The sequence below is a fragment of the Pteropus medius genome, unplaced genomic scaffold, assembly GCF_902729225.1.
Source record: "Pteropus medius unplaced genomic scaffold, Ma_sr-lr_union100, whole genome shotgun sequence".
Lineage (NCBI taxonomy): Eukaryota > Metazoa > Chordata > Mammalia > Chiroptera > Pteropodidae > Pteropus > Pteropus medius.
Window position 1 is genome coordinate 605981 of NW_024354886.1, and position 279349 is coordinate 885329.

General features: G+C 41.8%; 2 protein-coding genes and 4 pseudogenes across 5 annotated transcripts; 3 read left to right on the forward strand and 3 right to left on the reverse strand.

The window, feature by feature from the left end:
- Nucleotides 1-75620: 75620 nt before the first annotated feature.
- Nucleotides 75621-75739, reverse strand: LOC120597775 (uncharacterized; annotated as a pseudogene).
- Nucleotides 75740-78198: 2459 nt separating this feature from the next.
- Nucleotides 78199-114084, forward strand: MOCS1 (molybdenum cofactor synthesis 1). Of its 4 annotated transcripts, none has more exons than XM_039856142.1 (11): nt 78199-78397; nt 85133-85259; nt 86753-86920; nt 104122-104286; nt 106476-106537; nt 106860-106971; nt 107358-107470; nt 107980-108090; nt 109911-110031; nt 110503-110550; nt 112513-114084. In XM_039856142.1, exons 1-11 carry the CDS (start codon nt 78275-78277, stop codon nt 113271-113273), a joined length of 1911 nt encoding a protein of 636 aa, XP_039712076.1. In that variant the 5' UTR covers nt 78199-78274; the 3' UTR covers nt 113274-114084. The 4 variants fall into 4 exon arrangements, with proteins under 4 accessions (XP_039712076.1, XP_039712077.1, XP_039712079.1 ...); XM_039856145.1 differs by having other exon boundaries at nt 78202-78397; nt 110503-110565; nt 112513-112776; XM_039856143.1 differs by lacking the exon at nt 110503-110550.
- On the forward strand, nt 85914-86085 carry LOC120597730 (uncharacterized; annotated as a pseudogene).
- LOC120597742 (uncharacterized) lies at nt 94654-94772 on the forward strand (annotated as a pseudogene).
- A 622-nt stretch (nt 114085-114706) lies between the features above and the next one.
- DAAM2 (dishevelled associated activator of morphogenesis 2) lies at nt 114707-219213 on the reverse strand. The gene is given in 27 exon segments (XM_039856141.1): nt 114707-117804; nt 118171-118341; nt 119453-119584; nt 120758-120818; nt 121780-121887; nt 122012-122180; nt 125955-126043; nt 126166-126272; nt 127841-127925; nt 129155-129261; nt 130289-130315; nt 132777-132884; nt 137097-137263; nt 137266-137395; nt 137990-138174; nt 138319-138377; nt 140968-141106; nt 143096-143213; nt 144262-144328; nt 145452-145555; nt 146771-146881; nt 147713-148046; nt 150963-151057; nt 151479-151553; nt 154533-154622; nt 160308-160533; nt 219113-219213. Coding segments are annotated over 26 exon segments (3228 nt in total). The 5' UTR covers nt 160476-160533; nt 219113-219213; the 3' UTR covers nt 114707-117582.
- On the reverse strand, nt 207072-207190 carry LOC120597745 (uncharacterized; annotated as a pseudogene).
- Nucleotides 219214-279349: the final 60136 nt, after the last annotated feature.

Below are 279349 nucleotides of genomic sequence, written 5' to 3' on the forward strand. Positions count from 1 at the left end.
AATTGGAAATTACATTGTATTTACAGACCTCAGAGTTCAGGACAAGTAGAAAGGATGAATAGAACACTTAAGGAAACTTTAACTAAATTTAAGCTGGAAACTGGGGAGAATTGGGTGAGCCTTCTTCCTTTTGCTTTGTTATGGGCCCAGTGTACTCCATATATTATGGGAATTTCCCCTTATGAAATAATGTTTGGGAGACCTCCCCCTTTACTCCCTAAAATTGGAATTGAAAAGGTTACAATGAGTAATAATACAAGTCTCCTTAAGTCTCTACAGGCCTTGCAACAAACCCAAAATCAAGTCAAGGGCTTGATTAAAGCTGCTAGACCGACTCCGGGGACATCACAGCCTCACCCACATCATCCAGGTGATTGGGTGTGGATAAAGAAGATCCAGCCTGCTAGCCTAGAGCCCCGGTGGGATGGTCCATTTCCAGTAATCCTGACCACACCAACGGCTGTCAAAGTTGCAGGAAAAAGACATTGGATTCATCATACCCGCCTTAAGACAGCTCAACCTCCCCCGGAGACAGAGAAATGGAAGGCAACACCCACAGAGGATCCACTCAAGATAAGACTCTCGTGGGAATAATTATAATTAGGTTAATTGTTATCAATAATGTAAAAGGGAACCCTCATCAACCTCAACAGGCTAAATGGGAATTAATTAAATCAGAAACAGGCATCCCCATATTAGTAAACCAGACTATGTACCAGCGTACATTTCATGTGGATTTGTGTGATATATTAGGAAAGAAATTTAATTTTATAAGTGAAGCTAATTTTTTATCTGGCCCCTGGTATGGTTGTGGCAGGGAGGACAAAGAAAGAGGTATTCAACAAGTACAGTTATATATGTGTCCCAGAGAAGGCCAAAGCACTTGCCATAAGCTAAACCAATATTATTGTGGCCATTGGGGTTGTGAGACCATAGCCCCTTAGGAGAACACAGACAGACCCCTTTCTGACTCTTACACGACCTAGTCAGTCCTCCTGTGCCACAGCAGGGAAATGCAATCCTATCATTTTTACTGTCAAAAATTGGGAAGATCCATCTTGGGTGATTGGAAAAACCTGGGGATTAAGGTTGTATGTTTTTGGAACTGATCCTGGAGTGTTAATAACAATACAGAAAAAGCCTGTCAGGATGCCACCGTTAATTCTAGGTCCTGTTAGGCCTAATGACGGAGGGTTAAACACCTTAACTCTTACACAGTCAGCAATTACTAGGAGCACTAATAATGCCAACGAAGGACATAGACCTAGACAGCCTTATAGACCCCCCCAGGGATACTCCTGAATCTGTCTTGACCATGCTGAATAATGTTTATAAGTTTGCTAATGACAGTAACTCAAATGCTACAAAGGATTGTTGGTTTTGTCTGAACCCTGCCCCACCTTATTATGTAGTACTTGGTGTCATTGCTAACCTTGGCACAGATCAAACTGCTATTAGGAATGTAACATCTCCGAATGTTACTATTTGCCCTTGGGGAACCAAAAACCCATCTGTAACGTTGGGAGATTTACAAGGAAAGGGAACTTGTGTGTATACTAACACTTATAGAGTTGATAAATCTAGGTATAAGGAAAATTGTAAATCATCTATTTTAGTAAATAACACCTCTTCTACTTATTTAGCGGCCCCTAGTGGCACTTGGTTTGCTTGTAATACTGGTTTAACTCCCTGTATTAATCTTAACTATTGGAAAAATAATACTGGATTTTGTGTGCTGGTTCATGTTATACCTCAGGTGTATATGATGAGCGGACAAGAAGGAAGACAAGCAATGGATTTGTAGGGAGGATATAACTATCCTCGGCGTAAGCGAGCAGTTCCACTGCTTGTGCCGCTCCTAGTTGGCCTAGGAGTGGCAGGATCAGCTGCAATTGGGACTGCTGCTTTGGTTACAGGGAATCAAGGTATGGCCTGGCTCACAAAGCAGATTAATGACGATTTAAGCACTCTAGAGAAATCAATTAATCATCTTGAAACATCTCTTAATTCTTTAGCTGAAGTAGTACTACAGAATAGAAGAGGTTTAGACCTCTTATTTCTTAAGCAAGGAGGTTTGTGTGTAGCACTAGGAGAAACTTGCTGTTTTTATGTTAATCATTCTGGAATTATTAGGGATAGTTTAGCATTAATTAGACAAAGAGTAAAAGACAGAAATGAGAAGTTAAAACAAGAAAACAACTGGTATGAATCTTGGTTTAATGAAAACTCTTGGTTAACCATGTTATTGTCGGCTATAGCAGGACCATTGATAATTCTGCTGTTATTACTGACCTTTGGGCCATGCTTGATCAAATGGGTTAAGAGTTTAATCCAATCCAATATAACTGGGGCAAAAATTTTAATTTTAGGAGCGTCAGCCCCGACCCATTGGCCAGAAATCCCAACTTCTGACTCGAAGATTGAGTCATTCTAAAGAAAACCAGTGGGGAATGTAATGGCCTGCTGAAATGTGAAAGGGTTAAAGAATAATTAAAACCTGAAATTGGACAAAGGAAGTCTATAACTTAGGCCTAGTTTCTGGAACCCCTAACCACATTCTGTTAATCATGAAACTTGTAACAATGAGCTCATACGCTAACTGCCAATTTTAGCCTGTGTAACCTTGCTTGCTTGCGTGGCATGAAAAATAATCAATTGTATATAAGCTGAAAATTACTGTTTGGCCATCGCCCATGGGAACATTGGCTATTGCCCATGGGAACATAGGCAATCACCCATAGGAACATAACATTCTAACACAAGCTTTCTGCTTCTGTACTTCCCGCTTGCACACCTGACCAGTGGGTTGACAGGTAGTGAATAGGAGAAAGATGGACCTTTGTGTTTAAGACAGAATGAGGAATGGGATTTGGGGCTTAAAAACCTTGTATCTTGGCATTTCGAGGCTGCTCCTTTGCAAGGACAGCCGCCGGCTAATAAACTGTCTCCTGGTTAAGAGCACTCAAGTTGGGTCTGGTTATTCTGGACACAACATGGGGGAGGGGAAATCTTTCCAGAGACACCTAAAAAGACCTCTGTGAGAAAAGAAAAAGCCATGGGAAATTGGAAGCACTGCCATCATTTTGGATATTTATATCTTTAAATTTAAAAGATTATAGCGATTCTGGGAAATATGGTGGAGTGAGAGATGTCCCTAGATATCTCCCCTTGAAACAACAATAAGCTGAACATCTAAAACTGAACAAAAAACACTCACACTGCACGCCAGCATGTCTGAGTGTGGGATCTGCACATAAGAACTACCACAGGTCAGAACCTCGGGTTTGGGCAGTGGACTGGGAGAAATAAAGAAGCTGCCTCTCACAGCCTCTGGTGCTCCCTGCAGAAGGAGGAGGAGGGGAGAAAGTGAGGCAACTTCTCTGAAGAGCTCTGCCTGGAAGTGCTGTTAGTTCCCCGCAGCCTAAGCAGGGCCCAGTATCAGGGCAGAAAGCAAAGAAGCGGGACCGGACCACAGAAAAACAACAGTTGATTTTTACCGGGCCCGGTTGTGAAACCAAGGCTGAGCCATAGCCCCCAGTTCCGAACTCAGAGGGCCCCTATCCCCATACTCTCTGATACCACTCACCGCAGAGCCCCAGGGGAATCTGAGCAAATGCTACCAAAACTGTTGCTAACACAGACAGGGACTAAAACTGAGAGTAGCAAGTATGATTAAATATCTACAAGAAAATAAAAAGGCATTATTTCGACTTTATATAAAGCAGGGATCCAGAAGGCTTAGACGCCACCTACTGGAAACCAAAAGATAAGCTCCTTCTTTGCAGCGGGCTATAGAAAGACCTTTATATAATAAATCTTCTTTCTGGAAAAATAGCAGAATACACTTCCATTAATGCCCAGGCAGAGAAATAGTCCATTAAGCACCATGAACAACCAAGGTGACAGGGCATCTCAGAAAGAAAGAGACAAATCTTCAGACAAAAAGCTTCCAGACATAGAAATGTGTGACTTAAATGACAGAGAATTCAGGATGGTACTTCTGAAAAAACTCAGGGAGTTCTGAAATGAGTTATATCGACAATTTCAGATTTGAAAAAAAAAAACAATAAGATGAGCAGAGCAAGGAGATTAAAACCCTCAAAAAGAACAGAATAGATCTTCTAGAGATAAACAAAACAAAACAAAAAATAAACAAACAAACAAAAAACACTGCAAGAGTTGAAAAATGAAATAGCAAGTTTGGGAAGTATTGTTGACCAAATGGAGGAAAGGATCAGTGATATCGAAGACAGAAATCTAGAAATAAATCAGAAGGAAGAACAGAGAAACTGAAGAATAAAAAATAATTAAAGAAAAATACAAGAACTAGCTGATACCATCAGGAGAGGAAACAAGAATAATGGGCATTATCAAAGGGGAGGATAGAAGCAGAGATTAGAAGTCATTTTCAGACAAATAGGGGACGAGAATTTCCCAAATCTAAGGAATGAGCTGGAGTTTGGAATTCAAAAAGTCAACAGAACACTCAATTATCTCAACCAAAAAAGGCATTCACCAAGACATATTGTATTAAAGTTATCAAAAATCAATGATAAAGATAGAATACTCATGACAGCCAGGGAGAAGAAAATGGTAACCTATAAAGGAAAACCCATTAGATTATCCTTGGCCTTCTCAGTGCAGACCTTACAAGCCAGAAAGGAATAGAAACAAATATGTAAACAATTAAGTGAAAGGAACTACCAGCCTAGAATAATGTATCCAGCTAAGCATTCTTTTAGATATGAAGGAGAAATTAAGACTTTTCCAGACATACAAAAATGGAGGGAATTCTCCACTATGAGGCCTGCACTACAGGAAATACTGAAAGGGGTCAGCTAACCTAAAACAAAATGACAAAAAAAAAAAAAACATAATTAGGAGTAAAGTGACTATCAGGCATATAGACGCATAGGAACGCAATCCTTACTAAGAACAGGGCATTATAAGCTTAAATAATAAGAGAATTGTTATAACAAGATAATAATGAACATTCAGCATATATAGAGAAAAACTGAGATAACAATGCCTGAAAAGGCGAGGATCAGAAGATCCAAATTCGCAAAGACTAATAGAGGTAAGTCACATGCAGAAAAAAATGGATGAGTGTATTTATAACTATCCTTTTCATATTCATAATGGTAACTACACAGTAAACATTCAGAACTGAAGTATATAACATAAAACAAGAAGAACCAGAGGCAAAACCCACAAAAGGCAACCAAAATAAAGAAAACGGAAACACAAGGACAAGGAAGCAATGGAAACACTGAGCTAACAGAACGCAAAAGATAAAATGGCTATAAGAAGACCTCATATTTCAATAATCACCCTAAATGTAAATGGACTGAACTCACCAATAAAAAGGCACAGGGTTGCAGAATGGATCAAAAAACAAAACCCAACCATATGCTGCCTCCAGGAGACACAGCTCAGCTCCAAAGACAAATGTAGACTCAAAGGGAAAGAGTGGAAAATTATATTTCAAGCAAATGGCTTTCATAGAAAAGCAGGAGTAGCAGTACTAATATTGGATGAAATAGACTTCAAAATAAGAAGTAGAGAAAGATACTGAGGGACACTTCATAACGATAAAGGGAATCATGCATCAAGAAGACATAACACTTATTAATATCTATGCTCCCAATCAGGGAGCCCCGAAATACGTAAAGCGATTACTAACAAAACTAAAGGGAGAAAAAGACCAGCACACTACGGCAGTAGGGCACCTAAATACCCCAATGTCAGATATAGACAGATCATCCAAACAGAAAATCAATAAAGAAATAACATCCTTAAATGGCACATTAGACCACCTGAACATAATTGACATATACAGAACTTTCCATCCCAAAACAGATGCTTATACATTCTTCTCTAGTGCACATGAAACATTCTCAAGAATGACCACATACTGGGACACAGAGATAGCGTCAACAAATAAAAAAGGATTGAAATCATACCAACCATATTCTCTGATCATAATATTTTGAAGCTGGAGATCAACTGCAAAAAGAAATCAGGAAGATCCACAGGTACATGGAGATTGAACAACATGCTACTGAAGAATAACTGGGTCAGGGAAGAAATAAAAAGAGAGATCAAGAGATATATAAAAATGAATGATAATGACAATACAACATATCAAAACTTTTGGGACATGGCAGAAGCAATCATAAGAGGAAAGTTCATATCATTACAGGCCTATCTCCAAAAAACAAGAATGAGTCCAAATAAACAACTTAATTCTTCATCTTAAAAAATTATAAAAGGAAGAACAAATGAGACTTAAAGTCAGCAGAAGAAACAAAATAATCAAAATTAGAGCAGAAATAAATGAAATTGAAAACAAACAAAAAAATTAGAAAAAATAAATACAACAAAGAACTGGTCCTTTGAGAAGTTTAATAAAATTGACAAACTGCTGGCTAGACTCACTAAAGTAAAAAGAGAAAGGCCACAAATAAATAAATCAGTGATGAAAGAGGGAAAATTATGACTGACGTCACAGAAATACAAAGGATCATGCAAGAACACTATGAAAAATATATAATACCAAATTTAATGACCTAGAAGAAATGGACCAGTACTTAGAAAAATATTACCTTCCTAGACTGAATCAAGAATCTCTGGAAAATCTAAGTAGACTGTTCAGCAGTATGGAAATTGAAACAATCATCAAAAATCTACTAAAACGTACAAGTCCAGGACCAGATGGCTTCACCAGTGAATTCTACCAAACATTCAAAGAAGATTTAATACCTTTACTCCTCAAATTCTCCCAAAAAAATCAAAGAGGAGGCAATACTTCCCAACTCACTTTATGAGGCCAATATTATTCTAATACCAAAACCTGGTAACAATAATACAAAAAAAGAAAACTACAGACCAATATCTCTCATGAATACAGATGCAAAAATCCTAAACAAGATACTAGCAAACTGAATACAGCGACATATTAAAAAGATTATACACCACAATCAAATGGGCTTCATCTCAGAGGCACAGGGTTGGTTAAACATACTCAAATCGATTAATGTGATACACCACATAAACAAATTAAAATATAAGAATCATAGTATATCAATAGTTGCAGAAAAAGCCTTTGACAAGATACAGCATCCATTTATGATCAAAATACTTAATAAAATTGGTATAGAAGGAAAGTACCTTAACATAATAAAGGCCATATATGACAAGCCCTCAGCCAACATTATACTTAATGGTGAAAAACTAAAAACCTTCCCTCTAAGATCAGGAACAAGACAAAACTGTCCACTATCGCCACTGTTATTCAATATAACATTGGAGGTCCTAGCAAGTGCAATAAGACAAGAGAAAGATATAAAAGGCATGCAAATAGGAAACAAAGAAGTCAAACTGTCACTATGTGCGGATGACATGATTCTCTATATAGAAAACCCTAAAGACTCCACAAGAACACTACTAGAAACAATAAACAAATACAGTAAAGTTTCTGGATACAAAATCAATGTTCAAAAATCCATAGCGTTCCTATACTTTAATAACGAAGTGTCAGAAAGGGAAGTGGAAAAAATAATTTCTTTTGCAATTGCAACAAAAAGAATAAAATACCTAGGAATAAATTTAACGAAAGATGGGAAGGACCTATATAATGAAAACTACAAGATCTTATTAAAAGAAATAGAAGAAGATACAAAGAAATGGAAAAGATATACCGTGTTCTTGGATTAGATGAATCAACATAGTTAAAATGACCATATTACCTAAAACATTATACAGATGTAATGCAATTCCCATCAAATTCCATCACATTTTTTAAAGAAATAGAACAAAAAATCATCAGATTTGTATAGAAGCACAATAGATCCCGAATTGCCAAAGCCATCTTGAGAAAAAAGAACAAAGCTGGAGGTATCCCTCTGCCCAACTTCAAATTACTCTAAAAAGCAACAGTAATCAAAGCGGCATGGTATTGGCTGCAAAACAGACACACAGACCAATGGAACAGAATCAAGAGTCCAGAAGTAAACCAATATTTATATGGGCAAATAATTTTCAACAAAAAAGCCAAAAACATACAGTGGAGAAAGGAAAGCCTCTTCAATGAATGATGCTGGGAAAACTGGAAAGCCAACTGCAAAAGAACGAAACTAAACTGTTATCTAGCACCACACACCAAAATTAACTCAAAATGAATTAAGGACCTGAATAAAAGACCTGAAACAATAAAATGTATAGAAGAAAACATAGGAACGAACCTCAAGGACCTTGAAATTAAAGAGGATTTTATGAATCTGACCTCAAAGGCAAAAGAAGTAAAAGCAAAAATAAATGAATGGGACTACATCAAACTAAAAAGCTTCTGCTCAGCAAAAGAAACCGTCAACAAAGTAAAGAGACAACCATTCAAATGGGAAAATATATTTGCAAGCAACACCTCCGATAAGGGCTTACTATCTAAAATATACAAAGAACTCATACGACTCAATAACAACAACAACAACAACAGAACGATCCAATCAAAAAATGGGCAGAGGACCTGAACAGACACTTCTCCCTACAAACAGCCAACAAATATATGAAAAGTTGTTCAACACCACTAGCTATTAGGGAAATGCAAATCAAAACCACAATGAGATACCATCTCACATCTGTTAGAATAGCTATAATCAACAGGACAAGTAATAACAAATGTTGGAGAGGATGCGGAGAAAAAGAAACCCTCATACACTGCTGGTGGGGCTGTAAATTGGTACAGCCACTATGGAAAACAGAATGGAGGTTCCTCAAAAAACTAAGAATTGATCTACCATATGATCCAGCAATTCCTCTACTGGGTATTTATTTACCTCAAAGACTTGAAAACCCATATCCAAAAAGATATTTGCACATCAATGTTCATAACAGCATTATTCACAGTGGCCAGGACATGGAAGCAACCAAAGTATCCTATGATAGATGATTGGCTAAAGAAACTGTGGTACATATATACAATGGAATATTACTCAATCATAAGAAGAGATGAATTACTGCCATTTGTGACAACATGGATAGACCTTGAGATAATCAGGCTATGTGAAATAAGCCAGGCAGAAAAAGTTGAAAATCACATGATATTACTTATACGTGGGATATAAGCATATAAGCAACAAATGAACAGGACAGACTCATGGACATGGACAATGGACTAGTGGTTAACAGAGGATAGGGAGTTGGGGAGGAGGGGAGAGAGAAACAGGGTAAAGGAGGGTCAAATATAGGAGGGTAGTGGGAGGGTAAAGTGGGTAAAGAGGATCAAATATATGGTAGCTGAAGGTAACTGGACTTTGAGTGGTAATCACACAATAGAATATATAGATGTCAAATGATAATGTACACCTGAAAATTATATAATTGTATTATCCAATGTCACTCCAATAAGCTTAATTTTAAAAAAGGAAAAAAAGAAAAAACAAGAAAAAAATAAAAAGATTATGGAGAGTTCCTAAGGTTTCCTTTTTAACTTTATTGGGGTATAAATGACATATATCTGTAAGAGTTTTTTAAAGTTCTTTAGAAAAATAAAATATAGGTCAGAAACCCGGATTTACATAAAAAGAGAAGAGCATCAAAGAAAAATAAGTGAAGGTAAAACAAAGTGAGTCTCTTACAGACAGCATATAGTTAGATCCTATTTTTATTCATTCTGTCAATCTGCCTTTAGTCAAGTAGTTTGATTCATTTACATTTAAATTAATTACTGATAAAGACTTTCAGAATTCCATTTTATTCACTGTTATCTGTACCTTACAGCTTTTTTTGTCCCACATTTCCTCCCTTATTCTCTGCCTTGTGTCTAGTTGATTTTTTGTGGTGATTCCCTTCTTGTTTCTTTTTGTGTGTAATCTATAGATGTATTTTTTGTGGCTATTATGGGGATTACATAAAAAATCCTAAAACATAACAATATATTTTAAGTGAATAATTTCAACTGAATACAAAAACTCCTCCTTTACAGTTTCATTTCCCACACTTGATCTTATATCACAATGTCTTTATATGTTATTTACCAAATAACAGATTTAGTTAATTTTTATGCTTTTCTTTTAAATCTTAAAAACCAATTAAGAGTTATGGACCAAAATTACAATAGTATAGGTTTTTATATTTGTTCGTGTATTTACCTTTACCAGAGAACTTCATATTTTCATATGGCTTAAAGTTACTGTCTAGCATCATTTATTTCAACTGGAAGGACTCCACCTAGCATTTCTGTAGGCAAGGCTAATGTTCATGAATTTCCTCCATTTCTGTTTATCTGAAAATGTATTCCTCATTTCTGAGGACAGATTTACTAGACATTGAATTCTTTGACATTTGTTTTTCTCTCAACACAAATATATTCAAAATATATCATTTGAATATATTATCCTATTGCCTTCTGGCCTATAAGATTTCTGCCAAGAAATTTGCTGATAGTCTTATTAGAGGCTCTTTTGTATGTAATGAGCTGCTTTTCTCTTACTGCTTTTAAGACTGTTTGTCTTTGACCTTCAGCACTTTGACTACAACCTCTCAGTGTAAGCCTTTTTGTTTTATCCTACTTAGAGTTTGTTGAGCTTCTTGTATTTATACATTAATCTTTTTTTTTTTTTCAAATTTTGGAAGTTTTAGGCCATTATTACTACAGATAAACTCTCCATCGTGTTTTCTTTTTCTTCTGGGACTCCCATTATATATATACATACATGTATGCATTTAATATTACTCCATAAGTTTTTTAGGCTCTTTACTTTATTGAATTTGAGGAGCAAAAAGAATAATTTCAAATCATTTGTCTTCAGGTTTACTAATTCTCTGCCTGTTCAATCTGCTGTTGAATTTCTCTAGTGAGTTGTTCACCTCAGTAATTGTTATTTCAATTCTAATACTTGTTTGGTTGTTTTATGATCTCTGTGTATGCTGATATTCTCATTTTATTCATCTATTCTTGATTTAGTTTAGTTGTCTGTATTCTCCTTTTGCTCACTTAGCATACTTAAGATGATTGTTTCTGAAGTTTTCTTCAAGTCAGAGCACTGTATTTCTTTAGGGTCAGTTTCTAGAGATTTATTTGGTTCCTTTAAAAGGGCCATGTTTCCTTGTGTTTTCATATGCTTTATAATATTTTGTTGAAATTTGGGCATTTGAAAAAATAGTCACCTCTCTGTCTTTTCAGGTTTCTATGTAGGGGAAGAACTTTACTAATCGGTCCACCATAAAGGATTTTGGGTGAGGCACCTTCCCTGGACCTGTGTGTGCTTATTCCGATTCCCTATGTACAGTTGCTTTTAAATGTCTTAACTTCCTTAAGAGTTTCACCCCGTGCTTCTTATTAGGGGCTTTAATGATCGATAATACTTCTTTTCCCCTAATGTCTCTCCCCCAGGAGCCCATACATTTGTAGCCCACCTTCAGGTCTTACACTGTGATACCTGCCATTGTTTTCAGGGGCCTCCAATCCTATATCCAAGCTATACTGCCATTCCCATTAGGGCTCCAAGTCAAGTGAGACAGAAACCAGCTCTTCAGGCAGCTCCCAAAGAAGCCAGAATGAATGCTGCAGGCAAGTTCCACTGTTTTATTCCCTCCCAAGGGAAGGACCAGGAATTGGGCAACTTCCTCCCAACTGCCCACAGAGGGGATTGGGCAAGGGCAAGGAAAAATGCCAGGTACCCTTCTACAGTTTTCAGTGTAGCTCTTCTTTGGTTAGATGTCAACTTGGATGCATAGCTTCTTAACAAGATTCTAGAGTTCTTGCAAAGCTTCTTTGGCCTGAAATTATTTCTTCAGTATTTCTATTGGGAAATGAAAGACTGATGCTTCCTATTCTGCTATCTTGCTGATGTCACTCCTTAATTCCTTTTTACTAGTTCTCTGCCTCTCTCCCTAGCTTTGAGCTTTTGCCTGCAATAGCCTGTACCTGCACCTCTTTGAATTGCTGTCCTCAAGCTTGGAATCACCTCATCTTCAGACACAGAGGGGTCCTTAGCTGATGACTGTCCCTGCCTGAAGCAAAGGAGCTAGGTTTTCATATCTCCATACCCACCAAACTTGGAGGCATAAGCTTTCATTCCAGAGTTTTCCTGTGGAATCAAGCTGCAGCTACCCTCTTTTGGACCTTGCCTGAATCATATGATTTCATGATCTCTTCCCCTTCACTGTCCTGCTTCCCAGACTCCTTTACTATTTTCTTTGCAACACTTAATAAATCACTTGCACATATTCTCATCTCAGGGTCTAAGTTTCAGCTAAGTTTCAAAATACATTTCTCCCTATACAAACAGCAGCTTGTAGCTTAACAAAAACAAACTGCATGCTACTCTACATTAAACTCCCTCATTATAATTTTTAAAAGTAGGTTTTCCTCAACCCCTAATTTTGATATTGCACAGGAATGTCAGATAGGAAAGTACCAGCATGCATAGAAAAATTTCTTGATTACTGGTCTAGTCAGACCCTGGCAAGAAAAAGATTGCATACCTCATGGATTTAACTAAAGAGTGTAGCATTAAGGGAACTGACAAGGAATGGTGAAGCACCAGGAAATATTGACAAGTGAGCCATTACTGCCACTAGAATCCACTACAAAGCTGTAGCCATGGGAGAGAGGTAACCCAGCAGGAGTTGATTGTAGCTTTTGGTAGAAAAACACAGCTGCTTCCAAAGATGGCCTATCAGGAGTGAAGTATGGGGAATAAACACTCCAGCCTCTCATTCCTCCCAACCTCTGACTACATGTGGGTGCCTTCCACTGGCCGAGTCCTCTGAAAGTTAGAGGACAAGTACAGAAGACACAGATGTGCTCCTTTCAAGCACAGGCTTGCTACCCAGGTGCAGAGAGCCATTTATTCAAGGTCATGCCTGACCTGAAACAGCCCACATTCAATGACTGAGCAAGATAGAGCTGTAAAGACCCAACTATGTCATCCCCACAGAGGATACTGAGATTGGCAGAACTTCAGAGGTCCCCACCAGGCTGGCCAAAGTATTTTGGGACTGTGTTGTAGCTTGATTTCTCTCTTAATCTTACTTCCTCACCTCCCTTTCACAGGCATTGATACCTAGTAAACATGGTGTATCCCAAACTCAATTTCCAGTGTCTCCTTCTAGAGAAATCAATCTGTGAGAGCAAGGGAAATGGGTATTTTCATTTGCAAAAGTCAGCTTCCTATGTGCAGAGAAAGATAGACAATTGCTCTGGAGGGATAAATATAAAATGACTAATAAATAACCAACAAATCTATACTACTACTCCTGTGAGCTCAAATGTTCTATCTCTTCCCATAAAATGTAGAATTAAAATGAACCTGGTGCCCTTGGATAAGGGGGCCTAGACAGTTTGGGGACATGTGCAGGAATCCTGGAGCCGTAACAGTAAGGTATGAATTACCCATACATCCCGTCCCATCACATACTCCCCACTGGGTGTGTGAGAATCTGTCTATATACCTTGTCACCATGTCTCCAGTGGCATGCATGCATGTCAGCTCCATGCACAACTCCCCCTGTGTGCTCTCAAGGAAAACTCCACGACAATGCTAAATGATGCAGCTCTAAGTGAGGTGATTAAGCAGTTCAGTGACAGCATTCTCCCAGAGAGAGGAGGTTTCCGAAGACATGCCTGAGTGAGTCAGAATGAGCTTCAGTGAAGGGAGCTGGCTGATGCCTCACAGAGGTGGTGAATACCCCTGGTCCAGGAAGAATGACAATCTGGCCCACTGGGGTGGGGTGGGAAGGTTGTCAAGCTGTGCTCAGACCTGAGTGGCAGTAGGAAGCCCCTGTGTATGTCTGGCTAGAGATGAGAAGCTATTGGATTGAAGCAAGCTTAAAGCATATTCACAGATCTCACTGCATGCCATTTGTTCTGAGTCCCCTCTGGCTCATTTGAGTAATTCTGCATTTCATCCAGATTTTCTTGCATTTAAATATTTTTTTTAAAGTAACTCTACTCTGAATTCTGTGTCCATCATATAAAGAACTCTTTTAAGAATGGGATTGTATCTCCTCTATATACCAAGTTTTTCCCTGTTTCAGGGGACTCTGGGACAAGGTTTGAAGTACCAAGTGTTGAATAGGGATTAACACCTATAAAAGGAAGAAAGGGGAAGCAGGATGGGACAGAGAAAGAACTGTGATTCAAACTCAACAAAGCCTCAAACAACCCTGAAGGGAGCTCTGCAGCCACTGGATTCCACCAAAGTTGGGCTGAAATGACCAGACATTTATACCCACACCCCTCTGCCACTGGGCACAAACCTCCCCCAGAAGTGATGGCAAAGGGAAGGCCTTGTGGGGATCTCAGTGATAGATCTCAACGTCTAAGACACTCTCTCTCATGAGGCTACTCTTGATCAGTTCTGTGTTGATTCTAGGCTATGGAGGGGATGGATGACAACTCCTGAATACTTGAGAAGGGTAGGGTGGGCCCCTGCTGCTTCCACATGAGATAAAGGGGTCTTGCAATGAACCACAGTATCTCCTACTAGACAAGAGTTCTGTATAGTCTGGATCAAGGTGCAATTTGAACTAGACTTGAAAGGATGGTCTGGAACCAAACTTGCAGTCTCTACCTCCTCCTTCCTTCCCAAAACAGCCAGACTCAGGGACTGGGACAGCAGGACAGAGGCCTGTGGGAATCCTCCTTGAGCAGAGAGACAGTGATTACAGAGCAATAAACCCATTAAAGAACTAGATAATTCTTCAACACTAGTAATTGAGAGTTAGCAAAATTTCAACATTAAGATAAACACCGGTAATTGAGAGTTAGCAAAATTTCAACATTTCCCAAGAGGAGAATGCTTTCTCACTCTTGGTTACTTTTTCCCCTTTATGATTGTCTGGAATGGCAGTCTTGCAATTCCAGAGCTGGAGTAACTTATCTGTCCTTCATCCATGAATGCTTCTGACAGATGCATTCGTGAATGAATGCTCTCATGCCATCTCCCAGACCCCGTGGACTCCCACTTTTGTTTGAATGTCAAAAGAAGGAGAGCCACGCTCACTCTGCTCTGCTGTCTAGCCCAGAAGCCAAGGAATGGCCATACTGAGCTCAAGAGCAGCTACAGTCACCTCAGGATTCCCACAAACACTCTGATGCTCTCCGCCTGTGGGTGCTTGATTGGAGGTTGTGCTGTATGGCAGGATTAGATCCCAGGGCCCATTTGCCTCTGGCCCCAAGTGTAGCCACTTGACTGTTCTGTCACTTGTCTCCTTGAGATGTTGTTTGTACAGGTGAGGCCACATTGCCCACTTCTTTTGCCCAGCTACAGTTGGGAAGGTAATTGAAGGAGTATCTGGGTGATTAAACATCCCCGAGTGCCCCTTAGGACTGAACTAAGTCCATCCCTACCGGCACTGAGGTATATTCCCCTAAATTGCAGAATCCCACTTGGCTGGGGAGGCTCAGGGTCTGGCCCTGAAAGCCACTCTTTCCCAGGAGCTACAGTTGGCTGTGCTGTGCACCACCTCTCAGGGTATGTCCTGAGACTGTTAGGGGCTCCTCGCATGGCCTAAATTATTGCTGATTAGAATAGGGTAGCGTAACATCTGGCAAACACTAAGGCTGTTTCTGTTTCACTCCCAGAGCACCTGTCAGCAGAGTTGTGACTGGCTCTCAAATCTCCCTGCACTGTCAAAGTGGAGGTGTGTGCCAGGTGAAGCTGCTGGTGCCAAGGCCAGTAGAGCTTCGCAGCATCTCACCTCTTTGGATCTCTGCCAGTGGGGTCCCAATAGGGGACAGGTGCTTACTCAAATTTGGACCAATCAGTGAGGGACTGTTTCCACTCCTGAACCCCAAGGTTGAGAGGAGGAGAGAGATAGAGGTTACTGGAACTCAAGGAGTGAGTCCTCAAGAGAACACAGACTTAAGAGGAGCAGTGACCTTTTGCCAAGGACACAGCCAGCTGGAGGTGACCTCCCACTCCTACTCTGATAATCTGCCTGGCCTCCCCATGGACTGAACTCAACCAAGAACCATCCCTACTCTCAGCTTCCCAGGGCAAGAGGATAGGGAATGGTGGAGAGGGTATCTCAAGAAACAAGTAGAACATATTTAGGATAGAGTTCTCCAAATTATCTCTTCATTTAGTAAGTATTGCCCCCATAAAAGTTCATTCCCAAGGGTTGGCTGAAAGGCTGGATCTTTATTTTGTGCTTGTATTTGTTACCTATTGCTGTGCAACAAATTACCCTAGAAGTTAGCAACTTAACATTTTATTATAGTTTCTGTGGATCAGGAATCTAAGGCAGCTAAGTAGGGTTGCGCCAGCTTAGGCTATCTGAGGAGACAGCAGTCATCTGAAGGTTTGACTGGGGCTAGAGGATCTGCTACCAAGGTGTTGGCACATACCTCTGGCTGGTATGACCAACTCATCCTGGTTTGTCCAATATATTGTCTATGGTAACTCTGGCATTTTACAATGGATGAGATGAATAGTTTAGAGATTAGATGGTCTTCTAATCCTAAAATATTCAGGATCTGCACTTTATAGAAAAGTTTGCCAACCCTTGACATGGGCCTATGGTGAAAATCAACTCTAAAGGAGAAGTGAAGCCTTTCAACATTCACATTTGTAGCAGATGATGTGCCTGAGTGACTAGATACCACCACCATTTCTCAGGACTGACTAAGACTTCCCCATAAGTACTAAGGTTAGACTATCAGAGAATGTCTGGATGTCACCAGGCTAGGGATTCCAAACCTATACCACCTAGATATCTTAAATAAATGCTGCAGTGTACTTTAAATAGGTGCTACCAAACTTGACATCATATGTGAGAAACCCATGTACGTCAAGTGGTATTGGTGGCCTGCCCATGACCCCTAGCTCTTATAATTTCCGTCAACCCAAGCATGACTTCCAACTGTACCTACGCTTCTTCATCTGCAGGTTTTCTCTGGCTTTTGAAATCTGGCACACGGGAGTCTTTCAGTCAGGGAATTACCACCACTGGGAGCAACCCTCCGTCAATGACTAACACGAATTTATATATAAACACCCAGATCCCTGAAGTGTATGTGCTGTACTGACTCTCCAAATTCCCCAGTGAAATTCCCCAGTGAAATTGTGCTCCAATTACCCACAATGATATTGAGCTTGGTAACATACCACTCACTAACAGCCTTCCCTTCTTTGTCCTACTTCTTCTCTCCCTTATAAGTATTTTCCTAGGCTAACCTCCCAAATATGAAACAGCTTTCTCTTGAATCCTTAAATTGGGACTCCTTCTGTCAGAACCCAACCTAAGGCACCGGCACTTCAACTTGAGGTGGCCTAAAAAAGCCTGAGACTTGGCCTAGACTGCTGTTTCCAACGGCTGACTTTGCCACTTTGTTGCTGTGTGACTTTGATTTGAAAGCAGAATGATTTTGCCTAGTTTCATCTATAAAATGAGAATGACACATCCTGAAATACTGACTAAAATTAATATGAGATTAAACAGAAATCTCCAAGAGTTCTTCTGACATGAATCCTTTGAGTCTGGACCCCTAAATGGGGTCCTGTGCCTTTACTCCTGCTCTAGATGCAGTAACCACCACCCCTTTGCCTTCTACTACCAGTACTATAGTCAAGAGTGCTGCCCTGCAGGTGATTAAGTAGATCGGGCAAGAGAAGAAAACAATAAGAAAATAGCCCTTGAGTGTTTCCTCCTCCTTGAGGGGCCTGAGCCATAGACTTACCTCCTCTCTATTGGGGGCAAGTAGCTGGAACCAGCAGTGCATATGGGGCCCCTCCTGGGTTCAAGATACCAGTGGGCTCAAGAGAAATTCTTCAGGTACCCAAACCTGGGGGCAATTCCATCTGCCAAATCTATCAACAGGTTTGCCATATATGGTGATGCCAATTCTATTGATGTTCTCTTCCTTAGTAAAGAAAAGGAATAGAGAAGGGGATTCTAGGGAATTCTAGAACACAACAGAGAGATCTGTAAGCCATAGCACAAGAAGAATCTGGTATGTCAGGAATGCAACATACCTTGACTGAATTATATTGTATTGCAGAGATCTTAATTTCATTGTATCAACCAATCCACAATACGTACTAACTTCTTTTTTTCAGATAGTTGCTCCTCTAACATTGCTTCATGACTTCAAAGTCCAATATCGAGTAGAACCACATAATGTCTTCTTGGCACTGAGGTTAACATCCCATCCCAGGGCCTAGGGTGAGGGCGATAGGGAGAAGGGTTTGGGAGGTAATGGCCTCACATCACAGGAGATATCAGAGCTAACTAGGGAGGCAGGATAATACTTTCAAATGTGAGTGGATAAAGTAACAGTCCAGATAAAAATTCTAGATAGAATATAATCCAAGGGGAATTTTTGTTGGTGAGGAATAGTGAGCAAAGCTATGAAAAGGAGGCATGGGACTTGAAGTAGAAAGGTAGACTGGCAGAAATAGAAATATGACCAAAGGGCTTATGAGGAAAAGTTTAAAAACCTCAAGAAGATTTCAGAAGAGAAGATTGGAAGGTCACATAAGGCACATGGCTTTCAAGTAAGTTTTAGGTTTGAATCTGGCCCAACCACTTACGATCTGGGAGAACTTGGGCAATTTTCATGATTTACACTCTAATCACCAGATTTAAAATATATAAAATGGGAATTCATAACTATCTCTTAGGGATGCTAAGAGGAATACAATGTGAGTAGACAGTCCAGCATGGTGCCTGGTATACAGTAAATGGTCAACAAGGAATGGTCACTGCCATTATCATGCCACATTTGAAGGCTGGCCTATGGAAGAGAGGTGACAGTTGTTCTGTATGTCCTTGACAATAAAAGAAGGAGACAGATTTGTTTGGCTTTAGAAGAAATTCTCTGGCTCTTCAGGCTGTTTGGATAATAGAGTAGATCCTCTAGGAGTCAGGGGATCCTCCTCCATTATTTGAGCAGGAACTGCTGTAGGCTCACTTGTTGGCTGGACTGCTGTAAAGGGTCTTGATGCAGTCTTGGGTGGGTGGTCAAATGAAGAGACTTTGAGGTTGCTTACAACTCTGGTCAACAAGGAATGGTCACTGCCATTATCATGCCACATTTGAAGGCTGGCCTATGGAAGAGAGGTGACAGTTGTTCTGTATGTCCTTGACAATAAAAGAAGGAGACAGATTTGTTTGGCTTTAGAAGAAATTCTCTGGCTCTTCAGGCTGTTTGGATAATAGAGTAGATCCTCTAGGAGTCAGGGGATCCTCCTCCATTATTTGAGCAGGAACTGCTGTAGGCTCACTTGTTGGCTGGACTGCTGTAAAGGGTCTTGATGCAGTCTTGGGTGGGTGGTCAAATGAAGAGACTTTGAGGTTGCTTACAACTCTCTGAGTGATGTGTGTTCATCTTGGTTTTCAGACTCGTTAGACTTCAAGTTTTGACCAGAAGCTCTGAAAACAATTTTGTTTCTAAATCTTTCCTGTTTAAACCTTGTATCTCATTGTCTTGTCAGGGATTTTTATTAAAAGAAGTAAAGTAGATAATAGGTATAAAAAAGTTTTGACCTCCTTTAAATCTAAGTAAAAATGAAACTACATTCTAGCAAATTTATTACAAATTGAGATTCTGCATGTGGTCATGCCTACCCTAAAGTGTTCTTGAACCTGAGCAAATTCCATCATTTTAGGTGTACCAGAAAAGAGCTTGCTGTGTAACCCACATCAGAGCATGGCTCTCATGGAAAGTGATTTACAACAAGATGGCTGGGTTTCTGTATATTAGATTTAAAGTGACTAGGGAAAAGCTATTGCTTCTTATTACAAAATGAGTTCTCATAAGGGGATTTCTAAAATCATTAGCTAAGAGTGAGAGAGGGAGTTAAGAAAGGACAAAAACATCAAGCCATGTAGATTCCATTTTTTTATCATGGAAAATCTTATCTGCACCCTCACTAGCTCTGCTTTTCGATGTTGCCTGGTTATGTATACTGACTTGTTACCAACTGAGATAGAATCCTTCCATTTCCCTTGGCCCTTTTGAGTATTAGAGCTGACTTTCAGTCATCTGTATCAGCATCACTGTGCGATTAACATTCCCTAAGAGCTGCCCTCCACCAGTGATTGACATATAAATCCCCAAACCCTCTCTCTCTGTGTGTTCCCCTCCTCCTCTCTCAAACATACATGTGCATGCATGTGCACATGCACACACACACACACACCTACTGTGGATAATTCTGAGTTAATTATGTTACTTCCCCATGCTCCTACTGGTTCCTTGATATCACTCAAACTAGTTGCACTGAATCTTTGTCTTAGGGAGTATTTCTGGGGGAATATAAACTAAGATGTAAGCTTTGTAAATTCCTTACCCATCATATATTGGGTTCCTGAATATAAGGCCTCCGTATGTACACATGCATGCGCGCTTTCTCTGCCTCCAAAGTTCATAAAAAGAAGCAGTGCAGCAGAGCTTCTCTCACACCCCAGCCCTTGAACTGCACATGGTAGAGTCATGAGACTTAGAGCAGGTGAGAGCTGCACTCAGGAAAACAGCCAAGGATCCATTTGGCTATTCGTTAAGGCTCACCTCTCAAAACCAGGGCATAGATTGATGCAGGGAGACAAGTTCTTAATTCTTTGTCACATTACCCTAAAAAATACCTGTTAATCAGTCCCAAAAAGGTGGATTATTCTAGGTTCTTAAGGGGAATCTTTAGCATCTGTGCCCTTGTGTAGTTCATTTGAGGGGTTCTACTGTGTGGATGTCTGTTACTGCCTCCTTTGGGAGAATTTTCTTCTGGTTTCCAGACAGTCCTGCCTCTCCCTACACCACAGACTTTGGGGGAGGAGAGGTATTTTTGTTGTTTATTAAAGGATTGGCAAAGTTATGCCTAGGTTTTAATGCATTGTTTCTCCCAAAGGAGGTCACAGCCTATGGGGAAGAGTAGTGGGAAACTCAGGCAGCTGCATCATTACATGGAAGTTCTTATCAAAATATCTTACATCTACTGACCTTTTCACATATAAAGTGTCCACTTCCTGAGCCTACTTCCATCATTAATGTTGATTTTGCTCATTGTGGTCATCATCGTCAACAAGGTGAAAGCCTCTTAGTTCAAACCCAGAAGGCACATTGGCTGCTCCCATCACAACAGAAGTAAAACTCAGTCTGTAGCAAAGTCAGTTTCTTCTGGGGAGGGATAGGGTTGAAGAGTCTGGGTAGAAGTTCAGATAGAAGAGCCTGGAACAATTTACTGGACTCTAGCTGGGACCTGAGCCTGGCTGTGGTTTCCCATGGTGTCAATGGATTCTCTTTACTTCTTTGCCTCTCATACTCCCATCCATGGATACAGAGAAGATTAACTAGGGTATTTAGAACTTTATCTTTTGAGGAGAAAAAATGGTGGTCTCTTAGATGGTATAATGAGCCTGTTTTGAAGACTTCTTCTCCCCATCCATGTGTAATCACTGGAGGAGGGCTCACAATGCTTTAGTCAACACTGAACTGGTGAGAAGGAGCAGAGGAGAATAAAGTTATATTCACAGAGGAAATTTTGAATTGCTCATTTGAAAATGGCATTCTTTACAAAGAGATGTCATTTATAAATAATTGGGTACCAGGGTATCAGGTTATATCCAATAGCACCAAATATATCAATTCCCATTGGTTTTCTGTTTTCTCTTTTACTGACACTGAGAAGTGCTTGTCCACCTTCTTTTCTTGATGTGTAGGGGACTTCTAATAGGAAGTGGCCCTTCAGGTGGCATTGTGGAGAGAGAGGAAACAAAGCTGAGATAAATGGCAAAAATAGGATGCTGACAGTATAGTAGGATTCCATAAGCTTAGAGTCCTTTGTTTAATTCTTCCTATCTCCCTATCTGGATAACTAGGCTCCTCTGATGTGTGTGTGGGGTGTGTGTGTGTGTGTCCAATGTAAGAAAAAAAAACTTCAGAGCAAGAGTTGTTGTGGGTGGGAAGGAGGGGAAAAATAAACTTTGCTGAAGGTACATCTCTCAGGACCTAGAAGTGAAATCGTGAAGGATGATAAGAAGTTTCCCATTTGTCACCAGAAAGGTGTGCAAACCAGGTATTTGACCAGGATCAAGAGGTGAGTCTTTAGCATCCATGCCCTCATGTGGAGAGGGAGGCTATGATGAAGATTTGTGGAGCTTAGCTAGGGTTGATCAAATCACCAGGTTGCAAACTTAATGTAAGACTGTAAGCTGCTTCAAGGAAGGCTGGACTGTCTTATCCATCTTTAGTCCTTGGTGACAAGCAAGATGTTTTGATAAATGATACATGTTTATGCTCAGAAAATGCATGTTTGAACAAGTAAAGGAGCTCCTGGGGCTGTTTGGGCTGTTGGAAGCAAGCTCAAAGAGCTGGGCTCTGCAAATGTCAGGGTCCTTAGAGAGGAGAAGTAATTATAGTCCTGACATTTGGAACATTAGCAGAGCTCAGCAAAGTGCCTGGATCAGTGAACTATTTTGGAAGCTACTAAATGGAGTGAGCAGCTAAGTTTCATGGGGACAGGGGATGTGTCTTTCATCTTCCTGTTTATGTTCCTTTCCTTCCCAGCCTTCCCATCCACAGGTGTCCACACTGCTTTCATTCTCATCAGTCCAGACCTGCATCATTTGTGAAAGGAGCTTTTAGCTCAGAATGCCTTTGGAGTCCTTGGGATACCATAGTTAGATAGATCTGGTTACTAGTATATCCATGACCCTTGTGTTCAGTTCTAAGTCAGTGCTTCCCATCTTCTTTCACATCAAGGAACACATAGAAAATGATCTTTGTATTGAGGTCACTGAAGGCCACTGGCCTTGCAAGCTCCGGATGCTCAAGCCCTACCCACTGTCCCAAGGGCTGAAGAAATTTCTACCTCAGCTCCTTGTTAACTCATTCCAGACCTCCACTGGAAAGTTTCCCTCCAAGTAGTCTTCATCTCCAGTGGTTCCCATAACATCCCCATTTCTATGGAAAAAATAGAAGAAAGGCAACTTTCCCAAGTGAGACCTTAGTGAAATGACTTCAAACTCATTCATTCAACAAATATATTGGGCACCTTTAATGGGCAAGGCAATTGTGTAGGGACTAGAGATTAACCAAAGAGGCAGATGGACATATTCTTGGTCCTCATAACAAGTAAATAGGAAGTCACAATATAATGTGAAAGGCAGTGAAAAGGGAGCTTGTGAGGGGGCTACATGGGAGTGGGGTGAGGTGGGTGTTTAGAGAGCTTCAGGAGAAAGTCCTGTGTGTTCAGAAAAGAAAAACTCTCAAATTTCTTCTAAACAGGAAGTCAACAATTTTCTTCTTAATGGGCCATACAATTGATCTCTCAAAAATATTCACCCTTGCCACTATAGTCCAAATGCAGTCTTAAACAAAACAAACATAAAAGAATGGTTGTGGTCATATTCTAATAAAACTTTACAAAATCAGGCAGCAGTAGTGACTGCATTTAGACCAAAGGTGATAGTTTGTCAACTTCTCTAAACAATGGAAGAATAAATGCTGTATCAATCCCCTTTGATTTAGAAACCACTAAGGAACGGAATTATGCTAGAGAATTTTATCTAATCTAAATTGGAAAAAAAATATTAAGACTTCTGTGAATCATTAATCCAGTTAAGAGTGGAGATTGCGGCAGATGGCATTGTTTAGGCAAGAGCATCTGTACATCTCTTCTTTGGAAAGGCAAAAGATTCACCCCCTGGAACAGTGTGTGGGGTGAAAGATATAAGCAACTATTGACCATCTAGAAGGAGAAGAAGAGGAGGAGATTGCAGCAGATGGGTTCCAAGGGAAAGACAACCACTGAAGAACTTCCTAGAATGAGACTGGTTGAGGATTTCAAGAAGGATTTTCATTTTGTTTCCAGATTTGCAGGAGTACAATCCCTTATCCTGTATGCCTAACTTTGCAGTTAAGGTAGAAAATAAGTGAATTAGAGACAGCTGGTTTTCGCCAAAGACTCCATGTAGTTCCTAACATTCCCAGTCCCCTTGCAATTAGGTTAGGACAATTTCTGCCCTGTGGAGTATGAACAAAACGTGTAACTTCTAGGGAGAGGTAGTTAAGATATGATTTCCCTCCATCAATCTTTTCTCCTGCTTTGGTAATCTTGAAGGCCAAGAATTTCAGATGGCATAGCTTCAAGATTTAGAGAGGTTACCCAATCCACATTGCACTTTGTGAGCAACAATTTACAAATTTAATGTATTAAGAGACAGATTTCAGGGTTTGTCAGATGTGATCAATAGTCTTTGTAGTCATGCTTTTGCAAATAAAAGAAAAAATATGCATGGACAATTCAAGGTAGAGACAACAGCAGCCACAGGAAGTAAAATATTGAGTTATTGATACCTAATTAGAATATTTGTAGTCTCATATTGTGTATTAGGCATGATATGCTAGATTATACTGTAGTAACAAACATCTCCAAAATCTCAGGGTCTTGAAACAAAAGTTTTTTCACTGATGTAAAGTCCATTTCGGGGCTCAGTGACTCTTAAGAGTAGCCCTTCTCCATATGACATTGCATCTCCATATCAACACTTACTTCTATTACAGAGGTGGTGAGTCAGTCATGGGCACTTAAATGCTTCTACCCAGAAATGACATAAATCACATATTTTTGGCCAAATCATGTCATATGGCCATACTTAACTTCAAGTGGGGTCAGAAGTACAATCTCCCTTTGTCCTTAAGGATGTCAATGATTTGTGGTCATATCTACCAGACACTTTCTGCTACAGAAACTTCTAAAATTTCGGAAGGTATTAGACTTCCCAGAAGTCTGGAAGACTTAACAAATTAGTAGCAGTTGGCAAAGGAAAGAAGAGTGAGAGAAAAAGGGGAAGTGTTTTTTGTAAAATGAAACAGGTCTGCATGTAAAGGTCTGCATGAATTCAAAGAATGAGATATTTAGTATGGGTGAGGAAAACAATATAGGATAGAGTAGGAATGTTCATTGCATATTTGAACGACTTCATAAGATAATTCAAGGAAAAGCTCTCTTATGATGGTAGCTGCTTGGTCAGAAGCACAGGTCACAGCCTGGGTGTATGTCTGGCATCTGAAGCTTATGCCCAAGGTGAGAGTTTGGGAATGAAAATTATAGTAACTTGTTTCATGAGTTTTTTTCTCCAACCTGTGATGTGCGTCCATGTTAGCACCCACTACAGCAAAGATGGAGAACCTAGCCTGAGAAAGTCCAGGACACTCAAACCTCTAATTTTTCTGTTGACAGAGTGAGGATTTTCTAGTATTTTCTTCCAAGATCTTTCTAGATAACTTACTAGATTCCCAGGCTGACTGGATTCCTCTAAGGAGTTATTTCTAACTCTCATTCCCTACACATACTGAGAGATAGTAGATAGAGATCTTCACCATAACCTCATCACCAGCAAGGCAGATAGTGTCCATGGCTGTTTTCTCTTGCCTGAATTTTACGAAATAGGCTGAAGTTATGGTGGGAAAAAACATAATACTTTAGACCCTATGTCTCTAATTCGAGTTCAGAAAACAGGGGCTAATGTTAAAATGATGTAAATTCTGACAGCTAGAATTCCATGAGCTTTCCCAATCTTAAACCTGAGACCCTGAAATAATTTGTAGGCAGGGCTCCATCTGAAATTAAAGCAAATGAATAGTCTAGATTTTATAAGACTACCCTTCAGACTAAAGAGATGGTGATTCTTTTAACCAGAGTTCCCCCTGCTTCTGTTTTCTTTACCCCACAGCACTGGTAGAGCAGGTAGATTACAAATATTTGTTAAAATTCCATTTAGAAATCACAGGACAAGAAATAATGCACCCCTAGAATCTCTAAAGTAGCATTTTATAAAAGTATTTTTTTTATTTTTGTTTTTGTTGAGGAGCGAGAGTTTTTTTTTGTTCTGATCACTAATTTCAATGTGAGGAGGGGTTTTCCCACACCAACAAACAATGTTCCAGACACTAGCCAGGTTTCCAAGAATTCAACTAAATTCTGACACTACCTAGAGACAGATTCCATAGGTAAAGGGCTTAGTCCCACAAGACTGCCCTCCGCTTCAGATGCCAAATGCATGCTCAGGCTGTAACCTGTGCTTCTTACCAGCCAGTTATAAATTGGAGGTTCCAATGCCAACCACAAGTTGTCACCTGGACTTCTGATTGGCTATAAATCAGAGGTTTCCATGACCTCCCCTCTTTGGGTTTGATTAATTTATTATAAGTGCTTATGGAACTCAAACATCTTACTTAATATATCATGGGTTTATTATAAAAGAATATAATTCAGGAACATCTAGATGGAAGACATACATAGGGCAAGTTTTAGGGAAGGAGTACTGAGCTTCCATGCTTTCCTCAGGTATGCCAATCTCCCCAAATCTCCAAGTATTTGCCAACCCAAAAGATCTCTGAACCCAGTTTCGGGGGATGGGGGGCAGTGGTTGGAGGGAGGCTTCTTTACATAGTCATGATTGATTAAATCATTGGCCATTGATTCAAATTCAAGCCCCTCTCCCCTCCCCAAAGGTTGCGTGTGGGAGGCGGGGCAGCGGGGAGACTTAAAATTCCAATCCTTTAATTTCAGTTGGCCACACTGGCATTCAGCTTCCATTTTAGGTGCTTTCCAAAAGTCATCTTATTTACATAACAAAAAACACTTTCATCACTCTCAATACTTAGAAAAGCCAAAGAGTTTCAAGAGCTGTGAGCCAGGAACCTTGAATGAGGACAAAATATATATGATAGGCAATCAAATCATACTAATTAGGGCATCACCCAAGCCATTTCTTAAATACCATGTGATTCCTCACATTTTCTGGTTGCCTTTGTCTTCATTTGTTCCATTTTTTCGTCTCCACTAGTCCAGCATTCCTATCTGGGTTCTACAGACAGATTATAACTGAAAGTACAAATGATCCTTGGAGGGGTAGGTTATTAACCAGAACATCCTAGATACAAAGCTTCATATCTAGTTCATAAGAACAACTGTAACGTTGGGAAATGGAGCGTAATCTGAGGTATGAATGCATATGTGGGGACAGAAGGGTGTTGGAGGTCTTTTTTCCTATAAATGCCTAGCTCCTGGAGTGTTGGAACAGTCATGTTTATCTATCTATTCCCTGTGTCTGATATATATTGAGTAAAATCTTATTGAAATATGAGTGAATGAAATCTTACAACATAACTGATTCCCTGTCAGTTGCTTCTGACCATAAATAGAGTAGGTCAAAAAATGAATGAGCCCACTGAAGTGCTTTTCCTAACTGAACTTCCCACTTTCCTTTGCCCCCACTGATTTGGTCTACCTTGTGCCAATGGCCCAAAACCCCTGGATCTAGTTTCACTGACTTTGTTGGAGGAAGAGAGGAGTTACAGCTGTGACTAAGTCCACCAAAACACCACAGTCTATTAAAAGCATCAGTTCATCAAATTCCATGTTGTTAATTTGCTGTGAAAGAGTCCCGCTGGATTAAACTTTTAATTGGTATGAAATGCAGCCCAGAATATGGGGGTCTTGGGGAAATTTTACTCTGCAGCCTGGCAGTAATTAACCAACCTCCTCCAGAGTTACTGTCCCTTGGAGTATTGAAGTTGTTAAATTACCAGGCAGGAGGAAATTCTATTCTCCAGAAGCCCAACCCTTAGATATTCTCCTCCACTCCCTTCCTGTCTTTCTCTGAAGGAAGTTTTAAATGAGCAATCTCTGACTCAAAGATCCTCAGAGACCCTATAGAACTGTGTGATCATGAGGAAATCACCACCCTCTTGGGTGTTAGATCACCTCCAACTTCTTATTTTCAGGGGCAGCAATGTGGGAATCCTTTAGACTCTGACATTCCAGGACTTTAATGTTTCCTGTACCCTCTCTGTAAGTCAGGATTGTAGGTCAGTGGTATAAATTGTGGTATAGTCATAATGTACAATAAACATAATAATGATATAAAATAAATAGGAGAAGGCAAATTGTGGTATTTTTCCTACAATGCAATAAAAACAATACATAATAAATATAATGAACACAAGAATTAATATAAAATAGAAAAGTAATAAAGAAAGAACTGTGCATACATGTGACAATATGGATGAAAACATTAGGTTTGATGAAAAAAGCCAGATACAAAAAAGAAAAATCATATGATTTGATATTTATGAAGTTCAAGGACAGGCCAAACTAATCTATGGTGAAAGAAATCAGAATAGGGTTTGCCTATAAAAGGTTGGAATAGTAGGGACTCACCGATAAAAGTGGGTATGTAGGAACTCAGGTAATGGAAATGATTTCTATTTTAAATGAATGATAGTTAAACCTTTGTCAAATTTCATTGGGTTAGACACTTGAGATCTATATGTAAATTTTACCTAATAAAAGAAAATTAGGCTAGAAGGGGAAAATTTCACATACCTCCTTAGCACATTTCACTCTGAGAATTTCTTATGTCATTAGACAAATATATAAAAGCAGTCATTGCAGTGCTTATAATAGAAAAAATTAGAAATACAATTTAAATGCTCAGCAATATGATTAAATTATGGTAGCTCTTTACAATAGAATGCACTACAGCCATAAGAAAATGTCAAAATGTACTTTGATGTGAAAATACAAAATGTGATAAATTAAAACGTTATAGAGTGCAATTTCATTTTTGCAAACAAAATAATACTGACTTTTGGGCTGGTTTTATTACAGGAAGCATTTATGCTTTTATGACATATGGAGTATGTAGCAGAATATGTATCTATAATCAGTGTTTATCATTTTTAAAATACCTAGTTGTTTTGTTATGCATTTTCATTTAGCCTTAAGCACCCACCACGATGCCAAGTGCCTAGATCGCCGATGCCCATAACCCGTTCTTTCTCCATTTCTCTACCTTTCACCAAGGGTCTCAATCTCATACCCTCCCTTTCTCTCTGGACCAGACCCAGGAATCTTGTATTTCCATCTCATTAATACACTGCCACAATTTAGTCCAGAAGAGAACGCCTTTGTGCTTTCTTTTGGGCTTGAACTTTGAGTCTTCTACCAGTTCTAGTCTGGTCCCACCTACAGCTGTCCGGCCCACACAGCCCACAGCCTGTGCATGCCATTTTCTGTAAGTGTGCAAAATGACTTGGATGAAATCTATTCTGCTTGTTGGAACCTTGCTCCCACTTATAGGACCTGGCCTCCATGTGAGGTGCACACACACTGGTCACATTCAGGTTTTCCCAGCCTCCGATTCTGGCCATGTCTGCATACTGCACCACCTGCCTCTTCTCCCTCCAGCACTTTCTCTGGGATCACACCTTCTCTTTACCTGTCACATATTCTAGGATTTTAAGATCTTGAGATTCTCAGCACAAAGTGCCTGTGTGTCTCCATATTTTGTGCAATGAGATTGTATGGTAGGTTGAATAGTAGCCCCCCAAAAAAGATATGTCAAAGTCCTACCTCAGAACGTGTGAATGTGAACTAATTTGAAAATAGGGTCTTTGCAGATGTAATTAAGTTAAAGATCTTTAGATAAGATCACCCTGAATTTTAGATGGGCCCTAAATCCAATGACAAATGTCATTGAGAGAGACAAGTGGGAGATATGAAACACAAAAGTGAGTTATGTGAAGACAGAGGCAGAGATTGGAGTTAGGTAGCCACAGTCAAAGAACACCTGGAGTCACCAGAAGCTCAAAGAGTCAAGGAAGGATTCTCCCCTACAGCCTTTAGAGGGAGTGTAACCCCTTGATTTTAGACTTAGGACCTCCAGAACTGTGAAAATTTTGTTTTAAGCCACCAAGTTTGTGGTAATTTGTTACAACAGCCCCAAGAAATGTATACAGATAGTAATGAACAAACCATCTGTGTCAGTCCTTCTCCCACCCCTACCGCCTAGACTTGTAGAAGTAGGAATTATGACGGTCTTAGTTTGAAAGACACACATCGAAACCTAAAGCAAGGGCCTATGACTAGGCAATTCTGTTTGGGAAGTGAGTCCAAGCAATTGCATGAGGAAACAGATTAAAGGAAACAGGAAATGAGGAGATGCTAAAACAAGCATGTATTATCTATCAAGCTGGTCACCACTGTGGGCAATGCAGATGTGTTCTCACTGGGAGTTTGAGAATTTGTAGCAGACACCCATCCCCTCAAATTGTCCATTCAAGGGACAAAATTAGGAAACATTTACTTTTTGGCTCCCTTCCTCCATTGATCAACAGTTGTCTCTTTGGACATTAGCTGCTTAGTAAGCATGATTTCAGCTGTGCATGCAGGAGTCAGGAGTGAGAAAAACCTCTGGTTAGAATATGACATCGGTGGCTAAAGCAAGAGGTGGGCCAACAGGACATAAGGCAGAGAGTTTCATATGGTGGTATGGAAAGAAGTGTCATTAGACATGGATTGGCGTACAAGCTCTGAGACTTTGGGGAAATCCTTTCAAAACTCTAAGCTCATTTGATTTATAATAGTCAGACCTCAAACATCTGTTGAGGATTCAGTAAAACTGAATTTGAAAGCATTTTGTAAACTTTAAAAGACTAATAGGTAGATGTCCACTAGTGTTTCCCCTATTGTGAATAATCAACCCCAACACAAAAGCCAGTTTTTCCAAATCTCAGCCTCTGTCCTGCACAGGCAATACCTTTTTTCTGCTCCATTCATCTCTAGCACATGTCTCTGCCCCTTCTCAAGACCCTTTCCCAGCCCCATCAGGCCTTGCAGCATTTCCTCAGCCAGTCTCCTATCCCAAGCTATCTGTAGGCCCAGCCTGAGGGGGAATTAAATGTTTGCAGAAGATGCTTTAATGTGGAAGGAAGTAGAAAGGAGAGTGTAGTGTCCCCAGCCACAGAAAGAACTAGCTCTCCTCAGAAGCATCTTTTACTCTAAAACCTAATTATACCTTCCTTGCTGCTCTGGCAAATGAAGTTTAAATATTTAAAAAGTATGTCAGCACCATTTGAGTGGCTAAGGGTCCCCCACATACAAGACCTCAGAGAAAATACACCTGCCTGGGGCCTGCACAGTCCATGAGTGGGTCAGAGCTGACCTGCTCCTCACCCTGTACACCTCAAGTGACTGGGCACTCAGAGCCTCTGTCCTGGGCTGGGGCTGCTGCTCAGCTCCCTTGCCACACAGAATCTGAGTGAGGCTGCCTGCCCTCAGCTGGCCATGAGTTTGGCCAGATCCTGACAAGTGCCCAGCTCCTCCATCAAACCCCAGAAACTGCATATAGCTCAGCCCTGTGTGTAGTGGGTTCTGGGGCAAGATGCTAACACTGCTGCTCGCCACCCAAGAAACAGGGCTGCTCATTCCCTGGGGTGGTAGTTAGCACCCGCTTAAGGCCAAGTGACTCTCTTCTTTTACTAATATGCCATGTCTGAGTGCAGGCCCTCTAATACATCATTCTTCATAAGAAATGTTTTATTAATATAGTAATAAAATATTAAACTATGTAAGATACAAATATGTTTATAACTATATTTATAAATATATAAAAAGCATGTTTATGATGACATCATATAAATTATATTTTATACATGTATGTTATAAAGTGATGAAAATCAATCAAGCTTCCATCTGAAACAGATGGCTCACTTGTATTAGGAGAATTCAAGGAAGGTTTATTTGTAAGGAGACACTTTACAAAAGGCCTCACAAAGGAGAGTGTACTGTACTGTGGTAGTAAGAGTGGAATTGTTACCATCCCTAGGCTTGATGGAATGAGTTAGGTGATTCTGAAAAAGAGATATATCCTACAGTCTGCCTGAGAAAATGTTCTGTGAACAAAATTACAAAATGCTACAGTGCTAGGTACTGGGGACAGAGAGATGAAGAAGGGGTTCCTTGTTTTCAAGAAATTGTGCTTAGAAAGGGAGGCAGCTACCAAAGGTGGTACAGTATGATGGAACTCTACATCTTACACTTTGTAGACATCTCTAGTAAATAGCAAAGAAGGTAGTCAAATTTCACTCTTGGGGAAGGGTTACAAAAAGAGGTCATTACTGGTGAGCTTCACAAATAACAGCTGAACTGAATTTAGAAGAAGAAAGGTGTTATCCAGATCAGGTAGGGAAGGGAATTTTAGGTAGAGGGAGCAATGTCTGTATACATCCAGTGGTGTTTGGCTCATGACATGTTTTGAGGATGTCTAGAGTTTGGACATGGCTGCAAAAGTTTTAGGAAAGTGGAAGGAGATGCCCCATTTAGTGGCATGCAGACAAAACTGATCTTCTCTTTTCCTACTAACTTTAATGAGGAATGAGATATATGGGAGAAGAGCAACTAGTAAAGGCATTTTGTGGTTGTACATCTCATGGGGCCGATGTCAAACTCAAAATTTGAGTTATCTTCTCTAGACTGAAGTTTAGATCTCACTAGCCCTCCTCCCACCTCCTTCCCAGGGTCTCTCAAGATATAAAAAGACTGCAAGTTTGTACAAGATGAGAGTGAGCAGCCTTGGGGGTCTAGAGATGATAGAAATGGGAGTTCACATGCTCTCTGTAGTTCTTGCCTGTGCTCAGACTCGAGTTCCGACCTCTGGTCCCTGCAGGTGTGCTAACCCCAAATGCTCTTCCTACTGACCCCGTTCCTAGGCTGTCTCTCTCATGCCAGTAGTTTATAGCATCTAGGAATCAATCCTAGGCAAAAAAAAAAAAAAAATCAATCCCTAAAATATACCTTTCCAAAGTAGCTACTTACCTATTTACCTCTAAATATTTTCACCATTCTTATAAAATTATAAGCATCTTTTAACAAGATAATGCCTGATAAAATACATCTGTTTAAGGGGAAAGTCGTTAACCAACCAGCATCTATTATTCCTAACAGTACAGATGAGTTCTTTAAATTACTATGAAGATTGAATTGGAAACTGGAAAGTTTTGAAAATGGAGGAAAAAGGAAGTTAAAATGTCTGTGGGATGTTGAATTAGGGAAGGTTTTTAAACTTGAGGGTCCTGGGTAGATAGGAAGGATCATGCAGTGGAGATTGATAAGTTTTAATTAATAAAATAGTTATTTGCTTATTTATATCCTGGTTTCATTCTTTTTAGGGTGGGCCTGGTACATTTACTTCATTGGAAACCTGCCTGGGGCAGAGCCCCATGATGGTTGTTCTGTATTCTATTTAATCTTCTTGGGACATTTAATTAAAATTGTGTAAGAAAAGGCATGATCTTGACAGCCATTTGTGGGGCCTGGAGGGATTTGACTAAAATATAGTTCCCTGCCAAGCCATGTGTTTCTTCACCTTGGCGGGGAGGGAGTGAGTGGGAGAAGGTAAAAACCCAAGACTTTTGCAAGTAGAATGTCAGAGAAGACTGGCCTGGACCTCGAATACAATGGTTTGAGCATGGACGTCATCCTGGCCTTTAGCTGGTCACTGGACCCTGTGATTTCCCCATCTGAAGTCGAGTGAGGAATATCTGAACTTCTCATACAAAGTTTAATAGATAGAGAGAGGCTTTACAGCTGTGCTGAAGCATGAGCCACCACAGCCTACCAAAGTGCTGAACTAGCCAATGTCATCTTCTTCCTCCAAGATGAATACTAGAAAACTAAAGCGGTAAACACTAACAAAGAAGGTAAGTGTAAGGAAACCCCACACTGTGGTTCGGAAAGTAGGAACTTTTCAGAGAGAGACAGACAGAGGCAGAGAGACAGACAGAGGCAGAGACAGACAGAGAGATAGAGAGACAGACAGAGTACACAATGTCTTCATGACTAAAACCAGGCCAGTGCAGAAGCCCTGTCCTTATGAGAAGCTGCAGAAAAATAGATCAACTGGCCTCAGGCAGGTGCCTTTGGCAAACTTCACTATCCTAACTACCAGGACTGGGGAATTATAATCTAAAGCATATTCCCTTATTCTACTGCTTTTCTCTGAATAGCAAAGGGTGAAGGTTGACTAGTGTTTTCTGGTGCCTGGAGCACTATATATGAGAGGTACCCCTCTCTAACCCCTGAGCTCTTTGAGCCCAACCTGGACTGGGGTTTGGCCTTTTCCATAAGTACTGACTGACATTAAGGATAAAAACCCCAGGAGAAAATAAGGTCAAAATAAGTTTGGGAAGCTAACTATTAAAACATACACATGGAATTAAGCTATATCAAGAGCAGAAATATTAGAAAAGGTAAACCAAAAATGTTCAAATATCTTAATAAACATGCTAAAAAAGGATAAGGAGATATTTGACAATTTGAAGCAAGAACAAGAAAATACCAAAAAGAATAAGGAGTAATATTAGTTATGAAAAATATAATAACTGAGATAGTAAACACAATAGGTGAAATAAAGAACATATGGATACTGTTGAGAAATTATTTAGCAAATTAAAAGGTTAAATTAAAAAACATGAGAAAGAAAAGATAGAAAAATATTTTTTAATTATGATACATGGAAGATAGAAATAGAAGTGCAAACATTCTATAAAGAGAGCTCAATAAAAAGTACAGTGGGAAAATATTTGAAGAACTGGTAGAATTAAGTTTCTCAGAATTAACAAAATGAGACAACTCAGATTGAAAGGGCCTAACGAGTTCCAAAGAGAAGGGAAAAGAAAACCTCCTACCCAGACACATTATAGTGAAATATAATATTTTAAAGACAATAGAAAAATTCTAAAGCTTACAGAAAAAGACTCATCTTCTTGCATTTAATGTTTCTGTTGAAATTTTTGATGTCAAAGTATTAATGGAAAATAAATTAGATTCTAGAAATGTATATCTAGTCAAACTAACACATGGTTCAAATATTCTCAGGCAACCAAGATATTGGAAACTTGTCATAAAAAACCCATATTGATCCTCACATCCAGTCAGCCTGAGGGTCAGTCTCACCAACTGACCTGTCAAGAGCAATCAAGACTCATCTATAATAGAAGAGCATGTACAACCACACAAGGGACACCCTGGAGTACCTGGCTCAGGTGAACAGGGAAATTGCACCACTGGGCTCCACAGGACACCTACTATTTATATCACTCTGCCAAGAGTGGGAGACATAGCAGCTGTACCTAATACATAGAAACAAACACAGGGAGGCAGCCAAAATGAAGAGACAAACATATCCCAAATGAAAGGAAAATATAAAAATCCAGAAAAAGAACTAAACAAAATGGAGGCGAGCAGTCTACTGGATGAAAAGTTCAAAACACTGGTTAGAAGGACGCTCAATGAAATTAGGGGAAGAATAGATGATCTCATTGAGAACTTCAACATAGAAACAAGAAACATTAAAAAAAAAGAGATAGAAGCTATAAAAAAAGTCAGAAATGAAGAATACAATAGCTGAAATGAAGACAAATTAGATGGAATCAACATCAAATTAGATGGAATCAACATCAGATTAGAAGAAACTGAGAACTGAATCAGCGATTTGGAAAATAATTTAACAGAAAACACCCAATCAGAACAGCAAAAAGGAAAAAAGTCATTTTTTTTTTCTTTTGGGACAACATCAAGCATAACATTCATATTATAGGGATACCAGAAGGAGAAGAGAGAGAGAGGAAATAGATATAGAAGTCCAGGAAGCACAGAGTCTCAAACAACTTGAACCCAAAGAGGCTCATACCATGACACATCATAATTAATATGCCAAAGATTAAATGCAGAGAGAGAATCTTAAAAGCAGTGAGAGAAAAATAGTTACCTGCAAGGGAGGTCCCATAAGACTGTCAGCTGATTTCTCAACAGAAACTTTGTAGTAGGGATTAGCACAAAATATTCAAAGTGATGAAAGGCAAGGACTTAAATTAGAATTACTCTACCCAGAAAGGCTATCATTTAGAATTGAAAAGAAATAAAAAGCTCCCCAAGCCACAAAAAGCTGAAGAATTTCATTAGCAACAACCCCATATTACAAGAAAAGTTAAAGGAATGTTTTTAAGAAGAAAAATAAAAATATGAATAAGAAAAAAATTCTTACTGACAAAGACAAACACATGATAAATGCAGTAGATCAACACTAAAGCTAGTGCAAAGATTAAAAGGCAAAAGTAGAAGGAGCATGTGTAATTACAACAGTAAATTAAGAGATAACACAAAAGAAATGAAAAATGACAAACAAATGTGAGGAGTTAAGTAACAGTGGTAGTGATTATAGAATGTTTTCAAATTTAAGCAATCATCAACTTAAAATAGACTGTTATAAACAGTTGAGTATATATGAAGCACATGGTAACCACAAAACAAAACCCTACAAGAGATATACAAGAAATAAAGAGAAAGGAATCCAAACATAACTCTACAGAAAGGCATCAACATGTAAGGAAAGAGAGTAAAAGAATAAGAAAGGAACAGAGAAGAACTACAAAAACAACCAGAAAGCAATTAATAAAATGTCAGTAACTACATATCTATCACTAATTACTTTAAATGGATTAAAAGCTCCAATCAAAAGAAGAATGAATAAAGAAGAGGTGGTGTACATATATGTAATGAAATATTACTTGGCCATAAAAAAGAATGAAATCTTATCATTTGCAATAACATGGATAAATCCAGAGAGTATTATGCTAGGTGAAATAAGTCAGACAGAGAAAGACAAACATCATATTTTACTTATATGTAGACTCTAAAAAGGAAAGTAAATGAACAAACAAAACAGAAATAAACTTAGGTTGCCAAGTGGGAGGGGTGAAAAGGGTGAAAGGACTAAGAAATACAGATTGGCAGTTACAAAACAGTAGTGGAGACATAGAGTACAGCATAGGGAATATAGTTAATAATGTAACAACTACATATGGTGTCTGGTGGGTGCAAGACTTACCAGGGGATCATTTTGTAAGTTACATAAACATCTAATCACTATGCTGTACACCTGAAACTAATATAATATTGAATGTCAACTGTAATTGAAAAACTTTTTTAATTAAAAAAATATTTTTAATTTAAAAATCTCACATTGAAGATAGTTTTGGACAAAGCACTTACATAAAAAAAAAGGTGAATCTAGGAGATATTGCAGAAGACAACAAAATAATAATGGTCACGTGCTTTGATCTTAGCTGCTTTTTAATGATAATATCTTTCCAAAGAAAAAGGATAAGTAAACCAGAATTAAGAGTCTATATGATATTAAAATAGTAGAGGTTGTATGGGCAGGGGAGAAACGAGGCTTGTAAGATCATGCTAAAATTCTTGTCATGTTATGAAGACATAAATATTACATAAAAATAGGCAGATTAATAAGACATGGAAATAAGTGAGACAAATTGAAAAAATAATTTAAGGTGGTATAAATCAGAATTAGCATCAATTACAATAAATGCACAAAATTCACCAGCTAAAAGAAGCACTGACAGAAGAGATTAAAATGTAGCAAAATCCAGATGTAAACTATTTGCAGGAGAAACACCCAATGCATAAAGATAAAAACTTTAAAAGGATAAAGAAATATATCAGGCAAATTCGAAGGAAAAGAAAACTGGCATTAATAGCAAATTTAAAAAAGGCTAAGACAAAATGTATAAATGAAGATCGAGAAGGTAATATTTAACCTTAATAGATTAAATTCAAGAACATATAGTAATTTTAAAGTTTCATACATGTACTAAAATAGCTTTATAATATGGAAGCAAAAATTAATAAAACTAAAGAAAGAAGCTGATTAATAAAATACCATGGTAGAAGATTTCAATATATCTCTTTCAATTATTGAGATAAGTCAAAAGAAAAGAATCAATAAGAATATAAGTGAACAACTCTATTAACAAGGTCAACTTAGTGCTCAATAATTAAACCAACTTCCTCCAATAACTAGATACAGAGAAATTTTCAAAAGAGTATGCACTCAGATATAGAATTTAACATTTAAACGATAGGTTTTATAAAAATCATGGCCTACCATAAATAATAAATTAGATATTAATTAAAAATATTCCTGCATATTTGAAGTTTAAAAACACTATTTAAAAACTCAAAGATTAAGTAAGAAATCGTAATAGAAATTTTAAAATACCTAGAACTGAATAGTGATAAAATCATTTATTACAATCTACACAGTAAAACTAAGAGCTCTTAATGTCTTTTAAAAGAAGGAATATTTGAAAATAATGAGTCAAGAAGTTAGAAAATGAGCAAGAGAATAAACCAAATAAATTAAAACAATATATGATTTAAATAAGAACAGAAATGATTAAAATAGAAAATAAATATTCAACAGAGAAGCCAGCAAAGCCAAAGTGAGATTGTTGAAATGAGTAACACACTAGATACCTCTGATGTGACTAACAGAGGATGGACTCAAATAACATACATAAAATGGGGACATAGCTAAAGTAGAGATTCAAAAAATAATAAAATACCATCAACTATAAGCCAGTGATTTTGAAAACTTATTAAAAATGATTAAATTCCTAGAAGCCGACAACTGACCAGAATTAACCCAAGAAAAAAAAAAAAGCTCAAATATTTCTATTCAAGAAATTGAAACAATGGCTAAAATATTTTTCTAAAGACCAGGCCTAGATGGTTTACACATTAATAATATCAAATTTTCAAGGTTCAGATCATTCTATATTAATTAAAGTCAATAGAAAAAGAAGTAGTGTTCCCCAACTCAATCTGAGAGGCCAGTTATGCCAAACCTAGTGAAAACGTTGTGAAAAAAAAGAAAATTGCAAGCACGTTACCCTTATAAACAAAGATAAATACAAAAATACTATTAGTATATTAAATCCAACAGTGTATAAAAAAGATAATATACCATATTCAAGCTGGGTATATACAAAGATAGTTTAATATTAGAAAACTCATAATCTGCCACATCAACAAATTAACAGAAAAACAAATATTGTTAAGAGACAATTCTCCATGGATCTTTTACATTTCCGCACATCTCATAAGCAGAAGTTCCCATGACCTTTGTTCCAGATTAACTTTTCAGAGATCATTGCACAGAAAATAGCCTTAACAGCTTCTTTCTGAAGCAGATGGCAGGATTTGTACAACCCAGAATAATAAAGACAATGTCTTGCTGCAGGGAAAATATTGGACAGACTTACTTCTAGTCCATTTTTAAAGAGTTAGGTGTTTTCAGCTGTGATGAAAATCCACTGCATGGGCAGCATCCACTAGGGCTGCCCTACGTTGCTCCCACGCAAACTGAGGGGCAAGGGGAACTGATGTTAACATGAACATCATGCTGCCTGCTATACTATAAGTAATAATTCTTTATCTTTTACCTAAGAGTCTCATGACTTCTTCCAGAATCTACAAAACTATGGCAAGCTAACTTGCTAGCTTGCAAGGAAGGTAAAATCTCAGACTCTTCACAGTTTATGACTATTATCATCTGAAAATGTAATGATAAAGCATGTGATAATATTCCATAACCATTTTTGATTTTAAAAATTTGTAATGAAAAACATTAAAAGCACTCATTTTAAAATTAAAAATGAAACAAAAATTTTCACTATAATCTGGTCAACATTGCATTTAAAGTCCTAGCCAGTGTAATAAGACAGGAAAAATATAGTCATAAAGATTGGAAAGGAGGAAATAAAACTGTCGCTGTCTGTAAGAGATAACTTGTCTGTAGGTTCTTTTGATTTTATTAGAATATGTATTAAGAAGTCTGGGTATAAGAAGAATATATTCCAATTAGTTTGTATTTATGTATATCAGCAGCGAAAAATTGGAAAATGTAGTGAAAAAGAATACATCACTTACGACACTATCAGAGACTATAAAGGATTTAAGAATAAATCCAACAAAAATATGTAAGTCTTTATAGGTATAATAAACCTTAAGACATATTTTTGAAGATCTAAACAAATGAAGAATTATGACTTTATTGATTGAAAATTTAATACTGAGATTTTTATAAAACAATGAGATGACTGTAAATTTTAAATGCAATTGTAGAGTGTAAACTGGGTGGTATTGACATAATAGACAAACTGATAAATGGAGTAGAATAAGGAACCCCAGAAACAATGACAATGGAATGTCATGTCATGGGTAAAGAAAAGATTTTCAGCAAATATACCTGGAAAAAATTTAACCAAAGGGAGTAAAATTAAATTGGACTTTACCTCATACAATTCTCTCACACACATGCACACCCCATAATTTCACATGAATTAAAGAATTTACTTCTATTGTTTTCACTTCTATTTTCTACTGAGAGTTTTGAAGCTTTGTTTTTGAATCTGAGAGTTGGGGAAATTTTTTTAAGGCACAAAATGCATTAACCATGGAAGAAAATGGATAAATTTGACTATGTTAAGATTAAGAACTTTTGTTTACCCATAAAGTAAAAAGACAAGTTACACACCAAGGGATTTCTGCAGTATATATTAATTACAAAAGATTAGTATTCAGAATAGAGAAAAAAGTCCTACAAGTAAATAAAATAAGCAGCAAATATGCAAAAGATATAAAAGGGAATTTCTCAGAAGGTAAAACATATAGCCAATGAAATATGAAGAGATGCTCATCATTAGTGATCATAAAATGCTAGTCAAGATAACAATGAGATACCATTTATATCCATTCAATTGGAAAAACATTTTAAAGTCTGTCAGTACCAAGAGTTGGAAAAGTGTTGTATCCAAAAGATTTCTTATATCTCGCAGGCAGAAGTATATTGGTGCAATCGCTTTGGAAGATAGCATTAATAAATATTACAGTGAGCAAAATTCTTTACATATATATGCAGGAGTGGAATTGCTGGATTATAAAGCATGTAGTATTATCTCCTAAATCTGAATATTCAAACTCTTTTTCAGATATATCTGGTTCTCCTCTCTTCTGTGAAAATATACTTGTGGTTGGGTGGGGCCATAGGTCTAGTTTTTTGGCCAATGAGTTGTGAGTGGAGATGATATGTGTCACTTCCATGTCGGAGCACTGAAATGTTGATGCCAGATTCTTCAAAGCTCTTTTTCCTCTCTGGCACAGCTACTGTCAGCGTTTGAGGTGGTGACTATTTTTGTCAGTCTGGGTCCTTGAGTGACTGTAATAAGCAGAGGCTTTCCCATTGACTGCAAATGACATATAGCATGAGTGAGAAAGAAACCTCAGTAGTTTTAAGCTGCTGACGTCTTCAGTGTTGTTTGTCCCTGCAGCATATTATAGCCTATGCTGACTGACACATATACAATAGCAGACATGTAAAAGACTGTTGCACACTATTTACAACAACTCTGGAAACAACCCAAAAGCCTGTCTCCTGAAGGAGAATGACTAAATTGGGGCATATCTACAAAATGGGAGATTATTCAGCAGTGAGAGTAAGGTAATTAGTGAGGTTTAGCAATTTACATTACATGTGAGGTTTAACAATTTAAAGTGAAAAAATATATCCAAAAAATTTGTATATATAAGAATATAACAAGATGCTCTTTTTATAAAAGTGAAACTATTAAAAGGCAAAAGAAATATTCTTTAAAAATACATATAGGTATAATAAAATCATCTAAAAAGGAAAGCAGAAAAGTGATAGTCACAGGATTCACGATGCTGGTTACCTGAGGCAGGAAGAGCAGGTATGTGGGATGGATTACAGGGGAATACTGCAGGGCAATCAGGGTTCCCACAAGAAACATGGCACACTCATAGGGTTTTATTGAAGAAAGTTTAAAAAGAGCTATTTATAGAGGTGTATACAGATTAAGGCAACCCAGAGAGGATGGTACATTGCTCAGGGACTAACAAGGTGAGAGTCTTTACCATAATAAACCTTAAGGTCAAGGAGAAGGAACTGGAGTGATGGGTAAGGGGCTACCTAACAGAAACTGTGGCTCTAGGGGAGTGTGGCCATTGCCAAAACCATGCCCAGCAGGTAGGGAGAAGGAGAGGAGACCCCAACACCTATCACTTCAGCCCATGCTGCAGATTTAGTCTAACCTAATCAGGAGACATATAGTATGGGAATATGGCTGACAGTCCATGGATGGCAGCATCCTGGGGCACAGAAGAAGCTGTGGAAGGAAAAGGAAGAGAAGTTTGCACATAAGACTCTAGTAATGATCCCAGCATTACAAGCCTGAGCTAGAATCATGGCACAGGAGATGAAGAGGAATGGAAAGACTTAAAAGAGATTTAATAAGTCCATCTAACTAGTAGACTTGTGATCAGTGGAAGAATGGGAACAGAAGCACTATAGACATGGACCATAAAGAAGAGACCTTGTTTGCCCCTCTATGTGGGAGCATGAGGACAAAAGAATCTCTATTGCCCTTTAGCATCGCCTCACACCTCTCTAGGAGAGGAATGGCTAATTCAGTAGGTCAGAATCTGACATTCACAGGGCCATGCTTCACTAGTGGGCAGGGTCCCTGTGTCAATGTTCTTATATGGTATGAGTTTCCCTCACTCTTTTGTATCCAGCAGCCTCCTAAGATGGGCTGGCCAGCCTTGTTTGTCAGTGAAATTGGTGAACTGAGCCATGATCAAGTCATATGTTCTACCCAGTGGTCCTGGGCACATGTATCTGCTCTATAGGTGTGACCTCTTCTCGAGGGGTGTAAGGGGTAGTCTTTCAGGGTTGGAGAAGGAGGAATCTTAGGAAATCTAATCGGGGTTTAGATCCAAGCCATGTTTGCAATTTACCACTACCAGCAACAAAGCATGTAGCTTGTTCTCTACTGGGTTGTCCCTGTTGCTTACCTTCCAGGTGATTCTGAAAATTTAGAAAATGAGTGATACCCACAAAGCTGTAGGTTTGCTGTAGGTTGTCAACATGTGCTACTGTGATACCAGTTACATGGGCTTCTTTCTGACTGAACCTGCCAGAAGTTCACCATTCAACCAGCAAATATCCACCAATGTCTTGCACATCAGGGAGGAATTTTAGATAGTAGGAAGTCATCTTTTTTACCAAAAAGAAGAACCACAGTATAGCAATACCATCATAAATTGCTGTCACTCATTTCACAAAATATATTAAAGAGAAATAAATTGTGTTCCAAATCACAGGGGTTTGTGGTAGCAAATTATGTATAACTAGAACTGTGAAAACATAGCTGATAAAAGCTCTGAGCAATTATATAGTTATGTGTGGGTGTGTGTAAATAATCACTTGTTCTTGCAAAGTTCACCTTGTACTTTCTGCACTGCAATAGAGAGGATCTAACATAGACCTGTATGGGGTATGGAACAGCAAGAGCCCTGAGTAAGATCACCAAATAATGCAGACCAGGGTGAGAAAGGAGAGGACCTGGACAGGATTCATCAATTCCATAGTATGAAGGATTGGCAACACCAGGTTCATGGCATGCATTTATAGCTTGAAATAATATATTTGTAAACTAAGCTTAATATAATAGCCTACCAGCCACTTTAAATTTAACCCTGCCTACTTGTTTCAAAATGATTGACTATGCATATCACAAAATATTTGCAATATGTAAAACCATTCTCTTGTCTTTAAAGTCTAAAGTTCAAGAATCCTTTTGAGTATTATACACAAATAAAGGTGTTTAGTTTAGATATCTGAGCACCAAAACCTTCTCTATAACTGAATATCATGCTTATTTCTATCTGAGAGAATCACATTTAAATATGCAGAAGTAGCTGAGCTATAAATATGGGGATTAGTTACAAGGAGCATACAATCCCAATGTCTTTTTTTCTCAGCATCTGTTTGTAGAGGAAACTAAATGAGGATTCGAGTGCAAGTAGTTTATTTTGGATGTGATCCCAGGAAACCTTGCTTGGGGATTGGGGAAGTGAGACAAGGAAAGGAAGCAGTTGATAAATGGTATAGTTACTTGCCATTGTGGACCTTAACATTAATCCCATTGAGGAATTCTGGTACCTGTTGTAGGAAACATACCTCAGAGTAATCCCACTCAAGAGGCAAGGGAGCTAAAACCAACTCCTTTCAATCATTAGTTGAGGGCTACATATGTGTATTAGTGTAATTGGGGATAGAACAAGAGGAAGTCATCAGGCAGAGTAGCAGGTGCTGGGAGATGGAAGTTGGGCATGCACTGAAATGGAAGGGGCTGAAAGAGTCTGGGCAAGGCACCAAGAGCATCTGTTACACCCAACCAGACACTGTAGGTCCTGTTATTTAGAGAGAATGAGTGTTCTGGATGATAGTCGAGGACACTGGTGATTATATTGGACCAGACCAGCAGGAAAGTAAAGCCTGTTGAGTACCCTGATATGATGAGACCATCATATCATGATGATTGTGACATTGGGCCATAGAGTTTACCACAGGACCTTACTGAGTACTTTGTGAGAAACCAGAATTGGGTGGTTCTTCATTTAAAAAAAAAAAAAAAAAAAGTGGTCTATGGTATTGTTTCCTATGACCACGTCTAAACAGTTCAAATCTGAATCTCTGATTTTACAGGGGATTTCGTGTGGTTGGTGGGATTTTCCCACTCGCAGCCTTAACAGCATCCCTAATTTTTCTCAAGTAAATCTCAATTGGTACTCATTCAGCCAATGACCTTTTGCCCCAATGTTCTTAAGCTCTCCCAGTTTCCCAAAGCTAGAACCCAATTTAGACAAGCTGTTTCTTAAAGTTGGTCCCACTTATCTAAACCATTAGTGAGCACCCAAGAATTATCATCTAAACAGTGCTCCTTCAAAGTGTTGTTCTGAGAATCCCTACACCAAGGACTGGAGGAAACTTTTTAAAAGCTTTCTGGGCTTCCTCTGAATCTGAAACTCTGAGCCTGAGAGCAGGATATCTCTGTCTTTAAGAGCAATCTAGGTGGTACTAATACATAACCTAGACCTATGGGTCTCAGATTTTGCTGCACATTAGAATCACCAAGGTAGAATTGAACCACTCCCCACTCACCTCTTGTGCTTCCAGTGCTTAGGCCACAACCAAGACCAATTAAATCAGAATCCAGAAGTGAGATCTGGGCATCCAGATGATTTAAAACACCCCCAGGTGATTCCAGTATGCAGCTAAATTTGGGACCTGACCTATAACTAACAGGAATGAAGCTGTTTAAATGGTGGACTGAGAAGCTGGAGTCTCTAATCTTTAAAGGATTTAAAACAAACAAACAAACAAAACAAAACAAAACAAAAACAACAACAACAAAAAACAGGCCTTCCAGGCCTTACAAATCTTATCTAAGACTATAGATTTAAAAATGAGTAAACTGTGTCCTAAAAATTCAGTGACTAAACAGCTGATTAAATTTAGATGTTTTTTCTTCATTCAATGTAACAGTCTTGAATATTCAACATTTAATACATCATCATGTGACAAAGAATTAGATGTACGTGACCCAAACGTACCAGGCAGCCCCATTGCCTGACTTGGAGTTTTTATATGACCTTATTCTATACTTTTTTTCTTTAATTTCCAAAAACATTTTAATATTTCAATGTTCTGATCAGCTTTCTTATATATAATAAAAGCAAGATTTGGGGGGGGGCAAAAATATAAATAAATAAATCCCCCCAAAATAATTAAGAAGTTCTTCAAACCTGGTTTTAAAAATCCCAAGCTTTTGATAGGCAAAAGAATCACATGCAAAACTTTGCATATATACAAATAGAACAAGGTTGAAGTACTTTTGACTTTTATCTCAAAATATGCAACTATATGAAAACATTGCCAACTGCAATATACACGTTTGGGGACTTGTGAATATATATTACCATAGCATTGTACATTTTCCCCCATATGAAAGTAAAGTTTATTGATTCATCTTATTCTTTGAGAAGATCACGTGCAGTGGAACACCATAGGGCAAGTCTCAAGAACTGTTATTTTGTTTGTTCCAGGATATTTTGCTTTGCAGAAAATTGCTAAAGTAAGTGAAATAACTAGTTATTTCTATTCACTTCAGTGCATTCCACTTATCTTCAGATGAACACAGACCAACTCCTCCTCTAGGAACCAGACAAATTTGATTCTTCAGATGTGCAATATGGCCACATGAGAAACCCTGTGAGATCAGTTTCATCCAATCGGATGTACCAAGGATAAACAGGTTTTGATACTGATAATAGATCTTTCAGCTTAAGGTTTTAAAAAATTAATATGAAGGGGGAAAAATAAAACTAACTTTTTAAAGGAAAATGATAGGTTTCCTATAGGGCTGTTTGCTAAATTGTAGAAGTAATTCAATTGCACCAAAATCAAAGTATGTTTAGTCTGATTTTTCTTGGAGTAAAAATTATTTGCTTCATGTATTACACATTCTCATTTTTTTTTTAATTCTCAAAACTCCTAGTGAAAAATATTAAATATTCAAAGTAATAGAGCCCACGTTCTTTCCATGGCTTAGGTTTGGCCTAATGCAAAAGAAACTGTCACATGGGACATTACTTGAAGCAATCCCTAAGCAGACAGTGAGAAGCATTTTTGCAAGTGTTCAGGTCTGCCTGAAGTGATTCTTCTCTGAAAACATTTCCCATCTCTGGCTCCCTCTCTTCCATGTGATGAGAGAGCTGATCTATGGGACATTCACCTGTCACCTGGGAGCAGCCTATTTTGGGCAGGGTGCTGGTGTGATCCTGGCAAGATTCAAAAGTTGCTCCAACTTTCTAGAGTCTCATGTTGTGCTATAATAAAAAATAAATATTGGATCTTGTCCCAGGTTCCTGCTACAGAACTTCTAAAACCCTTGGAATTGACTGTCCTTTGTATACTAATGAGATGTCTTATGGGTATGGTAGGTGTCATTAGATAGCTTCAGGATGAGAATGGTTGTCACCAACTACCTAATTAGTTAGAAGGTTAAAGATTTTGGCCCCACCCCTCAACCTTCAGGGAGAGGAGAAGAGCCAAAGATTAAGGTCAATCACCAATGGTGAATGATTTAATCAGTCATGCCTACATAATGAAGCCTCCATTAAAATAAAACCTAAATGATGAGGTTTAATGAACTTACCAGTTGGTGAATATATTGAGGTACTGGGAGGGAGGCACACCTGGAGAAAGCATGGAAACTCTGAGCCACCCCTACCCCAAACCTAGTCTGATACATCTCTTTTATTTAGCTGTTAGTGTCTGAATGGAATTAAATTGAATTGTTGGACACCCAGCTGGTGTCAGAATTGATGTGAAAAAATGAAACATTCATGTTTATTCTCTCCATCTTCCTTCTCTTCTGATTTCCGAGGTGATGGGGCCTGTGTTACTAAAGGTCTAGTTGGGAAAACAGAAACCACTTCAAATATTTCAAAAGGGGGAATTTAACTCAAGGTGGGTCTCAGCTGCTCTGCTTCTGGTTATTTAATCCAGCCTAATCCTGTCTCTCTGAGGGCACATGGGGCACTCACCTCCTGGGGCATGCATCCTGGGTTTTCCATCCCAGAGATACCTGAGTTCCTGGGTTACAGCAGGAAGAAGAAGAAAAGCTTCCTACTCAACTTCAGAGTGTTTCTCCTTGGGCCCAGGGCCTCACACTGTGTATCACAGTCTCTCCTGAGGATCATATTTAGCCTCTCTTACCCTTACTGTTGGGCTGGTCAGAATTTATACCTCTCACTATCTTAGTTTACATTGCTTTCTGAACCTTTTTTCCAACCAAAACAACTCCTTCAAATTACAAAACAAAATTTCTCGTCCTGTCTCTACGCACACAGACAGGTATATTTGAGAAAGAGGGAGTGGAGGCAGGCATTACCTGCACAATGAGCAAGACCCAGCTCAGCCGACAACAAATAATTACACACAGATCTGTTTGTATACCCATTTCCTTCCTATTGCCTTAGCCCTCTGTTCCCAAAAGAATAAAGAGTCAATACGTTGGCCATGTTTGTGACTGCTCAGGGCCCTGGCCTTCATCCCCAAAATTAAGAACCAAGAGGCTAAATGTTGCTTCAAGTTCCAGTCTTATGTAAGCCACTAGAAGTTTGGGAAGTTTCCATGATTCACAGAGCTATTGTCCTTTTATTAGTAATCTATTGATATGGAACAAAATACTCTAAAATTCAGCAGATTAATAAAACATTATTTTACATAGTTTTAAGGGTCAGGACTTTAGGAATGGCTTAATATGGTGATTCTGGCTAGAGAGGTGGCATGAATCTGTTGGCTAGGGCACCAGGTGTCTGGAGCTGGAAGATCGGCTCCCAAGCGCTCTCACTTGGCTGTTGACAGGGCTTGGTTCCTCACAGGCTGTTGGAATGAGGGAATCACTGTCTCCTTGTGTGTTCAAAATACATGGCGACTCTTTTTCCTCAGAGCCAAGAGGGAAATCCAAGTGATCGAAGAAGGAGAGAGAACCCAAAAGAGAAAATGCAGGGTCTTTTATAATCTAATTTTAGAAGTTGCATGCCATTACTTCTGCTGCATGCTATTGGTCACAGAGACCAATTCCAGTACAAAGTAGGAGACTACACAAGAGTATGACTACCAAGAGGTGAGGATCATTGCAAATCATATTGGAAGCTGGCTCCCATGCCCTCTTAGACCTCCTACCTAGCTTTTTTAAAGAATGAAGTATCAAAAGGAGATCTTAGTCCAGCTAATCAAGCAGTAATTGCTTTCCAACTCAGCTCCTGTTTCTTCTGCTTCTCTAAGGAACATTGTGAATTGAGGGATGACTGACATTCTGGAGTCCCATGGAAATACCATCTAATGCTATTAAGCTCCTCCCCTTCTACTTATAACACTCTGGTAGTCATGACAGATCAAATGAGTACGTTCACAGAATTTGGGAGCCAAGCACTGTATTCGAAGGTTGAGGTCTCCTGTGTATAGCTGGTTCAGGATCTTTTCTTGGCCTGCATTAGAAATATCATTCCTAGGGTCAGGGGAGACTCACTCTGGGACATTAGATCATGGAAGTGGCTAAGTCTATATAATAAGTCATATAATAAGTCTCAGCTGGCTAACCTCACTCCAAATGGAGAGGGCAGGGCTCTTGCCTGGGCCGGAACAAATGCAATTGAAAACAAGCCCTTTAATCTTTGGTGGGTAGAATACCTTTTACTATCACAACTCTTCCTCTCTCATCTCATTCTCAAATGTAATTTTTTTTTTGTTTCTCTGTGGGAACTGATGCTTTAGAAAAACTAGTAGAAAAAAATAGAGGACTTGGATGCTGTTTTTGGAGTAATAAAATCAGCCAAGACCAGAGGGATCCAAAGGCTAAAGGAAGACAAGAGTGTGGTAGACAGAAGTCCTAATGTACTTCTTTGGATTTTTGTAGCATGAGCTAGGGACAGGTTCTGTAGTTGTTCAAGTTGGGCTTTTGCAAAGATGAAGAAAGAAGCAAGTGCTGAAGGTCATTGAGTTCATTGGGCTTCTACTGTGTTAAAAATATTTTTATCAAAAAATATTATGATTTATAATATATAATCTCCACATTTTGGTGGCTCAGAATATTTTCTTAGAATGGATAAACCTGGGTGTTCTGTTCATCATAGTCACTCAAGGACCCTGTTCTGGTAAATTATCTACCATTTTGAACTTGGCAGGTCTTAATACCAGAAGAAAAATGTGCTCTAGAGAGTCTCACTCCAGGTATTAAATATTCAGCCACAAATAGACATATCATTTTCCATCATTTCTATTCATGATTCATTAGCTGAATTAATCATAAGACCCCACCCAACCACCAGGGACCAGGAACTATAATTACTTTCTGTGCCTGGAAGGAGGAAGATGGGCATTTGGTGAATAGCATTATTGATGACCACAACTGGCATCCCAGGGAAGCTGAAATCCAGACTTTCTCTTCTCTTTTACTTTCTTGTCTACTTTAATTCCCCCAGATAGCACTTTCTCTGTGTTAATGTCGACAGCTGGCAAAAGCAATATGGGGCTAGAGACTGTAATAAGCACAGTGTTCTGGAAACATCACTCTTGTTTAGGAAATGCTACTGTTGTAACTAAATGGTATGGGTCTAAAATGAGTGTCATGACTTTTGTATGCCCTCTTACCCTTTGGAATTTTGAGAAAAAATTGGAACCAATGAGACTTGAAGTTGGAATTATTTCAGCAATGCAGGTGCTGAAATGATTCCATCCACTCTGGTGGAAGACATTCTGGGTTGCTGCTGTTGGAGGAGGACCCACTCTACCCAGGCAGCCTGATGCCAGGTATTTCGGTGTACAGTCAAGGTTACAGCAGGAAATAGAATGCAACTCTGATGGTTCAAAGGAAGAGGCCTTAATTAAAGAACTGTATGGACAGATGTATGGACAGAATTCAGTAATCAATAGGGTTATTGAGGTACCCAAGGCTGACAACAGCAGGAACCTGATAATACCCTTAACTAGTAAAAGAAAAGGGAGCAAAAAATGTGTGTTATCTTATTACAGTGAGAGCTAGAACTGGGGAGAAGGGGCTAGTGCACAGAATCTGTAGTTGTTTAAGTACATGGCCACTGCCAGAAATATGTCTCAAAGCAGGAAGGAAGCTGGAAGAAATAGTTCAATCTCTTTTCCCACCTGCCAATCTCCTACCAATGGCTCTTATTGGATAAACCTGATGAAAAACCAGCTAGCAAGGAAGCTCTAATGATACAGTTCCCAGGAACAAGCCTTCCAGGACAGAGAAAAGGGCAGGAAAAGATTCGAGAATGTTGAGGGGTGAGAGAAAAGATATGGAGAGGAGTAAACAGAATCAATACAGTGAGGCTATCTACAGCTGGGATTGGGTAGAATGAGAAAAATATGATAGGATTTCTGAACTCTAATTTATCTAGGACTTTAATTTCCCCAAGGGAAGAGAGATTTTATTTTCTCCGTGACAATAAAAAGTTTTCTACTAGAACTTAAATATCTGAGAGAATTTTCTAAAGAGAGAGATTCATATGGCTTCAATGTAGGGCCTTTTGTATATTGTGGGCATTGTACATGTGCTACTCAAGTGTTTATTGCTCTAGTGAACAAGATTTTTTAATAAATTTTCCTAGGAATTATTTAGTTGGGGAATGAAACAGGGAGTCAATGTTTGGTGAATCTGTGACCTTAGGCTAAATGTCTTATTCCATCCATTTCAGAAGTTTCTAGAATCAACAGTAGAATTGCCTATTTCTCTTGTCCAAGGCATTTATAAAAATTATGGTAAATGTTAGGGGGCAGCCTCAGAGGTTTTCCTTGATGATTGATGGTTGCCTGCACCAAAGGGGTGTGTCCTTTCTGAGGTCCTTCCTAGACTTGAGTAAAGATCATGACCTCAATTGAGCTCACTGGCCAACAGAAACAAAGTGGGTAAATGTAGAGGAGGAAACACTTCCACCAACTAACCCACACCTTCCTAACTCCTGCTCACCACCCAGAGAGGACCTGTTATCTAACCAGATTGCTGAGACATTGATTGGGTCTTATTTACTAGTTGGGGCAGAGCTAGGTCTCCTATGAGGTTCTTGACTCAGGGCACTCATTCTGTCATTTGGAATGAGAGAAAGCACCAGAAAGCTTCATGGTCTTTATTGTGTGGGTGACTTCACCAAATTCCTTCATCTTTTGTAGTCCGAAGCTCTGCTGTCTCTTCCTAAGTATACTGGTTAGTGATCTATGACTTTTGAGTTTAGGGGATAAGAAGCAAGCCCTGTTTAAGCCTCAGACCCAAGCCTTAAACCCAAGCCTTGTGCATAATTAGGAGCTCTACTGAGAGCTACATGTCATTAACCTGGCTAGCAACAAAGACACTTCGATTCTGCTTTTAGTTTTCATTTTTTATATGTCCTTTGAGTACCTGAGGGGCTGGAAAAAAAACATGTATTGTTGCCTTCCCAGCACCCTTTTCCTCTTCCAACTATCAATTTCCATTGATAAGAGCACTTTCCTTTTGAAAAACTCTCCTTCCCTACTCCAATCATGCAATTTGAGTGGGAGACTGTCAGTCATAGGCTGTGGTTGGGACATGATCCAATATAGACTAGTCAGGGCATCTGATCTCTTGACAACAGTAATAATTGGCCCTGTTTTGGTCATACGCCCATCTTTTGCAAGTGTCATTCCTTATTATTGTTTCTTAACAGAATCTTGGTTGAGAAGAGCTTTTTCCTTTTCGGTAGTAAAGTTGACAAGAGATAAGCATAAAGTAGTTAGGATCCATATCCTCTACCAGCAGGAGAAAGTCAGTCTTCCATGGGAGAGAATAAATTTAGCACTTAAAGCAACAAAGAAAAGCAGCAAGAGCACTCCTGAGAGATCATATAATCCCTGTTTCCAATCTTCCCCAGCTATACCTATATCCGTCCTCAAATCAATAACTTTTACTTTTGTCTAGGGTAGACTTAATTGGATTTCTGTCACACCCAAGAGAATCCTGACTGATTTAGTAGGGAATTGTTAAGGGAGGATATGTAGGCATTTCTAGGTCCCTGGCCATCAGACCACCTTCAACCTACGTTCTTAACATTATAGATTAGGTAAAGTAATGGCAAAAGTCAATAGTGATCAAATACCCTAAATGGTTGGTGGATGTTTCCCTATAAAGTAATTCAGGGATGTTGAAGTCATAAGTTTCAGAACACAAGAAGCACCATGCAGAGTTTAAGAAGCTTCAAGTAACATAGAGACTGTAGTAAAAAAGAAATTTTGCAGCATGGGAATGTCCTATAAGCCATGCTATAGCATTTGAACTTTATCCCACAGGCCATGGGGAACCACAGTGTAGCTGTCATCTATGGTCCCTGACCTCTAGATTCACATCAAAACAACTGATCTGCTTCAGGTTGGCACTTTTTGTTTTAGGTGGTAGGAAGATTAGATGCTAAAAATAAGTTTAACAGTTCTGGAAGCAGACCTAAGGTAATTGCATTGTCCCTAGAAGTCTGATGCAAAGAGAATAGGACAGGGCTAGTCATTAGTGATTTGGAGCCACAGTGCCCTGCTTCCCTGATCCTCCATCTTCTCATCTGTGAAATGACATTTCGCATTCAGCCCACGGTCTATTCTCTGAGAAACCTTTTCAGACTCATGCACTGACCGACATCGCCATCTAGTGAGAGACTTTGGAAATCATCTCACAGGATCACTCCCAGCACCTTCTGTACCTTGTCAACCTAGGAGACAGGGATACCGCATCCTCTCTACCTGGTCCCTCAGTGATTGTCTCTCTTAAATTCAGATTCTCTGCCTCTAGTCTCCCACTTCCATGCCCATGAACACAATTCCCTACATAGAAATAAAGCTCTAAAAATACAAGCTATGCTTACCAGCCTCACTGGCCCTCTTTAAAAACAACACCCAAAAATGTAGATGGCAATACCATCGCCCACAGCACTTCGCTGGATCCCTCACTATCTATTTTGGATGGCTTCCGGCTCCCTCATATTCCTCCTCAGTGATTTTGGGAATTGTCAATGCCAGTTGACAGCCCCAGTCATCTAGGTGACTAACATTGCCATGTTTGCTTTGTTAAAAATATGCTTCAGCTCACTGGGCTGAAGTGTTCTTTTTCAGTTCATTCATGAATATCACACCTCTCCATGCTTGATGAGCTACCAAAGCCCAAGTGAGATATTGTGGGTACTGCTATCTATACTGAAAGGGCCACCATCAACAGATATCCTTTAATATCTGAGCTACTAGTGCCATTGTCTAGAACACCAGTTATGCCAGCATTGCTATTCCCAGGACAACACCCCCCACGTCTCCTTAGCACTAGTAGTTGTCAACTACTGTTGATAGCACTGTTACATATTCGTTGTCCTATGAAGACTTCGGAAGTTGAGGTTTCTGCTCTATAGTCTAAATGTTAGCAAAATATTTCAATGGAGAAAATTACCCCTACTTCCAATTCTACTGCTTATTTCTATATCCCAATTTCTACTCACTTACCTTTTTAATCCTGGGACCAGAATAGCAATACCTCTATTAGTAACCCTGGGTAAAGTTCCACCAAAGCGAATTGTGATTCTTTCAGTCGCCAAAACTTAAATCTGGAGTAGGACTAGGTCTGAGATTGAATAGGAGAGGACTAAGTGGAGAGCCATGACTCATGGGTCTGTTCCTCATCTTGAAAAAAAGGACAGGTGATGCAGGATCCACTGATCTAGAATCCTTGCACTATTCTTGATGGATTTCTAGAACCAGGAAATCCTTGAATATCATGTACTTCAGCCTGGGCCCCAATTAAGGAAGAGGGGAGAAAAGAATTGGCAGACGGGAGAAAGAGATAAGGGCACAGAGGAGACACTCAAAATTCCACAAAAACAGGTAGAAAGTGTCCACATTTTCATGTCATTTGGTCGTCTCTTAACATGATGCCCTGCCTTCTTTCATGTAAGGTGGAATTAAAATTGTTGACTGACTTGGTCTCTGTTCAATTCTGCCCACTGTGAAACTGAGGGAAGTGGTGTTTTTGTTTTGCTTCATGTAGTTTTTGTTTTTGTTTGTGTTTGTTTTTTGGTAATGCATTTTGCAAGGTTACTGTTATCAGCATAAATCCCAAAGATTATATTTATTATTTCTTCTTTGCTCACCTTGTTTTTCTGAGAAGCTGGGCCAGTCTTCACCACTTGTCTCTTGGTAAAGGACACCAACGGTAGGATTGAAAGGCTTTCCATTGGTGAAACTGGAACTGGCCTAAAGAGGAACAGAAAGCCTGGCTTTTAGCTTATTCCTTGCATTACTGTCCTAATGTTAAACATTATTCAATTCCATTTTCCAAAGTTCTCATTGCATGCCTACTGTGTGCCAGAACCTGTGTCGAGTGCAATAAATCTACAGTTTAGCAGAGAGTGTCATGTTTATGGGGAAATACCTAGAAGATTAATCTGGATGCAATATGCAAGACCTTAGATACGATGAGAGAAGAAGCTTGAGGGGAGAAGTGGACTGGAACAGCAGAAATTACAAAGTCAAATTCAGAAAGAAGAAATCCTGCTGGGGCATTTAAAATTAGCAAATCTGAAATCTTAGTGTCTGAAAGTGAAGAGAATTTGGGGGGAAAATCTAGTGGAACCTATTTGTTATGCCAAGGAGGTGGCCAAGTCTTAATTCTGCCACCAGTTTCTGGGCAACATCAGGCAAGCTGTTCTACCTCTCTTGTATTGCCCCAAGTTCTTTAAGAAAAAGGGAAGAGCCATGTGACAATGAATGAAGGAATCATCGATTGTCAGATATGAACATGGCATATGAATATGATGTTCCCCTAGTACCATTTGGAAAATACAAGGAACCAGAGTAAAAGTGTGCACCTGTGGAGCCTGGAAATTGGGTCTCCTCATATATCAACAGATTGAAGGTCTGGTATGTGCTAAACTACACTGAGTACAGAAGAGAAAAAGATGAGTAAAATATAGCTCCTGTTCTGAGAAAATTCATAATTACTCAATGTATTCATGCTCCCTTTTCTCCAGAATAATCAACTCCAAGATCCCTTTTTTAACTAAGCTTCTTTCTTCCACTCCTCCCACTATACCTGCCCTCTGATTCCGACCACCTCCTCCATCCACATGCCAGTTTACCCAGCCTCCTGACTTATCTCACCTCCATACCTGCCTTGGACTCCATGGCCAATATGCCAGCTATACTCTCACCAACTCCTTCAAATCCCCAGTGCCCTTGCTCTTTGATCTCTCTACCCTGCCACTTTCCAGTTTTGGCCCAACCCATGCTTTCTTCCATTCTTTGAATAAATACTCAGTAAGTTATCTACCAGGCCCAGTTACTTTTCTATATACCGAGGATACTCAGTGAGGAACAAAATTTCTCCTGGGACTTATGCTCTAGGGGCAGTAGAAAATTTTCATAAAAAGAATAAACATATTGTAAAAAGCAAACATGTAACATGTCATGTAGTGATGGAGGCTTGTGAAAAAATAAAATGAGATAATAACAATAGTGGTCAGAGAAAGAGTCTTTGACCTGAGTGAAATAAGAGTAAGCCAGGAGAATATCTTGGATAAGAAAGTTTCAGGAAAAGGCTTTGAGGTAGGAAATGTGGTTGGTGTGTTCAAGGGACAGCATGACTAGCGTGAGTAAATGAGCCGACTAAGAGGAAGAGTGGTAGGAAATGGAAGCCAGGGCCAGCTCAGCTAGGGCCTTAGGGGCCACATTGGGTTTCTATTCTGAATGTGAAGGGAAGCCTTTGGAGAGAGAGGAGAATATTTGAATGGGAGAATGACATAATCACTAAAAAAAGAGCAGAGAACCAGCCAAGTGCTGTTGCAGGAACCCTGGGACAAAGCATTGGTGGCTTATATTGGGTGGGTGGCAGTCACTAGAAATGGTAAGTGCTCAGGTGCAGGACAGATTCCTAGGTAGAACTGACAGGATTCACTGATATACCAGATATGATTCATAAGGAAATGATGATAAGATAGACTCGGGAATGACTCCAAGGTGAAGAGAGTTGTCATTTTATGAGATGGGAAATTATGAGAGAAAGACTAGGTTGGTGGACAGTGAAGAGAAAATCAAAAGTTGTTTCTTTTACATATTTGAGATGTCTGTTATATATCTAAGTAGAGATATAAAGTGGGAAGTTTGAGAGACAACATAAATATGAGGTTATCGACAATCATGTTTAAAGCCAAGATGCTGGGTGAAATCATCTAAAGAGTGGGAGAAAATGGAGAAGAGATCCAAGGACTGAGCCCCAGGGATGTCCTGACATCTAGAGGTCTAGAGGGGTAGGAGAATTCATTAAGGAGACTGAAACAAGGTAGACAGAGGGGTAGAAGTTACACCAGATGTATACGATGATCTGGAAGTAAAGAAGCATATCAGAAAGGAGGCCTTTGGTTTTCTCCACACCTGCTTGGCAGCCAGTAAGGTCATGTATGAATGGAACCTCCTCACCCATGTTCATGTTTTCTTGCCCCAAGTGAGCTTAAGGCCCTGTGTTCTCCCCTTAGTCTTCACTGGGTAGTTTTCTTGACTAGGTCCTACAGTATTGCTTCTACTTTCCCCATCCTCGACCCCTTCACATCCCAAAGACAGCCTATTCTTTCATTAAAAAAGAGGGAAATAACCCGCTTTCCCTCACTTCTTTCTCTTTTCTGTCAGAGAAGCGGAGTGGTACTCTCCTAGTTCCTTCTCTGGGCCTTTCCACATTAGCCACCTTGAGCCTCAGTATCCCGGTCTCCCAGTTACCAAAACCCTGGACAGATCACCAACTGCTCGCCCCGCCCTCATCCAGTTGACCAGTCCCAGCGTTGGAAACAAATGCTGCTTTACCCTTAATGTGGACAGTCTCCCATCTCCCTCTCTCTAAATTTACCTTCTACCAGCAGCATCCTTATAAAACTCAGATCTGGTGGTCATGGTGTTCTCCTGTTCAAAAACCTTCAGAGACTCCTTCAAAAGAAAAGTCCACATTTAGTACAAGGCATTCAAGTAAGGCCTTACTGTAGTCTGACTCCCCAGTCCTCCATCCCAGCCTCATCTCATGCTATAAACAAATGTCCCATTACATAAAAGAAACATAACTCCAAACAACCATGTACTTTCTTAACCACAGTCCAAGTTAATCCTTATGCCTAGATTTTAGCATGAAGCCTTCAAGATGCCAGCTCAAACATCATCACCTTTGATGTTTTCCAGATCATCTCCTTCTCAAAAAGGCTCAGAGTTCTGAGGTCCTGAAAAAGGGCATGGTGGCTTTCAAATATAGTAAACTTTCCTCATTACGCAATTACATATTCTCATATATAATTGAAACGAATTACCCGTAACTACAAAGGGCTTTAGCATGTTTTTAAGCTCATAGATTTACCTGGTAAGAATCCAAAGTCGTTCACACCTGAACTGGTATCTACTTTCCTGTGGTTCTCTCAGGCAAATCCTATTCTGGTTCTACAACCTGCCCTAGGCTTCTCATATTTCTACAACTAACTGTCACACACACACACACACACACACACACACACACACACAAAATAAAAATAACTAAAACCCAGCTTTTTCTCCAAAACATGTAGTTCTCAGGAGTTTCAAAATTGTGGTAGGAGTTTTAATAAAAGTCAAAGAGGCACAGAAAGGAGAAACTGAAAGGAAATAATTAAGGAAATAATAAAATAGCTAAGAATATATCTTTAAATTGGAAGAGCCCATCAAGTACTCAGCAGAAAAAAAATTCTAAAATACACACACTATAGGTATATACTATTGACACTTCTCAATCTTAGAAATGATGAGAAAACTTCAAAAGCTATCAGGGTTAAAAAAATTATATATGGCTTTTCACAAAGGAATAAGAATAAGAAAGACATAGGACCTAATCAGTAATTCTGGATGCTAAAGGGCAATAGAGCAATGACCTCAAGAATTGGAGAGAAAATGGCTGGGTATAGAATTCTAGGTGCAAAACATAAAATCAAATGTGAAAAAAATCAGTTGTGTACATCTGGTCCTGTGAAAACATGCCAAGATGGGATTATGCGTGGAAGAAATGTATTAGGGCAAACACCTGTGAAAGGTAAGCGAGCCTGAGAGGTTGGGCCAGCTGTCAGAGCTCAATGCTAATCTAATTCTAGGTAAAGGAAAGAAGAAAAAAAAGAGGGTGGGTGGGTGGAAATGTTTTAGACTACAGTGCAATTTTAGAAGAGTTCAAAAAGGCTTTCAGGAAGTGCTCGAGCCCAAGCGCAGTCACTGGTCTCCCTGCTCATCATTGGCTCTGAGCAGCCACAGCATGAACTCACTGATGGGTCTCAGAGGCAGCAGTGGGGGCTGTGGGTCAATTACACTCTCTGCAGTCAGACATCCAAGGGGGGGCAGGCCCATGGCAGCGCAGATGTGTTCTGATGTTCAAGGATTCAGAAAGTTTGCCACCCACTAACCTTGTGTGTTAAATATGAAGGTTGTACTTTAGAAAAAGGAATTTAATATATATATATATATATATATATATATATATATATATATATATTGCAGTGAAATATGAGAAATATTAGGAGATGATTGCATTCCAGAACCAACAAAGGAAGCTGAATAATTACATAAAGAAAGCCCGAGTAACCTCAATGCCTGACCCAGTCCCCTTTAAATGGCACAGATGATAAAGCATTGTACTTCCTTCCATTAAGGATTTAATCATAGAGCTCGGGATTCTGCTGCAAATAAAACCCAAATGATCATAATCTCATAAGTAAATTGATTTGGTTTCAGTTTTCAAAATCAATCTGAAGCAGAGCACAGAAGAGTAATTTTAGTTAAAGGACAGAACAAAAATATAAACCTTGACAAAGCAAAAAGGATAACACCACAGTGTCAGAAAAGGGAAGGGGAGAAGGGAGATGGAATGAATTGTAATTTATCACCCTTTGTAACATAGGTATGTCTAAATGTGAGCAGTCAAGAATATTTTATTAATGTGATATATAGAAACTGGCAGAAGTAAAGTCAGAAATTTAAGTGGTTTTCCTTGAGAAATAAAGTTAGAGAGGGAGATTTTAATCTGTTTTGTAGTATTCGAGATTGCTTAAGAAAAGTGTATAGATTTATTTTTATTTTTATATTTTATGTATTTAAAAGGTCCTCTAGAGATTAAAAACAAAAATCTAAATCTTGTTTTGGGAAAAAAAAAATGTAAGGGAACCTTTAGTTACTCAAACATAAAACAAGAACTTATCTATCAATTTTAGGGAAAAAAGTTGAATTTACTCTTAACCTGAGTCCAGACATTTCAGGCTAAGTCAGACAGAGATGGTAAGTGGTCTGTTTAGATTCGTCAGTTGGGTTTAACTTTAGCTAGACTATATCTTTAGTGCAATTGAGGGAGATGTTTATAAATAAGTTTATCTGCCTTTGACTTGTATGTTCTTGAAAGGTTTGTTTCTGATTTCCTGTAGACAATTCTTGGAACATGCACACAAAAAATAGCATAAAGGATCAGAAGACATGTCTTTTCACTGCTTGTGGAATAGAAAGAGCAAAATAAATGAGCAAACAAAACAGAAACAGACTCAAAGATACAGAGAACAAACTGATGGTTGCTAGATGGGAGGAGGGGTTAAGGGGCTGGGTGAAAAAGGTGAAGGGATTAAGAAATACAAATTGTAGTTACAAAATAGTCACAGGAATGTAAAGTACAACACAGGGCAATAATATTATAATAACTATGTATAGTGCCAGGTAGGCACTAAACTAATTGGGGGGATTACTTCATAAATTATATAAATGTCTAACCACTATGTTGTATACCTAAAACTAATATAAAATAATATTGACTGTCAACTCTAATTGAAAAAATATATATATTTATGTATATGAAGGTGTATCTTTATCTCATGCTATTAGCAAATCCTAAAAAGATAATCACACACGAAAGCCAAAGTTCATCTGAGGCCCCAAGTCCAATGTTATTACAGAAAAAAAGAAAACTTTAGAGAAAGAATTTTCCAATATTTTGATTGCTTTGTCTGTGGAATAGGGGAATGACCAAACTATGTGTTTGTCTTTAGTTTTCAGAAGTTTGACTATGTATGCCTTTTGTTGTATCCTATTTTAAATTTGTTTTTGAATCTGTAGTCTTTTGCCAAATTTGGGAAGTTTTCAGCCATTGCTTCTTCCAGTATGTTTTCAGCTTCACTCTCTTTCTTCTCTCCCTTTGGGACACCAATGATATAAATGTTAAATCTAGTCCCACAAGTACCTGAGGTTCTGTTAATTATTTTAAGTCTATTTTCTGTTGTTCAGACTGCATAATTTCTAATATCCTACCTTAAAGTTCACTGTTTTTCCTGTGTCTTCTCCATTTTGCTGTTGAGCCCATTTCTTGAATTTTTATTTAACTTACTGTATTTTTTAGGTCTAAAATTTCCATTTATTTCTTTGTTGAGATTATTTTTTCATTTGTTTCAAACATGTTCATAATCACTCCTTTTTTTGCTTTTTTTCACTTTTTATTGTGGTAAAATAAATATAAGAAAATTTGCCATCTTAACCATTTTAAGTGTACAATTGAGTGATATTAAGTATATTTATATTGTTATACAATCATCATTACCAATCATCTCCAGAACTGTTTTTTATCTTGCAAAACTGAAACTCTATATCCATTAAACAATGGCTCCTCAATTTCCTCTTCCCCAGCTCTTGGCAACCACCATTCTACTTTCTGTCTCTATAATTTTCGACTACTCTAGATACTTCATGTAAGTGGAATCATACAGTGTTTGTGTATGTATAAATGTGTGTGACTTATTTATGTAACATAATGTCCTCAAGTTTCATCTATGTTGTAGCATGTGCTAGAATTCCCTTCCTTTTTAAGACTGAACAATATTCCATTGTATGTATATACCACATTTTGCTTATCTATTCATCAGTTGTTAGGCACTGGATTGCTTTTACCTCTTTGCTATTATGAAGAACGCTACTATGAACATGGGTGTACATATATCTCTTTGAGACCCTATATTAAATTCTTTGGAGTATATACTCAGAAGTAGTATTGTTAGATCATATGATAATTCTATTTTTAATTTTTTGAAGAACCACTATAATGTTTTTCATAATAGAGGTATCATTTTATGTTCTCACCAACCGTGCACAAGGATTCCATTTTTTCCACATCTTCACAAACACTTATTAATTTTTGTGTTGTTATTGTTTGATAGTAGCCATCCCAATATGTGTGAGGTGATACCTCATTGTGGTCTTTTTCTTTTAATTTATTGGGTTGACATTGGTTAATAAAATTATATAGGTTTCGCGTGTACAAGTCTATAATACATCATCATTGTGTGTTCACCACCCAAAGTTTAATTTATTTTCATCACCATATTTTGATCTCCTTTACCTTTATCTACCTCCTCCTGCCTCCAGTCCCCTCTTCCCTCTGATAATGGCTAAACTATTGTCCATGTCCACAAGTCTCTGTTCGTTTGTCTTTTTCATTTGTTGCTTTCAGATCTATATCCCACATGTAAGTGAAATCATATGATTTTTAACTTTTTCTATCTGACTTGTTTAGCATAATCTCAAGATCCATCCATGCTGTTGCAAATAGCAGTATTTCATCTTTTCTTATGATTGAGTACTATTCCATTGTATATATGTACCACATCTTCTTTATCCAATCATTTATCAATGATTTCAGTTGTTTCCATGGCTTGTTTGGCCACTATAAATAATGCTGCTAAAAACAGGGGGCAGGAGGTGCATATAGCTTTAAAAATAAATGTTTTCAAATTTGGGAGGTAAATACCTGGGAGAGGGATTGCTGGGTTATATGGTCATTCTAGTCTTAATTTTTTTGAAGAAACTCCATACTGTTTCCCATAGCGTACAGACGTATCAATTTACATTCCCACCAGCAGTGTATAAGGGTTGTTTTTCCTCACAACCTCTCCAATGCTTGTCATTACTTGTCCTATTGATGATAGCCATTATAACATGTGTGAGGTGGTATCTCATTGTGTTCTTAATTTGTATTTCTCTAATGACTAGTGATGATGAGCATCTTTTCATGTGCTTATTGACTATTCATTTATCTTCTAGAGAGAAATGTCTATTCAAGCCCTTTGCCTATTTCTGAATTGGGTTGTTTGTTTTTTGTGGATTCATTTTTATGATGACTACTTTAAATTGTCAGATAATTCTAACATCTATCATTAGCATTACATCTACTGATGGTTTTGTTTTTGGTTTTTGTTTTGTTTTGTTTCATTTAGTTTGAGATCTTGGTTCTTGATACGATGAATGTTTTTTTGTTTGTTTTGGGTTTTTTTTTTCTTTTTTTTTTTGATTAAAATTTGATGCTGCTCTAGTAGAAGAGAAGTGCTACCTTGTAACTGCCAGGTGGGGATAGAAGTCCAGCTTTCCCATTAGGCCTCCATTAACATCTGAAAGAAAGGTCTCCGTTTTACTGCTGGGCAAAGGTAGAAGTTCTAGCTGGTTGGGAGGGGTAGGAGCGCTTCATGAGTGTACTCCAAATGACCTCCCCTGACACCACGAGGTTGGAGGGTGGCCTCATTACCACTGGGTGGTCATGAAGCCCCAATTCTTTGATAGACTTCCTATGACACCAGCAAGGTAGGGGGTGGGGTGTTGAGGACTCCTTACAGCCTTGCCAAGGCTCCTATCTGGGCATCTGTAGGCATGGATGGGATGAGACCACAGTGTTTCCTGCGGCTAGAAAGGAATGGTAGCGTTGAGATTTTTTTGTTGTTGTCTGTACCCATTGGCTTATTGGTTTATGGGCTCTTTAGCTTTAAGTCTGGGATATACAAGGCAAAAAGAAAACCCAGGAAACTCATTGCCCTGTTGCTCTTTGTGTCCTGAGGTCCTAGCTGATTGCCTTCTTCTCTCCACCTTTCAGATTCTTAAGTTCGTTTTATATTTAATGTCCAGGGGTTTTAGTTATACTTTCAATAAGAAATAGAGAAAATTGCATTTACTTCATTAATTCCATCAGAAGTCTAAACTACTGATTCATTTTTTAAATGGTTATAAGCCTATTCAGACTTTCTATTTTTATTTCAGTTGGTTTTAGTAAATTGTGTTTTTTCCAGGACACTGCCTACTTTATGTCTTCAAATTTATTGGCATAAAATTCTCATAGTAATTCTTTTATTTTGAAGTTCTCTGATAAATCTATAGTTACATCTTCTTTTCTGTTTATCATTTTGGTCATTTATTCCTCTCTCCTTTCCTCTCCCTCTCCCCTTGTAACAAGCAAATTTTTACTTCTTTAAAATAACTTTTTCTCTTCTCTTTCTCCTTGATTCAAATTGGCCTTGGGCTCACTTTCTTTTCTTATCCTTCTGCATACTGCACTGCCACTTTCTTAATCATTAAGCTCTTAGGTCAGCATCAAACAGTCTTAGTAACAGAGCCTCAGGTCTGTTGACCATAGAAACAGAGTTTTGGTCACACCCATGAGGGCAGGTGGCCCTACCAGCATCCCCTTGAAAACAGACAGAATAACACCATGACTGATATCAGGACCTGATGCAATGATCAAATGCCTTTTACCCTAGCCCTGACCAATCAATAGAGCCCATGACCCCAAGTCCCTTAGCTACTAATGAGTTTTCTCCTGTATAACCTCACCCCTAGAGACCATCAGAGAGCCAGGTCTTTGAGTGCTAAGCTCACCTGTGTCTCTGGGCTTGGTACCATTTCCTTAAATAAATCTCTACTTTCTTTGCTGCAAACTCCTGACAGGGTCTCTTTTGGGTTTGACGCATGCAGGCAAAATGAACCTCTTGAGTTCGATAACACCCTTCCTTCCTTCCCACCCGTCCCCACTCAACTCTCCCTCAGGCTTGGCAATAGTGTGCGTGCAGTCATCTTTTCAGAAGATCAGGTTTTCGGTTTGACGATGCTATCCTATATCTTTTCCGTTCACAAACGAATTAGTTATTGCTGCAATAATACTACTACATAACAACCCAAAATTTAGCATTTAAACAACAAGCATTTATTTCTTACTAAATGATGTGTAAGTCAGCTGCACTCAGCTGGGCTAAGCTGACATCGAAGTTTCAGACTCCAAGTTACAGGTTGTATTCAGGTCTTATCCTCTTTAGACCCAGTAGCCACCTGAGGCATGTTCTCATGGTTACTAGCAGGTATGCAAGAGACCAAACTAAATTACACACACATATTCAAGTCTCCTGTTCCTATCAAATTTACTCACATTCCACTGGCTAAAGCAAGTTGATGGTGAAGCCTCGTTTCAATGGGGTAAGAAAGTATATTCTGCCTGACAACTTTGCAGTACCTTCTTATTGTAGGTAAAGGGTATGGATGTATAATCCTGCTATAGGAGGGTAAAGTACTGAGACCAATAATCCAATCTACCACAATTAATTGCTAACCTTATCTTTTTTGTCCTCCAAATAATTATTTTGGACTCTGTACTCTTTATACATTTCTTGAGTTAGATGATTAACTCATAAATTTTCAGACTTCTTTGAGCATATGAGCATATGAGGGTGTAAATTTCTCTAAATACACTTTAGCTGCACCCCATGAGTTTTGATATTTAAATTTTTATTATTGTTCAGTTGAAATATTTTCTAATGTCCCTTACAATATTGCCTTTGACCCCAAAACTACTTAACAGTGTAGTTTTTAAATTTCCAAGTATATTTTATATTTTTGTTATTGCTTTTTCTAACTTAATGGTAGTGTAGTCAGATAATGTATTCTGTATGATACTAATATTTTTAGAGTTTGTGAAGACTTGATTTGTGGCCTAATACATGGCTAATTTTCATAAATGGTCCATTTGTATTTGAGTAAAATTTATATTTCTTAATTTAGGGTATAGCATTCATGTTATCAATAGCTTCTAAACATGTATTAATTTTTTATTTGCTTGATCTGTCAAAATTAAAATATTTTTTTAAATCCTCTCCTATTGTAGACTTAACATATTTCCTTGCAGTTCTCTCAAGTGTTTTCATTGTATATTTTGAGGCTATGTTTTAGGTATATAATGTTTAGAAACCATATCTTCCTTATGAATTGAAGTTTTATGATTATGGAGTAACCCTCCTTAAAGCAAAAAAAAAAAACATTTCAAGTCTTTGTCTCACTTTGAGATAGCTATACCAGCTTTGTTCTGGTTAATATTTGCCTGGTGTTATCTTTTTCCATTCTTTCATGAGTTGCCTTTCTATTATTTTATGTTTGTTTGGTTTATTTGCTTTGTTTAGCTCTCTTGTTTCACATTTTGATGTAATAGAATCCACACATGTTTTCAACTTTTCATAAACTATAAAACAAACAGAAAGAGGTGTATGAAAGGAATTACTACACAGACATCTAGGCTAGATAAGCTGTGGCACGCATTCAGAGCACATAATGAAAATAAGTTTAAAAATAACTTAGTCATTTAGGAGAAACCAAAATTGCTTAGAAATGTCATGGTGTGTGCAGTGAATAGTTGAAATCTAGTGACAATTTGTTCATATAACTATTTTTCAAATGCCTTCCAGTAAGAAAAGACCAATATCCCTTGTTAGAAACTCCTTTCCATTAACCTTTAATGCTCCATGATTTAAAATTAAACTTAAGTTTTTTATTCCCTCGAAGCTAACATTGTTTGAAGAATTTAATAAAAGTTTCAAGAAAATTTAAAACCTTTTTAAAGGGGAAGAGATTGGATAGCCTATTTTTGCAATGGTTGAAGATTAATCCTGAAATTCAACAACAATTTAGAATAAGCTATAAGCTTAGCAAAACAATGATTTTCTTATAAATAGAGAAATAAAAAATGAGAACAAAATGCTTTATTTCAAAACTTTCAAAATATCATATCTAAGAAATATACACCCCTGCTGCTGCTCCAAGTTGGGACAATTTCAGTTTATGGCTCGGTGATCAGTCTGTATTTCTTTCCATTCTGAAATAACTTCTGGAAATCAGAAGGCTTGTTGAGTTTCATGAATTTCTTAGAGGAGTCCTTTACAGACTTGGAAATATCCTTGATGAAGGACTTATCACTTGCTATGTACATTAAGAAATGGTCAATGGCTTTGTACAGAATATAAATATATTCTTTTGTGGTGGTACAGTTTCTTTGCTATATGAAACAGGTCCCACAGGAAAAAGAGAACTCACATGCCATTTGGCATGGGTTGCAGAATAATCCACAGCAGATTCTAACGAGGCCCCAGACTTTGTAAGACTTTGGATGTCATGTTAGTATCACAGTGACCAAAGCAGAGAGAATATGGAAACTGAAAGGAGGTCAGACACTTTGGGTCCACAGACAAACCAGGGCTTAACAATGAGGTCTGTATATTTGCTCCAGGACAAAATGCAATACTTGATGTCAATGTGTCTGTTAACCTCAAATATCGGAGAACAGACCAGTTTCTGTGCACTGGTAATTCCCACGGGATCCACTTTCAGTAAAAACTCCCCTGGAAAGAAGCCTGTGGGTCACTTGTTTCATTGTGTTTATTTTAAATATGCGATGTTTACAGTAAGATTGGATTTCATCAAATTCTAAATAAAATGATCTATGGGCAATTTTTATCCTGCCATTCTTCAGCCTTAGTGAAGCTTCCTTCCAGTTTCCCATCAGATTCACTTTCAGAACTATTCTCAGAACTGGTGTCCTCTCCTGACTTAGAGTCCTTTGAAGTATCTAGGTTAGGGCAAGGGTAGTCTTTTTCTTCTGTAATTATCACCAGTTAGATTTTTGTTATTTAACTGATCGGTGGCAGCATCTGACAGCATTCTGGGGACAAGAAATAGCGGCATAGTGTCTGCAAACTGTTCGGAGTTGACTTTCTTCTTTGCCATTTTGGTGACATTTTGGGGTCATGATCCCCAGGCAGGTGAAACCCTGGGGACATGTCTCAGATTTCTGAGGCTGGCATGAACCTCTATATGCATATTGTATTGCTATCAAGTTCATATAACTTGTCACACATGTATCATAATGTCTTCATTTAGAAAATAGAACCTACGAAGTCCCTTGCCATCACTATTTCCCTCTGAATTTTAAATGCCAATATATTATTCTTATCCTTATTCATTAGCTTTTTCTCTCTAGCTCACCATATCTTGCTTGCTGTCTCTTGTGTATATTCACACTCTCCCGTCGCCCCAACACTGCCTTCTCCGAGTTCATGTGAACATTCAGTCCCTGAGCCGATGCCATTTATCCTAATCTATTAGCTCCCTTCCAAATTCTCTTCTTCCCCCATCTATCACTTAAAGCACTCTATTACCCTCAACTCAAATCTTGCTCAGTTCTCCCTACATGTACCTGACAAACCTCCAACTTTTGACCAATTCCATTGTTCACTTTCTCTCCTCCTCTCACCAGCCTATTCTGGACTGCTACAGACAATCATGAAACCACAAGGCATGAAGCCACCACAAATTCCTCTACTCCTCACTCATCAGAACCCCTCTCCAGCAAGGGCATACCTTAACAAATCTTTCAACAATTGCTTCTCACATTTTCCTTAGGAGTGAACTACGGTAGACATTGTTGGTTGACTTCCTAGCATCTGTTCTCCCCCTTTCCTTTCAAAGGCACCCAGATTTTCCTTGGAAGAAGTGCCCATTTCCCATTATCAATGATGTAGTTTGGGTGGGTTTGACCTCATTCTCATCTCCAGCAGTAGGCCTGGATGGGCTTAATCTAATTGGCTCTCCTGTATCCCTAGCCACAGAGATTTATTTGTTCATCACCAATAAGCGCACTACCTATTTGGGCCAATGAGACACCAGCAGACAGTTGTAAGGCCTTCTGGGAAATAAGGTTTCTCTCTCTTCCGCAGGATCCCTTCGGGAGACCTTCTCCTTCTGGGGATTGCCGCATGAATATGGTGTCTATAACCGCTGAAACATGAGGAGCAGGGTAGACAAGAGAAAAGCAGGAGACAAATGGAATCCTGAACCTCTGGGCCAAACTATGCCTACACTCAGGTCTGCCTTTAGATTGCCAAGTTACATCAGTCGGTAAATTTTCTTTTTTCGAAAAGCCAGCTTGTGTTGAGCTTTCCATTCTTGCATCCTAACTCATTCTTCATTCCAAAAGTTTACAGCTACCCTCAAATCCCCCATTTTACTCCAAGCCCAGCAAATGATCTTGCCTTCTGGTTCAAGAGGGAGACAGGGGCCAGCTAGCAGGAATGCCGTCACCTTTTTCTCCTGGCACCTGCAAGTGATTCTGATTCAGAATATATCTTCCTCTTTCCTTCTAGTCTTTCCCCTGCATCTCCTCAGGAACTCAGCTTCTCCTGTATCTTTTTTCCCACTAGTTCTTTTCATTCGCTCTCATTCTGGTTAGAGGGCTTCTCAACGTAAAAACAGTCATAACATTTCTCAACTCCACCTCCTCATGTTTCTGCCTTTCTTTTATCCTTCTCTGCCAAATTTCTTATGGGGTGGGGAGTTAATACACACCACAAATAATTCAGTTGGGAGGCATGCTTTAATGAAGATCTATGAACATTCAAGAGTTTCACTCAATCAGCAGGTTTGCAAGGGGAGAGGGTGGGGGGGGGGTTCAACACAGAAACCTAGACATGAGACATAGATTGGGGCACCAGCAGCATTTGTTATAATGGAAACCACCGAAGTTTGTGGGATCTCCCAGTAAGTATGAGGAATGAGAATAGAAGAAGACTAAAGTGGAGTTTTGGGGGATGTGGATGCTTAAGGGGAAAGTGGCAGAAAAAGGGCATGTTTGAATAAGACCCATGATGAAAAAAGCTCAATGGTAAGAGAAAAATAAGAGGGAAGGCTGTCCCAGAAGCCAAGAGAGGAGTGTGCTCCGAGGAAATGGTCAGTCAACTGCTCCTGAGAGGTTAAGTGATAGGACAGAATCACTGGGATTGGTAGTATCTGGAGTTCCAAAGTGGCAGGGACAGAAGTCAGCTTTCGGTGGGGTGGGAGAGTAAATGAGAGGTAAGCAAGAGGAAGAGAGAGCAACTATAGATCATTTTTTCCTCCTTTCCAACTGTCTTAATTTGGATTTGTCCAAAAACAGATCCTGGACGAGTAGTCGGGTGCAGAGAATCTATTCAGGAGGTGAACCCTGGGACCACAAGTGAAATAGGGTAATGGAGACAGGGCAGGAGAAAAGGCAGTAAAGGGGGAATTAATGGGCATGACTGTCATGCACAACCGAGTGCCATGCTACTTCTCCTTTCTGGGCCCTGCTGAGAAACTGTGTGAATCAGGTCTCAGAATGGTTCCCCTGGACATATCATTGATTTGTATGCTCTCTTTTTTTAGGGTTTCCTCTGGAGGCATCCTCCCCACCAATGCTTGCCCCCTCACATTTTCCAAGAGAGCTCCTATGGCTTCTGAGAAAAACCTCAGGCTCCAGATAGGAAGAATTCACTATGGTGGAGCTGGAAACCACAGCTTCTGTGAACACTGGAGGTCCAGGGACTGTAGGGTTGGGGCATCAGCATGGTTTTGACCATACCAATCACACCCATGACCCCCATATCCCTTCACAAAGACACATGGCTAAGGTAATAGATGGTGACCTTTGGAATTGTAACTCCAAACAGGCATGAGATAGAGACTTTTAGCATAACAGATAAAATGAGAAATTTAGTGTGTCAGTGGCAGATTAATCCTTGGAGAGATTGGAGAGGTCCCACTGAGTTGCAGATAAAAACTTTTCTCAATCTCACATTCTCTTTTTGAAGTGGGTGCCAGAATTAGGGGCAGGAATAGGGAGAGGTACAAATGTTATCACAATGTTCTACCCTTTGACCCTTTGTTAGAGAAGAGTGGGGAGGAACAGGGTCAACCCCTTCTTAGATCATCCTACTACATTTCTGTTCTCTATGGCCAAGCTCAATATACTCTATATTAAAATAGAGAGCCCAATGAGTTGGCCTTTTTTTCTTGCATGGACTGTATCATCGTAGTTTCTCAATATTTACTGGTCATGCACCATGTGTTAGGAGCTGGAGGAAAAGTTTGCCCTAAAGGGTGAGCAATGAACCTTAGACCCAGCCAAGAAATGACTGGCTACAGGACTGTGACAGCATAGTCTTGAAACAAGCATGGGAGTAAGAGGAACCAGCCCTCTCTACTCTCATCTCTATCCCCAAAAGTCAAGGGCAGAAGAAAAACAAGGTATGATCAGGGAAATAATAAAGTAGAGAGGGCTAGAAGAGGCTGGCAGTGCTTAAAGCTGAGCTAAAACTTTGTAGAGTTCTGAGTCCCATGAACAATCTCTGTCTGCACAGAGTTGTCTCTCTTCATTGTATTGTGCAGGCAGAATTGTGAGGGTGCACATAAATATATGCCTTCTAAATACACACTCTAGGGGAGGAGAAAACAGTCAAAAATGGCAGAGCCAGGTAACGCAGGGTAGACTCTTAGGAAGAGTGATCCCTATGGTGGTCATGGGAATGGAGCTCAATCAACATCTGGACACCTGTGACCTTGGGTCTGCCCTGGATAACCTCATTTTGGGTATCTTTGCCTGATGACCAGCCCCCTCACACATTTCTGGAGACTCTTTTTGTGTCTAGCATGAATATGTCTACGTTTTCTTGCAGAAAAATGTTTGATTACTGAAGGCTTCCTTAGACACCATGGTATGTAATATAGTCATATACCTTTGCATACATATATAATGTATATAATACACAGTATATGACTCTTTAAAACTCTAAAACATTTCTAAACTTCAAAATCTATCTGGCTCCTAGGCCTTCAGATAAGAGATTTTAGACTTGTGTTCTCATTCACTTTAGCTCCATAATGTTCTTTAGAAAAGAGATAGGGAGTATTATGTTTTTCACTTATAATTAATAGACTTTCTATACCTAGAATTTGACTTTGATATAAAATTTAAAGTTATTTTAACTCTAAGTTAAAGTATCTCTCAGCCTCTTTTGAATATCACACAAGATTGTGAAAGACAATAGACTAGAGTACAGAATTACAGTAGGAAAGAGATTAAAGATAAAGGGATACTCAAAGAGAATTTGCTGAAAAGACTATTTGAGGGATGTAGTTGGGGTCAAGGGCACCAAGAGAGGACAGAGCTGAAGAGCATAGATTGTAGAGCAGACTTTTTAGGGTCAAATCCTAGCTTCACCACTTACTAGCTATATGTTCTTGAACTAGTTACTTAACCTCTTTGTGTTTAATTGCTTTTTTACAACCACCATCCTATGAAGTAGATAAGATAGGCAAGTTTCCCTTTGACATATGAGGAAACCAGAGAAGTTAAGAAATTTGCGCAAGATTAGGTAGTGAACTTGTGGCAAGTGAGGACTGGCAGTCAGATTTCCCTATTGCCAAGCTAGGGCTCTTTCCAATTCATTACCTGCCGTATTCAAAGAGGCTTGCCCTTCACTGACTCCTCCAGGATTGAAACATGTCACATGGCATTCCTGGCCCAGCCAATTCTCAAACAAGCAGGAAGAGCTTCTGAGATATTTCCAGAAATGTCAACCTCTGATATTCCTTGTTTCATATCTCCAACCTGATAGTTACCCCAACTCGATTTAACAAACAGCAATTACATGATCCAGACAGTATAACTTGATTTTGCCTTCAGAGGAATTGGGCATGAGTAAGTGAATTCGATCATCTTAGGAGAATGAGAGGCTATTTTCTAGTTCAAAGAAGGAACCAAAAGTGAATTGCTTTTCTCCTGAATTCATGAATTTTAACATACTGAACTGCAATATTCTGCAAGTAGGAGTAAAATAAAGTCATATGTAATATCATCTCTTCCTTCCTGCGCCTGATAAGAAGACAGAACCCGTGGAGTAGGTATCCACACTTCTCTCTCATTCTGCCCTCTGCTTCTCTACCAGTGTTTTTCATAGGTGGAAACCAAATGGAAGCCTAAGGGCAAGAGAGTCCATGGAATCAACCACTTAGAGCAGAGAGCAGCACAAAGACAGGAAGAAAAATGATCCCAGGTAAAGGCAAAGCAAATGGAGAACAAATAATCCAGAATTCCACCAATACATATATTAAAGGGCATCCCTTTCCTATAATGGGGATAGGCAATATCTTTAAAAAATAATAACTCACAGGAGGAATTCACAACACAGTGTATTAATTATCTACCACTGTGTTATAAGTTACTCTAAATGTTGGCTTAAAACAAGAAACATTCATTATTTCAAGGTTTCTGAGGGTCAGGAACCTGACAGTGGCCAACTAGTTGGTTCCAGCTTAGATATCTCATGAGATGGCAGGCAAAATATCGGTAGGAGCTTCAGTCATTTGAAGGTTGGACTGAGGTTGGAGAATCTGAATCCAAGATGGCTCACTCACATGGCGGTTGGCAGGAGGCCTCAGATCCTCGTTGGCTCTCATCAGGAGGTTCCAGTTCCTGGTCATGTGGGCTTCTCCAAAAAGCTGCTCCTAACATGGTAATTGGCTTCTCTTAAAGCGAGTAATTCGAGAGCAAGGAGAAGGCTGTGTTGTCTTTTACTAACTATATTCAGAAGCCTAATATCATCACCTTTACCACATTACATTTGTTAGAATTCCTAAGTTAGCCCATATTTAAGGGGAGGAGAACTAGTTTCCACCTTTTGAAGTGAGGAGTACTTAATGATTTAGGAACCTATTTAAAACAACCATATACTCAGAAGGAGATTAAGAGTGGAAAGGCAGATAATATCTTAGTATTATTAAATAAATAGTTGACCCCAGAAACCAGTACTTTGAGAACCGCTGAATTAAAGAGGTATTACAAACTCTCTTTCTCTTAATTTTGCTGATTGAAGAAGACTCTAAGCAAGAAAGTGCTGGAGTTCGCATTTCATGACTCTGTGAGTATAGCTGACATGCACAGTCATATAAGGCTATAATAGCTGTTTTCAGTATGCAATGGGAGTGACATACAAGGAGGAGTCGTCCAGAAAATGGAAAAGCCTGATTGGCACATTAGAGCACAAGGGGAATTTTGTTCCTGTATAAGATTTTTTATTGTTCACCAATATCTGCTTCCCTTCTCTGCAGGAAGGCTAAGTTTTATTTTCTTTGGAAATTAGATGTGGCCATGTGACTTGTTTTGAGCAGAGTGATGTGTGGTATTTCCAGGAAGAAGTTCTATGGGCCAGTTTGCTCTTTGCCGCACTCTTTCCGTCTTGGTAATCACCAGTGTTCCGTGTGGATATTAGCTGCCCCATCGGCCTGGGGTCCAGGGTGAGGACAACATTGATGGGAAGAAATCCCCAGTTGATCCTTGCTGAACATATAGCACAAGTAAGAAGCAAACATTTGTGGTTTTCAGTCATTGAAATGTTGGGATTGTTTGTTATAATAATGCAATCTATCTCATCCTGACTGATACAGCCACTTCACTAGAAAGGCAAGCCAAAGATCCAAATGCACCATTTAATGCACATTTATTTGGGAGCTTACTGTGGATTAAACACCATGCTAGATGTTATGATTCCAGATTATTTAGATTTGGCACCATCCCACAAAGGGCTTATAGTATAGAAGGCATGTAAATAAACTGTCACTCTGTTGTAATTGCCACCATTTTAGCAAAGGTGAATCTAGGGTACTATGGGAAGGAGAAGTCATTGAGTCCTACATCAGACAAAATCAGCAGGAAAGAGAGCGTACTTAGCTAAAAGTTTTGAAGGGACATTTTACTGAAGGGACCATTTTTGAGGTGTAGCCAGGGTTAGCGTAGCTACAGGGATGTTGAGGCATCCATGGCCATCAACATGGGAAAGCCAACTCTACTCAAGCCTGAAGGGACAAGGGCAAAAAAACGATATTACTGGACCTGGTAAGAGCTGGACTCATTGCAGAGAGGCTGTGTAACACCAACTATAGTTCTAGAAGGGCACAGTCATTGCCAGAAACACAGCAAAAACAGTCAAGGAGCAAGAGGAATAAATGCTGACTTATCTCTTTTTCTGCTCTCTGATCTCCTGCTCATGCCTCCTATTGGCCAGATCCATCTGGAAACCAGAGACAAGGGTACCTGGGTGATTCCATCAAAGCAGTTGGGAGAGGTCAACCTCTCAATCCTCAGAGCAGGGTGGAGAAGATCAGGGCATGAGTCTGGAAAAGCAAATAGAGAATATCCTGAACATGGTCCCAAAAAGGCGAAATATCATTGAAATAATATTTCAGATTTGTTAACAATAGTTAAACAATATTTTCTAAAAATTTTTTCATTGCTTAATTAATTAAAATGCCTGAATTTGCAAAGATAGTCCACAGCTATGGTTGGAATAGGGAAGGAGTGTAGAGGGCTGGATACTTGAGGTTCCTATAATGAGAGAGAGGTAATGAGTATGTGACCAGAAATCTCATCTTGAATTTTTCATTCTCAATAAAGACTTTATTTTGTTTAAGAGAAGTTTTAGGTTCACAGAAAAATTAAGAAGAAGGTCTAGAGATTTCCCATATACCCCTCCCCCAACATGCACAACCCTCTCCATATTGACAACTCCAGAATTGTCCACTTGTTACTATTGATGAATCTACATTAACACATCATAATCACCTAAAGCCCATAGTTTACAATAAGTTTCATTCTTAGTGTTGTGCATTCTATGGGTTTGGACAAATGTATAATGACATGTATCCCCATTATGGTATCATATAAAATAGTTTCATGGCCTTAAAAATCCTCTATGGTCCACCTGTTCATCTCCCTCACCCCCCTGCCAAGCCCTGGCAACCCCTGATCTTCTTATTGTGTCCACAGTTTTGCCTTTTCTAGACTCATATAATTGGAATCACATAGTATATAGACTTTCCAGATTGGCTTCTTTTACTTAGTAATATGTGTTTAAGGTTCCTCCATGTCTTTTCAAGGCTTGGTAGTTCATTTCTTTTTAGCATTGAATAATAGTGCATTGTCTAGATATATCAGTTTATTTATCCGTTTACCTACTGAAGGACTTCTTATTTGCTTCCAAGTTTAATCTTGGATTTTTTTTTTTTTTTTTTTTTTTTTTTTATGAGAACAGAGATGTTGAAGATGGAAGACAGGTAGGGAGAGAATAGATGGGAGGATAAGGAGGAAAGTATCTTCTGGCCAGAGACCAGATCACTAGAGGTAAATTGTAAGGTAGAAGTTGCATCATAGTTTTCTAACCTAGCCTCAGAAGTCATGCAGTATCATTTCTGTCATACTCTATTAGTTACAAGACAGTTACAAATTCACCCAGATCTAAGTGGAGAAGAATTAATTCTATTTCCTGAAAGGGAAAACAGGTTCTAGAACAGTGATGAGCAATAGAGTAGCCACTAGCAACACATGCCTATTTACACGTAAATTAATTAAACTTTAATTGTTATGTTTGCCGAAGGAGGAACGCACAAGGCTGAAGTGGTTAAGGAAGATTTATTGTAGCAGAGTGACAGCCTGGCTGACCTGAAGATGCCATCAGCCTCAAATGTGAAGGGACCTGAAACTTTTTCTTTTTTCTTTTTCTTTCTTTCTCTCTCTCTCTCTCTTTTTTTTTTTAAGTCTACAGCACTCCGTCTTCCTAGGTGGTCTTCCATCCAAGTACTAACCAGGCCCGATCCTGCTTAGCTTCTGAGATCAAACAGGATCATGCATGTTCAGGGTGGCATAGCCGTAAACCTGAAACTTATATGGAGCTTGAGGTGGGCTTTTCGGTGGGACTATTTTGGGTGAGTAAATTGGTAGCAAAGGGAGGAGAGTCCAGTGAAATGGGAGGTGAGCATGTAGCATTGCCAACCTGGATACAAGGTCTGGTTCCCACACAAAGGTAAGGGAGGAGTCTTGTTCCCACACTATGGGGGTAGGGATAGGGCCCTCCTAGATCTAACATTAATAACATTAGAAATTCAGTTCCTTAGTCATACTATTGACATTTCAAGTGCTCGATAGCCACATGAGGACAATCACATACAATTTGGATGAAGAGGGTAAAATCTATAAAGGCTTCATGCAATTAGTGGCATTTTAGACAGGCTCAAAGAGTGGGAATACTGCATAAGAAAGCAAGATCATCTTCAGGGGCTCATTTCAAAGATTTAATACCTATGATTTAATTCCTTCTACTGATCTGGTTTCTGGTCAACTGGTAGATGTTCCTTTTCCTATCATACCACCCTTCTCTCTCCATTTGTCTTCTGTTCCTCACTTCCCAAGTAAGATCTACAATGAAATACTCATCTGAATTAGCCAGGTGGTCTCTAAATGCAATGACAAATGTCCTTATAAGAAGGATGCAGAGACAGATTTAAGACAGAAGAGAAGCAGACCATGGAATGGAATCAGAGCCATAGAGAGAAAATGCTGTGCTGCTGGTTTTGAAGATAGAGAAAGGGACCACAAGCTAAGGAATGCAGCTCTGGATGCTGAAAAAGGCAAGAGAAACACATTCTCCCCTAGAGTCTTTGGAGGGAACATTACAGTCAACATCTTGATTTTAGCACCATACAACGCCTTTCTGACTCTGGCCTCTAGAACTGTAAGAGAATAATTTTGTTTAAGCCACCAATTTGTGGTGACTTGTAGCAGTCATAAGAAGTGTATATAGCTGGGAACAGAGCTGATTAAGAACCGACACATAGACCAGGGATCTCTGCTTCCTTCAAATTCTAAGGACTTGCTATTGGATCTAGGTTATTATGTCATATAGCTTCTTCCCTGTGGTTGAATCCTCTCCTTAAACTCTTCAGGCCTCATACCTGCAAAATAGAAAAACGTTTTTTGTCCTCACCTCCACACCAGTTCTCCTGACAAATCCACACATCAAATTTAGCAGTGGACAGAGCTTGAACAGTCCTCAGTGGGTCCTCAGACCCTTTGCAAATAGATTTCTGTCTGGCCTTTCCCCACCAATTTTAAACATACCCAGACATACCCTCACCATCTGCAATGTATTGTCTTAATTTGAATAACATCATAAGAAACTCACCTTGAGTCTAAGGCTAAAATCACCCCAGCTTTTCTGACAGTCTCTCTGCATTTATACAAATTAGTTAAATGTAGCCAGTTATTCTTTCCTCCTCAATAGTCTGTCAATTCTTCAAAACCAGGAACTGTATCCTAATTTCCTAATATGCACTTGGCAGCTAGGATGTTCCAGTCAATGTTTGATTCTTGCAATTCCACAATGACAGAAATTTGGATACAACAGATAGACTGGTTTGAGCATAATGAATCTTAGTACATAGGTTAATTATTGAGTGTGCAGTACCATCCAAACTCTTGGAAGATTATAGCTCTGTTTTTGAAAGAGAGACAGAGATACTCCCTCATTCCTGATACATACTGAATCTTGACTTTAGGAATCAGATTGTCCTGGGTTTAACCCCAGTTTTGCCACCTATCGACTATTGACTTTGGAAGAATTACCTAACCTTTCTAAGCCTCAGTTTCCCTAGTTGCATTCTATTAACATTCTATTAATTTTAGGATTATTTTAAGTATTAAATGAAGCCTATCATTGTATTTGTTGTGTAGGAAGCATTCCAAAAATGATATCCGCTCTTTCTATGACTTCTTCCCATATATTCTTTTTCTTTTCTTTTTTTATTTTTTATTTTTTATGGAGAGGCTAAGATTGTTAATGCCCTTTTGGGGCACAATTGGAGAAGCGTATCTTGAAAGAGGGAGCTGACCATCATATTACCAGGGCCTAGACTGCAGTGAAGAGAGTAAGGTGATTTACAAATGTGCAAGGTCAAATCTTGTTTTTATATAAAACGCTAATATTTTGTTCATTGTGGCTGACTTTGCAAAAATATTGCATTAAAACGTTACTTATCTTGATAACCTACTTTTTTGGCACTCTCTTAAATTTTGTGCCCAAAGTAATCCTTCATTCAAAGTCCTGCTCTGCTTGCAGCACTTTGTGCCAGTCACACTACGACTTAAGCACGGGACCAAGGCAGCCAGAGAAGCCTGTAGGACAAGACCTGTAGGACAAGACTCTCCTCTGAGTTTGAACTTGCGCTTTCCAAGCCCTAGAACGCCTTACCCAGCTAAGAAGAGTAGAGGAAGTGGACTACAACACCCAGAAGGCTGCGCGGCACAGCCCCCTCCCTCGCCCCGCCCCCTCTGCAAAGACCCAGGCAGCGAGCCCGGAGTTAGTGTTCTTGAAGCCGACTTCCTAAGGGAGTCACGCTCAGGACAGCAGGCTTCATGGCGGCGCGACCGGTGTCCCGGATGCTGCTGCGGGTCTTGAGGTCCAGCGTCCGGAGCTGCAGCTCAGGGGCTCCAGTGATGCAACCCTGTCCCGGGGAGTCCTCCCAGTCTGCCACGGAGGTAAGCCAGTCTGTGTCCCCGGGATGGGGTGGCCTGGCAAGCTTCCCCTTATGCCGAGAGAAGCACCCCCGGCCGTCTGTGGCCTCTTCTGGGAGGGACCCCTCGGCGCTTAATTGGGGGTGGGGAGAGGCATGGAATGCTCTCTAGATTAAACCATTCTCACCCCATTCCCCAGCGCGGGGGAGCAGGGGGCGGGGCGCTCCTTGAGGTTTTTGCCTAAAACTCCCTGCCTATTCAAACCGTGCAACCCCTTCCAGGTATGAGTGGCTACCAGAGATAGGGAGCTGGCAGGTAGGACTTCGAATCCTATGAGATGTTATTAGTATCCCTCAGGCTTCCCTCTTAAATATTTTCCTCCCTATCCCTTATTGGAGATTGTTTGTGTATGATCAGGTGTTCCTGTGTGACACTGACTGAAAATGTCACCTTGGTACCACCAATAGTTGTCACTTCTGTAGTCACAGGGCTCTGACTGTTTCATCTTCATCTCCCTTAGGAAGATTGGGCCTCATTGTAGAGCAGCACGGAGCAGGAGGATCTGGGCTCTTCCAGGTTAAAGATACTGGTTTCTCTGTAAGGTCAGGATAGGCTCCCTCAGTCCTTGACAGCACCCTCAGAGTGATTCCTATCACAGTAAGTTTTAAGTTTGTTCTTTTCATATAGGGAATAATTTTGGGAAAAACGTCTCTTCTCATTTGTGAAACCTTTTTTTCTAGACTCTTCTGGTTATTCTTTTCCCATGTCCTACCATAAAGCTTCATATCCTAGGAGAGGGCCTCAGCTTGCTTTTCCCAAATCTGAACCCCTCTGGGATCTTCAGATAGCATGCCCCATTGCTGGAAAGTTTACAAGTGTTTCAGTATCCTTGAACTCTGAACTTCATTGAGGGAAAAATAGGAAAGCAAAGATTGCTGTGAGATCTTTAAACAATTCAGGAAAAGGGAAGTTTCTTCTTCCTCCTGCCCCTGATTTATTTTGTACCTTTCATGAGAGGACCTGTGCTAAGTGCTTTAGTTCTCATAGTAAATCATGTTAAATAAGCAGAGTGTATTTCAGGTGTGAGGGCTTATTGAAGTTAACTTGAATAAAGTAATGGAGCAGGAGCTCAAACTCTGGAGCCTGTGCTCCTGCTTCTTCCGTGTGGGGAGAACAGGGGGTGAGGCCTATCTCTTCCTTTATACTGTGAGGGGAGCCATGATTAGTAGGTAAGAACATAGCTGCTGGAGCAGAATGCCTTCCCACTTATGAGGTATGTGAACTTCACCTCTCAATGCCTCAGTCTTATCTGTAAAATGGGAATAGTAGTGTCTATTCTATCAGGTGGTTATAGGGATTAACAGAGTTAATGTACACACACCCACATACTTAGAACAAAGCCTGGCACATGTAAGTGCTGAATTCTGTATGTTCAGTGTAATTGTTATCTTTGCTGCCCATGCTGTGTCCCATCAGTCCCCTCCCACCTAGACATTCAAGATAGTCATACCGTCAGCTATTTGGTCACAGACCTCCCATCCTGGATGCTCCCCACTAGGGTTATCTTCGGCAGACAGGTTGCTCCTTGAGTTCTGGATGCTCCCCTGCCTTTCTAAGTATTTCTCCACAGCGCTTAACATGGTGCTCTGCAGGCAGTGGAATCAGCAGATATTTTTGGCTGTTTGGAACACAACTAGTGAGGGGGCTCGTGGAATAGAAGATAGGGTAATGGATAGGGAGCCCTATGTTTTCACCTTTGCTCTACCTCTAATTTCACCTGGCTCTTGGGTCTTTCACTTTCTCTCTCTTAATGTTCTTAAAACCAGAGCGTTGTGCCAGCCCACCTTTACACAGTGGGAAAGGGTACAGAATGTCTTTGAGAGAATCTCAGAGGTGAGACAAGTTTGGAGATAAATATATATTCAGCCTATCCCCAGAGCTTGCCAGTTGGCAAGAGCAGAGGTGGCAGCATCTGGACCCCTATCCTGTCTTGTCTTTCCTTCCTGCAGGGTGCTTTCTGCCACCCCACTCCCATAGCCCTGGCCCTCTGGTTTGGGATCGGAGGTGCTTGGAGGGACAGAGGGGAAGAGGAGAAAGCCATGGGGTAAATAACATTTTGTGTGTCAGGGTGTGGGTGTGAGAGAGATGTGAGGTGTAGAGTGGGAGCTGGCTGTGAGGACAGTGGCAAGGAGGTCTCGGGGTTGGTTCAAAGATAGGTTGAGCAACTACTACAAATAGGAAGGGCAAGTGGTAGTGTGTAGGTAAATGGGGAGGTGGGAGGAAGAGATGCAGCTACCTGACGTCATGATTGGGGTGGCCCAGACAGTCTACTCTGGAGAGCTTACCCCAGTCCAGAAGCACTACACCCATCTTTGTTTCCCTCAGGTTCTATGCAGGCTTTGTTGGTGCCAGAGGGCTCTCCTCAGGTCTTGGGCCTCCTGCCTTGGGGCACGGGAGAGAGGAATGTGCTGGGTAGAGGCACCCAGCTGTTCAAAGGGCCCAAAAGAAACAGATGTTGGAGAGCAGGTTATAGAGGAAGGAACTGCGTGCAGGAGAAAGTAGAAGGGGACAGCAGGGCTTGGCTCGGGGACAGGGACACATGGAAGGAAAAACGATAGAGGGAAAGCAGGGGGTTATCTTGACTCTCAGCCTGCCCAGCTCCTCAAAATCCTTACTTGAGAAGAGTGTGACACTCCTTGACAGGAACCATGGGTGTGAAGACCTCACATTTAGGGTGGAGGAGGGGGAGGAAGCTAGGCCTGGGGCTGGCACTTTGCTAGGTCTTCTTACTTAGTAGAGATTGATTTTGAGGCACTCCGGGTGTACATCATTGCAAATAGTAGGTAAATCCGGGCTACCGATATTTGAGTTTGGCATGTGCTTTTTCTCCTGCATAACTCTGCACTCTGTCTACACTCTAGCTGTTTGGGGGTTGGCCTTTATCATCAAAATCAAACACTCAAGGTTAGCGACTAACTACTAGGGGAGACACTTTGAGGGCAGGGTCCCTTACTTAACTAATTCCTTTGTACCACCCTTCCCCACCCCACTCTTCCCCGGTCTTCACTGGGCAGGTAGACAAAATAACTAGTAACATATGGTAGGCTGCCAAGTGCCTGATTGTTAGCTCTAGTGTCTGTGGTCCTAGGGGTCTTAGACCCCACTGTCCTGTTTTGAATAGTGTGACAGCAGGTCAGAAACCCCAGCCATGGACGATCTGCCTTTAAGTAGGGTAGAAGGCCAAGACCTTGCAGGACTGGAGAAGCTGACAAGAATGAGAAAACTAGTCACAGCACACGCAATTGCGCCTCATGAATATTTTTTTTGTTTGACGACTGGACATAAGTAAGCGGGTGTTATATTAAGAAAATGGCAGCAATCACATATTTGGTACCTACTCTGTGGCAATGAACACCTCTAATTTACTTAGGTAGATTAATATCTACACTTTATGGATGCGGAAACTTAAGGCTTAAAGAATTTAAGTGACTTGCTCAACAGTTAGTGAGTAACAGAGCCAAGCTTATAATTCAGGTTTACGTACTCCCAAAGCCCTGTGCTCAGAACCACAACAACTACCCCTGAAGTAGAATGACACCTGATCCTGTTGTGTCTGGGCCTGTGGTTCCGAGGCTAGGCTGCAGAGTAGGAAGCTAAGCACTTCAAACAAACAAAAACCGAAGCTGGGGCCCATCCCAGAGCAATTGAATCAGAATTGGTGGGACTCTAGCATTAGTACGTCTTAGAAGCTCTTCAGGTGATTTTGATATGCAATCAGAGCTGAGAACCACTGTACTAGGTTAAACCATTTTGATACTAGAGCCCAGCCAGGAAATCAAAGATGATCCCAATGAAAATGGGTTTTGCACACACCTCTTTTTCTTTGGATTAGGGACCTGCCTACTTGTTCATTGACACAGAAGTTTGATACTTGCTATGAACATACTGTATGGACACAGGGATACCAAGTCAGGCAGGAGGGCTTCCCACACAGGGAAAACAGCTTGGTTCAGGCTGGGGCCCTGGGTGTAGGATCCACTAAGGCCATTCTACTTCTGACATGTCCCAGCCCTTTCTAGGTGAGAAGTATTGCTGTCTACCTTGCCTGGTGGTAATTCCTTCTGGGTCCAAGACTTCTTTGACTAATACTGATTATTTTTTTTTCTCTGGGATATTTAAGGGAAAGGAAAAAACTAGAAGAACGAAAGTAGGGCATGCAGTGTGGGATAAAAGAGGCAGAGATGAAACTTGTTAATATCCACATGATGAATTTGCAAGTCTTGAGGGGAGGGAGTGGAAGAGTGTGTATATATGTAGGAGGCTAAGCTGGGTCAGGTACTGGCAGTACAGAGTTTGAATGAATCTAAATAAGGTCACCCCAGGTCTCAAAAATGAAATTCGGCCTGCCTCTCCCCTGGTCAGAACAGAGTGTCTAATTCCATTCTTGATTGCCCCATTACACTGCTTGCTCCTGGGTTTCTGCTGAGTTGTACTCCTTGGTCCTCTCACTTGCTTCCAATTCCTGGATTTATTTTGTCTCCTCTCTCACCCAGCCACTTCCCCTATATGTTAAGATGAGGGTGAGGCAGTGGGCATCTTGGCAAGTAAGAAGGTAGAGTTTGGAGTGATTAACAAATTAATGAATTGCAAATAGCTATGGATGGAGAAGAGGGTGCAGCTACCGTAAATCCAGATTCCCAGGCATCTTGTCTCCTGGACTCTGGTGGCCAATTGGACCCTTAACTCTGGAGGATCCCCTGCCCCACTCCAAGATAACCAGTGGAAAGGCAGTGGGGTGAGCAGGGAGGAGGACAGGTATTATTATGATTATAGTAAACTGCAGTTCAGAGAAGTGACTGCTGCTTACTTGTCATGACTTGTCATGGGACTGGGAGCAGGGTTTCTTGGAGGATGTGGGAAGCTGGTCTCAGGGTGGGCAGTGAGGTCAGTTTGCTAGAAGCTCTCTTTCCCTCAATCTGTGGCCCTTGGCCCTGGCTGCACATTAGAATCACTTGGAGAGATTAAAAACACAAGCACTCAGAGATCAAATACAGTTGGCTTCCAGTGGAATTACTCGCTTAAGCTCCCCAGGTGGTTTTAAAGTAAATGTTTCTTTCTCCTGGGTGCAAGTCAGCAGTTTCCCTGGACCTCAAGAGGGCTTGAGGCCTTTTGCTCTCTTAGGTTACGAAATCATGATAATCCTAGTTGTTTGCCTACCAGCTTCCTGCCCCACTTTCCTTACCTTAGCCCATTACTCTGTTCTTATTTTACAAGTGGAAAAACAGGTCTTCAGGAGTTATGGAACTTTTCGAGTATATAGGGTCACACCTGGCCCAGAAACCAGGGCTTCTTGCCCCAATCCAGAGTCTTGCCCGTAGGCCTCATGGATGACTGCCAGGTTAGAATTTCTTTGTTCTAAAGATTCTAAAGAAGTGACTTCTCGTGCCCTGTATACCATCCCATGTACCTTCTCTGACTTGCCCTATGCAATTAGAGGAAAGAGTTTAGATCTTGGAATCAGAGGACCTGGATTTGAATCCTTGTTCTGCCAAAGGTGTTCATGGACCGCATCCAAGCCTTATTTATAATAAGGCTTGGGGTAGGTGTGGGGGTTGAACAGAGAACATTCTCTGGAACTTTAAGTTGTTTTTCAAATGTATCTTCTTAGAGCAATCTAATCTAATGAGCTATCTCATTATCATCTGTCAAGGTCTAGGGTTCTGCTTTCAAAGCAGGAAATCATACTACATCAGACTTCGGAAAGGATAAGGTTGGCTGCCTCCTTTCTCTCTCCAGGATGAGTTGGGGCCTTGCAGTGAGCCTCCAGCAATCTCCTCCCACTTAGGCTCCAAACAATAGATGCATAATCCTTCTTTCTGGCAATGGATAGAGTGAAGGATAAAGATTGGCATAATCTTTGCATGGGGTTAGTGGGGTGGTCATTCTGGCCCTTCCACTCTGCCTTCCTGGAGGCTGGTGGCCTCATTACTTTTGCAGGTCTCCCTGGTTGTGCTGTTCTTGCCCCAGAGGCCTTCTGCCTGAGGGAAGCCCTCCGGTGGGTATACCCACCCCGGCTGTTCCCAATGGCTTGGCCTGTTGGGTCGTCCCGGGCAATGGGGATGTTCCAGGGAGCCCAGCCAACAGGGAATTAGTTAAGAGAAAAGCAACTTGTGTGACACCCAGTCCCCAGAGTTAGTGCTTTCGCTTTGAGCTGCTTCTGTCTGCTGTGGTAAAGATAAAGAATGGGAAACATGGGTTGGAGAGGTGGCTTACGAAGTCCCAGGTCATGCAGCAGTGGTACCACCATCCTCAGTTACCTGCTCCTTCCCTCCTCCTTTCTGGACCTGCTTGCCAGTTGGTATGGTTGCCAGTTTCCAAGTGGCACGTTTTCTTTCAGTCACCTGTCCAAGAGATACTGGAGACGTTTGTTCCTGGATGGGCTTCTTTTGAGGGAGGGGGAATGGGTATGCCCTTCAGTGGTCCCACACCCATGAGCTGAGTGTTGGGGACTAGGGGCATGACCTTCCCTTCAGGCTTGTTTCCTGATCTGTGAAGAATGGGCAATCCCAGCTCCCCCAGGACTGTGAAACCCACATGGATGGAAAGTTTAGAAGTGCTGTACAGATGTCAGAGATGAGAGGGGGTGGTTGATGAGACAAGGTTATGTCCCCAATGTGGGCTTTCCCCAGGTGGGCTCTCCTTGCTCCTCTCCAGCCAGGGAGCAACCACTCATGTTTCCTCCCTGCCTTGTCACTGCAGGAGCTGTCCAGGCGGAGGCAGTTCCTGAGGGAGCACCCGGCCCCCTTCTCTGCCTTCCTCACTGACAGCTTTGGCAGGCAACACAGCTACCTGCGGATCTCCCTCACAGAGAAGTGCAACCTCAGATGTGAGTCTCCTTCCTGGGCCCTTTCTGGGCTTCTGTCTCTCTGTTGAAGCAGTTTCTGAAATCTCCTTACGCCCAAGAATCCTTCTCAATCCTCCCAATTCTTTCTAACTTGCCCACCCATCCATTTTCCTTGCTTGCCATGTGGAGTTCAGGGGCAAGATAGTGGTCGAGATTGAGTTTCATGATCCTCGAAGCTGGATTCTACTTGGGATTAGGTTTGAGAACAAATTTGCTATTGTGGTTAGGATCTAGGCTGGATCTGGATCTCTCTTCAGGGGTAATTTTTTTCTTTCCTCCCATTTCCTTGCAGGGCTCAAAGTTCAGAACAAACGCGGATGGTACTCACCCAGGGTTGCCGTGCTAGACACCAAAACATGTGACATACACAGGGGTGCCCATGGCCAACACTGCCAGCTATGGAGACACCCCAGTCTCATGTTGGAAGTTGTCCGGCCAAGCAGATACACAGAGTCCTCATTTCATAATCCCACACACAGTGCTCGAGGGATGTATCCACTGGGGAGAAACTTCCAAAGTTTGCGTGCCCCTCTCTGTCCCTCCCTCCCTCCCTTCCTTCCACTGTAATTCACAATAAGAAATATATTTATTTTATGACCTAATAAATAACGTGTGTGTGTGTGTGTGTCTGGGTGTATCGCTTCTCGGCCTTTTGGCTAAGATCAAATGTAGTTTTTGTTCTTATCGGTTTAAATAAGGTGTGTGTGTGTGTAGTAGTTTAACCTAACACTACTTACTGCATGTGGTACTGATGTTCTGATATTCTTATCTATTTTATTCTGTCTTAAAAGACCAATCTGGACCCTTCACTAATTTGGCCGAATGACACTCTAACACATTTCGACCCAACTCTTGATAACACTGTACCAAGTGAACTGATGGTAGGGATAGTGCCCCCCATCACCTGCCAGGGCTCACTTCATTTACCCCATTCTGCTAACTCGCCCTGAACAAGTAGTACCTCAGTTTTCCACCCTATAAGACGGGACTGTTAATAAGCTACCGCTGCTTTTACCAGGCCAGAGAGTACTTCCCAGCCTCCTGCACCTCACAACACAGACAGAGATGGGTAACGCTTTGCAAAAAACGGGTGAAATGAAAGAGGGTGAACAATACCAGCAGAAATGGGCCCAGAACTGGGGGAATCAGCATCTTGGCATCTCCCTACCCCAAGCCAGGCTCTGCTCTCAGCCTAGTTTATCATCTTTAACCCTTACCCTCACCCCGCCCCCCACCCCTCCATGGAGGGATGTTGCCATGGAGAGGAATGTTAGCATTTCATAAATGAGAAAGGTGAGGCCCAGAGAGAATCTGGCCTAGGGTCTGGACCTCAGATTTAGCAAAGTCTCTCATCACTGTCTAGGTGGAATTCAGGAGAAAGTTCTGGCCTGGTGGGGACATGGGGGACCGGAGACATCATGGGCCTGACTTCTGTCATTATTTCCTACCTCCATGTCCCATCTCTTCCACTTTAGGTCAGTACTGCATGCCCGAGGAGGGTGTCCCACTGACCCCCAAGGCTGACCTGCTGACCACAGAAGAGATCCTGACCCTGGCACGTCTCTTTGTGAAAGAAGGCGTAGATAAGATCCGGCTTACAGGTGGAGAGCCTCTCATCCGGCCGGATGTGGTGGATATCGTGGGTGAGTTTGAAGTTGTCACCACTTCTCCCAGCTTCTCCCTCACCCAATTGGATTCAGATATTAATATCAACAGCTAACATTCATTTAGAGCATTATGCTCACTTAGTCCTATAACCCTCTAAGACAGGTACCATTATTATTACCATTTTGCTAAGAAATGAGGCACAGAGACGTTCAATAACTTGCCCAGGGTCACAAAGCTAGTAAGTGGCAGAGCCCAGAGTCTTGCAATCACATTTAGACTGTACAAGGGCCTGGGGGCCCATGTGATCTGGCTCCTGCTGACCTCTGAGACCCCTTGCCTGCCCCTTTGCCCCGCTCCATCCCCTCCAGTCATAGTGCCAGGCCTTTGCACTTGCTTTTCACTTTCTAGGAGCATAGGGCTCACTGCTTGCCTCATTTAGGTCTCTGCTCAAATGTCATCACCTTGGGGAGGCCCCTTTGACCATTCTATCTAAAGGGCATCCCCATATACAGATGTTGAATTATAACCTGAAACACAATAAAAAATTTAAAAAATAAAGTACATCTCCACATAGACACCCCAGCAACACTCTGTCCCAGGAATTGGCAAGCTATAGTCGATAGGCCTAATCTAGGCTACCACCTGTTTTTGTGTGGCCCGCAAGTGAAGAATGGTTTTTATGTTTCTGAAAACTGAAAAAAAAAGATGTCAAAAGAATAACATTGTGTGACACATGAGAATTATATGAAATCCTGAATTCACTGTCCATTATTAAAGTTTTATTGGCACATAGCCACACCACTCATTTACATGTTTCCCATGACTGCTGTTGCAGAGTTGAGTAGTTGCAACAAAGACCATGTGGCCAGCAAAACCAAAAATATTTACTCTCTGGCTTTTACAGAAAAAGTATGACAACTCCTACTCTATCCCATTATCCTTCCTTATTTTTCTTGATAGTGTTTGTCTCATCTTGATGTTATGTTATTTGGTCATATGTTTTTGTTTCTTGTATCGTCTGTCTGCTTCATTAACTGGCATGAGAGCTCTCAGGGAACTCTGGCAGAGTTTGCCCACAGCTGTGTTCCCAGAACCTAGGAACATTCTTGAAACACAGATGGCACTCACGGAGATTTGTTGGATGAATGGAGAGTGGTTCAAAGTACAATCTCTGAAGTATGACATAGCCGTATGTGAGTCTAAGTTGTGCCGCTTACTAGCAGCATACCTTTGGGAAACTTTTAAAATCCATTCTAAGCCTTAGGATAGAGATGGTACCTACCTTACAGGGTTGACCTGGGAAAGAAATGTGAAAATGCCAGGCACATAGCAAGTCCTCTGTGAGGGGTGGCCCTGCACTGCTTCTAAGCCCCAAGCTCAGCCAGAGGGAGACCTTTGCTCATGTATTTGTAGATGAGGAAATCAGGAAAATAAAGTTCTGTGTTTTTGATTGCTGAGCCCTCCACCTCCGTCCCCACCCCAACTCCAGCTGTTCTTGATGGGCTCTCCCAACGCTCAGTGCTCTGCTTCATTTTCTGGTTCAGTAAACATTCTCTGGAGTGCCTTCTCATGTGCCTGGTACTGTGCTGGTGCACAAGGTGAATGAGCTGCAGAAGCAGTGACTGGAGCCAGCCATCTGATTAGGACTGAGCAAGGAAAGCCCCGAGGAGAGGCCCAGGGACCCCTGACAGCCCTCTCCTTCCTCTTTCCCTGTGGCTAGATCCTTCCAGCCCCCACTGATCACTTGATCTGTGGTCCTACCATTATTTCTGGGCTGGACAAGCTGTCCCGGGCGGCCACTCCCCTCCCCTGTTCCAGGTATCTCCTCAGAGCAGAAAGGGAGTCTGGGTTCCAGGAAAGGTCTTGAACCTACTGAACCTGACTGTATGCCAAGCCCAACCCCTGTTCAGGCTACTTTGCCCTCTGGCACAAATTTCACCTTAAATCTTTATGTTCTGCGCCGGGGCTTGTGGGAGAAGAGCGGATCAGGATCACTGATGGTCAGAAAGGGATGATGGCACAGACCTAAGGAGGCAGAGCTCTCCACAGAAGCTGCCAACTTGCCTAGTGGGAAGAATGGGAGTCAGGAAATTTGGCAGCCTTGTTCTTGCCCTGCCGCAGCCTAGCTATGTGCATTTGCTCTGGCTCCTTTCCCACCCTGGGTCTCGGTTTCCTCCTCTGTGCATTCACCACCTTAAGGGCTCTCCTCCTGTGATGGTCCATGGTCATTGGTCCTGGCTGTTAGCACGGGGAGCAAGGGTTGATCAGCATGTAGATCCTAGTTAGGGCAAGGTCTCGGCTGCAGCGGGAGAATTACCTGCTGCCTCTTAAGGTGTGGGTTGATAGGGGGCAGACTACACCCTTCTTCTCTTCCGGTGCTCCAAAATGAATGGCAGCTGCAATGCCTTGAATTCCTGCGGTGCTGCTGTGCTTGGAAGCACTCGAACACTCAGACATATTTCAGCCTAGCTCTTTTGATCTTCCCCAGAGGTACATCTTAAAAGCAAAATCTCCCTAAAGAGCAGGACAGGTGGGAAGAAGGGAAGAAGGACTAGCAGGGAAGAAGGACTAGGGTGAGGGAAGGGAACAGCAGTCAGCTGAGATGTTGACAAACACTTGTCCCCACCCTCCCTGCGAGAGTTTCCAGAAACCCCAGCCAGAGTGAAAGGGTTTCAGGTTTCTCTGAGCCTGTTGTCCTTATTGATCACTTCCTGTCCCTGCCTGAAGTGCTGTCTGCTTTGGGCCTGGTGTGGCAACGGAAGAGGCTTAGCTCTCTGTCTGCTGTCATCTGTGATCTGCTCTAGGAACCCCTAGACTTTCCAGCACTCTTCCATCTGGCTTGAGTGTGAACAAGTTCCTCTGCCTCTTCTTTTCAACTGAGATGGGTTTACAGCAGCGCTGTCCAATAGAACTTTCCGAGATGGTGGAAATGTTCTCTCTCTGTGATGTCTGATACGGTCGCCAGTAGCCACACATAGTCTTGAGCTCTTGGCATGAGACTGGGCGACTGAAGAACTGAATTTGTAACTTTATTACCTTTTAATTAATAGCTACATGTGGCTAAGGGTTGCTTTGTTGGGTAGTGAAGGTCTGGGATTTTCCAGAAGAAATAAAAAAGGGAAGTATATACACAAGAACTATGCCAGTGTTAGAGGAGTTTGCAGAGCACTTGTTTTGGATCCTAACTTTAAGAATGACTTGTCATTGTCAGAGGAGCTTTGCTTAGCTTAAGAACACTTGGTCCGGCAGCCTTTTCCTTTTTTATTTCACTTTCCTTCCTCCCTCCCTCCTCCCTTTCTCTCTTCTTTCCTTCCATTATGTTGAAGAAATGAAGATACAGGGAGCATCTAGACCTTACAGTTTAAAGCCCATGAGAGGCCCAATGCAATGCAGAAACATTGAGGATTTTTTAAAAGGGACGGATTGTTTGTTTCGTTTAATTTTTGAGGGACTCTAGTTGCATAGAATTAGATTAAATCATAATCTTTAGTTCATGACATAGTCATCATTGGTCCATGCATGCTTGTTTTATTTTATTTACACTAATTTATTTATATGTTTTAATAATGTTATAATTCCTAAGGAAACCGCCATTTTTTTTTTGAAAAAGAAGAACACTGGAAATAACTTTTAATACCTGGGTGAACTTCTCTATCCTGAACCTCTCCACTCTGAAGGAAACATGCCTAAATTTTGTGTTTATCATTGCTTTTTAGAAATGAGATACAGCGTTTTGAACTTTCTAAGTATCATGCAATTTGCGGTCATTTGGACCTTACTCTTTTGACGCAACTGAAATCCACACACATCAACCTAAGTCAAAGTCCATTCTTTTTCTCCGTGATCTACTGTTTCATTATGTGAATATACCACACTTTCTCCTGTTAGTGAGCGTTTGGGTCACTTCTAGTTTTTTGGTGTTATAAACATTGCTGCTTTAAACATTTTTATTCTCATTCATGTATCTGGTGTATGGTTTCCCCAGCAGTGAAATAGTTGAGTTATAGAACATGTGAATGTTTAGCTTCAGTAAACAATTTGGCATTATCTTGTAAAGTTGTTATGCTAACTTATACTGTTACCACTGTTACATAAGAGATCCTTTCAAACGACATTTTCCCATGAACTCAATATTATCATTCTAGATTTTTGCCAGTTGAACAGATATAAAATGTTAGTTTATGTGGTCTTAATTTGTATTTTCCTGTTTAAGAATGAGGCCAAGCATCTCTTCACATGTTTATTAGCCATATATATTTCTTTTTCTGTGAAATACCGGATCATATCTTTTGTTTATTGTCTTATTTGGTTATTTGTGCTTTTATATTGGTTTGGTAAAAGTTCTTTATGTATGTTGCAAACATAGTCTCCCAGTTTGAATAAACATGCCACATTTTGTGTAAGAATTCTTTTAAGCAATAACAGTTCTTAAATTTATCAGTTTTGTCTTTTATGGTTAGTGCTTTTCCTATCTTTATTAATGAAACACCTCACCCAGGTCAGAACAACTACCTATGTTTCCACTAAAATATTTAACATTTTGTTTTTGGCATTTAAGTCCTTAGTTCATCTGTGGATGATTTAGGGGAATCCAATTTCATATTTTTCCATATGATAGTTATTTTCTCTACTTCCTTTTTATTGAGTAGTCTCCACAGTCTCTATAAATCTGCCACGTTGGCATTGCTCTGTTTTAGGTTCCATTCCATTCTGTCAGCTAGTTTGTCGATAAATCTCTATGCCAATTTTCTAGTCTTAATCACTGTACTTCATATGTCCATTATCTGGTAGGGCAAGTCCTTTTTATTTTTCAGCAGTACTTTAACTATACTAAGTTTTGTCTACGTGAATTTTAGAATCAACTTACTAAGTTCCATGGAAAATTCTATTGGGATTCTTTTTCTTTTTTAAAATATGCATTACGTAAAATTTACCATCTTAACCATTTTAAATGTACAATTCAGTAGTATTAAATATGTTCATATTATTGTACAGCCATAACCACCATCCATATTCATAACTCTTTTCATCTTATAAGTCTGAACTATACCTGTTAAACCATAACTCCCTATTCACGTGTCCCCTGAACCCCAGGCCCTGGAAACACCATTTTACTTTCTGTCTTTATGATTTTGGGCTACACTAATAACCTCATATAGTGAAATCATAAGGGAAATCATCCAGTGTTTGTCTTTTGTGACTTAGCATGTTGTCTTCAAAGTTTATCCATGTTATAGCCTATTGCAGAATTTTCTTTCATTTTAAGTCTAAATAATATTCCATTTTATGACTATGTCACATTTTGATGATCCAGTCATCGATCAGCTTGGCTTACTTCCATCTTTAGCTGTTGTGAATAGTGCTGCTGTGAACAGGGGCGCAGATATGTCTCTGAGATCCCGCTTTCAAAGAGACAGTGGAGATGGAATGGCTGGGTCACATGGTAGTTCTATTTTTAATTTTTTGAGGAATCACTATACTGTTTTCCACAGCAGCTGTATCATTTCACATTCCTACCTATAGTGACAGGGATTCCAATTTCTCTACGTTCTTGCCAACATTTTTCTTTTCTTTTTTTTTAATAGTAGCCATCCTAATAGGTATGAGGCAATATCTCATTGTAGTTTTCATTTGCATTTCCCTAGTTATTAGTGATGTTGAGCATCTTTTTGTGTGATTATTGACCATTCGTATATCTTCTTTGGAAAAATATCTTTTCAAGTCTTCTGCCCATTTTTGAGTTGGGTCTTTTTTATTGTTATTAAATTTTAGGAGTTCTCTATTATTCTGGATAGTAACCCTTTATCAGACATATGATTTGCAAGTAACTTCTCCCATTCTGTGGGCTGCTCCTTACTCTGTGGATAGTGTCTTTTGATGCACAAAAGTTTTTAATTTTCATGAAGTCCAGTTTGTCTATTTTTTTCATTGGTTGCCTGTGTTTTGCTGTCATATCCAAGAAATCGATGCCAAACCCAGTGTCGTGAAGCTTTTGTCCCATAATTTCTTCCAGGAGTTTTTTTGTGCTAGAACTTACATTTAGTTCCTTGATCCATTTTGAGTTAATTTTTGTATATAGTGTTAGGTAAGCATTCAACTTCATTCTTTTGCATGTGGATATCCAGTTTCCCAGCACCATTTGTTGAAAAGACTGTCCTTTCCCCATTGAATGGTCTTAGCAGCCTCCTTAAATATCATTTGACTATACATGCGAGGGTTTATTTCTGGGCTCTCTATTCTCTTCCATTGGTCTATATGTCTTTATGCCAATACCACACCGTTTTGATTATTGTAGATTTATAATAGGTTTTATAATCAGGAGGTGTGAGTCTTCCAGTTTTGTTCTTTTTTTTCAAGACTGTTTTGGCTATTCGGGGCATCATGAGATTCCATGTGAATTTTAGAATGGGCTTTTATATTTCTATAAGAAAGATCATTGGGATTTTGAAAGAAACTACATTGATTCTGTAGATTCCTTTGGGTGATACTGACATTTAACAGTGTCTTCCAACCCATGAACAAGAAATGTGTTTCTATTTATTTATGTCCTCTTTAATTTCTTTCAGCAATGTTTCCTAGTTTTCAGTGTTAAGTTCTTTCACTTTGGTTAATTCCTAAGCATTTTATTCTTTATGATGCTATTATAAATGGAATTGTTTTTGTAATTCCCTTTTCAGATTGTTCATTGTTTGTCTCTGTTGAGATTTTAATTGCATTAAATCTGTAATCAAATTGGGGAGAATTAACACCATTTTTATTTACATACATCCCACAGCCACCCCTCTCCTTTACCTTTTTCTCAAAGTGGCTCACCCCAAGGGACTACATCACCCCAAGGGACTACAGAATCTTTTGCCTGTTGAGTTCCTGATGGATTGGGCCAGTGAGATCAGGTAATTTTTTACTGCTCCCTGTTCTATTTCTACACTGGGGTTTTGACAGTAACAGGATTCCATCCGGGACTAAAACTCTCACAGGTCAGCCTCTCCTCCATGGTGACCTGATTGGACTCTTAACTTAATTTCCTCCCCATTTTCCTTTGGCCCTAGGCATAGTAATGGATTCCCAATGTTGCTAGCCTGAGTGCTTTACTATTCATTATTGGGGTTCTTAATTCTGCCTATACCTTTGTAAGCAGTCTTTTCAATAAAGTCTTTTTTTTTTTTTAACCATCTGGATGAATTCTACTTTATGCTAGAATCCTGACAGATACAGTGTCATTGTTTTAAATTACATTTCCTTATTTTGTTGTTGTTCGTGTATTCTTCTAACTCTGCTATCAATGCTATAATCTGTCTATTTAGGTTCTTTGGACTTTTCTATTCTAGCAATCATATCATCTGCAACTAAAGACAACTTATTTTTTATTTCCTATCTGTATGCCTTTAATTCCCTTTCCTTGTCTTATTGTAATATCTAGAATCTTAAGTACAGTGCTGAATAGTAGTGGTACTAGGAGAATGCTTCTAATGTTTCGCCATTTAGAATGATGATTCTTAGAAGATTTTTTTCAAAAATAACTTTTATCAGATGATGAAGTTCCCTTCCTAGTTTACTAAGTTTTTTTTTTTTAATATATACTTTTTTACGTATGTCAGGATAATCTATGATTTTTTTCTTTACTATTCTGAATGACATTTATAGCTTTTCTGATATTTAACTTGTAATACAACATCCAACCTAGTCCTGGTTTACTATGTTTTATCTACTGTTAAGTTCAATGTGTTAAAATTTTGGTTGAGTTTTTGCATTTCTATACATGAGTGAGGTTTATGGCCATGCTACCCTGAACAAGCCCGATCTCATCTGATCTTGGAAGCTAAGCTGGGCCGGGCCTGGTTAGTACTTGGATGGGAGACCACCTAGGAAGACCAGGTGCTGTACGTGTAAAAAATAAAAAAATAAGGGATTGTAAGCTGCCAAGGTCCTTGCAATCTGTGAGGTCAATCAAGGGTTGCCTCGCCTAAAAAAAAAAAAATTATTTCTGTGAGTGAAATGAGCATCTAAGTTTCCTTTCTCATGCCTGCCTTATCTGATTTTGGTATTAAGTTTCGAAGAATGAGTTAGCTAGTATGTTAATCCATTTAGGCTATTGTAACAAAATACCACATATTGGGTAGCTTATAAACAACAAACATTTATTTTTCACAGTTCTGGAGCCTGGAAGTTCAATATCAAGGTGCCAGCCAGCATGGTCTGGTGAGGCCTCCCTTATGAGTCACAGACATCTCGCTGTATCCACATAGGGGAGAAGGAGCTAGGGAGATCTGTGACATTTCTTTAGAAGAGTACTAATTCCTCTACCCTTGATCTATCACCTTAGGCCCCATCTTCAAATACCATCACATTGGGTATTAGGATTCAGCAAGTGAATTTGGGGGAAGCAGAAACACAAACATTCAGACCATAGCAGGTCTATATTCTCTTATTCTTTTATCTTCAAGAATTTGTATTAATCTGTGGTGATCACTTTTTGAAAGTTTTAACTCACCTGTAAAATTGTCTCTGCCCGATATGTTCTTTGCAGGGAGATTTTTAACTGCTGCTTCAATCTCTTTAATGTTTTTAGCATTATTCAAGTTTTCTACTTCTTTTGGAGCTCGTTTTGGTAGATTTTATTTTTAGACATTTGTTATTTCTGATTTCAGAGTTATTGGTGTGAAATCATTGGTAGTATTTTCTTATCTTTTTAATCTCAATTTTGTAATTTTGTCTTTTTTTATTAAAGTGGTTTATTTGTGCCTTTTCTCTCTCTCTTTTTTTTTTTCTTAGTAGGTCTTGCCAGAGGTTTGTCTATTGTGCTAGTGTCAATAAACCAACTTTTGGATTTGAACCTCTTATTGTATATTTGTATTCTATTTTATTATTTCTGTTTCTATCTTGACGTAGCCTATTGCTTTCATAACATTTAGTTCTAAGTATTTGTTAATCTTTATCCTGATTTTTTATTTGGTCCATGAGATATTTAGAAGTAGTGTTTTTAATTTTCAAATATATAAAGAGTTTTCATCCATATTTTTATTATAAGTATATGGTGGTAAGAGAATATGTCTATATGATAATTATTTAAAATTTATTAAGGCTTGCATTATGACCTAGTATATTGGCAGTTCTTGTAAATGTTCTATGTGTACTTGAGAAGAATGATTATTTTTTAATACAGATGGAGACATCTATGTTTGTTCATTGAGACCAGCTGGTTAATTTTATTGTTCAAACCGCTGATTTTCTCTCTTTGCTGGCTTTTTATCTGCTTGGCCTGCCAATAATAAACAAGTGAGTGGGTTTGTTCATTTCTCTCAGAGGTCCTATTACTTTTTATTTTATATATAGTTGAGATTTTATTAGGTTTATATATGATTAGAATTGTTATGTCTTCTTCATAAATTGGATCTTTTATCACTATAGTAGTGAGTTTCTCTCCATAGCGAGACACTTTGGGTCTTAAGGTCTTTATATTTTATTTTACTAAAGCTGTATCCACTTGTATTTAGCTTTAGTAAGACTGTCGAATCTGTTTTCATCTTTTTACTTTATGTTTAAAGTAAAAAGTATATTTACTTACTCTGTGTTTTTATACTTTAGATATGTCTCCTATAACAGCACATAACTGTTACTTCTGTTTCTTTTATGAAATTATATAATCTCAGACTTTTAACTGGAGAGTTTATTCTAGTTATCTTTATCGTAACTATTGAAATATTTGGACTTATTTCTACAATCTTATCTACCTTTTTCTATGTTTCCTTTTTCTCCTTTTTGGTTTTTAAATAAATGATTCCTCCTCTCTAATAAGACAAGAACTTGATCACACTCTTAGGCCCTTAATTTTGCGGCCCCTCCCCATCATTGCTATTTTCCAGAATTTTTTTCTGAGTTATTATGAAGTGTGCCCCTCTGTGTCTCTTGTCAGTATGCTCTCTGTCTTTTAAAATAAAAACAAACTTTATCAAGGTATTTAATCACCCATAATTCCCATAAATCTTATAGCATCTTCTGAATTTGTCTCATCTTATTTCCTCTAACAGTTTCTCAGTGTAGGTCTAATGTTGAATCTAATTTTGATGGTCAATCTAATTAAATCTGGCATGCCAGGTAGTTTTTATAATGTTTTAAAGTAGTAGAGTAGTAGCATTATAATGTTATTTGAATGCCTATAAAATTTTAGGTTCAAGGTTCATTCCTTCATTATGTTAAGAATGTCATTGCATTGTCTTCTTACAGCCATTATTGCTGTTAGGAAAAGTCTGGATTCGGTCTGCTTCTTGCTCTTGGCAGGTGACATGCTCTCTTTCTCTGGAAGTTATTAGAGTGTTTTCTTTGTATCTGATTTTCTTAAATTTTACTATAATATGTCTAGGATAGGCTTTTCCTCATCTGTTCTGATGACATTTATGAAATTGTTCTTTCAATACTAAGCATTTATTTTAAATATAAGGAAAATTATCTCCATTATTTCTTCAGGTATTTTCTTCTCTCCAGTTTAATTTTTTCCCTTGGACCTCTATTATCTGGATGTTGCCCCTTGTACTTATACCTCTTATATTTTGATTTCTTATTTTCTTTCTCTTTTTCCTGGGAAGGCCCTTAATCTTAACAATTTCTCCTTCTGTATTCATATTACTGTTCATCTTATTTCTTATATTCATTATCTTACAATAGTTTTTAGTATTTCTCCTTGTTCTTTTTTACAATGAAAACTTGTTTTATATTGTTAATATCCTTTCTTATTTCTTTTACTGTATTTATCATGTTTAGCTTACATACTTGATCTATTTTTTAATCATTTTTGTTCTATTGACATATATTTTACAGGGCTTTTTAGAGGGTGGGGTGGGAGTGCTAGTTGTATTTCTCAAAGGCTTCCTTAGTTTAGCTGGTAAGTTTGTTTCCCTAGAATGTTAGTTAGGCTGTATGGCACCAGAAACGGTCAGTATGCATCCCAATTTTCAAGAAAGGAGATGCCAGGAATTGTTGCAACAACTATAGGACCATTGCTCTAATTTCCTGTGCAAGTACAGTGACACTCAAGGTGAAGAGACAGAGGCTTCTACCTTATATGGAACAAGAAATGCCTGATGTTCAAGCTGGATTCAGAAAAGGAGGAGGCACTTGAGATCATTGGATGATGGAGTGCTCCAAAGAATTTCAGAAGAAGGTTAGTCTGTGTCTTACAGGCTTCAGGAAAGCCTTTGACTGCCCGCATCATGGAAAGCTATGGGTCGCTCTGAAAGAAATGGGCAGAGGCCTTCGCACTCGATTGTCCTGATGTGTAACCAGCATTGTGGACAGGAAGCCACTGTCAGGACAGAATACGGAGGGACAGAATAGTTTCCTCTAGGCAAAAGCGCCAAACAAAGGTGCATTTAATCTCCCTACCTGTTTAATCTGTGCACATAACATATCATATGAAAAGACTCAGAAGAAGGAGGAGTGAAAATTAGTAGAAGAGATATTTATAACTTAAGATACACAGATGACACCATCTTACAGGAAACAAGTACAATGATTTGAAATGACTCCCAATAAAAGTGAAAGTGCCAAAGTGCCAAAGCAGGACTTCATTTTAACATCAAGAAGACAAGAACCTTGACTACAGAAGAAATACACACCTTTACCGTAGGCAGTGAAGACATTGACATTGTTACAGATTTTGCTTACCTTGGTTCAGTCATCAGTTCAAATGGAGACCACAGCCAGGAAGTCAAGGGAGGGCTGAGACTCAGAAGGGCAACAATGGAAGAATTAGGAAAGATTACCGAGAGCAAAGATGTGTCATTAAAGATCAAAGCTAGGATAATTCACACCCTTGTATTCTCAAAAACTATGTACAGATGCGAAAGTTGGATAGTGAAGGAAGTGAAAGAAGCTGATAGGAAAAAAAAAAAATGATTTATCTGAAATATGGTGTTGGAGGAGAGCTCTACGGATACCCCGGACTGCCAAAAAGATGAACAAGTGGATCCTAGAGCAAATTAAGCCTGAAACATCACTACTAGAGGCAAAAATTATAAAACTGAAGCTGTTCTACTTTGGGTACATCATGAGAAGACAGGGTTCTTTTTAAAAGACAGTAATACTGGGAAAAATAGAAGGCAACAGGAAAAGACCAAATATGAGGCGGATTGACTCTGTGAAAGAAGCCATAGGTATGAGTCTACAGGAGCTGAGCAGGGCTGTTGAGTACAGGACATGGTGGGCCCCTCATTCATAGGGTCATCAGGCATCAGAGTTGACTCAGTGGCATGTAACACACCTGGCACTACTTAATGGAAAAAGAGTTTAAGGCCAGATTTTAGCTTTTGATAGGCCCAGAGAGCTCAAGGTCCTAGAATATCACAGTTAATCACTCATGTTTGACTTTCCACCTAATGGCCAACCTTGCCATGTAAGGCTGTACAGGTTGTGTACTGCACAACTCCAGGAGTTACTATTCATTTTGAGTATGATGAGAATGGCACCTCCTGGAGTTATATAATATGACAGTCCTTTAAGTCTTCACCTTTAAACCTTTAGGGAGAAGCAGATTTGGACAGAGACATTCACCCTTGATTTTAAGCCGGCAGTCCTGGGACTTTGGGACGGTGGAGGAAGGAATGCATAAGGCTGTCAGCCCCTACCTGTTGTCTTCAGCACCTCTTTCAGCAGGGCTTTGGCAGCTTACCTGAGTATACCATCAGTGGATACCTGAGCTGGTTCTCTGGGGCCAACGCCACCAATTTTTTCAGGAAGGGGACATTGCTTGTTCTGAGCCATCAGTGGGTGAGGGCAAGAATAGAGTTAAATTGCTTTGCTTTCCTTTAACTGCTTACGTTTTCTGCCAGGTGCCTTCAACCCCAGGTTACAAAACCCCTCCCCCATACCAGTTCAAAAGATTTATACATCTTCCTGAGTTTCTCAAGATTTTATTTATTAATGTTTCTGGATTCTGTGTTTCTCCAGGGTTGATTTGTTGGAGGGAACCAGCAACTACTATTCACTTTCCACGTTGGCAGAGCCCCAGAGTAAAACTTTTTTAAAGCAACTTTTATTTTTAAACTTTTATTTTCTTATTAATACATGTTTATTTCAGATAAGCAAAAAGCATATCACTACTGCCCAAATGTAACCAACATCAACATTTTGTTTGGTGACTTGCAGTCTTTTTTCTTTGCATCTAGTTTTTTAACTACTGTTTTTAACCTCTTTCAATTAATATAGTATGTGTATGTCCCAACATCCTAACATATTACTTTACAGAGATATTTTTAATTGCATTATATTCCATCATTTAGGCAAAGCGTAATTTAGCCAGTTTTGTATTTTTGGTTATCAGAATGATTTCCCTTTATTAAGTATTGCTCCCTAATATACATCTTTGTGGTAAATGTTGTTTACATGCATGATTATTTCCTTAGGTTAAATTTCGGATAAATACTTCTCTCCAGAAAGATTATATAATTTCAGTCTTATAAGTACTTCTGCACACCCCTATCTAAACTACGGGCTGAATTTGTGATCTGCCTTTTTCTCAGTCCAGCTTCACTTGGGCACTTCACTCCTGGTTTCTTCTTTTCTGCAGAGCTAAGCTTATTTTCCATCAAGATTCATGCATTCAAGTGGTTTGAAATAAATTTTATCTGTAAATAAGTACATGTAAAAATACTGCTGATCAAAGATAACTATCCCTTGGTCACATTGACACAGTATCTTTACTCTAGACTTTATTGGATTTAAATATGAGTAGGTGTTTTGGGTTTTTGTGGTGGTGGTGGTGGTTTTTTTTTTTTTTTTTTTTAGTCTTGTTCCTTCGTGTACAGTTTTAGGAGAATTCCTTTGCTCAATATTCCAGCTTGCTCATTTGCTTTTGGTATGTGTCCATGCTGCTTTTCTATCAAGTTTTTTTCTTCATATAACTATATTTTTTCTAACTTTCTATATATATTTTCATAATTATATATATTTTATAATTTTCCATCAAGTATATATCTAACTATATATATTTTATTTTTGAGAGTTCTAAATAGTTCTTTTTCTTGTTTCAGGGTATAATATTTAACCTCGGGATATTAACTCTGATATTTTTTATCAAGATATAATTGACATAACATTAGTTGCAGGTGTGCAATATAATGATTTAATGTTTGATTATATTACAAAATGGTCACTACAATAAGTCTAGTTAACATATGTCACCACACAGTTATAATTTTTTTGTGATGAGAACTTTTAAGATCTATTCTTTTAGCAACTTTCAAATATAAAATACAGTATTATTAACTATAATCATGTGCTGTACATTATATCCCCAGGACTTATTTTAAAACTGGACATTTATACCTTTGACATCTTTTACCCATTTTTCTCACTGCCTCCTCCCACCAGCCACCTCTTGAGACCACCAATCTGTTTTCTGTATCTGTGAGTTTAGTTTTGTTTTACTTGTTTTTTTTTTTTTTTAAGATATATAAGTGAAATGATACCATATTGTTTTTCTCTGTCTGATTTATTTCACTTAGCATAATGCCTTCAGGGCCCATCCCTGTTGTCATAAATGTTGGCAAAATTTTCTTCTTTTTATGGTTAAATGATATTCCATAGTGTGTATGTGTGTGTCTGTGTACATAAAGAAAATGTTTATATTTCTTTGTTTATAAGCATAAACATTTTAAATATAAACATTTTTACAAGTATAATAAAAATGTTTATTAACATCTTTCTCTCTCTCTCTCTCTCTCTCTCTCTCTATATATATATATATATATATATATATGTATGTATATGCGCGCACACATACATTTTATCCATTCATCCATTGATGAACAATTAGGTGGCTTCCATGTTTTGGCTTATTTTAAATAATGATACAATGAATAGCATTTGATGTAGCCCCATTTGTTTATTTTTGCTTTTGTTGCATTTGCTTGGTGTCAAATCCAAAAAATCATTGCCAAGATCTGTGTCAAAGAGTTTACTGCTGTTTTTCTTCTTATCATTTCATATCAACTCTTTAGTCCATTTTGAGTTAATTTTTTGTGGGATGTAACATAGTGATCCACCTTTTTTCTTTAGCATGTGGCTGTGCAGTTTTTCTAACACCGTTTATTGAAGAGACTTTCTTTTCCCCATTGTATATTCTTGGCTCCTTTATCTTAAATTAATTGAACATAAATGTGTGGCTCTTGATTCTGTTCCATTGATCTGCATGTCTGTTTTTATGTCAATACTGTACTGTTTTGATCACTGTAGCTTTGTAAGATAGTTTGAAATTAGGGAGCATTTTAAGTATTGTTTGTTCTATTTTTATGAAAAATACCATTGGAATTTTTATAGGGATTGCATTGAATCTGTAGATTGCTTAAATAGTATGGACATTTTAAAAATATTAATCTTTCTAATCCATGAACACAGAATATCTTTCCACTTATTTGTGAGTTTCTTTCTTCAACATCTCATAGTTTTCAGTGTACAAGTCTTTCGCCTGCTTGGTTTAATTGATTCCTAGGTATTTTATTCTTTTCGATGCAATTTTAAATGGAATTGTTTTCTTGCTTTCTTTTTCTGTAGTTCATTATTAGTGTATATGCAACAGATTTTCGTATATTGAGTTTGTATCCTGCAATTTCACTGAATTTGTTTATTAGTTCTAACAGTTTTTAGGTAGAGTCTTTAGGGCTTTCTCTGTCTTATGTCATCTGCAAATAGTGACAATTTTACTTTTTCCTTTCTGATTTATATTCCTTTTTCTTGCCTAATTGCTCTGGCTCAAACTTCTAATACTGTGTTGAATAAAATTGGTGAGATTGGGCATCCTTGTCTTGTTCCCAGGCTCAGAGGAAAAGCTTTGTGCTTTTCACCATTGAGTATGATGTTAGCACTGGGTTTGTCACATATGGCCTTTTATGTTGAGCAATGTTGCTTTTATACCTCTTTGTTGAGAGTTTTTATCATGAATGGATATTGAATTTTGTCAAATGCTTTTTCTGCATCTGAGATGACCGTGTTTTTTATCCTTCATTTTGTTAAGGTTGGTTTATCACATTGATTGATTTGTGTATGTCAAACCATCCTTGCATCCCTGGAATAAATCCCACTTGAGCATGGTATATGATCCTTTTAATGTATTGTTGAATTTGGTCTGCTAATATTTGTTGAGGATTTTTGCATCTATGTTCATCTAATTCTGGATTTTAAAAGGCTCATTTTTTATCTCTTTCACATCTCCTTTCTCTTTTTTTTTCTCAACATTATCCTTAAATGTTGGCTCTGTACTCATCTCAGTGTCCAAGGCCTCTGTTGGCCTGGCTGTCAGTGCTGTTTCTGATTATGCTGGTTGCCCCTGAGCTTGTGAAGTAGGGGTATGAGGGCCTTCTGGACTTCTGGGCTTCAGGGCTCCCATGTCTCCTAAATATCAGCAGCTACTCAGGGCTTCCCCCACCCCCTTTGGCTAGCATAAGTGCTCTAGCCTTTGGGTAAAAGCTGCTGCCTCCTCCCTGCTCCCAGGGACAGGAGGAAGGCCAACTAATCCAACTTGTCCAAATGTAATTCTGCAGAGTGGCAACCTCCTTGCCATAACCAAGGACCCTTCTGCTCCCTGTCTGTGTGACTGCGAACCTTTTCTTGTGTGTTCTTTGGACTGTGGTCTCCTCAATCCATCTGATCCCCAGTGCTTTCTATCCTTCAGTATTTCTCCACCTTTCTGGGCCATCGAAGACATTCTTTCTTGCCTTCTCAGGCTATTATGGGTTATATTTTGATCCTTCTGTTGTTTCTAGGGATTTTGGGTGGAATGGAGGTGTCAGTTTAGTGCAGAATCCAAATACTTTTTTGTTACTATTATTTACAGTATCAGGATGTGTGAGTTGGTTATTAAGAGCATAGTCCTGGAGTCAAGTACACATTGCTTTGATTCTCAATTGTTCTTCATACTAGCTGTGTGATTTTAAGCAATTTCCTTAATCTCTCTGAGCCATTCTTTCCTATCTATTAAATGGAGATCATCATTATTGTGAGGCTTCAGTGAGTGAAGCCCTCAGTAGAGGCTTTAGCAGACTGAACACTCAGTGTTTAATCTTTTTGTTATTTTTATCATTGTTTTTATTCTTATGTTTCTTATTAAACTAAACCTAGCTAATAGAGGTCTGCAGAGAGCACTTTTTCTATTCATCTTAGATGGACTCAGAGTTTCTCCTTCCAGCCCTTCTCCTGGCCTTACCAAGAATAAGTAGGCTGATGCCCCGTCCTGTTCTTTCTACAGCCCAGCTCCACCAACTGCAGGGGCTGAGGACCATTGGCGTCACCACCAACGGCATCAACTTAGCCCGGCTACTACCTCAGCTTCAGAAAGCTGGTCTCGGTGCCATCAACATCAGCCTCGACACACTGATACCAGCCAAGTTTGAGTTCATCGTCCGCAGGAAAGGTGATCAGATGTGGCTCACAATGGGGCTGTTCCTCTTAGGCCTTGTAGCTGGGAGCTGTGGCTGGCACTAGGGCAAAAAGCCTGGCTTCTCTTTCTCTCAGTGTCTGGACCATACATAAGCCTAGACATTTATTCTTCACTCCTCACCTGCACCAAATGTCACTTGTCTTTATAGCCACACTACTGGGGACTTTTTAGGATCAGATTCTAAGAGCTATGGTAACCAACCTCTCCCTACCCTGTCCCCAGTTTTTCCAGGACTAAGAGGGTTTCCAGAATACAGGACCTTCTGTTTTAAAACCAAGATAATCCCTCACAAATTGGGTTGAGTTAGTTAGCATATAACGAGCCCTGAAGTAATGTGGGGCTGCCCAGGGTAGAATCAGCTGCCCTGAGGTATCAAGGTCAGGACCAGCACTGCCAGGTGGGGATCCCTCAGCAACCTCACTGGTGCTTCCCGTGTCTGTCCTGGATATCAGTCTCTCCTCTCTTCCTCTGCAGCGAGCACACCCACAGCTTCCTCCCACTGGGCTTTATCAGGGAGGGTGGGTCTGGAGAGGTAGAGCACCCAAGCCCCAGATCTCATCAGGCCACTGCGCCCTGATGTCTCTTGGGCCATGAGCCTCATTCTGTGGCAGAGATTCTTGCCTCACATGTGAGTGGCTGTTTACACCCCTCTGGGAACTGAGGAAGTGCTCATGGAGTCTTTGTCCTCTGTAAAGAGCTGCTCCACAAGCTGTGGGAGGGGACTGACACACAGGAAATTTGCCAAAAGGTGTGATGCTACTGGACCACCTTTGCTTGTCTCGTAATATCGATTAAAGCACTACAGAGAGGGAGTGAGAACTCCTAGCAGGGAAAGACCAGGAGAGCTTCAGTAAGAAGGCATATACATTGGGCCTTGGCGAGGATTCAGATCCAGAGAGCATACTCTGAGAGGAAATGTTGGTCACCTGCAAAGGCTCTGAGGTACGAAAGTAGAAGGTGTGTTTGTGGGTTTACCCCCATGACATGACATGATTACGGCACACACACACACACACACACACACACCCACTCACCACCCACCCACCCCACACACACACCCCCAAACTCCTTGTCTCCTTTCCTGGAATGAGGATTGGAGACAGTATATATCCTAACATCAGATCCTACTTCTCACTCATGTGGCCACTGCCTCCTTTTGGAGGCAAGAGTGTTTACAGAGGAGAAAAGTTCTAGGTTTTCCTAACAGCATTTTGTATAAAAGCTGCACATTCCTTCCCTTGCCTTCCCTCATGGGGCCATCTGAAAATGTTGCAAGGACATTATGGAGGTCATCCCTAGGCCACTCTCAGAGAGATATCCCAGCTGAGAAGTACTCATGATCACTGTGCAGGCTGGGGGTGGGATGGGGACCTGCATACAGTGGGTACTCCGATGTTTGGATGCAGGAATGAGCTGAGAACGAGCTAGGTGTGAGGAGAAGCCAGCTTGAGGGTAGGCACAGAGGTAGGTGAGAACTGCACACGTTAGAATTGTTCACCAGCCCTGGCACAGCTGTTGCACAAAGTAGGTCCTTGGTGAGAATATGTAGAGTGAATGAACGGATGGGCTGTTGAGAAAGTCTTGACGAGAGAGTCGGGAAACCAGCATTCTAAAAGATGCAGTGTGACGCCACCAGCAGGGCACTGCCTCTCTCTGGGCTTCAGTTTCCTCCTCTCGACTAGGAGAGGTTTCATTTAGTTCAGGGTTGCACACTACAGTCCAGTGGCCAAATCCAGCTCCTGCCTGCTTTTTAACAGCCTGTGAGCCAAGGATGGATTTTGCTGGTGGCATTACAATCAATGTAATGATAGAGAACATTAACTGAACCTCAATCAAGCAAAATATCCCCATAAAAATAATTCAGTTCTTCCATTCCATCTGTAGACCTGTATAACAAAAAAAGTGTATTCAATTATTATCATATCCTAAATTTAGTCAATAAAATCTTTATAACATAACACCTACATAATATCTTCAATTTTTCCTCTTGTCCTGCAAAGCCTAGAGTATTTGCTCTTGGACCCTTTATAGAAGATATTTGCCAGCCTTTGGACTCAGTGGTCTCTGAGGCTCCTTACAGCTCTGGTGCTTCCCTCTTTACGGGTGTGTGGTGGCCGAGGAAAAGGAGGAAGTTCCTGGACTGTTTTTCTTCCTCCTTGCAGGCTTCCACAAGGTCATGGAGGGCATCCACAAGGCCATCGACCTGGGCTACAGCCCTGTGAAGGTGAGGACATGCTACTGCAACTATCCTTCCTGTCCTCTCTACCCTGGCTTGGCCTTTCACTGCCAGCTCCCAGCCCTGGCCAGTACAGCTGTAGTGTCCCCGCAGCCAGTTCTTTACCTACTGCATCCAGCCCTGCCTCTCATCCTTCAAGGGAGGGGAGAAAATCAGTGACCTCTTGGTATCCTTTAACCCAAGGAGAGCTGTGGGGTGAAAGGCGAGGATTGGGACCCTATCCTGAAGAGCCTAGGCAGGTACCAGAACTCCAAAGGTCAAAAGAAAGCCCGAGCGATAGCCCTCATGGTCCTTTTGTTCCCCCGGACAGATTAACTGTGTGGTGATGCGAGGCCTGAACGAGGACGAGCTCCTGGACTTTGTGGCCCTGACTGAGGGCCTCCCCCTGGACGTGCGCTTCATAGAGTACATGCCCTTTGATGGTCAGTGGCTCCAGGCAGAGTTAGGGGAAGGAAGAGGAGGCTGGGTCTGTCGACAGAGCATGGTGACCCTGGGGAGGGTTGAGTGGGGCAGCAAGGTCTGGCTTACCCTGTGGGTGCTGTTGACCTCAGACTCTACTGTGTGTATAGGAATTCCTGCAGGGATGGTGGGGAGAAGCCCGGGCAGGCACCAGGGTTGGAGCTGCTATGGGGCATCAGGGACATCAAAGGCTCCTCGGTGTCGAGTGTGGGTGTGATTCGATCCACCCATTTTAGGCAGGGCCTCCTGACCTTCCAAGAGAACTGATTCCTGGGCTATGTGGCAAATGACCCTGAAGCCCATGGGGTCCTGCAATGCTGTGACTCAGTAGCCTTCAACCCTAACACAGGCAACAAGTGGAACTTTAAAAAGATGGTCAGCTACAAGGAGATGCTCGATACTCTCCAGCAGCAATGGCCAGAGCTGGAGAAGCTGCCCGAGGAGGAATCCAGCACAGCCAAGGTTTGGAGGGCAACAGGAGGGCTGGGTAAGGAGGTCATGCCTTCACCCTAGGACGGGAGAGCTGGCGGGGGCTGCAGTGAGGTTGGAGTGCAGTGATGCAGGGCAATACTATTTAAGCAGGAAGCATTCTAGCACCATCACAATAGCCCCCCTTTTCGTGGAAAAAGATAAAGAAGCAGGTTAGGTAACTTGTAGGACACACTCCAGTAAATGGTGGAGGGGGTGCTTGATCTGCTCTTCCACATGGCCTGCTCTGGCAGTGCTTTCTACAGGCCCCCATATCCTTAGCAAGTGTACTCTCAGGCAGGCAAAGCACAGGCAGAGTTCATGGGCCATTTGTGTGTGAGAGCCTTCTGTTGTCTGAGGGCCTTGGACTCTCGCCTCTGAAGGGATCCTCTTGAAGAGGGCTATGAAGTGAGGGCTCTGATGTCAGGGAGTGAGAGCTGGCACTCAGTGACCCATCTCCATCCATATCTCTTCCGCCACCCCTCTTGCCTTCCTCGCCTCAGACCTTTAAAATCCCTGGCTTCCGAGGCCACATCAGCTTCATCACATCCATGTCTGAGCATTTTTGTGGGACCTGCAACCGGCTGCGAATCACAGCTGACGGGAACCTCAAGGTAGGTATCTCCTCCATGAGGGCCCCTTGCCACCTCTGTGTTCTGAATATCCCTTCCCACCTGCACCCTCCGATTGGAGGGGAGACTAGCAGAGCAAAAACAAGGTGGCTGGTGAAATAGTATCAGATTTGGGCAGGTCATGGGGCAGTAGGTGAAGGTGAATTCACGGCCTCCTGTGAAATTGTCACCCTGATTTCTTCTTTACTTGGTTCCCTGAAGTAACTTCCAGTTGACTGGAACTCACTTTCCAGGACTAGGTAGTGGGGGCTTGGAGATGTTGGAGAATCAGTGTGCACTTTGCCCCTGCCCCACCCTGGTTGCCACTTCCACCAGGCCAGGAACTCACCTCTGAAACCAGCCTCCTTCACTCATATCTAATCAGCATGTACTGGGCATTCATCCCTGTGGAGGATGAAAGGGAAGCATAGACTTGCCCATTTCCTTCAGGAGCATAAAGGTTCCTTGGTAAGGCAAAACAGAGCTAGTGCATAGCAGTGCATATTCTTTGTCAGATGAGTAGCCCAGCAGGCAGTAAGGGTGCTAGACCTTGAGGGAGTGCATTGTAGACCTTGGCGATGAGCCTTAAAGAATGGCTGGGGTAGGAGAAGTGAGGCTTGGGGAAGAGACATATCTGGGCTTTGTGTTAATATGGCTAGGGCAGATTAAAGTTGGATATGGGGAGACCACATTGTCGTGGGCTCGAATGCCCAGCGAAAAGATGTGGAGTATGTTCTGTTGACAGGACACTGTGCAGAGTTTCTGAACATGGAGGCGACGTGATCCCCCATTCCTGTTTTAGGAAGAATAACCAACAGGTTGAATTTGGAAATAGGAAGACTGGTTAGATGGCCATTTAGAGATGTCCCAAATATGTAAGAGCATAAAGTGAAGATGGGAAGGATGAATGAAGGAACTTGGTAACGCAGGTAGAGAGAGGAGAGAAAGTCATCTAGGTGGCTAATTGGCTTTGAGACTTGTTTAGGATTGTTGGGGTGAGGGGGTAGGGAGGAGGATTGGGTTCAGATGCATTAAGTTTGACATCCAAAGAAATCATCCAGCAGTTGTTAAAAAGCTAAAAAGATTTTTCTGGGCTGGGAATATAAAATCGACTCGGACAGTGGGTGATGTCCATTATAAGTCAAGGCCATGCAGGAAATGGAAGGTGGGATTCTGAAGAGAATGGATTAAAGAGGGAGGCTATTGATAGTGCAGGGTAAGGGGACCTGTAAGGGATGTTGAGACCCTCAGAGAGCAGCAGCAAACAGCTATTCCCACCCCTGGGGGGAAGCTGAAGGGGAGGAGGCGGTGTCACTGGGGCCCGTGAGAACTGGAGGCTGGCAGGGTGGCCTCCTGGTCGATATTGTAGTTATGAAGGGAAGCGGGCACTGCCCAAGAAGTCAGGACGGAGAGGAAACAGGGAGTAAATGTCCAGCCTCTCTCTCTTTTCACCCTCTCAACTCCCATCAGCCAAACCTAGGTGGAAGCCAGCTGGGGATGATCCCTGATCTGGATTTTGATGTGCTGCCTCTGTTGGCAACTATTTAATTTTCGAAAGTACATTCTACAAGCTGAAGGCAACATGACTGTAAATCAGAGACAGGCCTTGGGATGTCTGATTTTGCTTCTTTCCCTTCCAGCCTCTTTGACTCCTCCATCCAGCACCTTCTGCCCCTTGTTGCAGGAAGTGCCGTCCTGAGTATGACCCAGCCATGGGAGGCCCGGGCACTGGCACTCAGCCCATGGGGGTCTCTAGGGATCAGGGACAAGGCCAAGGGATGAAGGAGGCATGTTGTCCTCACCCCCATGGTGATCCCCTGCAGGTTTGCCTCTTTGGGAGCTCAGAGGTATCTCTGCGGGATCACTTGCGGGCAGGTGCCTCTGAGGAGGAGCTGCTGAGAATCATTGGGGCTGCCGTGGGCAGGAAGAAGCGGCAGCATGCTGGTAAGGAGCGTGTGCGGAGAAGGCCAGCAGGAGTGAGGGCCATAGTTTTGGGTGAGAAGACAAAGGAAAGCCTGGCAGGGAGCCAGCAAAACTCAGTGTTATCCTCATTCCCAGTTATGCCTCTAGATTTGGGGTGTGGTGATGGTTTTCCTTGGGGAAGTTGGCAAAGCAAAGACTACGCAGGAGACGGGACCCTGAATTCTCTTGGGCTGTGTTAGCTTGCAGGGAGAGGAGTGTCATTGCCTCTCTCATCCCACACATTGCCTTCCTGGGCGTCCACAGAGTGTTCTGGGCTCAGTCATAGATGACCTTGCAGTATACAGTGGGGGCTTTGTCAGGTGTACAGAGGTGAGTGCACGTACATGGGGTTGTCACACCACTATGTCCATGTTTGGGTCACTGAACTTCCTTTCCTCGCTCTTTCTCTCTCCCTTCCCTGCTCTCCTCTGCCCATTTTTTCCCTTACCCCAGGCATGTTCAATATTTCCCAGATGAAGAACCGGCCCATGATCCTCATCGGTGGGTGACTCAGCAGTACGTAACCACTCACCCTTGTCATTGGGGGTTCCCATGGGGTGGGGCCTCTGTGATAAGGCACCCCTATTTCTCGCTTTTCATCCTGATACTCTCATCCTTACTTGTCTGCTATTCCTCCTTCATCTTTTCATACCCCTGCCTTTACTGCTTCTGCTCTTCTCTGTGCACGGTCCTCCCTCACTAAACATGCTACAGAAATGATCATTCTATCTCATCAGGAATTGGGACGGGGGTCCTCCAGATTTAATGATCACTAAATTAGTTGTTCCTTGAATATGGAGCTCCTGATTAAGACAGAGTCCTTGTCCTCAGCTCTAGAATCTCCCAGCTTGAATACAATTACAGGTGTCTCGTCCCCTCTGTAATTTGGGCCAATCATGGGTATCTCCAGACCAATAGCATCTGTGGGTTGATATGTTAGCTTCTGTGCCAAGCAGAGCTTGAGGCAGGAAGCTAAACAAGAATGTTACTCATATTGTCAGGGAGGACACAGCAAGGATTTCAACTTCCAGTTTTTTAACTCCTGGGAGCTTATGTGGTTAGGACATCTCGCAGTGCATAGGATGCTTCAAATAAAAACACCTTTTTTATAGAGCTGGATGTGGTCTCCAGCCCTGGGGGAACTGGCTGAGCCACGAAGAGCCCCCTTGGCACAAGGCCCAGACTAGAATAGGGGAGGCCTTGTCCCCTTTGCCAGAGTCAGGTCTGGACCCCTGAATTGTGCCACTAGGCAAGAGAAAGTAGTGAGAAAAATTTGGAGAAGGGATACTTTTCTGCAGGGGTTAGAGCAGAGTGAGCCCATAGCCAGGAGTAGAGTAGACACCAGTGGGCCTGAGAAAGCCCAGGGAACGTCACTGCACACCAACCACCCAGAGGAAATGGAGCTCACCAGAGCACTCCACCGGGAAGAAAACGTTATCATCTCTCCTCCCTCACTTCCAGCATCCTCATTCTCTTGGGCCTTGAGCGATGCTGACACACCTTGATGACAAGGAGTGGGGGGTGCCTTGATAGCTCCTTCAGAAGGAAGGCTGTGCCTCTGACGTTAACAAGATAGGGAGTCCAGAGCATGACTGAAAGCTGAAAGTTGGTAAACTCGTTTGCTTCATAAGGTATATGATTACTCTCCAAGATATAAAATAATTAAAGTAGGTTTCTAAAAGCCAGGAGTTACATAGAACAGAGCCTCTTAGGCTTTCCTATGCATCTGAATCATTGGAGATCTTGTGATTTCACATGCGGATTTGGGAGGTCTGGGGTGGGATTCTGCGGCTCTGCAGTTCTCAGATGGTGCTGGTGCTGCTGGTCCTTGCAACAGCCTTTGAGTAACAAGAGCCTGCGAGGTTCCAAGGCCCTTGGGCCACTGAAATCAGCCTGTCATGTTGTGTGCCTGTCTGATGTGCTTGAGGAAGCTCGAAAGACATTGTTTAAACAGATTAAATATTTTCATCTGTAAATGACATGATCACTATTAACTCTTCATAGAGAATGGGAAGATGAGAGTAGCTGTAATTGGTAATTCATGCAGAGACCTCGCTGTAGTTTTAAGAAAATGAAGAGATGTGAAGAGGTAATTCTGATCCAGGCTTGTCTTCAGATCTCAGGTGTTTCTTAAGAGAACTTCGACAACAAGGTTTTTGTGGGGAGGGGTGCCCAGGAATAGCCCCCATACCACCACTACAGGATAGTTGGAAACTGCTGGGGCCGTTGTCCTGTGTGTGTAACGCCTGATGAGAAAGGCTGCATGCTTGTATTCTAGGGACCTTCTATCTGTGTATCTTCTATTTTTATCTTTTCTTGCTGTTGTTTTTGTTTTTTCATTCCTCTTTCCCCAATGTGGAAGACAGAACTTGAAGTGGGGTAGGAAAAGGGTTAGGAGGAAAAGTGGGAAAAAGAATTACCTTTTGGTCTTAGTCTTTCTTCTTTTTCTTTCTTGCCTTCCAGAGTTATTTTTGATACTCCAGGATTCTCCACCAGCCATTCCAAGCATTTCCTCCAGGGACCCCGTCCATGTTCAGGGTCTGAGACACAGAGTGCGTTTCTCCAACCATATGCCAACTTTGGGGAAAGGATGCTGGGTCCCCAAGAGCCCTCGCCTTGCCCCGCAGCGGCTGGGGTCTGGCTCCCTTCAGAGACACTACAGTTCCCACCCAGACACAGATACCAGCCCAGAGTGCCTTAGCCCCATGTCCCAGGCTCGTGCCACCCACTCAGGACCCCTGCCAACATCGGACCGATTAACCCACGTGGACACAGAAGGACGGGCAGCTATGGTAGATGTGGGTGGTAAGCCAGATACTGAGCGGGTGGCTGTGGCCTCCGCCACGGTCCTCCTGGGGCCCGTGGCCTTCAAACTCGTCCAAGAGAACCAGCTAAAGAAGGGAGATGCCCTGGTGGTGGCTCAGCTGGCTGGAATCCAGGCAGCCAAGCTGACCAGCCAGCTGATTCCTCTGTGTCACCACGTGGCCCTGAGCCATGTCCAGGTGCAGCTGCAGCTGGACAGCACACGCCATGCTGTGGTGCTTCAGGCGTCTTGCCGGGCTCAGGGCCCCACTGGGGTAGAGATGGAGGCTCTGACCTCAGCTGCTGTGGCCTCCCTCACCCTGTACGACATGTGCAAGGCTGTCAGCAGGGACATCGTGTTGGGGGAGATCAAACTCATTAGCAAGACTGGGGGTCAGCGGGGGGATTTCCATCGGACTTAGACCTCCTGCCCCCGCTCACCCATGGCCCAGCCAGTTCAAGAAATGGGATACAATTTGGGCCAAGGGAAAGATGTCAGGTTTCTTTAACCCTGTCACTGTTTACCTTCACCCAAGGTCACCCAAAGAACCCAAGGTCACCCAAGGAACCCAAGGTCAGCCCACTCCCTTACTACTAGGTGACCTATGATGACCTGCGAGGCTTCCTTTATTCAGAGGAAACCAGCAGGCCCTTCAGCCTTCCTGAACACTAAAGTCATGGGAGGTGGTCACAACGAGCAGTGCTAGATAACCGAAAAATCACACTGTTTTCTGTGGACTATTTCAGACAGTCCAGCCCATAACTTCCACTTCTCACTTTGGATTTTCTCTTCTGCTGCTTCCCTGGGGACAAAATAAGGGCTTACAAAGCAGAGGAACCCACTTTGAGGGGGAGAAGCACAGCTTGCACTAAGAATGTACAACAACTTCTCTTCGGCAGCTTTGCCTGCCCAAGTCTGTGGAATCCTAGCCCTGCCCAGTCCCTGTCTGACATCCATCCTCAGAAAGAGAGTCTCTGTCTCTTCAAATTTGCAGGCTTTCTGTTTAACAGTTGTACCGTCCTGCCCACTCCCTTTCCTCGGTTCCCCTCCTTTAACAGCCCTGAGGACTCCTGCCTAATCCTTAATGCCACACCTGGCCCTGTGCATGGCTGTTCCACCCACTACCAACACCCCTTTATTCTGGAATATATCAGGGAAAGAAGGGAGTTGAAGATTGCCTTTGCCCTCACAGCGCACAAAATAAAGCTGCAGTGCCAACTTTGGAGATGCAAGAATGAGGACTGTATTTGTGCACAGAGTACTGAGCTGCTAGGATTTCATGTCCACCCCTCAACCCCATCCCAGAGCCCACTCCTCTGGGGAAGAGGAGCAGGAGAGATGCTGGAAAGGCTGAAGGTGCATATCTTTCATATACCCCCCGTCTTCCCTGTAGGAGAAGGCAGGAGTGGAGTGGGGGGTGTAGAAATGCACTATCTACAGAAAACGGTCAGGTGAGTCTATCTGAAGCTCATCACTGGCTATTAGAAATCAGAGGTGCAATTAGAGGTTCCTGGGTTTCATATCCCTAAGCTTTGGGCTCGTGTGCTGGGTTTTCTATGTGGATAGGCTTTGGATCTATCCTCGGTGACACCCTCGGCCTGCCTGCTCACTGCCCTACACCCAAGTGTGCTGGTGAATATTTAACAGCAGGTTCTTGGGCAAAGAAAAAGCCAAATTCCAAGGCCAATTTCAAGCTACTATATACCACATGAGCTGGCTTGCAGAATTCCTGAAAAATGTTACAGTTGTGCTTTCAGAGCCAGTATGAGCTGATTCCAACGCACCACCAGTTGAGCCTGCTCCCCAGGACACCTCAAGTCCCTCATAAGAAGAAGGCACCAGGTTCAAGGTAGGCTGGAGGGGGATGGTATGGATTTAATATTTTTTAGTATTACAATATATTATAAAAAAGGTGCAGGTAAAAAAGACACTGCCGATTTCATACATTAGCCTCATTTCTTGTCTGAGACAGCTGGTGAGAGAGCCCTGGCATGAAGGCGTCCTTGGTAGAAGTGGTCATGGGAAATGGGATGAGGGTGGGGAGAACCTGGACCAGACCTTTCCCATCCACCTGGAGAATTTTTTCCTCCCACCACCCTAAACACATCTACTTTCCACATGGGAGGAGAAGGTGTGGGTGCTGCTTCTGAGAAGGGGACAGGTTGCATTAGGTTAACTGAATTTTACATTGGACACAAAATTAGATAGCTGGAGAAATTTACCTGAAGGTGGAAGGAAGGGTGGGAAGGGCACTGAAAAAAGACCAAGGAACAAATATAATACGCGTAAACATTTAGCACATCAAGGACCAACTCAGCCACCATGGGGTACTAGCCCCTTCTTGCTGATTCAGCTATGATGATCCATGGTCCAAGGCACTGTTGGTGATCTGGCTAAAATGATGTCTATCATTGGTGCCAGAGCCACTGGCCAGATCTTGAAAATAATAAATAGAGAAGGAAAAATCTTTTGGGGTGAGAAGCCTGAGCCCTGGAACAATGTACGTGTCCTCTGTAAACACTTAAACCAAACTATGCTTTTCTGCGGATCCAATGTGTCTTGAACAGCTTCCATATTCCTTGTCTTTCCTGGTGAGTATTCAGTCTTCCATAGCGGGTGGGAATGCCAGGACTTGGATGTGCCTGTTGGGTAGAAGTAGAGCCCTCCCCTGTTCCCAGCCCCTATGGATTAAGTTGACCCCAGCCTTGCCAGTTTGGAAGAAGACATTCAGAGACCCCATCTACAACCTTCCATAATCAGAACGCCAACTTCTTGGGGTGGGGGCTTTTGGGTGTACAGATGGGTATAACAGAGCTCTCTGCAGCTGATTTTCCTGGAAGCCTTTATCTTGCCCTCACCTGGGCTCCAAGATGGCCACTTCACACCTGTCCTGGCCAGGCTTGCATTTGCTCAGATCCCTCCACCTCAAACCAACACACATGCTGGGTTCACCAACCTTGTGTTTCTTCTGCCCCACCCCTGCAGCTACTATGGCCCCACTCACAGGAATCTGATGTAGGGAAAAGATGGATAGGCAGCTGAAGAGTAGGCCCAGCCCATCCGTCTGTCCATTGGCCATAACCTTGAACTGGACTAGGTTGGAAAGTTGAGAAACAAAGGGAGGGGAAGATAGAGGGGCAAAGAGCTAGTTGATGGGGGTGGCGGGGTTTGAGGGTAGTCAGGCAGGCAGACGCAGGATAAAGGTCAATTCTAGGGTGAGAAAATATATTGAAAATAAGACCCCTGATGGAGCTGACTTCACCTCCCTTCTTTTAGAAGTCAAAATTTTGTTTAGACACATCCCTTAACATACCCGCTCAAGATGGACAGAATGTAAAGTGGGGGTGAACAGGAGGACCTGAATGGGCCCCTTGGAGGTCAGGTTGAAGAACCAAGTCAGATACCAAAGATGGGGTAGCGACCCCCACTTTCAGCCTTTCCCCCTTGGCTCCTTCAGGCAGTGAACACCCAGGGAAATCGGCCTTCCTCCTTCATCCTCATCTTCCATCTCCCTAGCTTCCCCTGCCTGCTCTGGGCTCAGTCTGTGTGCTTCAGAGGATGAGACACCCTCAAAGATGGTATGTAAATTCAGAGGGCAGCCTTGGCCCTTAGGACTCTCAGGAACTAATGCCCCAGGGCTAGCCTCAGCCAGATACACATGGTTCGAGGTGGTCTGAATGCTGGACAGAGTGAGAGGTCACTGTGGCTTCTGCCCTGAGGCAGATGTTAGCGAAAGAGTTGTGGGGTGGGGGGCTCTGATTGGTAGACCAGAAAGCTCTGGAGTGGGACTAGGCATTCAAGTGCTACCCCCTCTAGTGAGGGGCTGTCAGGAACTCCGAGCCAACATGGGAGGTCATTCTCACCTCAAGAGCATGGTCCGGTTGTCTGGGGAAGGCAGGGGGAGAGTTATTTTCAAGTACCTATGCCCAAGACGTGAGGTGTGATGAGTGGGGTCTTTGTGAAAACCCTTCCCTTACCAGATTCATCAAGTACCTGATAGCCATAGTTGTGGGAACCCAAAGGTGAATTTTCTGGGATTCTGGATTAGTGGATAGGATGGAGGTGACAATAGGGAAAGAAGGGAGACTTAAGACATGCAAGAGAGGGGTTAAAGGACTTCCGATGTAGGAAACAGGCACTACTGCTCTGCCCCGATGACTTGGTCCCTGTGTCATCCTCCCAGCATTTTTTTTTTTTTCTGGAACATATCTAGCTAGAATAGATAATGCCTCTTCCTTTTCTATTCAAGAGGAAAGTATGCCCCAGATCAATGTTCCATTAAGCTGCCTCTTGAGGGACGGGAGCCTGGATTCTCTCACCCTGGCTCTCAGGGGCCCACCCCACAGTTATTCCTCACTGCATATGAAGTCTGGACAAGGTCCATGGACCTGTTCAGTCTGGATCTGAAGCAGTTCTGTGCCAACATGTGGGTATCCATGCTGGGAGTGAGGAGTAGGGCCCCTTCAGCCGGGTCTGCCAGGGATGTCCAACTCAGCCTTAGAGAATGATCCCTGGGGGCCGGGAAGCAGGAAGAATAATGGGAAGAGGAGATGACAGGAGCCCCCTGGGGCAAGCGTGGGGAGACACCTGGTCCTGCCACACAGCCCTCACCCCAGGACCCAGCCCAGGGCTCTAAACCGAGCACCAAATTGTTTAAGTATCACCACCTCCTCCACTCAGCCCCCCTCAGTCCATCCCTGTCTCCTGGCCTGCTGTGGCCAGTCCACAGGTCAATAATTTAGCCTGTTGATTGCCCGCTCCCGGGTGACTTCCAGGGCCTGGCTCCCTGACCGCTTGCGGCTGCGCTTGAGCTTGCATAAGTCCTTGTCGAAAACCTCCCCCGAGCGCAGAGCCGACACCAGGTCGTCAAACTCGCCTCCCTCCTCCAGCGTGCCGCCTGCGTGGACCTTCCGCTGCCGCTGCCACCGCTCCCGTTCTCTCTGCTCCTTCAGCTGGAGGAGGGACAGTGAGAGGCTGGCACCCCAAGAAATGGCTGAGGCCAGAGCAGCCACCCATAGTTAATTTACAAAGGAATGCCCTCCCAACCAGCGGCTAACCTCTAGGCTGTGTGACTTGATGCTGGTGTTCACCAGCTAGCCCTACTCTCCTCCTTCCCAGGATGCCCCGTACCTGCCCACCAGACATGCGCTCTCTCTCCTCGTGCTGGGAAGACCACTCTCTCTCCTTGGGTGGTTGACATCAGCTCCTACAGTGTTCCTTAGGCCCTGCCCTCCTTGCACACAGCCCCACCACTGTCTTCCCTAGTAGCACCCCATTCGGACCAGCCTCTCTCCTCAAGCCCTGCCTGGCCCTCTCACCATGGTTTCCATGCGTGCTCGCCGCTCCTCCTCTTCCTTCTTCCTCCTCATGGTCTCCAGGTCCTGCCGGGCCTCTGAGAAGGCCTGCAGGAAGGTGTCAAAGATGCCGAAGAATTCATCTGGCTGCATCTTGCTGTCCTGCTCTCCAAAGTACATCAGGGCCTTGGAGAACTGTTAAGGGAAAAGAGGGTGGTGGAGAGTCACCCCTGAGCACCATGGGCCCAGGCCATGTGGTTAGCTGAGTTCCAGCCAGAGCAGAGACCCATCCAAGGCTGGGGACCTTTTGCATGGGGTCAGGGCTAGAGAAGGGGAGACCCCCATCATCACTGGGGTGGGCATAAAGCTGAATGAAAGGGTCGAAGCTGACATCCTGGGGACATGGGGGATCCAAGCTGGCTGACGAGGCTTCCCAGAGCCACCTCTGGGTCTGTTATGGTGTAGGTATGAGATCAGGGGTTACAGACCTTGGGAAGGAACTGCCTACTCATAACTAACAAGGACTTCAGAGATCATACAGTTATTGGGCTAGTTATTTAACCTCTCTGTGTCTCAGTTTCCTTATCAGTAATGGGGATGATAATAGAACCCACTTCATATTGTTGTGGGGGTTAAACAAGGAGATAGACAATGCTAGTTTAATTATATGTGCCAGGCACTGTCTTTTTATTGAGAGCTACTATCTTAATTCAATCTACTCAAAGTCCTCTCCAAAAGACCTCACTACTCAGGTGCTCCATGGACCAGCAGCATGGGCGTCTCCCAGGAGCTTGATAGATATGCTGACTCTCAGGCTCCATCCCAGACCTCCTGAATAAGGACCCACATTTTAATAAGACTCCCACAGGTGGCATCCATGTGCACTATTGGTATGAGAAGTTAGCAACTGAGACCAAAGGTGATCTCCAGAGTCAGGATTGTAACCCAGCTCTGTCTATCACATCTGGGCAACCTTGGGCAAGGTACTTAACCTCTGTGTATCTAAGTGCAAATGGCTAATAAACTTTGAGCAAACCCATAAGTAGGTAATGAGACAAATGTAAAACACTTATAGTGGTGCCTGACACCTGATGAATGGACATGATCTTTCCAATAGAGTTGCTATTGCTTTTCTTGTAGGAGTGAGGAAATGTTTATTCCTCAAAGCTCTGTGATTCTGGGTTTGTCTCTTCTGGGCCATCTGGTAGGAATGGAGGAAAGAGTTATGTCTACATAAGGCTGAGTCAGAGAGGAATGGGGGCGGGGTTAGGCTGAGGGTGAGACTGGAGGCTTGGGGCACCCTTACCTTGTCCCTGGCCTCACTAAGCTGGTCCTCCAGCTCAGAGAAGCTAAAACTGGAAACCGTGATGAAGTCACTCATGACTGGGACAAACTTGTCATTTGGTTCCCGCATCTGGTGTTTCTGATACTCCAGCTCCTGAGGAAGGAGAGTGAAGTGTTGGTTAGACTGATACTAGGATTGAAGTCAGGAATTCTGGAGTCGCCACATCGCTCACCCTTCTTGCCAATCGTGGGATGTTGAGCCTTCCTTTGGAAGATGGAACATCCCCAGTGTCAAAATTTTAAGGGTGGCAAAGATTGTGAGAGTCATCAACCAGTCCACCCTGCCTCTATCCTTCCCTCATCCGCCACCGCCATCTTTCTCTTTCTAGAGCCTTGCTTCCCAAAGCCTATGGAATCATAATCTGCATTTTAACAAAAGCTTCAGGTGATTTATGTGCACATTCAAACATGAGATGCATTTCTAAATCTCCTAGTTAATGCGGATGCTGCTGGTCCAGGGACCATGCTTTGGGTAGTACTTTAAAGGGCTATAAATTGGCAATCACTTTCTGCCCTCGCCCAATCACAGTGGCAATAAAAGGTTCTTTCTTATACTTAACTTTGTTCCCTAAGTTCATTCTCTCCTTACTTACCAACCCTCCCTCCCCAAATACACACACACACACACAGTGAAGATGGGAAGGATTTCTATTCCTAGGTGTGGAGGACAGAGGATTGAGGACATTCCTGCACTGGGCTAGCCTAGCCTAGGGCCAGAGAAAGTATCTGAGAAGCCATCAGACCAGGAATTGTGGTGACCAGAGACCTGGGTCTCCAGCAAAGAGTGCAGCCCCTGGCTCTTCTACTGGCCCAGGAAGGAGGTAAAGAGACTCAAGGCAGGAACTTCCGTGGATAGTGGTCCCTAATGTCACACTGTGTGCAACCAGCTAAAGATGTGGGTCCTCTTTCCGATATACTTGAATCAAACTTGAGCAAGCAGCTGATTTACGGTCCAGTCCACTCCACTCCACTGCCCAGTACACATGTTTGACAGTGACCTGGCTATTCTCAATGTTCCCTCTTTGAGAGTTGAAATTTAAGCCCCAGATAATCTTATTATCCTTTGCTGAGGGCTGACTCTGTGCTAGAGGCTATACTCGCTGTACCAATTGTTCTCCTCCCCAGCCAAGAGCTTTGGGCCAGAAATACATCAGACAGAGTCTGCTGTCTCAGGGCCCACCATCTGACCCAGTGGCAGGCAGCATGGGCAGCTTTTGCCTCTGACAGCAGCCCCTCAAATCCAGACAGGCAGAGATGATGTACTCACCACCTCGACCGCTCTGAGGCCCCTCCTGAGGTTGCCCACTTCTTTCTCCAGCTCTGCCAGGCTGTGGGGAGATACAGAGGGAGGGAGAGGAGCTAAGCATGGTTCAGGGTGAGGGTGATGCAAAAGCCCAGTGGCTTGGGGGGTCAGCAGACCTGTGCTTCAGCCCTGCTTTGGCCACTAACATGTGGCAAGTCACCTCCCTTCCATGCTCTGTGCTTCTATAAAATAACAGCAGTGACACTTATGTTCTGGAGATCTTTCCAAAACAGAAGTGTCAGGCTGCATATTAGAATGTTTCTAACACATGGCCTCTAGCTTGGATTTTTTTTTTTATTACCACTAGGTAATATTTATAAGTTCTTGACATGGTACTTGCATGCAGGTACATTTGATGCATATTAGCCATTTATCAGTACATTTCTGCTTCTATTGGAGATGCTTCTATCAGGCTATATATGTTCAGGTCTGACTTCTTGTCAGCAGCAGATACCATTGGTGTTCCACCCAAATCTCCTTGGACCATCCATTGTGCACAGTCCTGACTTCTAACTGTATAGGCACTTTTTTTCTGGAGGCCAGAGCCACCTCTGCCATCTGTACCCATGGCCAGAGAGTTATGCCTCCCCGCAAGAACCCTTCAGCCAGTAACTGACGGGAGATGGTATATGATGCTCCCTCAGCCCTTGGAAGGGATAAGTGGAGCAGTGTCCTAAACTGTCTCTCACACTTCCCTGGAGGAGTTAAGCTCTAGTCGCCCCCAGTGGTGGCTCGCTGAATTACACTTCCATTACTGGCGTTCTTCGCACCCCTGGCTCACTTTCCCACTCCCTACTGTGTTTCCTGGGAGCTTCTCTGAAATAAGGATTGGAGAACAAATAGCCTGACTTCGTTTGGTTCTCTCAAAAGCAGACTCTGAGACACTGCCCATTCCTAGTCGGCCCAGAGTAGCCCCAAAGGAGGGCATTTAGACAAGAGCATGTGTGAACACAGTGAGAAGGAAACCTCTCAGAGGGACCCCTCACTTGACTTTGGCGGCTTCTGGAAGATGCTGCAGCTCCGAGGGCATTGTCAGAATGTCGGGGTAATGCTTCTCTAGAATCATGATCAGGTAATGGAGCAGAGAGATGTTTCTGTGGATGAAAGTTGAGTCATGAGTAAGGGAATGAGGGTCAGGAATGGAGAGAGGGGGAAGGGGAGGAGGGGCAAAGCCAGGGCGGGTTGCGATGGAGGCTAAGGAAGCAGGCAGCGTCCCACCTGTCAATGCTGGACTTGGTGTCGGCAATCTTGTTGAGACTGGCCACCCGGAACCCGTAGGCGCCCCCACGCTGTCCTTTGTTCATGAAGTTACCGATGGCCAGGACGACCTCTAGCATCTGCCTTAGACGCTTGCTGCGGATTAGCTCCCGGGAGGCCAGCAGGATGGCTGGGAGAGGAGGGACAGGTCAGATCCCTACATAAACTGGGCCAGGGCAGCTGGTCCCCTTGTACCCCAGATGATACCACCACAAAGTCCACAAAAGGAGTTGCAAGGGTCTTCAACTCTCAGAGGGGCAGAAACTATGCCCACACCTCTGCAAACAGATCCACTCCACACCCGCCCACCACCAGGAGAAGCAGACAAACTTGTCAAAAGGCAATTCGCCAAATAGCCCATTCTCAGAACATGCCGACTCTTCCTAAGAATATATTTGAGAATATCTTTTCTTGCATACATTTAAAGATTATTAGTATATTCTTTCTAAGAGTATACATTAAAACATAATACTTTTACTTTTCTAAACTCAGTGATTAAAGTTTAAATTTCAGTATTTTACATATTATGGCACTGTTTCTACCTCTTTCGTAATGCTGAACCTTACTGAGTTTTTGGAAAGAAAAAAATCCCTGTCAAATTAAATTATAACATGTCACCAATTGTAATATTCCCATATTATTTTTGTTCTGTAATATAATGGTGTGCTTTATAGTTGATGGTGTCTTTGATTAGGTTACTTGACATCCTGTTGAACATTATTTAAAAAATTTTTTCCAACCTTTAGGCATTTTAGCCATTTCCCCCTAATGTCTTAAATGACACATCTGCTAGAAATACAAACTAAGCAAACAGTAACCAAAAGTTCAGTATTTAATTCTTAAGTGGATGCTTTGGCCCTTCCTCAGCTATTATGTGTTCGTGGCAGATGTCCAGAGTTGGGCTACAAATCCTGCACTGAAATTTTGGCTACTAGTTATGGAATATGCTTTTTGATTATTAAATGTGGTGATAAGACCAAACTATTTTATGATCTTTGGATTATGCCAAATTGAACATTCCTTAAAATGCTGCTATGAAGATAAAATGAGAACCATCTGACTAAAAGTTTGCAGAAATCTTCAAGAGCAGTTAAAAATAAGCAATAGAAAAGAAAACAACAAAAAGCTATAAAAGTAAGTAGTATCTAAGGTTTGTCAGTAGCTTCAAAAGCTGAACATGTGCATATTCTATGACCTAACAGTGGAGTTACGCTTGATTGGTATTGGAGTGGTTTCTAGTTTTTTCCCTTTAAATTACAAATAGACCAGTTAAATAAATTATGGCATATTCATACCATAGAATAAAATGCAGCACTGAGAATGAATAACCTACTACTACAAATAACAACAGGGATAACTTATAACCATAATGCTGAGCAAAAGAAACCAGCATAAAATTCATCCTCTATCCCATTTATGTAAAGTTCAAGACAGACAAAAACTTCAGAAGGGAGGGAGAGAGTAATGGTGGGAGGAGATAATGTTTGAGAGAGGGACATGAAGAAGGGCTCTGGGGAGCTGGAAACATTCCATTTCTTGACCTGGGTGTTGATTACATAGGTGAGTTCATTTCATGATAATTTGTCAAGCAGGACTCTTACGATTTGTGTACTTTTTATACATGCATATTTCAATTAAAATTTTACTTTAAAATAAAACTACTTATAAAAGTTCCCCGCAATTTATATTGGTCAGGATAGTTTTTCTAAGGTTGATATGCTGTTTGAAAAATTTGCAAAGGAATCCTCCTGAAAATACTAAAATGTTGGCAAAACAGATGACAAGAGTTGAAAGGAAATCAGTGTAAATGGGAAAACTCCCATATGCGATGTAGACTTTTTAGATATATTCATAAGAATAATGTATTCATGAATATATTCATAAGAATATGTTTACATTTGAAATCATATTCTATATTCAGTGAATGTATTCATAATAAGAATCGGTAAATTTGGTATATTCAGCAATGAACATATTCATAAGAATACATTCAAGAAGAATGTGTTCATGAATATATTCATAGAAGAATTGGTAAATTTGTCAAATCTGGTGAATTGACTTTGGCAAACTAACTCAGAGATCCTGTTGGGGGCTGGGAGTGGCGGGGGTGTGGGTGTCAATAGCTCATCAACCAGCTGGGATAGGCCAAGTCTCCATTCTCCCAAGAATACTCCCTAGGAAGACTGGAAGGACTAGGAACCCCAACTCCTGCACAACCCTTTTGTCTCTACCCCCAGCCAAGCCCACTGACCTGATCTGAAAGGTACAACTTCAGCCACATCTTCCCAGCTTTAGAAGGAAAAGACCTCCAGAGCATTCCAGAACAGCAGTCATGCTACAGCACGGCAATGACTACCTGGCCAGAAGGTTTTGCCATCGGAAACACATCTTGCTCTGCTTGGCTTGATATTAAATGGAGACTCATTCCTGAGCATCCAGTGACTAACTCTTAGGGAAAGCTTAGGAGTGGCCTCCTAGAAACAGGAAGTCATTTGAGATTAAACCTAACTGGTGGCTGAGCTACTCTAGTCCCACGGCTCCAAGTGGCAATTGCTTGCATTTGCTCCATTGACCCAAGACACGGTAGTAATTGAGCACATATGTCTTGGGCCAGACCCCTTTTCTGTGCCTCATCCTCCAAAGGCAGTCTGCAGCAAGACAGAGAGAGCCCGTGTGAAGGGAAGGATTCCCCCATCACCGGGGCATGTAGTACCACCAGACCTTAGACCTGAAGAGTCACTGCTGATCTCTTTCCCTGTCCCTCAGATCACAGATCTTTATCCCTCTATAATCACAGCCAGGCTGCAGTTCTCTTGTTGTGTATATGTGCGTATCAAGATCCAGGTTACAGAAAATGTCTATTTCTAGCTCTGTTACACCCCACCTAAGTCCAGAAACCCCCCTGAAACAACTCATTGAGCTCCAGAAGGGGCCATTCTCTGGACAGGACATCTCAAGGAGTACTAGCCAGCTTGGTGTCCAGTAGAGGGGGCCCATGCTCTGCTCTGCCCCGAGCCTGTCCCTCTCAGTATCCTGGACACAGGCACCCTTGTTCCACTGTGCTGACCCTCTCCTCACCACAAATGAGCCTCACAGTCTCTCCTGCTTTACCCCTTTTGAATCTGATGGATACCCACTGTCCTGACCACCCGCCTTTCCCCCCACCTCTCTGATCCTCCATCCTCTCCCATGCTCTGGGAAGTACTACAGGATTAGAGTAAAGGAATGGATTTTGAAGAATGGCATCTGTGTTCCAGTCCTGGCTCCCCCATCCACCAGTAACATGGCCTCAGGCAACATATCTCCATTTTAGAGATAAGGGGATAGAGGTACCTACAGGGTTGTTGTGGGAACCGAATGAGACCATCCATGTGAAATGTTTCACGTAGTGCTTGGCACATGGTTATCATTTAATTACAAAGTGGTCATCTGGAGAAAGCCTATTTTGGAAAGAGTTCCCCTACCGAGAAAATCAGATGCCTCTGGGGATCACCTTGCCAATTTCCTACTTCCTGAATAACTCACACTTAAAACAATGTGCCTACAGGTCTTCCATGAGCTTAATACCTCTCAAACAGAGTAAAGACTGATGAGCTCAGTCTACGCCAGGCCCTGTTCTAGGGGCTTGCTGTCATCATCACCTGTTCAGCATTTCTGCCCCATGCTGGAGCAGATGTCACCAGATCCCTCACCTTGAAGAGTTACATGCTAAGGCATGGGGAATTTGTCACATATTTAGCACATGTGCTAATATAAACAGGTGTATATTACCTAGAATAATCATAGTTTTAAATTTTGTCCTTGACTTTGTGTTTTGGGTGGGGATCGAGAATAAGGAAAGAGTTTTCCTCTGGCCCTGTTCATAGACTCCCACCTCAGGCCTCCTCCATACCCTCAGCTGTACCTTCAACTTTGGGCTTGGCCTCAGCTAGCCGCTCCTGGAACTTCTTCTTGAAGAAGAGAGCCTGCAGTCGCTGCTGGTAGTGGTCGATCCTGTGGACAAGGTGAGCTCCGTCATAAGGCAGCTCCCCTCCAGCCCCACCCCCGGAGCCAGCCCCAGCTCCCTCCTCAGCCTTCCCACCCCCAGCTCCTCCTGCCAACCCTGCTGCCCTGACCTGCTCATTTCATAGAGGAAGCGGTCAGCGCGGGCCATCCGCTCAATCTCATGCTTGTGTTCCTCGAGGAGGTCAATGTCACTCTTCTCCGGAATGAACTTGAGGAGCTGCAAAGAGCAGGTGAAGGTCAGACAAGAAACTGGTGGGAAGCCGATACTAGGTGCAGCACATGGAAGTCCATACACGGACCAGGCTCAAGATGGGGAGGTGCCCCCTTAAAAGACAGAGGCATCCTTATGTGGATGGTTTACGTTTCATCTGCCTGAAGAGGACACAGGCACTCAGCTCTAGACATTTTTTATTTTTTTACTTTTTAAAATTAAGAAATAACTTACCTACAGTAAAGTATATTATTCTTAAGTATATAGCTCAGTGATGATTTTAAATCTTTATTGAGCTATAATTTACATAAAATAAAATACATCCATTTTAAATGTTCAGTTTACTGAGTTCACAAAACTATCCACCCACAGAACCACCATCCAGATAAAATACAGATTTCCATCCCACCAGAAAGTTCCTTTGCACCACTTCAATAAGCCAACCCACCCGCTTCTCCCCACATAGTCTCTCAACTGAATTCTATCACCTTAGAGCCGATTTGCCTATACTTAAACTTCATATAAATGGACTCGTGCTGTGTGTTCTCTGGTGTCTGGTTTCTTTCTCTCAATCTAATGTCTGAGATTCATCTGTGTTGTAAATATTGCTAGTTTGTGTTTTATTCATTGCTGAGTAGTACTCTACTGTAGGAATATACCTGTCTGCTTATTTGCTTTCCTATTGATAGTTAGGTTGTTCATAGTTTGGGGGTCTAAGTGTATACCCGAGAGTGGGACTGTTGAGCAACAGGCTAGGTGTATGTGTGACCTTAGTGTGCACTGCCAAATCGTTTTCCAAAATGATTATTCTGAATGAGAATTCTAATTGTTTCACATCCTTGCCAACACTTGGTATTGTCAGTCTTTTTAATTTTAGCTATTCGGATGAGTGCATGGTGCTACTTCACATGCTCGCATCTACTATATTTCTCTGATGACTAGTAGTATTGAGCATGTTTTATGGCATTTCTCTGATGAGTAATAATATTGAGCCATTTGGAAGTTACCTCTTTCAGGAAATACTCGTTCAAGCTTTTTGCTCATTTTCAAGTGCAATTAGTTCTCACTTTTCTCACTGATTTGTAGAGTTCTTTATTATGAATTTGAGATCTTTGCTGGACATATGTAAAGCAAGTATCTTCTAAGGTTTGGCTTGTCTTTTCACTCTAATAATAGTACCTTTTGATGAACAGAGTTCATAATTTTAATGAAGTCCAATTGATGGTGGTTTTGTTTGGTGTTTTCTAGGTTTTACTTAAAGGACACAACAAATTGAGGTGGAAGTGTTTTGAGAAGATATGATGATAGGTCACTCTGACTTTGCCTTGAAACCCATGGCAATCATACATACTTCATATCTCCTTTAAAGGCCTCAATCCCCTGGAAAAGATGCAGCCTTTTCTGGCTTCCCCTCAGAGAAGCTGGTCCAGGGTGGCTTCTGTAAACCTTTCCCTCACTCCTCCAGCCTCCAGCCTGATTTTTCCTAGACCTAAGAGTCTCAGCCTCTCTGGGGGCTGTCAGGAAGGGAATAGCTGCCCCCTAGTTTCAGCTCCCTTCCCCCTGAGGGGTCTCACCTGTTCCAGCATGTCCTTAGCAAGGTCTTCCTGCTCATCCATCTTCAAGATGGCCTGCCGGATCTCCTCGTTAGAGAGTTTCAACCTAAGGCAAAAGCCCACCCCCTAAGCAGCCTGGCCTGGGCCTTCTGCTCAGGACAGACTCCAAGCTTTCTCCTTCAGAAGATGGATTCCCAGCCTTGTCTCTCTCCCTTATATGAACTTGAGAGTACATTTGATAGTCCTCCCTCCTCAGCTCTTCTGCAAAGCCTCCTCAAGCTAAATTAATGTGGTTCACTCCATAATTTGATAATGAGGTATTTTAGTCTCTAAGTAGAGACTTGAGTCTTTGGTCCCTTGCTTGAGTCTCCGTCAGAGCTGACAGGGACATTTGGGAGTAAAAGGGCCAGTTTCAATGTAGACTGAGAGACAGGGAGAAGGGTTTTTCTGATCCTTCTCCTTCTCCTCATGCTTAAAATATCTGCAGCTACTCCATGGGAGGATGGGAGTCTCAGCAGACCTCTAAGGGGGCAGTTTCCTGCTTACTTCATTCTCAGAAGACAGAGTAGCTCTTAGTCTCTGACACTGCCTAAACTCCCACACAGCTGTTCCAATCCGTCTTGCCGTCTGGGAGGGGGAGAAGCCATCCCCTACCCACCCCCAACACACACACCTTCCCTGGAATCTCCTTCAGATGCACACCCAATGAAGGCCCTGGGGGTGCAGGACTCTGCCCTGCCATTAAGGGGGAGAAACTGAGGCCTGTAGCCTTGTGGGAGGAAAGGGGGCTGGATATCCTAGAGGCAGTTAGGGCAATACTAAGAATAGTCTGGGAGACGGTGCCCTCTGACCCTGGCTCAGGCAGGAGGCCCCGCACAGAAGCTGTGCTGTTAGTGCAGATACTGCCCTGTTTGTTCTGCAGCCGCGGGAAATGCTTGGGGGCTGAGATCATGCTGCTCTGTGGCCTAAGCCTAGTGGGGCCCTCCATGGGCTTAGAGCAACTCCACTGCCAGATGCTGACCAGGCTGGTCAGAGGCCTTGTGACTGGGGCAGTTTCCTGTCTGCAGAGCCCCACACTGCTGCTCAATATGGTCTCCCAAGAGAGGGTTCTAGAGCAGCACCCTCCCCTTTCCCAGGAGACAGCAGAGAAGGGGAGGCCAGAGACTGCTATCACCCCAGTCCTCTGCCACCTCTCTCCCCCAGACATTCAGGTCAACCATCATCTTCTTCTCTAGCCCCATCTCAGGCCTCTGCTTCCTGGGTGGGGGGGTCCCATTCCCTCCCACCAGGAACCTATCATGGAGCAGGGGCCAAAGAGGTAAGGGGAGCACATACTTAGAGAGAAGGATGATGCAGTTCTGAGCCCTCCGGCCATCAATGACTGACAGCTCTTTGACTTTGCGGGAGGCCAGGTAGATGTCCTCAGTGGAGCCCAACTCTTTCTGCAAACAAAAAGCAAATTAGAAATGTTGAAGTGTGTGTTTTCCCCAATCCTCTTCTTGCCTCCCGCCCCTCAGGAGCCACCTCCCTACCAACGGGGGAATGCACCCAGTGTGAGAGGAAGAAAGAAAGGTAAAGGAAAAGACAGGAAAGAGAGGAGGGTGGTTAATAACTGACTCTAGTAGGAGTCATCTGGGACTTCACCATGGGCTAGAATGGGTTGAGGGGTGGCAATGAGGAACCCCCTTTTTAAGGTTGCCCTCTTTATATAAACTAGAGAAAAAGCTATTCCAATGGAGAGGACTGATGCCTATGGCTTCAGGTGATGTGATATGATCTACCAAGTCCCCATTGCCCCACCCCGAGAGCCTCCCCATCCTATGTTAAGATGCTGGTTCTAAGTCCTCACAGGGACACAGTTCCTGGACTCCTAAGGACTAAGGCAAAGCCTAATGTGCCCTGGGTAGAGGGCATCCACATGTTCAGAGGTGGGCAAACTGAGGCAGAATTCCATGCAGAATTCTCTCCTCTGGGGTTCCAGCAGGCATATTCCTAAGAAATCAGATTTCCCCTTGCCTTCTCTTGGGCCCCTGGTGAGAGAGACAGGAGGATATTTCTAACTCTGGGAGGTCCCTCCAAGTGCATGCTCTATGTTTTACACCTGCAGGGACTGCCACTCACATCATTATCTTTGTGAACTGTGCCCCTGGAATTGTGCAGTGTTCAGCCTGCACAGTCTTACAGGATGGCCTGGCCTTGGGCCCTTGCTTTGGGTAAGACGATAGATCTAGAAGCTTTCTCCTCACTCCAGTAGACATTCACCTCCACTGCTGGCAGGGGTCTGTTTGCACTATCCCCATCTCCTATATTTCTGCTTTCTCCTTGAGGACCCTCCCCTATGCCGCCCTGTATGGATGGGTAATAAAGTAGAAGGTAGAATGGACAGGCCTTCATTTTTGGGCCCAGTACAGGGCAGTAGCCCAGGGTGGTAGTTAAAAGTTGTAGTTTCCAGAGCCCCAAGTGACTCACCTGCTGAGAAGGATTAGTTATCAGCTCCTAGGCAGGTAGCAGCCACAGCCAACAGAGAATTAAACATGCACAACATTAGCCAAGAGGTTCAGGGACCCAGAAATAGGAAAAGAGACATGGGGAGCCCTCATCTTCTACTCCATCTGCCCCATCCCAATGAGACCCCCATGGCTAGAGATGGAGACCTGTAACTATTACTGAACAGGAGCTGCTTCTAGTAGACATGCACTGACAGAGAAGCCACACAAAGCAGAGGACAGGCAGCATCTCCTGCCAGCCCTGGGCCCAGTGGGACCACTCCCCAGTCATGGCTGACCAAGCCCCCAAACTCCCCCACCCCAGGCCTTGGCTGCCATTCTTTCCTCTCTTCTTCTGGGAATCTTCCCTGAGGGCTGAGGGCATTCCTCTGCCCCATGAGTTCATCATTCTAAATACAGGAGGAAACACAGCCAAACTTGAGCAGGAACACATGAAAGTTGCATTTATTGAGGCAGAGGAAAGCAGGTGGCCCTGACATTTGCTCCCTGCCCGTTTCCCCTTGCCTGTCTTTTCATATCTAAGAGGAGCTGAGGAGGCAGAGTTCACACCTGGTTTTCCCTTCCTGACCCTCAAGGAGCTAAAATCACTAACTCATAGTACACAAAGGGAGAATCTACAGCTCAAAGCACCTTCTCCTGCCCCATGACTATCAGGTCACAAGACAGGGTAAGGCACCCAGAGCAACATGGCCTCTGAGACCTCTCCAGCTCTCCTGCTGTGAATTTGGCTGGTAAGGCACCCAGAGTAACATGGCCTCTGAGACCTCTCCAGCTCTGCTGCTGTGAATTCAGCCCCAGACTTTAGGCAACCACTGAGCGAAAGTAGTTAAACAAGCCCAATCCTAAAACAGGGGCCTGGACTGTGTGGGCTCAGAGAGGCAAAGGGGAACAAAACCTGGGGCTTTCCATCTGAACTCTTCTCTATTCAGCAAATGGGATGGCCCCAGACTCAGTTTGTCCTCAACTCTATAGCCCCTCTTTCCCTACTGGTCCCCATTGCAGCCCCACCTCAGGATCTTGAAGACTGGGTGGGTCAAGCCAGAACTCTGGTCCAGAGGAAGATGCTCAAACTAGATGCAGGCATGAGATTGGCCACTCCTGACATACTTCTTGCATATACTCCCTCCATCCCTGGCACCCACTCAGGATCACTAAGCACTCAGAAGGACCCCTTTCAGCTGATGCCTGTGACCAGGGCTGCCTGACACGGGGAAGAGCTAAAATGCTTCCTGAATTAGGGGTAGAAATCAGATGTCTTGAGTATTCATATTTAAATTACATAAACAATCATCTGCTTTTTCTAGAACTCCAATACATGTCCAGAGCCCTGCTTCCACCCCACCCTTTTGGCTAATCCCTAGCAGTCACAGGTGCCCTCAGTCCTATTTGACCTCAAGAAGGTCAGCCACAGATCTTGACTTGACAGAAAGCTGTGGGGAACCTAGTCACAACATGCAGCTACTGCCCAGGCCCCAGGAGGGCACAGGCCCCACTCACTGGCACCTAGGGAAGTCCTCAGGGCTGAAACCCTGGGATCAGCAGAAAAAACATGGTAGAAAATAACACAACCCCAAGAGGAAACAGCCCCTTGGAGGGAGGCAGGCCAGAGAGATAACTAGCACTTTAAGGTCTTTGGCTGGTAATGCCCAAATTGGACTTGGGAGGAAGGCCCCCAGATATACTAGCTGCAATGCAGATTCCTGGCCCTGGATCACCTCCTGACTCATTTTTATTTGAGGATGAGGTCTGAGAATCAGCATTTTTGGCAATCCTCACAAGTTCTTAGCATAGTTTTAGACCCCTGCCCCAGAGAAAACCTGTGTTCTACCACCAACCCCACTGCCCCTACCGCCTCTGGAAGACCAGGCTTACTGGTCAGCCATCTGTAGTGTCTGTAGGGCAAAGCCCAGGCCCTCTCTCAGCCCACCCAGGCCTGGCCTCAGCCTCAACCCCCTAACATCACCTGGAGCAGCTCTACCTTCTTTGAACATTAACATCCTCTGCTACTTGACTTTTGGAGGTGTTGGGAGAGGAGAGTATGGTGGAGAGTATGGTAGAGAGTATGGTAGAGAAAGTGGTCTGAAAGTTATAATCCCTTCTAAGTATAGTCCCTAAATCCTGGAGCCAAAGAAACAGCAGGGTCAACAGTGTCCAGGCCCTCAGATTCTACCTCCAGTGCTCTAGGGTGAAAGAGAGAAATGGACAAAATACTATTTCATCACTTGATGTGTAAATACAAACTGTAATACAATGGGATGTTTCCCCCTACTGCGCCGTACACCTCTAATGCATATCTATGTTCTCAGCAAGAACATGGTACCTGACAAAGAAGAAAATTATTCAGTAAACATCGGAGGGAGGATGGGAGGGGCTGAGTGTTGGGATCAAGAAGAGTATCAAGTCAAGACTGAAAGTCAAGACCCAAGAGGCTAATGGGGACAGAGTCTTACCTGGTGCCTCTGATAAGCTGAAAACATTTTTTCAAAGTCCTCTAGGTCCAGAATCCGAAATACCTGCATGTCATCAATCTCATTCCATACGGTACCAGGGACACGTTCCTAAGATTCAGAGCAGGCAGAACCCCCCGTGACTGACTCGTTTCCTCCACTGTGAGGATTTCCAGTGCCTCCCTAACCCCACCTGTATCGCAGCTGCACACTTTACAACTGCCAGGCTTCCAGGCCTTCAGAAGGTGGTTATTCCTCCCCATCGAGCCTCCACCTTTCCTCAGCACTCTGCCCTTGGTCAGAGGCCAGAGATAACCTCCTTTTCCTCCTTTCCATGTGGGGTCACATATGAGCATGTTACAGAAATCAGCTGGAGTGACTGATGGGCAAGTATGAGGGGGTATGAAACTCCTTCCAGAAAACAAAACAAAAGCAGTGCTCTCAGAGCACTTTTCACAGGGCCCTAAAGGTCAGAGTTGGCTGGAATCACTGGAAGCACTAGTGCCCACACATATTTGACTACATTTCCTGCATCTGAGATGGTCATTTTCTCTCCCAGGGGTCTTCCTCCCACTTTCCCAGATTCCCAGAAAGTGGACAAATGCCAAAGTCTGGGACATCCTGGCCACTACAGTGACTGCTGAAGCCAGCAATACTCTGCCACAATTTCCCGTTGGTCAGACCCAGGAAAGATTCCTTATCTCTTATGACTGAGATGAGCCCAGGGGTTTACATTCCAAGGTCTCTCAACTTAGGCGTTGCACTACCTCTGTATAGAACCCTTGCATTGAACCCATATGCCAGAGATCTAAAGAGAAGCTGTTGGCCTCTGGGGAGGAGCTGTTAGTCAAGCCAAGGATGCCCCCAGTGGATCTGTAACACCCTGATAATGGCTTTAGAGGACAGAGAGTAGAGCCCTTGTTTTCAGAGATGCTCTACCCTTCTCCTCCCAGGAACCCGGACCTCATCTATAGCTTTGCCATCTTTTAAAATAGAATCTCCCCACCTACCTCTGACTGCAAGGCAGCTAATGCCTCCTCCTCCCTCCATCTCCCCCTCAGCAAGGCTTGGAGAGAGAAACATACCTTTCACTCACTTTTATTTTCTTAAACTCTGGAAAAGGGGAGGCTAGGCCAGAGCAGGGGGATGGGGACATTCCTGTGGCCTTCCTAAGGCCAGGGACCCTCTTGTGGAATGCCGGGCTGGGAAGCTCAGAGCGGCAAGGGATATAGGCAACTGGCCAAATCCAACACAGACACATTCTTTTCATGGCAGTAACAACCACTGTGTGTGTGTGTGTGTGTTTGTGTGTGTGTATACACAGGAGGGTGCGTGGGGTAGGCAAAGAAGGCTAGAGAGAGGAGCCAGGCTCCTGTAATGGAGTACATAGGAGGCAGAGAGAAGATGGTAGAGGAATTGAACTGGGAAAAGCAGGGAGGGGAAACTTCTGATTTAGTCCCCATCTAAATTTAGGCCTGGGGTGGAGGTAGGCACAGTGAGAAGGCCTACACGTGTAAAGCTTCCCACTGCTCTTTATTCCTGGTGAGGCCAGAATGAGGAAAAAAAGGACTGGAGCGGGAGAGTGGGATGTTCAACACCAGGAAGAGACAACAGGCTGAGCATCCAGCTTCTCCTTCACTTCTTTCCAAACACTCTCCCCATATTACCAGAAAAACTTACTTGGGGTTCTTCATGAAAGTGTAGCTTAGATCTGGAGCCAGACAGAGGTATGTCTGTTCCTAATATTTTCCAAGTCACCTTGATGTGTGCACCATGTATAAGAATTCTTGAATTTAATTTTTACATCACCCCGGCTAAGACCTCATCACCTCCAATCTTGATTCCTGGAGTTTTGCCCCTCTAGAGACATCCTGTAAGTGCCAGGGAACCTTTCTCAATAACATATTTCATTATGTTTTTCTCATAGGGCATCTGGGCTCAGACAGACTGAGCTGGCTTGTTCTCCAAGTCTTGCCACTATGTGGGACTGTTGGCAAATGGAGGAGTATGATCCTTTTCTCATGGCACATAAAAGGAAACTGAATCTCAATGGTGCTTACTTACTGAGTTAAAGTGAGGATTAAGCGAGATAACGTACTTAAATCACACATGGTAGTGCTACTAACAATAACTAATCTATTTTATTATTATTGTTATTATCATTAAGACCTTCTATGTGTCAGTCACTATTCTAGGAACTTTATATGTATTAAAACAACCTTTACTATGGACATCATAATCACCCCCATTTTACAGATCAAGAACCTAAGGCCCAAATGATGAAATTGATCTCTAATCGCACAACTAAAATCTTGTGCGATTGGGATAACCTGGGATAACAGGTTCATAAATATTACTTGATACCCATCCACTCCACTCCTGCTGAGAAATGTCTGCAACTCTTAGAAATGCTCTCCAATGTCTACTCTATCAAACCGATACTTTGCAGTCTAGAAATGAAGCCCTGTCTTCCTCTGGGTCCCTGAGGAATTCATGGAGATTTTATTATTACTGGACTCCAGAGAAAATCCAAAGCACAAAGCTCTATATGATAAAAATATTGCAAAAAATATGAATTGCCTTGTCTGTCTTCCTTAACTGTTGAGGTGCCTGATCAACTTTTCATTACATTTTTAAAACCATAAATTTTAAGTCGTAAGTCCGAGAAACAAAACAGTATATCCTTCTTACCATAATTTAAAAATATGATCATGAACAGTGAATAGTTCCACACAGTCTATGGCCTTTGGTTCTGCAGAGCTGTTTGCCTGCTCATATGCAGTTGGCCTTTCTGGCTTGCCTCGTGACCATGGAGAAGCGCCCATCCACAGGGCACAACTGTGCAATGCAGCTGTCACAAATTTCAATAGTGTTGCTTCAAAATGCTGCTAACAGGTGGCCCTAAAATCTTAATAACTCAGATTGGAGATAGTATCACAGGCCCAGCAGACTATGAATGGGCTGTATTCATGGTTTCTTTTTCTACCTAGATTATAAAACTAGAGGTAGAAGGAATCTTAGATATCATCTCACAAATCAAAAAATGAGTGATTTCACAGGTCACACAGTTAGTTAGAGCCAAATCTGGTTTGGTTAGAGGTTGGAAAGTCTCCTTCAGTCCATCCACAGGATCTCTAAGTGTTTCTTTGAACATACTTCTTGATTTGCCAGACCCAAAGCTCTTACAGGGCAACATTGGATCTCACCTTTTAATATTTTCTGCTACAGCCCCCAGTAAAAAGCTTTACAAAAAGCAGACCTCAGACTAACTGGCTAGCTGGTCTACCGTTAGAAAGCATCTAAAAAATAACTGACCATCTATTAGCAATCCCACATCTCTTCCCACTTGAGTTTCCATATGAGCTCATTTAAACTCCAATAGCACAGTTATTCCCCAAGGGTTAGTCCAGCAGGCCTATATGACAAGGTCAGAGGGTATCCATTAGCCCAGCTCTAAACTGATGCCTGCATGACTGTTGTTGAAGTGTGCGTGTGGATCAGACCAGTTTGGACTAAGGTACCATATATGTGTTCATTTCAGGGACAAAGCCTCTGGCCCTCTTAATAGGATACAGCATAGAACCAGAAGTAGGGCTTGGCTCAGGCTAGAACTGACCTTCAATTACTAGGGGCCTGATGTGACCTAGAGCATCTCTGCTCTATGCTCATGAAAGTCCAACAGAGGATTCAACTCCGCACATGGGCCTGGGACTGGTGATTATTAGTGGATAATATTCATGAGGGCTTCTCACTTCTAGTCATCTAGAAAAGTAGCCAGTGTGTACACCTTTTCCCTGGGAAGATGCCCAAATGCCTGTATCTTGACATCAAACTCTTTATTGCAAGTGTACTGTCACAGCCCCCTGTAATGGCCTCACTGTTCCAGTCCTTTACACACATTGCCCTGAACTTTACCATCTCTAGACCTTGGCTCAAGATCTTTGCCTAGATCTTCTACCTTTTCCCTCAGATTGATTCTATCCTTAAAATTCCAGCCCAGCCCTTGTCGTGTCTAGGAGGCACCCATGCTTGGCACGTCCTCTGGTATCTTTATTACTCCATTGGTCCACAGCACACACAAATTCCATTTGTAGGTGGCTTGGGCAATGTAAGCACTACCACATGCCAAGCCATCTCCTCCCAGTGCAGATGTTCTTCCCAGTAGACAGTGAGCTGCCTGGTGTTAGCAACACCAGCTTCTCTATCCACACTGTCTACCCTTATCCCTGCCAAAGAAAGAACCCAGGAGAGAGATCTGCAAACAAGGAGCAGCCAATCCATGAGGCTGACTGATACTGCCTGTAGGATAATGGATGCACTGACCTCATTCAGCTTGACCCAGTTGAAGGACTTCAGTGGGTGGGAAGGTTGAGGGACACACTTCTTCCTGAGTGGGATATCACTGCTGGGGAAGGGGTCTGGAGGGAGGGGCAGGCCCATGCTGAAGCAAGGTGGGGCTCCAGGGAGTGGGAGGCCCACCGGTGGGAGGTGGGTGGCGTGTGGCGTGGAGGGCAGTAGGCTTAATGGTAGAGGGGTGCGGGTGGAGGCAGGTCATTGGTTGTCATCGAGGAAGACAAGGTGAGTGGGCCACCAGGGGGAGGTGGGGAAGAAACAAGTCCTGTCTGTGGGGAGACAGAAAAATCAAAAGAACAAAGCCATCAGCAATGATACCTTTCAGGGCCCCCACAATTTTCCTTTCCTTACTCTTATTCTCCATCTATACTAGATCCCCCCAATCCTGTTCTTACCTCCCACATACATTTAGCCCCCATTTTCTCTCTGTATCCCAAACATTCAACACACACATACACATATACAACCACAGACAGACACACACATAAGTCAAACACCCATCATAGACAGTGGACAAAGTCATAGTTATTACAATGCAACAGCAGTATTGACACATACAGTTGTGTAGGCTACTACCTGCACAAGGGCATCCAGCTGAGGGCGGGGGGGAGCCAAAATCCCACCTGCACTCTGCTTCCAAGGTGTGCTGCCTGGGACAGTGTCACCCAGAGGAAGGAGCATTATTTTTTCTAAGTAACACAAAAGTGCCACCCTTACAGCCTCAGGGGTCCCCTCTATGCTGGGCTGAGGTACCCGTCTCTCTTCTCCCTCATCCTGGGGTCTCTGGCCCCTCCCCGCACCTGTTCTTCCCACCACATCCTAAAGTCTTGACTATGTAAAAGGAGAGAAGGGCGCCTACGTACTGAGATTTCACTGAGTTGAGCTACCAGCTCAGCCACTTGTCCCCGAGCCTGGCGTAGCTCTTGGGACTCTCGGGCCAGCTTGTCCTTCATCTTGTTCAGCGTCCGCATCATTTCTTCCTTCTCCAACGTCTTTGTCTCACATTCTCGCTCCTTCCTCTCCAGCCTGCTCACCAGCTCCGTGTGTTCTGGAATGGGGTGGGACAGGATAGGACATTGAGAGAAAGACTGTGAATATGTGTGCCTCCCCCTCCAAAGGGGTAGGTGGATCCTGAGCTGGGCAGGGGAGGAGGTGTGCAGAGCGAGAGGTAAGTTTAAGCAAAGATCCTCACCTTTCCGGAACTTCTCTGCCTGGTCTCGCCACTGTTTCACTTCATTCTCATTGATGAGCCTGGTGGGGATTAGAGAGAAGTATCTGTTGAACGCTGGCTCACAGCCTCCCAGGAGACACATCATCTTCCTATTCCCAATACTGGTGCCCTGATCTCCAATCTGTCCAGCCAAATCAAGGAGGACAGGATTTTGACTCTCCAGATGTTTCTCCAGGTCCCCCTCCCTGCCCAGTTCTCATTATGTGTCTCTCCATGAACTGTGAAATCTGAAAGGACCCTTAGATTCCTTATAACCTAATCCCGTTGTGAAAAGTTGAACCTCCCAAGACCAGAGATGGAGACAACAGCTAAATAATGGTAGAACTAGGACTAAATCTCAGGCTTCCCTTAGTTGTATAATGATTTTTATCATTTGTAAAAATAGATTTTTGCATTGACAGAGATTGAAATATTGGCCCTACTGTGGCCCAGGCTTCCTAAAGACCAGTGTGTAAGAGGAAGAGAAATCGCCTCCCTAACAACACAGAATGGGTGTGTTGAGGGTAAAGAGGGGATGGATCTAATCATAGGAAGTCCTCATTCATGTCAAACTCTTGTAATGGGGGTTAAAAGTAAGCTTTCACCTGGACACCAAGGTATAAAAGAGGTGAAACCCTAAGGTGAGATCTCAATAATCATTTCTTTTTTAAATCTGAAAATGTGGAAGAGTTAGAGCCATGACCCCTACCTCCTCAACTAGATCAAGGATATAAAAAGGGGACAGAGCATGGAGGGGGAAATAATTTGTGCAGAGATTTCTTTAGAAAGAGTTATTGTCATTGTCCCCAGGGGCACTACCTCCTTCACAACCATCCATTGAAATGGATTCTTTGGGCCAGAGAGTTTTGACCCATGTTCCTTGACATTGGGTGGGAGGCATGGTAGACTGAGGTCTGACTTGGGGCCAGGTAGACCTAGAATATGAAGAAGCAGAAGCATTAAGCAGGAGAGGGCTGCTGAACTGGGACTTGCTGGCACTTCTAGAGTTTGAAGGTAGAAGAAATTGCATAAGGGTTTCCCATGAGCTAGATGTAAGCATTGTTGAGGAAACTGGGCCGAAGCTATTTTAAGTCTTGTCTAAGAAGTCCACCTGGGAGAAAAATGGACACTGCAACAATGTAAATCTAGTGTATTGCATTGCCAGTGAATCAGGAGCTGATAAAAGGGATGGTACCAGCCGCCCTAAAGAAAAAAAGACAACCCACCTTGCATGGCCAGTGACCAGGGTTTTGTAGTAAAAGGCACCCAGCAAGAAACTTCTGAAGACATCAAAATATATTTCACGTCTTTACCCACATGCCAAGCCCAGAGAGCAGGAAGCCTGTTTACCAAGTTACTTGATCAAATAAGACTTTTCCCTTTCTCCTTCTGGCCCCCATGCTGCCACTGATGGGAGTAGAAACTGGTTAGATACTGGGAAAGGGGGATATAATGGGTTAGAAAAGAAACAGAACAGAGAAAGAAAGCCAGCCATCGCACACACATATGTACGCATGCATGCACATACACCCTTCCCACTGTAGCCTCCTGGCCTCCTGGCACCAGTCCAGAGAGAGAGGTTTAAGGCTCAATCAGATCTAGAGTGTTGATTCACATCTGGGACTAGTCTTTCCAGTTGTGACTTAAAGTAATTATAGAACTTCCATTGCTGAAGAAGCAGCAAAAATTTCAGTGCACCTGTTAGGATTTTAACTACTTCAACCTCTGACTATTTGTGCAAATGAAAACAGTAGATGAATAGTTGAAAAATCATTTTCTGCTTAACTTTCGAACACAATACAATGAATTACCGAGAACCAATTTATCTCCTTAAGGGCAATTGGCTCAGATTTATACTGAAAGATAAGTAAAAGTTTAAAATTAAAAATCAAGGTCTGAATATTAATTGATGTGACTTGAAACTTAGTTCTCTGTGTTTCTCTATCCCCAGTACCAGTCAAGACAATAAGTCACAAGACTTTAGACTCTAACATCCTTGTCCAACATCCTCATAAGCAAATGGCCATGCTCCATGTCAGTGGTCTGCAAACTTTCTCTAAAGGGCTAGATTAAATATTTTAGGTTCTATATACAATATAGTTTTTGTTGAATATTCCTGTGTTTGTTTTCAACAATTCTTTTAAAATGTAAGAACTATTTTTAGCTCATGGACCATACAAAAACAAGCTGAAGGACTAGAGTTAGCCCATAGGCCATAGTTTGCTGACTCCTCCTCTATGTGAATGTGTTTAAATTGTTCCTCTATCCCCTCCATGCAGTGGATCATTGAGAGCTGAGTAACCCCCCTATAAATCTGTGTTGTCCAATATAGTGTTTGCTAGCCATATGTCATATGACTATTTGAATTTAATTAAAAGAAAATAAAATGTAAAATTCAGTTCCTCAGTCACACTAGCCCCATGGAAAGCACTCAGTGGCCACTTTTGGACAGTGCAGACATGGAAAATTTCCATTAGCTCAGAGAGTTCTTTTGGGCAATATTGTTCAATATTGACACCATTTAGAGGGGTCTGGCTTGAGAGAGGGAGCTGAGGTTTCACTAGAGAGCCGCCAAGTAAGAGAGAGATGCGGAAGGAGGAGGAAGGCAGGTGAGGGCTGGCCACTGCTCACATGTTGACAATGTTCTTGACATTGAAGTTCTCCAAGGGAGCCAGGTCAGGGTCCATGCCCCTCTCATCCTGGAGGACAATCTGCTGGATGATGCGGTCCAGAAGCTGCCACTGCTGGAAGTAGCCACCATTCCGCTTATCTGCGGGACAACAGTCATATCTTTACTGAGCCCTGGAGCCCCCTGGACCCTTGCCCTGGAGTCACTGCCTGGGCCCTTTCAGTGTTTACATGTGTCCCTCCCTCCCTCAGCAAGCTCCCAGTTTTGATGGCAGAGGCAATGCAGTTGCTGACGATGGAGAATCACAAATCTGGTCATTTCTTGATTATCTGTAAGTGACCCTCTATGAATGTATCAATGCCCTCAACATATTTCTCTACTCCCTGAAATGCTTCCTGGCTGCCTTTCTTCCCTGTTGGCACTTGAGGATTCTGTGCCTTTGGAATGCAAACTGCTTTTTACATTATCTAAAAAAAAAAAAAAAAATCTCCTTTTAAAAAGTAAATCTGCTCCAAAATATTACATACAGAATAATGAAGTCTCCAGGGGAGGGGGGGAAGAATAGGATTTAGGATTATCTATGTTATTGTTCTAAAGAGAAAGATGAATGGAAACTAATTACAGGTATGCACCTAGAGGGAGTTAGGCTCAGTTGGAGAAGTGGTAATAAAATCCAGGAAGATTTTTTTGGTGAAGGTGACCCTGAACTAGAAGGCAAAAGCATTGAGTGCTGTGCTTGATCTCACAAGGCCCCATTGTCTAATAATAGTCTGGCTGGACATAGACTTTCTTTTCCCACGATAGCCACAAGCTTCTTTTCATTAGTTCTTGATCTCCAATGCTTTGTCTCTATTGACCACCAAGGGAGTTCAACCGGCATGATCCTCAACTCGGAGTCAAACTATTAATGCCTACAGGGTGGGAGATCATGTCTGCAAGGCCCCATTCTGAAGCAAAATAGAGAGACCCATACACATTGCCCGTGAAACACAAAACACAGGAACTCATGGGAGCAGAAGTCAGTTTTCCCAGGGACTTCCCAGATCTTCCATGATGATCTGGACTGATTTTTGTAGAAGACCTGAGACCATCCTGGTCCAGGCCACTATCTCTCTTTTCTTTTCGCCATTCCACTGACAAAGGCATTGCAATATGGCATTGTTTTCTATTTACCTTTCACCCAGGAAAACACAGTAAAGCCAGTTCACTGGCTCAGAAGTAGAAGTAAAAGTTTCATCTAAAGCCTGACCCGAGAGAAACAAAAATTCTTTTATATGTAAAGACTTGCTCAGCCTCAAGTTTATCCACTGTAAACTGGAGATAATAATGCATATTCTATAAGTCATTTTGAGGTTTAGAGACACTGTACTAAAGGACCTTACATCATACCTGGCCCAGAGTTGGCACATAAGAAATTATGTCACCATCACCACCAGCACCACTATCACCACCACTAAAGAAAGTCTGTCTACATTGACCATGATGGTGGCCCAGACTAATTTTCCAAATATTTTGTTTTGTGAAGAGCTTAAGTACCAAATGCTTAAAGCTCATTTCAAATTGTATGCTGGGGTGGCTATTCATAATTATGTGTGCTTTATACAGTCACTGTGCACACCTAGATCTTCAAAGTTTAGCATCTGCTCCCATAGATGCTGACATTTGGTATTTGCAAGGAGAGGCAGGGGCAAGGGTGTTAGGGTGAGAGCCAGCAAAAATTAGAGGGAGGAATTGATTTAAAAGAAAAAAAATCAGTCTGCTCATTCCACATCTGTGCTACTCCTCCAAACGCAAAACTTCTTTTGGAACTTCCCAAGAGGCCTAATCATTCTGTCAGGAACTGACAGCCAGAGCTGTTTGATTTCACAGTGATTGAGCTACTGCTGTTGGACTAAGATGTTGGTATCGCTCAAGGTCAAGTCCCTAGCAATTCCCCAAGGTGACAGTGGAAGTCCTAACCTCAAAGAAAGAGAGAAAAGCAGGGGCCTGAGTCCTGGCCTGGCCTCCCAGGGGCATGTGCAGAAGGTGACATGGTGAGACTCACCAACCCAGGTCCTGACACTTTGTCTCAACCTGCCCTGGGCCAGGGCTTGGGCCAACAGACGGAAGTGGCAAGTGTGGGCTACTCACAGGGCATTTGTAGGCAGTGGTGCAGGACAGACAGCAGGCAGGGGTAGGCTTCAGTGTGCTTCAGCTTCTTGTGGATCAGCTCAAACATCTGGGAAGCACTCTTGGTGTCAATGTGGACCTGAGGGAGTGAAGGGAGCAGTGACTGGGGAGGGGGCAGGCAGATGAGGAAGAGAATGGGATGAGAGGAAGACCCTGCCTCCATCAACTGACCCCATCCCCAGGAAAGAGTACCTTCCACTGCCTCTGGCCCAGGCTTAAAAAAGGAGGCAAGAGATGTGCTAATTATATTAACCAGGGTTTCTCAACCTTGCTTGGCATTTTTGGCATCTTGCATTGAATAATTTTTGTTGTAGGGGCTGTTCTGTGTATTGTAGGGTGCTTGAAGCAGCACTGGTCTCTATCTTTCAGATGCCAATGGTATCCTCCTCACACCAGTTGTGATAACTTAAAAATGTCTCAAGATATTGTAAATGTCCCTGGGGTTGGGGTGTGGCAGAAAACTCACCCCTGGTTGAGAACTGATTCAAACTAAGGGAAAGAAGCAGAGGCATAGGTAAGTCAAGAAGCAGGTGCCATGGGTCCAAATCCTGGGCCTACTCTCTAGCTGTGTGACAATAGGCAAGCTGCTTGTCCTCTCTAACCTCAGTTTCTGTATCTGTAAATCCAGAGCTTTTGAGAGAATAAAATAGGATGGTGCTTGGTGACTGAAGTACTACCCAAAAGCAGGTTCCTATTTGAATAGGGATTTTATAGTACAATATTTAAGCAGCAGAATTGTGTATTTTCAGGATTACTAAGGCTACAATGAAAATATGATTTTGTTTGCTAAGCCTGATCTGGTTAGTGATGGTAAGAAGTGACTCAGGAAATTGCTGGAAGGCAGAGGGAGAGTTGTTCAAGAGAGGCATGTATAAGAACCGGCTCTCTTTCCTTCGGGAGATTTAGTCTCCTAGAGGGTAGACACTCGACCAGGTGAGGCCGACCAGGTGAGGCCCACCAGGTAAACCCACCATACTGCTGGGGCTTCAGAAGTAGGACCTGGCCATGGGGGTACCCACCAGGGAATCCAACCAACACTGGACCTACCACAGCACAGGATCTGAAGAAGTGGCTGTGGGGCCACCTGGGACCCCACTGCAGTCACCTCACCCCGGCAGGCTCCTCACCATGTCAAACCTCCTGGCTAGCTCCAGGTCATCCTCATTCCGGACCATCTCAAAGAAGTCTAAATGCCTAAATAGGATGGGAGTATAGACAGTGTAGACATTACCACCAGGACACCCTTAGTTGAGGGTTACAGCCCCTTTGAGTACCCCACCAGCTAAAACGGAAAGCTTCATTCAGGTGAGGCCAATGTCAAACCAGAAAGAAGACAGTTGTCTGTAAGCCAAAACTTCCCTCCTTTACAGAAGCCCATGCCCCTCTCTCAGGGAAAGCAACCCAGGGTTCCATCACCTTAAATCAGGCTTTCTCAACGTTGGACATTATTGACATTCGAGGTTGGATTACCCTTGGTTACAAGAGGCTAATCTGTGAGTTGTAGGAAGTTCAGAAGCACCTCTGATCTCTACCCACTAGATGCCAGTAGCATTCCCCCACCTTGAACTGTGACAAGCAAAAATGTCTCCAGTCATTGCCAAATGTCCACAGTGAGATAAAATCTCTCCCACTCAAGGACTATTGCTCTACATATACCTTCCCTGGTGTTCTCATACTGTTCCCATGTTAGCTCTCAAAGTCAATATCTTCTGTTCTACCCCATTCACGCCCCTACTCCAATTCAAAAGGATTCATTCTCTCTCCCTTAAGGCCTAGAGTAATTAAATAGCCTGTACCAATGGGACAGAACCAGAGGGGACTTACTGGTAACACAAGGGAATGAAATTATGCCCTTTGATCAATAAGGACCTTTATGGCTTGGCTTTTGAGAGGGGTATTTCTTTGTTGAGCAGAAGTGCACTGCAGGACACTTAACATTCCTGGCCCCTAACAGCCAATACCATTAGTGCCCCCACCAACCAGTCTGAAAACCAAATAATACTCCCACATGTTTCCAAATGCCTTCTGGGGGCAGTAATGCCATGGTTGAAGACTACTGGATTCACCTGTCTACAGCATCAGAGATGAGATGGCAGGTCAAGAAAGAAGACAAGCAGGAACATAGGTAAGATGTGGACAATGGGGGAGATATGTACCACCACTACCCCCATTCACAGAGAGAGCAGATTCTGAATCAACATTAGATATTGCAGGTAGTCTCCAGTGGAAAGGGAAGCCTCCACAAAGGTCCTGATCATCTCCCACCGAGGTACTGTCTCCATAGTTCTGCCATGGGGATGGGTGACTTGGGTCTTACTTGTCCAGGATGGCATTCTCGTGCTGCCGGAGTTTGTCAATCACAGGCTGTATCCCCAGCATCAGGAACTCATACCGTAGATGTAGGCGGAACTCCAGATTATCCTGGGGATCAGTGAGGGAAGATCAGACTCATTGGCTGGCCTCAATTTCCACAAGAGTCCCCAGCAGACCGTCATGCCACTCCAGTTATTATCCCACCATATCTCCTACAGCAAACTTATCTGGAACTACTTCAACGCCCAGAGTTCCAAGAAAGGGTGGAAGGAAACATCTTTTGCTATTGCTAATTTACTCCCTTTAGATCTCTTGCCTCATCTCTTTTAGGTCTCTTACCAGTTTTCTCTTAGCTCTTGGCATCAAAGAACAGTATTGTAGAGTGATATAGAACACAAGCTTTGCAATCAAATAAATCTTGGTTCAAATCCCTGCTCTGCTACTTATACTAGTTTTGTGGCTTTAGGAAAATCTTAGTTTCCTCATCTGTAAAATGGACATGATATTACTCACCTATAGGAATAATATCAATAAAAATTACCTGAGGAGTCATGGTTACCAACTAATCAAAACAGATGTCAGCCATAAATAGCTAGTACTGACAGAGGTGATGTCAGCATTTCAGGAACAGATTATTCCCCCAATCCACCTCACCTAACTCAGGTCATCAGGACTGGATGTGGAAAAAAAAAAGGCATGATGGCAGAAAAGATGGAAAAGTGAAGATTATTAAAGTGCCCCTTTTATTCTTCAATAAGCTGACTTCGACTGGGGCATCTAATTACCTTAGAATTTGAGTTCTTTAAGTTCTTCAATTGTTGCTACTTTTATGGTTTAAGAATCGCATTATGACCCCCCCTCAAAAAAAAGAAAATAAAATACCGCACCTCTTCACAGAAGGTGCTAGAAAGGCATGATTAGCCAATCCAGAAACCAGTCCAGAAACAGGACTTTAGAAAGCTCTAGAAAGAAAGGCCAATACTTGCCCTCTTCCTACAAACGATCTCTCACCACCCTAAGCCACCATCAGCCAGCCAAGATCGGTTTGTTCATGACACACATAATACATGATGCTGCCTATGCAGGAAACTCCCCAGGAACCCCTCATGACAGCAAGGTTAATGACAAGCCAGTTTTTTGTTGGTCACAAGTGAAAGAGGCAAGAGCTGATAAAGATAATCTGAAGACATTGATGGTAGTGGCAGCCATACCAATCAGATGCCTTGACCCCTTTCCTCTGCTACTTACCCAGGAAGCACTCACACATTTTACTCCAAGTCTAGAAAGTCAGGGTACAGCAAGGACAAGGTGAAGGTGCCTCACCTCTCCAGCTCCAGCATTGAGGACAGCATTGATAAAGGACATGATGGCTGTCTTCAGATTTACTTCATCCCGGTACCGGCCCAAACTTCGGTCCAGCTCATTCAGCAGTGTCTGGATGGAAAAGCATGACAGGAAAGAAGAGGAGGGCTCAAGATCCTATAGGGCCAGCCTCTGCACTTTTGCTCCTGCCATTCTAAATATCCAGAATGCCCCATTCATTCTCTCTATCCAATCTATCCAACTTATCTGGGACCTTCTCTAAAGCTCATCTTTTCTAAGAAGCATCTTTTGCCTCTCCACACCTCAGTCTCCATCCTGCCTTACTTCCTCTTTACTCAGCCTTTGGGGCTCGGGTCAATTAGAGCAGCACTCTACAGTTCTTTACAGCTTGTACATATTTGCTGCCTAGCTCCTTGACAGCATAGCCGCTGTCTTTTATCTCTTTTGTATCTTCTGCAAAGAGTCAGGGGCCACTTTTTGGAAAGAGTAGGTGCTTAAAAATGTTTGATGACAGAATAAACAAATAACCTATACTGGTGGATAAACCACAGTTTGTAATGACAGTTCACATCTATCGTGACTTACGCTGCACCAAGACACTTTATACTTATTGTTTATCTCATTACTTTTCTGGGGCAGGTCTGGAAGAAGAAAAGAGAATAGCATGGCTGAGCTCCCAGGACTGGTTTCAGTGTTCCACAGTAGGCCCTGACCCAGGCATAGGACCTACAATCTTGACCCTGCAATTACATTCAACTCTTGACTGAGCCTCTATAATGAGCCAGATGCTGGGCTCAAGTAGCTAGAGCCACAAAAATGAAGCAAACTAATACTCCAGCCACAAAGAACCCATGTTCTAGCAAGTAGTACATTTCCCTAGCTAAACTCATATTCGTAAGGCCTTTCATGTCTTTTTATATCAAGCCTCTGCCAGTCCCTCACCTGGAAGCGCGTCCTCTCAGCTGCATACACCTGGTAGTGTAGCATGGCCTGCAGCACCTTTTTGTGGCCACCAGGCACGAGGCAGACAGCACCAAGGATCTCTAGCACAGCCACCTTGGTTTTGCTGTTCTCAGTGCGCAGGCTCTGTGCGATGGTGCTGATGGCCTCGGGCTGTGCCAGCACATGAGCCCGCCCCTGGGAGTTGTTCATCAGAGCCTTGATGCAGCCTATGAGGGAAGTGTGGATGCGGCTCTCACAGGTGGCGTGGTCCATGCTCCGGAGGAAATTCAGCAGACAAGTCAAACCATCCAGCTCAATGAAGCGAGTCACAAACCTGCCCAGGCCAGAACCATTAGCAAACCAGATATTCTTCATTTGCATATTACTCTGCATACATTTTGCAAATAGTTACCCCATTACCTGTTTACCACTGGGTCCCACCTACAGTAACTTCTTGGTTCATTTATAAAGTTTATCCAAAGCACTAAAATCCTATCATCCTCACAGGGGACTTGCATCTTATTTACATTTTAAATGCTGTGCATTTGCATGTCATTAACTGTAAGCTGCATTGCTAGGATGCTATATATGTGAATGTGATGATCATGATAATTATTGCAATAATTATTACAGCTGTTAAACCTGAAGACTCATCTCCAGTGAGAATGGGAATTAAGAGAATTACAGTCTGACAACAAGGAAGACTTCCAAACTGGGGGATGGAAATATGTGGAATAGATTCAAAGTCACTGAGTCAAGGGACCAAGATTGGGGAAGATATTCTTCAAGGAATCCTTAAGAAATCAGCTGAATCATCTAGAACGTTAGCAGAAAACATTAAAAACCATTTAGTTCAGTAGTGCTTAACATGGAGTCTATGTTCCCCTAAAGGCTCTATGGTTAGCATTCAGGAGTCCATGAACTTGGATAAGAAAAGAAAATTATATAGGCATACTTCATTTGATTGCACTTTGCTTTATTGTGTTTTAAGATATTGCATTTCTTACAAATTGAAGGTAAGACCCTCCACCAGCAAAACAATTATGACTTGCTGAAGGTTCAGCTGATCGTTAGCATTTTTTAGCAATATGGTATTTTTTAAATTAAGATACATACAACATTTTTTAGACATAATGCTATTGCACATTTAATAGACTATAATATAATGTTAACATAACTTTTATACGCACTGGGAAACCAAAAAAAATTCATGAGACTCACTATTGTGATATTTGCTTTGTTGTGATGGTCTGAGCCCACAAGATCTCTGAGGTATGTCTATACTTTTATTTTTGAGAATCTCTAACTAAAATTTAGCATTTCTTTTAATGATTAAGGTAAGCAATAAATGACAGTGGTATTAGCAGAACCTGTGACTTTGTCACCCAAAGAAATTACAGCTATTTTCATATCAAATTACAATTGTTCCAGGTGGATTAAATATCATTTACACTCATCAGCACTCCAAAATTATGGTGGTTGCTAGTTCTTGCTATTTAATGCATAAAGAATCACATTAATTGCTACCTCAAAAATTTTAATATTTGATAACTGTATTTCAATTTAATTGGTTTATTTTTTAATCCTATCTGTTTTATTTATTTTATTTTAGATTTAAAAACAGCATTCACAGAGCAGTCAATAGGTTTCATCTGGATGCCAAAGTCAGCCATGGTGCATGCACACACACACACACACACACACACACACACAGGCTTAGAACCCTTGATTTAGTAGAACAATAATTAATGATCTGAGGAATATCATAAATGAAGCTGAGGGAACCACTAAATATAATTATTATACTTGCTCCCAAGTGTACTTGTATTTCTATATTCTTATACAAATATGTTTAGGAAAAAAAAGATATACTCTCAAGTTGTTAAAATAGGTGTTATTTACATTTTTCGATTAAATGCTTTTCTGTTTTCCACAAAGTTTCCACCATGACTATGTGTAACTTTTATAATTATAATTTTATCAAGGAAAAGAAAAAAGAAATTGAAGTGGGAGACAATTCTGGCAACCTTTCTTCAACCTGGCTTCCTCATCCTTCCTGCATCACCTTCCGATGCCAGACCCCCACCCCAACATGAGAGACAAGTGGGGATGAAGGTGCTCCATTCTTGTTGAGGCTCTGTTTCCAGGCTCCTGGGACAGACAGCTCAGCTCAGAAAATACCCTCCCCACACACAACACACACAAACACATGTGTGCATACAGACTAACGTACTGGTAAATGTTAAACGATCAGCTCTCTGGAGAAAATCAAAAAGACCTGATTGTAGTGTTTGCCAATTTCCACGGTATAAATACTCCTAGCACAGCCAACTTCAATATGATGTCATTAAACGTGAAGTTGGGAAGAGATGCACCATTTATAGTGTTTCTACCTATGCATATACAATGGGTGTAAATGCAAGAGCATACATAATAGTGAAAAACATACATAACGGTAAAATGGAGTCAAATCATTAGGTAATTAGGGAGTAATGTTTCAAATATTTATTACCTTTGTTTTTGATATAATTTATTTAGTCATAAATTTATATTGTTACATTTTAATCACAGCTATGTTTAACACCAGCTGCAAAACTGCTGAAAATTTAACACTTGGCTCTCAAGCTGATAAGTGTCAGTTTCAAGACACAAGAAGAACCTGCAGCTCTTGCTCCCTCTTTTGACACTTGCACCATGTGGCCTCTACGGGAAGGGGAATGAGTGATGAGCACTGGGTTCTCCAGCCTTTGAGACACCCATCCCCTTTTCCTTGTTTGCCTGCCTTGTTCCTGCTCTAAAGGGTGAAATCTCATCCAAGGACACCACATCTCCCCCTAGCGGTTGGAGCATTTCTCACCCACATTTACCAAGCCCCCTCATTCTCAGAGCTTTCTTGTATACCTTGCCCTTATGACCCCCTTCCCTCCTGTTCTATTCTCCTCCTCAAAAAAACAAGTACCTGTCCTTAATTTCTCTTTAGATAGCTCTTCAGAACCTGAGATGCATTCCATTTTCCTATGTTCATCCTCCCTTCTCCCCAACATATCCATCCCCTGGCAGCCTCTCAGCTCCTCAGAGAAAGGTGGTGTGGGAGCTGATGAAGTAAACTGTAGAGAAGGCTGAAAAGTAGAGTTGGCCAAGGGGACCAGAATGGGAACAGAGTACTGTGTAAAGTTTCAGGAAGTTGATGCGAACCACTGTGTGAAGGGACGTGGAAGGAAATGAGGGAAGTAGAAACAGAGGGAGTCACCTCATAGGCTGTGTCCGGAGAGCCGTCTTCAGGTCTTCCACAACTTGGTTCCTCATCTCAGTCTCCTCTTCATCAAATGCGTACAGACTCTGCATCTGAGGAGGTAGAGCGGGGGTGGAGGTCATACTGGGCTGCCTGTCTCCCAGCCTCCTGTACCCCCAGCCAAGATGTGAGGGGTCACTGTTGCCTCAGGAAGGGTGAGGCCTCAGGGAATGGTTTACTAAGACAGAGTGTCAGACGCTAAGACAACTCAGGCTCTGGCCTTGGATTTCACTTTCCTCATCTGTAAAATGGGGAGAATTATTAGCTTAGTCTATTTCCTAAACCTGCATGATGTATAAATGTTTAAATGGCTGGGAGACGCTAATGTCACACGAGGAAGGGAGGGATTAGGATAACGTCTTGGGATCTGATCTCCAGTGAATGGGTGTGAGGTGCAGGGAAGGATGATGAAGGCTCACTCTCCCTCCTAGCCTTTCCAGGTGGGAGCAGGGCAGGAGAGGGACAGCCACTCACCGCAGCCATGGAGTTGATGCGGCCAATATAATAGTCAGGCCAGCTGGTCGCCAGCTTGTTGGGGTCTTCCTGCTCCTGGAAATAGAAGAACTGTATTGACCAACTGTCAAGACAGGCCCGTGGCCTGAGATCCTCGGCTTCGTTCCATGGACAGATTCATTTCTCAGCCCTGCCTAGATAGGGTGACTTCAAGGAAATTATAAAATCTCCCCAGGCTTTCATTTCTTCCTTGGTAAATATGAACGATGACCACAGAATGTCATGACCAGCCAATGACATGGGCAGAAACCATGTAGGTATATACACTTTCAATGAGCAATATGTACAATTAAAAATAATTTTCCCCTGTTATATTTGTTCTGTTTAATAAAAGGTAATTTTATGTCTGTTAAATTTAATAAAAATGTGTGCTATTTTACATATCTGATTTTTCAAGTTTTATTTTTTCTGATATCATTCTCATTGTATTTCACAAAAGTATTAGTCTGTGACAGTTTGGAAATTTAAAAACTTGGTTTTTCTCCCAGATAGTTTGAGAAGCATTTATATAAGGCATTTGGTGCGGTGCCTGGCACATAGTAGGTGCTCAATAAATAGTAACTTTACAAAAAGAGGGAAAGAAAAACTCTGAAGGCCCTGGGTTTTAGAAAGACTCAGGAGGGGTCTGTGCAGCTGGGAAGTAGAGCCCAGATCAGAGGGCCTTAGGCCCAGCTGCCAGGTCACAAGAGAAAACCTCGACTCTTCTCCAAGTATGGTCAAGAATGATGGCAGTTGGATAAACATTAATCTTGGAAAATCCAGCTCTCTCCTCAAGTCAAAGGATCTGCTCCTTCCTGTCCCTGTCTCTGTCACATCTGGCTACTCCCCATCATCTACTCTGCCAATCTCCTGCTTTCAAATCAGCATGAAAAACTACCTCTTCCAGAACCTCCTTGATGAACCACCTGTCTGCCAGCTGTCCTGGACCTTGTCCAGTATCCCTCAGCTCCATCCACTCAGGCTTCATGATTTGGTTTCATAAAATCCAAATTTTAGGCCACTGGGAAAGCTGCCTGATTTGGTCTCGGTGATTTCATGTGACTACATGTGTTAAATCTCCATGACTGAAGCCCACAAATTCTATCTAATACTTTGGAGAAGGGAATCACAGAACCAAAAACAAATGCATCATCAAACAAATACTTTCCCACTTTTGCTGGCTCATCCTTTATCCATTCCATATGCATTTAATGAGCACCTACTACGCACCAATCACTGTACTGAGTCCTGAAAGTACTGAGCAAAAAGTCATAATTTCTACCTTCCATGGTGTCACAGTCAGGGTGGCAAATGCTCTGTGGTAGAACTGTCCAAAATGGGCCATAGAAACCTTGGGGGGGCAGCATTTAAAGAAGGCCCATAGGAGAGTGAGGTGGGGGGGTATGATGAGAGGACTGAGATAAATTATTAAAAATTACTGAAGCTAAGACAGGTGGGGAGGGTGTTACAGACAGAGGAATTACATTGTAGAAAGAGCAGGGGCTTTGAAAGTGTGTGGGGGAAATTACACACAATTTGATTTAGAAGGTAGGGAGAAATGTCCTTATATTTTAATACATGTTTTACTTTAGCTGTATAAAAGATCGACTTAAGGGAACTCCATACTTAATCAATTTGGAAAGTGAGGAATAATGAGACATGATTAATTTCTCCTGAAATTAATTTTCTCATTTCTTTCTCCCTTCCTCCCATGACTTGAGTTTTTATTAATACCTGTTTTTCTCAGAGTAGGATTCCTGGACACAGACCATAGTATTCTGCAGGTGCTTAATAAATGTGCATTGAGTGTACTAGATAGTGGCTTGTAGTGTGTGCAGCTCATGCATCTCGAGCAGGCTTGGGTTCTAGCAATGGTGTAGCCACTTGCTATAAATGGCTGGTGACTTTGGGTGAGTCCAGTGCCTCTCTAGGCTTTCCTTGCCTCATACGTAGAATAAAGAACGAGAATGGATTGTTTCTCAGTTACCTACAACTCTAAAATGGTGTATGAGTCTAATCCTCCAATTTTATAAGATCAGTCTGGCTCAGTATAGAGCCCTGGATGATACAAATATCTGAGCAAGGAAAGTAAGAAGAGAGCCATGATTGAGCTCAGGGAGCACAAAGGAGAAACAGCTGAGAAGCATCTCACATCTGTCAACCTTTTCCCAGGAGGTGACAGCCTGAGCCTCATAGCAGAGATAGCTAGGTCTAACTCCTAAACACTTATACGCTGAAGTCAAAGGAACAAGCTGCAAGTCTAAAAAATGGGAGAGTGGAGAGAGAGGAGGACAATGAGTCAAGAAAAGAAAAATAAAGTGAAAGAAACAGGCTAACACAGGAAAGGGGCAACAGAGACACACTGAAAGATGAGCAAATTAGATAGAAATGGAAAAAGATGGAGGAAGAAAGAAAAAGCCCAGCTGCTGGGAAAGCAGAGAGGGGAGATAAAATCCAATTAAGCCCTGACTGGCACCACATAGCCCTTTCTAGGGAGGACCAAAATCAGGAAGCTGATGACATCTTTTAATGAACAAGAGAAGAGGGAGGAAAGGGTGGTGAAAAAGGGGACTGATGTGTGACCCTGATATACATGATACCCTGTGAGGCTGAGCCTGGTACAGGACAGGTGCTAAAGATCCAGAAAAGGCCGCCCCCCCACCCCAAACTGAGTCCTACAACAAAGCTTCCCCCAGGTATGTCCCAGGGCAGCATGCCTTCCAGGCATGGGTACAGGCATGAGAAAGAGTCTAGATTTGTCGTCTTTGTATCTCCCTAACCCAGCACCACTCCTGGAACCCAGCAGGCACCTATTTAAAGGGTTTTTTAAAAACAGAATCCTGTTTCTCTGAGTATAAGCTCCATGAGAGTAGGGATTGTTTCTTGTCCTGATTTATTCACCATCACTGTCCTCCAACACCTAGAACAGTGCTGATATATAATAAATATATGTTGAATGAATGAGTGAGCATGGAAGTAATAGCTGTACTGTGCTGTGGATTGTGAGATGTCGGTGGAAGGGGTCTGAGATGGCACCTTCTTTTTGCTGCAGTAGATCTGCCATTTCTTCTCAGGAGGCAGTGCAAACACAGCTTCTCGGTTTTTGTCAGTGAGATCCAATTCATCCTGCAAAGACAACAAGAAAAAATATCTGAAACCCAGAGATGATTCACATTAGAATATTCGGCCCTTACAGGAAATCACAATTCCCCAAAACCTATCCCTCAGTCTACTATCTTCCTCCCAAAGAATATCAAAGTTATGATAGCACAATTCTTTCTCTGCTAGAACTACAGCCCCATCTCCTTGCTTCAACCCAAGCCTGTGCTGCTTCTAAGCTTCTCCTACTTCCTGTCCACCCTATCTTGTTTCTGCAAATCTACCTTTCTCTTCCAGTTCCTGACCATCTCCTACAATGCTTTGCTAGCCCTTTACCTTCTTGCCCAGAGTTTCTTGTTTTCCTTCTCTGTCCTTTTTTGTTTTTCAATTAAAATTGGCATTCAATATTATTTGTATTAGTTTCAGGTATACAGCAGAATGATTAGACATTTATATAATTTACAAAGTAACCCCCTTCCAATTGGTCTAGTAATGATTTGGTGCTATACATAGTTATTACAATATTATTGACGATATTTTCTATGTTGTACTTCAGATCCCTGTGACTATCTTCCAACTACCAATTTGTACCCCTATGTTCACTGCAGCACTATGTACAACAGCTAAGATATAGAAGCAGCCTAAGTGCCCATCAATAGACAATTGGATAAAGAAGTTGTGGTATATATATACAATGGAATATTACTCAACCATAAAAATAATGAAATCTCACCATTTGCAATGACATGGACGAACCTAGAAGATATTATGCTAAGTGAAATAAGTCAGACTGAGAAAGACAAATATCATATGATCGCACTTTTATGTGAAATCTTCCCTGTCCTTCTTAAACTTGTCAACACCATAAGTCAAGGCAGGACAATGAAAGGAGTCATTCTACGGATCCTGTCCTTGCTCCTATCCTGACATTCCAGTCTCTCCTGAAATTCTCTGGCTCCCCTAACCTCAGTGTGGGTCCCAGATAAGGAGAGCTGGTTAAAGTGAGGGTCTGAGCAGCTCTCCTGGCAAGAAGGGGACACCATACCAAGGGAGATATTGATCTGCTTCCCACAGAGGTGTGCCTGCCAGAGGCAGCCTCTCCACCTGCATGACACCAGGGACAAGGCTGTGCATGCACAAGGCTTGGGGCTCCACCAGACTAGCTCACACTTTCTGAGGAGTAGAACTGAGAAGTTTCTGACATCATCAAACTTAGAGTAATTCTATGCGTAGTTTGGGGTGACTTTATAGGTTTGGCTATGCTGGATGGCCTCTAAAAAGCTCTCTTCTTTAAGATTCTTCTATGATTCATGAGTGATGCTCATCGAAAAAACGAAAAACAAAAAAATAGCTAATGTGCATGGTGAACATAGTGTGCTGTGAGTTTTTTTGTTTTTTTGTTTTTTTAAATCAAGAGCAAAATCCACATTCAGACAACAAAGTGAAATATCACCAACCTTTTTATCTTCAGAAATGATAAACAGTGAAAGTAATATCCAAGAAAATATAAGGGTTTTAAATATCAAAATCTATACTCTTTTTCCTATACTTTAATTCAGGAGAGATCACTTAAGACTTTCCTTCACCTAGGTCAGAACAGTCCAATAGAAATACGATGTGAGCCACATGTACTTTAAAATTTTTCCAGTCACATTAAAAAAACTAAGAAATAAGTAAAGTTAATTTTAATAATATTTTATTTAACCCAAAATATCTAAAACATGATCATTTCAACATGTAATCAATATAAAATATTATCAGTGAGATATTTTATGTAAAGTCCAGTGTGTATTTTACCCTTACAGCTCACCTCAGTTCAGACCAGCCACATTTCAAGTGGCCGTTGGCCTCATGTGACCAGTGGCTGCTATCTTGGACAGCCCATAGAAGGTTAATTTGAAACAATGCTCACAAGTTCACCTGCTTTTGGAAATAAAGACTCCAGCATAGCTAATGCTAAACAAAGGTTCTTCCCTAGAACTACTCTCTGCATATCCCAGGAATGTCCTTAGTCAAAAATTCCCAAAGCCTTGCCTGAGGTTCCTGTAGTATTTCTTTCTCCATGGTCAGAATCAGAAATAAAAGGTAATGTTTACTTATATTTCCCAACACAAACTCTGCATTTCCTCTGCTTTGTTTATATAGTTAGTTCCACTCAGATTGCCCTCCCTGCCCACTCACCCTGTGGACCTGGATAATTCTCAAGCTCAAAGTCAGCCTTCTCCAGTAAGCCTTCCACAGACTTTCTCAGGTAAAAACACCTCTTCCTTCCTGCACTCTAGAGCAGTTACATTCAATGTTGCATTGTGGTTATTTATGCACCTGTCTTTTCATGCCACTGGTCTCTGTCACTAAATCGATTGGCCATTTCTTGGTGATTTCGCTCAGTCCAGGTAGCCCATGACTCTGTGAACCATTCACTGCTTACTGAATCTCTATCCTGGTTTCTTCGACAGCCACACTCTCAGGCAGTCTTTCCTGCTTTGCTCTAGGTTCCTCTTGGGATGACGTGTCCCTTGATGACTTGTCTTCTCTCTTACCATCAAATATTAAAGTCCCTCAGGGTCCATCCTGGGTCCTTTTATTTCCCTAGGTGAAGTCTTCTCAATCATTCCCAAGGACTTGGTTATCTCATACTCTCGCAGACCTATATCTCCCACCCACCAGTTTCCTAAGCTCCAGATCCTGGGACCCAATTGACTCTGATACCTATCTGCTTTGATGTTCCTCAGGTACCTCAAACACTGATATAGTGTTGCTCTGTGCCAGACAATATTCTAAGGCCTCAATGTTTATTTATTAAACTTTAAATAATCCATCTTACAGATGAGGAAATTGATGCACAGAGAATATGCAAACTGAGTTAATCATCTCAGACCCTTACACCTGAGTCTCTGTTGGCATATCCCATCCTGTTCAGGGCCTAACATCTACCCAGTTACTCATGTCATAAACCTGGGTATTCCTTGATTCCTACTTATTCACCAATCCCAACAAGCCCTATTAATTTTCTCCTAAATAGCTCTTGAATTTGTCTATTTCTCTCCATCGTCACGGCTAACACTTGTCTAAACCACTATTCTCCCTAGCTTGGACTGCACCAAGAGCTTCCTACCAAAACCCTTTTTCAACAGAGTACCCTGAATATTTTAGAAAAGCAGATAGGGTCACTTCAAACCCCTATCTTTAAACCCCTATGTTTAAAGCTTTCAGTGGCTTTCTGTCACCCTGAGGATTGAATCTAAAATCCTCAGATATTCTCATTTTTATGGTAACTCCCAAAAGGACCCAGCTATTTTCTGATTTAAGACCCTCATATATGCTGTTTCAGATCTCAGTGGAAATGTCATTTCTTCAGGGGGCCACCATAATCCCCATTCAGGAATAAAGCTCCCTGCTACAGTCCCACAGGCCCCCTGCATGTTCCTTTTCCAAACACTCACCACGCCTGTCATTACTGGTAAAGATCAGTGTTCCCTATTAGACTTCACCTGCCTGTTGGTTTGTCATTAAATCCCCGGCCCCCATAGCACCCAGCACATAGCAGTTGCTCAAGAAATATTTTTCATTTATTTAATCAATACCTGACACTAGTCTCCTGCAGACAAGATTTCTCTGAATCACCCTCGCTTTTGCCAAAGTATCCTGCTCACTAAAGATGCTCAGTAAATACTTGCTGAATAAAAAAGCCAAAAGGAATACCTGTCATCACATCTTTTCAAAACCCATGCACTCTGTTCAAGAAAACATACTTGTCTGTGATAATATAGGAAATACTTTTGATGTTTGTTCACATTTCCTAGCATAGAGCCCCTAAATCCCTTGGAATTTCCTGGGTGATAGGAGCTTCTTTTCTTCTAGTAAAGTGACTCCTGGTGAAATCCCAGATAGCTTCAAGATGGGAGCTGGCTGTCAGAGAGATCAAGCCTTAATCAGAAGCTGAGAACTTTGAGCCTCACTTCCTAAATTCCAGAGAGAGAAGAGGGGTTGAAGACTGAGCTAAAACTTAATCATGCCTACATGAGGAAACCTCTATAAAAACTCTTCAATGATAAGGCTCAGAGAGCTTCTGGGTTGGTGGACACAATCACAAGCTGGGAGGGTGGTGCATGCCAAACCCCACTGCGACAGAAGTTCCTGTGCTTGGGAAAGCAGCCTTACTGTCCTTACCATTCTGGGCCTTATCCTATGTCCCCTTCATCTGGATGTGCATTTGTATTCTTTATAATATCCTTTATAACATACTGGTAATGTGGTAATAGTAAATAAAGTGTTTCCTGAGCACTGTAAGGCTTTCTAGCAAATTTTTGAAACTGAGGAGGAGATCATGGGAACTCCTGAGATTTGCAGCCAAGTTGAAAAGAAGTGTGAGTAACCTGGGGACCCATTACTTGTGATTGGTGTATGAACTGGGAGGCAGTCTTGTGGGCCTGAGCACTTAACCTGTGGGGTCTTTGCTAACTCTGGGTAGTTAGTGTCAGAACTGAGTTAAATTATAAGACATCCAGTTAGCATCCGCAGAGAATTGGAGAATTGTTTGGTGCGGAAACCCACACATTTGGTGTCAGCAGTATTCTGAGTTAAAAACAGATCTTAGTATTACTAACACCATTAGGACTCCAAATGTTTTTCTACACTAGTAAACACTTAGTTCTCTCCCACTCCCTCTGCCATCCTGAGGAAAGGTATACAGCAGAATGACAATGCGTTTTCCTGAGCCTAATGCGATGAGGAAGGTAGATAACATTTTCACATAACCTGCACGATCTCATCTTATAGAGGTCTTGTTATTTGAAAGGCTAGCTGGCCTTAATTAAATACATCTATTATCGAATTCAAGCATGATAACCCATGCTAAACCACACCACATGTTTCTCTACTGGCCAACCACAAGAATGAGTGGCCAAGAGCTCATGGTAGATGAGCCTGTGCTTATCACTCTGTGCCAAGGGTCAGGTCTGGGTCCTTGGCACTAGTCCTGCATCCCTGATCGGGGACTTTCCTTGGTGTACGGGCTTTGTCTCTCCATTAGACATCCAAAGAGAGGAATCATGCTTCTTTCCTGTTCTGTCTCCGTGTGGTCAGAGTATGAATTTTTACACACAGGGGTTCCCTCAAGGTTTAGTGTTGCTCTGGACTTGCAGGTATCACAAAGAGTGAAGAAGAGCTAAGACAGTATGAATGATGGAGCTTCTGTCTGCCCCAGGCTACACATGGGATAGAATCATCCCAGACCCAAGCCAAATTTCCAGTGTGATATAGGCATCTCTACCTCCGTTTCTCTAGCTAATCATCTCCTGTTCTGCAGAACTCAACCCTGTCTCTTCTTCCTGTGTCTGAGATCAAAGGATCCCAGGGAAACTCCAGAGAGCAGAAGAAAGAAGGGTGCTGCCTTATTTCACAAAAGCCTGGACCTGCCCCTTTCATAGTGGCCTAACTGCTGCCCCCATGAGATCTAGACTCCCATGGAGATATGAAGTTAAGTCCATTCTTCTGAGGACACATTTCATGGTGTCCATCCCAGTGAGTGACTCTGTTTCTCCCACAGAGCTGAGGTATCCTGGTGGGGGGGCACCTCAGCCCCAAGCAGAAATTCAAAAGATGGAGATCCCAGCATGTGGTTCCCTGCCCTCTGTTTTGCTCTGTCTGCTCCAGCCATTCCCCACCCCCCACCCATTTTCAACGCCCTCCCTTCCCTGACCCCTTACTCACCACCAGCTCTGCAAAGCGGACATTAAGCTCCTCTGGGTTTGGGATAGGACTAGAGAACTCCATATACTGCAGAGGGTGGTTGTCCCGAAGGTTGATCTCAGGAAGGTCACTGCCCCCAAAGCAGCATAAGAAGCCCAGGCCATGGCGGCTCCTCTTGCGGGGGGCCATGGTCACTGCAGGCCAAGAGGACAGTCAACAGGCAGGTGTCTTAGGTCCTCATCGTGATCTGGGTGGGAGAAGAGAGAGCACAAAGTGGTCAGGCATGGCAGCCAGGTAGAGGGAGACAGCGGGCAATTTGCCATCATAACTTCTTTGCCCAATGGCCAGGAGCCATCAACCCAATAGCTATGCCTCTTTCCTCCCCCCACAGCTTCTCTGTTTGCTCTAGCTCCTTAAAGCTGGAGGCATTTCCTCCTCACCACATCCTCCAGTGTTTCCTGCCACAAACACTTTCAAATTCTCCCTCTGTACCCCTAAGAGAAGAGGGCTGTAGTCATGGAATGTGACTTCCAGGAGGCAGAGCTGGCACTCATCTCACCTCTCCATTACTGTCAGATGAGACTCCTATTCGCTATCCTCTGGCAGACTCATTTCTAGCAGGGCTCAGTCACTCACTTGATTCATTCTGGTATCTGGAGAAACATGCTTTAAAGGTTTCATCCAATGGGGAGGGAAGAATTGAGTTATTTTAAAGTATTGATTCTTAGCTGTTTCTTCTAGATTTGAGTCATTAACAGAATGATCAGAATGTCTCCATAGTCTTTACTCACATTGTTGCTAAAAATGTTGACCACGGCAAGGATATAGACAGACCTAGATGGCAAAGCCACCTTGTCTGGGAATGCCAAAAAACTAGTCATCAACACTGTCAGGGGACAGTCCTTCAAGCAGCTCTAAATCCATAAACGCATGCAGTTATCTAGCCCTCTTTTCTATAGGAAACTTTTCCTAAAGCCTCATGGAACTCGAGATGTGCCAAATCTAAGGCATTCCTTTGAACTAAGCTCTAGAACCTCATCAAAGAAAGATAAGATAAATGTGGCAAAACTTTTTCCCAGTGAACTTAAAATAACTTCTGGAGAAGTTTTCTAAGCCCTAATCATCTAGCTAATAACTTAGTCATCTGATCTGCCCTTTTCATATAAGTCATGATGTATTGTAATCATCATTCTAGATCTTTTTACCAGCTCCATTTTATCTTTCTTTATAAACTTCGATAAAGGCTTTTTAGTAGACCCAAGAGAGCCTCAAATAACACATTACACGAGGCTGCCTTGAATTATTGGTTATCTTTTATGTGTTTACATACTGGCTCTCCGCAGTTATAGTGAAAGTTCCTTGAAGACAGGGGCCATACCTTCTACTTGTTTGATACCTCCCTCCATTTCTATAGCTAATAAAATGCCTTGAACTTGGTGAGTATTCAATAAATATTTCTAACTCAATTATAAAACAATCAGTGGTCATGGAAAAGGAGGAGAAGGGACCTTATCAATTTGTTAAGAAATACTGATTGAAATCTCTGATTCCTAGTGATTGATAAGCTAACAGGAATCCTCATAGGGAACAAGAGGACAGTCTCAAAGGTGAGGGGAGAGGAAGCAGCAGGCAGGCTAACATAGAAATCCTAGTACATGGTGACAAAGACCTGAAATAGGCTGGCAGTTGAGGAAAACAAGAGAGGAAAAGAGGCTTTTGGTTTTCCATGGGACTTGTTAACCAAAGGCCAAGAGTGAGTGAGACAAAGCTCTGGTTTCCCAAGGTTGGGCCTACTAAAGCACCAACTCTGCAGCAGATAGGTGGACCGCCCTAAGAGTTCCCTGAAGTTGTCAAATTTGGGATGATAATGCACAGTGCAGACTAGGTCCTTTTTGTTTTACCAGCTTCCAAAATGCAGCTGCTGCTGGTGGGCAAGACTGCTTTGTTCAGGTCATGAAGTATGGGAAGAACACTCCTAGAGTCCCTGGTGAGATGAGGTTGATGGCATGATGGGGTTCTGAAGAGGGATGCACTGATATCTGGGAGTACCTGTGAACTCTCTTCTGCATTCACCTCCTCAACTTCTCACCCCACCCCAGCATCTCCTTCCTTGTCCTTCTCTGCCCTTCAGCTCCTGAGCCAGGCTTTGCCAGGAGGAATCATGGGTAGGGGTAGGGCAGCATACAGCTGGCACACCCTGTTGGTCTTACACCAGCTGTTTATAGCTGTGATTTCTCTGATTGGTTGGTGCCATACCATATATGCCATTAAATATTTTTAATGTCTCCTCTAAGTATGAAGAGTGAGGGGTAGTGGCCACAAGAGGAAGTATGAAGTAGACACAGACCTTCCAAACAGGAAATGCCTTCCTTACAGAGAAGGGCCTGAGCACCCAGGGGAGTACTGCTTATCTGCCCTTTTAAGGGGCAGCCTATTTGATAGTTCCTGGGTACGCTTATGTTCCTGAGGATGCCCTCCTCCCCGTGAACTTCTTTAAGTCTGTTCCTATCTCCCTTTCTTAGGTCCCCATCAAAACATTGAAAACTAAAATCACAGGCTTTCAGCTAGAAATTATCTAACTTCATGGAAGAGATGATAAAATTTAGGTCCAAAGAGAAAATGTCTTATCTGAGGTCACACAGGTTAGGGACATACCTGGGACTGAAACCCAAGACTCCAGTGTTCAAGTTCTGGTCTGGTCGCTACCTCACCAGAACGCATCTCCCACGTCAATGGCCTTTTTACCCAATGTCCCAGCTCCCTGATAGCCTCCATCCACTAGAGAAGATCAGTCTCAATAGCTTAGTTTAGAAATAGCTCTAGTCTCAAAGGTCGCTCTAGACCAAGAGGGGGTTATGGAGATCCCAAAAGCCACCAGACTCTCCACCATCAGTAGGAACTGCTTCCACATTCCACTGGCCCAATTTCTTTCTCACCCCTGCTCTAATTCTTCCTTTACTTCAGCAGAGTCTCTGAAGTCGAACTGGGAGTTGACTCCTGGCGTTGCCTTCCCAGGTGGGTGAACCTGAGAATGTTTCATGAGTCTTAACCTCTCAGAACCTCAGGTTCCTTATCTGTGACACCAAGATAATAATAGCATCTTTCTTGTCAGGTTTTGATAAAAGTATATGAAGTAACATAAGTAAGATGCTTGGAGTACACTGAGCACTCACAAAAGATGGGCAGCACTACTGCTGTGGCTTCATTATCATTATCGGTAGCAAGGTGAGCCTTGCCCTGCCCAGAGCCTGCAACCAGGGGCCCTTCTACAGGCATAGATGGGGTCACCAAGGCCGAGCATTGTAGGAACTTGCCCAACTAGAATTAAGAAGTTGCCTAGCTTTGCCTTCGGTAACTGGAAAAGCCTAGCTCCTCTGTCCAGTTGGAAAGCCTTTCCAGTTGGAAAGTCTGGACAGAGGAGCTAGGCTTTTCCTCAGGCTCTGAGCTACTTTTTGTTGGAAAGGCAAATGCTTGCTACTAGCCCTGGGCAGGAAGTGGGAAAGGTGGAGATGGTCAGAGTGATTCATTTCTGCAAAATCCCTTTACAAAGATGAGCAATGGAGGTTCCCATTTTAGAAAAGAATTGAGAAGTAATATAGGAAAACGGGAAGCAACAACGGAACAAAATCCACTGGACCTGAACTTTGGCCAGAGATATTTAACCCGCCCCTACCACCACCCATCTTTCTCTCCATGGAAATTTTCCTAAAATCAACAGCTCTATGCCCTGCATATCCTGTCTTCTCATCCCATCCCATTTTCCACCCTCTAGGGACAATACCTTCTAGAACTATTAATCCCTAAACACACACCAACCAGTCTGAGACCCCAAGACATCTGGTCACCACCAATTAGCCCTCCTATAACTCTCACAGGGGTCTCTTCCAGTCCTCTGGCTTCTGCCAGACCTCCCCCTCCTTCCTGTCACAGCCTTCCACATTGTGAAGAAAACATATTTCCTCAACTCAAGAGACCAGGGCTAGTCACCAGCCAGTTGTGGGTCAGGGAGACGTGGTGTTATTTTCTTGGGGCCTCAGTTTCCTCTCAGTGCAATGGCAGGATTGGACTGGAGAACTCCAAGGGCCCAGTAGGCCCTGACCTTTCACACTGTCTGGCTCAATCTCATTCCCAAAGACTTCCCCAGGGTCTCTTCTCGGCCTGCACTGAGCACTCCTCCCGCATTCCTCCCCAAGCCAGGAAGTACTTCCTATTACTAGAGTTCAGTACTCCCATTTGGTCTGTAAAGATGAAAATACTAACTCTTATCCCCAAACCCTGGGCCCCAGCCCTTCCTCACACCAGTTTTTACATTAATTAGGACTTCAAAAGCCCCTTATCATCAGTGCTTATTACTAAGTCATAACTAAAAGCAGAATAATATTAATACTTGAGACTTTGGTCTTTGCCAGACACTGGCCTATATCTACATTGCATCCCCATAAAAACTCTCTGAGATAGCTGGCATCATTTTAAATAAGTTATTTAAAGGAAAAAAAAATCCTTGTATTTCAGAAAAATTAAGTAACTTACCTAAAGACACTCAGTTATGGCACAGCTAGCTTTAAACACATGACTGTTTGACTAAAGCTATAAACCACTAAGCCATGGGGCACATGTCTAAAGAATGCCCTAATCTGATACCTGCTCAGAGATTTCTCAAGTGTTCTATACATTTAGACTCGAAAATTCATAATTAAGCACTTCCTATGAGTTGGGCCAGGTGCTTTCACAGCTCTGCAATTTCATTTCAGCTTCACAGTGACCTTGTAAGGTGGTTATTACGATTATCCCTCCCTACAGAATATGATACTGAAGCTTCAGCAGCTGTTACCTGGCTTGTCAACAACTCTGTGGGCTGCTAAGAGACAGGAACTCACAACTAAACATCCTGACTCTAAGTTCAGTGCTCTTATCACAGGACTAAAGCTAACTCAAAAACCCTTTCTTTAGCTCTTGGGACAAATGCTATATCTTCAGAGTATTCAAATTTCCTTCCTCTATCCCCTTTCCCTAGCTCCATACATGCAAGTAACTGGGCAAAGATATGCTATTATGTCTTTCCTTGGCCTCTTCCAACTGCTCACTAAGAGCCAGATACTGTGCCGACAATTTTGTGCTATATCTCATTTATTCCCTGCAACCCTCTAATAGCATGATTACCCCTTGTTACTCATGGTTACATTATAACTCCTAAATGCAACTTGTCTATCAAGCACCTTCTGTGGGGGAAGGGCCTGGTCTTTGAGGAAAGTGGCGTCAAACTTGAACACACGTGCTTTTAATCAGCTTCTAGCCCATGTACTGGACACGGACCTGGGCTGTGAGGACACTGGGGTAAACAGGCATGGTCTCTTACCTCAAGGAGGTCCCCTTCTAGGGGGACAGCCAGGGGAGTCAAGGCAGTGACAACATAGAAGGGTTAGAAAGGCAGGTGCTGTGGCAGCACTGAGAAAGCAGACCTGGTCCAGCCTGAGGGAGGGGTGAAGAGGAAGTCAGGGAAGTTTCCAGGAGAAGGTGACATTAAGCCAGTCTTGAAAGAGATGAGAGAATTAAGAAGGGGAGCAAGTGGTGGGAAAAGGCATTCTAGGCAAAGAGAACAGCATAAGCAAAGGCATGAAGGGAGAAACAGCATGGTGTGTGTGAGGCCATAGTCCTGACCACTGGCCTATTACTTTGTGGCTAAAGTAATAGGCAAAGGGAATCAACAGGGTATACAAATACCTTGGTTTGACAGTAGAGCTCAGGTATCCTGGGGAGCCTGTTCCTTCATCCTCCTCTCCCTACCTTGTTCCCTGGGGCCCAGGCCTGGGAATGGGACCCAGAGCTCCCCTGAGTTGCTGCATGGAACATAAGGAATGTAAACAATTTCCTGTTCCACAGGCAGATTACTCCCTATATACTGACCCTCTGTGTGCCATAGGAGGTTACCTAGGAAATGGACCCTGTCCCAACTTACCCAGAACATGGCTCCCGGAAGAAGAATCTCTGCTTTTCCACCCCAGGCTATACTACCCAGGCCACTGCCCACCATCTCCCTACTGCCCACCGACATCATATCTGCTCCCACTTCAAGCCTCTGAGGACCATCCCCTTATACTCTGTGTGCAGCAAACAGGTTTGTGATTCCTCACAACCCTATGTAAACACACTTCCACCCTGAAGCTGTCTGAATTATCAACACCCTACTCTACCCACGAACTTGGTTAGGTTCTGCCATAAAACTCTAATTATGTGATCTAAGACAAATTACTTAGCTTCTCTGAGCCTGTTTCCTCATTAGTAAAATGGGGAAATACTAATAGTACATACTTCATAGAGCTGTCATGAGGACTAAATTGGTTAATATTAGTAAAGCACTTAGAAAAGTGCCTAGTAATAGTAAACATTTTAATAGCTGTATAGATAGGCTACTATTAGAAGACACCTGGATGTTGACTGTATGCATTATAGAAAGTTCTCTATGCGAATGAATGAATCTTACATATTATTTGGGGAGTTGATAAATATTACAGGAGCCAATTCCAGCCCACAGCCTGTGTTTGTAAATACAGTCTGATGGAAACACAGCACACTCATTCATTTAAATATTGTCCATGGCTGCTCTCATGCAACACAGACCCTATGGCCCACAAAGCCAAAAATATTTACTACCTGGCCCTTTACAGAAAGTTTACTGATCACTATGTTATTAGGTTGAATTATATGTAACTGACAGTATTCAATTATGTTTAATCTACAAAATCAGTAATTTAATATGGTTCAACTTAGTATATCACACTAGCTCATCATGTGTCTAGTCTTACTCATTAAAATGAGAGTGTTATGCTCTAAATCATAATAGTTATAATTATCATTTTTGTTCCAGGTTTATTTTGAATGTTCACCCCACTCCTATAGGATAAATGTGATCACCTCTCCCCATCCATCTTTTACAGATAAGAAAATATGAGGCTCACAAAGATGCAAAGTATAAGCCTGGGACTCAAAGCAGGTCCCCAGACCCCATGTCTACCACACTGTCCGCACTCGGTGCAGAGGCTGCTGGGAGTGAGATCCATCTCCGATTAGGACAAGAAATGGAAGCATAAAGACCTCCCACCTCCCCACTTCTCTGTGGGTCTATCTCCCAGATAGTGCTCAAGTCACATGGTTGAGGGGGCCAGTTGTGAGTTCCCTGTCACTCTCAGGACAACCAAGACAATCTGACTTACAGTGTGAGCCTCAAGCAGGGCTGGGGAGGGGGCAGGAAGCACTTTAAAAAATAAGCAAGCTCTCTTTCCAGCACTGGGGGAGCTATTTCTAGCAGCCACCCAAATTATGGTTTCCCCCTCTGCTTTGGGAAAGACAAAGAAAGCAAAAGTCAACTCTCTCAGCCAGAGTCCCCTCTGTACAGGCAGTGGGGTGGAAAATGCAGAAAAGGGGAGAAAGGGAAGAAGAGAAAGGGGTGTCTTGTTGGGAAAGTGAAACTGAAAATTCCCCAAAGTGACATTTCTCTGATTTGGGGTAAGTGTGGAAATTAGGGATTTTCCAACATGGTTTTTTTTTATTTTAAGAAGATAAAGAGAATTTAGGTTTCTTTGTCTCACTGAAGCAGTAAACAAGCAGATAGTAGCTCTCCAAAGCCAAGCATTCATCTAACCAACCATCCAACCATCCATCCATCCATCCCTCCCTCCCTCCCTCCCCTGAATAATGGCTATGTACAAAGCAATTCCCTGGTTGTTTCGGATGGACCAAACATCAAATCCTAACCTCATTAGGTTTACAGTCTTGTTAGGACCCTGTCCCAACTTACCCAGAACATAAATAAGCACATGCCTGAACAAACAGGATGCAAGGAAGAGGAGGAGGTGTAGCTCCAGGCCATGGGACTGCAGGGAGAAAAGAGTGACTTATGGCTGGGTGATCTGTAATATTCACCACAGGAAGTGGCAGTGAAGCTGGGTCAAAGAAGAAGAAAGGACATTGGCATGTTCCAGGGGCGGGTCCAAGAAAGCATTCACAACAAAGGTGTACCAGAGGACCTGGCATTAAGACAAGCCCCAAGGTGAGTGAGAGGTCAAGGGAAGTATTTTTACCAGTCTAGAACATAGGGCTGAAATAGGTGCAGTGGGAAACAAGACTGGAGCCAGATAAAGGCAGGCCCTGGATGTCAGGCTAAGGAGGATGAGTGGCTGAAGGATGAGTGGTTGGCTTTTAGTAAAGGAGTTTGTGAGGCCTCATCAGAGTTGGGATTTGGATGGTTAATCCTGGTGGCACTGTAGGATGTAGATTACAGTAGAGAGAGAGAGAGAGACAGAGAGAAGTAAGGAGGTAGCTCCCTCTGTCTGAGTAAGAGTTAATGAGGCCTTGAATTGCCAAGAATGAAGAGGAGGGGATGGATGCCGGAGATGTCATGGAGGGTGTGCCAGCACCTGTGTAAGTGGACAAGGAGCTTTGGTATAACATGTACTGGGCACAGAAAATAAAGATGGGCTGAGCATGAGACGGAGTGATGGGAGCTGTTTAAACAACAGCTGTGAAGTAAAGGAGAAGAAGGAATTTCAACACCCAAGTGTCTGCTACCCATTAGAGCCAGAGGGGCTCCTAGCCAAAGGGAAGCCACCCTATATGTGACACTTGATGCCTCATCCCCTACTGCTTCAGGGAAGCCATTCCTCGTTCCATCAGGCTGTCTTTGCTGAAACGATTCAGGGAAAAACAGCCTATAGCTTCTTCCTGTGCACTCCTGCCAGGTCTCCCACCAGAGCACCGAGCATGCTGAGAACTCAAACCATTCTAGGCAGCCCGGGTTGGGAGAAACTCCCTACTGGCCATTCCTCCTGGTCTTCTTCTCTTGGGGTCTCAGGACAAGGCATTCTGTCACTCACAAGGGCAAGATCCCGAGGTCCTGTCAGGGCAAGCTGACTCTGGGAGCCCAGCTGGATCTGTGCACATGGTTGAACACTGGATGTTATACTGAGTCTTCCCAGACATGGTTCCCACCTTATAGTCCTACTAGTCCCTCTTGGCATCCTTCATTCACACCAGACAAGGCCCTGAATGTGCTGCATGGCCAGCTGGACATAAATCCTGGACTGTAGGCACATTCCATCTCTTCAGGGTTGGCAGAGATGGGGACGGCAGGGGCAGGGAGAGGGAGGAAGGGGAGCTGAGTTGACTCCTGGAAGGCAAATGTGATTGAAAATGCAGACCCAGGGTAACCCCTCACTTGTCCCTCACTCTTGCTCACACAATTTCATCCATTCATTCATTTGTTCTAAGTACCATGCAAAGAGCTAGAAAAATACAATGGTAAACAAGAGTTCAGTTTGGTGGGACAGGGAGACAATTAAGTAAATAAATATAATAAAGTGTGGATATGGTTATGATAGGGGGAGTACAAACGTCTGAGTTATGATGTAAGTGGGCAGTGGGGAGATGGTGGGCAGTAGCCTGAGTCAGGAATGTCAACAGAAGTCCATCCCAAACAGAGGTTCTGTTCCACCTGAGCACTCAGCTTATACAAAGGGTTACAGTGGAATCGGTGCTGGAGGTAATCAGAGATGCCATTGAAGATTGGACCAGATATCCATCCCAGGATTACTAACACTGTAAAAGACTGAAAATACTCAAGATATTAAAACATAAGAATGGGTTAATAGGGATTGATTAGATAGACAGATCTACACACACGCACACACATACACACCTGCTCACACATGCACGAGAGCCTAAAGTAATTATCTTTTGGTTGCAAGAGTTTCAGGTTATTTTATTATACCTTGCTAGATTTTTCCAGATTTTCTAGTATGAGCATTTATTATTTTCATCAGAAAAAAAATGTTATTTTTAAAAGAAGACTCCTAGACTAAAAATGAGGAAACCTAGGATTAAGTCCCGTCTCTGCCCTAGCAGGCTACCTGGACAAGAGAAGAACGACCTTGAACAAGAGAGCATAATTTCTCTGGGCCTCATCTGTAAATGAGCAAGTCAGACCACATGCTCCCTAGAGTTTCTTCTACCCCTGACATTAGGCTCTGTGCCACAGAATACATGAGGTGTTAAATGATGCTGGTTGAATGGAATCATATCCCCTGAGCTCCCACTAGTTCATCATTCATTCATTGATTCATTCACTCAGCTATCATTATTTTTAGCACTCCTTGATGGCCGGCACTGCTCTTGGTGCTGGGGATACAAGGGCAAACTAAACAGACATAACTCCTGCCCTCACAGAGCTATAGTCTTCCAAGCTCAGAGTCCCCTTCCACTGCTCTTTGTCTTCTATCCTGTTAATGACTCTCACCATTTTTCCCAAAATGCCTTGAGCATGTTTGTTTCATCCCCAAACACCAAGGCCCAGACATGGTCCAACCCCATGTGGTCTCATGCTGAGACCACTGCTGACCTCTCAATTCTCCCCGCTCTAACATCCTGTAAATAGCCCTTTGAATAACATTTCTAGGAACACCTGATTCTCCATTACTCGGTTCAGCATCCCTCAGGGTTCCTAGTCCAAACTGAAAGCCACCTGCTTCAATTTTTAGGTTTGGCCATTTGGTGGGGCTCACAAATTCCATATGAGCCAAGCTTTGAGATCAGACCTACCTCCTAAGTGCCAATGAGGGCATGGAAGAACTAGAACTCTCCTATACTGCTGGTAGAAATGCAAAATGGTATAGCCATTATGGAAAACAGTTTGGCCATTTCTTAATAAGTTAAACATACACCTCCATATGATACAGTCATTCCAAACCTAGGTATTTACCAAAGAGAAATGAAAGCATATGCCCACAGTCTTATTCATAAACATGTACGACAGCTTTATTTGTAATAGCTCCAAACTAGAAGCAACGCAAATGTCCATGAAAAGATGAATCAGTAAACAAGTTGGATATTGTATCCATATACCAGAATACTACTCAGCAATAAAAGGGAATGAACTATTCATACATGCCACTTGTGGATGGATCCCAAAATAATTATAAGTGAAAGAGGCCAGAAGGAAAAAGGGTACACACTGTATGATTCCACTGCTAAAATTTGAGAAAATACAAACTAATCTAAAACCAGATGGGCGGTTGCCTATAGAAGAGGAGGAAAATGGGGAGGGAGGTAGTGGATTTTAAAAGAGTGTGAGGGAATTCCTGGGGGTGATGGACATGTTCACAGTCTTGATTGTGGTGATGGTTTCAGAGGTATATACATATGTTAAAACTTATCAAATTATATACTTTAATTATGTAAGGTTTACTATATACAAATTATAACTCAATAAAGCTGTTAACAACAAACACAGGTCTATTCAGACTCACAATATCAAATCTCCAAGGGCTCAGGCCACTGAGCTACCTTCTAAAAGATTACTAATATTATAAGCTACTCTATGGATATTAGGAAAGACCCCATAAAAGTGAGAGAATGTAGAACAAGGAATCTTCCACAGACCCAAGCCTCAGCCCATCTGGTTTCATCTCCCAGGTGGGGTGGTATATTATAAATAGTACATACTTTTACATTAAGCCTGTGGCTCAGTGACTTAGTAGTACCTATGAGCCTCCTCTCTCTCATGGGCACACGGATGACAAAGTCCACCTCCCAGGGCTACTGTGAGCACCAAATGAAGGGTAAATATTTAGCAGCCGCCGGCATAGCACCAGGGACATCACAGGCCTTCAAACTGAGTTCCCTCCCCTCTCCTAGCCCCAGGCTACTCACTGTGGTGGCTAAGGTTCAAGGCTCAGCCTACGAAAGCATGACTGAAGCTAGGGGCTCCCTTCTAAAAGATTACTAAGCTCCCAGGAGCTGAGTGAGGATAGAATTAGAACTCAGTGCAGAACAAACAGGCACAGACCTGGTTCCATATGGCTGTCTCTGGGTATAGGGCTGAATTGATGGCAGCCTAGGACCTCTGGGTGGGTAAAAATAGGGCACTCACAGCCTGGGTTATAGTCTTAGAATTTGTTAATAGGCAGAGAAGATGACAAAGGGGGTTGAGAATGGTAGCCATGATATGGAGTTTTCATGACAAGGCATCAGAAGGGATGTGGTGAAGGGGATGCCTGACCCTTGCACACTAAACAAGCAAGCATAGGAGATGCTCAGTAAATGATGGAGGGAGGGAGGAAGGGAGGGAAGAAATTAATTCAAGTTAGCACACGAGAGGTTATGAATCTATGGGTGCAGAGGTATATGTGTGGGTAATGTGAGGGGTGGTTATTATGTGGCATGTGTGTGTATATGTTTTATAGTGTGATGTATGGTGTGTGTATGTTTATGTGTGTATGTGGTATGGTGTGTATGTATCAGTGGTCTGTGATGTGTTCATCTCCAGGAAACAAATACACACGATTCCACTGACTTTCAAGTCTCAGCAGAAAGACAACCCAGTCAGTTCCCCAAAGTATATGAGCAAAGGAAACAGTAATGTCAATGAAAATCAGCCCCCATGTTAATTTCAAATCAGCTCAAAGGAGCTGATTAAGGATAATTAAAGGAGCTGCCCAAGCATAATACTTAGGAAATGCTACTGTGGGGAATGCAATGTCTCATTTTTAGTTTCTCAGGAGTCGCACTGTGGCCTGGGAACAGAGACCATTCAAAGCATGCTTGTACCTGCCATGTACTTGACTGAGTATTCACATTAGCCAGCTCATCTAATCTCAAAACTTTGGTCAAAGTTTTGACTGATGAGGGTATTGAGTTTCAAAACCAGGAGATGACACCCAAACTAGGGCTCTTTCCTATAACACACTACCTCATTCCAACTCAGTTTTAATTCAGCTCTGGGGCGTTTGTACACGTGCATGTGTGTATTTTTCTGCGTGTGTCCAGCAGATGTAACTGGGTTTCCCTTGGATATATAGTATACATTCTATTTGCCTCTGCTATCTCAAATTGTGGTGTATTTTAGCTGCTTCTCCAACAAGCCTGAGATAGAAAAAACAAATTTCTGACAATAATGTGTCTCCAAACTATTCCATGCGCCACACTTTACAAGATAGATATTCAATACATTTCAAGAAAGAAGGATACTAACATTTAATAAGAGCTAGGCTGGGCTCAAATATTCATATTTTTTTATTTCAATTAATTATCCCCAAACCTTACATAGATGATATTATGACCTGCATTTTTACATCTAGGGAAATTAAAGCTTAGAGAAGATAAGAAACTTGGACAAGTTAGTAAAGTTCATAAAATGTGAACCTCAGCCTGAATGATTTCAGAACTCAGATATAGCTTTCCCACTGCACAGAGATGACACTGTGTAAATGGCAGCATCATGGTAAACAGTCAGCACCTCCACAGTCATGGCAGCCTCCTGCAGTGCCCCATCCCTTCCTATCCCAACTCTCAGAGAAGAACTCAGCACTCGTACACAGAAACCCTGTCCCCCAGAGAGATAGCAACCCGATCCTATCATCTTACCACACACACTGAGCCACAAAAAGTTCCAGGCTGCTCCATCTTCAGGGCTAGCCTCTTGGGCATGTGAGCTGGGAACCCTCAGAAGGACCCTCTGCTTGGTTTCAGGCTCTGCTGTTGCTGTCTTGAAATCTTTAATAATTTTTGAACAAGAGGCCCTGCATTTCCATTTTACACTGGGCCCCTCGAATCAGGCAGCTGGTCCTGCCCATCTTCTACAACAGCGAGCACAGGCAGCCTTTCCCAGGAAGAGCGGCCCAGCCAGCCACTCCCTGTGTGTTTCCAAAAATGGTACCCACAGTCCCTGAATGGTCAAGATGAAACAGAGACAAGTTACTTTAATATGAGGTGGCTTCCTGCCTGAACAGCTTCAATGGGCAACTCAGGAACTGCTGGGCGGTTTCCAGCCCTGATCTGTCCTCTTTTTCCCATCTAAGCCCTCCACTCCACGCTCCCTGGTTTCTGACCACATCATCCTACTCACCCCTCCCTCAATACACAATCACTCGAGGGACTGAAATTCCTAGAGGGCATGGATACTTCTACTTTTATCTCCAACTCCCCTCCACAGAGCTCTTTCTGCAAACACAGCAGGAACTTGATAAGAGTGGATGGATTAAATCAACTGCAGTATTTCCTGAATTCTTGACTCTATCAGTTATAAGATATATTATCAATGTGATGACATTACATTACTCATACACGAAGACTGTATGTCCTGCAATTGGACAAATATTAAAAGAGCATGTGTTAGTAAAATATAGTAAAGAGTGGCTCTGCTTGTTCTACATTTGGGTTACCAATATTATCTCCCACCCTATTCCCATCCCCATGCCCACTTCTGCTTCCTCCTCTTCTTCTCCATCCCCTATGCAGATCCTACCTTCTCCAAACAGCTTTCTTGACCATCCCAATCTACCTAAACTCTCCCAAATAAACTCAGAGAACTTCATGTCTGCTGTTTACAGGCTATTTCATGCTATATTACTTCATGGCACTTTATGTTATTTGATTTCTTATATTAATTTATACTTTTTATACCAGTGACATTTTCTAGACTCTAGGCTCCATGAGAATAGTTCCTGACACAGTGAGAATAGTTCATATGAGAACAGTTCACTGCATACAGGGCAATGTATGTAGCAGGTCTTCTTCCTGAATGAAAGACATCTAATGCTAGTGGATGGGGGTGGGGGTAGAGAAAGAGGAGAAAATTAGCTCCCCAGAAATATATCTTTATGGCAAACCTAATGAACTCAAGTCCTTCAACCTTTTCTCTTCTTCAAAGTCCATTGGAGGTCAAAAGCATCCAGACCTTGGCCTGACACCCTCAAGAGGTATCTCAAGTGACACTCAGCAAGAGGCAAAGGCATGCTCCTTTATAAACCTGCATGCTTAAATCAGATCTTGGCATTCCCAGACAAAATGCAGGACATTTTTATTTGTTTGTTTCTACTTTCCCCCTCCTTCCTTGTAGGTAAAGGTATTTTGCAGATAAAAGGGATAAGACATTTTTCCTCTCTGCTTCCAAGAATGAGATGTTTCCTCTGAGGGAAATGAGACCCCATCTGTAGGACATCGGGATTTTCTCTCTTAGGCCAGGCCATCCCTCCCAATAGTCCCAAGCCCTGGGAGCAGTCCTTGCATGGACTTCCCATTTCTTTGACCCTGACTTCCCTAAAAGCTCTGCCCGATTCTCTCAACTGAAGAGGCTTTATTTACCCAGCAGGGCACCTCAATTTCTCCCCTTCATCTGTCTCCTCAGTAATTGAGGCCCATGAAACACCTCACCCTGGAATCTACAGATCTGGGTGTCTCTTTCCACCCAGTCACTCCTCTAGAGATCCTTGTCTCAGTTCTTCCTGGTGTTTCAGAACAATGTGAGATAGGACCCACCTCTCTCAAAGCTCCAAGTTCTCTCTTCCTCTTTGATTTCATCCAGCTAGTTACCTCTGCGGGGGGCAGCCTCTCCGTGCCCCTCCCCATTCTCCTGACCATTCACCTGCCAAGCCTCACTCCCTTTCCAGGTGTGGGTTAGGCACCCCCTCCTTAGCATTCTGTTTCTCCTATTATCAAACATCAGACAGAGCTGCTCTTGCTTCCCGAATTATTGTCATTCTCACTGGTCTGTGACTTTCTTGAGGTCAGGGACAGTGTCAGGCAGTTCAATAGAAACCCTGTGTCCAGCACAGAGCCTGGTACAGAGTAGATGTGCTGGGGTTTTGCCGAGGTCCACATCTCAGACCTCTGACTTCTTATCCTTTCTCCCTCCAAGCAAACCTTCCATCACATTCTTTCAGACTAATTCAGCAATGCTCACTGAAAAATTCTTTCCCCAATCTCCAGCTCCATATTTCCCACTATCCACATTTCTACTCAAATGTGCTAACACAAATCCCACCAACTTCCTCTCAAACTGATTTCATCTCCTCCCTCCCCCTTAGACCACCACTGCTTTTCTTCTGTGGCTGACACCACAGTCCTGACATTCAAAACTACAGAATCATCAACTCTTCCTTTGCCTTGAGTACTGCTATATGGCAGGCGTTTAATATGTATTATCTCATTTAATTCTCACAAAAACCCTGAGAAGTGGGCATTAGCATCCTGATTCCACAGATGAGGAAACTGAAGCTCCGAGAATCCGAGTCAAGTGACCTGCCCAAAGTCACAAGCACGTAACTGACTAAGCCGGGGTTTATCAATGATGCCATCTCTGAGGGCTCTGCTCTCAGAGATTCTGGGTCAGCAGTTTCCAGGGAAGAACCCAGGAATCTGCATTTTAACAAGTTCCTCAAGTGACTGAGATGCAGGTAGCTTAATTCACTTCATTCTCTTTCCTGTTCTTTCACCAGCATTTGTACTCACTTTTTCTCAATTTGTCCTTCTTTCCAGAGTTGTGATCAAATCCCCCAGGTTCTCGCACTGGCTGCACAGTAGCATCACAGGGCATTTTGAAAAATAGTGATGCCTGGATCCCAATCGGAATCAAATAAAACAGAATCTCTAGGTGGGCATGGGGGGAGGGGCACTAGGATGTACAGTTCATCCTAGTGGTTTGCCCAGGGTTGTCTTGGTTTTAATACTGAGATTCCCACATTCCAGGAAAGCCCTCAGTTCTGGAAAAAAAAAATGGAACACTTTTTCACCCTGTTGGGCTCTAGCACTTGTAAATTTCTCCAGATGATTCTAATTTGCAGCCAAGCTTGCAAAACATGGGACTACATCTGGGTCAAGAGATGCCTCTCCCAGTCAGCCAGCTCCCCAGGGAATCCCTAAAGCCAAAGCTCACCTTCCTTTGGTTTCCATTTAGCTTGGGTGAACTCAAAATGTGTCCCTAGACCAGCAGTATCAGTGCCACCTGGGAATCTGTTTTAAAAAGATGTGGAACTAACTCTAAGTAATTTGTTCTTCTCTCAGCCACAGATCCTTTGCAAACCCTTACCACGCGCAAGCGGCATTTCCTGGCTTGAGGGAGGTAGGGATTAGAGAGTTAACTGTCAGGCAAGAGTTTGGTGGTAGAGAGAGTTGAGCCTGGGAGGCCAGTCCCCAGGGAGGTGCAGTGGTGCTCAGAAGGGGCTTGGTTTTGATTCAGATGCAACAAACTGATCACTAACTAGCTGGCTTATTTATGTCATCTCTCATTAAATTTAACACTAACTCTGTCAAGTATATGATGTTGGGGTTTGGTGGGGTCCATACTTCTCATTTGAGTTCAGGACCAGTTGAGAAATAGATACATGAAATGGAAGGATGGCGGTCACAATATCAGCTATGTTCCTAATAAGACTCTGGGGGTATGTAGCTTTATATTTCTGGCCAAATGAACTTCCTAATATCCCACTCATGGATGAGGCCAGCTCCCATATCCGGTCACTGACACAAAAGGGTGACCGTGGACCTCCCCATAGATGTAGGCTCCTGACTTCTCCACCCACAGCTGGCCAGATGCACCTACCCTGCAGGTGGCAGATCCCAGAGAGGGGAGGGAATGTTGGCAGGCCCAACTCATAATGTCTCCCAGAGTTACTGTTAGAGACGCCTCATCTCTTCCCTTGAAGTGATGGGGAGGGAGAGGCCTGAGAGCGAGCAGCCAGGGTCTTCCACTCTGATGCACATTACAACTACTCTTGCTCTGATCCTCAGAGTTGCTGACTTGGTCTGGGGTGGGAGCCAGGTATTGATAGTTTGGGAAAGTTTCCCAGGTGACCCTAAGGTGCCACCAGGACTGAGTAACTACTCTTGCGAGAAGAAGTCAGGAAACAAGATGTAAGAAATGTTCTGCTCTAAGGATCAGGGTCATTCCGATTTCACAACCAGGGAACCAATTGCTCAGGGACCTTGAGCGTCTTGCCCTATGCCTAGAGCTCGTAAACAGAATCTTATGGATGAATAATGGCAGGAATGGGTCAGATTTCTTCAAATCTTGGGTGGACGTAGAGGTTTTCAACCATGTTGGAGCCAGATCGGCTAAACCAGAAGTTCTAGAATCTCCTGGAGGGCTTGTTAAAGTGCAGCTCACTGACCCCACCCCTGGAGTTTCTGATTCAAAAATAGGGCTGTGTAGCTGTGAAAAGGGCACAGGCTTTTGAGTTAGGTAGATCTAGGATCTAGCCACAGTTGTGCCACTATCTAGCAGGATGACCTTGCCTGGTTCACTCAACCTCTCTGAGGCTGTTTCTTCATTCGTCAAATAGAAATCACAGGAGTAATGACCTCATATGTTTCTCATGAGTTTAATGAAGACACACAAAGCACCCAGGGTACTGCATGATACACAGTAGGAATGGGGATAAATTGTAGATGCTGATATTATTTGTAGATGTTGGTTTTGGGGAAAATCTTTGAAAAGATTGGGAGGAGGTTTTTAGATACAGGCAAGAATATGTAGAGGCAGAACACTAAGGGGAGAATGAGCTAAATCTTAAAGGATGAGGGAGGGGAGCCAGAATGGAACAGAAGCCAGTGCATAGAAGTGGAGACAATCAAATCGTGTATGCAGGGTAGAGGTCTGCTGCAGATCTGGCTGGGAGAGGGACTGGGATTCAAAGTCACCCGAAATAGAACTTCCTTCTCTTTAAGCTCACAATTTGCTGCTCCCCTCCTCCCTTCTCTCTGAGCCACACTCCACATGCCTCTGTCCAGACTCATTTGTTAGAACTGCCCCGCCACTGCTCCCCCACCCCTACCCTAGGGATGCAAGGAATCTTAGCAATGTGTCCAACTCTAAGTGCTGGAGGAAAGAAGCGAAATAAAGGAGAAAACCCTCTCTCTAGGCTTGTGTCTTTGTATGGCTTCCACAGCCCTCAGTCTTTCTCTCTCCCAAGCGGTGGCCATTCTGAGCCAACATCTGGTTAGAAGTACCCAAAATAAGAGAGGCACCAACAGCCTGCCCCCTATCACACAACCACAAAGCCCTCTTTGCCAACTCCCTCCCCTTCCCTCTTTCATAACTAGACTCAATGCTTATCTCCCTGTGACTTCCCTGATGAACATGACTTGATTGTAAAAGTTCCTTCCTCCATATACACAGTCATTCTTTCATCCATTAATTCAATAAATGTTCACTGAGCATATATTCTGTGCCCAGGCACCAAGCCAGGAAACAGAGATTCCAATATGTAATGAATGACACAATCCTTGCCCTCCTGCAGGCTAAGGACAAGCACACTAGATTTGGAGCTCACACAGTCACAAGGAGAAAATGGGGACCCCTGGTCATGCTCTTCAGTGTTCTTTTTTCTAACATGAGAAGAGACCTCCCAGCCACTAATGAGGTATGGCCAAATCTTCTTCCATTCTCTTTTGCACATCCAAAACACTCCAAAGAAAACATCTGTATCATACACAGATAACACACTTCATGTTGTTTTCCATCCTGTAGACTTTAGAAATTTGAGCCTCAGTGCTTGTCATCTTCAGTATCTGCCTTGACCCCTATGTCTGGCATCTTAGCTTAATGACATCTTAACCAATATTTGACCTTCTTGGAAATACTAGGCACTGGAGATTTAAGGATGAATAAGATATACTCCTTAGTATTTAGAGACCACAGTTTATTGGGAGAGCCATGCCATAAACAGATAGTCAAAACTCCATATAGGAAGCATATAGGTAAGATATTGTGATGTGAGTAGAAAAAGACATCTAATACAGCTTGGTTGTTGACAAGGAGGACACCAGGGGAGGCTTCCTGGAGGAAGCAATGCCACAGCTCAGTCTTACAGAAGAGAAGCAGTAAGTTTGAAATTAAGCCTGTACATTGGCTTGATTCCTGCCATTTCAAGTCATCTAAATCACTTCTCACTTCATTCCCTCTCCTTCCCTGCCCCTCCATCTCTGAATGACCAGGGCATTAGAGCTTTTGGAAAAATAAATCCATGTATACATGTATGACTATGGGTAGATTTTGCCCCTCCTTTTATTTAGAGTTAATATTATAATGCCAACAACATAATGCTAATTATGTAATAAAAGCTAAAAATATAAAGCAAGAGTTTATTCGCCCTGGCTTTTTTTAGGTGGGTGACCAGATACCCCCCTTAGCCTTTCAACTCCAGTGCAACTGAAGGCCAGAGCTGAGTTTTCAAATGTTGCACCATGGTCCTTAATAACTGGAAAACAGCTACTGGCAGACAGAAAAGGGCAGAGTTTCTGCCAGCTGGAGAGCTGAGAGTCAGAGCTGTACCAGGCTCTGCAAAAAGGACCAACAGCACCAACAGCTGTGAATCAAAGGCCTCTTTAATGAGGGAAGCAGAGCGGGGAGGAGGTTATCACATCACACTTTTTGTCAAGCACAGTCATCTGAACAGGTAGCGAAATTCACTGTTTGTCAAGATTGAATAATAACAGAAAGATATAGCTATTTGCATGCATGCAGATGGGAGAGGAATTGAAGACCAACAGTCCCTTACTAACAGAGAATGAGATTTCCTACAACATGAGGGGTCTGCCCTGATATTTACCCCTGGTTGAGTCCATCAAAGCCAATCCCCCTTTCTCTAGGGATTTTATACTTTATTAAAGAGGCCACATTTTATGTCACTGAGTGTTAGCTAAAGAACTTGCACCCTAAGACTCCTTTCCGAGAAGCAGCAAAGCCTCAGGAATAAGACAGGGTCGAGAATGTAGAATTTTTAGCATCTAAACTTGGCTTTGCCACTAACTAGCTATAAGACCTTGGGAAAGTTACTTCACTTCTTTAAGCTTGACATTCTTCATCTGTAAAAAGAGAATGTGACAGGACATACCTCATACTGTAGTTGTGAGAAGTGTCAATTCAGGAATAATACCACATGCCGGATACAGAGTGTTTTACAAGGAAAATATTTAAATATTTCCCAATGGATTTTGCCTCTGGGAAATCCAGGTATTCATTTTTTTTCCCTTTCCTTTCTCTAGCACCCTTCTAATGTCAGAACTAAGCCACGGCCTTATTTTGCCTGAGCAAAGAAGCCTCCAGAACAAAAAGGTTGATAGAGTGGGAAACATTTGCTAAGAGGTAATGTTGTCTTTTTCAGGATTAGAAGGAAAAAGAAATAAATGGTCAAGACTACACACCCTTCTCCACCTGGGGAGCGGGGAGGGAGGAGGAACATCACAAGAAAAGACCCAATGGCTTGGAGAATCCCAGAACAGGGACACACACCTGAGGAAAGGTATGCCTCTTGGAGAAGCCCTGCCTGCAGCTGGGCTCAAAAGTCACATGGTTCTGCTAGGGGCAGGTTAGCAAAGACCGGGGAAGTTACCTGGGGGCTGCACTCAGGCTCATCTGTCTAGTTCCAGGCAACGGCTGGACACTCAGGTCCTCCAGTGGCAAGTAGGTGTCCCAAGAGAGCCAGGGGGCCTGGGAAGCCACAAGCTTCAGCAGTAGGTAGCAGGACTGCCCTCAAAAGCCCTGGGGATAAAACCAGACCTGGCCCTGCCAGTGGATTTCAGCACAGGTGCCCATGAAGCAGAGGGAACATGGCATACTTTAGTGCAGATCAGCATGGACCCTGCATCCCCAAGATCCACCCAGGGCAGCCTTTAGAATACTGGAGCTTCCTAGGCACCAGACTACAAAAGGAGGAGAGACACAGGGAGACACCTTAAAAGGGAGTTAGAATTGTGACTTCACCGAACTGTGATCCAAAGCTACTGCCTCGCATCAGATGAAACACAAGTACCTTTATCAAGGTAAGATTTTTTATTGCAAATTATGTATTATAGGAAGTAATTACTTTTTTTCTGCAAATGTGAGTTGTATATATTTTTACCACCCATCTCAGTAAGTCTTTCATAAATATTAGCTGTTATTATCATCATCATCGCCATCACCATTATCATCACCATCACCATCACCATCACCATCACCATCACCATCATCATCACTAAATAGGTTAGTCTCAGATTGATATGGAGGGAAGGACAAGAACAAGAAATAGTCCCGGGGAAGGACAAGAGCAAGAAATAGTCCTACTTCTTCCAGATCTGAGTCCTGGGAGGGCTCAGGGAGGTTGGTGGAGGGGAGAGGGGTGGGGAGAGAAGCAGCCTTTAGGACTCACCCTCTCACCCAGAGTTTCACCCTTTCCTAATTTTATTCTCTGAAAACCTAGTAAAGTCCTCCCCTTTCACCCAAATTTAACTCTAACTAGGCTGTGGATTCCTCTGCCCCTTCCTCACCAATGCGGCTGCACAGGAGGGAGTGCCAGTTCACCTGCCCTCAAGTACCTGCCTGGCCTGCTCAGGTAGGGTCCTGCAGGGGCCCTCACCTCCCCACCTACTTAACTGTCTTTTGGCCTTGGCAGTATAGCATAGTGGTTAAGAGCCAGAACTAAGGAATTAGACTGCCTAAAGATCTCTGCAATGCCTCTCATCTTCTGTGTCACCTTTGACAAGTTATTTTACTGCCCTGTGCCTCAGTTTCCCCATATGAAAATGTGAACAATAACAGTAATCAGCCTCATAAGGTAATTGTGGAGATCAAATGAGTAAGTTCATGTACAGTGATCAGGGTAGTGCCTGGCCCCTAGAAAGCCCAGTGTAAGTATCAATAATTGCTTCCCTTCTCAAAGAGGCCTTCCAGACTATTTACAATAATCCCTCTTTCAGCACTATCCACCTCCCTTCTCCTTTCCATTTTCCACATAGACTTATCACCATATGAGATGCTATATACTTTACTTTTTATTTCATCTCTCTCTCTCTCACTAGAAGGTAAGCTCCATGAGATGCTTTTGTCCATCATTCATAGTAATATCCACAATGCCTAGAATCACTGCCTAGCACATAGTAGGCCCTTGTAATAAAGAATGAATATAAGAAATTTTAATTACCACTGGTATAAATTTAGGTATATTATGTAACTCCATATATATCTGGAAAATAGGGTTGGTGCCTACATCCACAGATCGATGTGAGGATTAAACAAGACGGCATTTGTGATTATGCCCACTCTAGCCCTTGGTACGTGATTGATAGATGCTGGCTGATCTGGGAGCACCAGGCTCGGCCTAACTCAGGCAGGGCCTGCAATGGTTAATCCCTGATGTACTTCCCTATGCAAGGCAAGGCTGGACTGCAGGGCCACTGGCAGCTGTCCAGGTGGACAATAAATGTCAGAGGTGGGTGCCTGCAGAGCTGCCCTGGTCCTCATTCAGGGTCTTGACCCAGGCAGCTGGAGTCTCTCCCCACCCCCTCCTGCTGAGAGAGGCTGCCTGGGCCTGGAGCGTTTGGGAGCAAGTACAGGAGCTGAGCGATGGGAACCTCCACCCGCCTGGGTCTCACGCCACATCCTGGCCCTGGGGGAGGTGGGGCCCGAGGCCGAGAATTGCTTCTCAATCATTCCCAGGCGGCCTACTCTCCTGCTGGCCGAGCTGGGCTGACTGAGCCAGAAGGCCACAGGGACAGGTCTGTTCCTTAGCATCACGTTCCCACACATGAGGAGGAAGACGCAGGTCTCAGCACAAGGAGGGTCTGGATTCTGAACCCAGCTCTGTCAGCCCTGAAGACCAGCCACCTTTCCAGACTGGGGCAAGGAGTTTGTTCAAAGGCAAATGAGCTTCATACGACTAAGTCACAGAGAGGTCACACTGAAGAACTGACTCCAACCAGAGTCATCTCCCATTTCTCTGATTTCTCACAATTCTCCAGCTTTCCAGCAACTTCCCCAAGAGTCCATCCCTCTCCATGACTGACCCAGAAAGAGATGAAAATAGATGCACAAACTTCAGCATGAATGCTGAAGATGAGAAAATGAAACCCAGCGTTTACTCCATGGATTCATTCATTCCACAATCATGTATGGAAGCCCCACTCTGTAACAGGCACTGTACGCTGTAGGGACATGACACAGATCTGGTCATCAGAAACGCTCTCTGTCAAGGAAGGGGGTCAGGGAGAGGAGGGCTTGGCCGGGCAGAGCTGCACAAGGAATGATGGGAGTCTAGTTGAAGCGTCTCTAACGCCACCTGGGCAAGAAGGGAGAACCAGGAATGGAGGAGGGTGATATCAAGGTGCTTCTGGCAGGCAATGTCTTAGGAGAGAATACGGGAGCTAATGAATGAAGAAATTACATCCCTCACCATGGTGCTGGCTCGGAATCACTCCAGGGAAATGCTGGCTTCAGCGGCCATCCTCTCTGTCTTCAGTGACTTTCACTGGAATGTAAGCCTTCTGAGGACAGGGACATGGTCAGTCTGCATGCACAGTGCTAGAACAGTGACGGACACACACATAGGAAGTACTTGGTAAATGTACCTGAATATGCTGAGGAATAAACGAACTCCCTGAAGATAAGATCACTACTGACCCTGAGGAACCTCTACTCTCCTCTTAGCCCCTGGCGCTCATGAAAATACTGTTGCCCAATTTCCTCTTGGTAAGTATAAAAAGCTTTACATTCTATAACTCTCTAACTGGTGCCAAATGAGGTATCTTCTCAGCCTCCAGCACAGACATCCTTCGAGGGTACAAACAGTGGGGTTCTGTGCATCTCTCAAAGTACCACCGGCTCCCCCACACACAGCCACATTCCTTCTGTAAGCCCTGGACACAGCTGCAAGAATCTCACGCCATGTGGACAAAGGTCAGAAGGAGAAGGCAGTCAGCCTTGGTCTATACAGAACAGGATGGCGCTGCTACCCACACCAGTCTTGGGCATATTGCAGGTCCACTCACACGCTGCTCCCCAGCCACCTTGGGGAGTATACAAAGAGGGGGTGCTGATGAGAGTGCTGTGTTTAGACACCACCCTGAAGCTGGCCCCTGGGTAAATTATCCAAACACTAGCCACCCTTGCTTCCTTCTCAGTGGAAAATTGCAAAGAGCATAGCTTCTCAAGTGTTTAGAGTATTCATTCATTCTTCCAATATTTAATAGGGTCCTACTATTAAACAGGTTAGACCCTGTTGCTGGAACTAGGAATACACAATTGAACCTTCAGAATGTTTGTGATCTGGGAGCTCATAGTCCACTGAGAGCCAGGCAGAACAATGGCTTTTATACATTATGCTAAATGCTACATCAAGGGCAGGTCTGTGGGTGCAGAGGTGAGAGAGAACCTCACCTTCCTGAAACTGGGGTGGGTAGGTGGGTAGGAATTGGGGTTGGAGAAACTTTACAGAGTGGTGGTGTTTGAATTGAGTCTTAGGGGATGGCTAAGTAGTCACCAGTACCAACCTTCAGGCAAAGGGAAGTACAAAAGTTAAGACATAGGCTGTGAGAGGTGGGGCATACAAAGCAGGCTTGACTACTGCAGGTCTGACCTTAGAAGTTGTCCAGGAATTGGTCATGAAGGGGACCACCTCCTTGGATCTGAAACTGGGTTTGAGATTTCCAAAATTCCTCTTTGGTCCATTAAGAGAATCCATTCTCAGACCAAGAAGGTTAAGGGGAGGCACACTTCACACCAAGACACAGACCCAGAGTTATGGTCCAGGCCCAACCTCCACATGGGCACTTCAATAGGCCTGCACTTGGAGAGCCAAGGTGTGAGGGCTGCTGTTCTCTGGAGTGACAGAGCACCACAGAACAAGCTCATAGGCAAAAATCGGACCCTGGAAAAAACTATCATGTTCTGCTCCTAAATGGTTATACCTCCCCTCATGAGGTGCCACCCTCCACCCCTGTGTGTGAATGAACTCAACTCCTTTTTCTGACTGCCCTTCAGGAGGCTCCCACACACCTGTTGGGAGGCAAAGGATGTTGAGAATGGAGGTGATGTCTTTATCAAGACCATTTTATAGAGGAGAAAACTGAGGCCCGAGAAGCAAGACCCCTTGCCCCCTGGGCCCACAGCACATCCAGCACAGGCTGCATCTCAAAGCTCCTCCTGGGATCCTCAGCCAGAACTCTTCTTTCCCGCCAAAGAACAGGGCAGATGAACCCTGGTTTGGTTCTTGATTTCCCATTAAATAGTTCCTACTAAAGATAGCATATAAGTAAAATCAATAACTACAAAACTGTAATAAAAAAATAATCTCCAAAAATCTTAGCTGAGATTCATTAGTGATTATTTCTCTAAGTGCTGAGTCCTGCCAGGACCCATGCTGTACCACCTCTCTCTTTGATGTGTCCTAATATTCCCAAAACAAATTCATAACTTCTCATGGTATTTACCTCAATTTTTCTTTTGGAAACCTGGAGAATACTTAAAAACACTTTTTCAAAAGGAGAAAGTGTGCTCCCAACAGTCAATCCAAAAGGTTCTGATCTGCAAAATCAAAGTTATAGAAATCTGTGACTACGCATAAAATTATCATTATCTGCCTCCCATTAGTATGCTTTTTCATATTTCACACCTGATTTTTATCTATATTTACCTTAATTTTTTTGTGTGCAAATAGTCCTAAAATGAAGCAAGAAAAATTGGCAGCAGAAGCAGAAAGCAAGGGATTTTGGAATTTTAGGAGGACTGGGTGACATTTTGGATGTTTTCCAGGAAAGAAGAGCTATTGTCATACCAGCTATACAACTTGAGGGCGGGGAGGGATGAGGAAGAGAGAGAGAGAGAGAGACTGATTTAAGATTCCCCTAAAAACCCAAATGACTTCTCTCTTGCTTTAGAACAAACACCACAGAGATGCTTTCACCTTCTGAGAAATTTGCTTTCCTGAAATGGTCCTAGCTGCTTGCAGAATGCAACCTTGTCCTGTGAGTGATGGTGTTGAGGCAATGACTTATAGAAGGCAGGAAGCCGTAAGATTACCAGGAGAATTAGGGGTGGGCTCTCAAAAGTCAAAATGTATCTGCCACCAACTGTTGGTTATTTGGACTAGTTATACCAGCTACTGAGAGCTGGCTCTAAAACCACTTCCCCTGGCCTCTCCTTCCCCAGCTAAACAGAAGCTATTTGTTATTTCTTTCCAGGACCTTTTAAGGCAGCTAGATATAGAGCCCGTAGGCAGAAGCTGGACCAAGGTAGATATCTGATGGGGAAGGAAACCAGGTTCACTGAGCTGGGCCTGGTATACGTCTTATCCAGTATTTACCAACACACTTACACCTTTGGGACATACATAAAATGTGAGTCTCATCTCCATTTTTCTATTGGAAACTGGAGGTTCACAAAGGCCAAATAATTTGCCCTGGACCATTGAGTAGTGGTAGAGCAAAACTGGGTCTCTCTCCTACTGCATTCTGCCCAAGAGGAGCCAGGATCACTGCATGTGGTGTTCAGGCTATGAACTGCAAGAGGACCAGGCTTCTAAGGGCATGAAGCCACCCTGCCCATAGGACACACACTCCTGGCTAGAGATATATTGACTGTGCACTCAGCACTGACACCTGTGCTCTGGCAACTCCCAGAGGCCCAATTCCAATTCATACCTTCCAAATCACACCCATTTTAGGGAATGGTGTTCTGGGGGCCTAGCATCTTCTCTTGGGTACCACAGAGAGTGTGTGGGCAAGAGAGAGGACTGAGCTGCTTCCAAAGCAACAGGACAACCACTTTTCTCTTAAGGAATGACACCCTTTTTAAATTCACACCAAAGCTCTTCATGGGTGAGTAGCATCCCTGACCAGGTTCCCCAAGTACAGGTAAGCTACCCTGTCCCTACCCAAAGCCATCCTCAGGTCACCTCTCACCACTGTCTTCCAGCAGCTGGAATAACCTGCTTCTGGAGAAGCAGACTGGCAAATCCCAGTCTCTTGTATCCTTCCCTCCTATTCTCATCCATCTGGCCTTGCTCCACAAGCCACCTGTTCAGAAGACGCCCTGGAAGGGAAGGAGAAGCAAAAATGCATGCTCTGACCCCTGCCTGGAGCTGGCACCCCACGATCCGACTTTTGAGGCACCTTCTCTCATGAAAAGACACAGTGACCCTCTCTGGCTCACATTCCCCTTTTTCAGCTTGTTCTGCACAGAAGCTGGGAGGCCTCTCCCACATGCTGACACAAATCCACAGTCCTGAATCTGAACAACCATCTCTGTCAGGGATTTGGGGCTTGTTTTCTTAATTAACTAAGAATGCTAACATGGGAGCCCTGGAGCTGGCCGGGGCCTAGCCTTGAAGGCTGTTAGAGAAAATTCTTGCTTTGAAATCTGGGTCTCTCAAGCTCCCCCTCATGTCCCACTCAGGATGTCAAAACAAACAGGATCACCCAATCATGGCACGCAGGGAAAGGCAGGCTCAGGTTGCAGGGCAAGTGAAGGATTTAGTTACAGGATGCTTCAATGTCCAATACCTAACGAGAGATCTTGATTTCTCAAAATGACACAGCTAGACCCTCAAAAGCCCTCTGCTGCAGCAGGGGCTATAGGGAAAAAAGGGAGCAGTCATGCGTGTTTGTGCCAACAGTATTTTCTGAGTGCCTACTACCTGGCAGGCTGGAGATGGGGGTGGGAGAGGTGGCAGAGAAGGCTAAGTCCTGTTAATTCCTGCCTTTGAGGAGATAAAGTTAGAAACAAATAACTAAAGTGTAGCATATGAAGAGTCACTCCCCAGGCAAGCACAAAGTGACAGAGTCACAGAAGAGGGGAGGAACCCACTGTTGGTGCGGGTAGAGGGATGGAGGGTCATGGCAGGACACAAAGAGAGAAACTCTAAGCTGAACAAGGAGTCAAAGTCTCACGAGTAGTAGACAGGACACATGAGAGGGAGAAGGAGGGCATTCAGGCGAAGGGGAGAGCATAGGCAAAGGCCAGGAGGCATGAAAGAGAAGAGCATGTTCAAAAAAAGGCAGTGCAGTGTGGCTGGAGAGTGGGGCTTATGAGGCATGAGAAGGACTTGGTACAGAAGATGCACCTGGAGATGCAGAAGGGGCGGAGCCCGTCATGTTACGGATTCGAGCAGGCCATGAGGACCTATCCGATGTTTTTCAGCAGAGGCTAACTGCATTCCCATCAGGAATTGCCAAATCTGGACCCCTGCCAGATTTTGTAAATATAGTTTCATTGGAACACAGCCATGCCCTTTCATTTATATATTGTCTAGGGTTCCTTTGATGCTTGAGTTGAGTGACTGCAACAGAGACTGTGTGGTCCCCAAAGCCAAAATATTTACTCAGGACCTTTACAGAAAACATTTGCCGACTCTTAAGGCAGAAGCTGGACAAGGATGGGAAGGGATCTGTAGTAAGAAAGACCAGGATGATTTTTCAGGCTTCAGGTGAGAGGCAGTAACCAGAAAGTAAAGATACGCTAGAACATAACTCAAAAGTATGTGTGACCACAAGGTGACTCATAGCTGGACCCGAACCTTAGCAGAAGGAGAAGGAGAGGGAAGAGGAAGAAGAGGAGGTCTGGGTCCCGGGTTTCCTGTCTCTAGCCACCTGCACTGGTGGGATATCCACCCCACATAGAGTGCTGGTCACCTAGCCCCCTCTAAGGGCCAAGGCACCAGACTGGCATGAAGTGCTAGCACAGCTTCAGAGTAGTGAGGCCTGAGTCACATTCATAGTTCCCTATATCAGTGATCCCACTATGGCCTTCTCACATAACAGCTGAACACAGGGAGAGGTCAGAAGTTCTGGAATGACCTGAGGGAGAATACCCCTCTTTAAGAGAATGTCACAAGGTGCTCCCGGGAGGCTCTTGCTCCCCCTTCCCAGCACACACTGTCCCAGCTGTAAAGGCCTAGAGAGGAGTAACCATTTGCTGGGTGTCAGAGATACTGTGCCGGGAGTGGGGATCCCAGTTCCTAATCTAGGGGCTTTCTTCTTTCTTGACTTGCCTGCTGCTCTCTGAGCCTCTGGACTGGGTCCATCCAGATCCTGGAGACTCAAAGGCTGGAAGGTCAGAAACCTTAAGCTGTTTCACCCAAACAGTCCAGGTCACTCTGCCTGAAGAAAGGGGGATGCTGAACCATGTTTTTTTGGGACACCCATACTGCACTTCTCCCTTCTTGCAGCAGAATTGGTGGAGACTTTCTTAAACCTTGGTACTTTGGGCCTTCCAAGCAAACAATGTAGAACCCAGTTTAAGAAACAAAGCATTAAAAGTTAAACACTATCATTTTAGAAAACCACTTGGTGCCAACTTGCACAGAAACATAAACTCGGGACTAAAATGTCATGCCAGTACTAGGTTATGTGATGGCCATTCAGATGATTCAGAATGAATGCATTCAATTTTTAGATTATTATTAAAATGAAAACAAAATGAAACATTTCTTAAGGAAAAGAACATTCTCAAGCAGAGTTCTTGTTGCAAATGGCCAGGGAGCTTACCTGTGCCCATGCCACAGGACAAGGGGCTGGGGGATCATTTGCTCTGCAGATGGTGAAGATGCCAGCTCAGCCCCATTTCACCTGCTACAAAGACATCTCCTCCCACATTCCTTCTCATGCTGACTTAGGGGCAGTGTGGGCCTCCCCCAAGGCATTGTTCCCAGGCTTAAGAACAACAGTCTCCCCATTCTTCCCTGCCCTTGGCAGACCTGCCACCTCCTACTTCCACACTGCCACTGCTGCTCACAGGCAGCTGTCCTAGTCCAAAGAGCCAACACAGACCTCTTTGGGGTCTGGGGAATAAGCCCAGGGCCTGGTCTGTCCCCTCACTCTAGAAGGAAAAAAAATGGCTGAAATAGCAGGGTCACTCACTTGACCCTCAGGCTTTAAATGTCATTTGGCCTCAGGCATCTTCACATACAGCCCTCACTGACCACATTTTGTTTTTCCCAAATGAGAGAGAAATCTGACATCTGCCCCTCCCTAATCTTCACTCCTTGGGCAGGCTCCAGATATTTCCAGATGTCAACCCTCAGCTCTCTGCATCAAGGGTGACAACTGGAAAGATGGGTCCAAGGGAGTATTCCCAAGTCTTACTACCCACGGGGAATCCTAGTCCTACCTCTGCCTCCCTCCTACATTGCCCAAAAGATTCCAAATGAAATTTTTCCATTTGCAACAACATGGAGGGACCTAGAGGGTATTATGCTAAGTGAAATAAATCAGACAGAGAAAGACAAACACTGCATAATTTCACTTTTATGTGGAACCTAAAAACAAATGTATAAGTAGAACAACAAAGAAACAGACACATAGGTAGAATAAACTGATGGTTGCTGGAAGGAAGGGGAGTTGGGGGATGGATGAAAAATGGTGAAGGGGAATAAGAGATACAAACTTCCAGTTATAAAATAAATAAGTCATGAGGTTGTAATGTACAGCACAGGGAAAATAATCAACAATATCATAATAACTTAGTACGATGATAGATGGTTATCAGACTTATTGCGGTGATCACATCATGGGGTACATAAATGTTGAATCACTATATTGTGTACCTGAAACTAATGTAATATTGGGTATCTACTATACTTCAATAAAAAAATTCCATCTAGCAAGAATCACCAGACTCAACTCAAAATCTGCAATCCGCAATTCAAGGGGGAAGATGTAATGTGGGTTTCTTTCGCTTACCAAGTTTACGCAGATATTTTTTAACTTCCTTTTTGGGGATCCTAAGCTCTGTCCTTAAGAATGAGCCTCCTATGTCCCAGAGCCAGGGCTGTGGGGCAGGAGCCCAGGGCCTCAGTGGGGGGATGTAGACAGGGAATCCTTCCTAGGGCATGAATTCCTGGAGGATATGCACTTGATTCTAAGCAGCCCCCTCCTCGGAGGCACCAGGACTCAGTTCCAGCCCAGGAGAGTCCCATCTGAAGCCCAGAAGGGCACCCTGCAGGGGAGGCAGGGCCCTCCCTGGAGTAGCAAAATGTGGGGCTGCCTTTCTGAAAGGGACAGCCTGCCTTTCTGAAAGGTACCAGGAGCCCATGAGGAAACACAAGACCGGAAGGATGAAGAAAAGATGAGCTAGCCTTCTCCAGGGAAAAACTCTGAACAAGCTCCAGGGCCTGGACTCACCCAGAGAGCAGTACGATAACCAATAACAAATATTAATCACTTACTGTGTGCTTTGCATAAAGGCATTTATTTGGTCCCCATACTTTAAGATGCAGGTACTGTTACTGTCGTTCCAATTTTATAGATGAAGAAACTGAGGCCTTGAGAAAGTACATTGCCAAGGTCTCACAGGAATGAATGCAAATACTAGGATTTAAACATAGGTGGTTCTAAACTGGAGCTCAACCAACAGAGGAACTTCACTACATTAGTCTACAATTGCAGATGAAAAACCCATGACATTTGCTCAACGTCATGACCTGGAAAGCTATCAGGCAAGATAAGGTGTCTGAGCTCAAAATGCTCTTTGCAAGGAATTACCTAAATGCCAACATCAAACTTGTCTGGAGTGTGGAGTTACTTATGTTTATTTGTTTGTTTTCTCATCTGTACTGTTTTCTGTATTTTCCACACTTCCTAAAATAAGCAATTATTCCTTTTTAAAGAAAAAAAATAAAGATTCCACCTCCTATCTCCCATTTGAATATTTCAAATGACCAAGACTAGAGTAGGAAGATAATATATTCTACATGTAAATTTCAAGAGAAAGGAGACTAGTAAAATTAACAGGACAGTGCAGCAATACCGTGATTAAATCTATTTAAGTTAAGGTTTGCCTGTTATAAATCTATAGGTAGGTTTTCAATAAAATTAAAGCAATAGCTTTTTCTTTCAACCAAAACTGAAATAAAAAGTTTTCTAAAACCTAGTAATTAGAAAAACTCGGTCAAGACCCAACTCCTCATGTTATTCTACACCCTTCATGATTTGATCACCAACACCCTTTGCAGCGAGTTTCCCTTCACTTTGTCTCACCTACCCCACTTGGCAGCCAGGCCAGACTCCAGGGTTTTCCTAAGCTGATCTAGCATGCTGACATTTGCTCATGCAGCATCCCTTGCCTAGCATGACCTTTTCTTCTTCCTATTAAGTCCTTGACATCCTTCAAGACTCAGCTTGTCACTGCTCCTATTGAGCTTTCCGCTCCCACAAGCAGAACTGATGGCTCCCTCCTCAGATCTCCCACCAGCTTTGCCCATCCCGAGCATACTATTAGAGCTGGCATCACATTGTATGCTAATTAATTCAGTGTCTTTGTTCACTTTTTGATCCCTAGCACCTAGCACCAAAATACCTGTGGAATAAGGCAGCACATGATAATAATCATTATTGTTTGAAGAGCATGTATAGTTTTCCAGTACAATATTGCATTTGAGCTTTAAAACAACTAGTTGGGTGGGTATTGTAAGTGTCAAATGTGAATATGGAGAAAGTAGTGCTTGAGGTCCTTGAAATTCTGCCTTCTGGAGATTAGTTTTGCTCAGATGGCCTGGAAGGGCTAGCCTAGCTCCCTGACCTCTGTTTCAGCTAGGCCAGTCTATTTCCATCTCCTACCTCTGCCCTCTGCATGCCTCCCAGCACTCCATTCCAATATATTCTTGCCTTCGGCCCTTCTACCAGCCAGGCAGGGGGATGCCAGAGGGCCAGCGGGCACAGAGATGATGTTTCCCAGCTGGCGTGCAGCATGCATTCTCACTGGGCTAGTGAACACATCATGATCAGGGTGCTAATGAAGCCACAGTTTCAAGAGAGAACCCAGAATGATCCTGCCAACTTCATGGAGGAAAACTCTGTCATACAGCCCCTGCTGTACCCAACCAGACAGCTGGTCCACAAAGCCTGGCATTGGGGATCACTGAAAGAGGGCATGGATCAAAGGTGCATAGAATGTTAGAGCCAGAAGGAAACTTGGAGATCCCATTGCTCAACCACCCTCTAGACAGCCAGGAAAATCAGGCACAGACTGGGTAGAGACTTGTCAGAATTATAGAGCGAGATGGTGGCCAAGTGAGGGCTGACACCTGAGCCCTTTCTGATCCAAGCAAAAAAAAAAAAAATGTAACTTGAAGGGTCTGTACTAAAAGGAAGTCACAAAGTCCAAATTATTTTGCAGAGTATTCTTCAAGTAAACAACATACAAATGATTCTTAAATGCAACATCATAAACAGAAAACGCTTAAGAAAACAGTAAAAAGAAAACAGAGGAAACTGTTCAGTAGAAGTCTTAAAATTAGTACCCCTGGAGGCTAGGCCATGTCATAACCCATTCCCTCCATAATGTCTCCTAAGAACAAAGGGGGCATGTGGATCTAACCCTAAAAGTATTTCTACATTGACTCCACAGAATGCATTGAAATGGGGATACCAAAGACTGATACTTTCATCCATAGACAACACTATTTACAGCTGTGATAGTTATTGGTACTTAGGCAAATACTGTTGGTTCCCAAACCCCCTACTCCAGGCACAAAGCAGATTGTACTTCCTGGCCACTTATGTTTGTTTGGGGCCACGTGACTAATGTTGGCCCATGAGCTGAGAATAGAAGCTGAGTGTTGTGATGTTTAATTTAAGTGCCAACTTGGCTAAGCCATGGTACCAGATATTTAATCAAACACCAGTCTAGATATCACTGCGATTATGGTATTTTTTTAGATGAGATAATCATTTAAATCAGTGGACTTTGAGTAAAACAGATTATTCTCCATAATGTGGGTGGGCCTCATCTAATCATTTGAAGGCTTTAAGGAAAAGGCTGAGGTCCCTCGAGGAAGAGAGAATTCTGTCTCCAGACTGCCTTTGGACTCAAGCTGCAAAATCAGCTCTTCCCTGGGTCTCTAGCATGCTGGGCTGCCCTATAGATTTTTAACTTGCCCTATAGATTTTTAGCTCCTATAATCAAGTAAGCCAATTCCTCAAAATAAATCTAGATAGATGATAGATAGATAGATGGATGAAAGAAAGAAAGAAAGAAAGAAAGAAAGAAAGAAAGAAAGAAAGAAAGAAAGAAAGAAAGAAAGAAAGAAAGAAAGCATAAATAAATGAAAGAAGAGGAGAAAAGAAAGGAAAGAAAGAAAAAAAAAGAGAGAGCAAGCCAGCTAGCCATTCTGTAAGTTCTGTGTCTCTGAAGAATCCCGATTGATACAAGTGTAATTAAGGGTGTAGAGCATTAAACTGGCAGAACCAGACACTCTTTCCCTTTGGCACACTAATCTTTAACACTTAAGAAGTGTCTGTTCTGCCGGCCTGGATTTCTGAGTGACTGTCATGAGCAGAGGCCCTCTGTTGACCCAAGATGAACAGGTAGCATGAGTAAGAAATAACCTCTGTTATTTTAAGTCACTGAAATTTGGGGGTTGTGTGTTACCACAACATAATCTAACTTATACTGACTGAAGCACTGGCTGTTCATCTTAGATTTGAGATGCCAGAGTGTGAGGAGAAAAATCCAAAACAGTAATCGAACCATAAAAGGATTTTGATCTTGGCTGACCACTGAGTCCTAGACACATGGCTCTTCCTCCAGCTGCCCAGCTTCCCTCCTTGTCTATTTTGGGATCCCAGGACGTCAACGCAGAATCCAAACACAGTTGTGTAAATGCATCAAAGGTACAATCTCAGTGGTGAAAGATATTTCCCTAGAAAATGTTCGGAGTTGCGCTGAGGAATCTGACCCTGGGCCTGGAATGGGAAAGTCTCCAAAGAACAAAAGTTTCCACTACGGTAACAAGAATGTTAAACATGATAAAAAAAAAAATTCTCAGTAAGAAAAATGAGACAGTGAATATTTATAAGCCAAAACCCAAAGGCCATTTCCCTGATTCCTGTGGGGTTTCCTGCTATATGGGGAGAGTCTAGTGGTTTAGAAAGGGTACTAGAAAGGGAGCAGGATGTCCCTGGCTCAAATGCAGATGAGTTAAGTGTGGAACCTTTGAGGAAATGAAATTACAATGTATTGATGATTCTCCTTAGGAATCAGTGGTGACCCAGAGGCTGCTGGGACTCTGCATCTTTCCTCTCAGTGGATAAATCCAGTCTCCTGACTTTAAATACACTACAGAGATAAACTCTGGGACAGACTAAGTCATAATGGACTGAAAGTATTACAGGAAGAATTTAGCTTAGACCACTGACTCTTAGCATAGGGCAGCTCCTGGGACATTTGGCAACATTTTTGGTTGTCACAACCAGGGAATACTACAGGCATCTAATGGATAGAGACCTGGGTTGCTATTAATATCCTATAATGCACAGGACAGCACCACCCCCCTCATCTGCAACAAAGAATTATCCAGGCTAGTACCAATGTTGATAAACCCTGGTTGAGACTAAATTCCTATTTATGAGGGTATAAAGGATTAGAACAAAGAGCAGGGAGAACATTTATGGAACAACATGCTCCAGTGGGGAAAAAAGATATAGATATGTATACCATATGTATATTCATGGATAGATAGATAGATAGATAGATAGATAGATAGATAGATAGAACAAAACTGAGCCTACCACTAAAGCATTCTGAGAGGTAGCAGAGTTCATATCAGTAGGGTAATAAATTTCACTGCTACTCTCTTCTCCCTGATGAGGGAGGAAGCCAGCATGAGCGTCTGAGTAGAAGGTCCATTAGAGGCTCTCTTTAGATTGCAAAATGAGACATGGAGCAAAGTTTAGGAGTGGGGCTGGAGAATAAAGATAGCTGAGCTACTCCACATAATGAAGAGGGGAAATTCCTTATTCGAGTTGCTGGTGAGCACTAAGAAGCTCAGGAAGAAGGCCAAAAAACCTGACTTCTGGACGATCAATCTATTTTAGAATAAATTTGTCCAATATTCAATTTCAAATTGTTTGCACTGTTGTGATATAAACACTGTTGGTCTTCTCAAACCTCCTTAAAGTTTACCATGTTCACATGGCCCTTGTGTAAACGGGGTGTGTGTGTGCGTGTGTGTGTGTGTGTGTGTGTGTGTGTGTGTGTGTGTGTGTAAAACAGAGGGTATGGGCATTAAAGTCCACACCTGGGTCAACATAGTGCAAAAAAGAGTCTACATGCACGAAACCAGTAATAATAGTTAACATTTACTACAGGCCTACTATGTGCCAGGCACTGATCAAGTACTTGCCATGCAATCTTACTAAATGCTCACGGCTTCTCTATTGGGGTGCGGGGGGAGGTGGATACCACTTTTATCCCATAGTAGGGCTAAGAGGTCTGAGACAGAGCAAATTTAAGCCACTCCCTCAGGGATCACCATGAATCAAGGTACAGGCAGAATTCAAATCCAATTCAAATTTAAATCCTAGCTCCAGAGTCCATGTTTTAACTTTGGGCCCACCCTACTTGTGACCAGAGGTAATTAATAATCTTAATTAATTGATGAAGATAGAAACTCAGAGGTAGAGTTAATGGGAAAAATAGAAGCCATCACCTCTTACTCTGGAATCTCCAGACCAGTGGTTCTCAGACTTTAGTGTGACCAGGATCACCTGGCGGGCTTGATAAAACACAACAGCTGGGCTGCACTCCCAGCCTTTGATTTAGTGGATCCACTGCAGGGCCCAAGGATTTGCGTTTCTAACAAGTTCCAGGTGATACACATTCTGCTGGTCCAGGACCATCCTCTGAGAACCACTGCTCCTTTGGAGAGATGTGGGGCTTCCTGTGTTTGTGGGGGCTGGATTCAGCTAATTTATTCTAAATCTTCAAGACAGGGCTCCTCAGGTGGCATCTGGTCACATCAACTACTGAGTAGCTGGGAACAAGAGAAGGCTGATACTGTAGAGAATTGGCAGGAGGTGGGGTGGCGGGGGCCGGGGGAGGACGAGTTTGAAATGGAATTCAATCTGGAATACTTCCTGATGGAAGAGCCAAGTGGTGAGCTGAAGTGACACGGGGATTACTGATTTGATGTACACTCTGGATAGCAGGGCTCAGGCATTCGAGTTCTCTCCCTTGATTAATCCAGATTAATTGCTCTCCCTGGAACTGCTGGGAGGGTGCCCCCTTGTTCTTCGGTGAATCCATCCAGAAAGTCTAAGCAAGAAGTGAGTAACCAGGAGACACCCTCTTTCACACAATGGGAAGCTGTGCAAGACAGTGGTTAGAAGATGAACAAGTTCAAATTGTAGCTCTACTGCTGTGTTGTGTGGACCCTGCTCTAAGTTCTTAAGTGTACTAAGCCTTAGTTTCCAAATGTATAAAATGGAGCAACTAAGCTAAAACTCAGCATTGTAAAATCCAACATTGTAATGACATTAGAGCTATATTTGTGGCCAGGGAACTCAAGCCTCCATCAAAGGCAGGGACTTGCTTGTTGCTGCTCACAGCCCATGCAGGAGCCAGGAAGTTGAACTTGAGACCCTCATCACCCTCCATCATTTAAAAGATCTTCCATCTGAATGGGTACTCTCCAGTGTTTTAGGGCCTATTCTCCAGTCCTGAGCTTTATCTACCAAACCATGCATAATAACCCTTTTCCATGCCTAGCAGAAAAATTCTCTCATTTACACAGTTGGTAACACTAAGAGGAGTAGACAAATCAAAATATAGAACTATTCGACATCTGTCCATACAATATGTACTCAGCCCTGCTTTGAAAATGTATGCAGAGAGAGAAGACTGGAATGCGAATTGCCAAATGCTAACTGAACTGGGAAGGCGAGTTCCTTAAGTGTGATTTGTGTCAAGTTGGGGACAAAGGTGTAAGGACAGAAAAGACCTTTTGGGTCCCCCAGTAGTGGGCTTGTAAGCTAATTTTATATTTGTCTTTCTGCTTCAGTGTATTTTCTACATTTTCTATAATTTCTTTTATAATCAAGGAGGGAATGTTGTTTCACTTAAACTCCATATCCTTCCAAAGCTTTTCTTGATTATAACCCACTCCTCACCACTCTGCCTCTTGGCTCTTGTCCTCTGTTTCTAACACGACAGTTTGCATGTGTAGCCACTAGTGGTTGCTTTCTCTATGTCCTTGAGCAGCTGTTCTATGCATTGACCTCAGACCCTCAGGTAGGTGAAGCTTCCCCAAAGTGAGAAGAGACATTTCCTCCAACAGAAGAGCAGGAGGCTCACTGCTTGCCATTCCTTATCCTGGGACCCACTCCCACCCCAAAAAATTCACTAGATGGTTCTTCATGAAGTGAGTGGTTCATGCCAAGAGGAAGTGCACAGAAAGTGACCTGCAGGTGAGAACTGTGTACATGCATGTGCGCACACACACACATACACACACACACACCACAATCTACCTCTTCTTCCCTTCCAAATCCCAAGGAGAATGTCATCTGGTTAGTGCCCTTGGATGAACTGGGAAGGCAAATTCCCCAATGTGGTTTGTGAGGGGGTGAGTAGCTGGGGAGGTGGGTATCAGGGAGAGCCAATCCACTTCCATCTGGCTCTAAAATCTACACTTATTTTCCTGGACTGGACTAGGATCTCATTTCCCAATGTGAGGAATCTCTCTCTCGGTGACACACACTTTCCCCAAGAATCCTTGACTTTTCAATAAGAATTCTTGTATATTTGGGATTCTTGGAAACAGGACAAAGACTAACGAATTGCTGGCTCTACCCTAGGTTTGGAAACTCTCTAGAATTCACAGGAGGTGGGGAGAAGGGAGGCGGAAATAGAGGCTATGAGTATGCTCTCAGCAGAAAGGAGGGCTCAGGACTGAGATGTGGGATCCCAATGTTAAGCTACAGACACTCCAGAAGCTACCCACAGACCCCCAGATCAGAAGTCCTCTCCCATTCTGTGACTAGAAGGCTGATACCAGGAGAGTGGAAAGGTGGAGATACTAAATAATCTTTGTTGAAGCTAGAGAGTTACAACACAGTGGAAGTCAGGCAGTAAGTAGGTTGTTTGGTGCATCACAAAGGGGGCGGGTTGCGATGTATCAGGGTGCAGTACAGTTAGTAGGGGTCTTGGAGTCAGGCATGCCTTTTTTGGAATGGCCTCTGTGCCTCTAACTAGCTTTGTGATTTCAGGCAAGGTGCCTAAATTCTCAGAACCTCAGTTTTCTCTTCTGTAAAGTGGAATAATACCCAGTTTGGGTTTTTTTTTTTGTGAGAATGAGATGGGCTGGAGTGTGCCAGTGCTTAGCCCAGTGCCTGGCACATAGGCCTTCAATAGATAATAGGTATTATTAAGCAGATTTGAAGAGTACAAGTTTATAAAGCTCTCCGTGTAGTGGGCCAGCTCCAGAAGGTCTGACAGCCCTGGGGACGGCCAGGCAGTAAGAAGACATAGTTCTGTGAGATAACGGCAGCTTAGTTTAAGCTCCCTCCTTCTTATGCGCTTCAACAGCCTTCATATGATCTGGCAGGTTTGGGCCATGCCACTCTACCCTACTCCAGCTGCAGATCCTCTGACGCCTCAGCTGCTTAAATCCAAAATGTGAATGTGTAGGTTCCAGACCACCAAAATGAAGGGATCCTGGGTCCCTCAATCTTTCCGCAGCTTAAAATGGTCAGGAATTATACTGGCCTCTCAGTAAAGATCAGGCAACCCATCCCAATCCTGTGGTCTAGAGAACTCCAGGAGTTCTTAAGCCATCCTAGAGAAAGCAAGGACCTGAGTTACCGCCACCCCCACCTCTCCACACGCCCCCTGCCAAGAGCTCTAGTAACCTGGGCAAACAGTCCAGGCCCCCGGGGTGTTCTCAATCTAACGGAGAAGGCAAAACACAGACATAAAAGGCTTAAGAATACAGAAAAACAAGGGGAAAGAAAATATTTTCTTTCAAAGAAGCTCATATATGCAAAGGAGCATGAGGTGATCTAAGGAATCTACATTCCACAGGGTTAATCCACTACTTTCTAGAGAGTGTGGTGATGGGTAAGGCTGTCACTTACTGTCACCCACAAGCTCTCCTCAAAAGTGTCCTCTCAGACCCTGTGGCCTGACTGAAGAAGAACAGACATTTTCGTCTGAAATAGTAAATTTACATAACCTCCCCAGTCATAGCGATGCTCAGTGAGGCTCTAGTTACAACAACAAGGGTTTAAGAACTGGAGAGTTCGCAATGGCAAAGGCAGAGGGGGAAAACAAAACAAAATCCACATGAGGTTTTAATTTTCTTTAGCCACGTGAGAATGGCCTTGTAGATCCAGCTATAAATACCCAGCTGCCATTGCCACAAGATGGAAAATCATACACGCACACTCACACACACACACACACACATACACCACACATGACAAGTCCCTTCAAACAGTTCATGGGCTTAAGAATGCAAATCAATGTTTCTAAGAATATCCGCCTTAGAGGATACAGTGCTAGACTCCCCTTGCTTAGTGTCTTGCATGGAGGCCTCTGCAAACATATTTGACAGGACTTGGAAAGTTGTCCCACAGCCATCACCATGGTGGAATGTGGAGCTGTCTCCACAACACCCAAGCCAAGTCAAAGCCCACCAATGGCCATAAACTGGACTGCGAGGAAGGGTTTTAGACCAAATCCCTTAGAAGGAAGTAAAGAGCAGTTTGCTTGACCTCGGACAGATTAGACTGGGTCTCCTGAAAGCAGAGCCTAAGACAGAGATTTGTATATATGTCATACATTGAGACTGTGTTCTCAGGAAAAACCAGGATGGGAATGAGGGGAAGAGGAGAGGGCAGGGAAGGGTCTGGCAAGCATGTGATTTTAGGAGCCCAGTCTTGTGTGGAGCTCTGGATGGGGAACTGCACTGCCACACTGGTGCCCCTCAGGGCGAGGGAGAAGGGCTAGTGTACCTTTTTCCCTATTAGTGATTAACCACAGAATTCAGGGGAAGAGTGGGTAGAGACTGACATAACTCCAGGCTCCTCTGGACAAGGGCATTCGGTAACCCAAGGACAGTCCATACAGGAGCCAGCAATTAGTTGGAGTTCCCACACTAGCTGGCGAACCACAGAAGGGTACCAATAGCATCTCCTATACAAGGTCTGCAAGCCCAAGTGCTTGTTGCTTAGAATTTTCTACCACAAAGGTTTGTCGGTTGGTTTGTTTTTATTTTCATTTGCATGAGATGCTTTTAGAACTGACCTGCTGAAGAAGCAAAGGTTTGATCAATGTGGCACATGTGAACTGCCCACCTCATATCTCTTCTTTCCTTCTTCCATACTAATAGTTCTCTGCTTTTGTTTAAGGCAGCAACCTGCTCTATGGCAATTTTTTCAGCTTCCCCCTAGACACTGTTGCAGTTTGAGGTCTCTCCTTAACACAGGTCAGGCCAGTTTCTGGAGGGGGATTCCAGAAAAGCTTGTTAAAGAATTAGCTGGCGTGTATTTTTTGTGCTTTGTCCTTCTCTTTCTTCTGCCTGGAATTCAGATATGAAGCTAGAGGCAATGAGTAGAAAAACAAAATTTTGTCTCATTCTAAGTAAGGCTAAAGTTGAAAGACAGAGGGAACCTGGATCCCTGATGGCACTGTGGCACTGCTCGGCCAACTCTGGATTGCATATGCTGGACCTATGTAAGAAAAATAAAGACCCTTAGTTGACAGAGCCACTCTAGTAGGGTTTCTGTACCATGTAGCTGAACACAAATCCTAAAAGATATATGCCTCAAAGTGCTAGTTCTGTGGTATGTCACAAGGAAAAATTCCACTTTAGATAGAGAGAATACTAGTTTAAAAAGTCAAACCCAGTTTTTGTTTTTGTTTTTTGTTTTTTATTTTTTTACTGCAGTGCTTCTCTGAGCACTGTGTCTCTATGAGAGTAAGAGCAGGGGAGATGGATAAGCATTGCTTAAATTTCTTTAACCACAGAACTTTATTTTCCTAGGGCCATTGTGAGAACCTGCTTTGTCAAATGCAGTTTGTGAAATGCTAGGCTAGTTGACCTCTTCAGATTTCTTTTCTCCTGAACGTTTCATGATTCTCCCCCTGGAAGGGAGCAAGCAGATGGTCAGGTCAACGAGAAGCAAGCAGCCTTAGCATTCGCCCTTAGTGGGACATGAGTGTGAGTCAAAGAACTGAGGCCCATGAAGCTGGTTGGAAAAGGCAATGAACTAGAGGAATTAAAAGATTCAAGGAGGTGCCGCGTCCCCTGGAACTTTGGAGTGCTCGCTCCTCTTTCCAAGTAGTGATTGGCACTCACCTCTAGGAACAATGATGATGTTGATAATAGCCAACATTTATTGAGCATTTACTATGTGCTAGGCACTGTGCTTCACATAGATGATCCCAAGCAATCCTTGCCAAAGTGAAAAATATAACTTTAGTTTGTCCATTTTACAGATGAGGAACCTAAGGCCTACTGAGAGACATCAAATGTTTACCCAAGGTCACACAGCTTCCACGAGATAGGACAGGTCCTCTCTATCTTCAATGTTTACCAACTTTGATGGCTCCATTTCTCCACCCTCCTTTGCCAACTACACATTTTGTTTGTATATTGTGAATTTTCACTTGATGTATTGCTTTGCAGGTGTCCCTTACCTTTGGTGTGTGCATCCCAATTCACAGACTGGATCAACTGGAAATTCTCAAGGGCAGGCCCGATACCCCATTGAATTTGGATTTGCTATTTTCTCCTATGCCACAGTGTCTAGAGACCATGTCTCTACAATGCAGGGCACTCAGTCAAGGCAGACTCTTAGACATTTATCACAGCCTTCACAGGATGTGAGATATGCTCAAGTAAGCCTTAGGGGAGGGTAATGAGTGATGCAGATGAAGGTGGAGCCAGGAGGAAATCTCTGGGAAGATTAGCTTCAGCTAAGGGCATCCTCAGCTTCATATGCTCATCCATCAGGGCATTTAAGACCAACATTGTGGTGTCATTTGGCTTGGGTTCAGACCATGTCTCTAGTCATCAACCTGCCACCTGAGACCACAAGCGCAATCACTTTGAGGTAGACACACTTATTCTCCGGACTGCAAAGTATTTAGAGCATGATAAATAGCCAAACCTCAGGTCACATGCAAAACATCTTCCTTTTCAAAGCATAGAACCTTAAAGTATCTGACCCATAATCGTAAATGTTGGTTCCTTTTCCTCCCAGACTCCTTTCCTGGCTTACTCACCTAAGCCTCCTGGAGTCAACCAGTCCACAAACATAGCCTAAATTTCCCAAAGCTATTACAATTTGAATCAAAGGGGACTCCTTATTATGCTTGGCCTTTCCAGTTACATAACGAATACATATAGAAATATACAAGGTACTCATTATTCTCTGCTGGCCTCTCTACCACCACTCCCTGCCCTTCTCTGCCATGCTCCTGCCCAGGGGGCTGACCTCTCTAAAATGCATCACCTAGATTCTTGAGTTTTTGGTGCTCAGTGGGATTTGACCGGTGGGAAGCAACAAGAGGTGATTGGAGTGCAGAAAGAGAGAGACCTCAGGATATTTATTCCCCCATTCCCTCTCTGCCAAGCCGTGAATCTGGGGCCAGAGTCCTGACAAGCAGCCCCTCCTCCTCAGCTCCAACTGGCACAGGCTCTGATAACACCATTCCTCCCTGATCCCTCACTCCCAACCCTTCAGGTGTAGGAGTGTTAACAGCATCCTGCTCTTGTTGTCCCTGGGCATCTCGCCATCTCCTCTAGACCCTATCTCTCCACAAAGAGTCCTCTCATCATATCCTTACCACTTAAATCCTTTTGGGAGTGCCAACTGTTTCCTGCCCAGAGCCTGACTGACATAGACTACAATGTACATTCCCAGAGCAACCGTATACCCAGGATTTGCTCCCTAAACTCCCAATTTCCTGTGTTTTTTCCCTTCTAATTAAGGTGAATTATATGATACATAAATAAGCAGGAGGCAGAGAATAAAGGCACCCCCAGCTTTATTCCCCAGTGCAAGCACCATGCTAGTCAGATAAGGGACTCACTGGTGCAGAATTGAGCACTGAGGTTCCTAGGCTCAGTCAAGGATAGAAGCCGCACAATAGAGAACAGGGCAGTCAAGGCCAACACAGTGTCACTTGTATTGGTCTCAGACCAGATTCCAAGGGAGAGGGGGCTGTAATAAAGAGTAAAGCACACAAAAGAGCTGAATGGACTGCATTTCAATAAGCACCCAGAAAAGGAGTCAGCATAGCTTCATTGTCAAGTAAAAAAAGTGAAGCAATTCCCAGTGGTGGGCACTTTCCCACTTCAGGGTAAAAATGTTTGCAAGAGGAACAAAGCCGTGCCTGTAATAATGGAAGTCAGAAGGGATGGAGACTTTCACTGGCAATTATGGTGGGAGAGGGAGATTGTTTCACCCTAGGGCAATGAGAAATATTTGAGACTGTTGGTCCCATGTCCTTATCAAAATGATGTCAGGATGATGGCTGTGGTCACTTGCCAGCACTAGCAAGAAATCCCAGTAACTGCCAAGGAAGGGATGGGATGAGAGAAGGCTCCAGCAATCTGCTATATAGAGAATGAGCCAGTTGCTGTTTAGTTTCTATTATTATGACCCTGTTTTGCATCTCCACCAATATAACAAAATAAGATCCCAACAAATCCACAAATCAGAAAAAAAGAGGTCAAGATTTTTAGTTCAAACACAGTGATTGCCATGTGCTTACAGGGCCCAGTGTAGATGTTTGAAAATGGTCACATCTACCTAAAATTCCCCAGGTGAATTTTGAGCAAAGGGGCAGTGGCTTCATATTCAGCCTTCAGAGTGTCTATGTGCCAATGGGCAGAGGAGACAGATTGGGAGTTTGTGCTCATTTTAAATGATTAAATTTTTTTAAACTAAGCATATTTTAGCTATCTATAAATATCGATAATAAAATAAATATTTTTTTAATCCATCATTGAGTATAAGAAACAAAATATCACAGATATAAATGGAGCCCTTGTTGTGTTCTTCCCTAGCTGTCCTTCCTGCCTTCCCTAGAGGAAGCCACTTCTCTGAATTTAGTGGTTATTCTAAACTGTTTTTATATTTTTACATTAATTACATTAATTACACATAAATGTTTGTAAATAAAAGACAGTATTATTTTGTATGATTTCAAACATAGTAGAAATGGCATCTACCTGCAACTTTCTTTTTCCATTAAATATTGTTTCTGAGGTTATACCTCACTAGAACCGTCTTCATTTTTTTTTTCTACTGCACTCCATAGTATTCCATTGCATGTGTATATCAAATTATTTAGTCTTCTGGCGGATGGTAGACATTTGAGTTGCTTTCTAGCTCTTAAAAACCATGTTATAATGAATATTCCTGATCATATCTCCTTTTCACATTCATTGGGGTTTCATAGGAGTGAAATTGCTGGGCCGTAGGGTGACTGCATCTTCCATTTTACTAGATAGTACTAAATTTCTCTCTAAAGTTTTTGTACCAATTTAATTCTTTGGCTCTACATCCAATGATGAGCATAATTTTTTGGCCAATCTGATAAGTGTGAAATGGTGTCTCCCTGTGATTTCAGTTTATGGTATTTCCCTGATTCCAAGTAAGGTTGAACGTATTTCATATGTTTATTATTCTATAGCATCCTTTTACTGTTAGAATTACATTTTCACACTTTATAAAACCAAAAGAATTTTCTTTTAATTTATAGAAGCTTAAACGAGTTGGGTATATTCATTGCTCTCCACTAGAAAACTTAGAGAGGGAGAAGAAGCTGTGCATGGAGGCAGAGGGAAGCTTTCCTTTTAAGACAGGGAGTTTTTAAAATGTGTCATAATATTAGAGATGAAGCACATAAAGCATAAATTCCAACAATCCCTGGGTTATGTGGGGAATACATTTTTTTAGACCTTGCCATCATTGTCTAGGAAAAGTTCAGAATGTTTACATTGTGCCTTTCACCTGTAAGACACACAACTGTGCAGATGTCACAAAAGGACTGAAGAAACCAAAGGAACCATTTGTCCATCTTCCTGCAGGAAGCATTATGCATTTATCATCACAACAAATAAAATCATTCCTCTAATAACAACAGACACCTGGAAAGAGACTCCACAACTTTCTGGCATTCCCAAACACTCTTAAATGTAATCCAAATGTCTCAAATTTGAGCATCTCCACAGAAGAGTATTCTTTACTCTTAGATCCTGTTGGTACTCTTAGGACCCATTTTAATATCTCCTGTGACTGGCACAAAAATGGATGAACTAGTTTGGAAATGTATGAGGGCAGGGACCAGATCTTATCCAACTTCAAAATTCCAGGAGGCATGTGACATATACTTTTTTTTTTTTGCGAGGCAACCCTTGGTTGACCTCATAGATTGCAAGGACCTTGTCAGTTTACAACTTTTTTTTTTTTTTTTTACATCTACAGCACCTGGTCTTCTTAGGTGGTCTCTCATCCAAGTACTAACCAGGCCCGACCCTGCTTAGCTTCCAAGATCAGTCAGGATTGGGCTTGTTCAGGGTGGCATGGCCATAGACTGGCCTGTATTTCTTAAGGGAAGAACTTTCTTCCATACTAAATCTTCTTTTTATGTGCTTTAAGAACAGAGCAATCATAGAAATAAACAAATATTTTTGCTCAGGGTGTAAATGAGGTCCAAAGATTACCATGGCCATTTCTTTTCCACAAAGCCTTCCCCATTTTGAAAAAATATTTCCTCCCCTCATTATGTATTGCATCAGCATCACACAGTAACTAGTATTCCAACAGAAAGCACATTAAATAATAATTAAGATTTACTGAGTACAAACTATGTCCCAGACACTGTTCTAAGTACTTTACAAGTATTAATTTTGTCCTTATTTGGGGGTAGGTACTAATACTGTCAACATTTTACAGATGAGAAAACTGAGTCTCAGGGAGGATAAATATTTGCCCAAGGCTACAGTTCTAGTAAGTGGTGGAATCTGAATTTGTATCCTAGAAGTTTGATCCCAGAATATGCACTAGAAGCTACTATGCTACACCAAAACTACTGCTGGACACACATAAGCCCTTAAATACTTCTTGTTGTTCTGGTAAAAAATGCAGCTGTGGGCTTAATGAGAAATTAATTATCCTTTGCATCCATATATTTGATACCCACGTCAAATCTCTATGGCCTTGAAGAATTTGCTGATCCCTTCCTTATTTATTAATAAAAGCTCCCAGTCACATGGGTTGGCCACATATGCACTGTATGTCTCACTTTAAGAGACTGCAGGCCCCGGAAGGGGAATGAATTTTACTCACCAGGATTCATTCCCCAGGATCTGCCTCAGTGCACAGCACCTTACACCAGTGCTTCTCGGATAGTTGTTGAACCACCACAACCATTAATAACTAAGAATTACACAGCACTTTGCAGTGTAACGAGCACTTTTCATATCTTCTGCATCATAGATTCATTTAATTCTTGTGCCATAGATATTATTGTCGTTCCTATTTTTCACACGACTAAAACCAAGGCTCAGACATGCTAAATGCTAAATCACTTATCTAAAGAAGTTCAGCTAATTAGTAGATGGCTGAAATTTCAGTCTAGATCCTGATACCAAATCCCATAGTACAATATCTTTTGCTGCTCACTTTATTCTTTGTCCTTTGCTTATATGCACACTTATACACACACAAGTGACTTATCTTGCTGGACCAGTGGACTAGGAGTCAGATCAAAAAAGAGAAGAGAATCTAAATTAAGCTTGTTCTATGGACTATGAATGAATGAATGAGCACATGGATAAATGATATATACAGTCAACAAGTACTCCCTGAGTACTAACACTGTGCCTTCACCTGGATATGTGCCATCGATATCACAGTAAGGACAGCCTTAGCCTTCTAGGACCTTCTAGGCTGCTAGCATATGCATCTCAATGGTAACTGGACCTGTCAAGGGAAACTCACCTTGTCAGAGCCACATTTGAGCATGGAGTTGTGTAGAGAGGGGAGGAAGAAAGTCAGGCCCCATTTCAGCGTAAACAGAGGAGACTAGAGTCCATTGCATCAGGGCAAACTCTAGACAGTGTTCTGAAAGAGTGAGAAAGGACCTGGACAGCCCCACTGACCAAGAGATGAGGTGCCCACTCACACTTGCAGAGAGTGAACATTTATCCCAGTTTACCTGGGACAGTGCCAATTTATGCCTACTTCCAAAGTGTCCTATCCAGTTAGTGGCCCTTTCATTCTTAAAAGAGTCCTGGTTTAGACAGTAAATTACATGGTCACCCTTGCCTTCCAGGAAATTTATGACTTTCTCCAACAGCCTTTGGGCAGGAAAACAATTTGGCTTCTCAAGGTCATTGAGTTGCCTTATTTCTGCTCCTTTTTACAGAACTTCTCCTCACAGCCACGACCCTACAGCTGGCACAGGTTCTAGGGGAACAGCCCCCACATCTGTGTCTGTGTTTGTATCCAGTGTTAGCACTAAAACCAAAATTATTCATCATCAGATCCCAAAATGCAGGAGCTTTGCTGGAAAGCACATCTGTTTTATATCCTGACTCTGAAAGTTTCTCCCTCTATGATCTTAGGCAAGTCACTGAACCCCTCTGAGCCTTAGTTTCTTCATGTGTAAAAGGGGATGATAACATCCATCTCATCTCATGGGATGGCTATGAGGATTTGATGAAGTAATATAAGTAAAGATACCCAGCACAGTGCCTGGTATACAGGACATGCCTACTACCTCCAGCAGGCTTTCTAGAACATGTGAGCTTTCAGTTATAAAGGGCATGGAGAATATGAAGTTCTCAGGAACCCCAGTATATCACTGGGCCTCAAGCCCTTGCACTACCAAGCTGGAATTTCTTCCTTTTTACAGAAAATAGAAAACATGGTACATTCACTTCATAAAACTGGTTGGCAGTACCTCCTAAAGCTTGACACATGCATTCCCTATGACCCAGCAGTTCCACTCCCAGGAACACACCAACACAAATGTATTCATATGTTCGCCCAAGGACAAGTGCACTAATGCTCATAGCAAGACTGTTCACTGCAGCTCCAAACTTGGAAACCACCCAAATGCCCATCCACAGAAGGGTGGATAAAAAAAGTATGTATAGTTACGTAGTGGAATACTACACGATGATGAGAATAAATGATCTACACAACATTATGCTGAGCAAAAGAAGCCAATCACAAACAAATACATATTGTATAATTCCATTTATGTGAAGTTCAAGAACAGGTAAAAGTAATCTATGGTATTAGGAGTCAGGATCATGGAAGAGTAGTAGCCAGAAGGGGCCTGAGGAGTTTCTCAGAATGGGAGAAGTAGGGAGCTTTGGAACATTCTGTTTCTTGATCTGGATGCTGGTTACACAGACATGTTCGGTCTGTGAAAACCCACTGAGCTATATGCTTATAAATTGTGTATTTTTCTGAATCATATCAAATGTCAAAAGTTAAAATAAAATTTTAAATGGAAAACAATTATTTTTGGTAGAGGATTGAGCTAAGTAGGCATTAGATACTTCCCCAAAGGCAGTGGGATATTTTATTTAATAAATGCTTGTTGAGCCCCAGCTCTGTACAAGATGCTGTGCAAAGAGAGCTAATGACATTTGGTCCTGTTCTCCATCATCATCTCCATCACCATCATCATTGTCACTAATAATCTTTAGTGCTTGCTATGTGCCAACCATGGTTTTCAGGGTTTTTTTTCTCCTTTTTTCTTATTACCAAATCATGCCTCAACTTTATCTTCACAACAACCCATTTTACAGATGAGGAAACTATGGCACACAGACATGAAGTAACTTGTGCAAGGCCACCCAGCTAAAAAGAATTGGAACCAGAATCTGAACTCAGGACCTGTTCCCTGAACCACAGCCTTATACTCAGAAATCTGGTCTGTTTATCAGCTCTGTCAGCACTTAGGCAGCCACAGACTTCAATAACATTACCTCTGTGCAAGGCAACAGTGATGGTAAATGATCAACTGTGAAAGAAAGAGGCAGCTCCTAACTCTATTTCTCGGTAGCTGCCAGGCCAATGCCATGTGACCAGGAACAGATTGATAAATATATTGATGGGGATTAAAAAAGAAAAGAAGAGTTAAAATGGCTTGGCCCTTCTACTGCTCAAAGTCCACAGAAATCCTGAATTTGTTTCAAACTAAGTTCAAAGTTGCCTCTGGCACAGTGGAAATATTGACGAATCTCCCCACTGACCTGGAATCACTCCCTTCTCTTGCTGCCTGATCAAGGGATCTTTAGGCTAGGGGCAGTGGTGTCTGGGAGGAAATGAGGGAGGGAGTGTTGACACTGACCCCCACGAATGTGGTCAGATGTTGAACTGTAAGTCTAGGTCCCCGAGTCTGACATACTGAGCATCCATCATGCAGGCAAGCTTTGCTTTGGCACTCAGGCAAGCGATCAGTGTACATAACCTGAAAGGCGGAATGTTCAACTCACAGTGCCAAAGACCGCCTATGCTTGGGATAAACTCGTAAGAAACAAACACCCACGGGGACAAATCAGATCTGGCAAAAACCCACACAAGCATGATGTGAATACCTATGCAGGCAGGAAGGCAGCTCCCAGTGGGCTGGCAGAGTCCTCTGAGACCACTCTCTTTGTACTGCAGAAGCACCAGTAAGATGGAACAAAATTCCCAAAGATCAACTTATCCAGCCTCCATCACCAAACAAGATGGCAATAATCCAACTGGTCATGCTTCTACTCGGATATACCTACACCCCACAGCCTAGCATGGGGAGCAGGGACAGGGGCAGGAATAAATGCAAACTTGGCAATAAAAGTCAAAATATTTGCTCAGTCTTCTCAGTTATGACACAGTCCTACTTGTAGAGAAATCAGTTGTGTCTCACCTAGAAAACATAAAATAGAGCACAAAAAGAAAGTGTACTTTTTCATATTCTAACATAGCCACCAAGGATTACCTAGACAATAAAGGACTCCAAAACAAGTTTCATATAAAATGGTCACAATATACGGACAGGCAAGGGGTTATTAGGAAGGGCTTTTAGAATCAACCACCCATGAGAAGGAGGGACAAGGAGGAGGTGGCACTGTGCACAGGGAGAAGTGTGGCTGCCATACAGCCTCAGTGAAGGCCTTGGCTAACCCCATGGGGAGCCTTGAAGCTGGGAGGCCATTTAGAATTTTTTCACATTTGGGACAGAAGGGCCAGGCTTTCATCGCTCTCACCAGTCATTGGATGCAAGTGACCAAGAAGGGGAACGTGGAACAGGAGTGACTGTGGGCAAGGCAATTCTTGAGCTGAGGCACTTCCTATGAGGGCTGACCACTGCCAGCACTGCCCATTGCTGGGAGTCAGTCCTGAATGGGTAGCACAGCCCAGTGTCCATTACATAAGATTTGAATCCAGCCAAGCAATCAGAGTATAGAGTCCACACAGCTGCCCATTATACTACACTGCCTGGTTTGCCCCATCAGGACTGTCCTCCAATCTAATGCATCAGTCTTCAATATTTCTTCCTGTACTTCCTGCATTTTCAGTGACTGAGGAGACTCAAGGAGGAAAGGCTAAATCTGATGAAAACGGGGTGGGGGCAGCCACAGGGCCCGATGTTCAATAGCTTCCCTAGGGACGAATAAGGGCCACATACAACATGTAGTCATACTCTAGGATGATCAGCAGGCCTGGTACATCACTCACTCAGCCTGAGTGCCAAAGGAAAGCTTTCTTGGGTGACGGATGCGTAGTATGTCACTCAGAGACCCAACCTGGCAATCGGCCAGGATGAAACCACATTTAATAACTGACTGATGGAAAAATAAACATCTCTACAAGAATGGCATGATCTCAGATATATAGAGCTATGTATGTCTAAGCATAAAGAAATCAGAAAAAGAACTTGATCCATTGTAGGGTTGACCTCGATATATGTCAAGGGGAAGAAAACTATGCTTCAGAGTGATGTGCACAGTTAGATTCAATTTCAGTGGAAAACAAACAAGATCCCCCTACACACCTGTAGGTATTTGTATGAACAAAGAAAAAGATATGGAATGATATAATTCTAGGTGAGTAATATTAATTATCAGGGCGTGGAGTGGATAGAGATTGTTTTCCACTTATCTTTTTGTACCTCTGCATGTCATTCATTCACTTGGTTAAGCAAAGAGGAATTACTTTCATAATTTGGAAAAATCAGATAAAGAATACATTTTTTAAAATGATCGGCATATCACATGTGCACAATAGGGTCCTATATAAACATACTATTTCATTCCCTCTCCATCTCTCCCTTAGGAGGCAGCTCCTAACTGTCCATTTGGGGTTGATCAAAAGGCATATTTAATTCAAGGCCAGGATTTTTCTGTGTCCTTCCCTTAATCATTAGAGGAGAACTCCATTTTAATATTATTCCATACATAGTCTATATCTGCCACCAAAATAAATTGATTTTTATAAAATAGATTTTTATAAAATCTATAAAAATTATGGAACACATTCTATAGTAAAATGGCAATGCTGTGAATTATCTGCTGTTTGCTATTATCCATGACCATGCTTCTCTCTATTACCATGATAATGAAAGCTGACCATAGCAAGCTAACTCCCAATTATCTTGGCACATATACATAAAAAGCCCAGAGAAGCCAAAACCCAACTTTTCACCACATGTGCTGACAAGAAGTCAAAGAATTGGTTTTATGTTTCTTCCATCTTTCCCTATCTTTGGTTGCCAGCTAGAAGAGGTATACCAAAGGGCAGGAGCCACCACAGAGTAGAGGGATGAGGACACAAAGGGTCCACATAAGTCTTTAAAATGGGTAGCTCTTCTCTATCTGGTTGGCTATTGGAATTCACTCTTGCAAACCCATCAGCACCTGGGCAATTCTTACTTCTTCATCAAGAGTTAATTCAGGTTTCATTGCATTCAACCAAGGGTCCAATTGACACTGTTTGACTACCAGGTGTGGACTCTACAATGCAATTTGACTTTTATGAGCTCCAAAGACGTAGAAGGCAAGATGGAGACTCAGTCCTTTCTTGACTATAATGCAACGTGTTAAATGTTATGACAGAGCTGTGTGCCAACTTCATGGGAATAAGGAGGAAGGAGTGATTGGAGTGATCTTTAAGAGGGAGTTTGAGAGGTGGGGGAGACCTGAGCAAGCCTGGCATACAAGTAGACCAGAAAGGTAAGGATTAGGGAAGGGCCTTTCAGTTAGAAAGAACTATGAACAAAGGTACAGAAGTGGGACATGCTTGTGACTAGATTCAGTACAATAAAATCTAGGTTAACCCTTGAGGAATGATGGAGACAGAGAAGTCAGCTATACAGGAGCATCTGATCTGTTTTGTCTTAACAGGACACCGTTTACCTCAGAAACCTCAGATCAGTTTTTCTTCATCACGCCAGTTTGCTAACTCATTATTTTTTCCTACACGGCCCTTATTCTGTCTGTGATATTAGATTAGATTTGACTTTGATCTAGTTAGTTTTTGTTCTACTAAGTTAATTGCAAGTAACTATAACAACAACCATCAGAGCAAGAGCTGATGTCTATTGAGTGCTTACTCTAGGCCAAGGGCTGACAATCCTCACAACCATCCTAAAAGGGAAACATTTATTATCATCTGTGTTTTTCAGATAAGAAAACTGAGACTCAGAGAGGTAAAATAATATGCAAGGTCTTACAACAGGTGAGTGGCCAAGCCAAGATTCAAACTCAGATTTGTCTGATTCTAGAACCCATATACTTAACCACTATATTGTAATGACTCCCCCTAAGGCAGAGGTCTCCAAACTTTTTGGCACCAGGGACCAATGCTCCTATGAGAATCTAATGCCTGATGATCTGAGGTGGAGCTGAGGCAGTGATACTAGCTCTGGGGAGCAGCTGCAAATACATATGAAGCTTCACTCCCTCTCCTGGCACTCACCTCCTGCTGTGTGGCCCAGTTCCTAACAGGCCAAGGACCAGTATCCATCTGCAGCCTGGGGTTTGGGAACCCCTGCTCTAAGGTATACTTTTTCCAATCTTGTCTGAGATCCAGAGCAGGAGCCATCAAACTTTTTCTGTTAAAGGGCCAGATATTAAATATTTTCAGCACTGTGAGACACATGGTCTCTATTACAACACGAAACTCCTCCCTTTTAGTGTGAAAGCAGTCATATACAACACATAAACAAATAGCATGGCTGTGTTCCAATAAACCTTTACATAACAAGGTGACAGGCTGGATTCAGCTGTTGAAATTGCTGGTTCCTATAGTGGCTTATTCATTCATTCATTTAGCCAAAGTTTATTGAGTGTCCTTCTTGTGCCCTATACTATTGTAGGTTCGAAAGATACAGAGAGAACCAGGCAAGTACCCACCTTCATGGAGCTAAAATCTTAGCAAAGTCTGGCCAGTTTGTTTAACCTATGCCTGATATCCTGGGTCCTAACTTTAGTACAGTACTCTTCACTCTTCCCTTGGACTCACTGGGGGCCTGTAGAACTTTCAATGCCTACACCCTACTCTCCAGAGAGCCTAATTTAGTTGGTCCAGGGTGAGCCCAGGTATTGATAGCTTTACAAGCTCCCCAGCTGATTCTAATGTGCAGCCAGGGCTGCAACCCACTGCTTAAACTCTCCTTCGCCTCCTGTTTCTTACCAATAGTATAAATTAAGGGAAGACTTTTAGCCTGTAGAGTAGGAGCCATGAAATGTGGATAATACCAATCTCATAGGATTGATATGATGATGAAATGAGGCCATGTACTTTTCAAACTGTAGATTATTATACAAATGTAAAGTACTGTTGCCACTGTGCCATTATTATTAGGCTTTAATGTTAGGTACTACTGCCTCAAGGATTTCTCTCCCCAGTTTTGACCTTCACTCTGAACCAAAACGGTGTTTGGGGTTTCTAAAACAAGCTCTATGGAGAGCTTACTAATAGCTCAGGTTAATGGGTGAATGAGCTGATGGCCTTCTTTTTATTCTAGTAGAGGGTCACATGGGGCTGCCATTGTTTGGCATGGAGAGTGCTGATCTGTGCTCCACTTTTGTATTAAAGGTCTCCATCTCCAAGCTGAGATAGCTAGCCTTTGAGCACTGTTGTTGAGCCTTGAATAAGTGGCTTATTTACTTTGACCTATGGGCAAATGTCCAAATATATGTACATTCATGAGCTTAGAACTAGAGAGGGGAAAGACATTTTCAACATTTTCCGAGCACCAAGCAGTTTACTATGTCCTTCTCACATATTATTTGATTTCATCTTCAGAACACCCCTGAGAAGTGAGAACAGTTATTGTTCTCATTTGACAGACAAAGCGGAATCAGAGAGGTTGAACAGCTTGTGACCTGGTGGTGCCAGAACTCAAACCTGTGTCTACTTGGTTCTGAAGCTCTTCCCATGGAACCACAGGGCATCCTACAAATAATTGGGCTCCTTTTTGGTCAGGATTAAAAGAGATAGCAAACGGCCTAAAGTTTAATTTTCTCAGGTTTTTTCTTCTATTTTCTTTTTTTGAAGGGGGAGCCCCAGAATGAAGTCCATGACAGCTGTTCATGCCCACAATCTGATAAGCCTTACACAGCATTAGCATGATACACAGGACCAAAGAAAAGGCATTTTCCTCCCTATGCAGCATCTTGACAGTGCAGTTTTATAACCTCATAATGAAACAAAAAACAAACCAACCAAAAAAATGTGAGAAGAGAGTTAGAGAAATGGATACTGCCAGGAGTGAGGAATGCACTGACCCCCCAATCTGGGCCATCTCAAGAGAAGTTGGCCACTGGCTGAGCCTCTTAAAAGCTGAAAAGTCATTCCAGGCCATGGTTAAAGAGAGAGCTCGAACAAAACAGAAACAAATGTGATCCTCAAAGTCTTAAATGTCAACTTGAAGGATAACTTAGAAGCTCTGAGACTGGCCAAGAGAACGTGCAGCTGCTCTCTCTAGCATCAGATGATCCTTCAGTCCTTGGACTAGCCACTCTCCTAGACAGTGTGTCAATCAGGGGGCAGCCTCCCCACACCATGCTTACCAGAGATGTTCACGGGGGGCTAAAGCTTCCATTCTTTACAACTCATCAGATTCTCCCCTTACCCTGACCTCAGTACCTTGAGGAACAGTGGCTGCCTAACCAACTTCTGACCTCATATGTGTTCTTCAAGACTCAACTGGTTCATAATTTTCCTGCCCCATTCCCATCTCCCCACTCCCATCATACACACAGAACCTACTCTGCTGCCCTTCTCCCTCCTGAGAGAGCTCACTCACACACGAGTGGTTTCCAGGCAAGATATCAAAGATGCCTAGTGCCTCCTGCCACCTCTCAAGATAATGGGCCAGGCATGCTCATGGATAATCCTCAATAGCCACCTTTTCTAGAAGGAAGAAGTAAAGGTGACCCGAGCCCTAGAAACTCCACTCACTGGCCTTCAATAATGGAAAACACATAGCTAGATTCTGGTAAGCATGGGGAGAGGTCCTTCCCAAACAACACAGTCTCCTGATGACCGAAGACTGAAATTACAATAGTCCCTTTATTAAGGGTCTACTGCATTCCTAGCTCTGTTTTAGTCCTTTTGCATAAATATCATTTTTTTTCTAATAACCTTGTGAAGTAAATATCCTCTTTTTACAGATGAGGACTCTGAAGCTCATAGGAATAAGTAACGGATCCCTGATGACTAATCCTCTCCCAGGGCAGTGCTCCGAAGCCTGCTCTCTTTCCATTGTGAAAGGCTGCATTTAAAGTCCAGAGCTGAAGGATACTCGAACACAGAGACTAGCTGTGGAGATCTAGAGGATCATCTGCTATCAAAGCCAAGAACACCCTCTAATTTGTTTTCTGCCAGGTGTGTTTGCCCTTTGGACCTTCAGGAGAGCCTGGAAATATATCCTAAGTACTCTGATCTCAGAGACAGCTGAAGAGCTGGCCAGAGCTTGAGCTCATGGAAGAGCAATGAGAAGTCTTCATCATCAGCTTAAGCATTAGTGACCTGGGAATTTGTCCCAGGTCTCAAGTTTGTGAAACGTCTCCCAGGGCAAGCCCAGAAGAGTCAGGATTCCACTGATCATCTGAAGAAACCCACAGAATGAAAGACTTGAAAGCCCAATTCTCTCCTTGAGGAACCCTGCCTTTCTGGGAGTCCACCTCCAATGGGTGCCCTCTGTCCCTGGGTATTCAGCTTTCTCTTTGTAAACAGTGGGAATGAGAGCAAACATTTAAATTTGTTCCTTCCATTGGCTCCACTGAAACCAAAGAAGCAAGCCTCGGTTCCATCGATTATCTTTGTGTCCTCCTGACTACCAGCACTTAGGCTTGCCCTCTTCTTCATCCCTGAATCCAAGGCTCTTCAGTGACGGGGAGAGTTTAACCTGTTTGGTGTCTAAAACTTTGGAGGCAGGAGGTTAGGAAAGAAGACTGGGGAGAGAACATGTTCCCACAGAAAGCAGTAGTCTTTCAACCTCCCCCACACTCACCAAAAGTAAAAACATCCACAGGCCTTCTTACTGGTCCTGCTCTCACATCCTCCCCCTTCCCGAATGCCTGACTGTCTTCTAAGTTCTAAGTTCCAGAAGTTTTTCTCCTCTTTTTGTCCTGATGGGGGCACGAGTATTCCCTCAGCATCCCAGGATCTAGAGGAAAAGCTCTGAAAACTCAGCTAAGAGTTATGTGCCAGAGCGTGCAACTACGAGGCAGCAAGACAATAATAGCACAGTTGTTGTTTTTTTTTTTTTTAAAGGAAGAAATGGGGGTCAGATGCAGCTCCCATCACAGATGAGAAACGGGCTGTTTATGCTTCCATGCCTGAGGCAACAACCACTCATGACACAGTCGCAAATGCATAAACATGCGCCTGCACGTGCATCTCACGGGTACCCTGCTATCTCTGTTTACACACGTGTTTATACTGCCATTAAAGTGATTTCCTTCTTCATTTCACTTGAGTCGAAGATGTACTCCTGAAGTTAAGTGAGTCTATTTCTGACATAGTGCTGTCTGCTCAGTCTATTATAGCACTTCCCTAGGGGTCAATTTGTATAATTTAAAAAATCCTTCCTAAATCTCCAATTTCCTGTAGGCCCATTTTGATATCCAGATTTCCTCCTTGTCCCTTCATTCTCTCATTTTTCTAGGACACAGGGAGAGTCCAGTAATCTTCCTCCCACCCAAACATTGTAGGTTGGCTGTATTGCAAAATACAAAACCAGAGACCAGGCTAGGGCAAAGCTGAAAGGGCTCTCTTTGTGGTCACTGGTTTGTTGAACCCAGCTACTGACATCCAGAGCCATGCATTGGGCATTCCAGGGCTGTTGGGTCCACATTGCCAGCGCACCCTTTCCTCCCACTCTTGAGAGAGTGAGCCATAGCCCCCTCTGCATCCTCGAAACAATCCATTCCCTCCATTAGCCAACTTTCCAGAGAAATCCAAGAAGCTGACACCAAACTTGGAAAAGGGGAAACACAAACCTTCAAGATTTTCAAAGATGGGAAGTTGCTTTCATTCGCATGTCAGCTTCAAGAAAAACCTCCAGGGCCTCTTTCCTAGAGAGGCGTGATTTTCCTTGCCACCTTCCCAGGAACTTTGCAAATCCACCACTGAATTGTGGAAAAGTGGCCAAAGCAGAGAGAGAAGAGTTAAATCAAGCCCAGACCTCAGCAATCTGTGTTCAATTTTGATAAAAATCTCTCTCCCTCTCCCCACCGCGCTCTTTCCTCCACTCCACAGCTCAGACATGTCTCTTTATGTTATGAGCTTGCATCTTGTTTGGGGCACCACGGTGCTCCCAGAGGACCCGGCACGGCCCACACCGTGGGCACATGTGGCAGACACATTCATCCCACTCCTTGAGCAAGGCTGGACACAGAGCCACAGTGTACTGGGCACCACCTCCACATCCTCCTCCTCCTCCTCCTCCTCCCTCCTCCTCCTCCTCTCTTCCTCCTTCTCCTCCTCCTTACTATTACCTGCATCCTGACCAGACCCTTCCTTCTCAGTTAAGTCAAAGTCCCATGGCCTGGCGATGTCACGGCCACAACAGGAGGACTGGCAGCAGCCACAGGTACTAAAGTCCTCAGAATCAGGACCCCTTTCCTGAGATGCTCCTTTTCTTGTTCAAAGTCCTATTGCCACTGAGAGCAAGAACCTCCAGCTCCCCCCTGCCCTGCCTGCTGGCCAGAAGCCAGGCTTGCAAGTGGGAGTTGGGGGCTGGTGAAGAGTTAAATCACAGGAATGAAGGCACAAACTGAACAGAGGAAAGCTGCCCACCAAAAAGTCGTCAGTTTTGGGGGGTACCAGCTATGTTTGTCCACTTGTGACAAGGAATCAGATTTCAAAGCCACAAAACAAACAAACAAACAAACAAAAACATTTTTTAAAGTTTTCCAAAGACATTTCCTGTGTCCAGATGTGCTAATACCGACGGACACACACACACACACACACACACACACACACACACACACAGGCGCACACGCAGGCCCTGGGAGCCCACTCAAGGTCCGGTGGCTCCTGCAAACACTTTGGAGAAACAAAACAGGCAGCCTGTGGAGCCGCTGCCTTTCCAATCTCCTTTTCACACTGTGAAAGAAAGTAGGGGGTAGAAAAGTGGAGAAGTGCCCGCAGAAAGCCTCCCCAGCCCGGCCCCTACCCCACGGACAGACGCGAAGCAGAGGAGACAGGGCAGCTGCACTTACTCCGAGGACCCCATGGCGGGCGCCGCTCCCTGCAGTCCGAACCCCGGCTGCGCGCTCGTGGCCGCTCTCCTGCTCCGCTCGCTGGACTCCGCTGTATTGAGAGCAACCACCGCCGCCTCCCCTCCCCGCCGGCCTTGCTCCCCCGCCCGCCCCGTTCTGACGTCAGGCGTCTTGGAGCGGGATATTTATGGCAAGGATACTCTGAATTTTCCCTAGGTAGAGTTCTGATTGCAGTTCCTTGGGATTTGTAATTTTCACACTTTGAGACAGAAAGGAGGGGAAGGAGGAAGGGAGAGCACAGCCGGCAGGGCGAGGCAGACAATGAGGGTAGCTGTTTCCAGCTTTGGCAAGGAGCCTTCTCAGGGCTCCCTGTTTTGGAAACATGTAAGGGTCAAGGAGGCAAAAGTGGCGACCTGGGCAGTAGGTTTCTCCTCGCTCCTCCAGTGGGCAATGAGCACAAACACCAGCTGGGGGGATCAGGTGTGTGCGTTGGGAGACAGGGGTCCCTCTCCATCTCCAAAGTGTCCCTTCGTGGAACAATAAGTCCCAAGAAGGTGCTAGGGCTAGAAAGGAGATAAATCAGGCAGAACAGAACAGCTAATTAGAAGCCCTGGTCCGCACCCTAACAACTTTTCCATTTCTTCTTTGGGAGTGTGTATGTAAAAAAAAAAAAAAAAAAAAAAGTTTATTTTTATAAAATTATGTTCCACACTCTCTGCCTCTGTATAGCTTTTCCAACTCAGTGCCAGTCAATTCATCTTACTTCACTGCTTATGTACAGGGTTTGAACCGCTTACAATAGCTCTTATTCATACTTTTAAAAATTGCTTTAAAAACTTTTTTTTTCTTAAATGTGATTGTGATCCATCTCCTGGACTGCACTGGAAATTGCCTTAGAATTAAGTGCAACTGTCTCCTCCATGACTGGCACCATCCTCAGGCTAAGTATTTGATCATCTCTGCTTCCTCCACAATCCCAGGAGTGTGTAAGCAGTTGGCACCCGCACGGAGTGATGACCTATGTCCAGTTTTCTAGGTCTGGATTTCAGGTCTGGATTCTAATTATAGTCTATTTCTCCACCTAGCTGAAAGGCCTTAGGGAAATGGCTTGGTTTAAGAGCCCTTCCAGAGTAGGAAAAGGAGAATATAATGCTTTATCCTTCATGGTTCCCAAGGATTGGAGAACGAACATAAAAATGATATACATGAGATGTAAATTGCTTGTACAATTAGATAACATAAGTGTGTAGGTATTCAACTCCCCATTAATAGAACAAGCACAGATAACTGCAAATCATCACTAAACCATCACAGTTCTAGTGAACTTTCCATTAGCCCAGGTTGGGTGGGGGCATGTATAGTATATGCCTTAACCACAGTTATGATGCAGCAGGGACTCAAGGACTTGGAATGTGTTTACCCCTTTGGCAGCAGCTGGTTAGGACTGATTGCCAGAAGGGGTCAAGTCTTGGGGCTGTGCCTCTTGGTGGGGGACAGCCAAGATGTTTTGATCCAAGCCACAGAGGGCCCAGAGCCCAGCTATTTTACAGTGGTCAGGTTGCCCTGCTGATCATCATACCCCACTGCCATGTCTTCCTCACATCAAGGTTCCATTGGCAAGTTGAGTTCTGCTCTGTAGTAGACGTCACAAGTTGGCTTCCAAAAGCCATTGACAAACCCCTTCTTCTTGCCTTCCTCAACTGAAAAATTGGAAGTCTACAATATTCACCAGACTCCCTTGTATCTTAGAGATAGCCATAAAGCCCAGCTCTGGCCAGGTGAGGTTGTCATGCAGAAGGCAGGGGATAACTGCTACAAAAACTCTTTAAGAAAAGGTTAGATTCAGATGGCGTGCCCCTTCAACACTTTGAAAGTCCCTGTTTATCCTTCCCCCATTTTTCTCTCTTGGAACATTGTTATGATGCCTGGAGATACAGCAGCCATCTTGCAACCTTGTGAACAAAAGCCACTTACTCAAAGATGATGGAGCGGGAAGATAGAAGGAGCTAGGGCTCTAGATGACATCCACAAGTGGCTGCACATTCTTCCGACTTCTTATTAGGTGATAAAACTAAATTCCTATGTGTTTAAGTTATTATAGTTGATTCTTCTGTTGTTTACAGCCAAACATATTCTTGCCTGATACACTCCTATCGATCCACCAAAATACAATATTGAGATAATTCCTGAGCATTAGCTTACAGGTATGACAATGATTTTTTATGTGATCCCTTGTACTGGCATGATTCTTTATAGTATTCAAAGCCTATTCACACATATCTTTCCTGAACCTCATATCTTTGGGAGATATCACTCTAACTTTCACTTTTCGTATATATGAAAAGAAACCATATCTGATAAATGTTCTGCCCCAGATCAGTCAGCAAATAAAGAATCTTGGACCCTAAACTAGTTTCTCAGACTCCAGTTCTGTGTGTTTTCTGCAACATTTTAAATAACAAAACAAAACAAGGCAATTAAGAACCCTTATTCCTACTAAGTTGGTGTGAATTCTATTTAATTCAATGGAGATGAAGCAGATTGCAAGTAAATTCCAGAACTGGAAAATGTCGGTCTGTTTAGGAATTAAGTCCAATCCACCATGTCCCCAAATCCCCTTCGCCTTTCAGCTGCCCTCTGACATCCTACTTTGAATCCCTGCAGTTACTCTTTGTAAGGCACCTCGTCTTTCAGATGAATCCAATGTTGTCACTCTTCATTCTCACATCCTTTCTTAAAGCACTTCCTTTTTTCAGGGTTGCCTTTCTATCACTACCACTTCCCTTGTGCAGTTTCTCTCCTGATTCCTCTTTTCCCACCTAGATATTGATGCTCCCCAGGAATCTGCTAATGGCAGTCCTTCTCCTGAGTGTCACAGTCTCTCTCCTTGTGATTTCCTTCTCCTCTTATGAATTATTCAATTCTCGTGAATTCCACCACAGGCTCAATAACTGTCTGGGAAAGTCAACCATTGTCTCTTGCCCAAATCTATATTCTAAACACCATTTTCCTCTCAACTTTAATCCCACTTTTCCAACTGTTGTCTATATTGCCCAGCAGATGGCAAATATTAAATAAATGGTATCTATTTTTAACTATTTTTTTGGGGGGGTGGGGGAGGGTGCAGAAAATTTACTAAAGCATGAGAGCTTTAGGACTGACTAATTTCTGGTATCAGGAGCTGTGGTGTGACCATCCACCCTTGAAATCATGCCACAGGCCAATCTAATTGTCCAGTCTTAAGGAAATGAAGTGGAATTAATAGAAAATTAGCAGCAGCAGACCAAATAGAAATGAAGAGGCAGACCTTATGAGAAATAAAAATGAAGAGGCAGATCTAATGAGAAATAGCATATCCTCATTAAATCCTTTTATAATACCCTCACTAACTCATTCCAGGCAAAGTGAGAGAAAGGAAAGAATTAAAGATGAAGTGAGATAGGGCCAGAGACTTAGAGGTGGCGGGTAGGGAGCACAAGGAGGACAGGAACAAGAGAAGTGAGGTTGTGCAAGAGAATATTCCAGATCTGGGAGAGAGAAGTCGCCATCCTTGCCCAGGTGAGCTTACTTGGGTTCTGTTGGGAAAAGAAATAAGTGAAGCTCATAAAATGTGTGGCTTTCAGTGCTATGGGGCTGTTTTTGGTGCTGGTGAGCCCTGAAGAATCCATAAAATGGGAGGGCACCTTCCAAGATGATCTGATTTACTCTAGATCCCCAACTCTATTACACACTGAGCCCTAAGGTAGGTTTCTCTAGAGAACCATGGCTAATACAGCATTCCTCACCAAAAACATGAGAAGAAGATCACTCTATCCTAAAGGATTGTTGAAAAGATCAAGTGAGGCAAAACAGATTGAAAGTCCTCACCTCAATGAGTTCTGAGATAAGGGAGGAAGAGGAATTGTGACGTCTCTCTCATTCTATCACTTAGCCTATCAGAATCAACCTACGGACCACTGGGCTCTGCTCAGGGATGTGCCAAACTCTGTATTAAGAGTGTTGTTAATGCCTAGCTGGTGGAAAAAGTATGTTATGAGCTGGACCCAATTCAATGCAGACATGTCACATGGCAGGTGTTTTGATCATGGGCCCGATCCTGATTCTCTCACTTATAATGAGGGATGTGATCTCCATTGTTTAGAACAGGCTTTCTGTACTTCTATTATCTGACAGTAACTTCCAAGGATACAACTAAAAAGAGAAAAAGTCCAGAGGTACGATTTCTTCCTGGAAAGGACCTATCAATAAGATATGAACTGCTTGAAGATGTTTTAGGTCCTAATTCTGGTGGTAGTGTGGTGTGGTGTGGTGTGGTGTGGTGGTGTGGTGTGGTGTGGTGTGGTGTGGTGAAAAGGCCTCAGAACATGGCCTCCAAGAAGTCCGGTTTCTGATCCCAGGTCTGGCTATTACAGCTGAGTAAGAGCTTCATTCAGCTTCCTTGAAAAATATGGATTAATAGGAAGATTAACCCCATGGTGCCAGAGTGAGGATTAAATTGCAGAATGTTGGTACCTTACAGATAGCCATTATTTTTATATGCCCTTTCCCATCTCCAGCCTCTTAATGCACACAGCGCCTCTATTAGTAAATACCAAGGATGCACTTACCATTAGTGTACAATTCACCAGGCTCCTGGCATCCAGCTCTCTGTAAATATCTTTGCCTGGAGTCAAGAAACCTCCCCTGGCTCAGACATGACCACACCAAATAGGCAGCAATTGGAAAATTGCCCCCATAAAGACTGTCTCCTTCAAAGTGCAGGACTGCATTTTTGAAAAGTCTTCTCAGGTTGTTTGCAGAGACTTTGAGGGTCGGCCCTGCTGCCTTGTCTACATCAAAACCCGAAGTGTTTAACCACAAGACACACAATCCTAGGACATCGTGGCGGCAGCCCTCCACCCCCACAATGAGGCAGGCCATGCATGTGGTCCCCTTAGCAGAGGCCAGTAAGACACGCACCTGGCCAAATGTAGCATGAAATATCACAGTGCACAGAGTGCTTGAATAGGTAAGGAAGGGGGTGGAATTTGTTCCTGAACCATGCACCAGACAATATGTATCAGAGCCTAAAGCTCCCAGGCTGGGGAAAGATGTGTCCGCTAGTAGCCACAGTTGCTTATGTTATTTCTGGAGCCAGAGTACTTGCACCGTCATGAGTGCATACAAACTCCCATTATAGTTCCATTTTCAGTAGCTTAAAATCCTTTGAAAAATAATGCTCATGACAAAATGCTGCAGTCAGCTTCAGGGTGAAATTGTATTTTGGAATGTTTGAAAGAAATCTTCCCAACTGAGCTATATTGAGGGTGAGGATGAGTAAATCTCACACACACATACACACACACACACACACACACATACACACACATTTTCCTATTTTTCTTCATTGAAAATGATTTGAGACTATTTATAATCTTCAGGTATTCGAGACTTTGGGCTGGTGTATATGTGTGTGTGCAATGAAGCAGGGACTTGTGTAGGCTAAAGAACCTCAGGAAAAGCATGACATGTTTCATCATTCAGTGGTTTTGTCTTTTAAAGGAAAATTTCTTAAAAATGGTAAAGTGATGATGTTAGGAATCTGTTCTTAATTACCACTCAGTAACTTGGCAATCTATTTTATCCCATTCATTTCTTTTGGAAAGTTCTCGGCAACTCATCTCTTCAGCTGTGTGTACACAATCCTCACCACACACACACACACACACACACACAGATATAAAGAATAGAAACCCCACCCTGGTTGCCCTTAGAAAGAGCACAGGATATTTACACACTTAATGAATTCTCATATAGATATTCACAAACACAGATTTTCATACATTGTGGAATTTCATAAACACCCAATAGACTTGTTTGATTGCTGCATATATGTAGTTTGAGACTCTACTGTAGAGGGTGTTTTTTGTTTTGTTTTGTTTTGTTTTTTACTTTATTTTTAAAAAGAAGCAGCAGCAAAGAAACCCTCCTCTAATGCTATTTATTCATTCATTCCTGCTAAGTCCCAGGCACTGTGGTAAGCCCTGGAGATGCAAAGATGAATAAGATGGGATTCCTATCTTATTCGTCTAGTGGAAGGAATTCAGTCTAGTGGAAGGACCATGCAATCAAGCTCTTCTACATTCAGGTTAAACAAATAAAAGCATATGAAACTTTAAAAATCACTGTGGTTAGGAGGAGGTGAAAGGCAATAACATTGCCTTAGGGGAGCACTCCAGATGAGGAAGAAAATACCTTCTCTTTCCACTGGCACTTTCCAGGCCAACATTTCCAAAATGTGTTCTATAGAATGCTAATCTCTTTAAATGGCTTGCCAGAAAGATATAGAGAGTGTTCCTCATGGTCAAATAAGTTTGATAAAACTATATATTCCACACACACACACAGCTTGGAACTTCACAGTGCATATTGGCACATTTAAGGTTCTGAGAAAGCCCATAGCAAAAAAGACGAGCCTAACTTTGCTCAGACGGTATTCCCCAAAGTTATTTCCTCACAGGACCCATTTTTCACATAACATCTACGAACATCCCGTAACTTTAAGAAACATTGTTTAGTCTAAAGAGGACCAGAAAAAGTCTCTAAAAATAAACACAACTGTAATGGGATGCTGAATTGGAATTTTTAATGAGGCAGAAAGATACAATAGATAGGAATATAATAATGTTTCAGAGTGAGAAGCAGATTTTCAAAAGGAAATATCTGAGAACTGGTTTCATACCTCTAATAACCCATTCCCATAAAAAGAATTGGAAGTATTGAAGTTGAAAAAGAATGTTATGAGGAGGATTTCTCTGAGAGACCTTCACCAAAATTCTTTCTCCTCACCCATACAGTGAGGACAGCTTGAGGGTAATGACTCAAGAACCTCACTAAATTCTCCCCAAAGTTGGCAATTGTGAATGGTGTTAGACTTCAGCCTAGAAATCAAGAGAGCAAGAGACAGATGGTGGATTAATTTGGGGGTGGATCAAAGGAGAGTAGTTGTTTTACTGGGAAGGCTGGCACTCTCTGAGTTTGCAGGACAAGGATTAATACATGTTTCCTGAGGACCATATGTGGGCCACATGGGAAAGAAAGGGAGCCAGGAGCCATTTTTAGATCTTATCAAAGAGGACTACCTAGAAGAATCATGGGACTACAATATTGAGAGATGATGTGGAGTGGGACACTGGAAAACCAAACTAAGTGGAGAAGAAACAGCTGAAGGAAGAGATGCAGTTGGAGGATCTCAATTGAATAGTCTCTGAAGAACCCACCAAAGGGCTCACAGGAGAGAGCTTGTCATATGCAAAGCCATTTTACAACTATACCAGTCAAGTAAAAATTTCTCTATGGAAGGAGGAACTTCCAATGATGACTAAGTAGGGAGATTAGCAAACCTTATACCCCCCAAGCAATGATGAATCTAGATAAAATTGACAAAAGCAACTATTTCAACATTGTGGAAACAAATCAAAGGCATATGTCGATGTCAGAAGCATTTATACTTTAAAAACTGATGAATTTTAGGTAAGAATAGTGGGAATATTTGGTATTCTGCCTTGAGGCTATGTGATATCATTGGCTGACCACTACACTATGAAGACACAAGGGTGACCTTTAAAAAGCCATGCTTATAAATAAAAGTAAGAATATTTCAAACAAAGCTGAACTGAAACATCAATATTCATATACAGCAAGTTTCACTGATTTAACCATGGCAAGTTACGAAACAAACAAATAAAACAGCAACAACAACCTTTGGGCCAGGGGTGGGATGAGTAGGGATCAGAATTCAGAGTTACTACAAAAGATTATTCAGAATGTCCAGTCTTCAACAAATAATTATAAGACTAACAATAAAGTGTAACCCATATGTAATAATAAAAAGCAGTCAATGGAAACTGAGTGTCCTCAAATACTTGAGTTAGCAAACAAAGATTTAAAAATGGCTACTATAATAATATGTTTAAAGAACTAAAGAAAGCAATGTTTAAAGAATTAAAGAAAAGAGTAACATCAATGAATAAACAATTAGGACAGATCATTTATTTTTAGAAAGAACCAAATAAAAATTCTGAAATTACAAAAATACAACTAAAATGAAAAGTTCACTAGAGGCGCTTACTAGCTGACTCAAGATGGAAGAAGAATCAGTGAACTTGAGGATAGATCTATAGAAAATATCAATATGAAGAAGAGAGAGTAAAAAATGAAGATAAACAAACAGTGCTTCAGAGATCTATGGGACAATATTGACTGTGCCAATATTTATATGAGAGTCTCAGGAAAGAAGAGATAGAGACATAAAAAAAAATCTGAAGATGTAGTGGCATAAAGTTTCCAAAATTTGATAAAAATCTTTAATCTACTAATCTAAGAAGCTCAAAAACTCTAGGTAGAATAAACACGAATTCACACCTAGACATATGGTCAAGTTCTTAAAAGCTAGACAAAGAGAAATCTTGAAAAAGGGAAAGAAAGGTGACTCATTACATACAGGGAGTATCACTATGAAAATGGTTGACTTCTCACCTTAAACAATGGAGGCTGGAAGACAGTGGGATGTCATATTTGAAATACTGAAAGAAAAATATCTTTAATCAATAATACTAAATTCAGGAAAAGAATTCTTCAAAAATTTAGGCAAAATAATCCCCATAACATGTTTAAAATAAACAGAATATTATACTCTTTAAAGCACATATTTAACACAAAAAAGCAAAGAGGAATGAGAAACATAAAGAAAAAGATAGCAAAGTGGTTAATGTAAATTCAACTATAAAAATAAAAACATTAAATGTAAAGGGCCTAAAATTCAATCAAAAGGCAGAGATTGTCAGACTGAATAAAAAAGCAAGAATAAACTATATGTTGTCTGCAAGATAAAACACTTTAGATTCAAAAACACAAACATGTTGAGAGTAAAAGTTTGTGAAAAAAATATTCCATGAAACAGCATTCACAAAAATTACTGGTGTGGCTATATTCATATCAGACAACATAGACTTCACAACTAGAAATAATGTTAGACACAAAGAAAAATATTTCATAATGGTAAAGCGGTCAAATACATCAGGAAGACACAAGAAATAATAGAACCTCAAAATTCATTTAGAAAGTGACAGATTTAAAAGGAGAAATACAAAATTTAATAGTAATAGTTGGAGATTTCAATATAGGATTCTCAATTATTTATTAAATCACCAGACAGTAAATCAGCAAGGATATAGAAGACTTGAATGACTCTATCAACCAACTTGATATAACTAATGTGTGTGTGTGTGCATGTATATGTCTCATAGTCTATTTTGTCTGATACTATAATTTAATTCCTTTGTGGTCAGAAATCAGACTTAGTTATTGCAATCGTTTTAAATGTATTGAGAATTGTTTTATGGCCTAATATATTGTCTTTCCTGGAGAATATCATAGGTGTCCTTGAAAATCTTATGTGTTCTGCAGCCAATGGGTAACTATTTTATCATTAAGACATATCCTCTTTTTTTCTAATACTATTTCTAGTCTAGCACACCTGGAATATTCTCTAGGGAAGACCAGATACTGGCTCATAAAACAAGTTCCGATAAACTAAAAGAGATCGAAATCATATAAAGTATGGCATCTAACCACAAAAGAATTAAATTATAACACAATAGCAACAAAAATAAATCTGGGAAATGCCAAATATTTGAAAACTAAACAACATACATTTAAATGTTCATGGATTGGGAGACACAATATTGTTAAGACGACATTTCTCTTCAAAATTGATGTACAGATTCAAAGTACTCCTGTCAAAATCTCAGCAGGGTTGGTTTGTTTGTTGCAAAGAAAGCAGTTTGTAAGCTTATATTAAAATTTATATAGAAATGCAAAGGAACTAGAATAACAAAAAAAATTGAAAATGAACAATAAAGTTGGAGGATTTACACTACCCAATTTCAAAACTTACTGTAAAGCTACAATAATCAAGGCATTGTGGTGTTAACATAAGAATAGGCATATAGAATCTACATGTTATATAAGTTATAGATAGATCAATGGGACAGAATTCAAAGTGCAGAAATAGAACTTTACATTTCTGTACAATTGCAATGATTCAATGATTCAGTGGGAAAAGGATAGAATTTTCAGCTAATACTGCTAAGTAATTGGAGATCCACATGAAAAAAAATAAAGTATAAATAGACTTAAATGGAAGAACTAAATCTATAAAACTTCTTAAGATAAAAAAAATAGGAGAAAACCTTTATGACTTAGGTTAATCAAAGGGTTCTTAGATATGACACTTAGAGCACAATCTGTAGAAGGAAAAAATGATAAACTGGACCTTGTCAAAATTTTAAAGTTCTGCACCTCAAAGGACAGTTTATAAATGAAAAGACAAGCCGTATGTGGAGAAAATATTCATAAATCATATATTCGATAAGACTTACATCTAAAAATTTAAAGAACTCTCACAAATCAATAAGAAGAGAAACAATCCAGTTTAAAGGTGGGCAAAAGATTTGAATATACATTTTACAAGAGGAAATACACAGATGGCTGAGAAGTACATAAAGAGATACTTAACATCATTAGTTATTAAGAAAATGAGATACCACTATATACCTAGTAGAGTGGCTAGAATCAAAAAGTGAGACAATTAGTATCGGTGAAGGTGTAGAAGAACTAGAATCTTCATACATTGCTGGTGGGAGTGTAAAATGGCACAGCTCCTTTAGAAAACAGTTTGGTTGTTTCTGAAAAGCTTAAATACACACTTACCATTGGATGTGGAAATTCCTTTTCTAGGAACAAATCCAAGAGGAATAAAAGGATAGATCCACACAAAGACATGTATGTGAATGTTCATAACAACATTGTTTATAATAACCAAAAACTGGAAATAACCCAGATGTCCATCAACTGGTGAGTGGGTAAATAAAACATAATATAACCATACAATAGAATAGTATTCAGCAATAAAAAGGAACAGATTTCTGATTCATGCCACAATATGGCTGAACATCAAAAACTTTATGTTAAGTGAAAGACTCCAGATACAAAATAGTACATAGTGTATGATTCCATTTATAGGAAATATGTAGAAAAGGCAAACTTATAAAGACAGAAAACAGATCAGTGGTTGCCTAGGACAGAGAAAAGGATTGGGGATTAACTGCAAATGAGCTCAAGATAATTTTGGGGGGTGATGGAAATGTTCTAACAGTTAAAATTATGGTGGTTGCACAAGTCTATAAATCTACTAAAATTATTGACTTACACACTTACAATGGGTGACTTTTGTGGTATATAAATTATGGTATGCAAAGCTGTTTATAAAAAACAAAATAACTTTCCTGCCTCTCTTCCTTCCTCCCAATTCCAATCCTGGAGGGAGAAAGAGGGTGGGAAAGAATCAGGCCAGAAAAAGAAAAGGATGTTAGCCACATCCTTTCCCCAAAAGTAAGCAGTTAGACTGTGGCCAATTTTAACTGGAGAGAGTAAGGGGAACAGAGAAGAAGGGACCCTTACTCTAAATATAAATTGAAGTGTTAATTAACATGAGGGTTTGGATATTTTAAACCACATCTGTGTTTTACCCTCTAACATGGTTTGTATTGCCAACTAATGAACAGAAAAATCACCTGAGATTTTCTCAGGCCCTCACCTGAGGGCCTGAGATTTTACCTGGTAGTAGGGAACAGACACACCCACCACACACACCACCCACCCTCCATGTCATACTTGTGAAAGGGTAGCAGGAGGCAAAGGTAAAATCGATTTCATAATCATTCCCTAACATGAAAATTATATTTTTAGCCTCTAGTGACAAGGATCAGAAGGACACAAGAAAGACACAAATTCAATGATATAACACAGTATGTAGTCAAAGTGTTTGGGAAAAAAAGAATTTCGAATTCAAAATCTGTTAGACCTGGCTTTAAGTCCTGGCTTGGCTATTTGATAGCTGTGTGACTTTGGGAATGTCACTTAACTTCTCTGATTTCAAATTACTTATCTTTGAATTGACAATAGTAATATCTACTTCGGGGGTTACTAAAAAGATTAAGTGGGATGATGAATATGAAAGAATTTTGAGAGAACTTAGCCTAGATGTATCATCAGGGATCACTCAGGGAAGATGAGTGATATAGAATGAGGGATTTATTATAAGATGAGACCTAGCATTGGGGGATGGTAATGCAGTCTATTTAAGACTGTAACTTCTCTTGGGCTCAAAGTCAGCAAAGGTGGAAATAGTAATGGGAAGATGGATATGAAGTGGGGAGACTGAAGTTTAGCTGGAACCTGGAAGGGCAGACTGGAACCATGTCTGTATCTCATTATCTCTACTCTCAAAAACCCAAGTGGCTTGCAGAATTAGCTAGTACCTTTGCCACACAGCATCACATGTACCTGGTCCAAGATTCAGAGAGAGAGGAGGATATTAGATAGAGCTGTGTGCCCAGTCTCTATCCCTCATCAACAAGATAAAACAGCAGATCAATAACAATGTGTATGAGTTGTAACAGTACCCGCCCTACAACAACCTTCAGAACATAACAAAATAATTATAGCTCTACTTCTGCTTTTCAAATCTTATATAAATTTCTCTTGTAGACAGCTTTAACCTGGTACCAGGAGAGAAGAGAATTCTGGGAAACATATTTTCAGCTTAGCTAAGTGGATGTAATACAATGCCACCACAGTCCACCCCGTGACAACTTGGCTTCCATACATATTAATTTTATCATATTTAACATCCAGATAAAGACAATAGCAAGATCACGCTTTGCCTCACATGATGCAACTTTCTCACATATCACTGAAAACAGTAATCTTCTCTATAAAAGAAGAAACAAAGTTCCTTTGTCCATCTTTGGGTGATGTTCATTCCTCTTCCAGCTGAGTTATACTCACTTATTGACATCTTGTAACTTAAATACTAAGATATAAAGTTCGCTACTACTAACACATCTTATGTTAGATGGTAAAGAAACAGGAGAGGAGAAGAAAAGGAGAAAAATAGGTTAATATATTCATAGCCAAATAAGGAAGAAATATGCATAACTATTATAGTCCTTGTTTCTGCAACTGGTTCTATGAATGTAGCTGATATTTATAACTACCTTCTTCTACAACCTATTCAATATTCCCTTTGCCCTCAGTAAGAACCTTCAGGTGGTTACAGTTTCTTACATGCTGGAGGTTACCCAGTCTTTATCCATCAAGGGTCTGGACCGCTAGCAGACCAGTCTGTACTAGATTGCTGTAATTTACCATTGACTTTTATCACTGGCCGTTGAGAACCAACAGATGTTCCAAAGGCTCTCCCGCATTCCAGATATATTAACATATTCCTCCCTGCCCCCTTTGAATAGTAGCTACCAATTTCCCCTCAATTAAAATTACCTATGCTGACACAGTAGTTTTCCTCCTTTTTTAAAAAAAATTTGTTTGTTTATTTATTAAATTTATTGGGATAACATTGATTAATACAATTATATAATTTTCAGGTGTACATTATCATTTGACATCTATATATTCTATTGTGTGTTTACCACCCAAAGTCCAGTTTCCTTCAGCTACTATATATTTGATCCCCTTTACCCACTTCACCCTCTCCCATCCTCCTATAGAGTCCTATGATAGATGATTGGCTAAAGAAGTTGTGGTACATATATACAATGGAAAATTACTCAACCATAAGAAGAGATGAAATACTGCCATTTGCGACAACATGGATAGACCTCGAGATAATCATGCTAAGCGAAATAAGCCAGACAGAAAAAGTTGAAAATTACATGACATCACTTATATGTGGAATATATACCTAAAAGCAACAAATGAGCAGGACAAACAAACAAAGACTCATAGACATGGACTATAGACTAGCGGTTACCAGAGGACTATAGACTAGTGGTTACTAGTGGAGTGGGGGAGTAGGGGGGAGGTAGATGGGGTAAAGGGTGTCAAATATAGGGGGATAGTAGTCCTCCTCCTTTGCATGAGTAGCCTAAAAAGGTCAGGAAGAAGTCCCAACTTCCAGTTAAATGGAATTATCACTGTGGTGAATGCATTTCTCCTTTGGAAACTAAGCTCCCTACATAAGAAGAGCTCAAAGATACAGGGACAAAAAGCAAAATTTCACTAGTGGTATCACTGTTAGTAACAGTGATCACTCATCCCATTTCCACTCCTTGATTCAAGACCCCATGAATCCTGGCTTTGAGAGAAAGAACACTATATCTTAATCACTGATTTAGAATACAGGCCTCATCCTGTAGGACACTGCCCTAGCTCTGCAAGGTATTGCCACCCAGCTGGTGCCATAACTATATCTTCAAAAGGCCATTCCACAATTCTGTCAAGTCAGCTGCTTCAGAGTGATGGAGAACATGGTACGATCAGGAAATTTCATGAGAATAAACCCATCACTATACTTCACTGGCTGTAAAATGAATATCTTGGTCAGAAACAATACTGTCTTAAATACTATGACGGTGCATGAGCCATTACATAAGTCTGTGTACAGTGGTTTTGGCAAAAGCATTGTGAGAGGAAAGGCAAATCTATTTCCAAAAAGAGTAGAAAATATCTATCCCAGTAAAAATATAATGCTGCCCCTTCCATGATAGAAGCAGTCTACTGTAATAGACCTACTACTTGATTCTCCTCCTGCCCTCTGCCTCAAGAAATGGTATACTATCAAGGGCTCATTGTTAGTTTCCGTTATTGACATATTGGGCACTCAGCAGTGGCTGTAGGCAGATTAGTCTTGGTGAGTTGAAGTCCATATTGCTGAGCCATTGAATAACCTCCATTCCTGCCACCATGGCCACTTTATTCATAAGACAATTGGTCAAGGAATGTGGCTGGGGAAAGAAGCCTATCTGATTTTTAGAATGAGTCACTTTGTCTACCCAATTATTAAGTTCCTTCTCCACTGAGGTCATTCTCTAATAAGCAAAGATACAAATATCTTAATATTATGTGCTCATTCAGAGAATTCTATTTATATACCTCTTACCTAGGTCTCCTTGTCACCAATTTTCCAAGCCCCTGACCAACCCAGCTAAACTATTATGCACTATGCATAAATCAGTGTAGATCTCAACATCTGGCCTTCTTTTCTTCCAGGCAAGACAAACAATTCTGTCCACTGGAAGGACGTTCATTCACCTTTGTGCTTCAGGGACACCCTGGAGTGGAACTATGGTTTTGTAGCCATCTATCTTCAGGTAGTATCAGTATGTTGCAGAGAATCATATGTAAACCAAGCCTGAATCTTTTCTTCTTAAGTCAAATGGTCATAGAAAACTCCCTGTGCAAACACAGGTCCAGATTAGGGGGGGAAGGCAATGTGACAGAAACAGAACTGGCTATATAATTTGTAGAGCCCAGAGAAAAATGAAGATAAAGGGTCCCTTGCCCCAAAATTAAAGATTTCAAGATAGTGGCAATAGGACATTAAACCAAATGTGGGGCCCTTCTGCACATGGGCCCTGTGAGAATGCCCATGGTGGCTCATGGTTATATGCATTCGGCCTCTGCTAAGGCCTAGGAGCAAGTCAAAGCAGTTTCTCAAAGGAGAATGGTTATTCATATAGGACGGCATGTTTGCTTAACGCTCAGAATGCTGGTGGTCTTTGCTGTGATTTATTAATTAAGGCCTGCCAAGGGCTTCACATAAGCAACCCAATCTGCCACAGACACTTCAAGTACCACTAGATGTGCTGGGTCAGACAGCCTATGTGGCAAAGCAGCTTGCACAGCAGCTTGGATTTGTTGAGCTACCCTCTCTCATTCTGGGTCCCATTAAAAAATATACCTGCGTGAATTGAGAAATTATGCAAGCTACATCCATTAAACATGGGCCACGAGTGTGGCTGCAAAGCAGAACAAACCAGAAACTATAAATAGATCCACTGATTTCTTATCATCAAAGAAAAATTGCTCCAGGGTCATGGTATACTGATGCTTGGTGAATAATACTAGATCCCTTGAACAGAAAAGTTAAGATGTTAAATGTTTAGGAGGCTGTATAATACAGTGATCAAGACTGGGGACTCTGGAGTCGAACAATACCGAAACCTGAAGAATACTTGCACCCGAATCTAAGCCCCATCACTTTAAAGCTGTGTGAGTTTGGTCACGTTGCTCATAAGGATCAAATGAGCTACAGGTGTGAAGCACAGGGCTGAGGCACAGACTGAGGACTCAACAAATGCTTAGTTAGCCTTTCTTCCAGATGAACAGAATTAAGAAGTCACTGGATTTAGGTAGTAAGAGATTGTGGGTGAGGCTCATGGGAGGACTGCCCATTAAATATGCAGGTTAGATTGTATATGCCTTTGACTTGAAGTATAAAAAGAGAGGAATGAACCTAGGACATGTTCAAGTTACAGCTCAGCCATTCCGAGCTGTGAGATCTTGGACAAGTCTTTCCTCATCTCCGACCTCCATTATCTCAAGTGTAAAACAGGAGAACTGATAGCCACGATTTCTTGATCTCCCTCATCTCTGATAGTCTGTGTGATGACTCCTAACTGCTGTGAGATGTGTATTCCTCCCTTCCTGCAGCTGTGAGAACTCACACATGATCCCAGAAGAGAGAGCATTAGCCCAGTCCCTGCAGCCTTTTGCCCCAGAAGCACATCCAGCAAAGACCAAAAAGAGGTTTTCAATATTTATTAAAGCTCTGGCAATGGCTCCCACATATAAAACTGAACTATTTTAAGCCCCAGCTATTTTCTTTTTCTTTTGAAGAGTGGGCGGATTTAAGACAAACAGACTAATTAGGTATATGTTAGCATTGCCACAAAAGCAAAACAGTCAAATTTCCTAACACAACACCAAGTTGAGGCTTGGACTCTGGAGGATTAGAAAGGAAGCCTGGTGGTCAGTCCATTTCTCACATTCAGGGGTCTTGGCTTTCTCACAAACTGGCCTCTCACTAGGCCTAGTAAGGGGAGCTTCTGTGAGGGTGCTTCACCCTGGAGGTAGAGGGGTGGGTATCATGAGATTCCCTCCTTCCACTCTCCAGGCCCCCAAGTTAAAAGCAAAGACACCACAAACACTTAAGCAATTAGGGAATAATTTAAAACAAATGTGTATTGGAGTCCACCCGGAGCGAAGCAGGCTTGGCTTAATGTACAATGTAGCACAGTATTCCTAGTGTCGAATCTGTCACTGAGGAAAAAAGACTCCTTGCACCAACACATCCAGGACTCTGATGACCCGCCCCCTACACACACACACACACAAAAACATATACAGGACCCTCATTATTTTATTTGCTGTTCGAAAGTAGCCTCTAGCCTAGTGGAGTTGTCCTTGAATGTAAATTCCCTGGGTATCAATTAAATAAGTTCTGGCTGCATATAGTGAAAAATCCAAAATAACAGTAGTTTAAATGAAATAGAAGGTTATTCTATTCGTATAAGTTCTTATAAAAAGGTCTCGAGGTAGAGAACCCAAGACCATGTGTGGTATAGAGGATGTGAGGATGTACCCAGGGGTAACCAGGAATGAAGCTGTACTGGCGGACCTTTCAGAGACGTGATTCTGACCATGAGCTTTTTGCCAGGCCAGCAAGAAGGAAGGCATCTGCCCCAATCTGCCAATTGTCTGCATATTGGGTTTGTATTATTTTTTATTTATCCTACAAAATATTTACTGAGCAGTCAGGTAATATGCTAGATGCCAGGGCATAGTGTGACTAAGGCAACTATGTGCACACTCTTGTGAAGCTCACAATCAAGTGAAGAGGACAGGTAAGAAGAAATAAACAAATAAAATGAAAACCGCAGAAAACAGCCAAGATACTGTGATGGAGACTAACAAAGAGATCTACTTAATACAGGGTGATATGGAGCACAGCTAGAATTCTACAGAAATAGTAAGGGAGAGATATTCATGGAGCAGATCTTCAGGCCAGCTAGGATTCTCAAAAGGCAGATAGAAATGATGGCAGATCTTTTGAATATGGCTGCTGCCAGTTAATTAGTAGTAGCCAGCCACACTGCACAGGGACCCTGATAGACTTAGGAGAACATACACTGCACTCTAACCACATGCCAGCTCTGCACTATTCTGTTAAATCTGTTTGGTAGAGATGATGTGACCCATTTCATGCAATTGAGACTTGCTCAGGGAAGCTGCAGTGACTAGCCCTACTTCAGATTAAATAGTAAGAAAGAGGCAAAGTTGGAACTTAAACTGAGTTCCTCAAGATTCAAGTTCAGGCCCTTAGTACACATAGTTGTCTAACTCATAAGAGGAGACTGAGCTACTTTGGAGCATCTTTTTGGGTTATGGAGAGCAGGATACTGTCCTGAAAGGCTCATGCTGGTGCCCATGGAGAACTGATATTCTGACAAGGGCCCATGAAGACTGGTCAGCTTAAAGCACTGCATTACACTCCCCAGATCTAATTGCTTTATAGACTAAACAGCACAATTTACAGTCAGCTCTGGAATAATGACGTCTCCCTTTCTAGTTCTGCTCTGTTCTGAGGGATTCCAACATTTTCCTCAGAGACATTAGACAGAGGCCTGCAAGACTGAGGTTCTTTGGGCTCAAAGGCAACCATTGTGCAAGACCCCAAGGAAAGGCCTGTCAGAAGGAAGAGGAACTAAGTGCTATTGCAGGCTCAAGCACAACTGAGGGGCCACCCCAGATAAATCTCACCAGAACTCCTCTGGAGAGGACAAGATGACACAGAGGTCAACTAGAAAGCCGACAAATTACTTGCTTTCTGCTCATTCAAGTTTTTAAGTAATCAAATAACTCAAACCCAGGTAGACAGTCTTAATCCTCAGAAATAGCTTGCTTTATAAATCACCCACAGAAAACTATTTCTCTCTATTTTCCCCCATCTTCCTTTTTAGTAGAAAGTAGTTATTTTTAGATTAAAAATAAGCCTTTTCAAATAAGTCATATTATTTTTCTGTGTCATTGCTTTAAAAAATAAAACCTGAACTTCATAAAATATTCTTCTATTTTCCTATAGAGTACTTTCCCCACCCATTTCTAGGCCATGCCCTTTTATTTATAACCAGAAGTCCGAAGTTTACGAATGCCCTGACCTTGTGTGTCGAGATGTCAATGTGAGAATTCTTATCATTCCTATGTAAGTGTGCACTCAAAATATGTGAAGGAGAGTGCAAAGTCGCTATGGGTAAGCTTTCCAGTTCTCTTTATTCCTCATTTTCTTTCCAACTTTCTTTTGAAGCTAAGGAAAAATGCATACATATAAGATAAATTCAGGGGAGAATAAATAAGAATATGGGTTGAAACTAAGCTAGTACCATATTTATCTACTCACAGAGTTTTAATCAATTGTCCATTGGTCAATTAGGGTTGGACATGCAACCATCACCCACCTTAAAATGAGGCAAGGTAACAGTCACTCTGTCCACTTTATTGTTATTTTTAAGTGTCCTTCGGGCACCTTCTCACTTTGTTTCTGAAGTGGTGAGTCCATAATTCTGCTGCTTTTGTTTTATCAAACTTCTCAGCATTTCCACATGTTTGCATCAGCAACCAACACCAGACAGCAATGTGAACGAATGGAAGGTGAACTCAGGAGTCTCTCAGATCGGGCTTTGAATTTTCACTACACCTTTGTAGCTGTGTGGTTATGATTCAGCTACCTAACCTGTCTGTGCTTTGATTTCTCCTTGGCAAACTGAGAATGATAAAAATGATGACATCATAATGCATGTGAGGAACAGTGCATGGCACAAAAGCACTAACTACTGTCATTATAATAGCAATAATTATTATCGTTATAATTTATTATTATTATCAACATGACGAGTCCTAGAAGAGATAGCACTGATTTATGCTCTTTAAAGATAGCCTAGGATTTGTGCTCTATTGAAACCTTTTTGGCAGCGGACTTTTCATGCCATAAAATACTTTCATCAAAACTCTTTTACCCTTCTCACTCGTATTACAAATCAATGACAAACAGCCAAGAGACCAAGTTCATCCATTTACGTGGGTGGTGATTTGCAATCTAGTCATTTTTAAATCTACTCTTACATGTGCTTTTAAATTACATGTTCTGTGAGGTTATTAACAGTAAGTAATAAAGAAATACATTTTAAAAAAAGATAATGGATTTCTTCACTTGAAAAAAATCACACATATAAATCAATATATTATTTTCTGCCTTTTTGTCTGATAAATCTAGACCATAAATAAACTCATGCACATAGATGAAAAACACTATAAACTGGACAATGGAAAGGAGTAGTGGTATGAACAATCCTGGCTGGCAGATAATCAGTACTTGATTGTTGAACATATGTAAGACCTGCTGTGTAGACAGACCCAGGTCATTCCTTGCTGATCTCTACAGTAGGGTTAAGGGTTTGGATTGAAATGGTAGGGCAATCACAAATGCAGACTGGGATCCTTCTAGGACAGACCATGGGCCTTCTGGCCCCTGACAGAGTGTGTAAAAGGACGGAATCTGAAGTCAGTGTCTGAGTGACCAGTTCCAAACCAGAGACTCAGAGCCTGGCCGGGCCACAGAAGTCAGATCAGAGGGAAGGAAGCTAGCTTTTAGCAATGTCAATGGTTCCAGATGGTTCCCTAAGATCCCTTTTAACCATTTCTCTGCTGACTTCTTGCTTTTTTTTTCTTTTTTTTCTTTTTTCTTTTCTTTTCTTCTTTTTCTTTTTTGGTGTGAATTCAATCGCCTATACCTACAACTCATCTTTGGTGGCCTGTCTTCTGGCTACTGGAGCTACTTTGCCCCCTAGGACACAGAGCAAAGAGCAGAGAGGATTGTTTATGGCCCTCTTCCCACCCCCCAAAGGCCCTTAACCCATGACTATGGGGCAGGGAGCATAAAAGTCCAGGTCATTTGTCTTGAGTTGTGGCCACTGAGAGGCAGAAGATGCAGTCTAGAAGTCCCTTGTAGAATAGAGCTGAACCTTCCTCCACCATACTTTTTGTCCAAGCGGCTCTTTGCTCATCTTCCTCCTTTTGTCTACCCTCTCTACTGCCCCTTGGGCATCCCTGGGAGCAATTTCTTAATAAATTACTCATACAATATATAAGAAAAATTCTTTTTTAGGATTTGATCCCTTTCAGATGAACCAAGACTCTTTCTTAAGTTTGCAGCATTCTAATTCTTGATTCTGATTCTTCACCATCTTCAATCTCACAGCACTTAACAGTGACACAGGAAATCCTGGGCTGAGAGAGCCAAAGGGTCAGACAAACCTCCTGATTCCAGGACAGTGGGTGGTGCCTTTGCAGCATGAGACAGTGGTCTCCACCCTCACCATGTTCCCTTTTAGCACTCTTTCTGTGGTGGGCAGTTCAATCTTGGCTGTCATTCTATATCCACATGTTAGATTGTTCTAATAATGGATGTGATCCCTTCGGGCACTGGGACTCCCGATTGGCCTCATAACTTGTCCTCTCACTCTGAACTTCTTAGCAAGGAGACTCAATCTGTATCCAGAACCCATACTGAAGCCCCCAGAGGAAAAATCCCTGTTGAGTTCCCCACCAACCTCCCTTGCTGATGAGACCTTGGGAGAAGAAAAGCGAGGGGACCAGGAAAGTTCTTTGCTCTCTTTAGACTCTCATCCATGTGTAGGGTGATAAACCAGGAAACTAAGCTTGTGAAAGATGGCAGAACTCAGGAGCTCCAAATTCGAGGGTAAAGTAGAACACATGTTGTACCTCTCAGAAACATAAGCAAGCAGTAAGGAATTGGGTATGATGCACACTGGAAGAAAAGAGGGAAACATACAACCAGATCTGATGCCCTAAAAAAAGTCTCAGCAAGTCTTAAAGTACCTTCGATAGCAATCAACACTTATGAGCGGGGTATGATAGCATCACGACATTCTGAGTTAATATAATTCTAGCCATAAGCAAAGAAACCTTCAGCTAACATATGCAGTCTTATCACCAAAAAGTAAGCTTTTTTAAAGCTTTCTTGAAGTGCTGAAAACAACTCATCATTTTCAATGGACCCCGAGAGCTTGGAAACCCTACGCAAGGAAGCATTGGGGTAGACTTTTCTAGGGTTGTTGCCATCCTTGATTATGACCCAAGTAGAGGGCTTAGGAGCAAGTCAGAATGAACAGAGTTGGCTGTACTGATTTCCCCTGAATCTCCCTTGCCATAATATGGGCTAACATGAGGATGACGGGAATACCTAAAGTTAGGCTTTGAGTATCAGGGTCAGACAACCCTCTTGAGGTTGCTAACACTTCTTGTGGTTTCCAGTGATTCAGAGAGGCAGAAGGGCAGGCTGCACCAGCATCAGAAAGAACACAGCCTTCTCTGTGACTCTGGTCACTTCTAATGGGATCAGGCCACTCCCCAATGCCCAACCTCAGGTCTCCTTTGACGTTTTTCTCTGCAAAAAAAGGAGACAGATAAACATGGGCAAACCTACCCATGGTTGGCTAAAAAGCTCACTCCAAAAAAATCATAGGGAAGCAGCAGTTAGGGGTCCTCTCCTCGTGTCCCAGTATCCATACATGGCACTTCGTAAACACTAAGCCTGAAGCATTCCAGGCGTCTGGAATCCCCAGACAGCAGAATTGGGCTGGATAATTTGGTGCAGGGATATTCGGCTGCAACACAAATGGCTTCTTTTCATTGTGCATTACTTGTTTCTTTTTATCTTGCCCCTAACTTTTTATGGGATTCTGCATGTAAGGCCAAAGTTATAGTGCCAACAAGCACACAAAGTATCCATGGGGAAATCATTATTTTTGTGTGTTTCGAGCACTTGTTTGAACCGTCTTTAAATTATTTCTCTGGAAACCGGTCTGGCTTAAATGTGTTTATCCCTCTGCTTTTGTTAGCTCTCGTTTGCATTCACTGGGCATTAGTAACACATGAGCACAGTCATAGTAAGGTATTTAGCTCTTTGAGGAACCATAGTTGCTTCCACATTTGCAGCCTAGATAAAATCAACAACTGGGGAAAGGATGCTATGGCTAGGAGCCCAGGGAGAGGAAAGTAGAGTTTGAAAATAAAGAACTCACTATGGAGAAGCTGAAGATGTATCTTAACTTACATGATTTACACACACACACACACACACACACACACACACACACACTTCCCCTCCCCCCTTTCTTTCTGAAATATAAGAGGCCTTACAGGGATCCAAAATCAGAAGTGAGCTAACAAGCAGATAATGATTGAGAAATGATATCCAGAAATATAAAACAAAAGCAGTGTGGAAATTCTATGTTGGGCCTTGTCTGATCTCTTGCATGATTTTGAATAACTCACTCTCCTTCTCTGAACACTGGAAAATTTGGACCAGAGCCAAGAGTCCTCCCAATTTTGATTTTCCAGGATCCCAAAATACAGAAGGGTTAATTGTGAAAGAAATTCCCAGACTAGCCAGACAGAGAGGCTCTCCAGGACTCAGAAGGCCTATTGCGAGGACATGAGGCGGTGGCAGGCGGCATGACATTTTAGTTAATAGTGAGGATTCCAGAGGTCCACAGCAGAAGTTCAAATCCAGGCTCCACGACCACCTAGCTATGCAACCTAGAGCCGGTTCTTAACTTTTCTCTGTCTTTATTTCCTCATCTGTAAATGAAGGCTGATAATAAAGCTGCCTTAGAGGCTCGAGGGAGAAATAAATAATGTGAATAAGGCATTTAGAACTGTACCTATTCACATAGTAAGTGCTCAGCGGATACTTTTTATGTAAGTGTACATCTCTACATGCATTTACGTGTGTATATATACATATATACATGTACCACTCCAGCAAGGTCAGAAGATCTATCAGAGAGTGTGGCAGAGACTGTCAGATGCCTCCCAATAGTCTTCGTCCTTAGGAAAATATAAAAACAAAACAAACCCCTTGCCTGAGATACCAGGATTCGAAGCACAGCAAGCTGATTTCAAAGCTTAGACTACAGAGTGTGAGGAGGGTTGTTGGTCTGTGAGGTCAAGGAAAGTTAGTTGTAGGTCGAAGTGTGAAGGACCAATGAGTCTGATCTTGTCTTGCAGACAGCAAGGAAGCTTCAAGAGCTATGGGACAAGAGTGTGGCTGGATTCCGAGGTTTTAGGAAGGGCACTCTAGGTAGGGTAGAGGACAGATTCGACAGTTGGCAAAGGCTGTGGTGGGGAAACCAATGTGAGTTGTTATGATCCTCCATTGAGATAAGGGACACCTGAGCTAAGACAATGATAAAGAGGCTGTGAATGAGGGTGGCTTCTGGGCATAGGAGGATTCTGAATTCAGGGTTAAATCCTCTGAATGAAGATTCTGAATTCTCCCTCTTGGGAGAATTGGGCATGTCATGCCAATGACCAAGTTGGGAAACATAGGAGGAGCATTTTTAAAGAGGAGAAAATGGTAAGCTCAGTTTGGAATATTAAATTTGAGGTGCCTGTGTAGCACCCCCAGGGGGACATATTCAGTGAATGTTAAAATAGGAGTCTGTTGCTTAGTAGAGCACTCCAGGCTGGACATAGAAATTGGGCCAGAGGGAGGGCAATCTTGATCAAGACGGAGACTGAAGTCTTGGGAAGAGCTAGAACAACTGACAGAGATCTCACAGAGCAGAAGAGGGCATGGTGAGAATCCAGCTTGCACGGGATTCTGTTCTTCCTTCAGCATGTCCAAAGCAGCAGATGCCAACACTGGGAAGCAAATCAGCTCCCACATCTTTCACAGTGTCCTGGTACTCTCTGTGGCTTCCTCTAAACCAAGCCTGGGGCCCGCCATCTAGTCCCTTGGCTCTCTTTCAAAGCCCTGCTAGTCCTGGACTAGAATCCTATTACCAACCACTGACCACGCTGCCCAGCCCTCCCTCTGATCTCCATCCATGGCGGGCAGCCTCCCTCAGCTGGGTTCTCATTCCCAGATGAGACTAAGGCTCCTTCAGAGAGACCAGACTGTGGGGAGAACACTTTGCTTTGATCTTCCAACCACACGAGTGGCTCCACTGAGCTGCTCACATACTCAGCCAGGTGTATCTAATAGTATCTGAAGTACAAGGGAGAGGAAGCAGCCTCCTTAGCTCTCCTGGCCTCTGAGCTCCCATCAGCTTGATATCTACAAGGACATTTTTCAGCATAGACGTTTAATACAATGATGTTTATATCCAACCCAATTCCTCCCATCTCCAATTTCTGTCTCTTTACCTATCTTTTAACTCAAAGATGGTAGGGAATAAGTGGGATGGAAGCAGGGTGAAAAAATAGAGTTATGGAAAGGATTGTTAAGAATACTGAAGATTTATTCCTAGTTGAACTTTTAGTTGGGAGAGGCCTGGAAATGATAAAAACCTATACTGAGTTCTGACAAGTGAGACTGATTTTCTCTGGCTGTGCAGCTGTCTAGTCTTAGAGAACAAGCTTCCTCCTCCACAAGAGGGGGTGGGGGCTAGAGCAGCTACTTCACAGTGCACAGGTCTGCTAAGGGATTTTATGTGAAGCTGCTCTCTCTCCACAGGAAGAGAATAGCAAGAAAGAAGGCTTCCAAGTACAGCAAGAAATGTTTGTGCCAGAGGTAAAAAAGAAGTTCTAGACAGAACCATGAAGAGAAAGTTCTAGAAATAGTATTTATCAGAGACAGTTTGGATATAGTTTTATTGGAAGGCAAAAGAAAGGATGAAGCAAGAGGTTTCCTTCCAGCCCCTGTAATGCATACCCAAGAAGGAAGTTAAATATCCCTAAATTCTGGGGGAAAATTTCTTGGTATGGCAATGTGGTAAAATGTCTGATGCTTGGGCTTTGGAGCCAGCGGGACCTGTTTCATCCCAACTTCAACACTCGTCAACCGGGTGGCCCTGCTCGAGGGAATATCACAACACTAACCTCAGTTTTCTCATCTATAAACTAAGGATGATAGGTGTCATAGTGAATTTGCAGGATTATTTTACCTACTAGAGAAAATATATGTAAAGCAATCCACACATGGTGGGTACTCAATTTTTTAAAACTTGAATTGAGTTTTCAATTTACTTCTGTTTTTCTGCACACATAATAAAGCCCCAAAGCCCTTAGCTCTGGTTTCTATTACAGTTGAAAATGCATTCAGATCTGACTGGGAACTAGTGCAAATTCTCAGGGCAAAAAACAAACTCCATTGTCTGCTTGTTTATAATTAGTGACATATTATCCATTACATCTAGGACTGGCTGTGACTGGTGAGAAAAACAAAGACCCTGTGAAGTGTCTAGTTTGTGCTCTGGTTTAAGCTGCAGAGTTTCGATGACAACAACATCCATGGGTTATTGTAGTGGAAGCATGATCCAGGTCCCAGTGAAAATACCCAACACCCAAAGGACTCCTGGGGAATGTAAACAAGCGGGAATTTCACTTCAAAGTAAAGTTAAAGCTAATCCTTTGTCTTTTCATCATGTCTCCAATCCTTACCACATTGCTTCTCTAAAGCACAACCTCAATTCCCTCTCTTGGATCAGAAGCAGATTTTTAAAAACTCTCTTCTATTGGGAGCCTCTCAAAAGCCAAAGCAATGATATTGTATTGTCTTTGTGAACTCAGAAGAGTAAGGACAGCAGGACAGTATCTCGTGATTAAGTGTATTTGGCAAATGAAAAAGACCCACCACCTGCAGGCTTTTCACAAGCAGCATGGATCCATTTACACCATCTCATCTGGATCACCGCCAGAACTCTATGTGTGAGATGGCTGCCAGACGGGGTATCTTTCATGCTCATGACTAGATAGGAACAAGCATTTGCACACTGGACCTAGATCCTTCAGTCTTACACGTGGTACAGTGAGCTACCTAGCCAATCTTGGTACATAGGTCTCTGAGTAGCTGAGTTCTTAGGAACATTTTGAGGCACTAAATGTCATGTCTTTCCAATTTTTGTTTTCATGCTATTTCAGAAGGACCTCAGATAGCCTGGATATAAGGCAGCAAAATTCTCTTAGATCACAGACCTCACACATAAACTCTCCAGATGCTGTTAAAATTCCCTCTAGCAGTTAATGTGTGCTGGGCTATATGAGACACATGGCTTATATACACTGATGAAACCTAGTACACTTTGTATTTGACAAAACCTATTACACTTTGTATTTCAAGAACATGTCATGGCCACTTAGCAAATATCTAGATGAGTATCTTTAGGACTTTCAAATATAGTAAGGTGTATCAGTCAATGTGCCAGCAAGAAAGGCAGCTATTCAAAGGAGTAACTGAAGAGACCATTGGCATGGTGTGGGCAGAGTTAAGGGAACAACAGAGAATGGTGCAGCACCCAAAGATAAGCAATAGTGGAAAGCCATCACCACCTATATTCATTTTCCACTGCTGCCATAACAAATTACCGCAAATTTAGTGGCTTAAAATTACACCCATTTATTATCTCACAGTTGCGTAAGTCAGAAGTCTGTTTACAGTGTGGTTCAGCTGGGTCCTCTGCTTAGTCTCACAAGGCTGAAGCCAAGGTGTTGGCAGGCCTAGAGTCCTTTCAGGAGGCTCTGAGAATAAACCCACTTCCAAGCTCATGCAGATTTTTGGCAGAATCCAGTTCCCTGCAGGTGTGCAACTGAGATCTGTTTCCTTATTGACTGTCAGCTGGGGGCTGCCCTGATGTCTTAGAGCCTCCTCTCCAGCCCTTACATCTCAAAACCAGCAGTGACTCTTTCTTACACTTGGAATCTCTCTGATTTATTCTACTATGGCATCTATCTTACTCCAGCCAAAGAAAGTTCTCTGATTTTAAGGGTTCATGTGATTAGATTGAGCTCACTTGAACAATCCAGGATATTCTCCCCATCTTAAGAGGCCATAACTATAATCACATCTGCAAAGACCCTTCTGTCATGTGATGTAACATGTTCACAGGTTCCTTGGATTAGGGTGTGTTCATCTTTGGGAAACCATTCTGCCAACATACCCCACCTAGGACTAAAGAGGACTAAGAGAGGGCACTCTTATCAGAATGCAGCAAAAGCTATAGCTCTAGTAGAGGGTGACCTGGTAAGAGATGTGGTCATATGTAGAGAAAATGACTACTGCTAAACTGCAGCCAGGAAAGGGTGGGGAATAAACACTCTGAGATCTCTCTCTGCCCACCCTCTGATGTCCTGCCACTGCCTTCCATTGCCTGAGCCCAACTGGCATTGACAGGTCAAGGGATCCCAGGTGATGGAGTCCATAAAGTTCAGCCTCCCCAGGCACATATTGGGGCAGATAAGGGCAGAGGTTAGGTCTCTAGGAGCAAAAGTAGAATAGACAGCATATGAGTATATCAAGTAAATCTAAGCTGTATTCCGCTTAGGATCCAGACATCTCCAGGCAGGCTTAGAAGAATAAATAATAGGGCAACCCAACAGGGAGTTGTCAACATGAGAAACTTGACTCCTGAGAAAGAACACATCCCAAGGGAAAGGCAAATAGAAGTGGGGAAGTTGGCTTAAGGACAAGGGCCTAGTAAACCAAAGGGGGGCCTGGTTCTAAGATCAGTGCATTATCTGTCCCTCAGAATAAACCCTGACCCATTCTGCTGGGCTCATGCCCATGCCTTTGGCCGAGAGGACTCTGTTAAAGCAAAGGTAGAGAGTATCATCTCTGAGGAACACTGAGAGTGTGAGGTGCAGAGCATGACAGGGGCAGCCAGGAGTGCTGATGACAGCTGTAGTTTGGAAGCCATCGTCTTAACTGTAGAGGTGCTTTTAACATTCACTTCAGGGACTTTGCCCAAACACTCTGCTGCAGCTGAACTAGGGAAACCATCAGGGCCAAAGCTGGCACTGCTGCCTTTAGACAGCCAGAGTTGTCAGCATACTAGCTGGAGCAGGAAGAGAAGAAGGCAGTGCATTGAAAGGGTCAAATCAAAGAAACTTGTTAGAACAAGTTTCTAGTTAGAACTGAAATTTGTTAGAACAAGTTTCAAGTTAGAACTGAAATTTCTTCAGGGAATGGGGAACGAGAAATACTCTCCTGTGTCTATTATTATTATAGCCAGGGAAATGTGGAGTTACATATAAAGAGGAGTGGGCTAAGTCTGTGTGTTCATCAGGGTCTCAGCAGAAAAACACTCAAAATGGGTTATTGAAGACCAGCTTAATAAAGGAGCTGCTTCCAAAGATGTGAGTAGGAGAAAGAACCCACAAAAGGTAAAGTACCATCCTGGGGTTAGCTGCTGCAGGGAGCTATTACAATTGCTAGACCTAAAAAGATGAAGGAAGAGAGTGGTTACCAGAACCCAGAGGCAGAGTGAGCTGCAGACTTCAATGGAAGAAAGTGGCTCCCAGGTAGTTTAGGAATGAGGGGTGGGGGAGGTGAATCTCCTGACCTCCCTTTCTCTGAGTCTCCCAATGTTGATGTCCCCACATTGGGCAAATCCAAAGTTAGCTACTCTGTGCACAGAGAAGGATGCAAGGGAATAGGGAATGGATCTGGAGGAGCAAATAAAAGATATCACAAAGATGTCCAGCAGTCCCCGGACAGAAATATTTTCTACTACCAGCTGCTTGGCACTCTATAGCCTTTCTACCTAATACGGGAGACAAACTCAACAGGTTTTGGTCTATTATACATCTCACTTCACTGGTCTTGGAAAGCAGGTCAGAAAAAAAAAAACCTATCCACTCTGATATAATTAGCACTTTCACCACGGAGTTTTCTTAGTTGGTGAACTTCTTAGCATGAGCTGATTTAGATGTCTAGTTGCTCGAGTCCAAGGCAAATGATAGTGTTAGAAGGCCATGTCAGGTTAATGCATTCAGCATAAAGGGTCATGATAATTTCTGAGCTGTGTTTGAGTTTGCCCCAGAAAGATCAGGTCTGATGTTCCATGTGCAAGGGGAGGGTCATGGGACCTAACTCAGTGCAAGGAAGTAAAAAGCCTCTAAATGTTTCCCTAGTGACCTGAGTTAATCAGATCTCACCAAAAGCTAACCAGGCTGTGGAAAAGAGTTTACATGTGGGAGACGCTGACTTATTGCATCTACATTTGATCTCTTTCTCCTTTGAAGCAACATGTTTCCCACAGGGTGACTTTTTAAAACTCTGACCATTTAATTTGAGGGAACAAAAAAATTTTATAAAGGAAAAACTCAACTTTGAATGTTTTCCTCCAGATCCCCTGACTTTCTCAGATTATGTATTTTGCTGTTGGGGAGCTTTTTCCTCCTCAGTTATACAATAAACTCTTTGTTGTTCAACATTCTATTAACCACAACCCTCTAGTAACCAGCACATCTGTAAATCTCCAGTACAATAATTGTTGTTCATAATCATGACCCTGGGGCTCTGCATGGTCTCAAATGCCTTCCAAACCATCAAAGAGAATGCGCTAGAATGAGTTTGCATTCCCAGGGCACACATCAACTAACCACAAAGGGCAGGAGTCCAGATAAGTGCTAGGTAGAAGAAGAAATAAAGTGAGAATTTCAAATTTGTCATAGGTAATTCACTTTGTGTGGATCATAAAAATCTATACTACATCTGTTAGAGCTTTCCCCTCTTTGTGACTTTCTTCATGGTCAGCGTAGACTCAATTCAAATACTTGTGCACAACTTTCAAAAGTTCACAGCTATAAAAGCAGATGTCAATGTACCCAATTAAACCACTTCTGTTTGTGCCTAATTTGTATTATTCATTGACAAATTAATTAAACAGCTTTTAAAATTTGAAAGTTTCTGAACTTAGGAGTGGGTGAGACAAACTCTCTCCTTTTGGCTGCTACTACTACGTTATGATTCCCATCTGCTGACCACACAGCAGCAAACTCGTAGGCCATTTTCAGGCCTTGGGGTGGACAATACCAAGCTTCGCATGGAATACTGCCCTCTCTTTCTGAGAAAGTCTCTTTATTAGTTGCAGCCACATAAATAAGTAAAGGCAGAAAAAGAAACAAAGATGGAGGAGAAGAAGAAAGAAATTAAGGGTGGGAAGGGCAATTTCATGACCAAGCTACCCAGGACTCCCAAACTCAAGCTTTCTTCTTAAATGTAACATTGCAAGAGAAAAGTTGTAGAACATGTTTCTACAATGAGGTGAATTTCATCCTGGAAGAAAGTCAATGATTAGACCCCATGTAAGGTTTTATATGTCAGGTTCAGCTACCATCAAAGATTGGATTTGACACACAATGTATACGTGGTTAATTGGCACATGGGGGAAAAAAATCAGTTGGACTAGGGAAGCATAACAGATGATTCAATACATAGTTAGCAGAAATATCTCTTTGTGCAAAACTGAACTGAACACATTTGATTTTAAACACTAACAACAAAAAGAGAATACCATCATTTCTACAGGTGGAAATAAGTCAGTTCCTGGAAAGAAGTTTTCAAAAGCTTACAACACAATATTATTTCTATTAAAAAATGATAACCTCTTTTGATTCTCCATTTAGCATTTCAGAAAGGCCTTGGTAAGTGAAGATATGCATGTTTCCTATAGTGGCCTTTTTTTGGTATGTGCTCTAAAGCGTATTCTCTATAACCACCATACTTCCTACAATTTAGCATCATGCTTGACTCTGATTTTACCAGAAGACAGCAGACTGCCAAGGGATCTCACAGTCCCCACATCTTCCAAATTCCATATTTTCCACACAAATATCCTACATAGTGTTTTTCAGCTGGAATGCTGCCGGCATTTGGGCTGGAACAACTCTCCCCAAATGTGTGGGACATTGGGATGTTTAGCATCTCTGCCATCATCTACTTTATCCCAGCAGCACTCCCACTACCAAAAGCCTTTGGGACGACCACATTTACAAGCACTCCCTAGGAGGGCACTTCTATCTCCTGAAGAAAACCACTGGCTACCTCATGTGAAAGTTCCAAAGCAGTGGTAGGGAATCCAGTTGCAACCAGCACAGGGCCAGGCAACTGACTGGTTTTCTGAGCCCATCATTTCTGGGCCACTTGTCTCCCTGCTCTTTACCTAAAACCACAAGCGTACAGAGTCATCGGTGATACAAAGATGATGCAAAAAGGTCATGGTTTTGTATACACATTTTACTTTTTAAATAAATCCATGATATCATAGGAAGTCCAATTAATGATAGTATAATTTTCCCAGGCCCCTTTCCTCCTATCCCCTGAGATTCTTCAGGATCAACTTCTCATTGTACTATCTCTGAACTTCTACCTGAAGTTTGGTGTCAAACTGTTTAAGCTTTAACAAACTTCACACATTGGCATTGCCTCCAGATAGGGCTCTCCACTACTTAGCCTGATTTCACCCTCTTCCCCAAAGCCATCCACTGCCAGCCTTATCTTCTCTAATAGTGGTAGAGACTCTTCAAAGAGGGCTGCTATCAGTTCTTTTCCTCTTTGTATGTGCCTGCTATTCTATCAAGATGAGGGATCTGTTTCTCTTCCTTATGAATCTGGGCTGGCCTTATGTGTTGCTTTAACCAATAAAGTGGGACAGAGTGATGAGTAGTAACTTCTGAGACCTAGTGAAACTAGCTGCTACATAAGAAGCTGAACTACTCTGAGACCACCATGCTGTAAGGAAGCCCAAGCTAACTTTATGGAGAAGCAATAAACAGAAGCACCAAGTCAGCAGACCTGTGAGCCTGGTCTTCCTAGACCCTCCCCCCAACTACCAGTTAGATGCTACTGAGTGACCCCAGCTAATACCACATGAAGAAGGAAACTGCTCAAATGAGTCCAGAATTATGAAAAATAATAAATGCTTGCTGTCTTAAGCCACTAAGTTTTGGGATAATTTGTTATGCAACAATAAATGACTAAAACACAAGCCAGAAGCTATGGTCTCTCCCAGGCCGCATTTGGAGCTGTGTTTTAAGTCTCTTAAAATGGGCAAGACTCTCTTAAACAGCCTGCCAACTCACACTAGGATAGGAGAAGGGGCCTTGCCTGCTGCCAACTAGCCGTGGCACTAGACCTCATCCACTGGCATTTCTTAAAACTTTTTTGGTAGATTATACTTACTTGCTGCATTTTGTCAAAGGAAAAAAGGTTCTTCCTATCAACCCATGTGTAATATCTTCTTTTTGTACAAAGGACATAAGGATCAGCTGTGGCTAAGCATCCTAGGAATTAGCATTCCACTCTGGTGGGTGTTATTCCATCCTAGTTTTATCTAAGAGATGCAATTTTTCTTCAAGAGATGTCTTGGCAACCACATCCAGAATTCCATTCTATTCCTCCAGAAATCATTTTTCCCTGAAGTATAGACTCATGTTTAAATAAATCAATTATATAATTTGTATAATTTGTTTCACCTTTGTACATGAGTTGCTTATCCAGCAAATATTTAGAATATCTTAGCATTTTCATTCTCAGAGCCAACAAGTTTTTGTTAGGTCTCTATTTCTATGTTTTATTAACTTGCAGGAGTTCACCATCACTCTTGAAACATAGCAAAAATGTTATAAACTGACTGTTACTATCTTTGCATAATCAGGCCCTTCACCTCACAGAGCTTTCAAGTACTAGCCAATCCATTCTGGGGGGACTAACTTCCTCTTTAAGCTTAGAAATCTAGAAGAAGTAAACTCTGATTTGCAACCTCTGTTACATAACCTTTCCCCATAGCAAATCCTTTGCAAATCAGGATGGAAAAAAAACATTCTAAACTAGGCACCGTTTTGGCAACTACTTTACAAAATCTTCTAATTTTTAAAAAATAAAATTTACACCAACTAGTTTATACATTCCTCTGAAATTTGGACACATCAAAGTCTAAAACATATTAGCCTGTTTAAAAGGATTGTTTTACCAATGACTGCTGCTTTGGAGATATTACTTACCATCCTGTTTTAAGGCTCAGTTTGGAAACCTTGGAAACACTTCGAAGACATGTTTATAGAGGCCATGTGTGCTCAACATCAAGGCAGAGGGCAAGAATTTTAAATCATGTTGATGAAACCAAAGCCAACGTTTGGGGAAAAAATTGGGTTTGTTGAATTGATTTTTAAAACAACCCTGGAATAGCAATACCGTTCCCAGACTGTAGGAGCAAATGACAAAGCAGTACAAGAATAAGGAATAAAAAGTCCCATGCACCATGAAGGCATCCAAAGTGAAGACGGGTCATTTGAGTTACAGGTTCAGCAGTTTGGGGAGCCTTTTAGGTCTTGCAGCTAGCTCTAACCTCACAGGGATACAGCTGATCTTATCCAGGCTCCGTGGATAGGCTAAAAATAGTATCAATGAAACAAGTTGGAACATCCATTCTTCAGCCCCTGCCACATGCCAGGGAGTATACATACATCGTCTCATTTAGGCCTCACAATAGCCCAGAGAACTAGAAAACATTCAAAAATTAAGGAAATAGAAGTTCAGAGAGCTTAAATAATTTGCTTAAGTTCATTCACTCTTCTAATGAGATACCCTGGGATTTGAACTCTGTGATGACTCAGAGACTCTTTCCTGTACACAACAGAGCTTCCCTAAAGCTCAGATCAAAGGCTATTAGCTTGTCTCTATACCAAGCACAGATCTCACTCCTATTCCTGGCAGATAGATGCCAGATGCATACCCTGGTGATGGAGATTAGATAAAAGAATGTGGATGGACAAGAAAAAACTCATCTAGCTATGAGGATATGGTGTGTCTTGCCCACTTCTATATCCTAACTCTACCCTTCACAAACATACTCTTTCCATACTGGACCTGGCATAATACCTGAAAGCAGTCGTGATCTTCGTTGAATTCATTCTGTCACTAATAAGAATGATGATGAAGATGATGATAACAATAACAACAATAAAAATAGTTAAATTTTAATGAACAATTTGCTACATGATAGAGACTATCCTACATATTCTATAACCATGAATTCTGAGTGCTCATAGCAACCTATGGGGAAATTAATTAATTATATAGATTAATAGTATTAATTATCTTATTTTTATAGGTAAAAAAACTAAGGCACAGAAAAGTTAAGGAACTTGTTCAAGATTACACAGTCGGCAAATGTCAGAATTGAAAATCAAACTGAATCAGTATGGCTTTAGTATACAGTGGTTCTTAACTACTCTACCAGTGTTTCTCCTAAAGAACTACTTGGGGGCACTTTTTAAAAATGCTCTTCACAGTGCCTTTCTCTATCGAGTCTAGTCTAGAAGGTTTGTGTTGAAATCCAGATACCTGTAATTTTTTAATAGTCTCATGAGGTTTTTATAATGATAAACATTTCACTTCCTTCTGGTGTCTCTTACTACTGAAGAAACCCCTCTAAAAGTACATTTGAGCACTGTCAGAAGCTTCATTTCTATAAAGAAGAATCTATTTATGGGCACAGGGAAAGTAACTCCCCATGCAAAAAAAAAAAAGTAATTCTTTTGTTCTTTCTCCCTCCAACACTCATAACTCAAAAAGTGGTGAGAGTGTAGATAGAGGCAACAGCTGAATTTCCCTCAGAGTTCCTGCTCTTCCTACTCATACAAGCCTTCTTCAACACATTGTTATAGCCTCTGTAATAGTGCGGATTGATTTTCCTTATGCTGCCTTAGAAGATGGAGCAATAAAGCTTGAGAAATCTTGGATGATGCAGGGAAAACTCTTGTTCTCTCCATAGTCATGATACTTGAAAATAGAAGACACAGTTCATGATAACTGAAGAGTCAGCAAGATTGTAGTGGGGGCTGGATCAAGAATACCCTTACCTCTTATGTCATTTTGGGTCCTCTGAGAAGCAGATGCCAGAATGTGATTAGACATGCAAGAGATTTGCGGGGTAAAACACCTATGAGAATAAAAGAAAAGGAAACAAGAGAAGGCTCAGAGAGCCTTCAGACTTGCACTGTAGGTTTGACACCTGTGAAAGGAAAGAGAAGGAGAGATTGGGTTGGAAAAACTTCAAGCTGCAGCAAAGTCCTGAGAAAGCCTTAGCAAGGCTGATTAGGAGTTCCTAAGCAAAGGTTGCCTGTTAGAAGAGTCTTGCATTGTGCAGGATGGCTCACCATCGTACTCAGTCATTGTCTAGGGGCAATCTAGAGCAAGAGTGGCCTTGGTGTGGGTGCTGTGGTAGATCCACAGCTGTAGTATCTGGAGACTCTCAGTCAGCTATGCTCTCTGTAGTAGGTTCTTTGGGAGATCTGAGGGGTACTCCTCCACAGCTGTCACATATGCATGCTAAGAAGTTTGTGTTTAATCCTGAAAGCCAAAAGCATATCAGAAAAATGAGATGTAGAGATAAAGAGACTAATCAGGGGGAAAAGGACTGAATTTAAGAAAGTGGCTGTGGGAAAGGAGGCATGAGCCAGATTCAAAAGAGATAAGAAGTTAAAAATATTGGCTAACACACTCTTAAGAAAATCAAAAGGCAAGTCACAGACTGTGTGAAAATATTGGCAACACATCTACCTGATAAAAGACTTGTATCTAGAAAATATAAAGAACTTTTACAATTCTATAAGATACAAACAACTCAATAAAAAAGATGAAAAGGTATTAATAAGTACCTCACCAAAGAAGATAAATGGATGACAAATTTCATGAAAAGATGCTTAACATCATTAGTCATTAGAGAACTACAAGTTAAATTATAATAAAGTACCCTGCTACTCCTATTAGAATGGCTACTATTAAAAGGTAGACAGTAGCAAGTGTCGATGAGGATTTGAAAAATCTAAAACTGTAATACATTGCTGGTGGGAATGTAAAATAGAAACTCCAGTCTGTAAAATAGTTTAGTAGTTTCTTAAAAAGTTAAATATACATTTACCATATAAACTAGCAATTCTAGTCCTAAGTATCTACTCAAAAGAAACAAAAAAACTATGTCCACACAAAGCCTTACATGAAAGTGTTCATAACAATATTAGCCATAATAGTTAGTAACAACCCAAATGTCCAAAGATAAACAAAATGCAGTATAGTACAATGAAATACTATCAACTATAAAAGTAAATGCATTATCAATACATGCAATAACATGGATACATCTCAAAAACATCATGAGTACAAAAAGTACAAAAAGCCAGATACAGAGGACTTCATATTGTATGATTACATTTATATGAAACTCCTAGAAAAGGTAAAACTGTAGAAACAGATAAGTGGTTGCTCAAGGCCAGGGTGGGAGTGCAAAGAGGCACAAGGGAACTTTTGTTACAGTGGGATGGTTTTAAAACTGAATTGTGACAATGGTTGCACAACTATACACATTTATAAGACACATTGAAGAACATACTTAAAGTGAGTGCATTTCACAAAATGTAAATTAAATCTTAAAAAATGTTAAAAATAAAAAAAATAAAGAAGACAAATGAGATGGATACAGGAACTGTTCATATCTCTGGAGGGTAAGGTTGAAGGAAATGTCAAGAATGGTGCCAAGGTTTCTTGCTAAGGCCCATTAGGGAGGATGCGATTAAAAGACAGTATTTGGAGTACGAGGAAGAGCAGTTTTGAAATTTAGCTTTGAGCATATTAATTTTGAGCTAGCCACTGAACACTCAAGTGAAGATTTCCAATAAAGAGTTGTAATGGTTGGTGTAGAGACCATGAAAGGAATAGGAGTTGGAAACTGATTTGAGAATCATCCACTTTTAGGAGGGAGATGAAGCTGTAAGAGGGGCTGAAATAATCCAGGAAGAATGTTCAGTGTGAGGGCTCTCAGTACAGCTGAAATAAATTTTCAAGTAATTAGGAAGAGCCTAATGAAAGTCAGCTTTCCCAGAGAGTATTTCACTATTTGTGTGGTGATAAGAGGGAATTTCCCTGTACTTCATATATTTTTCCTATAGCTCAAGATCTTAGAAATTCTGCTTCTGAATATCAGACCTATTAAGTAGAGGTATTGTCAAATATATTTATCTTATGCCACATTAGTCAAGCTGAACTATGGCCAAATTAACAATATCTGAGGACCTACCATATGCATGACAATATGCTAAACACTCAGGATTGCAAGGGAATTCAAGGTTCAGAAACTGATTTCAAGAAGTTTACAATCTGGTCTTACAATCTACTTTTTTAAAAACAATTTTTAAAAAATTTTTCAATTACAGTTGACATAGAATATTACATTAGTTTCAGGTTTATAACAGCGATTAGACATTTATATAACTTACAAAGTGATCACCTCAATAAATCTAGTAATACTTTACATCCCTATAAATATTTTGTAACTACCAATTTGTACTTCTTAACTCCTTCCCTTTTTTACTCTTCCCCCAAACCCCCTCCCATCTAGTAACCATAAAAATTTTCTCTGTATATATGAGCTGGTTTCTGTTTTCTTTATTTTTTCTTTAGATTCCATATATAAGTGAGATCATATGGCATTTGTTTTTCTCTGTCTGACTTAATCCACTCAGCACAGTACCCTATAGGTCCATCCATGTTGTTGCAGAGGATAAGGTTTGATTCCTTTTTATGGCTGAGTAATATTCCATTATGTATATGTATCACCTCTTCTTTATCCATTCACCTATTGATAGACACCCAAGTTGCCTCCATATCTTGGCTATTGTAAACAATGCTACAATGAACATATGGATCACACGTCCCTTCAAAGTAGTGTTTTAGATTTCTTAAGATTAATATCCAAAAGTGAGATTAATGAATCCTTCTTTGTCTCTTGTTATAGCCTTTGTTTTAAAGTCTATTTTGTCTGATATAAATATTGCTGCCCAGCTTTTTTGTTTGTTTCCATTTTTATGAAACATCTTTTCCAGCTCTTTACTTTCAGTTTGTGTGTGACCTTCAATCTGAAATGGGTCTCTTATAGGCAACATATGTAAGGGTCTTGTTTTCTTATCCATTCAGCTACCCTATCTTTTTTATTGGAGCATTTAATGCATTTACATTTAAAGTAATTGTTGATAGATGGATATTTATTGCCATTTTATTATTCATATTTTTTATATATTTTTTTCTCCTTCTTTTAAAAGAAGTCCCTTTAGTATTCCTTTAGTATTTCTTGTAATACTGGTTTAGTGGTGCTAAACTCCCTCAGCTTTTTCTTGTCTGGGAAGCTCTTTTTCTGTCCTTCGATTTAAATGATAACTTTTCTGGGTAGAGTAATCTTGGTTGTAGGTTCTTGCTTTTAACACTTTGAACATTTTTTTTATGCCAGTCCCTTCTGGCCTGCAAAGTTTCTGTTAAGAAATCAGCTGACAGTCTATGGGAGCTCCCAGAGAAGTAACTAACTGCTTTTCTCTTGCTGCTTTTAAGATCTCTCTTTGCCTTCAGCCTTTAGCATTTTAATTATGATGTGTCTTAGTGTGTGCATCTTTGGATTCATCTTGTTTGGGACTCCCTGCACTTCCTAGGCTTGTATGTCTATTTCCTTCACCAGGTTGGGAAGTTTGTCATTATTTCTTCTCCTTTCTCTCTCTCTTCTCCTTCTGGTATCCCTATGATGTGAATGTCGTTATGTTTGATGTTATCTCAGAGACCCTTTAACTATCCTTATTTGGTGGTGGTGGGGAAATCTTTTTTCTTTTTGCTCTTCTGATTGGGTGTTTTCTGCTACCTTATCTTCCAAATCACTGATTTGATCCTCTGCTTCATCTAATCTACTGTTGATCCACTCTAAGGTATTCTTATTTCAGTTATTGTATTCTTCATTTCTGATTGGTTCTTTTTTATGTTTTCTACCTCCAGGTTTATGTTTCTTTTTTGTGGAAGTTCTCACTGAGATCATTGAGCATCCTTCTAACCAATGCTTTGATCTCTGCATTTGGTAGATTATTTGTTTCCATTTTGTTTAGTCTTTTACTGGAGCTTTGTTCTGTTTTTCCATGTGAGACATGTTTCTTTGTCTCCCTGTTTTGGCTGCTTTACTATGTTTGTTTCTATGTATTAGGTAGAGCGGTTATGTGTCCCAGTCTTAGTAGAGCAGACTTATATAATAAGTGTCTTGTGAAATCCTATGGCACAATCTCCCTGGTCACCCGAGCCAGGTACTCCAGGTGTGTTCCTTTGGTGGCTTGTGTAGGCCCTTCCATTGTAATTGAGCCTTGGTTGCTGTTTGCATGTCAATAGGAGGAATAGATCCTCAAACTAATTGATTGGGAAGACTGGCTGTGATTACAGTGAAGGAGCTATTGTGCAGGAGTTGACCCTCCAGAGCGAGATTTTCTTTAGCAGGGCTCTGGTAACTGTCCAGTCTGCCCTTTGAGTGTGTCATTTGTGGAGGTGCTTGAGAGGTGCTCTGATATGGTCTGAAGCTGTCCATCAACTGTGTCAGTTCTGGGGCTCTTGTGAGGGGCTGTGTTGTAGGTCGCCATTGCCAGTGCCCTGACCAGGGCTATTTTGTATGAGCTACAAAGTGATCTGCAGATGGCTGCCACTAATGCTGGATTTGTAGGTTCTTGAGAGAGGCTAGGCTGCAAACAGAGGCCAGCTGTCACTTATGCTAGGATTGAGGATGCTTAGTAAGAGGTATGGGGCACTCTAAGTCCAGTTTGGAGTTTGAGAACCTTTGAGAGATTTTAGGAAAGTCTGCAACATGAGCCACGGCAGGCCATTTTTATAGAAAAGCCACTGGGAGCAGCTTGGTTAGACCTGCAAGTTGGGTGAGACAGGGTCTCAGAGAATCACCAGAGCTGGGCAAATGGTGTTAGCTAAGTTGATGAAGACTTAGATGTACATGACTCCTGACTGCTTCTGCATGTTGGGTTGGGCAGAGGGCTCAACAAAGGAACAATGGCTTCTGACAGCACTTCTATCTTGGAGAAAGTTGCCCCTTCAGCCCTTGTCCTGAAGCTAGACAATTCAAGTCCTCCTTGTATGTCCCTGATGCCTTTTCTGCTGTTGCCCCAGTGCTGGAGCTCAGAGCAAGTGAGTCTGTCAGCAACTAAGTCTGTACACAGGCCCTTTAAGGGGAATGTCTTGGACTCCAGTAGCCTTCATTCTTACTCAGCCACCATCTCCACTGTTTTCACAGACAGAAATTGTGGAGACATCTCTCTGGGCTGGGACCACTCACTCCTCAAGGGGGACCTTCAAAGCTGAGATATCTCTCCTAATTTTTAACTGCCACATATGGGTGTGGGAACAGCCCATTCTGCATCTCTGCCCATCCTACCAGTCTCAAGGTGGTTTCTTCGGTATGTCTTTAGTTATAGGACTTCTGTTTAGCTAGACTTTAGGTAATTCTCAATGATGCTTGTTCCGTAATTTAATTGTAATTTTGATGTGGTCATAAGAGGAAGAAAGCACAGTGTTTACCTACTCTGCCATCTTGACTAGAAGCTCAGAGTCTATGTTTTTTGATTCTGAGGTGGTCCAGGAATGGAAAAGGGATTAGGATGCCATTGCTCTACTAAGTTAAGGAAAAGTCTATGAGAATCTGTTTGGTTGTTTGTCTCTATAAATAAGCTCTTGATTAGAAGTCAATTTGAGGAAGTTGCTCAGGCCAAAAAGACTTGTGTTTTCTTTGAAAAAAGCTAGTTTTGTGGGTTTCTTTTTTAAATTTGCACTGGTCATTTTATTTGAAGTAAATTTTATCCTGATTTTCCAAGAGGCATGGTAAGCATTATTTTCAGGAGCCATTAATATGTTGTGCAATCCCTTGCGAAGATTAGTGTGTTCCAGATGATCAAGAAATGAGGCAGGTCCCGTGGCCCTTGAGCCTCGGTGGGGGCTCATGACTGCTTCAACCAACAGATAGAGTATAAAAGATGCCCTGAGACTTCCAGCTACATCGCAAGAGTTGTCTGTCTGTCTGTCTGTCTGTCTGTCTGTCTCTCTCTCTCTCTCTTTTTTTCTCTCTCTCTCCCTCTCTCTCTCTTCTTTTTCCTCTTGCACTGAAAGTGCTAACTCTGGAGGAAGCTAGCTAACAGACTGTGAAGATGCTCAAACTAGCCTGAGGAAAGGGCTCATGGAAAAATCCTCATGGAGAGTTGCTGAGACTCCCAGCTAATGGTCCTCATCAGTAGTCAGACGTATGAATGAAGGAGAGCGAAGAAGCCTTAAGATGACTACATGCTTCCTATTCCCAGCTTTAAGTCTTCTAGCTCAGGCTCCAGACACTGTGAAGCAGAGACAAGCTCACTCTACCCTTGCTGAATTCCTAACTCACAGAATACATGATCAAAATAAATGGCTGTTATATGCCACTAAATCTTAGAGTTATTTATTACACATCCACAGAACACCTTCCTTTTCTCTTCCCATCTTTGCTTTCTTCATCCTTTAAGGTTAGTGCAGATGGTGCTGGGATGTCAAAAAAGATGTGATAAGACTAGTGGGGTTATAGTTCTTGATACTCCTGTTTTATTTTTTTTTCTTCTTTTTTATTTTTCATAAAGCAATAGTTAAGAAAGTGGATTCTTGAGCCAAACTGCTTGTGCTAGAATTCTGGCCATATCTTTTACTAATTGTGTGACAGTGGACAAGTTATTTAACCCTTTTGTGCCTAAACTGTCTCATCTGTAAAATAGGAATAATAACGGTACCTATCAAAGTGGATTACTAAGATAACTAAATGAGCTTAGAGTAGGGAATGGTACATAGCAAATGCTCATTACAGTATTAACTATTACCATTTTAGCTTTAAGAAAACTTCATTTTTATTTTTATGATTTATGTTTATTGAACAAACACATTTCAATATAAATAACATTTAACCACACACAATCTCAATACTCTATCAACTTATTTCATTTTCCCATGTTTTCTTTCAGACTCCATCTACACACAAACATTATTTCTAAAGTCATAATCATTGCAAAGATACAGGGGGAAAGAAATAACTACTTAGGGTCCACTGTAGAGAAGATTAATTGTAAGATGGGCAGCTACCCCAAGAGGTAGGAATACTCCCATCCTTTAGATGAGGAAACTATTATGCCTTTGATCAATAGAATATTGTATAGATATCAAAATTACGAGTAAGGAAATTCAGTAATATTATGCATATAATATAACATAAAGTGAATGAATAGAATGTAGGACTCGAGATACTAGAATTATTAGAGACAGACTACAAAAAAACCTATGTTTAATATAGTCAGTGAGCTAAAAAAAAAAAAAAGCTGAAAATTACAGCATGGAATTGTAAACCATAGAATGACCTTAGAATGTTTGGGAAAAAAATCAAATAAAAATTCTAGAACTGAAAAATACAATAACCAAAATGAGATCGCAATGGATAAGTTTAATAGCATCTGAAGAGAGACTTAGAGAATTGAAAAATAGGTCAAATATATAAAAAATAAAGCATAACAGAAAAAAAATCCATAGAAAATATAGAAGCAAAGATAAGGCGCATAGAGTATATGTAATAAGGAATTCTATGATGTTTAATTGGATTAAAAAAGAAGAAAAGGCGGGGGGGGATAAGAAGCAATATCTGAAGACTGATGAATGAGAATTTTCCAGAACTGATGAAAACCATAAATCTAAGTTTCATGCTCCAATTTAAGGAGCATAATGAATCAAAAGCAAGATAAATGAAGAAAGTTTACACCTGAGTGCATTAGAGGGAAACTACAGAAAACAAAAGACAAAGAGAACATCTTAAAAATAATTAGAGGAAAAGAAATTACCTTTAAATGAGTCATAATTACATTGACAGCCAACTTCACAACAGCAGTAATGGATGCTAGATACCAGTGAATTGATGTCTTTTGTGTGCTGAAAAGGTATTTAATAATAACTGCTAACCTAGAATTCTTCACTAAAAAAAGAATATTCTTCAGGAAGGACACTTTCTTTCAAACACTGAGATAGTTCACCACTAATGATCACTTTCTTAAGGTTGTCTGTAGGTAGAGGAAAATAATCTCAAATCAAATCAAATCATCTGGATGGTCAAACTAAATCTTAAATATATTTTTAAACATCTGACCTTTGTTTCTTTTTTAAGAGAAGAGAAAATTTTCACTCTATACCATTTTTATACCCTTTTGAATTATATTCCTGATTTAATAAGCCTACATAGAAAGCATTTATCTACTATACTCTATATATTAATATCGCCAGATTAAAAGAAACGTACCCCAAAAGTTGTGGTCAGAAAATAGAAAAGAGAGTAATAAGTTCGTCTAAGAACTACTATGGGAGGTAGTAAATTAACATTATCTCAGCCATAAAGATATACATTTATTTATGTTTCTAAACCATAGAGATCAGGCTATGGGAACAAGAAAATCTAACCAGCAGAATACATGGAGATAAAATGCTTCTTATTGTAGATATTATCCTCTAATTTAGAGTCCACAGAAGCAAGGATAATTCAGACGGATGTACTATATTCAAGACTACAAATTTTGCTTGTCTTTTCCGTTTAATCATAGAATCATAAAAATGTTATGGCCCATGTTGTCCCACACATTACAAACACTCATACTGATTAACTATAGAGAATCAAGCAAATCAAATCATCATATTTTAGAGTTAGAAGGTACTCAGAGACATAGGAATTATGTCTCTATTATGCCTGAGAGCTTGAACATATCCACTGACAAGAAGCTCATTGCTTTCTGTTCTATTACTGGACATTACCAATTGCTTGAAAGCTTTTTAATTAAGCCCAAATTTCCTTCTTATGACTTGTTTTTATTTGTCTAGCTCTATTCTTTCCATAGCAACACAGGACAAGCATACTCCTTCCTCTACATGAAAGCCACCAAGTATTAAAAGATAACTATAATGTCCCCCGTTAGTGTTTGTTCTTGTAGGCTAAACATCTCTTATGCAATTAAGCCTTGTCCAATCTATCTGTATTTGACTAGTAAGAGGAGAAACACTCTGATTCAAAGGAGAAGGGAATGGTGAGATGAGAAATAGAAAAAGGCAAGGCGAAGAAAGGGGAGACGAGCTTTGAGAAAATGACCTGAGCCAACACGTTTTGTAAGGTTTGTAAGTATGACTTTAATGTACTTAGTGATTAGTTTTAAAAATTCAAGATGTCATATGATGCATTGAAAATAGAGAGATTATTTAACCATATTGTAAAGATACAAATCTGGGACTGAAGGTAATATAGGAACTTTATGTTGATAAGATGATGGCATCTTATTCTGAGACATGTTTGGTAAAGGAATATCAACCTATATCCTTAGATTTTGAAATAGCACACTGTGATAAAAGATTTTAATTAAAACTATCTACCTAATCCAGGTGTCAGAAAACATACTTGTGAGGTTTGACCACCCCCAATAATATAACTGCGAAATGCACCTATATTCCTGGAGCAAGGAAAGTCAGAAATTATGTCTATTTGAGAATAAAGGTAAAAAAGAGGACAGCTTGTCATTCCATGTTGATACTCACTGAGCATTGCCATGGACACTTTAACAACTGCTAATGATCAGAGCCTGTAAATATTCTTGGGAAAAGACTGAATTTTAATGGCTTTTTTTGTTGTTGAGAAATTTGGCTCCTACAAGTTGGAACCTGGGCCCTCACTCATTTATAAATCATAAAAATTTGATAGAGGCTTCAGTTGTTGGGATCTAACACTTTTGGGGATAATTAAGAAATAATGGCCTTTGCATTCTATTTTTATACAGACTGATCCTGCTAAAATGATACTCAGAAAATCCACTCAAAGCAGATTCTTGAAGAACAGGCTGGGCTAGAGAAAAATCCATGAGAGGATGATAAGCGGTCTGATTCATGGCTGCAAATATGCACTTGTTTATCCTAGCAAATAACAATTTATGCTGGAATTCATACTGACTTTACTGTGCATGGGAAACATGAGTAGAGATATGTAGGTATCTTAGTCAGCTATGGCTGTAATAATACTATGTAACAAAAATTAAGTGGCTTACAAATAACAAACATTTTATTTTTCTTACTCGATGGTCTGTGAATTGACCAGGGCAGCTCTGTTTTGGGCTGCAAGTTGGCTAGTTTAGGTTCAGGTTGCAGATCAAGTTTAAATTAGCTCAATGTGTTTCATTCTGGGCACAAACTAAAGGAATAGAAGCTAGATAGGCCATATTCTTCTTATGGTAATCACAGGAATGCAACAAGGCAAGCCAAACCACTTAAGTATACATAAAGCTTATGTTCATGTCATTTCTACTATATTCTATTGACCAAGCCCATTGTCAATAAAGTGGACTTTGTGGGGAAGGGGGATAGGGGGAGTAAACTGCCCAACTGTCCCATTGTCCTGTAGAGGGACAATATTGACCTGCAAGGGGAAGAGGTGTAATGCAAGGGAGTAAAGAGGTAGAATGAATAATTTGATCTTCCAGAATAAGTATTCTGTGTGTTTTTTTGTTTGGTTGGTGTTTATGTGTTTGTTTTGGTGAATTCTGGCCTAAATAACTGCTTTTTTATTATAAAGATATTTTAGGCTAAAGCCCAATAGTGTTATATTAAGCGAACCCCAAAATATTAAAGAATTGACAACAGCGAGAAAATCATTAATCGTGAATTCGAGAAATTTAAAATGCTCTCAATTTTGTGTGAGGGTCTCATAGTGATGGGGAAATGAGGATGCCTCAGGCCTCAAATGCAGTGGGCTCAATAGAGAAGCCACATTGCCATTCTGGCTGATTCGGGGCAAATCAAATGCACCAAAGCTTCTTAACATTGCCTGCAGTGCCAAAAGCGATGTGCTGGTTGCCAGCAAAAGTGGCATTAAAAACATGTGAAAGTTGGGATAAGTCATCTAAGTATGCTTTTGGAAAGACCTATTCCTTTTCAAGTGATGTAATGGAAAATGCATCTTTGGTCTACCAAAATGTAGGACATTCTGTAAATTGAATAATGTGACAGCTTGTGACACACTTTAAAGCCACTAACCAAAGCCTCCCGCCTCTGGGAAAATGGTAGCTGAAATTTCTGAATAAGTAAAATTGTGGCTTAAAGTTCTAGGGAGAGGCAATAACTCAAATATTTCAGAATCTATAGATGACGTGTGTATAAATAAATGGATTTATACATATAGATAAACATATACACTGTATGTTGATTTTGCCAACCAGTATTTATTTGTCAAAACAAGACTAGATACTTCAGTATCTGTGCTGTTTATTCTTTATTAACATTCCTTGCAGTTAGCTTATCTGATAAAAATTGAGACTTTCTTTACTTTAAATTTGTCTAGCTTCAAAGATTCTCACTAGAATTATAAATTTGATGTAAGAAATTGGAGCATCTTTAGGCTTGCAGTGGGTGAACTGGAAGCAGGGTGTTCTAAAGTAAAGGCAAATTGTCTACCAAAGTCATTCATTTCACTCCAATGTACCTCATATCTTATACAAAAATTAATTTAAAATGTATCAGAATAAAACATAGACTTAAATGTAAGATTATTGATGTGAAACTATAAAACTTTTAGAAGAAAACACAGTAGAAAAATCTTTGTGACCTTCAAATAGAGTTCTTAGGAATAATACCAAAAACAGGAGCAGTAAAAGAAAAATGATAGACTTCATCAAAACTTTAAAAACTTTTGCTTTATGAAAGACTATTCACAGAATTAGAAAATAAGCTACAGACTTGAAGAGATATTTGAAAATCATATATATAATCATATCTATATATATATATGATAATAATAAACAATCAATTAAAGCCAGTTAAAAAGTGGCCAGTTTGCACTTTACCAAAGAAGATATACAAATGGCAAAAAAAACCCGTGAAGAGATGTATAACATCATTTTTCACTAGAAAAATGAAAATTACAACCACATGGATACCAATACTTATCCAATAGCTAAAATTTGTTTGTTGTTTTTTTTTTTAACTGTCAATACCAAGTGTTGATGAGGATACAGGGCAGCTAGAATTCTCAAATGTTGCTTATTAGAATGCAAAATAGTACAATCACATTGTAAAACAGTTTTGGGGGCTTATTACAAATAACCATATAGCCTAGCAATCCTACTACTAGGCATTAACCCTAGAGAAATGAAGACTTATGTCCTACAATGGGTGAATGTGGTATATCCACATTTACACTGCTCAGCAATACAACAGAACATACTGCTGATATGTGCAACAAAATGGATGAATCTCCACAGCATTACATTGAGTGAAAGGAGCCAGAATCAAAGGCTATATACTGCATGATTCCATTTATGACATTCTGGAATAGGTGAAAAACTACAGTGATGGAAAATAGATCAATGGTTGTCAGGGGCCTGAAGTGAGTACATGATTTGAGGACAAATGGGCAGCATGAAGGAATTTTTAAAGGGTGATAGAATTGTTCTACATCTCAGTTGTGGTGATGGTTATATAACTCTATGCACTTGTCAAAACTCACAGCACTGCACTTTTTTAAAAAAGTGTATTTTACTAAATGTAAATTTTAAAAAATAAACTTAACAAATTTAATTACATGAACATTTAATTTTTGAGTATTATGTGCCAGGCACTCTGCTAAGTTAGTACAGGATACAAAAATGAGAAAGTCAGAGTTCCTGCCTTCAAGGGAACTTTGAAAATCTAATAGAAAGACTTTAGGCTAGAGTGGAGTACTCATCCAGGCAAGGAGTTTAAAGGCAGGAGAGTGAGAGTATCACTTTGTAAACATGATGAAAAATGAAAACTTAAGGAATTTAAAATGAACCTTAAAAGCTAAGCATGGTTTAGTAGGCAGCCATTGGAGATGGGAGAAAAGAGAGATCAGGTTAGGAGGGAGAACAATGAGTATGGGTGCAGCTGGGTGAGTAGGCTATGTGCAGGGAGAGGCAAGTGACTCGGTTTGGAGGAAAAGTGAAAAGTGTCGGAGCTAATTTGTGGGGGCATCTTGAGTGGCTTGGTAAAATGTTCTTAATTCAACAGTCAAAGGGAAACCATCAAAACCTTTTCATTAGAACTTGACTTTAGGTCAGAACGTCTCAAACTCATTTGACCCTGAGACATTTAAATAAGTCTAATGTGTAGATGGAATACCAATGTATTGCTTGGGAGAGTTAACGTTTGATTTAGCAACTGATCCATTAAAAAGAAGTTGTATAGTACAGGTATTTAGTATATAAAAAAACATTGAAAATTATCAAAACTATACATCGATACTGTAAAACATGCAAACATAGACCAGGGATAATCAAGCAGATGAGTAATTCTAAGTCAGGGGATGTGGTATGGAAAGGTGACCCAAGCATCTCTACAAAGATTAGATGTCATGTGTTCCTATAGCAGATCAATCTCTTATAGATTCCTGTGATTATACAAGATATTATTACTATTACTTAGAGGTAGATCCTGGTTCTTAGGAGTAGAGAATTATGTAAGATTTAGGACCATAAAAAAGTGTTTGATAATTTTCTAACATACATTTTTTAAAAAATAAAATTTAAGAGAAAACATTAGTAACTTACTGTAGAAGACATTGTTGGTGACTCATTCACACCTCCTCAGTATACTCCAGATGTCACTGCCACTCGAATAGACATACCTATGCATGCCAACAGTACCCTACCTCCATGGCTGTACCTCTCTCTAAGCCCTCCTCTACAAGGGCTTCCACTGAAAGTCAGGGCATTGCCAAAACAAAGAGACTGGAAATGCTAGGGAGAGGGATATTTATGCCCCCAGGAGCAGCCCCCAAATAATGAGGAGCAAAAGCTGTTGCATGAATACACTAGCTTCTTCACCCCTCACCCATCAGGAGAACAAAGCTGAGTTATATCATGCACAGTCTTTCAGAAGGTCCTCGGTGGGACTGTGGTCTTCTTTCCCACTATGATAATCCACCCATAAATGCATCCACCATTGGTTTTCTTCCCTCCTTTTCTTCTTGGGATCACCTCTCAAATAAATTCCTTACATTCAAATCCTTGTGTTAGAGTCTGTTTGTGGGAAATGCAATCTAATTAATGTTGATTCTTCCCATCCCCCACAGGTGTCTTATCATCAATTCAACAAATATAACACTTTTCAATAAATAAATATTTATTAAGCACTTACAACGTACGTAGACTGAGAATCTAATGGTGAGCAGAGTCTGTTACAAGTAATAATGACAAAGTGGTGTAAGTATACAACAGAGGTGTATAGTGTGCTAAGGGCCTATGCTCCGTATGTATTCTGAGAGGATCAGGAGAGGCTTCTCAGAGAATGTGATATTTCACTTGGGGCCTGAACAATGAGCAAGGGCTGAGAAAAGAGGAGGAAAGAAAGTGCTCCAGGCTATCTAATAGGAAACATTTCTTTGGTGTTGGGGGCAGGAGGGGGTGGGAATACAAATCATGGCAGAAGAGGAAGAGCTGTTGATTGAAGTGCCAAAGACTGCCTTTGTCAATCTTCTGAACGAACCCTTTTTAACACGAAACAAAAGGTGAAGAACCATTTAATTGGTCATTTGTAAATGGTGCATTCTTTCTAAATTAAAAACAAATTCATTCCTAGATTCATTGAATGTCTCCCAGACATCCTAGATGAAACTCCTTAACTTAACAATGGGCTACTTTGCTTCTGCACTTTTCACTCTGTTTCTGTTATCTTTCATTGATAAAAATGTTAATGCACTCCCTTTATCACCCTGGGAAATTCGTAACCACCTTTTTATGCCTAAAAAAATAGAGTTCAGAAAAAAATAAATAACAGCAATGCTGTATTTATTTCTAACTCTTTCTCTTGTTCAGTGTCTACTCAGTCTGTACGTTACCTTTGTTCTCCTGGGTGAGAGAAGAGAAAGTCATTTTCACTATGGAAATGTGAATCTCAGATAAAAATTTTAAACGGTAAGGGTTTTATTTTATTGATTTCTTGCAATGAGTTAGGCATCCACTCATTCACTCACCAGGCATGTAGAAATCTGTGGTATGTGTCTAAAACATTGTTAGTCACTGGGAATATAAAGAGATAAAAAGGAAACAGTCAAAGCCCTTAGATAATTTCCTGCACGATGCGGGGACAGATATATAGGCAACATTGACAGGATAGTAAGTGCTATTACAAAGGGACATATAAAATGTAGCTGTACAGAAAAGGGTCACTAACTTTGCCTAGGGAAGATGGGGTTAAGGTCTTTACAGAGACATTTACAGGTGCACTTGAGCTGGATCTTAAAGGATGGGTTAAGTTTTCCTATTGGACAAGGTAGGAAATAGCACTGGAAACAGAAGAAGCAATACAGACAAAGGCATGCAAAAGCATGGCATATTTGGGAACTGCAGGAAATCAGTGGCTGGAGTACAGGGGCAGGGAAGAAGGAGTGGAGGACAAGCTAAGGGCTATGGAATTGATGTAAAGAAAGTTTGGCCAGGTTACGAAGGCTCTTTAAACTTGATTCTATTTGTAAACGGGAAGAATTGAAGATTTTCAAACAAGGAGTGATATGAACTGATTTTCATTATATAAAGATAATCTGATTGCAGGTGTAGAAGATGGAATACAGGGAAGGACAAAATTAAAGGAAAGAAAAGCAGGTGGGAGATCTTTGTCAGTTCTGGCAAAGAGACTAAGAGCCACACTAAAGCAGTAAGTAGTAAGGAGGGAATTAATGAGAAAAAGACAAAAGAGATTTAGGAGGCAGAATCATCAAGACTTGGAAACCGGATATAGCTAGCTATCTAAGAAAGAGGAGGAATCGACAGGCAACTCTGAGGTCAAACTTGGGCAACTGATTCTACTGCCATGTTTTTCCAGGATGTGCAGAAAAGTGTATCACTCTAGAGGCGCGAAGTTTCAACAGGTTCTGTGGAGTGTGGGAGATAAAAGCCAGATTGCAGGAGGTTGAGAAGTGAATGGGAGAGGAGGAAATACAGATCTGGATAGAATCACTGCTAAATAGCTAGATTCAGGATGGGTAAGATGTGGCTGGATTTTGTGGCAATAATAATCTGTTAGGTAGGGGAATTCTGCTATGTGAGCCATTTTCTTTTATGACTTAAGTTATGCTATCTGTTGGTAAGCGTTTCTTATAATTCCGAAATATGTAGGGAAACATGTTAAAGTAAACATCCGGAGGAGATAGGACAGGGAGGGTAATTTACTTAAAAGAGAGGCATTCTGGAGCTATTTTTAACGCAGCCCATCCCTTGCTTCATTGGGATGTTGGTGAAACATTCAGGTTGTTTATGAGGAGCCTGTGTATAAATATACAAAGAGTCATATTTTCCATTCAAAACTGGAGGCTTTACCAGCCTTTCCTCTGTGCTATGGCACTGTCATTTTGTTCATGTGCTACACTCTGTAATCCGGCGAGAGCCTGGGCTGTAATTCCATATGGCTGGCCACCAGCTTCCAGCCATAAATGACTTTGATGTTGCTGTCAGGGGAGCTCCAGGAGGGCTGCAGGAAGAGAATCAGACAAAGTGTGTGTGTGTGCCTCCAACCAGAAAAAGGATGAACTTGAAGGACAGAGAACTCAGAATGTCAAAATCTGCATCTCCTATCTGATAGGAAAAGGGAGGTAGTACAAATTTACCAAATTCAGCAATTTTCACTGCGATCCTGTAAACCCAAGTACTAGTAAAGTTTTATGAATTCCACTCTGCTGTGTGTGCAGAGATGGTTATGTTAATGAAATTATGCTTTAAATTAGCTGAACATATTCTCAAAGGAAAATTCTTTGCTGAAATTATATATTACAGATTCTGTAGTGCCCTTGCTCTGCAATTTAACAGCATGTTGTTATTATTTAGCATTTAATGAGTACCAGAAAATGCTCTGTGTATTCTCCACTTGATTTAGAAACAATGGAATAAGTATAAGGGGTTCTCTCTGGTACTGACCACTCATAAGACTGATGGACGGGGGACTCAGATAAGAAGGGGAGTCCTAAGGAAAGCATCCTCCACAGAAAACATGCTTTTTCTTCCTCATCTTTGAATTCCTTTCCACCAAATCTTTAATCAGGGACACTCAGGAATTATACCTGATGTCCTATTATCCCCAAACATTCTTGAGAGTTTACTGTGGATGAGAGCTGCTTTCATGAAAGTACAGGGACAGTTTATATCCGCTGACTTTTGTCTTATTGATATTGCTATTTACCAATAAGCAGCAAAATTCTGGTAACCGGTCTCACTTCTTACAGTACATTAATAGTAGAAGATCCCAATCAAATGTTTTCTGTCCTGTTTGTGAGGTCCCACCACTTCCATCTAAACATGCTTGCTCATCTGACAGTGGGGGAGGGAAGGTCATGCTGTGGTAATGAAAGATTTTAGAACAAACAATCCTAAATCCCCCAAAGCCACAGATAAAAATGGGGGAAGGGAAAGTTTACTGCAATTAGGTAATTTTACATACATATTCTACAATATCAAAATTACCAGCCCGTAAAATTTTAACTGGTCCTACTTCAGACTTACAAAGAAAAACAATGCCTTTTATAGTACTAGTACAAACAGCTAAAGAGATAGTTGAAAACTAGCACTGAAGCACAGTTTCAATTTTACTTAAAAAAAGTACCAACAAACAAAAACAAATTAACTTGCCTATAGACTAATTCATTTCATGCACAGCTTAATTTCTTTCAGATTTGAGGCCTATAAGCCCTGGCTAATTTGCCTGGTGCAGTTATGTTACTTTGGCATGCAGAGCCCGAGTCTTTGAAACAATTTAAAGGCATCTTAATTCCCACATTTAAACAAGTAGATAAGATGCAAATATTAATACTGAATATATATCTGGTTGTGGAAAAGATACTGTAACTTGAACATTTAACTTCAAAACTCACTCAATACCCATTAGGACCATCTGTTTGAGATTTAGGTAAACCTGTCAGAGGCATTAGGCCTGAGAAACAGAAGTTGTAAACTGGAGGCCCACAAATATGCTTTCTTTCAGCAACCTTTTGCTTTAACCAATAAGAATGTTTGTAGTTGGGGGCATATGGTGTTCAGTTCACAATGACAACTCCCTATTGTCATACCTGTCTGCTAGATGTACTTAGATCATTAGTCTGACCCAAGGAGATATTTGAGTCTGCAATCCCCAGTATGTCTTATTCACATACATGTCAAAGTTTCTGCTCCTTAGAAGTTGTTTACAGTCAAAGGAATCCAGTCTAGAGGTCAGAACTCTTTGGATATGGAGCATTTTTTATTCACCAGACACAACATACATAATCTCCACAACTCCATGAGATATCTCTTCTTATTATCCATCCCCATTTGTTGGATGCAACAACTGAGAAAAACTTAAATTACTTGCACAATGTCACACCCTTGAGTGTGATGGAAAAGAGATTTAAACCCACAAAACTTCCTTCCCATCAATGCATTTGATCATATGACCTGGAGCTCAAGACCTGAGATAAAAAGTTTCCACATCCTGGACCCATAGATCTCCTTCCTAACCTCACAACACTCCACCACGTCAAATGCCACTCGCATCTTTAAGCAGCCTAGACGTCATGATTTAACACTTAAAGTGATCTTTTGTGAATACCCTTGGCTCTCCTGCCTCTTCCATTGCACCCTCTTAATATATTGCCAATCATTCATCTGGGGTAAATGTACATTATCTTCTCTCTTTTCTGTACCTTCAACCTCCCCTTCCTTATGGTGTACACCCCCTTAGATGTGAACAAAAGATCCTTTCTTGCCCTGGTTTCCTCAGGTTTTCACCTGTGCTTTGCTTCTTTACAACCCTTCACCACCAAGCTCTGGAAAAGTAGCCTCTCTTAACTGCCTCCACTTCCTAAATTCTCATTCACTCCTCAGCCTCCTGCAGTTTGACTTCTGATCCCATCATTCCATTGAAGCCTCTGTCTAGGTTACTAATGACTTTCTAGTTGTTAAATTAGATGGATATTTTTCAGCACATCCTGTTTAGTATTCAACACTATCGAAAACTTCTCAGAATGTTCTCTTCTCTCAACTCGCAAAATACCACATTCCCTTTTCTCCCTCAGACCTCTCCAGCTGCTTTTCCATTCCCCTCTGCAGCCCCTCTTCCGCCTCCAACCATCAGTGCCAGGACTACAGCCTCAGTCCTTGTGAGTGACTTGATCACTTTTTGGCGAGGGGGACAGGGGGGAGGGCGGACATCTGTGATGACTCCCAAATCCATATTTTCAGCCTAGCTTTCTCCTAAACTTTATCCAACTACCTGTTGAAGTTCTACAGGCATTTGAAATTTATCATGTCCCCAACTCTTTATTCCCCTCATTTACTGCTATCCAGGTGAATACTTGCATCATACACCCAAAATTACATATCTTTCTTTTCAACTTTATTAAGGTAAATTGAAAAATAAATTATATATATTTAAAGTATATAATGCAATGATTTAATATACATATAAACTATGAAATATTTACCACAATCGAGTTAACTAATATATCTATCGCCTCACATAATTACCTTTTAAAATTTTTTTGGTAGTGAGAACACTTAAGATCTACTTTCTCAGCAAACTTTAAGTGCATAATACAATATTATTAACTATAGTCACCATGCTGTACATTAGGTCTTCAGAACTTATTCATCTTATATCTGAAAGTCTATACACTTTCACCAACATCTCTACATTTCCCCCACCCCTCAGCCCCTGACAACCACCATTTTACTCTCTTTTTCTGAGTCTTTTTTTTTTAATTCTATATATAAATGATACCATACAATATTTGTCTTTCTCTGTCTGGCTTATTTCACTTAGCACTATGCCTTCCAGTTTCTTCTATGTTATCATAAATTGCAGGATTTCCTTCTTTTTTATGGCTGAATAATACTTTATTGTATATAGATCTGTCTATCTATCTATCTATCTATCTATCTATCTATCTATCTATCTGTCTGTCTTTCTAGATGCAACATTTCCTTTATTCATTTATTCATAGATAGATACTTAGATTGTCCCACTTCCGAAGAAAACGAGATCAATATCTTAAAGAGATAGCTATATCCCCATGTTCATTACAGCCTTATTCATAGCCAAGATATGCAAACAACCCAATTGCTAATCTTGAATCTTTTCTTCTTTACCCCCAGAACCAGGTGAAAAAGCCCTTAAAGTCTATTTTATAAATACCTGTTTCTCTCTTTTCCTCAATCCCTGCTACACCACATCCCTATTTTTTTATTTTTACTTTTTATAATAGTATGTATACAGTAGAATTCACCCTTTTAAGTGTATAGATAGTTCTATGAGTTTTGACAAATGTATATAGTCATGTAATCACAATTACAATGAAGGTATGAAACAGTACCATCATCCCCCCCCCAAAACTTTCCCATACCCATTTATAATCAATTTCTTTTCTTACCCCTAGCCACTGATCTATTTTCTTTCCTTATAGCTTTGCCTTTTCTAGAATGCCATATAAATGGAATTATAATATATGTAACTTTGAATCTGGCATCTTTCACTTAGCATAATAAATTTGAGATTCAACTGTGTTGTTGCAGACATCAACGGTCCATTCCTTTTAATTGTGTGGATCTGCCAGTTTGTTTATCCATTCACCAGCTGAAGAACGCTTACTTTGTTTCCAGTTTGGGGCAATTCTGAATAAAACCACAATAATAATTTGTGTGTTTATGTTATGTTTCATTCCATTTTGGTAAACACCTAGAAGTGGGAATGATGGATTGTATGGTAAGTATATGTATATGTATATGTATATGTATATGTATATGTATATGTATATGTATATGTATATGTATATGTATATGTATAAGAAACTATGAAACTGTTTTGCAAAGTGACTGGTCCATCTTGCATTTTCTCCATCCATGTTTGAGAGTTCCAGATGCTCTACAACCATGTCAGCTTTTGGTATTGCCATTTTTATTTTCTTATTTTTAGCCATTTTAAGAGGTGTGTGGCAGTATCTCATTGTGCTTTTAATTTGCATTTCCTTAATGATTAATTATATTAAACATATTTTCATAATTATATTAAACATTTGTCATCCATATAGTGGGAAGTGTCTGTTCAAATCCTTGGCCACCTTCTTTAAAATAAATAAATAAATTGGGTGGTTTGCTTTCCTATTTATTATTGAGTTTTAAGAGTTTTTACATATTCTGGATGCAAGTCCTTCATCAGATATGTTTTGGAAAAATGTTCTCCCAGTTTTGTGGCTGGTCTTTTCATTCTCTAAGGTTTTCTTTTTAAAACTTTTTTATTTTAAGATAATTGTAGATTCACATGCAGTTTTAAGAAATAATACAGAAAGATCTTGCATCTGCTTCCCCCAGCTCCCCCAATGGTGACCATTGTATAAATATAGTACAATGTCATGACCACGGAGTGAACATTGATACAATCCATCCATCTTATTCAACCTTATTCAACTTTCACCAGTTTTATATGCACTCGTGTGTGTGTGTCCTTTGTTCTGTGCAATTCTATCACAAGGGTAGATTCCTGTGACCACTACCACAGTCACAATACAGAACAGTCCATCACAAGGATCTTTTTATAGCCATAGCCACTTCACCCCCTTCCTGCCTCCTTAACCCCTGGCAACCACTAATCTGCTCTCCATCTCTATAATTTTGTCATTTCAAGAATGTTATATAAATGGAATCATACAGCATTTAACTTGAGTCTGGCTTCTTTCACTCAGCATAAGTCTCCAGAAATTCTTCCAAGTTGTTATATGTATCTTCAATTTCTTCATTTTTATTGCTGAATAGTATTCCACAGTTTAACTATTTATTGGTTGAAGGACATCTAGGTTCTTTCTAGTTGGAGCCTTTATGAATAAAGATGCAATGAACACTCATTCACAGGTTTTTTGTGTGAACACAGTTTTCATATCACTGATATGAATAAATGGCCATGAGCATAATTGCTGGATCGTATTGTAATTGCATTTTTAGTTTTGTAAGAAACTGCCAAACTGTTTTCTAGAGTGGTTGTACCATTATTCATGATACATTTGACATTCCCGCCAGTGATATATGAGTGATTCAGTTTCTCCGTATCCTTATCAGCATCTGGTTCTGTCACTATTTTTTGTTTTCACCATTCTGATAGGTGTGTAGTAATAGCTCATTGTGGTTTTAATGTGTTTCTCCCTGGTTGATAATAATGTCGAACATCTTTTCATGTACTAACAGTGTCTTTTGAGATGCCCATCCTTTTATTTATTTATTTTCCAGCTTTACTGAGATATAATTGACATATGTTTAAGGTGTACAAGGTGATAATTTGATACATGTATATATTGTGAAATGATTATTGCGATTAGGTTAGTTAACACCTCCATCACTGCACATAATTATCGTGTGTGTGTGTTATAAGTTTACTCTGTCAGCAACTTTCAAGTATATCATACAATATTGTTAACTATCATCACCATGCTATACAGTAGATCCCCAGAACTTATTCTTCTTAAAATTGGAAACTTGTACCCTTTGACTAACATCTCCTTATTTCCCTCCACCCAGCCCCTGACAACCACATGCTACTTTGTTTCCATGAGTTCCAATTTTTAGATTCCACATATAAGTGAGATCATACAGTATTTGTTTTTCTCTGTATAATATTTTACTTAGCATATTTCTCTCCTGCTCTATCCATGTTGTTGCAAATGGCAGGATTTTTTTTTATAGCAAAATAAGTTTCCATTTTATATTTAAATATATATATATTTATAACTCCATTATAGATATAAAACATAGTATATAATGTACAAAAATATTCTATTATATACACCATATTTTCTTTATTCATTCATCCATCAGTGGACATTACATTGGTTCCATAGCTTGGCTAATGCTGCAGTGAATATGGGAGTGCAAAAATCTCTTAGGCATCCTGGTTTCAATTCTTTTTGATATACACCCAGGGATGAGATTGCTGGATCATATAGCAGTTCTGTTTTTAATTTTTTGGTGAACTTCTATACTGTTTTCCACAATGGCTGCACCAACTTTACATTCCTACCAACAGTGCACAAGGAATCCCATTCTTTCTTGACACGACCATTTCATGGGAAAGTCCCCCTTCCTCCAGTCTTGGCTTCTTCTAAAACAGAGCTAACTGAGATGCCTTTCCACAGAACCCCTTGCTTACCCTGACATGACTTGTAATTTCCTATTGAAAATATGTCTCCTTCAGTAGATCCTAATGGACAGAGCTAGTTTTGCTCAGCTCAAGATATCCAGCCAGCATACTCATGTCACAGGCCAAGCGCCATTTCTTCGATGAATGGATAATAAAAAATGGAATAACTTTCAGTTTTATTTATATCCCACATATAAGTGAAATGGTTCTCTCAGGAGGGGGGAAGAGGTAGATAAGGGGGTCAAATATATGGTGATGGAAAG

Coding starts and splice junctions, on each gene's coding strand:
- MOCS1 (XM_039856142.1), top strand. CDS start 78,275: ATGGCGGCGCGACCGGTGTCCCGGATGCTGCTGCGGGTCTTGAGGTCC. Junction 85,260..86,752: donor AGAGAAGTGCAACCTCAGAT/GTGAGTCTCCTT, acceptor CTTCCACTTTAG/GTCAGTACTGCATGCCCGAG. Junction 110,551..112,512: donor CCGGCCCATGATCCTCATCG/GTGGGTGACTCA, acceptor CTTGCCTTCCAG/AGTTATTTTTGATACTCCAG.